At 48.2% G+C, this 228,261-nt stretch overlaps 1 protein-coding gene across 1 annotated transcript; it reads right to left on the bottom strand.

The window, feature by feature from the left end:
• Positions 1 to 10,224: 10,224 nt before the first annotated feature.
• GRIK4 (glutamate ionotropic receptor kainate type subunit 4) lies at positions 10,225 to 220,280 on the bottom strand. Its single transcript, XM_074850982.1, is given in 21 exon segments — positions 10,225 to 11,765; positions 11,768 to 11,996; positions 12,537 to 12,655; positions 15,436 to 15,564; positions 16,988 to 17,213; positions 19,568 to 19,733; positions 19,883 to 20,056; positions 22,067 to 22,176; positions 30,014 to 30,127; positions 38,758 to 38,961; positions 39,983 to 40,090; positions 48,332 to 48,436; positions 49,809 to 49,961; positions 56,956 to 57,117; positions 68,934 to 68,987; positions 72,217 to 72,395; positions 78,420 to 78,585; positions 81,959 to 82,056; positions 89,107 to 89,271; positions 147,491 to 147,622; positions 220,252 to 220,280. Coding segments are annotated over 20 exon segments (3,276 nt in total). The 5' UTR covers positions 147,573 to 147,622; positions 220,252 to 220,280; the 3' UTR covers positions 10,225 to 11,232.
• Between the last annotated feature and the right edge of the window lie 7,981 nt (positions 220,281 to 228,261).

Raw genomic sequence — 228,261 nt, 5'->3', positions numbered from 1 at the left:
ATGATAAATCATGCGGGAGAAAGGCCGTGGGCAGATGAATCTGCCTAGCGACAAGCCTGTCTCGTTCCCTATCTCCGTTCTTGCCGGGATTACATGATAAGAATCAGAAACTGCCTGAAACGTGGCCTCTCCTCCCTGCTGCAGGTAGGGAAGTTTGGAGCAGAGCTGCGTTAGTCATGGCTGAATTGCTGCAGCACATCCACACGCTCTCCCCAGCCTGTAACATCATCAGGACAACTTGATCGTGTTACTTACCCCGATTCATTCACACTCCACTGAGGCATCGGAGTACAATGGCAGCATTGTGGGTGCTACCCAGGTGGAAGGCAAGAAAATGTGTTCAGCATGAGCCCAGGGCGGGGAGAGACTGGTTTAACTCCTGCTCTGCCATGTATTTCCTGCCTCACTTTGGACTGAGGGCGTAGGCACAGAATCACAGTCGAGAGACTAAAGTGGGACACAGACAACTCACACCAGGCCAAGGAGGCAATTCTGGGACCTCCAGAGCTAAACCAGTTTGACTAAGGATCTCTCAGCAGAAAATATCCATCCCAAGAAGAAAAGCGAGCCATCAGCTGAGTGAGAGCCATCAGCACATTACCACATTAGCCCCAACTGCAAAGTTAAAAGCTGCATGAGGCTTAATCAAAGGTGCCTCAACCTATTACTGCTCCTAAAATTCAGCTGCTCTGTCTCCCATTCCCTGCTTCTCCCTGGTGCTGGGACTCAGTTCACACATAGTAGATTTTTAAATAAAGGGTTGGATATGTATCTTCAAGACACTGGTGGAGAAAGACTGACCGACTTCCCAACCTTAGCTGATGCAGGATTATGAAAGATTCACGTTACTGCTCTAGATTCTGGGGCAAATTCTACCATTGCCACTATGTGAAAGGGTTCAGGGTTTTCAGGCGGCACGATCCAAATCCCATGCACTATCTCCTTGTAATTCTGCTGTGTGTCACCCTGTCATCCCTGGACTCTCTACAGCAGAGCACTGGCAGCCCAAACTGTCAGCGCTGAAATATATGCCTGGCTTTCACGGGCCTGATTTCCCCTTAACAGGGAGAAAAACACTGTGATGTTCTTTCTTATTACCCTGTTGACACAACATTGGTTTTATTTTGTTCCTGTGCGGGCCAGCACAGATGAACATTACCTTGCTAACGTCCCATAAAAAAACATCTACCCGCATGCTCTGAATGGCTTATTTGGTTCTTTTAATACATTCCGGCGAGAGCTTTGTCTCCACTTGGTTTTCCTTCCCCCTCTACTCCTCGTATCTGTTTCAGTGAGATAAAGAACTCCATTGCATTCAGAGGCTACACTCTTTCACTAACAAGCCTCATGTTTTTTGCACAGCTTACCTGCGCTATTTAGTTGCTAGAAGGCAGACAGCATGCTTTAACTGGTAACTGGCACCAGCAGGCTACATTTTGATTTGAAATACATTTCAGTTGCTGCTTTCTATAGTTACAGATCAACTGGATATAGCAGATGTCCGTGTTAACCTCTGCTGGGTCAGTGCTGCAAGTGTGAGAAAGTGACCGTGTATCCCCTGGCCTACATTAAAGACCATTTCGATGGAGACGGACAAGTCAGGGAATTGTTAACACCCTATAGTCTTTCACCTCCAGGGGCCAGTTTGAATTCAGCCCAAGCTAGCGCTGATTGAATGTGCTTATCATCTGTTGGCCGTCTCATTGTTCAAGTGAAATAAGTTTGATGGGTCTCAATCTACTCCTCCCTGGCAGACAAGTATCCGCTTGCCAAAGGTTCTGCTACCATTGGCCGTCCAGGGTGACCCCTCCCTGGCAGGCTCCCCTCTTTCCCACCGCCGCTTCCCCCGGGATTAAACAGGCCATGGGAACTGGAGTCACCTCTCGACTTGCTTCCTCCCTGTCTGGTCGCAGAGGGGCTACCAACAGTACCCATCCATGCTGGAGCTAGTTCCCACACACGGAACAAGTGCCACGTAAGAGGCATTCACCCCAGCAACGTGTCCATGACAGAGCAACCCAAATCCAAGTTCATTATTTTCATACTTTTAGAGCCGGACCAGATCAACCTCAGCAAGAAAAACACCCACAATACCTGAAAAAATTCCAGTCACAATCCTTCCCTCATTACTCACGATTCTAATGTGCCACAAATAAATGTCACCTACTGCCAAGGGGGGCACTTACCAGGGTCTGAGCAGGTTCAGGGGTTTGTACATTCTGAGGCCAGAAGGGAACCACTGTTAACGTCCAGAATACAAGTCACAGACTCCCCTAATTTCACTCCCACCTGATCTGGAGCAGTTCTTTCAGGAAAAACAATGCATGTACACTTGTAAAATTACCTGAGGTGGAGAATCAAACACAGAATGTGAAAAATCAATCAGTTAATTACTCACTATGTTAATCAAAAAAAAAAAAAAAAGCGGGCTTCATTCTAGTCGGAGCCACCTAAACCCAAACAGATCTCGCTGCGCCCAGGGAAGCGGCGTCACTGTCACACTTGGGGACACAGACCCACTAAGATCACAGAATTTCTCTGGGTTGCACACAGAGATAATGGCAGCAGCGGAGGAAGGAGCATCTAAGTAGACTGATGCTTATGAGAATAATTTTCCCCATATTTATATCACCAGAGGTTTTAGGGGGAGGGTCGGGGAGAGGATTTGAAACATACGCAATTTTCTACTTCTTTTCTGTAGCTTTTTGATCCTTTTGCTTCTGGGTTTGGCAATCGCAACTTTCTTCATCCATGGAGATTATTCTTCAATTCCTCAAAGAGACTTCAATTTTCTCCACAAATCTCTCTTCCTTTCACTTAATTTAAACATTTTTGGCCATTTTCATGATTTAATAATGAGAAATAAAATTGGAGATTTACTAAGTGTTGAGCGAAGACCTTTCATTTCATCTGGGGATTAAGAAGGGAGTTAAAGGTGTGAATCCTGTTAGCCGTGCTGGCCTAACCTGAGCTCCAGAGTGCTAAAGAGCCCAATCCTGCGAGATGCTGAGTGCTCTCTGCTCCCATTGAAGCCAAGGAAGTCCTGTGGACTCAGAGTACATTGCAGATTTGGGCCCCTTAAGACACAACGCTAGCGTATAAACCCATAGCAGCGTTGTCTCATAGATATTTTGCTAATAACTTTAAAGCCTGACTTCATTTAGTACTACCGCCAGCTGATCAACTCCAAGCAGCTTCTCACTACACCATTAATTTAAGGTAACAATTCACTAAGATCTTTGGTTCCACATAAGCGCTTCCCAAATCACTTCTTCGGCCTCTGTCAATTATCTGAGACTAATGCACCTTGAAGTTACCTTTTAGAGCAAACATTACTCCACGGTCATAATTCTAAAATATTATCAGTAGCCAAAAGATAGGAACAATGCAGCTTTCAACTTCAGAAATTCAGACTGTGCACTCAAACGTAGAAATAAAAAATAAATCAGTACTGGTGCAGTCTGAAGATCTATTGGATTTTCATAATTTGGCAATTGCTAGGCATGTGCACAGGATGAAATGGACCTTGAGCCTTTTATTAATTTGATTTCATTTTCTGGATGGCTACTATTAGATAAAGGCAGCTTTGTCAGGTGCCACTGCAAATGGTACTGGCCATCCAGTTAGGACTGGTGAATCCAGTCTCACAGACTCGGGGCTGGACTCACTCAGCTGGCTGCTGTCTCACCCTCTCCACGATGCGGATTCTCTCCCAAACTTGGGCACACGATGCAGGATGCAGCTGACCAGGCTCGCTTTTCTTCAGCTGACCTGCCACACTCACAGAACTCTCCAAACCCACGTGTGAGCTGCTGTGACAGCCCCTGTCCTCTCCTCTGATCCCCCAGCGTGACATCTCACATGCTGGGAAGTGCTGCAGCATGGCCAGGTGCTCGCTGACTCAGCCTGGGCAGCAAGAAGGGCAAACCTGGGCACGGATTATGCCCAGTGCCCTTCTCCAGTCAACTCTGGATCTGTCCCTGCCACGCAGCACAACACGGCACCCATCTGCCGCCCCGTTCGGGACACATCTCATTTCGGACCGTGATTTCCATTCTGTTCACTCAGACAAAAAGGGCACCAGCAGACAGAAATGAGTCCAGACATGAAAATGGCTAGGTCTTCCTCTGCCAAATGCTCTGGATTCATAACTAGTTGTTACGATGAGACAGAAAAGTGCCTCTGCTGTCTGATTTTGGAATGGGACTTTGGCTGGGAGAACAGGACAAAACAGAGTGAGAAGCTGTCTTTTCCTGTCTTGTGTGTGCAACAACTCCATTACAGGTCTGAATCTCACTTGGAGAGCAATGCTGGCTGAGTATGTAGGCTGCCAGCATTCGTAATAATTAACCATTAATGTTAGCAAACACTTGGCAAATCTCCACCCGCTTTCATCCGGAGCTCGCAGAGTCCTTTGCAAACATGAACAGATTAAACCTTGCCAGACCCCCTCCAGTCCTACACGTTAATCCAAAGAATTTCCTCCACGTCTATTCTCTGACAGGCTATTTAGCAAACACGGTGAGGTTGCGAAATACTCAGGTGATCCCCATTTTACAAGGCAGAGTGGAGGCCCAGAGTGGTGAGTGACATTCCCAAAGCCCCGGCGAGCGCTGGCAGTGCAGCAATAGTGAGCAGTTGTGGTCTCCCACCCTGCAGTCAGCGCCTCGAGCCCTGCAGCATCCTTCCTCTGCCTGGCAGGTCTTCATCCCTATCTCACTGTAAGGAAAGCCCAAACAGGAAAGGGGTGCAGGCTTAGCCCAAAGTCAGACGTGATCAGCAAGCCGGTAGAGCAACAGCTTTGCTGCTGTTCTCGCTGCTGGGACACAACAGCCACCACAGACAGAAGTAACTGTGAGCCAGCCACAGCACAGCATCCTCTAAGAGCATCTCCCATTGTGCCTGCCACAGCTTGGTGGCAGTTTTGCCATCCAGTTCTGCCATCCTTGCTGCTGCTTTCTAACAGCTCCTTGTGGACAGGATTTTGTCCACAAATAAACCAAAAAAAAAAAAAAAGGGGGCTTCATTCCAGAATAATGATGCCCCCTTGAAAAGTCCACCTGGAGCAATCATAAAGAAACAGCTTGGCCAGAGTACCTATTACGTCTGCTAAACCAGCAGACTCCCTCCACAAAGACACTCCCTTACAAAACTTCATTTTTACATTCAAGGTCTAACTTCAAAAAGAAATATCTATCCATTTGACCCAGTCACATGGCCAGCAGCGTGTCAGGGCCATTTGAAACGGCCAGCAAACAACCCTTCCTTGCAGAAGAGAGCAATCTGGCTCACGGGACCTCAGAGCGCGGACACTTGGTAGCCTCCTGCTAACGTCTGGCTCCCTGCCATGTTGTGACCTCCATTTCAGCTGTCTGAGGGCTAAAGATGTTGTGGCTGATCAGTGGCTCGGGAATAAAACCAGAGGCTGTGTGTTCACCTTCTTGTCCCAGTTTAGTTCAGCAAGCAATAATCAGAGCATCCTCTACAGCTGTGCTCACTAACATGCAAGGGTATTTATTGTAGGCTCTGGAAGAACAATCAGTTTTAGGCACGCAGATCAGACATCTTAGTGCTCACCTGGGAATAAGAGGTCTTTTTTCTTTTCCTCCCCTAGTTCTTTCCCCTCATTTGCATTCACTTTTGGCTTCAAAATAAATTGCTTTAAATCTCAGCTCAGCAAGAGCTAAGTCTGAAAAGCCAGAAGACTACATTCATGAACATTTCCTAGGAGTTCAGGCAAAAGCCAATCTGAGACCTTTTTTCTGAGACTGAGCAACACAAGGAGTAGTATTTGGGGGTTGAATAGGAAAGAGAAAGGTGCTTGGAAGGCAGAGATAGAGGAAGAGAAAAGACAGAAGATAACAAGTTTGAAAAAGCACGGGTCTCACCCATACTGCTCTAAATTGCCTTCTCACCAATGTCAGTGAAATTCCCCCTTACCTCAGTTAACATTTTGTCCCAAACAAAGCAGCAAGTCCTCTCTGCTCTCCATGCTGCACACCAATCGGGATTTTTAGCAGCCAGTTTGGACCAGCTCCCCAGCAGGCATAGGCCAGCACAGCTCCCGGTTGACTTAGAGGACCTGAGGATGTGACTCCACAGGAGTCCTGCCGGGCTGTGAGAAGAAACTCTTGTCTGCCAGGAACGGCCCTTCTCACTGCCTTTGCACTCCAACAGACATTTTCTCTCCCTTGCACCCTAAGTTCATACATGAGACACCGAAAACACAATCACCGCAGTAAAAACAACAGAAAGGATTAGTTGGTACAAATTGATCTAAGCACGAAAAATACTATTCCAAAACAGCCTAAGTCAAGAAACAAGAAATGTTAGGTCTTTCCATTGTAATAGACCCTTATTTATCACAATGGAAAGGGTACTTTTTAAAGGCAAATGGCCAGCTAGTCCCTTTGATACATGGAGATGCTTCAAGATAGGTATGATATAGAAAACCTAGGCAGAAGATATGTGCTGGCTAATCTGACAGTTATCTCTTTTACAGCCAACTACTGTCATTTCAGTCTTTGAGAACTGCCAGCTACACTGATAACTGCAGACCTAAACACAGCAGAGGAGAAAGCCTTTGTTAATTAAGCCAGCTTCCTTCATTTTCTTACTGATCTGGCCTCCGCAGAGCTTTCGGAGAGCCGCTGTTGTGTGGCCCTTTGTGCTGGTGATGGACTGCTGCATGTCCCCCCCCAGACAGCCGCATATTGGTGGCGAGGCAGGCAATCCTCATCTGCCGGCTGGATTGCTTTCTGCGATGAAATGTTGCAGTCCTGCCACAAATCAGACTATTAACTCCACTGGAGCACAGCAGATTCCCCCTTGGAGGGAAAAAAAATCTCCCTGAAGGATGCATAAACCTGCCCATTGTCCCATCCAGCTGATACAGGGCTGATTTTCCCAGTGTGGTATCAAGTTCCAGAGGAGCCTATTTATACTGAATTCATCAGTGCTACTTTGTACCCAGAAGAGTTCAGCTCTGTATTTTCAATCAGTTAGTGGCCATCAAACTCTAATGGGGTTTCTGGAACTGTGGGTGCTTTATCCTCTGTTCAGCAGGCGTTTCGGCACGCTGGGCCGTTGCTCCGCCAGCTCTGTTCAAGTTGCAGCTCCTCATTTCAGGCAGACGTGCTGTCCCCTCACGGTTAGACACTCAGCAAGGAGGGACAAAACTCAGCAGACTTGCAAGTGTCAAGTGTGAGCCCAGACTTACTTTTTACCACTTCTGATGGCAGTTTGCAGTTCTTTTTGCAGATCACTGCCCTGATTCTGCCTCCACTTATGCCTCTAGGTCACCGGGGCTATCTCCCTTGCTTTGGAGCAGTGCCTCACTGGCAGGCTCTCCTGATGGGCAGTGCTACTTTTTCCCCTCTAGTCAAAGCCATATAGTCAAAGCCACCACAAGAAATTTCATCACTTTCATTGGATACACAAGTGAAGTAGAAGAGAGAAACAGGTAGTTAATCTCAGAGCTAAATGAAACAAAAGTCAGTGGAGGGGACTTTGATCTCTCATGCCAGCCTTTTCATAGCCAAATCGCGACAGCTTCACTCCAAACCTAACACCAAAGCAGCCCATCTTTGTCTCTTTGCTCTTTCATAAGCTTAGAAACCAGTCACCATCCGGCCTCCACCGAGCAGACCTCGCCAACAGGTCCCTTCCTTTTCCCAAGGGATGTCTTCACCATTCAGTCATCACCCAAGAACCATCAAAACCAGTTACCCACGTTCCTGTGTCTAGCCCAGTTACCCTGTGCGCACAGCTGCAGTTACCAGTGCTGTAGGTATCTCCACCAGCTTACATATGACTGCTGGGACTCTCACCCCTTCCAGACCCTTTCTGTAACTCAGGATCTCTACAAAAAAAGCAAATCAAAACAATAACTCTTTCCTTTGCCTCTTCCTCCACCACCTTTTGGGTCACTTACCTGGTGAGGCACTTAGGGTTCAAGGAGAGAAGGCAGGGCAGAAGCAGGGAAGATTTCTGTGGATCTGAAATGGTTAAAGATTCCTGCCTCAGGACCACTAAGGTCCAAAGGGTTCAGTCTCTATTTTATAATTTATAGCTCTCTGTTTTTCTTCCCAAAGTCCTGTGGGCTCCTGTGGTTCACAGAGCAATCCTTTTCTATTTTACTTACGCCACTCAGTTCAGTAAATGCCCCCAGGCTAGTCCAAGCCTTGTTAATACCTTCACCCATGCAACCTCCGGGGAGAAAATAGCTTTTTATCATTAGGTGAAAATGGAACTGCCTGGAATAACAACACAAACATGGGCTTTAGCACACGAGGAAAGATCCCAGGCCTTTTAGTTAGGAACCTGCCAGACTGCTGTCGACCCAGCTGGGGTTGGAGAATTGGCTGTCACTGCAGGGAGAGATGTGAGCCCTCGGTCCCGCTGCTGGGCTCCCCAAACAAAGGGGGCAGCAGGAGGATCAAACAAAACAGTTAGAGGGGATAAAGCAAAGTATTACATTTTAATTGATCTAATCTTTGGCTCCCAGTGGAATTTGCAGAGATATCTTACTAGAATTACACAAGTTTTATCAGGAGACGGCAATACTGGGAAAGTGCCTTTTGGACGGCAAACCACTCCAGATCTTGAACTGCATTAGCATTGGGACTGGCTGAGCGAAAGAGCCTCCACAATAGTTTCAAAGATGAGAGCAAAAACTGGGGAGAGAGAGAACATACGAGATGTAAACCCATCTGGGCACACCAACGTGTATAAGAACAAACCCAGGCATATGCATAATGCTGTCTGCTGTGGGGTCCCTTCACTGTAAAACCTGTAGGTATTTACTGGTGAGCAGAAAATACAGGACCTACAGAGGCACTAGAAAAGGCATCCAAATGACATCAGCTTTTATCCATCCACTCCTCTTCGGAGGTCCATTTCTGCTCTGAGTGCAAACACTCTGAACATTTAAAAAAAAAAAAAACAAAACCCCAAACAATTAAAAAAGAGAGACGTGAGAAAAATCTCCTTAAAATACAAACCTAGATGTAAAATACCATATGGGTGGAGCAAGCTAACGGGAGAGATAAAAAGCAAAGACAGTGATAAACCAGGTGGTTTATTCACAATTTTTTTCCTGACATTCTCTGTCTGAGCCGATGACTGCAAGATCTTTGGAGCAGCAGAGGAATAATGTCTGGGTCTGTCAAGATCCCTCTTTATTCACTGCGGTGAAGGGGTGAAAAAACATCAGGTCTGATAAATGATTCATGGTGCCTTTTCTTCTGCTAATCTGTAAATAAATTTTAAAAAGCAGCTTCTTTTTGATGAATATATTCTGCTGCTCGTAAAAACATGTCGGCCTTTAAACACAACACAGGCACACTCCGACGTCTCTAGTGTTGCTGTCAGTACTCTGAAAGCCCAAGCCCTGGTCCTTGCAGAGTGCAGGGATGGAGGTTTTGCTGACTTACCTCAGCTGAGGATCTGCCCCTCTGATCCCATGGCACCGGATTCCCGGGCTCCGGCAAAGCCTTACCTCATCTCATGCTTGCACCTTCACTGCTCTGTTCAGTCAGGGAGAGGGCAACATCCCGCAGATTTACAGATACGAAGGCCAGAAAGGACCTTTATGAACATCTCCTGTGACATCCTGCATAACAAGCTCTAAATCCTCTCCTCCTCGTTGCACAAGCACTCTCTGAGTGTGCACATTTTACTATCACTGTGTGGCAGACGCTGCTTTTCACACGCTGCTGGAAACAACAGAACAACCCTAACGTGCCCATCACCATGGCATCCATCCTGTTCCCTGCACATCCTCCTCAGAAACGTCTGCTGGCGACAGAACGTGATAACACGATGGACCTGACCCGCTGTACCTGACCTTCAGCCCCTGCTCAACCGGGCACCAACCAGCAGGTCTGGGAAGGCTGTAAGTGCTGTGGTCCACCTCGCATGGAAACCTGCCCCCCCTGGACAGACTACACTGCTGCTAGTTATGGGCTCTTTCCCCCCTTACCACCACGTATCTTGGGCTTGCTTTTTTTGGCCTTTTCTTTTTTTCTCCCATTTCCATTCAGCTACAGATAATGGCAACACCATGGACACACTCAGGCAGCAGAGACCTGCAACAGGCAAAGCATCTCTTTGCGTTCAGCTGGGGAGCTGCTGGGTTTCTCCCTGAGCAGATGGGCCTTGAACTGACTCACAACTTTTGTGAGTGTGGACAGGGAAGGAAAGAGGAAAAAAAAAAGCATGATTATACAAGGACATCTTTTATTTCAGTACATTCAAGACAAAAAGAAAAGAAAACAATTCAAGAACAGGATGTACCTTCACTCAAGGCTTTATCTCCCCTGCCCCTCTCCATTGTCGTCTCTTTCCTTTTACAATCAGAAATTGCATAGAATTTGTTTTTCAATCAGAAAATTAAACTCATCAGTGTAAAACCCATGTCTGTACCAAGTAGAGGGTGAGCTGCTGCTGTTGCTAGGGAAGTAAATATTTTCCTTACATCAGATCCCGGGCTAATGGTTTTCTCAAATGCTGTGCGGCATCGTCACTGCTAGACATGGGTTGTAAGTCACCCTCGAAGCTGAGGGTGCTCCGAGGGTCACGGACAAGGGGAGCTCACGAGCCTGGGGCAGAGCTCAGAGTCACTTGTTTGGGAGCGTGCAGAGCATGGGCTGCGGACGCTTTGAGGAGCCACAGTGGGCAGCAAATACCACCTCCCTCGGCTGGCAGGAAAGGGCAGCCTTCCCCAGGCCGCCCCGCTCACGCCTGCTCCCACCTCACCTTCCTCAAAAGGCTCCCTCACCCGCATCCCAAAAACAGCAAGGAAAAAAAGCAAAAGATAACCCCAGAAATAAACAAAAGACACAGAACCCCTGAAATTCCAGGCGTTTCAAGGCCTCTTTGAGTTCACTGTGTTTGTTGGTTGGTTTTTGGCATTTTAATATATATATATCTATGTATATATATATATATTTTATATATATGTATTTTAACAGCTCCTCAGATGGACTTTCAGCAAATGCTACGTCTCACGGGGAGCGTGTCCCATCCCATCCTTCCCTTCCTCCCTCAGTCCACCTGCCACACTCTGAAAAGGAAGAAGAGTTCAGCACCTGAAACCTGGTGCCTTGGAGACTAGGTCCTGACGTACCCAAAATAAACCAAAACAAAATAATGACTCCTCCCTTCCCATCCCTTATCCGCGTCAAATAAAAAGACCCTCCCCCCGCCCTCTGAGAACAGCCCCCGGTAAGTCTACACGATGGGGAGACGGTGCCAGCGTCCTTTCTCCTGGCCCGGGGTGGAGAAGTTCCAAGAACCGCTCTTGCCCCTGGGTGGGCGATATCTGCTACAACACCAGTTATCCCCCACGGCCCTCCTTCCTGCCTCGGAGCCGCACGGTGGCACGGATACAGCAGCCGGAGGACCTCGCTCCTGCTGCGTCAGGCTTCGGCGAGACGCGCGTCCTCTCAGACGCTGAAACCAAAGCCGTCCCTCCGGCCAGGCCTGTGCGTCAGCCCAAAGGTCCGCCTTGCTCTGGAGAAGCTGGGTAACTGCTTTTAATTTAAAAACAAGTTGACATTGTACAAGTCCATGTTCTGTAAAATGGAACAGGACCCTCTCGGCCCACCCCAATGCCCCCTGCCCCAGCGTTACTCGGGCTCGCTGCTGTTGGTTGTCTTCTCCCACTCCAAGCTCTCTTCGCTCTGCGCGGGCGAGCCCACAGATGGCCGTGCCCGGAGGCCCTGAAACCTGCGGCACTCGGGGCACACTCGGATGTGCGTGCACCCTCGGGCGACCAGGGCGGCTTCTTGTGCCAGTCTTTGTGCCAGGGGATCTGGCTCGCCCCCACTGCACAGCTTCCCGTTGCTGAGCGTGGTTGTGCTGCGGGCTCGGCGCTCCTCCGGGATAACGGGGCGAGTCCGTATCATTCCCCCTCGCCTCCGACGAGGGTGGAAACTGTCCTTGCAGAGAATGATGTTGCGCAGCTCCGTCACCATTTCTTGGCACACCGACACCTGGAAGGCAGACCCGAGACATACTGCTCACCTAAGCAAGCTGCGAGCCCAGCAGCTCTGCGTCTGCTCTGGATTCTGATGCCAAAGTGTTACGGACTCGGTCGTTAATCTGGCCACTGGCTTTCGACACCAATGCTCGGACATTTACGCTTGATTTAGCCCAACAGATTCTGCCTCTTGTCAGAGACCCTCCTGTGTTCTGGATCCCCAAATCAACACGAGACCCAAACCTATTGCAGGTAGAAATCCTCAGGTGAATCCCGTCTCCAGGAAAGGTACCTGGACGTCGTACACATCCTTGATCCCTTCAAAAGCCCTTGGAGCATCCCTACAGCCTCGATCTTAGTAGGAGTGCATGAGAAGCTCGAGCATTTTAGACCCTGCCCAATGCACCTAGCCTTCTCGTGCGTTTGAGGTCTCATTACTAGGAACGCTCATCTCAGCCTGGGTGCATTACTTGCTCCAGAGCACTGCACTGCTGAGCACCCCGCAGATAGCAATAATTACACACTATCCCCTCAGGACACTTTCAGGTCCTACCTCTGACTGTTCAGAGTGCCGAAGGCTCCACAAAAATTCCAGCATTGCCATAAAAATTGCTACGATTAAGCCACAGATGAGAACCACGAAGATTCCACCAATGTTCTCCATCCCCAGGCCTAAAATAAAGCAGAAGAGAACAATGCTGTGGAGAGGCAGACACAACACCAATTGCAAGCATCGCTGTACAGAAATCCCAGCTCTTTGCTGTTTAGCTGGCATTGCACACCTAGCCAGGGACCAAAAACACATAGCCAGCACTGTCCTATTAATAGCTAACCGCATGACTCAGATGGCAAACTGAATGACTTGCAATAACGGTGCGATCGAAGACACATTCTCAGAAATGATGATTTTGCAGATAAACAGCAAGTACATTGGAGGGAAGTACAAAGCAATTTGTGGACAAACTGAAAACAGGAGGAAAAAATGAGAGATCAATCGGGCACATTAATCCCTGCAAATTATTCACCCAGTTCTAGTTGCTTTGAACTTCGCAAAGGAAGATGAGCAATGTTGTTAAAGAAGCAGAGATGAAGAAGACAAGAAAGGGCTTTAAAGGAAGCTGGCACCAAGAAAAGCTCCTTTGATTGCATTACAAAGTGCTGGTGAAAAATGATTACAGCTGCTTGAATTGCAGTAGCAAGGAGAGGTTCCAAGCAAGACCAGCACCCAACACTGTTTCACACTACCTGGTGACCAAATGGGGTCCCCGCCACCCAGGGGTACCTGGTTACGGGTTGGGAACCCTCTGGCCCATGAGAAGGAAACAGCCCCTTCCATGGGGCGACTCCTCTCACCTCCCTTGGACGACTCGTTTACAACAGGATGACTACCATCTCTACAGATCGTAGGAGCCATTCAGCCACCTCGGGCCAAACGCTGCACGTGCAGACAGCTTCGCTTAGGGGAGGGACTAAATCACACACACGGCAGCTGCCAGCCTGGTCCTACAAAGCTTGCGCTCCAGAAAGCTCACCGGCTGGAAGGAAAATCCACCCCTCAAGAACCTGGCCTGAGCTTTCCATGTGCCGAGGCTGTCACCTCGCTTCCCACCGCGATCACTGTCCCCAAAGCTGCAGCCTGTGCCTCTGGCCTTGCAGAATGGGACCCTGAGAGGAGCCAGGGAGCAGTGCTGGCCTCAGCACAGGCTGTCCGAGAAACAGACTTTCCTGTCTTTCCTCTTCTCCCCTGTGCTTGTTGGTTTTGGGTCTCAAGCAGACTGGGCCCTGATTGGATTGATTACTAAAAAGCATGCAGTGCTTTGCACTGAGGTGACTGTATGAGGCCATTACTCAACAAGAACATCTATAAAAATCTTCCTCTCCCCTCTGTAGCATTAAATCAAAGTGTAAGAATCAATGATTTATTGACTTAATCTCTGCATGGCTTTTAGACATAAAATCTCACCAAAATCCTTGTATATTGCTGACCTGTTTTGTTCTAAAACTTAGGAGGTCACATTTTACCCTCCTCCTCCGTCATTCTTTTGGCATTGCCTCCGGAGCAATCTAGTGGCTCTCTAAATCAGTCCTTCGTAGAGATGTTTCCACTAAGACAGCAATTGCAGGACAGAAAACATAGCCCATAATCACAGCTTAGACCCGACATAAAGGCCATCCTCTCCTCTCAGCACCTCTCAGATTGAATTTAGGGCCAATACCTCTCTCTATATCCTTCTGTCATTCTGCCTGGGTGCCACATCAGACACCCATTCCCAAGCTCACTCGAGAGGCATTTCCTTCCTCCATTTACACAGACCAGCAGGCTTCAGCCTTCCTCATTTTCCAAACTGAGAAAGTGAGCCACAACAGAGGGCACAAAACAGCAGAAAGACTTGTCCAGGGTCACAGAGCGCAGCAGGTAGTGCCAGGAACAGCCCAGGAGCCTGCTTGCCAGCCACCCCCATCCAAAGCCATCTCAAAACAGCCCACACACTAGATTCCACTTCAGAGCTGCTTTTTGCACAGTCCACGGAAGAAAAGACTCCCATGTGCCAGCTCGCCTTCAAAAGTAACTTCTTTAATAGTTTATCACCTTGCCCTGAGGCCTGATGTCTTACACTGGGCCAACACCTTCTGCCTCGAGATGATCAGCCCGGGCTGCCGGCGCAAGGTCCCCGCGGGCTCTCATCCAGCCTAGCTCACGAACTGCACAGACACACACACCTACACCCGCTGCAGTGGCAAGAAAACAAAAACAGCTACCATGGACCCGGCTTGGCTCTCCATCTCTGCACTCAGGAAGGTCAGAAGAGTGTCCTTTCAACTGGGAGACCTGCTGTCCTCCCAGAAAACACTTGCTGAGGAAAGGGTGACTGCCAAAACTAAAAGAAATGCAGAAACTGCGTTAAGCTGGCAACTGCTTTCACTCTGGGACATCAGCCTAATGTGGTAGCTTTTATGGCAATTTGCATAGCATTACCCAAAAGAATTTGCTCCTCAGTTTTCAGATGTACTAATAAAGTCCTCGTGTCCCTTCCCCTGGCTGTTTAAAAGGCACTTTCACTTGGAGCCATTAACCAGCGGGCCTGTGGTGGAGATCCATCTCCCTTGAAGGAACCCAGGATTTTGGTCCGATCCCTTTAGCCATCCATTTTCCCAGACATTCATTAGAAGCTAATTTACCCTCCATATGCCTCCAATATTTGTCATTTGGTTGTTCCCGCTATCTCTGCCCCAGGCAAAAACACACAGCATGAGGCACAGCAGAGCTGTTTGGATTTCTCCTTGAATTGTGAAGGAAGGAATCTCAGGTCAGAAGAAGGGGAAAAAGTAATTCTCAGGCAGAAAACCTGGCAGCGCTCATGTGCAGATGGACGTTCATCCTTGCGCTGTTGGCAAGGATGCTTTGACTGCCTGGTCCCTTCAGCACGCTACTGGAGAGCGGCGTGGCTTACCTTTGGCTCTGTGGTCCTCCTCTTTGGGACACTTGCCTCCTTCCCACCACTTCCGCTTCAGGATTTCCAGGCGGTTGTTCTCTTGCAACTGGAGAATGGCCAGGTCAAACTCGTCACGAAACACAGAGCCTGCAAAACCAAGAGGTACGTGGTAAGGCACCACCTTGGCCAGCTTTCGTCCCCACCACGATGCCCTGCCAGTGTGCCCAGCTACAAAAGCTCATCTCTGAACCGTTTGGAAGGGACTTCAGGCCGTGTAAACCCTTGAAACCTGCAGCCTCCCTGCTGGGACTGTCAACTGGTTAATGTCGTCAGCAGGCGGTAATTTCGCCTGTCCACCAAGACCCATGTAGGCCATTTAAAGACATCCATTACAAGGAGGAGCTTTGGCTTCAGGGGCAGAGTCTGAACAGGCAGTTCAGTATCACATCGCTGCTCCTCCAGACCACTGAGGTCCCTCTCCTGTCATTGTGCCTCCGACTTCAACCCTGCTCTAACGCTCCTTCCCTCAAACTGGTGCACTGCAACAGCAGCAAGTTCAACCTCTACGCCAGCCCAAATGTTCACGGTAGAGGAGGCTCACTTCTGCGCTCGGGACCGAGCTCTACTGGAGTCCTGATGGTGTCTGCTACCAGAGATCCCGAAGAAGGGCCGTGGGAAAGACCACAGCTCTCCTGGTAACTCTGCACTATTGTCCCAGCGAGCAGCTTTCTGCTCTTCTTATCTGCTACAGTTTCACTGTTTAACAAGACAATGTCAGAACAAATTTAGTCCTGAAAGTACGGATTTGTACTCACGATCAGGTTACTGTGACTTTACAAGCTTATGCATGTTAGCTAAACTACAGTGACTGTTTGTGTGATGGTTCTTATGTAATTCACCTTAACTTTGTATTGCTAAGTGCAGGTGCTTAAAGGTCAGGAACAAGGCTTCCCGAGCCTGCAAGATGGGCTGAAAGATCAGATGGCTTGGAATAACAACTACTACATCCTTTTTCTGCGCTGCCCTGGGAGATGCTGTTCTCTTGCTAGCTCTCATATTTGAAAGACAAAGACCCTGCATTTGTTAAACCCGATTATTAGCCGAGATAGTCACCGAATTGCCCAATTCTCTATCCTGGAGTTTTAAGGACCACCAGCTGTTAAGAAACTTGCGCTAAAAACTAAAAGAGTTGCAACAGCATTACTTTTACAGCACTTCTGAGATAAAACAAGGAGCACAAAACGATTCAAAAACACTGGTTCAAAAGGGAAACAGCAAAGAGCGTATATGCAGAAAATAAGCAGCAATTTTGAAACATCTTTCACATGAATTATTTAAAGAGCCGCAGTCGCGTGTCACATGGCTCTGGAGAAGAGCAGGGTCTCGTACATCTGGCTCTGAGCGTGCACCTTGGGCAATTGCAATGTATTTGATTTTCCTCCTGAGATAAAAAATGACCCTGGGCAGAGCTGTGAAACGTGACATTGGCTTCAGAGCCGGTTCAGCCTTTCAAACGCTCCGGTCCTCTGCCGACAGCTGAGAAGGACTAGAATTTTTCTTCACTGCCTACCGACGGGCATGCCAATCCCGTAGCCCTTGGTGTCCAGAAGGCCCCCGACCTGCGTGAGGTTGCAATTGCGCTGACGATAATACTCGTTCATGGTGGACTCCAGCAGGAAGGCGTAATTGGAGTTCAGCACGCGCGCAATCCCTTCCTCCGTGCTCTTCACAAAGACGCTTGGCTGCTTGGAGTACATGTAGTTCCACATCCGCTGGTACGTCTGGTAGCGGGAGTTCTGCAGGAGAAAGGAGGCAAGCCCAGCTAAGGGTAGGAGCAGCTGGATGTAACATAAACCCCAAATGAGACCCCGCTATGAAAAGGCCACAACGGGGAAAGGCGTCACAGCAGATATGGTGCCAGATTCAAAAAGGATTTAGATCCTAACCTCCATTTATTTCAATGAGATTTAGAGACCCAAATCTCTTGGTGGATTTGAGACTTTGTTGGCAAAGCTGGGCATGAAATGCATCCCTAATTCCAATAGGTTCCAGCAAAGCTCTTTGCATAAATTCAATTTTAGAAAAATACGTAGTTTCCATAACAGTATATCAAAAACACACAAAAAAAGCCAGAAGAAATAGCTTGTGCTTGGCTGATTTAAACCACCTGGAGAGCTCCCTGGAGAGCTCACACCCCATTCTCTGTCACTGTAAACTTGTGCTTAACAGTTCACCAGCATCAGAGCCAGACACCATCACCCTGAGAAGGGCTGGGGGCAGCGCTAAAGCTCTTGGGAGCTTGATGCTCCCTGAACCTGGATTTGGTTCACCCCCGTGTGAGGCAAATCAAAGTACCTCCTTAAGAGAACTGGAGTTTTCTCATTGACTGCAGTAACCTAAAGGTCAACCAGCCCCAGATCCTCACTTTGCTGGTGGTTGAATCCACCTTGGTTCAATCGAGAGGAAAAGCTGACTGTGGTTAATCTCTCTCCCAGGCTGAGCAAAGAGTGAAACCTGCTTGCACAAAGACTGAAGATAAACACACTCTGGCCTACAGGAGGAGTTTCTGAATTTGCCCCTTTCCCCTCAGCCTTGCATTTCTGCAGCACACAGAATCCCTTACACCACCTCCCCTCTCGGCCAAGGCAGCAGGTACGTGAGGTGCTGCCAGGCACCCCCTGCCATCACACTTTCAAGGGCTCATTTTCTGTGGCTGGTGAGCGATGCCGGAGAGCCTCAGGGAGTCTGCTGCTGACCTAGTTACTGCCCTTATCTGTCCAGCTCTGTCCTCTGGGTGCAGCCACTTGGGCAAGGGGCAGACAAACAGGGTGCGTGTTTGTTCCCAATTCACTGCACTTTTAAATCTTAATCCTGTGTGTTAGTGTCAGGGGAAACGGCTGCCAGGACAGGTTACAAGGCAAGGTGCTTCAGCGGTGGACACACACCTCACGCAGCCAGTAACGGGGGGGTGGTGAAGAGCCTCAGCCATGCCTGCTTAATCCATCACCGCGGTTGACTCACCATCGTTACACCAGAGGCAAATGGATCCCAACACAGTTTAATGCGTTGCAAATGGTACAAGAACAGCTTTTGCTAATTTCTTCTCTGATACCAGCGACTCCAGCACCCACCAGGCAGCGCAGAGCCACAGTCAGGATTTTAAACTTGAAAGCCTTCCTGAAAAGAACTAAGCGAGTGCTTTGTATACAACCACCTTAGTCACTTGGGCTCTCTTCAGCTCATTTTAGATATAACGCTCTGCTTAAAAGTAGCTTTTTGCTAAACCCCTGAAGGGTGTAAAGTTGGGCTGAAAAGCTCAGGCTCACTCGAGAGATTTCTCAGGCTTCCCAATTCAGTTCAGACTCAGAGTGGGGAAAAAAAAAGTGAGAAAAAGCTTCTGCTCTCAGAATTTCAACGAGTAATAAATAAATAATCCTCAAGCAGTTCTTTGTGCATTCAGAGCACTGCAGAAGAGATTCACTCATTTATTTCCCTGCTGAATAGAGCAGGGAAGATAAAAATTAAATTGGGCTAAATGGCACGCATAAGTTTGCATACACTTGACTTACTTATTTTCAGTGCCACTGACCACATCCAGACTTTGACATATGCTAGCCTACCTGGGCTTTGCAAACGTTTTTTTGCTTACCCAACCTGAGACTCTCATATAAAAGCTAAGATCACATCAAAACCGCATAGAGACCCATGGAAATTTGACTGCAGATGCTCAGCTGCTGAAGACCACGTCATGTCATCACTGTGACACAGGGATGTGAACCACTTTCCCACCCACATGGTGACACTCCAAGCGTTAAGTTGCTTTCTAAGTCCAAGCAGGAAAATCTGCTGCTCCAGGGTCCAGCACAGATGTCCTGACCCTCGTCCTCCAGCATCCCAAGAGCATGCCAGCTGCTGTGTTACAAAATCCTGCCTTCCCTGTGCTCCGCCATGCCTCCCCCACCATTCACCCTGTCGTCACCCACTGTGGATCTACCCCAGTCCTGTGCCACCAAGCAGCCAGGGGGTCTCTCCAGAGGTCCCCTCTGTGCCAGAAACTGGAATGAAAGAGGCATGACAGGCTGGGGTGACACCCTGAGTAAAGGGTGCCCTCTGCACCCCCTGCCCTAGTTAGCAAAAGAATGGGGTTTACTTGGAAGAAGGTCATGCTGGAGCCGCCGTGAATGGTGCCGTACTCGATGGCTGTCTGGTCAGCCAGGTCATCTACAGATTCGATGGGGACGTCCATCCGCTGCACGGTGAGGAAGGCTGCCAGATTGGCTGTGTAGGAGGAGATGATGATCAAGGTGAATGCCCACCTAGGAAAAGGGGAAGCGAAGACTGTGACCTGAGATTTCCCCCACGGACTGAATCTGATCTCCATCCCCACCCTCCGCCTCTCCAGCTGCTGCTGCCCAGAAGAGGCCCACAGAGAAGCCTTCCTTAAGAGGAGGGCTGACCTCCTTACCAGACTCCACTGACACAGCGTGTGGATAACGCCTGCGGGGCAATGGTGGAGCCTTGCTGCATGAATCCCCCGACTGGAAACCACAAGCTGTTGCCAAGAGAATACTGATTCACGAGAAGATTGCACCTGCCTTGCGAGCAGGGGTGGGGGCTGTACCACTCATACGGTGTCAATCTAAAATGACAAGAAACAGGTAGCTCAGGTAATTCACTGGGAAATGAGGCACTCTGGAGAAAAGAAACGAAAAAATAAAATCTGTGAAGCCCTAACTCTCCTGGAGGCAGATTCTTCTGAGGAGGAAATTCTTTACCGTCAATTGATGCCCACGGCTCAGAGCTGTGTGAAATGCTTGCTCTAAGACTCAGAAGCCAGAGGCTTTCTTGTAAAGATTTGTAAAAGTTTTGAGAAGCTCTGCTGAAAATCTGGGCATGGGCTGTGGGGAGGCTGGAGCCCTGTGTGCAAATTCATACCACAGACAACCACAATAATTCCAGATGTGCACAGACTTGATATGAAATTGAAATAAGAAAAATAACTGTATTGGTCAAAATGGTTGCTCTGAGGTCTGATTGCCCTGGCAAAGTCTAGGTCTCGGGTCTAGTTCGAAGCCAAGTGCTGGTGTTTCAAAGCATCACAACCTTTCAGTGCTCACGGGGACAGGGCAGAGGTGGGAATCTGAAATAACTGACAGCCTGTCACCGAAGTGACTGTAGCCTAGCTCTTTTTTGCCGTTTCCAATCCTCAATTCCCTGGTTGCTAAGAAAGTCTTCTAATTCCTATGCTGCAGTTCATTATATTGCTAATGGTTAACAAAGCTGGTGCCTGGGAGGGTTGTTTTGGGGATAGTGCCAATACAGCTGCAGGGCTCTGCCAGCTCACACAGCATTTGACCAAAATGAGGTGTGTATTTTCTTTTCTGCATTTCCTACCTCACTGTGATGCCAGGGAGGCGGAGGTTATTTCTTGAAGACTTTCTATGGTTGGATCAAGCACTGGCAGTATAAAACACTGCTCTGGGAGAGTCTTCTGCAATTCACAGGGTCAAAAGCTTCTTACTGCTGAGCAAGGCAGAGAGCAGCATCCAAACCTTCATCTCCAGTGGGAAGCCACGTAAAGGCACCTTTTTGGAGGATCATGTTTAAAACATGAGGAGGGGGCTAAAGAGGCACCAAATCTCAGTCTGCAGAGAGCGTTGGACTGCATTATTCAATGGTTCCTTCAGAACTATGTTTCTGAGGCTGTAATGGCATTCGAAGAAACCATTAAAGCCCTGTCAGGATGACTTTAGCTATGCCAAGGGACTGAGTGACAGCACAGTTCCAATTTCCGTAATGAGAATTGAGTATTAACTGTGTCCCGAAAGAGCCATCAAGCCCAGAGCATGTTTTTGGTACACATTGCCAGGACACTGTTCAACTCCATCTGAAAAGGCCCATCTATGCCACCAACCATAAGCAGTTTGTTAGGAGGAGCACGGACCCTGGGCCTTGATGGGAGACATGCTGCAGGCAGGCACACGGTGATATATTTTAAGGCTGATTTCAATTAGTCATAGGGAAACGGAACTGAGAGCAGTCAAGTGAGGCTCTGCACATCAACCAAGAGGCTCTTGAAAGATATTAATGAACTTTCTTTTTCTGTACACACTGGGTTTTGCAGGGCCAGGGGAACCAAGCATCGCTGCTGGAATTTGCGTTAACAACTCTGAATGCATTTGCTGGTACCTGCAGCCTCCACCCTTCCTGTCCAAGACAAGTGGTTGGTTGCTCTGTTGCAGATCGAGCACCTAGGGAGCAGCACCATTTCCACAGCACCAGCCCTACCCCCAAACCTCCTCCCATCCTTCCCACGCAGCTCTCGGCCCCGGCACCCACCGCTGCGGCCAAGCACGCTCCCGAAGCGCGGCAGGCTGTCACAGCCATGCCAACGGCCACCCCGGGGCTGCCATATGCATCGGTGACGTGCCTGTGCGCAGACTCGACGGCAAAGCCCCGGTCCCCGGGTGGCGGAAGGCAGGGGGCTGGGACGCTTCTGCCCCCCTTACTGCCCTCTCCACGCTGGTGGCCGGGGGGGTATCCCTGTGTCCCCCTGCCCGGCCCCTCACCAGGCATCCCCCCCATGGGTCTGGGAGCGTGACGCTAGATGGCATCGCGAGGACGGAAAAGGCACCGCCAGTCACATTACCGAGCCACCAAGAAGAGGACGCAGCTGACAGCCAGGTAGGCGAGCAGCATGAAGAGCCAGACGCCAGGGGAAAAGGGATCCAGGAATGAGAAGTAGCCAGGTTTGCGGCCCTGGGAGGGAAACAAAAAGGAGTTTGACCTGCTTTTATTTCTACAAATTAAATAGGCCATTCTGAAAACAACCAAGAGACCCACCTGCCCCGATGCTGACAACGGCTGGGAGCAACAGAAGGGAAATAAAGGGGCCTTTGAGAAGCCTTGCAGGGGAAACAGGTGACAGCAAATGCAACAAATGACTGAATCCTGCAGCATCTCCCTGCAGGGATTCATCTCCTAAGAATATTTTTCTCCCCACCTCAACCCCTTTTGTTCCTCCAGGCAAAGAAAGAGGTGAATTGATAGAGAAAAAAAAAAGACAATCGCAGCGCTCTGTCCTCCCCATGGTAGGATGCGCTGCACACCTTGCTGGCAGGGCCGCCGAGGGGGGGTCCCCATCTGACACCCTCGTCCATCCGAGCAGGCTCCACACCACGCTTGCTGGGCAGGAGAGCACCCCTGAGCTCGGAGGTGGGTGGGATCCTTTGCACGAAGCAGAGTGGGGAGAAAATATTTTTATGCAGAAAAAGAAGAAAAAAAAAAGAGACGTTTGCAATATTTCTAGTTTTCCTTCTTCAGCCTTGAAATGTTTCTGCTCTACAAAACTCAATAAAATTATTACTTTTATCTCAGGGAACATGATATTTTTATCTCCAGGATGCGTCAGAATTTCCTGTTTTTTCTCAGCAAACAACCTTTCCTTGAAAAGTAAGGCCTCACTGCTAGAAACAGCAGGTTGATCTTCTCTCAAAGCACCTTAAATTTTCACAAGGACGCTGCCACCACTGAAAATCTTCTCAGATGTAGCAAAATTTGTGCAAAGGGAGGATAGATTTCTAGGAGAAGTTTCTCAAAAGCTGAACACTTCCCATTTTGGCGAGTGTACTTCTCCTGCCACCACCAGCTCTGCGTACGCAGCTCCTGTGCAACACAGCCTCCTCCCAGGTGGAAAGAACAGCCACTAACCTCACAGAATCATCTAGGTTGGAAAAGACCTTGATCATCTCGTCCTACCGTTAACCTAGCACTGACCTTAACCTTACACTAACTTACCTCCGAGCACACTCAACGCCACCATGGGGGACAAGTGGAGAGGGGAGAATAGAGCACAAACCACAGGACTAAAGCAGTGGTCTTGCTCTCTGTGCAGTCTATAATATCCGTGTTTCAGCACTGAGCACCTCTGACACACCTCTCCCACGCTGAACGTTGCAAGCGTTCGGGCGATGCTCATCTACCTCAGGCATCTTCTTTCCTTACCGTCTCCTCCAAAGGACTCCCCAAAAAACCAATCAACTCCCAACTCAGAGCTAAAGGCTTGCATTAGCCCTTAGCTTCCAGGAGTCTGTATCTTCTGCCCCAAACCACAAAGTCAGTCCTGGCATCACAAAACCTCCAGCTCTACAGTTTCCCCAAACACCTGTAACCGGGAAGCTGCCTGCGAGCCAGAGCTCCTGCGAAGGCTTTTACTGTAAAGTCAGAGTGGAAACAGCCTTTTATCACATCTCGGCCAGGCTGTCAGCGTATTTCTTACTGGCACCTTGCTCTGTTGTGCGCTGAAAACATCTATCACTGTTTGCTCAATGCAGCTCGCTCCAGCAGCCGTTTCCCAGCACTTGCAGCACGGCAGCTGCTCCGCTGTAGGTTGCTCGCTTTACACAAAAGCTGCTGCCGGGGATCATCTTTGACACACAGAGGCCTCATTTTTCCCTAGTCCGCTGCCTTACCCTGCCCGTCTGTGACACCACATAAACTAATAATAGCTGGTAATAAATAACATGTAACCTCAATTGCCATAGCAAACCCAGAGCCAGCAAAGTCCAGAATCCTGATATTTTAGAGCTGTGCTTAATCCAAAGGCAGGGAATAATTTTCTGTTTTCACAAAAGTCCCCAGGAAATATAGCTGCTTTTTTCTTTTTTTTTTTTTTTTCCTTCCACAGACTCAGATCAGCACTTTAAATTCCATTTCCATTAAAAAAACACTGTTTTACTACTGAAGTATGCTTAATCTTATGCAAAACCTGAATTTCACAAGGTCTTGGCAGTTCTTCTGAAGACTAAGTTGTTGCTAGAAAAGGCAATAGTTGTTAGGCAATAGTTGTTGCACAAAAATCCTCCTTTACTAAAAATATCCAGGATGCTGTGATATTCTGAGTTCCAGTCACCAGCTAGGACCGAAACATCTCATAAACCTACGGCAAACTCTGCCCCGCATGAAGTAAAGAACCAAAAGTAAAGTATCCTTAAGGACAAGATGGGATCCACATTAGCATTTTTAGAGAATCTGGCTTATTAAGCCTTTTAACAAATAGATGAGTTAAGCATCAGTGGTTCAGACCATCCTGCGTCCATTTTCAGATTAATTTCAAGTCACATCCTAGGCAAAGGTTCAGGTTCTCCTGGGTATAATTCCAGAGTCTCTCTTTAAGACAAGGTCTCTCTTCCGTACTGGGTTATCTTACTGCGCTTGGTATAAGCAGGCAAGGTACAAACAGTGAAAGATATTACGTTCTTCTTTTGACCTTTCCCTTTTTTTTATCAATTGCTGCTGTGTTCTGCTTTTCCTTATATTCTTCCCATAAGAGAGAGACAAACGACTTTTACAGCCAGCACCTGCACCCAAACCAAGGGCCTTCAGAGCCAAAGACACTACTGGAGACTACGCCCCCAGCATCTCGGAGGGACTCACATTTCCAGTCACATCCTTTGCTCACCTTGCTGGAGCTTCTCGCACTAGTTCAGAGAGGTGACACCATCTCACGAGTCTGCAGGCTCCAAGGTGCACTCCCTCTGCACCTCTCACCGATCCCATCCAGAGGATCATGGGCTGCTCGAGGCCAAAGGTAGGCACCACCAAAGCTCTTCTCTCTAGTGACTACACGGCTTTCCTGGATGCCCCACAGGCCCCTGGTTCCCTTCTTCATCTTGAGCTAAACTGACTCAGCTGCCTCTTTTCTTCCACAGGTGTTTACACACTCAAGAATGAAATGAGGCAATGGGAACCTGCAAGGTGTGAAGGGCACTGCCTGCCCTCGGCTGAGCAAACTGGAGCTTCTCGAGCAGAAGATTGGGGTGGTTTATCCCTCCCCGGCATCCCAGAGCTGGCAAGAAACTCCCAGGCACTGGCTGCGCCTTGGCTGAGGCTCCATCGTGAGATGCTCCTGTAACAAAGTTCCTTTCTGTAATTAAGGCCTTGATGTCTTCTCTATGTTTCTGGGGCAGTTTGTCAATAAATTACGCTCATTAAGGAAATTGCGTTGGAAGCTTTAAGTCTCAGGCTTGGCAAAGACTCTCTCCTGTGACTTTACAGTAGTAGTAGTTCTGGTTCTTTTCCGCTACAGTCATTTTCAGGCTGCTGCTACATATTCTTTTCATTCACAGTTGTGGATAAGAATAAAGATATTCTGTTCCCACGGAGGGCACAAACTCTCTCTTATCTGTCTGTTTTGAAGATGGGAATGACAATATCTGGAGTCTGTCAGATATTTTTAGCCGGTCCCAATACAGCTTTGCTAATTGGAAGAGCTATTTTTCCTGGAATAGAAATGTTCAAAATGTCCAATAATTGATGAAGGCCTCCTGCAAATTCTCAGATGGAGGCAGGAGAGATTCATTTACCCTCCTCAGTCGTTCTTGGAAGTCTTTGTTTTCAGCTGATACTGTGACAGAAGAGCCTGAACATGCAGGATGTCCGGGAAGAGGAGGAAGAGCAGAGCTATATGGCGTGGTCCTGGATTTCTCTGTGTTCAGGTCTGTAAGAGACCGTGTGACTCCCTGCCTGCCCTGCACACACACACACACGGAGTCTGAAGGGACCCCAGCGCTTGCCTGTTCTCTCTTGCAGAAACAGTCAGCCCCTACCTGTGTCATTTCTCGTAGATGTTTGTCCCTAAAAAAGGCAGGCAAGAGAACTCTCTTCTGTCTGTATGGCAGAAGGAAAGCAAGAAAACTCAGCCTGGAAAGGCAGAAACGCTGTTGCATGCTAGATATAACTGCAGCGCATTTGGTCTCACCAAAACAAAACGTGATTATTCTAGGATGACCACATCTAATCCAGATGCAGATCCAGATCCCTCCCTCTCCAGGGTCCTTTCTCTGGAGTCGATAAGCAAAAACCAAGCACAGGCTGCTGCGAATCCTGAGCCTAATGTGGCGTCACCAGATGGTCAACAACTGACAGACTGATGAGTACCATGGTCCTGGGCACGCCTGGGGCCAGCGGTTGCTCCCATTCCTGCTTCAGTGAAGCGGGAGGCTGGCTGGCAGAGCAGCACGGGTTGTCAGGAGGGGTGCTCAGCTCCTCAGCTCCGCTGCCTTGGCTGTCAAACCTCCTCTGGCTGGAATGAAGGAGCTATTCATTCGGTCCTTCTCATTTCGTGTCTTCTGCAGCAATCAAGTAGAAACACTTTAAGCCTCAGATCACTTGGCCTAAACTCAGCTATTCCAGTGTACTCACCAAATCTACATTTTCTCAGCTTAAGGTAGAGCACAGCAAGGACTTTCAGGGCTGATGAGCCAAAATCGTGTGCTAGCTAGTCCCTCATTCCCTGCTGTAGAGGCAGGTATGTGAGCAAAAGCATGTGTATGCTACAAATAAACCTGACTTTCAACATCCCTTTGTGCAGAAATGGCACTGGGCACCTGATTTCAGCCCTCTGCCAAGCAGAGCAACTGCTCAGGACTTGTCATCTATCTCCTGCCTTCCACAGGTCCCACCAGCTGGTCAGAATGGGAACATAATAAACAAAGCAAGCCTTTTCTCTTAGCAGCCTGCGAGTCAGGCAGCCTATTAGAGTCTCCATGTCTGAAATCCATACTTGATTATATCACAACAAGTGAAATTGAGAAAAATGACAACCCCATTTAAAGCTGCCATATTTGGTTATGTGCGATAAGAGACACACGCACCGTGGTGGATGGGTTGGCGGGGTGGGGAGAGATCACTTGCCACTGGAGGTACACGGAAATGAGAATAAAATGTCATCACGCTGGGAGGAGACCAGGGCGTGGAGGCAACTCCTCAGCAAGAGATTTATTTGTGATTATTTATTAGGCTACATCTGATCTGCACTGTGATTAACATACATCAGCTGTGATTTTTGACATTGCAGAGATGTTTGTTGGACTGAGGAAGAGAAGGGAGGGGAGGGGACAGGAGCAGATGGGGCTGTGGGGCTGCCTTCCACTGCTCTGCAAACCACATCCTTGAAGGAAAACCAGAGCAATTAGCTATCTTGCCTTTCCTTGTTGAATAAATATTTACCAGTTTAATAAGTTAATTGCCACACAGCGCTCAGACACCCTCCTCAAGCAAAGCAAGAAAGGTCTGGACAAAGAGGGGCCAAGTGCTGGAGAGGGAAGTGGGGGTCCAGGCTTCCCTGCTGGGGAGACCTCCCTGCTGGTGGGGAGGGCAGGAGCCCCAGCTGCCTCTGCCATCCTCCTCATGGCCTCCATGCAGCAAAGCCGGGCTTGCTGTGGGCGACCTGACCTGGGAGATGCCCTTGCAAGCCTGCCTGGGTCACTGGGCAGCTGCCCTACGCAAGGTCCTAATTGGTCCTTTGTTGGGCAGCGGAAGACCAAGTCCTGATGGACGGACTTTTTAAGACTGTGATTATGAATCCTGTTCAGTTTGGTAAATGCCTGAAGGGCAGGCTGGAACACGGCTGTGTTGCAGTACTCTGGTACCGGCACAAGCAGCAGATGGTCTCTGCCCTGAAGAACTTACACTCAAAGTAGATGTGTCAGACACATTTATAGCGAGCTCGCACAGAGGCAGCAGCAAATGCCTTGCACTTATTGAGCCAATCACATGCAAAGCCTGCACCGATATTCCTGTGTTTCCTCTGGAGGGAGCGACATCAGCCTCACGCTGTTCAGGGAATGATGCCTCGTTAAGGGACTTGCTGAAGGTTATGGCGTAAATCGGAGGCAGAGCACGCATGGCACTCAATCTCCAAACTTTAATGACGCATGCGAGAAAGCAAGAAACTCGATTATAATCCCAGCCAAGAGATGCTGGCAGAAACGCATCCTGGATCCACAGGGCAGCTGATGGTGCGAAAAAGTGTAGTGGGGAAGGGACAAGTACATTTGATTTCTGAGAGCTTGAAGAGTCTGACCCTTTTTGATCAGTTAAGTCATTGATCCCAATCTCTGCACGTACCAGAGGAAACAGAATTTTAACTAGCTTTTAATTACTTGTTTGTTCTTGGCAGGAGCCACTCAGCACAGAGAGATGCATGCGCAGGTTTGTTTATGTTCGTACCAAACGCTGCATCCTTAACAGCCTTCCGAACGGAGAGGGGGGCTGCGAGAGGCAGCTTTCATTCTTTTATGCTTTTGGCTGTTATTCTTGAGCTGATGGGAAACCAAGACTGTAATTCGCATCACACTCGGCACTGTACAGAGCACATTTCCAAAATGCAGATTGGGAATAATGACATCCTGTCGCGAGGGACCTGGCTCACCCCGGGGAACTGGGGGCTTTGCCTGGCCCATATGAGTGTAGCTGGGGAAAATCTGCCCTCTCCTGAGCTTCAGGAAGAAGCTAGAACAACAGAAAATGGGAACGCAAGAGAACCTATGAGAATTTAAGACAACAAGTGTCGTCTGAGCAAAGACATGACACAACACCATGTACACGCTTGCACACGTGAATCCCCTGGGCAGATTCACAGCTGCTCTGCTCCGAGCGGTGCTGAACAGCCACCATGCAATGCCTGCCCTGCCTTTCGGGGCTGCTGCTGCCGCCGGAGTTGCAGAAGATTATTGAATGCAGTGGAGCGAGAACCAGAGCTAGTTGCTAAACAACGGCGTGCCTCCCTTCTTGCTCCTCCCTGGCCGATGCAGAATGAAAGGGGTCTGGGAGCACCCGTGCAAGGCAGGGAGCACCCTAGGAGCAAGGAGCCTTCCTGGCGCTGCAGGGCCCACTGATCTTTAGGGTGAACAACTGAGAGGAGGCAAATGAGAAGGGCTGAGAGCAGAGAAACTAAGCCCACGCAGGGCAAGGAGTTAATTGCCCACGGCAAAGCTCAGCCTGCCACACTGCCTGCTCCGGGGCAGCGCCCTGGGCCACTCGAGGAGTGCCATTTTGCCCTTTTCCTCCCTGTGATTAAGAAAGCAGAAGACTGATCTGCGTGTAGAGCATTTACAGGAGGTCACAGCAAAGAAAGTGATCCCAGATATCTTCCTGGCCTGACCTTATTCTCAGATGTGAGAATGCAGCAAGGCTGCACACCGCAGAGGCTGGGAACACGGCTGAGATTAGGGCATTTGGGCCCCGACACCAACTTGGTGCAGCCGCAGGTGCCCTAGCTCAGCCTCCCAGGCGCTCTCCCCACCGTACGTGCAAAGAAACGGTGACTCCAAGCCAGATCTGCTGCAGTTGCAGAGCCACCCAGCCCTGCTGCTGAGCTGCTGCACCCGTCCAGCCCAGCCTGCCCTTAGCACACCTCACTGCAGTGGGCTCAAAGCCACGCTAAAGCCATCCCATGGCTTTCGCTGGGCCTGAGGCAGAACCAGAGAAGCTGAGATCTGCCCACGCTTCCCCTGGTAGCACCGATCCGGCAGGACTCTGCTCATGGCCCCCCACCATGCCAGGAAGCGTCGTGTGCCCAGGGAGGATGGGGAAGGGGAGTCAACAGGGCTGGGGGTTCGAACAAGAGGAACTGAATCCACCAAGCTGACACAAGGCAGAAAGACAGAGAAAAGAAGGAAATAAAGGTCGAGCATATTTGCGTTTAAATAAGAAACCAAAATATTTTTATGAGTCATTCAATTTTCTTCTATAACTAGGCACGTTTGCATGCAAATATGGAGGGACAAAACCAGTTATAAAATAAGTCTCTTACCATATGAACTCGGTAGAGAATGCTAATTCCCAAAGTCATGAACGGCTTAGAGAAATCAATCACCTTCTCCCGCTCCGCAGTAATTGTCAGCCCCGCCACGGCCAAATCGGCTTTCTGGAGAGAAAAGGACAGCAGAGAAGATCAGGACCCTGAGCCTGGGAAAGGTGCAGGGAAAGCAGCAGAGCCATGGGGCCACACACAGCACCCGCTCCCGGAGGAGGGATGTCCCATCTTTCTGTGACGGGGTGCATTTGCTGCAGGGCAAAGCCCAGGCTCCGTGGAAACCCTGGGAGTTTTGCTGGTGATGTGCAACTAGTTCAGACTGTGCTCCCGTTATCCTGCTCCCCGCTGGGTTTCACATAAGCCCTGCTCAAACACACACCAAAGTTTAACACACTCGTGTGCTCCAGACCATTCTTCCCATTGCAGATCAGTCTCCAAAAAAATTCAGAGGACTGGTATAAAAATTTCTAGATTGACTTGCAAAGCAAATGAGATTAGGGGGAAAAAATAAAAATAATTTCTTCCAATGGTAATACTCTTGTAATATAGATAAGGGATTTGAATTTTAAATATTATTTTTATTACTATAGCTCTTTTAATGCTTGTAATTGCTTTCTGTAAAAATGAAACCTCCTCCATTCCCTTACACATTTGTTCATCTGCGTTGCAAGATGATGATTATGCCAGTAGAAAAAGAGAAGGGGCAGAAAAGAAAAACTATTTGTACTTGTTGTCCCTAAGTTTTATAAGGTCTGTGCAGAAGCCAAGGCACCACCAGGCCCGAAGACCCAGTAAAATATGGAGTTTATCTTCCTGTATCCGTGCACTAGTTGAATGCACCACATTTGTGGGTGCATCACTCTTACCATGCTCTCTGAGCCTGCTACTCTTGCATCATTTGCCTTAAGAGAAAGGGGACTAATCACCTCCTGGCAGAGCTTTGCCGAGGGGTCTTTCCCCCCGCTCTGCCCCCAGCAGACGTGCCCACTTAAAGGCAGGCAGGCAGGAAGGGCCAGTGGAAGGCTGGAGCTGCAAGAGGGAAGGGCAGCACTGCTGGAGCCCGCAGGACAGAGGAAAGGGAATAGCAAGGCAAGGGGATCTGCAAGACAGCCCAGGAAGGGGGGTCACGGAGAAGGTGATATTTCACAGTCCATGCAGGACTGCTTTATTGGACAAGCCCAGTACCAGATTTTTTAAATGTTTCCAAGCAGCTATTACAGATTTCTAGGACGTTCAGGCTGGAATGAATTATAAGCCAGAGAGAATTTCTGCCTAGCCAGACATTTACCCACAGGGTCTTTAAAAGGCACCAATAATCACAACATGGTGTGTGAGCAGTGGAACCCTGTGTAAACACCAGCAGATTACTAAGAGGGGATCAGTTCATCTGTGGAACATGGCATGGGAGGAATTTTTATCCACAAGAAAAGCCAAAAGCTTCCTAAACCTCTCTTGTCTATACTTAAAAGGGTTTGCAGGTACTATTGTCCTTGGGGAGAGCTCTCCCAGCAAAGCCCCTCTAACAACGGATTTCTTCTCCCAGTTCTCCAAACTGAATATAATTCTACCAGCGAAGTTGTAGACTAAATAGATGGTAAATATGCTTCATCAAAGGTGTTTCAGGGAAAAGCTCTAAGGACATTTCCATTCCCACCCAGGGGCCAATACAAAGGCACTGCTGAGAGGGGTGGTGCAGTCCCCAGGTTTACCCAGCCAAGTCACCACCCCTCGCCTGCCCCCACCTTCTCAGGGGTGGGACCTGGGTGCCATCAGGGAACTTTGTGCACTCCGGTTATTCCCCCAACTATCGTCCTTTGGGACCCTTCCAGATCATGTAGGCTGCAACATCTTGAAAACTGCTCTTTCCTATGCAAAGTATAATGCAAATCCATCCCCCTCCCTTTACCTGAGGAGCAGAAACTTGGCACAGCAGAGCTGCCTTCCCCGGACACACAGGTTTTGTGCCCAGGTCCCTCCTCTTGTCTCCGGAGGGTCCAACCATTCCGTCAGAGTTGATTTCCTTCCCCCCATTCCCTCCCTGGTCAACTTTTGGCCTTTCAGGAGTTTTGCCTGCATCCGAGCTGCCGTAGCTCACATCCTGCTCCGGCCTGTGCCCATGCACATCTGCGTTCTCCTGTGTCAGAGCTCCCTGCAGCAGAGACTCGGCTCCTCGTGGCTTTAGCAGGGGCTGTGCTCTGCCAAAGACTCTCCCTCTCTCTCTCTGCAGGCTCCCAAGTCATGCAAGTGAAGAGCTAGTTTCTGACAGCAATAAACTTTGATCTGGGAATGGCATGCAATATATTCTCCGCCTGAATATCATCCATTTCATGCTTCCGACTTTGCTTCCTGATGTTCACAAAACTTCTTGTGATTCACTGAGGTCAGCGTATCTTAGTTACAGAGGAGCTCTGCAAACCTGAGCACTCTCCAGCCCTCCCCCCCCCGAACACGGGTAGGAGTTGGCATTTTATAGGCTAAACAACGCACTGGGGAAGAAATGGATTTTGGTTTGCGCTTCTGCACTCTGTCTGCAGCTGGGCCCTGAGGAAAGGGAAAACAGGAGGCAGAGGATGGGGGAAAGAGGGGGCAAACACTGCTTGATTTTCATCCTTCCAGCACAGTTGCAGCTATAAATGTCAGCGTGAAATAGGCTTAGAAAAAGACCGAGAGCATTTTGGGAGTAGAGACAGACACTTTTTTTAACAAAACACTGCTTAAACAAGGCCAAACTCTTGTTAGGCGAGAGGAAGCCCAGGTGGGCTGGTGTCTGAGATAAAAGCATGAGCTGCCACCACCATACCTGGCATTAACCGTAGGATCTGCCTGCATTAGCAGACAGGCTCATGCTGCCACTGGAAAGGATGTTAAACACGGGGGCTGAGCCGGGCTCCTGAAGAGGAACAACAATTAAGCAGCCTTAAGAAGCAAATTGCAGGGACTGCCAGTCCGGAGGAGGCGGCCGCCTCCTCGCTGCAGATGCTGACAAGGCTCATCTCGGCGCTAATGGTGATGAATGGGGCCTGACGTCAGCCCGGGCGAGAGGATCCCGCCAAAGCCTCCCACGGTGTGGGGTACCGGCCAGGACACCGGCCCTGCTCCGATCCACAACCTCCTGCAAAGCTACTGAAACAAAACACAGCGAGAAAGTCCAAGTGGTGTAAGGCTTTGGGCTGTCTCTGTGTCAAACACAGGGAAGATGAGCCTGAAGGACAGCTCTGGGAGCACGAGGCTGGGATTTCCTCCAGCAGCAGCAGTCCCTGACTCGAAGAACACCTTGGATGCTACATCCCCTGGGTGCACATGAGAGCACTGTCTCACCAGCACTGCCCACAGAGCAGTGACAGCATGGCCAAGGCCAGGGAAAGCTATTTCTCACCCTGCCCCCACGCTTAGAGGGTCTTCTAGAAAGCTGAAATCAGTGTTCAACCTTCAGGACCCACCTGACCGCCAGCCCTTACCCCACTGCAGACCCGTCAGCATTAGCACTGCTGCTGCAGATGCCTGTCCCGCTGGAAACCTGTCCAGGTGTGGTACTGAGCACGCGGCTGGAGGCGACCCCACTTTGCCCAGGGCTTGGACTGGGTGATCTCCAGAGCTATTTGGTGCACCTCTGCAAACCAAGCAGCAGCCACTGCATGGCAGTTTGGGTGCAGCCTGCTCACTCGGGCTGTGGCTCCCACACCACCGCAGCAATGACAGAGCAGTCTCCCTGCATCTCCAGATCTGTCCTACGGCACCACAGGTACATCTCAGCCGCTGGATCAATGTACTGATTGCTTCTGCTCCAGCTGCCCATCTGATCTGACAGGAGCTATTTTGGGTTGTGCAGCTCCTCCTGATGGAGTGAGTGGCAGCCAGGTTGTGCGCTTGGATGCATATTCTTGCATTTAAAAGCAGGGCCAGATGAGGGTCACTCAAAACCAGTTTTGGGGGTTTTTTTAAGGACATGCATGAATTCTGCCATATGAAAAGTGACAGCCTGAAAACCCTGGAGGCTGCAGCCCTCCATTTAAGCCACAGTCAGGGATGGGATGACCAGCAATCAGTGCAGATGTTAGCCCCAAGTCTGCCTTCACCCATCTTCATCTGGACTACCTCTAGGGGTGGGAAGAAGAAGTCTGTGCCAGGTGTTCATCATGCCCATGGCAGAAGCCAGTTCAGGTGAAGCACCAGGAACAGGGACCCTAAGCCTGCAGGGAACAGCAGCAAGACCTAAGCAGCTCACACCACACCCACCATCTTGTGTGTGATTTTGGCAAAATCAGCAGCGTGATGCAAACCCCTCTGCCCATACCTTTGCTGTGTTTGCTCAACAACTCACGCCTCCTCACTTCCCCACTCCCCCCTACTTCCCACCCTCTCGAGCCCCCCCATGTCACATTTGCCAGTGCAATCGCATGCAAACAGACTCCCCCTCTATCCCTTCACCCACGCACAGCTTTTCTCACTGAACACCAACACCCACTGCTGAGTGGAGAGTGGGACTCTGCCAATTTTGAAATATCTTCCCCCTCCTTTCCTCTTCCTGCCATTCCCCATCTTTGGAGCAGTTGAAGGGAGAGGGCCTCTGATTGTAAAGCAGCACCTGGCCATCAGCAAGGAAGCTGTAAAAACCATCACCCCAAAGCTTTAAGGTTCTTTCGGTTCTTAGTGTTGCTGCTCTTGAGGCCAGACCCTTACATGAGACAGAGATCGTCATTGCCCTCACTTTAAAAAGAGCTTTGATCACCACTGATCACAGCCAGATTCAAACGACTGACACAGACGCCAAAGGTCTAGCGTTATTCCACAATATCTCACTCCCCAACCGATCCTGAGGAGAAGGAGAGAGCAGGAGCTTGCTGTCCCCAGTCACCCCCTCCTCACTCCATGCACCCTAAAGCACCTTCTACAGCAGCACCAGCCTCGCCCAAAGACGCCTGCCCTGGAAACACTCACAGATCTGCTGTGTTACCATCACCAAATGGGATATGTTATTTCAACAATGCTGAAGGAAGCCTGGGTAGCTGACACAGGCTGCACAAAACACACAGCCAATCTGCACGAAGTGTGCTCCTGCCAGGGCTGCTTTGTCCTCCCCGTCCCCTGCACCCTGCCGCAGGTGAGCGGGACATGTCCTCTGCGGAGGGGACCCTCCCCTAGCGCTGGTACCCAGCCAGATCCCAGCTGCATCAGAGGGAGGTTTCTGGGAAGTCTTTTAGCAAAACTGCAGCATCGGATTCCTGCCAAAGCAGCTTCCTGGCAAAACCAAACCACACCATCTCCTGTTAGCTCAGCTCTATTCTCCTGGGGCATTCCCGAGATGGGTAAATTCAGAAACTGTTGCTGAGGGATCTCTCAGGCACAAGCCCATCTCCTCAGGGAGGAGCAAGGGAGCTGAGCGCCAATGGCTTGCTGTGAGCCGATGTACAGGCACTGAGCACAGCCGCCACGGCACTACGCTACCAAGGCAGCAAATGCAGGCGTGGAGGAACAGGGAGAAGGCTGTCACGTTGCTGTGAAAATACATTCGTTGGCTTGTATAGACTAGCGAATTCCTTTCAGCTCAAGGATGTGCTGGGGAGAGAGAGAATGGGAAGACCAAACAACCATCAGGGACTCTGAGCCAGAGACTATACTGTAGCGGGAAGGAGCAAGACGTAATTCTTCCAGCCCTATTGTCCCCTAAGGCTCTGATGCCAAAAAATAAGAGATGGGAAGATTTGCTGTTCCCACTTGGTTGCTTGTTACGGATAGCACACGTGTACGGTGTCAGCTGAACTGCTGGAGACTGCAGTTGTTGGTGCCAGAGCCAGCCAGGCTAATAGGGGAAATCTGCCCCGGCTGGAGCGCGGCTTTACTCCCCTGCTCACTCAAGGAACGAGCAGGGTGTTCAGCCTCCCTGCCCCGTACGCACAGAGGGACCAATTAGCTCAGCGTTTTCTGAGTTTGTGACATCTTTGACTAAAGAATGGGCTCGAGTCCTTCCAAGCGATTTCTCCCAAGCCAAATCTCCATCGGCTGATCACAAAGTGTACGGGTTTCCTGCTCTGATGACGAGTCAGAACTGCTGACCTAGACACAAGCATCTCTGCAGCTCTCCCACTAATCTCCCAAGCCATCCTGGTCCCCCTCTTCCTTAGCTCTTGATTAGTTTTGTGAGCAGGTCCATAAATATGTACTGGTGAATTCGGGTCAACAAATTTATGTTTATATAGCATCCTTCTCAATCATATCATAGTGCACAATTAGCTGTAATAGAATTTTCAGCACTTAAGGATAAATCAATAGCTGGTTAATTTAGAAGCAATACAATGAAACACTTTTCCCACATAGCCTATAGTTGCTGAGGAGATGCAGTACCACAGGCGGATTACAGAGGGAAAAAAAAAAAACAAACCTGGAAAGGTATTGCATGGAGCTGGATAATTTTCTGACCTTCTGGTCCTGCACACTAACTGCACATGAGTCCAACCTTGCTTTCTGACAGCTGATCAGGGTCAAGGAGGAATCACTTTCCTACAATAACACAGCACTGCACAAAGAGACAGGTGCAGAGCTTTTATTTCATGTAGGATTGGGGAAGTTTGTGTCCCAACTGATGCCCCTCTCTGTGCTAAAGGCTGCATGGAGAAAAGTGCCCAAGGGATAAATCCACTGAAAGAGGAATGTGTGCGTCCAACATAGGATCTGCTGGCTCTTCTGCTTCAAGAGGTCCTGAAGTGGGATAAGGGATGAACAAGGGGCCGGAACTGAGGACAAAGCCCCTTGGGGACTGTCTGTCAAGGAAGGAGAGGAACCCCTTGGGTGGTGAAATGACCTCCAAAAGCAATGTCCCAAGCAGCCCTGAATAAACACAACAGCAGGCACACGGGCAGCTCTGCCCTGGCTGACCTGATCCAAAGTGCCAGTCCCTGGGACTGATCAAAAACTCGCTGAAACCATTATAAAGACTCTAAAGGGCCTGGGAAGAACAAAGCAGAGAAAGCTTTTTCTCTTCTCCATTTTTTGATTTAGCCTCATACAGGCTTTGCCAGCTCTGCCCTGCTGAAGCAGAAGTAAAAATCCTCCTAAATAAGGCTCAAGCTGCAGAAGAAACAAATGGTTTCTATGTGAAGATGAAGTTAAAACACTTACCACTAAAGAAAAACAACCCTCCAGAAGCTCCCATTTAATGGAGAGGAACTGCCAAGGTTAGTAGGCCAAAAATTTGATGGCTGTTGCCTTCCTTTGTTTGCACAGATCACATGCTGCTCTCTGCACCTTCCTTCTTGCCTCCCAAAAGAAATGTTGCAGAACTGTAATTGTGTGTGTGTGTGTGTGTGTATATATATACACAGAGAGAGACATGTATAAAAACTATGCCAATAGCCCAGAGCATTTGCAAACAACCCTACAGAAGGCTCTTTATAAGAAGCAGACGGAGGTGGGATCTCAGCTGGCATCAAGATCGATCGCTCCGCTGGTGAGGGGTGAGCCAGGAGCCAGGGCGTTGGTTCAGGAGGGATCTCCAGCCCATACCGTGCCCTGTCCCTGACCCTCAGCAAGTCTTTTAGACCTGGAGTTGTCCCTGACTTTAGACACTCAGTTGACACTCCTAAGGTAGGATGAGCATCAACCAGAGCCCCTCCGCCCTCTGGGGATGAAGCAGACAGATGCTGGTGGGCATCTTCTAGAGATGCTCGCTTGTCTCCCGCAGCCAGGAGGAAAGCTGCTGCAGGAGCCCCAGACCGCTGCCCGGAGCCACAGGGGACAGATTCGGGCCCTCGTTCCTCTGCTTTACAGAAGGATGCACCACTGCTGTGAGGATAATGATGGGGTGGCTCAGGGGCTCCACTCACACGGTAGTGTGGATTATCATAAATACACCTCACTGCAGATTTGCCACCAGCTGAGAAACTGTCACTGGGTTCTCGCAGACACTTCAGTAATAACAAGGCAGGGTAGAAATCGGTGAGCGAGGAAGTACTGGTTTAAATAACATCAATCTTAATGTTAGCTTTGGCTAAGCCTATTTTACTAAGGATCTCAGAGCATTTCATGAACTGTGTTTAAGCTTCATGATCCCTGGGGAAGGACTACCTTTAGCTGCGGAGGAAAACAAAGAGCAGGGAGGGAGGTACAGGCTGACTGAGCACACATGTGCGTGGAATTGTTGTCAAACCCAGCAAACGCATTCAGCTTTCAGTCTAGCTGCCGTGCAGCGATACCGCAAAGCAGAGCTGTGAAAAGATCTCAGTCCACACGCTTCAAGCTAACAAAAAATAGTCTTCTCCAAAAACAATACTCTAAGTTGAGGAGTTGAAATGAATCTGCCAAAACTTTTCTGGGTAGAAATGCGATTCGTACGCGCTTCCCTCCCAAACAGTGTGTTTTTGTAAGTTTTCTTCAGCTTCTACCAACCCCTGCATACTTTCCTGTTTCAAGTTTTCATTAATTTTTCCACTGGGAAAAAAGAATAATCCATTCTGTATCGAGCTCTTACAGAGGGACCCTGGAGTCCAGGCCTCCCTTCCAAAGCAAGCACCCCTGAGAGCACCCAGGGGCCCTGACTCCCGCTCCGACTACTTCGCACGCCATCACAAACAAATATATTTGCCACTGGGAGAACACATTAAACGGAGATCCTCTGGTCAAAGTCTCACAAATGGACTAAAAGCCCCATCCATCCTTATCATCCTGGAGCACTTAATAAAGCATCAGGGCTTTTCATTGTCAAGTCCCACTAGAGCACAGTTAAAAAGAGCAGCTAACTCACTTACCCGAGCAATCAGCTCCCCGACCATCCCTGTCCACGTGCCGTTTGCCTCGGGGACTCCATACACACCATCCCCAACGAGGTGGATCTTATAGTTGAACCGCAGGATCTCTGCCAGCTCCTTCAGCATGTCCACGCAGAAACCCTCGTACCGGTCGTTGCCTTCCAGTTCCTGATGGTTCCACTTCAGCATTAAGTAAGGGTTTTCCTGCATTGAAACTGGGCAGCTGTCATTCCCATCTTAGCCGAGGCGTCCCACCAGCACGGCGCACAGAGGGCAGGGGGCTCCCTGGCAGCGCCAGCACGGCAGAAGTTCATGTAAGGGGCTCCCAGGCCAACCTCCCATCCTGATATATCCCTCTCGACCAGGGTATAAGAGATACGGAAAGCTGGTTTGATCGCTTGGGAAGCCAGGTGGTGTAAAGCTAGCAGAGCTGTATCTACACTGCTATTCCCCAGCCCCTGCTGTGCCAGGGATGTGCTGGAGGTGCAGCAGATTCATGCCAGTTTAGGACATGACGCATGTCATCATGTTTAGGGGTCTGTTTCCAACTGGCATATGCCAGAGCAGCCCAGTGACTGCTCTGAGTTATGGCAGGACATACAGATCCCAGCCTCCCTTGGCATATAACCGCTTCTCCAGTTTGTCCCCCTTTTCAGCAAACTTTGTGGGACATGAGGAAACAGTGCCCAGAGTTCTTCAGGATTTTAAGTGTCTTTAAGGAAGGAGTAGAGGCACTGGAAAAAAGATCATGGGACAGGCAACACCCGGAAGGGGAATTTGTTGAATAAGGACAGTGGTGCCTCTAGATGTGAAGTCTTGGTTCATAAAAGTTGTACCCATCTTGGCCAATTTCAGTAATTTTATGGGTAGAAGGGACAACTGTCCCTTCCAACTTACCAGCTGCACACAAAACAGGAACATCATTCAGAGATGAATGTAAAATGGCAACTTATCCCCATCCCAGCCCTCTCCCCAGCTGCTTCTGAACTCATCAAATATCATTTCCATACGAAACATCAACTTGAGTTTAATTACACTGTCATGAATTGTCCTCAGTGCTGTAATTAGAGATTTGATCGTCTGTTCTTTATGAAATCAGTGTGCAATGCTGCATGCTGGGGGCTGAGGGGGGTGGGAAAAGGGAATATTATTGTAGCTGATTGACACCCCTAAGCGTTGGGCTGGTGAAGAGCTAATGGGAACTGTAGGTGACCCCCTCACTTACCAGGATGGTGGTGACAATGAGTGTGGTGTTGAACAGACTGTCTGATATGTTGGAGGAGAAGATCCTGTTGTCCATGCTGAGTCCTTCAGAAACGTGCCAGTGGCCGATCTGCAGAGATAAACAGCACAATAAGGGAATTTACGGGGCAAATTACTGTATGCACCCACCATATGGCTCCAGTGACTGACAACCATCAAGCTGGCCCTGGAAGAGGTGTTTATGAATGCTCCATTACCTTTACAACGCACCCCCACAACAGGCCGGCAGAGAGATTAACCTGCTGGTGCACGGCTCCGGCACAGCCCTGCCTGCACGACAACGTCAAAAACCTGTCCTTGCTCACGGCGGGCGCTGCCTTCCCTCGCATCCTCCCTGCGGCCACAGCAAAGCCCCGCACCAGGAGAAAGCCGTGCGGTGGGCAGCTACCTGGGGCTTGCAGCAGCCAAGCAGCCCTTCTGCCTTGTCCCCAGATGCCACCAAGATGGGTCCATCTTACCCAGCATCCCCAACCAACAAGCTCGTGTGGCTGGGACCGTCTGCCATCCCTCACGCTGAGGCATGGCAGCTAGGTCACGGCCGCAGGATGAAGACTCGGTCATCGCTCTCAACCTGGTGCATTTTGGCTGACCACTTCACCTCCTCAGTTCTCTGGAGGTCAGCTCCTAAAGGGGACAGGGGACAGAGGCGCTTCACGGGAGGCTGCCGGGGTTTGGCTCGGCTGTGCCATCCCCCAGTGAGACCCAACCACCAGCACGCACTGTGGGGTCAGCGCTACGCCTAGGCTTGATGTCGCTGAGCTCTTCACACGGGTGCCGTGTGTTACAGACACTACTTGGAAGAACTTCAGGAAGTGCTGAAGTCTCATGGTTTCACAGTGAAAACCTGGAAATGGGGAGGTGAGGTTCCTGCCTTCAACTCCTATCCTGCCTTATGCTGTCTCTGTAACTATGAGCAAAAGTTTCACCTGCCTGAAAGCAAGCAAAACCTCCTGCTGTCCTCCTGCGAGCGTCACTGTCATTGTATAGGCACTGTGAGCTCCTCGAGGAAAATGCCACCTCACAGGGAGTATGACAGCATCACAACTTCCGTGGCAATCCTGGAGCAGCAGTGCTGACGTGGGGCAGATGCCTTCCAGCCCTGACCAGCAGCTCCACCTTGGTGCCAGGTGGTGAAACGAAGCCACGTTCTCAGCGGTGCCGCACCGTGACTCATCCCCTCTATCTGCTATAACGGATGCCAACTACTATGATTAAGTACCTCCAAACCCCTTTGATTCAGGCTCATCCCACCCAACAGCTCCATGGACAGCCTAATTCACCCATCCAAGCATCAGTGTCGCTGCAGCAAACCTAATTCCCACCACCGGTGGTGGGGAGGACAGTCTCCCAGCGCTTGGGAGGACGTCGTGACTCAGCTGTGACGCAACACAACCAGCCGCTGCCTTCAGCCAGGGGGAGGAATATTCAACAAAACCTAATTTTAACTTGAAGAGCCTAATCTCCCTCCCTCAGAGCTCTGGGCAGGGAGATCAGCACCTCCAGCAGCTCTTTCAGAGCATGCAAATTAGGCTATCTCTCTCTTATGCTCCCTAAAAGAGCTTCTGTTTTTTCTCATGGACAGATGGGGGGCTGAGGGAGGCCAGCTCCCTCTGAGACCCCTTCTCTCTCCTCTTTCTCCTGCAAAGCCTCTCTGCCCTGTCAGGTCCCAGCCCTCTGCATGCTGGATTGCTGGCCACAGCTTAAGTCCTCTGACACCACTGAAGCGAGCTGCTGCAGGTGACCCCAACATGCAGGGGTGTCTTCACGGCTCCTCCGTAGCCATGGTGCCAGTGCAAATCCATTCCCGGTTCCCTCTCGCTGGCACGAGCCGTCTCAGGCGCTGCCGGTCTGAGGCAGGTTATCCTTTTGCTGTGCCACGGTTGTCAGGGTGGTAGGAACAAATTGATTTCTCTTCCGTCAAAGAGTAATCTTATTATGTTCAAAGAGGTGGGTGGAAGGCGACACAGAGCTACGGGCCAGGCGGGTGCACCGCCATGGAAATGAATGGGAGGCACGCTGATTTACACCGCCCCAGGATTGACTCCATGCACTCAGTCACTTTTCTTGGCAGTGCTTTGCCACTGGCATGACTGATGGCTCGAGGACTTCAGAGTCACTTCCCAGCTCGTGCATCCGAGCCAAACGCAACCTGAAACTGCAGCCATGCTGCTACGCAGTCAGCAGACTGAATCGCTCCGAACGCCGAAGAAAGGGCCAAGTCCTTTCTCCTCCTGGCTGTCGGTGCAAATCTGGCCCAAGCGACTGACAAGGCATTACAAAAGTGGCTGTCTGTGAGGAGCTCCACATCCAGTCCCCTCATCTCTAGGCCCAAGGAGCAGGGGGAAGTGCAAACAGGACCGCTGACACTCAACAGCTCTGCAGAAGGAAGGCAGGCAGGGAAAGCAAACGTGCATGTCTGCTCTCCTCCCCGGCTGGAGTCGAGGCACCGGGATGCAGCAGCACAGGCAGAGCCAGCTGAGTCCCTGGGGGGGGCTTGTTTACTCTGCAGATAACACAACAGAGATTATTCCTCCGAGCTGTCAGCCCAGCCCCTTCGCCAACATTAATAACACTGCTAAAAGCACCTGTCATGGCAAGGACCTCTGAATGTGTTGGAAGCATTAACCCTCGGAGGCCCCCACCAACAGGAGAGGCACTGGAGGGTTATTGGCCTCACCTGACGGATGGGGAGATGGAGGCACAGTGACGGAGTCTCCGAGCAGGCTGGAAGCAGATCTTGGGCATCCTGTTCTCTTGACTGCTTGTTCCAGCTTAACTACCATCATGCTCGGAGCATCACGATGACACTCTAGTGCAGGACTCATCTCTGGGAGCAGCCCCAGATTGGGAGATTTACCATGTACTTCATGGACAGGGAGTCCTTGAAGCGCAGCTTTAACCAGCCTGCGCAGGGTCTGCATCGGTGCGGCGGGATGGATTTATCCCGGCTCTATTCCCCATCTCTGCACAAAGGTGCTTGCCTCTTGCTGTGATTGCTAAACAACAGACCCTCTGCAGCAATTGCCTCTCTGAGCGAGTGATCAGTCATAAACATTGCCTAATTTTTTTTCTCCCAGATTTCACAAGCAGAGATTAGTGACAGATTAACTTTAATTTTAACAGCCCTCACTGTTCTCAAATTTGTCCCTCCCCTGCTGGCATACTGAGACTAATTGACTGCCTCCTCCTCTGACAGCGCAGTGGGTTTGACCTTGCTTTTAACACAGCACCAAAGCCAAACACCTCCCATGTGCTGGGATACTTCCACCCCATCCCGGCTGGTTTCAGCTCACCACTGTCCCCCTTGCAGTATGATAAAGCCACTAATTGACTCCTCATGCTGTTCATTCTTTCTGAAGTGTAATGTGTCAGAAGCTGTCTGGGACTGTCAGATCTCTCCCTCTCTTGCAAGATGGATGTCAAGGTGATTTTAATCATCTCTATCTACATATAAAGAGCCTCTGAAAAACAGGAAACATTCATCTGCAAAATGTGGTAGAAAACAATCAAATGCTCTACACAGACATGGATAAGACGAACCTGTTGTTAAGGCTCTGGACTAGGACTTAAGAGTTTCTAGGACTCGGGATTTTTTAGTAACAGATATGATTGGTCTGTATAAATACACCAGGTGGAGGAGGTCTATAGCAAAGAGGTAGAACAGCTTTTGAAGCTAAAATGATAGCGTTGGCACAAAAATAAATAGATATAAACCAGCCAGAAATAAACAGGCTGAAAATTAGAAGAGGGTTTCTAAGATCAGCAGAGCCAAAGTGATGGCATACCTCTCCCAGAAGAGCAGTGAGGACAACACAACCACCTGGTTGCAGACTGGAGCTCGATACCTTTGTGAGAGGGATTATATGACCTGGTGACAGGTAACACCCCGTGGCCTGGATGAAGAAAGCTCCCTCTGTGTCCCCAGGCTGTGTGGTCGCACTGCAGACCCCCGCGGCGTCCTCGCTGCCCTTCCCGGTGCCTCCCCGTGCTCAGCCCTCTGCCTCTGCTCTATGGAGAGCCAACCCCGCTCCGCCCAACGCCTGCAAGCACCTCGGGGCAGGAGGTCTGTGTGTTGTATGTCCGTGTTACATGCAGGGAGCAAACACACCGCTTCAGTGCAAACCAGCCCCAAGAGCCTCGAGCCTGCAATAAGCAAGGGAGTGCTGTTGCTTGTGACACTGCTCCATCCCCACAGGCACGCAAGGTCCCTCAAATTAGCTGCTCTGCAAAAGGCGTTATTTGGATCAGTGACACTTATAGATTTCTCATCTCCGTAGTAAATCCTGATGCAAGTGGGACATTCCCAGCTCGCTCCTCCGGTCCTTCAGCTCCTCTGTTCAGACACGTTAACGATGCCTGGGCTTTCAAGCTCTTTGTGGTGTGAGATGACAAAATACCGCTGAAGCTAATGATTTTAATGAAGTCTTCAACCCAGTGCCCCGCAGGCCTGAATGGCAGCTGGTGGCAGGGAGCGATGACATAGCAAGACCCCTCTATAAGCTTCAGAGGCACCACAGGTACTTACCACCCCCAGTCCCCAACTAAAAATTAAGTTTAAGTCAGCTCTGAATAGAGGTGTCTTAAAACAGGCAGGGGACCGCCACGGCAACGCTGGATACCTTCTGGGCTCTGATTAGCAAGCACTGTCCTACAGCTTGCATTCGTCACCTCCCCTTCCTCTGTGTCCCCCCGAAAAGGAGGGAGTGCAAAATGCTATTATCTCTCATCATGTGCGTGTTTGGAGAGCCTTGCTGGCCCTAATGGGAAAGACGCTGTGCCAGGAGGAGATACAATTAAGTAGGTACTTGATACATGGCGCCTTCATTGGCCCAGAGGGGAGGGAATTTGGGGGTGTCTGGGGTGGGAAAAGGGAATAAAACAAACAAATGAAGGTAATCCCTCAGAGGACGCTGCACAGGTCGGCCACAGGGCTGGCACTCCTGAAGGACACTACTGCAGGACTGATGCCAGCAAGGCAAGTGGGCAAAAGCTTCCTCCACAGAAGTTAGCACGAGACAGAGAGAGCGCCAGCTATTAAAACCTGTACAACCACGAGACACGCACACAACCCACCCCTGAGGCCACGCAGCAACCCCTGCGATCCCCTTCCTCCGCAGACGTCCCTTCAGATGACGTGACTGACACCTGGCACAGCTCAGGCAGGACCTGATGGTGGCACACACCGAGTTCGCCAGGTCCTGGGGGGCAAAAGACATCCAGCTCTTGGCAGGATCTGTCCCTGAACTCTTGCTGAGGGTAACAGCTAAAGAGGAACAAGTCCCGTCGAGACTGATTAGCCACTTCTAAGTTAAAAAGGTTTGATGTGGCAGGGATTGCGGAGGGTCTCAGAGCTATCAGCTGGTAACTCATCTGTAGCTCATCAACGCACCAATTAGACACCCCCATCACTTCCACTGCTCTGTCTCAGGACACCAGCAGAGCCTTTAGCTAAACTGCAACTAATCGGCCACACCTAGGACTGGGCGAGAGCACAGGGTCACCGGCAGAGCTGGGAACAACGTGCCCGTGGCAGGGCTCCAGCCCCGACAGCAGCTTCCCCTGCCTCTCCTCTGCACGCCTGCCTTCCCCGGGGCCGTATAAATCACAGCCCCTCTTCATTCCCTTCTCCTGTTAAGCTGCCAAACTCCAGCTCTTGGTTTACTGCAAATCACTACGCTGAAACCAGAGGGGTGTGCTGCAATGTTTTTTAAAGGGGCAAAGAAAGGGGAAAAATAAAAAGATGACATTTACAAACTCAGTCCTTGTCAGATCTATGGATCACCAACACATTAATGAGTCTGTGCTTTATCGCACATCCTATGAACAGAGAGCAGCTCTCATATGGCTGGGGAAAAATTCCCACAAGTTAAGCTAAATCAGGAAAAGACACGTTTGGTGTGTTACATAAATGTATTAAAAATTGGATGTCAAAAAGCCCTGCCTCTCCTTGCCCAAAAGCAACAGCAAGTTAGAAACTCTAAGTGCCTCTAATTTGTTTGCTGACTGGATCAGCTTCAAAATTCGGTGGATTCTCTATGAAAGCTGATGAGCTGGAAGTCCCAACGGCTTTGATAGATGGAAGGAGAGCGAGGGCGAGAGAGAAAGAGAGAGAAGGAGAGAGAGAAATGGTCAGAGAGGGTGAGCTTGATTAAAACTAAGGAGGGAATAGAAGGGTTTCAAACAAGAGCCTGAGCAAATCAGTTAATATAACCCCTGGGAACAAGATTGTCTCCAGGATGTAGATGTCTGTTCCTTACCCCGTCCCCTCGCAGTGGGTTTAATTAAATGATTTCTAATGATTTATTTAGTAATTTTTACTACAAGAAGCTGGGCTGGCGAGAAGAAAATAACCATCTATTGAATAGCAGAGTGGCCTTTGGCTTCCCTTTGCAGTGACCAGAGGGGAGGGCAGGACCAGGCAGGACCCTGCCCAGGTTTCACAGCTCTGTCCCGGGATGCCCCTCCCAGCCAGGAACATCACTACAAACTCTTGCAGCCTGTGAAGGGCCCTAACACCCCTCCGGGCATTGCTGTAGCTCAGGCAAGACCCCTGAGAGGGGGCTGCAGAAAGGCTGCCTCAGGCATACGGAGCAGTTTTATGAAGACTAATTCCTCCCTGGTGGGTCTCTGACAGGAGAGGGCTCGAAGCCACCACAGGCTCTCACACCGAGGGACTGCCCCGTCCTTCTAGCACCTTGTTACTGAGCCTGGAAGTGACTGGAAGTGATTTCTCACCACTGCGCTCTGATGGGAAACTTGAAAAGCTTAGTCCCAGTGCAGCTTTCTCGGGTACCTCTGAAACACGAAGCTGCTTATTCACCGAGCTGTTGCAACAGGTCAAAAAAAGGTTTTCTCCTGTCAAACTGGGTTCGTGGAGGAGAAGAGCTGAGACTTTTGTTTCAGGGCACATTAGGCTGCAGTCAGAGCTCTCTGTGGAGCTCTGGGAGAAGCACTGCTCCAAGAGGACCTGTGTGTTTAATGTGAACTCCTTGCCACATTTAAACACATCAAAAACATAGCTGTCACAGCGAGGTTTATAGCATTTGCTGCCTTTGCTCCAGCTGAATGCATGCTCTTATTAATGCAGATGGGCTTAGATCTGTCACTTTTGCTCAGAGTATGATGGGTTTGGGAAATGATTAAAAGGGCATTGGTGCTATGAGAGATCTTACTGTGGGGAAAATGCCATCCTGATCCCCCGCTCGCTCAGCTAAAGGTAGCATCAAAGCTGAGCTGTCATATGACAGGTAAGAACTGGCAGGCAACATCCTTGCCAAGGCTAAAATTCACTGCTGCCAGACCAGGGGAGATTTCCTAATGCCAAAATGCTCTGTCGGTGTGGGGCAAGATACAACAGCTTTTGTTCCCTGCCAGTGCCTAGGAGAGGTGGCAATCTCTGAGAAAAGGGCAGGTGTGGAGCTGTCAGCAGGGAAATAAGACAGATGAAAACCCTTTTTCTGGGTCTTCCTTTTTGTTCCTGAATGAGGTCTGGATTCAGCAGTAAAACCCTAATTCCTTGGGCTCGTGTCACGTAATCTTACCAGTTTGACATCTGTGGCCCCACACGGTTATCCTTAACCTTAGCTGAAGCCAGAAAATATCCCTTGGACAGAAAGAGGGTAACAAGCAGAAAAAGGACAAATGCTGGGAGGAATCTACAAGCACTGAGACAAAAAGCAAATGAGAGTCTGAGCTAAACAAACCCATTACAGACGAACGTGCACCATAACCCGAGAGGTAAATTACCTTGTGCTCCCTCCTGCACACCACGCTGGGGTGCTCCTGACACAGGATTGCCCCCTTCGCTTTCCCTCCCAGAAGCAGCTGTTGGGAGAGGTTCATAGTACCCTTTTTTGCCCATTTCGTGGGAAATTCTCCCATTTTTCCCCATCCAAATAATTTTGAGTACATGTGTCTCCACAAGCTTCGGAACAAAAGTGTCTCGAGCGTGAGCTTGTATCTGGCACACACTTTATGCCCTGAATTATCTCCTGCATAGGGGGGTTACTGTGACAGGACAGATATTGGCTCTAACATCACCACCTCAGGGGCCTGACACGTTAAGACAAATCTAAATTATCTCGAGACACGTTCTTGATGAAGTGAAACACGGTGTGTTTGCCAACCCAGGCCCGGCGAGAGCTGCTGTGACATCCGCGCCGTGCTGTTGCTTGTTGAACACCTAATCTTGCAAAGGGGGGTGTCTGCAGCCCCCCTCAGCCCCCGCAGCAGCAGCCTGAGCCAAGCCCTTGCCAGGCTACACACAGACCGTCCCCGGGCACCGTCCCCAGGGCAGCGTGGCTGCTCGTACCTGCCGGAAGCCACTGCGCGTGTGCTGCAGGATCTTCAGGGCGTAGTTGGATCGCTGGCCTTTGCTGTTGAATTCGATGTGGCCGGTGAGACCTTCCAATTCTACCTGTCCAAGAGAGAATGAGTTACAGCGCCCATCGAGGTGGCTGACCCCACCACCCGCAGCAGAGCCGGGGGTGACGGCCGCTCGCCCCACACACCAGCCATCCACCCTCCCGGCAGGTACAGCGATGCAATCCTCGTGTCTCAATCCTAATTACAGAATCACAGAATCGTCTAGGTTGGAAAAGACCTTGAAGATCATCCAGTCCAACCATCAACCCAGCACTGACAGTTCCCAACTACACCATATCCCTCAGCGCTATGTCAACCCGACTCTTAAATACCTCCAGGGATGGGGACTCCACCACCTCCCTGGGAAAATTGCTTTTGGAGTCTGGCTAGGCTAGCAGAGAGATGTGGAGGGGAGCAGGAGAATCAACAACGTGAGGTGCAGGGCTCCCCAAATTTCTTTGCTCCAGCTGACATGAATTTCTTTGTTTCCCAAATTTCTTTGCTCTGTGGCAGGCACGAGCTCTTTGCTGTGTCACACCGAATCACTAGCTGGGGATTCCTCCACAAACCATTACGTGCTGTTTCAACAGCGTTAAGCCGGTGTTTTAACACAAGAGCATGTTGCAATGGAGCCAGGATGAGTGTCTAGCCTCACTGTGCAGATTAACCACTGCTCACTTGCTGCTGGAGCACCTCTTCAGTCATCAGGGCAAGCTACTAGGCCTCCTAGCAGCAGAGCCAAGGGAACCTGAAGGATTTTGTTGTCTCTGACTAAGGGTGAGGTTTAAAGCAGGGTTCACATGCATGGACCAAAGTGGTACAAGGTTCAGGTTCAGCTGAGCCTTCCTTTGGGGGAGAAAAAAGTCTCATGACACTTCAGTTGCACCCCAGGCTCAGAAAACACGCTCCTTCTGCGTGGTCAAGCTCAGCTCTGAGGAATCACATCGACAAACTCCAACCAGTTCACCACGCTGAAATTTCAGGGTCTGTTCTCGTGCCAGAACTAGGCTTGATCGGTTCCAGCAACCACTCTTTGGGGTTCAATGGAGCCTAAGCTCCTTCACAAGGAAACTCACATCTTGCTACTGAGCTCTAAACAACTGTAGTGCGTGAGCTTATATCAACTCAAGTTCACTCAAAACAGAGCTCAAATCACTTAGAAACATTCATACTTTAAAAAAACCCCACCGAATTCCAGTTTTTCTGCAGCAAAGCCTGAAAAACGGAGTTTCATGTCGTTCCAAGGCCAGTGACAAACCAGCCCTCAGATCTCCTCTCTTTTCATTCCCATTGCTACCTTCAAACAGATCCACACTCTGTGCTTGAGAACTGTGCCAGCACCAGCATGTACATACACGTCTCTTGCTTCTGGCTGTGACGAGCACTAGCTCCTACCACTCCAGCAAACTTCAGTCCCTTCTCACCATTCTCAGGTAGTTCATCAGGCTGGTGCCGTGCTGCCAGATCTGGGCAGACCCACAGGACAGGGGCTTCACTCCGATCTCCTGGCTCCGGTTCAGCTCCTGCACGGCAGTCACCACAGCATACACAGCATCGAACAGCAGGGCAGAAGACAGCTGTGGGGATAAGGAAGAAAAACATTGAGAAGGGGAGATGAGAATCGAGCCTTCTGCTGCACCTTCAGGACCTTGCAGCAAGCAGGAGACAGCTCTATCCACAACCTCGGCGGAAGACAGAAAGGCACCTTCAAATCCTCGGCCTCCTCCGTGCAGACAGCAAGCACTGCTTGCCTACCATTCTGCTCCAGCAACACCCTGCACCCATCCGAGGACAGGGAGACAAAGCAATGGTGCCCCTGAACTGCTGTGACTGTGTAGGCATCACTGGGACAAGTGTAATCCCATTGCCAGCCCCAGTCCCACTCCCAGTCTGTTACATTTCTCCTTCTCTTCTTGCTTGCTTCCTTACCCTTTATGTCTCTGCTTGCTTGTTCCTCAGGGTTTCTTCCATCACTATCATCTTTCTATCTCTATTTGTCCCTTCCCATTTTTTTCTATCTCAGTTTCCTAAAGTAACTAACCCTTTCTAATCAAGGTGTGGGGTTTTTGGTGCTTTGGTGACCTCTGATCAATCTGTTGGCCAGGGGGAACACTCCTGAGAGCATCAGGTTTGTGAAGTTCTTAAAACAGGCAGCTGGGGAGAATAAAGATCCTGTTCCAGCGCCCACAGAAAGAAAGATGACTGTGCTGCTTCAGCCTTCATTAGTCACCGGAGAGTCCTCCTTTGACAACTGCTTTGAAAGGCAGATCCACAAGAAATGAGGTTTTGCTAGATCTGCTTCTCAAGCAAATGAGTCCTGGCTTTCAGACCCGTAGAGACCATCTAGTCCCTTGCTACAGCCTCCAGTTTCCTGCTGGCTGTTACCTGCTCTGTAATGGCATTGCTGAAGCAATGTCCAGAATCACAGAGCTCATCACCTCTCTTTTCATCTTTGCTTTGTTTGCCTTTAATCAGATTTCTTTGTCCATCAGGCCTCACAAACCGTGATTTTTGCCCAGGCTCAACCGTTTCAATGTTTTTGATCTAGTTAATAATCAGCCATTTGCTCTCTCATGTTCACTGTTGTGACTAAGATTTCACTTTTAATTATTGTCACCTCCTGACTCTGCTGGAATTAAGCTGTTGCAGCTCATTACTATCAGGGCTACATCCTCATATATACATATATCCTCATGACTATATCCTCATATAAATCCTCATGGCTACTTCCGAGAGCATCCTCTTACCATCCCAGCTGCTGGCAACGGGTTTGGTCTCTAGCCTGGGGCTCCTCTCCCCCCCTTACCCTGTTTGTGACTTACAGCACTTCAGTGGTATCTGCATCCTCTATTTCTCCCAAAGCCTGATTAGTTTTTTTCACTTCTGCCAGTGGCCCTACAGAGAGTCTCGCCCGGTTCAATCATCCCAACGAACCTTTGGCTTCAACTGCATTACTAATTTGAGCAGAGTGAGCCAGATTTAACCCTGCTCGACCTTACTCGGATCAGTGGTAAGACCTCGTTGACCACAATGGCCCAGGATTAGGCAGTTAACAAGCAGCACAGAACCTTAAAATGTACAAGCCCACCTAAATTAAAAGGTATGATTCCAGCCTAATGCTAGCAAAACCCCAAACAGCGGCTCTAATGGCACCAGTAACCACCTCTCCCTTTTCCAGCCCCGGTACAGACTCACATTTGCTCTGTCACATTCCTCCTGCATGTACCAGTTTAATCTGTTTTACACAAACAGCATCCGGGGGCTCTCCAGTGACCACTGAGCGGCTTGACTGGCATCTGTCAGTCTTGTATCTGACCTGTCTCCCATGCAACGGGCAGCACCTTTGGTCACACATGTTGAGAGCTTTCTGCTAATAATAAGGATTGCCTGGCTCCAGAGCTATAAAGTTTTAGTACAGCTATTTTGCAGGAGGTAAACTGTAACACCAGAGGAGCTGAGCAGCCTGAGGACACACAAGGAATTGATGGCAGACTGGGACCAAGAAATCGAACACCCTGTTTCCTATCCTGTCTCAGCTGTGAGATACCACAGGTCCCTGTGCAATGGCAGCAAGCCGCCCTCCTGCACTCCTTCCCTTCTGTTCGGGGGTAAGTCTGCTAAGGTTTTTTGCTCAGTATTCACATCTGACCTTAACAATCCCCTCCTGGGAAGCATTTTCCAGAGCTTCTTAAAGGAGCTGATATATCCTTCTCCCTACCTTTCTTTTTTACCTTCAATACAAGTTCTTCTCCTCGTAGGACCTCTCCAGCCTGCCCTGTCCTCAGCCCCTGTTCCGTGGGGCTCTTTGGCATATACTCAATTTTAACTGTGGACCGAATTCCATTCAGGTCACAGGATACCACACACAATTAGCAATTGCTTTCCTGAATCAGGAGCCATATTAATACCCATTAGCCTAACAAAACTGTTATGAGAGAAAGCGCGGCCCCTGTGACCCCAAAGTTTCACCATCTTGTACCAAAGCAGAATACTGGCCCAGTATTTTTAATTGTCTGCTGTTGGGTTTTCGTTTCCATTCTCCCTGAGCAGTTAATGATCTCTTATTAGCTGGTGAGCAAGAGACTTGTAGATCTTAGTGAAGCATTTGACATTATTGATTGGAATATTTTACTCCTTAGCCTCAAATAATTTGTTAGGATTTCTGGCAGCCCCCTTATGATTTCAAGCAATTTAGGGACTGGGGAGGGGGTTGTGATACACAGGATCAAGTCCTCTCGGTAGGAATGGGAATCCCTCCCATGCCCTCAACACACCTCTTTCCTTTTTTTGAAGAAAAATCACAGCTTTCCTCAGAAGCACCACATTTCCATTCCTGATGCTGCTTATCATTTATGCCAGCCATTCCCTGCCCCACTGGGCTCGAAATCAGGCTCCTTTGCCAGCCTCTCAATTTTGTGGGCCCTGGAGCATGGCACCTGGATGGCATGGGAGTCTGGCAACACAGCAAGGCGCAAGTAAACGGACCCGTGCACCTCCTTTGAACACCCACCTCAATTCCCTCTTCAGTATCTCTTGAACAGCCACCAGGACTCAGACCTAGGGAGGTTCACGGCCTTCACTCTTCCCTTCTCTCTCCTCTGGTATGAAAATCCTCTAAGACACTCCAGGTAAGATATGAAGCCCTGCTCCACCGCCACCCACAACCCTGCCAGCAGCGCTGCCGCTCTCCCGTTTGCCTCACCCAAGGCAACGTTTTCTCTGTTGCCCTGCACCCTCTGCCACTATTCACTTGGTAACTCACAGAAAATACATGATATTCAACACAGCAAGGTAATTTGGGATGCAGGCTGTGTGGAGGAAACCATTTACAATTACACCGCATTAGAGTGCGGCAGCTCTTCTGGGTTCTTTGGTCTCTCTGGCTTTTGTAGGTGGGCAAGAGTCTTCTCTCAAGGTTAACTGGGGTTAAACAAGGTTAACACAAGCTCGCTGCTTCCAGCTATCCCCTGCAGCCCAGAAAATTCAGATGAGGACTGGGTCATTTCAGCACATCCACTCCACTTCCCTGCAGGCTCACCTAAGTTAGCCGTGCGGTAAGTGAAGCTGCTTGACTTTGTGCTGGAAGAGATGCAGAGCAGCCACAGGGTCCCTTGTGCCTTGGGGCCATAACCTTCAGCAGAGGAGTGGAGAGAGAGCTGGAGGCAGCACCCTTTTAACTTCCTCTAGGAAGATGCAGTCCAGGGGATCTGTCACCGCTCTTGTGTACATCACCTCAGCTTTCTTCACGTTGCCTATAAAATCTCTCACTACTTTTATGCTCTCATTTTAAACCACAGTTTTGTCACTCTGTCACAAAAAGCCAATTTGCCTGTTAACAAATTGATTCTCCTCCTTGCGTGCATCGTCTGATTTGTGCAGATCCCTGTTGTTTTTGTACTGCCTCTGTAATGTAAGAGCTCTGTGACAGGCTGCACGTGAAAGACTTGGTAAGCTCAGCGGTGGTCCTCTACTCGCAGGTTCATGGGTCTCGGGGGACTTCCCTCTATCCCTAAAGCTTAATTCTTGACAGTGAAAGTTGCTGATAAAAATTGCCACTTTGATGGATGCCTCGTCAGAACAAGGCTCCAGAAAAGGGAGTAGATGGTGGGCTGGGCAGAGAGGCTTGCTGCTCCATTCCCCTCAGCACGCTGCTCAGCTGCACGACGAGAGGCTGTACCCAGAACTAAGGGGGTGTTGCAGGGTACAGCTGCGACACAAAGCCCTGGGAGCAACTCACCACCTAGAAAAGGTCAAGAAACAGATCTCCAGCCCTTGCACGCATCAGCTGGCAGGACCATTCCCACCAGTGGCTTTAAGACAGCCAACGCTATCGGATGCCCTGCGCCTCGGGAGCAGGGATGGTGCCTGAGCTCTACCCTGGCACGCTGCAGCTCCTTGCTGGGTGCAGCACACCTTCCTCCCAACACCACATCTGCCTCTCTAGAAACTAACAGCAGGTTAGCGGAGTGGAAGATCCCACTTTATTTTTCATTTATGGAAATCTCCCATGTAAAGGCCGTGTTTAAACATAAACTGATATCCAGGGAAATATGAACAGGTTTGGCTACTCTGGGTTATGCCATGTGGGTTTTTTTTCTTTTCTTCCTAAAACATTATCATCTGTATCTTTGCCCCCAAACATAACACAGAGAATTAAAACCATTAAAATCCTGTGAAATAGACTTTACAATCTGGATTTTATTCAATGACATAAACACTTAATTACAAACATCTGTTTTAGCCTAAATTCTAATTACCTAATCTAGCCATCTGTAATTTGAATGATTTTCTCTGATTTCCTTTCTTTGCAATGTGATTAATGAGAATGGCATTAGAGTAAGCAGCTCCCTCCTCCTTCCTCAGATGCTTTCTCAGCTCTAGCAAGAAAGCCCTGGGATTTTGCAGCTCACAGGAAACCTCCCTCCTGTCACTTCCAGCTGTTGAGCTGCTTTTTCTCTTTTTAGTATGAGCTATCCCACAAAATATCTGCTTCCCAGGACTAGAAGGGGAAGTTCTTACACAGAGAGATGCTCTCTGGGACAGAGATTTCCTGCCAGATTTCTTGTGGCAGAGACAATGCACAGCAAAATGGCACTGGATTTCCCTTACAGACACAGGAGAGGAAAAACATGCCCTCCCTGGGAATATTTCACTTCATCTCTGCTCTGTACCTCAACCACCCAGGGCAAGGCACTTTTCTCATCACCTGGGACATGGCGTATCGGTGATGGGAGCCCTGCTACAGAGTGAACCTGAGCATCATCAGAGAGAAATCATCTTTTTTGGTTTAAGACTCTACACTAGGGTTTGGGAGGACCAAACCCCTTTTACAATTGTGCTGTAGATTCCCCCATTCATACATCGAGAATAACAGTCTGTCCTGAGCAGCTGACCACCACCTAGCACAGGGGCAGCTACCAGCACACGGCGGGTGCTTGGGAAGCCACTGCAGCCCCCTGGAAGGTCCCCTAATGCTGGAGCAGTTTAGATCAGGGCGATGCAGCATGGCCAAGCCCCCTTCCTCCAGACGTGTCCTCCCTGGCCCAGGAGGAAGCCTGCTTATATGGCTGATTACGCTTTATGAATTAAGTCAGCATCCAGCTGATTACAGCTGAATATTACACTGATGGGTGATATAGACTCAGGCTTCCAAATCAAACAGCTCCGTTCAGCTCCGAACTCCTTCACTCTTTCCAAAAGAAGTGCTGCAATGGGGCGTAATCCTGCATCCTTCCACCTACAGATTTTGCTGGTTGTTCAAGGCAACACAGGGTAAGAAGGTGCAATGAGATCAGTTATTTCCCCATCACACCTGCTACGCTCCTGTTCCTACTGTTTTCTGTTTGTACTATTAGAAGGAAATTTATTTTTAATGCCTCCAAACAGTCCCTGCAACTGTCATCCAAATGGGAAGCTTCCTGGGAGCAATCCTATAGAGATTTATCAGAGCAGACAGCAAGCTCACTGCAGCCACCCCCACCCCAGAGGGCTGGGAGGAGGGAGAGCAGGATGGTCCCAGGCACATACTAACCATGGCCTGGGCTCCATGGCAAGCCAATAGCACGTGGAGACAAAGGGCAGAAAGATCCTTATTTTGCCTGCTTAAAATCACTTTGTAGTGATAATAAGGAGGTTTTCAGCAGTACACAGCTGCCTCAGCTTGTCAAGGGGACTCTGAGTGCATTAAAAAAGATGCAAAGGGTTCCACTGATGGCATTTGCTCTCTCTCCCCTCCCCCAGCTCCAGCCACGGCCCCCTGCATCCCCAATTTGGCAGATTTGCTTTGCAAACCTTCCCAGTTATGAAAAGTCCCTAGGGAAGGTTTCGGTGCTGATCTGCACACTCATCAGGGAGATGTTAGATCACGCAATTAACACAGCCCCTTGGCATCTGCCTAAGCCCAGCCCTTTCTGTGCTATTTGCATCCAGACTCCCTCTTCCACAAGCCATTTTCCTAGAGGTAAAATACACAGGGACAAATTTCACCAGGGAAACACTGAATCAGGGCTGCATCATCCCCTGCACTCACATAGAAATATAATTCAAATTAAGATTAGGCTTGAATTTAAAGCTGTACAGCCATTCAAGCACAGACAAGCCCTCTAAAGCTCTACACCCACATGCCCCCCACCCAGGGTTCCTTTGGGTCACTGCAGGCTTTCAGGATTGCTTTAGTATTCTCCAGATCAGGAAGCTCCCCTGTAAGTCACAGCTTGACACCCCAAGTCCTATCCTACCTACTTAACTCAACTAAGGTGCTCTGGCTGGTTCATCCTTCCCATTCCTGGACCATCATCTCCCCAAGACCAACAGCCATGAAAGCCAATCCAAGCAACAGCAGTACAACAGCAGCCTGGTGATGTGCTCAGGGGTTACCTGGATTAAATAATCAGTCAACACCACGTACCCATACATTCGAGACCAGAGTTTCTACCTCTGCATGATGTTCACACTGCATTGCCAGTGTCTACTCAGAACCAGCCTGCAGCTCTTTTCACAAGGTTTTCCTGGTGGTCTATAGCACCTTCTGGCTCAGGGAGGCTGTGGGCATTGGGAATGGATTTTACTTACTGCTGGCCCAGTAAAAGGAGCGTGATCGCAGTTCTCCTGCCAGGACTGGTTGAGGCTCTGGACAAACTCTTGGAAGAAAGCATGAGACTGGTTGAAAATGGAAAATCCCAGGATGTTGACTCGGTCGTCCAGCAGGCTGTCCAAGCGCTGCAGGGAAAACTCCTGAAGCAGCACAGAACAGAAAACAGGATTAGGGAAGAAAACACGCACCAAAAGCTTCAAAACCACTCAATACCCTTGAAGGAAAGGTGGGACCACACAGCTACAAGAACCTGCATGTGAAACCTACTACCTCCAAGCTGGGGCTGAAACCCACCCACTGGCTGGTAAGGAAGAGCCTGGGTGCTAACCATGGTTTGACTCAGTGTGCTGCCCATCTCAGGCTTTTAATGAAGTTGTCAGCCAAGTCCAGTACTTTATTGGCCAACTTCCACAAAAAGACCAAAACCCCTCCAAAGCAGGTTCTGGGAACTATTAATTTCTGAGTCATGGTCCCTGCCCATCGTGCCTGAGTGTGGTGTTATTCTTTGCAGCTTATAAACCAACTCTTCTGACATGAGGTTCACTGTAACACAGAGGTTACAGCACAGGCAGGGAGCTGGATGATAGTTTTCAGATGAAGCCAGTAACCTGCTACAACTGGCCAGGGAAGGTCAGGTCTGTTGTGGGAGGTCCAGAGCACAGAGCTCCTTAGCAGATTTATACTCCCCAAGCAACGCTCTCTCCAAGGCACTCCCGGAAAAGATCCCTGCTGTCTTCACCATGAAAACACTGTTGTGCCCGGGCCAAGAGCCCTGACGGTGTGAGCACACGGGCAGTAGTTGTCCATCCAAACCCGGGGCAGGAGGGATGCCCAGGCCAGGACTGTGGAGACCCATGTCTGGAGAGAAACTAACGTCCTTTCTTTACTCTTCTTAATTTCCCCTGAAAGCACACTGAACTGGACCGCAGCCTGGGCCGCAAACATCATCTGCTGAGTGAAGCTGCTCTACCACCACCATATGCAATTCAGTGACACCGAGTTTAAACTGTTAAATTAAATCAGTTCCTCCCCACGGGGCAGTCCTGCACCGGTCCTTTCTGCCATCAGGTACCAGGAGACGCCACTCATGGGCTATCCTAATGCCCTGTGGAGGGTGCGAAGGTGTTTTGACTGTGGGCTTTGGAGTAGGGCCCATCCTCTTGCATTTCTGAAGAGCAAAGTGGTAAGATGTATTAAAAAAAAAAAAAAAAAGAAAAAAAGGGAGAGCTCTATTTTGCTACTCAGGTCAATGGAAGCAGTTACACGACAAAGCCAGTTTCCTGGAGAAGAGTCCAGCCCTCCTTGTCCTATTAGCAGGAAATAATGGTGCCTTCCTCACTAATTTCTCTTTTGCTAATTGCTAAAATGGAGTGAGAAGGTGGGAGTAATAGTTTCAGAAACTGCTGGATACCCATTCTCTTCCATCACCAATATGAATGTCTTTTGGCTCCGTGGGCTATGAGATTTCAGCAAGTCAAGTCATTTTTTATCTTTCCTGCGTATGCGTGCACGTAGGAACAATGTCTGTAAATCTCCGAAACATGGAGTTACAAGACTATTCCAGCACAGCAAACTCCCACGAGAATGTGATCAGACACAGGATTAAATGCATTTTGGACACAACCGCATTAATGTTAGGTAACATGAAATTGCCTGTGAACTATTGATTCATCTGAATGATATTATCCTCCTGCCTTCCTGACAGGTTATCCATTTACCCACGGCATCTTGTCAACCTGTGCAACGAGGGCAGATGGCTAATGAGGACCTGGGCCCGAGGAGATCCTGGATGCAAGCAGAGCAGCAGGAGATATGTTGAGCCCCTGCAAAATACTACCTCCCCCCAGCCAGAGCTGGGAGGAAATTTGTGTGGGGCACAACATGAGCAGCTGCCCGACTGCCCTCTTGGCTTCGTTATACACAGAAGGAAAATGAGATGTGAGATACCAAAACACCCACACAGTCCCAGGCTTCGGTCTCAGGCCAGATCGCCCCAATCTCAAGGCAGCTGAAATTAGTGCCTTTATTTATTATGCCTTTTCTCCCCTGAAAACATTTCTAAGCTTTTGAGGTTGCTCAGGCCCTGGCAGGTTTGTTACTCTACTCCTTACACTCTACTCCTTAAATTAGCAATTACTGGGTGAGGGAATGAGCCCCACTGGTCTCACTTCACATGGGGGAAACTGAGGCAGAGGTGCGATTCGCCCTGGTCACGCAGCAGTCGCAAGGCTGAACCCGCAGGTCCAAGTCTGCTCAGGCTGGCTGAACGACGGGGCCAGTCCCAGCCCCCGGCTCGGCTCCCTACGCAGCTTCCGGGAGGGACCTGAATGTTCAAATGTTAACAGCAGCTTTTTCCCAGCTCCCGTTAGTGGTGGCTGGTCATTGCAAGCTTTGGTCTTTTTCTAGGCAAGCCTCCGGCTGCAGAAAAGCCCATTTCTGTTGTCATGCTCATAAAGCAGCCGCCTCTGTAGCACACGGGGATCGCATGGGCTGTATGTGACCCCTTCCCTCCACCCCAGCTCCAACCCTCTGCCTTTAAATGTTTTTTCCATCAGACATGCACAAGAGCATTCTGTGGACCCAGGTCAGAAACAAGCAAATGAGCCATGAGCTGCCTATGCAATGAGATGGAGATAAACCATCCTCAGGGAACACACTTCATTTGCAATGGGATAAGAGAGATTTGGTAAGGTCAGGCTTACTACGGAGGGCAAAGGGGTGAGAGCATCCGGACACTCCAGTAGCTGCCTCCTCAGCTTCGGTCCCTATTTGTTTTTTTCCTTTCCTACACGGTCATTCACCACGCTTGACATTTCCAAACGCACACTTTGCAAACACAAACTCATTTGCCATTCAAGGCCTGCACCACTCAGCTGATTTCCAGAGCATGACGCCCCATCCTTCAGTGCTGCTCCTACCTCCTGCCCTGCCCTCCCGCTGCAAGAGGCGAGCGCAGGCAGGAGAAGGGGTGGGAGCCCTGCTCTTGGAGATGATCTCAGATGGCTCCTCTCCCCGTGCATTTGCATGCAAGCGTTAACACATTTACCTTTCCAAAGATCGGATTGAGGTAGAGAAATACTGTTCACATCTGAGAAGCAAGGCTCAGACACGTGAATGGCTCTGTAGCGGGTGCACAGGGATTTGGTGTCAGATCCAAGGATTTCTCATTGAGACGCACTGAAGCTGACTTTTGCCTAAGCTAGGGAAAATTTTAACCAGTCCGAGCACAACTATGGTATACATACATACCTGACCTTGCCTCGACTGCTGGACAAAGCTGGTGGGCCTAGTGCTTACACAGAATAGTTTCACAGCTGCCTTTCCTCCCCTCCTGTGGTTACTCTTTGTTATCTGCAGTGCTGGCTCGTGCTTTCGCAGGTTTTCCAATGCAATAAGAGCAAGGAGCCATTAGGAAAATAACTCACACCTGTCAGCAGATTCTGTTTAAAGGGGGACTCCAAGCCCTGGTGCACCTTGTCCTAGCCTCCTCCGCCTGAGCAAATACAGCTTTGTAACCACATGCTTTCAGGCAAGATTATTGTACCTGGTGAACACAAAAGGGTGTGAATCAAAGAGATGGGTGCAAACAGCAGCTCCCTCATTACTCCCTATTCCACTGCCAATGATTTTTTTCCCCTCCTTACACTGGAACAATTGCAGTAGTTGAGCAGCACTTTGCCCTCTGCCTCAGTCCAGCTCCTTTATGCCAACCAGTGCAACCTGAGGCACAGAGAAGACCATCAAAAAAAATTCATGTCAAGGCTAATTTCAGGTACACCAACCCTGGCTGCCTGAATTCTTCCCCCTTTTTCGGTCTGGCTTTTAAAGCACTCACCAGAAGTCAATATTCTGTTTCATGAGGTCTCAGAAAAAAGTGGGCCCTGAGGGTCTGCAGCCAATATTAATGAACTTTTACAGAAGAAAAATCCCCAGGCTTTGCTCAAATCACAGCAAATTCTGCAGCAGCACCAGGCAATTACAGTGTAGATTTTCTGACTTCTACTACAGGGCTGCAACCACTAAATATGTGCTGTTAAATAACAACACTTAGCAATTCTATGGCACTCTATATTTTCAAAGCGCTAGGCACACATTAGCTAATTGAATACAAAGGGGTTCCCTGGGAGACAGCACTGGAGGAGTTATTAGAGGATGAAGTCACTCTTGGGTTTCTGTGCTTCCTGCGGCACTCGACCTGCATTCTCACTTTACAGCAGCAGACAAAACCTAAGGAGTGACCCGAACATTTAGATCATTGGAGAAACCTGGCTAATAAAAGCCACACAGCCAAGCTCTGTAATTCATGATTTTTAAAGCCATGAGCTTGGATTTTCTGGCGTCGCTAGCTCTGAGTTACGATCAGGAGATTTACAGGCTATAGTCTCCATTCCATTAGAAACATAAACCCATAAGGTACAAGCGTATTACTCAGTGCAAGTCTCTCGACTGGCACGTTTGGATTGTGTGTGCCAGATGATCCCAACCGGGACTCAGCACCCACAAGTCATCTCCCACCTCAGCCTGCACCGGTGACGGGGCTCCCACGACATGCCGGTGGGTTTCTGATGGAAATCCCCCTCCTGCCCTGCCCGTTTCACTCTGGCTCTGTAACCCATCACGCTGCTCCTCACATCGTCACAGCACAGTGCCGGGTGAAGGTACAAAACCACTGCTGCCCTACCCCGTGGGGACTCCTGCCAGGACGTTATTGTGCCCACAAGACAGAGAAGGAAACTGAGGCACAGCGCAAACAATTGTAAGTGATTAAAAACCTGATAGTGCGATTCAGCCCAGGAGAGACGTGGCTGAACAACATGCCTTACAATGCAAAACATCAACGCCAGCGTTTGCATTTAAGCATATAATTAATGAAGTATCCTCCCAAATCTGCACTAAGTGATCCACTCCCAGACTAAAGTAGACTCCACAAATGATGACCAGGTCTTCCCTCGCTACTGGCCCCTCTGCCACCGATCACACCCTCCCTCCCCAGTCCGGGAAGAGGCTGGAGACTTCTGCGTGGAAAGGGCCAGACAAGCAGGGGACTATTAGTGTCATAGCAGTCTGCCTGATAAGCAAATGGTTTTTAAAGTGTGGAGCTGCGAACCCTCGAGACTCCCCGGCACTGCCACGCTGTGGTCTCACTTCAGCGAGTGGCTCCTGGTAATTGCTCACTCTGCAGCAGCGAGGCGGCCAGTTTGCTATTCAGTGCCCTGCATCAGCTATTGAGCTCCTTCCAGCTTTATCGATTTAGCTGGTGATATTGTTCTACATCCCATTTGTGTGCGCAGAACCTCGCTTCCTGGCTCGATTCTTATCACATTTTTAATAACCTAGATCACCCGGGAAGCGGGGAGACAGCAACTACTACCTGCACACTGAAGACAAGTATAAAGACGGTCCTGTTTCATTTTCAGTGACTCCAAGAACTTCCCACACACTCTGCTCAACCTCAGCCCATCCCAAGCCCCTGGAAGGAACAGGATTTGCTCTATTCAACCTACACCGACAGTAAGATGTCCCCCCCTCTGTGTCTTGCTCACACACACACGTGGTTATCTTCCTCTTAATTACTGCGGGAACTTTACTGGATTTTTGGATCTGCTGATGAGCAGCCTCCAGAACACCCTCTGACGCTGTCATTGCCCAGTGCTCAGCAGGAGAAACTCCTGGTGCTGTAAGCTCAGCAGGCTGCACTGACCTCATTCCCCTCGGTCCCAGCCAAGGATCCAGCCCTCTGAGGGCAGCGAAGGCTGATTTACACCAGGCACAGGCTGGCTGTGGGTCCAGAACACACTGTACCGCTCCTTCTCTATTTTCACGTGGAATGAGAAGGAGAATACTCAGCCAAGGCTTCCATTTCTCTATTAAGCCCTCACTTTGGCAAAACTTCCATTTTAAGAGTATCTGGTGCTTAGAAAAGCTGTCACCCTCCAAACACAGACTTTCAGTTCCCATACTGAGATTGCCTGGCAGCTTTTAATCAAGAGCCAAACCTTCAGCTAGTGCAAAGTCAGCACAGTTCTAGTGACTTCACTGCTGACATCACTGGTGCATCATTATTCACCATTTTAGGGTTAACTGGAGGAGATAAAGTATCTCAGCTCTTGGTTCTTATGGCAAACAAGACTCTTTTCAGGGAGTCTCTCCCCAGGCCATGGGTGGCAGGACTGCTAAGCTTAGTCCAAAGGGGCAGAAGATACCATCCTGGTCCTATTGACACTGAACAGATCTGGTGCAACTGCTCTGCAGTTACTCCAGGTTTTCACAGTTTGGGCACGAACCACATGCTGAGTCCAGAGCAAGACTTGCTGACAGAGAGGGGAGCAGAAGGACTACTCTTCCTCCAGGGACACCCAAACAAATGGCTAAAACATGGATTCCTCACAAGAAGCTTGAAAAGACTTTAGGCTCCTGTGTCACTGAGGTCCCCTACAGTGCTCTCGTATTGATGGTGGTTGTTAACAGCACCAAGAGTACAAGAAAGAAGAAAAATGTGCAAATCAACAAAGGACACAAAACACAGATTACAGTGAATGACTTTCCCAGGGTGGTACCTCCCATCCTCCTCCATAAGAGAGGCACGCCAGGGACCACCACCCGAGAATCACTACCGGCCTTGTGCATGGCTGCGTGCTGGTCACCCGACTGGGACATTTGGCCCCTGCAATGGTCAGTTCTTCACAGTCTGGCACCAGTGACTGATTTCTCCCCTGAGATCATCAGACCTCCTCTGTTAGATGTGGCAGTGGAGAAAATACTGGCCTTTGCCTCTCTGGATCCTGTTGCCCTCAGGGCTGAGTTGCCTAGTCTGTTAATCATTCCTAAGCTCCTCTAAGAACACATTTATTTATTTACTCAAGTGGACAATATTATGTTAAGTGCTTTATGGTTTTCTTGAAAGGCTCAGTTTATTTATAAACTATTGACAGAGTCAATAAGTTTATAATGGGCCACATGTAAAAATCAATTTCTCTGGAAGAAAAAAAAGTCATCACAGCAACAAATTGTGGCCTTTTGAGTAGGTAAGTGAATGTGGGAGATCTACCCAAGGCGCTGTTATTCAGTCGTTCAAGAGGAACTGTGATCTCAACGAACTCAGGGACAATTTAGGGGATCCATCCATATATACTCTGGTTGCTCTTACAAAGCTGACGCATCACAAAAGCATTGGTGTGTCCTATGCTGGTAAGGATGGGTCTTTTACCTCCTCATGCAAGGGGAGCTATTACATTTTGGAGGCTGTTCTTCAAACAAGAGCACTTTAGGAAAATACATTGCCCACAGCCTTAGTGAGAGGAATTTACTTCAACTTCTCTGCAGGGAGCCTAAGGTTTGAAGAGTGACAAATCCTCAAGGAGCAAACAGGTCAAGTGCTAATGTTGGCACCTGAAAAGCACAGCTCTTGGAAAACAGGGGGTAGAAAGTCTGAAAGACAAATAGGACAAGACAGCGTGAGGGCAGAGGAAAAGAGAGAGGTTTGCTCTCGCATCAGAGGGCCTGGGCTGTATCTTAAGGAATGATTTACTCAACAGCTGGGAATCAAGCACAGGATGGACTCTGTACAACGCATAAAGAAGACCCAGACAGGTAAGTTAGCACAGGCAGCAAAATGCAGGGAGGTACAGTTATTGCTTCGTCTAAATCCTCCTTTTCTCATGCTAACTAGAATGAGGAGAAATTGCTTTGGCATCCTTGCAAAAACCTGATTTGTTTGTCCTGCTACCACATGCCACTGAAAATACAAACCATAAATCCAGGGAATGATCGGGGCTCTACAAAAAGGTTTGCATCAGCTACTGGGAATCTGGAAGGCTGACTGGACTGAAAGGTAAAATTTGTCAAAGCATAACAAGAGAGTCCGCCTTCTTCGCTTGCACAAGGGAGAGCGAGGGTGCCTGTGGCCAGCAGACCTGGTGCAGCGAGGCCAAACACCATGGCCCGTGCTGGAGCTCACGCCGCAGAACCAGCCACAAAAAGAGAAGGTCATTTCACCAAGAGGCAGTAATTTCACAAAGCAGGACTAAAAGCCTAAGCTCCACAGCCCTGGTCAAATATTAAGCTGTAGTTCACTTTCCCTCTGCTCTACTTTCAATCACTACTTCCCTCCTTCCAAAGGATGTTACCATAATGACAAGGCTCTGCTGAAATGTGCGATGTTGTCTGGGTGATTTGGACGGTAATTTCCCCTCCAGTTCCAACAGAGCATCCAGAACAACAATTCACCTTTGAAAACCTCATCCTATATGAAGACCAACCTCTTTAAAAATCACTAAACAAAGAAGAAAAAACAGAAAACAAAAAAAAAAACCAAACCAAAACTGATTTATCTGGTCTCTGGAAATTGAATACGGCAGCTGTTTTATCAGCAACAACACCTCCGCACAATATTGGAGAACAAAACTGCGTCCAACGAATAGACTGTCTGACTCAAGGCACTAGTAAAACTTCTTTACACCTTTCTTCTTACAGTAATAATTTTAATTGTTTCAATTATTTCCGTCTAGTCTCCTTGATAAATGTTTTAAAATTTAAACCCAGCCTGAGGTCCGTATGTTATAGCAAAAAAAAAAAGACAACAAAAACAACAGGGGGAAAAAAAAAAAAAAAAAGGCAAAACCAACAAGAAGCTATATGTAATTAACAAGCTAAAAGAATTAATTGTAGCACAGGATTTTGGAGGTATCCAACACACCTCCTGCTCTGTGCTGCTGATTTCAAGGATTTCCAGCACTAGGATGGACATTTTTTTCAATGCACAACAGCCTGATTGCAATGATATTATTATTATTATTGTTACTACTATTATGGAGCACACCGCCACCCCCTCACACGGTCACAAGCTGTGTGGATACACAGAAGCCCTGTGCTCTGCTGGGGCGTGGGGAAAGGCCGACGAGCAGCTCTGAGCTCATCTCAGCACCGCACAAACCGAGGCGCGGGGAGCAGCTGGCCACTGGGCCAGTGTTTGCCGTTCACCAGCAGGAACTTTCAGCCCTCCCAGAAGAGTAAATCCCAGACCAAGGGAGTTTGTCACTGCCTGGAGACGCCATGAAGAAACTTTGGTCAAATGGAGATTTTCTGCAAGGGGACTGAGGACAGAAGGGTACTCAGTTGCCACGAGTACGCCGTACGCAGATGATGGACGTGGGGAAGAAAAATGCAACAGACCTGCTCTGTTCTGCGAGTTTCATTAGGACTCCTGGAAAATTTGTTGAGCGTCTGTTGCTGACAAAAAGGGTCCCCTGAGCTGGCTGAAGGAGGCTGATAATGAATTTGCACGCAGTAAATTAGCCTGTGGATATTTTTACATCAGACTGCTCGCCTCGGCTCCGATGGAAATGCACTGGGGGCCGAGGACTTCCTCCTCATTTGCTCCCGCCATCTCCTGCCAAAGGCTGGCATCTGCTTTCACGCGCCACTCTGCCTCCCCGTTGAACGGCGGGGAGAGCAGCACTGACGCTATCTGCAGTCATCAGGCTGGCTACGGAGGAGCCGTCACCCCCAAACTGCTCTCCCGTGGACCGGCGCCGGCCGACTTGCAGCAACTTGCCTCCATCTAACGCTCCGCAGAGAGAGGAGCTGCGGCACACAACTAGCTGTCGGCTGGGATGTGCTTATTAAATAAAATTAATGCTAGAAGACAGAAACAGAATTCCCCTCTAGTGCCGCAGGGCAGGTGTTTAATTCAGCATTTTATCCCCTTTCCTCTTCTTTTTTTGCCTGAAATATTTTTCCATCTCCAAGCAGCTTAATGCTATACAGACTGTCTATTCCTCTTCTGATGGGTTCTCCCTCCATTTAAAGCCATCTTTTAGCTTGCTCCCCTTGACAGCAGTTCACTATGATTTTATCTTTTCTATTAGGCAGTGATTGCAAAACCTCAGAGGGTTCATTAGGAGCTTGATAATCCCTCCAGATTTATTAGTCTAAATTGCTCACTCCCATCTCTCATCCCCATTTAAATATTACTAATTTCCTTAAACATCTCTTCCATCTGCCCAGTTTTTGCCCGATGTCACCTTTCTTTAATGGTCCCTGCCAAAAATCCAGTCAGTTCTGCTGAGGGCTGGTCTTTTGGACAAAGTGGTAAAATAACCTGGGTAAACAGATTAATATCCTGTGAGAGTGAATGGCAACAAAATTCATTTCTTTCTCACCTGCCATAACTGCATTGCACTAGATGAATGGGTTTCAAAGGCAAATCTCACCTCTCTGACCTCCAGCAAACGCTTAATCACACCCACACTCAAAACCAGTCTGGTGGTGGTGGTGGCAGTGGGGAGCTTAATTTTTATAGTCATTTCTGTTGTCCAAGCACCATCCAGGAACACGGACTCCACCGTGCTGGTGATGTGCAAACAGAAATCCCTTACTATGCGCATAGTCCCGGTCCATGGGGTGCACGTGACTGCCAGGACTGGGGAGGGCAAGTGGAACAAGAAACAGTTGTTGGGACTGGAGGGCAACAGGAAAACTACTTGCTGGGACTGGGAAATGACTGGAGTGGTTTGGTGCTGCGAGCAGGATCTGATGGGGACGGCCACTGACTCTTACCAGCTCCACCAGCAGCACCAGCACAGCTACGCTCTGACTCGGGGCTGGCACTGGGGGTGAGGAATCACAAAGCAGCAGCCACCACCTTAAAACAAGTGGCCTTCACCTCCTGAGGGGGCAGCTCTTCCCTCAGCTCCATCACTGGGTGATCCCTTTTGGGTACACCCCCTCCCTTCCCTTTCCTGCCCAGCAAGGTTAGGACCCATGGATCAAGTGCTAAGCAGGAATCAGAATCCTATTAATTCAGGTAGGAAGCTTGGGGCTTTTGCTTGTTTTTTGCATTTTTCTCTTTTCTGACATCTCCTTCCCCTATCCCTTTTTCATTCTCCATCCCAATTGCTCTCTTGGCTTTCAACCCCTCCACTTCACTCCTTCCCCCTCCTCCTCTCCGCTCCAGCTCTCCTGCCTACACATTTGGCTCCATCCGTTCCCGTCTGTCTCCCACCCAAACACAAAGCGTGATTCAGCTCTCGGCTTTCCTGGCACACACACACCCTGGCATAAATATTAATAGAAATTAGAGAATATGAGTATCATTTGGGGTTGGAAGGCACCTCCACTTAATCATCCAGCCCATCCTGCTGCACTCAGGTTTCCATCATCCCCGCACCAGCATTAATAGGTAGGTATCTGGTCTCCCTGGCAGCAGCATTTCCCCCACGCCACTTGGCAGCCTGTTGAAGAGCCTTGTAGCTGCTGCAGCAAGAGAAGTTTCTCTGATGTTTATTTTGGGTTTCCCCCTGCTGCTGCCTAAGCCCATTACTCCTTGTTTAGCACAGTACTCTGGGATTTAACCGCACGATCCCCCCATTAATGTTATTAGTAGCTATAAAGCCAAATCACCAGGGGCCGTGCTGAAGATATACCCCGCTCTGCCTCTCAACATTTATGGCATCATCCTTGCTTTGTCTTACACAGCTGCTCTCAGAGGCACAGCAGAAAAGCACAGGGCTGTGGTGCCCTCGGCACGCCCAGCCCAGCACAGCCACCCCTCCTCCCGACGTGGGAACGGGCTCGGGGGCTGACCCCTCCAGTGTAACCCTCCTCAGCCCTCAGGTCAGGAACCACCCAGCTGCTGGTGCTTCCCAAAGACCCGCACATCTCATCGCACCGGCTCTGCCACGATGTCGACAAATCCTGCCTTTGGCAGCTGCACGGGATCGATCGGCGCCGCTGAGCGTCCGTCAGCTTTCACCTCCCGAAGGCTGGGGCAAGACTCTCCCGGACTGATGATCAGATTTGCAGGGGGACACCCCTCCTTGCCTCCCTCCCTCTCCACCGTGAATCCCCAGCTCCTCAAGCACATGGCTCTTCCCAATGCTCCCACGGGCTGGGGAGATCAGCTCCCATTAACATGACTCTACACGCACGCAGGAGAAAAGCCGAGAAAAAGTCTTACCAGATTAGTGAAGATATACGTGTAATAGGCAGACGCCATTCCCAGTTCAGCTGCCTGTGAAGGAGAGGAAAGGAGATTAGACCAGAACCTGACAATCTTCAATCTCCACTCCGGCAAGGCAGAGACTGGGCCACATTTGCTTTTTCATCCTTATCGCTCCGTGCAAGCGCGGCTGTCTTCCTGCAGGCAGGGAACGGCGGGACACAGCAACACAATTTGACCTGTGAAATTAAAGTCTGAGGAAGCAATTTTTCAGCAGGGTTGAGCCTACCTCTGAGGTCTCCTCTCCGCAACAGCACTGACAAAGCACCTGCACAGGGGCTGCCTGGCAGAGAGAAACCACCCAGCACTGCACAAGACGCCGCTCTGGACCCCTGTGACCGTCTCTGCTCCCTCTGTGGCACGGTGCAAGATGGCATTTGGGGATCTCTGCATGTGGCCCCATCCCGTGGGTGCATCCAGCCAAGGACCACCTGGAAGGAAGATGCCCACTGAAACCAAAAGCTGTTGCACCCCCCAACAGCAACGGCCCATACAGACCCTGGCAAGGCGAGGTGGGGTCCTGCAGCCCCAGCCCCTTGGGATGAGGAGTTCCTCGGGTGTACTGTGTGTTTGGAGGTTGGCTGAGGTTTGCTGCTTTGGAAATAGATGCTGCTTTTCTCCTGTTCAACTACCAACATCTTTTTGAACATAATGAGGGAAAGTAGCAGTTGAGAGAGCTCAGGGCTTGTCCCTTTCACCACAAACACCGTGATGCAGACAGCAAGGCAGGAAAAGCTCTTCTGGAGTTACAGACAAAGGACAGACATCCCAGGGGTGGTTTTCCCACATGTATCAGTCAGATTTGGGCTCCAGTCCCACAGATTAATTAGCATGAATGAAATGTGGTAACTCAGCCTGTTCTCCAGAATTTAGACAGGGTCCCAATGGCCACAGAAATAGAAAGAAGAGGGTGAAAGCATATGGAGATGCAGAAAAGAGGACACAGGTTTTTCCAGGGGATGATCTGTTCTAGAGATCACAAACCAGATCATTGAAGTCCTTTTCCAAAATTCAAAATTCTCAGTAAACAAGAAGTTGGTTGTGGGAACAGATGCTCAGAAAAGTGGCGGATTACTCTGCAGATCCTCCTGAAAGCCTATGTTTCACTGCCAAGCACAGCTGGTCTCAAATCGTGCTTCTGGACCTTGGCAAAGAGGTTTTCCCATCACCCCAGACCACCCAGAGGAGCTGGAGGCTGGGAGGGAAGGACGAAGGGCAGCACCTCCTTACTTGGTTTTAGTCCCTTTCCATCTTCCCCAGAAGCTGGAGGATAGTGACAACAGAAAATGAGCGAAGGGAAGATACGAGGAGGCAGCTCAGATTGCACTTCTCCCTCCTCCTGCCTGTTCTTTACCTATTTCTGCACAAAACCGAGTTTGTCACCGTTGCAGTGGAAGCAGACGCGGGCAGCAGGGAAAGCTTTGGGTGCCTACAGAGGACTGATGGTGGCTTAAGTCTGGCTGTGTCCAGCCCTTGGGTTGCACATCATCACCCTGTCCCCTGCACAGGTGGCAAAATGGACACAGCAATGTCATTTGACCGAAAGAGTACCACGGCTCCAGAGGAAGCTCCCGACCTGCCTTTCAGCCAGCTCTCCAGACAGCTGCCTTATTTTTAAGCCCCTACACAATAAAACCTGGCACCCATTTCCCTCCCTTTTCCCTTTCTGGGGACAGTGATAATGTCAGTTCTTCTTCTGACCCACTTTGAAGTCAGTGCATTTGATTTCAAGGGCAGAAAATCAAAGCAAGCAACAAAGTGCTTCCTGTGAGCATTGCTCCCATCCATTTAACGTGCCTGCCGGCAGGTGGGCACCCGGGACAGGCTGGTAATCAAGGAAGCAACCATGTGTCTCCAGACCATATGTGGAGGGTAAAGGATGAGAAATTGCAATTTCTCTCAATGTCCGAGGCCAGGACTGGTCTCCTGGGACAGGTCTGACACAAGGCACTTTCAAACCAAGTGCATTTTTCTTGCTTTTGGTGACTTGTGGGCAGGGGCCAAGGATGTACCTAGTTGCTCACCACAGCCTCACTCCCTACTCTGGTTGCACCTCTATAAAGAAAATACTTTCCAGCTTCCCAAGGTGCAAGAAGTTGCCAGATCAGAAGCCCGTTATTTATTACCTTCCATTCCTCTAGCTGGGAAGACTACATTAGGTTTTACTGAACTGCTGAAAAATCGTGGCAATCTCTGACATCTTTATCAGTCATGGCAGAAGGATGCTCGAGCCAGGAAGGGAGGCTGCGGGTGCCTAAAGAGTGCTGCTGTGTGCCTGTGGGAAGTCACTATAGCAACAGAGGGGGACAGCCCTCAGCAGCCAGGCAGCACACAACAGGGACCAGGAGAAAAAAAGAAAAAAAAAAAAGAAAAAAACCCCAAAAACCCCCACAACCGCCCTGCATAGAAGGGACCCAAAACCCCCACAAACCTCCCTATTTAGAAATGCAAAATTGCAAGCAGTGGAATAAAAATCTTTGGGGAGGGTGGGGAGGGAATAATAAAAACAATTCTAATGGTTTCTGCAGGCTGTCACCAGGGATAAATCTGATACAGTCAAGGCTTTTGAATAACTCACTCCCTGATACCACAGCCAGGACTCCGTGTGTAATGCCTGCACCAGCAGCCAAGGGGGGACCTCATTGCTTGGATCCTGCCTCCATTCAGGAAAGTACTTCTTGTTCCTTCCAGGATGTGGGAAACTCTATACAACTTTAGGCTCCATCTGGAGCCACTGCTCAATTTTGAAGTAGACTATCAAAACAAATGCTAAAAACTGCAGCAAGAGACCATTTAAAAATAAACATGATTAAAATAAAATCTCGGTTAATAAGACAATAAAAAAGGAAGCAAAAAGTTAGAAATGTACTTGGAGAAAAAAAGAAAAAACTATTGCAGTGATTGACTAATTTCAGAGCGCTCAGCAGCCCTCCATGGCTGTCTGATGGCAACAGAAGCCACAAACACACACCACCTCTAGAAAGCAAACACATCAGCTCAGAGCAATTAAGCCACTGCTTCTACAGATACAGTCCTGGAAAGAGAGAACAAATTCTTTTCCCCATAAACTCCATCAGTGGCAATTCCCCCTCTCAGCAGAGACCATTTCCAGTGTTGCTGCAGGAATTTTTACACTCCATTATCATACAACACCTGCACGTGCGTGCTCATGCACTGCATGCGGTACCTCGTTCAGTGGAAGCAGCAGCATTTACAACTGTGACGCTCAACAGACACTTACCTTCTGCAAAATGGTATGAGACATGGAAGCATTGGCATGTACAATGATGGTAGCTGTTTTGTCATCTCGGATCTCTTTTAGGAGAGGGGTAGGATCCCGACTGTCATCTAGCATCCGGACTGAGAGAGTGTCCTTGGAAATGAGGAACTGCCGAAGCAACTTCTCTAGGTTTAAAAGGCCTTCAAAGAAAAGGGAGAAAAAAAACCCAGATGCCTTTAGATTTTATGCTTGGTTCAAAAAGCACTTCTCCCACGGCCCACAATCATCCCCAGTAGGACGCAGTCCCACAGTTCCGTGTCTATACGCTGCAAAGGAAAGGGTCTGGGGCCGCAGCGGAGGCTCGCTGCTTGGGCCAGCAGGGAATGGGAAATGATGGAGCTACGCCAGCTGTTCTCCCAACAAAAAGTGGCCCCAAAGGCCTTTTGGGAAGACATAAGACTGCTGATACAAATTCACCCGGGTCCCCAGAGCCCAGACAAGTTCTCCATTATCCTCCTACGTGCAGCATTGTTCTGGTTATCACTGGTTGCTGGAGATGATTCCTCCTCGTAAGCCTTTGCATTAGAGGCTCCCAAACTAACTGCCCTGCAAGGCACAACTTGATACACTCTGGAGATCTTGGAGCACTCTGATGGGGAGCTGCTGTCTTCCAAGAGCATGCGTCCCTGGGGATGGAAAGCTCTGCTGAGAGCCAGACAAAGCAGAGATCACTGCAAAAATACAACAGGGCATCTACATTAAAAAATTGTGAAAAAAATGGTGAGTATGGTCCTAGCGCAGTGCAGAATTACTTGTGGACTGGGGATACCTAGAGCAACACAGAAGCCAAACAAACAAACCAAACAGCATATTTGGTGCTTTATGGAGAAATTGGAGAGTAGAGTAGGATGGTGTTTGCAGTCCAGCAGCCCCATCACTAGGGAAGGTCTCTGGAGACCCACCTTCCACCTCCATGTCAAAGCTGCCCTCCCTCTTTCTTTCCATCCACCTTTCTGCCTCCCCGCCACTGAGCCCTCGAGTGCCCCAGCACAGCACAGCCCTCCACCTCCTCGGGCAGCGTCTGCACGTGACCGGCCACGGGCAAGAGCCAGGACTCTGGCCACCCTGGCACTCCCCACAGAGTCCGCAGGACCGGGCTCTCCCTTCAGACAGGAGCTGAAGAAAAGAATTAGCGAGCACCCACATGGATGAGTCCCGACTTCCCTGGACTTGTGCCATATTGCCTCCGGCACTTCTGAGTGAAGTTTCTTCCTGCAGCTGGGTCATTGCAAGGGCTCATTGCAAGGGCTCCTTCCAGCGTGGCTTCCTTGATATCGAATAAGACATCAGAGCTCCTGCTGCAGCTTTTCTTAGTCAAGAAAGTATATTTGATAGAGTCTGTCTCTTCTATCCAGCTGCTGAGTTTCATTAGGAAATAACCTCCTGTCAAGTTTGATTGACCGGAGAGACCACCAGATGTAATCATTAGCAAGACACAGACAGCTAGCACGGTCACACATCCCGTCCCTACAGAAAGACAATCTGAAAAGAAGGGGGAAAAGCTGAACTGAAGGAAACTGAAAAGAGCAGAACTAGCAGAAGAATCACATCCCAGTTGGCAGAGGGGCAAAACCCATCCTCAAGTCAGAGCTCTACTCTTAACCTAACCATACTTTTGACTGCATGAAACCACTCATTCAGAAGGTCAGGGGCCGGGGGAGTGATATAATGCGATGTGATTAGCGTTGTGAGAGCGCTGCTTTCAGGGACTCCCAGCGCTTCACAAAGGTAACAAAGCAGTGCATTAAAAGGGATACATCCAAGATGAGGAGCCTCTCATTCACAGCGAGAATTTTTCAGCACGCTAAGTTTGCGCTGAGCTCTTTACAATGCATTTACCTCTTACTTTTTTTCCCCTGAGTACAGGCAGGAACTCAGCAATGGACTACAAAAACAGTCAGAGCCAGGACTTCTCTGGATCACACTAGCTTCTTTTTCTTTCTCGCTAGCCAGTGAATTCACTCTGTGTACAGGACACATGGACTAGACCTCACCTGAACACTTTTTTGTATGCTAGCTCAAGTGAACAGTAAATTTTACCTAAGCCCTCCATTTGATGCTTGCGAGGTTTATTTTCACCTTATTCCAATTTGGAAGGGACCAGACAAGTTGCTGTAAATAACAGCCCTGAGAATACCAAGTTTATTTGCTCATCCCAGCAAAATCTTCTGCTGCAAAACTGAGGAAGATTTTAAGAGCACTTCACTAACTTTATAAAAGCCTTGCAAAAAAAAAAAAAAAAAAAAGACATGGGAACTTACCCTTTTTTTCCCTAATGATTTCCGTTTCACGGCTGAAAGAAGTGGATGCTGAGGAGAAAGGGAGGCAGCACTAGATGCAGCTCCCCAAGCACTCACTACCAAACCCACACCCAATTTAAGTCAGTGACAAGGACTGAGCACACTGGCACTACAGCCCACGGACCGAAGTCCCCAGGACCATCACTGAACATAAACCACTTCTGCCCTTGGAGAGCGTTCCCAGGCAAACATCACGGCAAAGCCAGGGCTGGCAGCAGGGAGTGCTTGCACCGCAGTCGGTACCGAGGGCTGCCAGAGATCGCAGCCCCATGGTGCTCGGCTTTGGATGGACGTGAAGAAAAAGGGAAAGCTGTGCTACTCTGCACGGTGCGAGAAGCCCAGATTTACACCATGACGTGACTTTCAAGGGGACAGAAATTCACGGAAAGGTGTGGGTGTCTGGAGGAAAATCTTCAGCCATTCCCTTTGGAAATGCATATTTTCTATTTAATTTCCTGCAGAAATAAAATTAGATCCTGCTCCTTAATGCCGAAGGTTGCCTATCTCAGCTGTAAGTTAATCTTGCGAACCAGAGAGCATCCCTCTGCCAACTGCTATGAGTTTGTGATTCACGTCGGACCCTCACCTTCCTCTTCATTTTTCTCTTTGCTGACTACATCTGCACCTCTGCCGCCTTCTCCTCCAGCCCACAGCTCCCCAGGGCACGAGCCCAGGTAACAGAGCCACCCTGGCCTCTGCCGTGAGGAAGGCAGAGCCCAGCTGCTGAGTTTCTAAAGCACATCAGCCACAGAGAGGAGGAAGTGGGACCAGGGAAAAAGGAAGCGTTTGATCTCCTCCTCTGGCTCAAGTAAATTATCATTTCCAGCACGTTAGATCCTACCTGCAGCCTCATCAGGCCTCCTGCTTGCGGCTCCTTTTGCCGTGTGGAGGGAAGTCTCTATTATCTGCAGAGATTCCCCTTTGTTTGATGACAAGAGGACGCGAGATGCTGCTGCTGACAGACTGGCACTTCAAAAGGGTGCTCCGCGAGCCGAATGGGAGCAAGGGCTTGTAGACACTTCCTGGCAACTTTTGAAGTACTAAAGCGAGGACCACCGTGCGCAGAGAGGTTGTTTGAACAGTCCTATGGGGACCACAGGCACGCACTGAGGCAGGTCAGTGGTTTGAGCCGGCCAGTGGGAAGTCCTGACTTTGCTTATTTTATTTTTCCTTTTCTTACGCAAACATTTGGAGCTGGCAGGAGTAGTCCACCCTGAAGCTCTCCACAGATCTGGCCTCCCCCACCAGGGGACCTGGCCCACCTTGCAGCCCACTGCCTGGGAACGCCCCTGAGAAGTAGGAAAGGCAGGATCTGGAGACTCCCGTGGAGTCCCACATCCCTGTTTATTGCTCTTGCCCGTGAGAGGCTGCTGGAGAGAAGGAGACAGGCTTCTCCTCTCCAAACTCTGCTGACCAAGGCCCGGGGGACCAGAAGTTCTGTTTCTGGTTGCACTGGGTTTGTGCTGGTGCAATCCTTGGCCCTAACTGTTGGCAAGAGGAATGGTGATTCCCATCATCCAGCCTCGCTCTTACACCCAACAGCATTGCTTCAGACATCTCCCTGTGGCCCTAAGGCATATGCATGCTTTTTGACCTCACCCCCTGGTCTCCCTTCGTAAGCACTCGGTGTTATCTCCTCCTCTCTGACAATCAGAGCTTAAATAGTAGCTCCTATGAAGCTGATGCACCCCTGTATTTGTCTGTGGTTGCCTTTTTGGGTCAAGGTTTCTGTGGAATCACACAAAGCCTTCCACGTCAGGACTTCAGAGCTATTCACAAACTAGCTAATTATTCCACACTGCAGGGAAACTGAGTCACATAATCTTATTCTATCCACCATTGCATTACACTTAGGCTGGCCTAAGTTCATTGACTTTGAGGGTCATTTTCTGCTTCTGCCAGAAGAAACTACAATCAGTCCCCAGAGGAAGGATGTGGCTCCTTACAGTGCTAGTATGAGCGTGACGGGATAGGACCCAGGGGTCCCATCACACAGCCTTGTACTTAAACCAAAACAGCGATGACTTTCCCTCCTGGGATCTAAATAATAACATCCCTCAAAACAACATTTCCTCACTGATGAGCAGACAGCTCGTATGCTCTCCTTATTTGCCCCCAGGGAACCTTCCAAAAGCCCAAAGTGTCTCGAGATAGTTGTTTAAGGACTGTGCTTAGGAGCCCTGCTTGTCCTAAGGGAAAATGAGGGCTTGTGCTACTACATGAAGCTGGATTATGACTTTTCTGCACTCCATTATAGCCAGAGCGTGTTGTGCTTCAAGCCTAGCTCAGATAAGGTCCTTAGTGAGCACAAAGAGCAGGATGCATGAAAGACACCCATCCCCCTGCTTCCCTGGGTCTGGGAAGGACTCGGGTTGCACAGCACATCCCAAATAGTGAGTTACCCAGGAATACCAGAGTGAAATAAACTGGATCAATTCAATTAAAAGGGAGTTATTTTAATGTGAGCTATTTGGTTCCCAAGGTTTTCCCAGTTAAATGAAGAATCATATTAATACCAGGCTGCATTCAAGGGGAGGCACCCCCTGGCACGTAACTGGGGAGAAGGGCAGGGGGGTACGGCGGTGTGCTGGTGTGTATGCATGCTCCGTGCCTGGCAGCAGCGTGAGGACAGGTCTGGGAGCATGCTGCCTGGCAGGTGAGAAAACCCAATTATGTTTTCTTCCTTTTTTTTTTTTTTTGCGTAAGGCTAGACAATGAAAAATTCCAGCACTAGAAGTAATGTAGGAGACCATCTGCATTATTTTAATTGCATAATTTCGGGTCAAGTCCTCTGCTGGGGTAAATCTGAGCGTGCTTATTGAAGGCAATTTACTGACTGACATCAGCTGAGGATGTGGTCTCCTCAGGGTACATAAAGCAAAAAGAAAATGCAAAGACACTCTTATTCCTTCTGTCCTGGTGCAGGTGTCTGCCACAACACTGCTGGTGGTGTGAAGCTTGCCCAGGGCTAGCTGGAAAGGATGCTGCCTTTCCTTTGTACCTGGCCCCACAGAATCTGCTCAGCTCTTGCCAGTATCCCCAAAGCTCTCACTGGATCCATGTGCCTTTTCAAAGCCCCTCTTCTAGGCTTGTTTGTATGGTCAACTCTAATGCTAACGAGTCTGGCTACCGGATAATAAAAGCAAAATCAGTGTGGCTACTACACACCAGCTACCTACCTACATGCTGACCTTAAAAAGCACCGGACACACGTTACTCTAACCACTGTGATGCAGAGCCTGCTCCTGCCATGTCAGAAGACTTATGCAGAGATGAATATGGTCTTGCTGAGGTGAATGTTCCAGCATCCAGATGCACAATTACCAGCAGATGTATGGTTGCAGAGCCCAAGAGGGTGTGCAGTGTATAGACTATTAATCAAGTCCTGCTTTTAGGCCACAAACTGCACGTGGGTTTGGGAAAGACATATTTCAAAAAGCTTTACTTGCCTAAAATAATCTCCAGAAACAAGCCTAAACCTTTTTTTTTTTTCATTTCAAAAACCCATCTGTGCAAGCAAAACACTCTTCAGATTGTCAAACAGAAGGCAGGCAAGTCTCTCCCCATACCCTTTCCTCCTCTCACAAGCACCGCAAACACCTCCACGGGGCAACGAGGGTGGAAAAGCAGCCCCGCAGGTCTCCACTGTTTCGGGCTGCTCTGCCCGAGTGCCCGTCTGCTGCCAACAGAAGAGACCCTGCCACCACAACCAGCCGAGACAAACACCCTGGGACTCAACAGCGAGGCAGCTCTCGCGCGCTGCCTCGGGGACCTTCTCCAACAGGCACCAGACACGCAGAAGGAGATAGAACAGAAGGCACCGGGAGCAGAGGGGCCGCCAAACCCAGCCTGGCAATGACTTACATTCAGCTTTGGCACAGATGAGGCAGGCAGTGGTGCAGTTAAAGAAATTCAGGATTCCTGCCACGGCTACGCTGATATCGGTGTTGCTGGGATGGAGGTTGAGGGTGGTGAACCGCTGGAGCTGCAGCTTCAGGAACTCCTCTGGCGCCACTTTGAAGTGGGGAACCTAAGTGGGGAGGAGGGGAAAGAAAAGATAATTAAAGAGGAAAAAAGAAATAAAAACAAGTAAATCTACCATAAAGGACCTTTGGTGTGAAATGCACAGCAGGCAGAAAGTGAAATATCCCAATAAAACTGCAGAAGCGTCACTGGAGTGAAGAGAGGGTGGGGTTTGTGCAATAGCAGAGGAAAATAATTATCACAGCAACAAGAAGCCACGGGAAGGAGTGGATCAGGAAAAGTCTTGCTGAGCCACTCAGAGAAAGGCAACAGGGGCTGTGATTACAGCACAGGAAACCATTCCGGATGAGTTCAACCTAATTAGCTTGGGCACTAATTGTAACTGGGCCCACACTTCATCTGGGGCTGGCTGCCTGGGTAAAGACGGAGGATGCTTGGCAGGCAGGCAGGGAGTTACACAGCCCATGCTGGAGACCCCCAGACCTTTGCTGTGTGCTAGATGGATGAAGTGCTGCAAATCCACCTCTGCCTGCAGTGCCGATGTGTCGTCAGGTAATTAGGAGAGATGAAGGGAAGAACAAGATGACCCTGCGCTGGCAAGGCTCAGGAGAGAGAGAAACAGATGCAGCAGCCAGAAGCTTTGGGCTTTTTTTGATCAGCGGAGAGGTAACAGGTAGCCATACGGCGGGCTAGCTCCAACGGGACTGTAACCACGAGTCCTAATAATGCTGCGCTTGCCATTAATACAGCGGAGCAGGAGGCGGGGGTGGGATGCAGCTTCCTGGGGAATTCAGGGAAGCAGGAGCAGGGAAGCTACATGGGGGGACAGCCCGAGGGCTCCCTGCGAGGCAGCTCTGCTGCACACCTTGTGGCTTTGTGCAGAGGCAGACAGATCAAGCTCAGACACCGGGGGTTCAGCCAAATATTGTTTTCCTTTTGCTGAGTGAATTATTTGGAAGAAATAGAAGGCAGAGAAAGGGAAACATCTGCTTTGGCTTCATTAGAGGAGTGTCAAGTCCTCTTTTCCTCCATTATTAGTCCTTCTGGAAGCTATCATCCTATGCCTCCCATCTCCCTCCTCTTGGGAAAGGCTATTAGTAGGTTGTGATGGCTGCTTTATTGACAGCATAAGCTGTTTGGTTAGCAATAGGAAAGTTAAAGAGTAATAAGCTTTTATCTGCCTTGATTTCACTCTGCAGCCCTCATCGCAGGCTCTGCTAACAGGGAGAGAAGCAGATTGCAAGCGAAAGGCAAATTCCTTTAACCAGAGCAGACAGGGCAGCTCCAGTACAAGCATGCTGATCACTGTCAGGAGCCAGATGAAGGCTGAGACTTGCAGCAACAACAGCTACCAGAGAGGAGAGAGATGCCGAGGTGAAGGCAGCCACCACCACTGCAGGTCCTGCAAGCACCCAGAGCTGATCACAGCCCTGGTTCAGACCTCACCTTCAGTCCCGGAGCCCTCCTCTCCTTTCCAAGAGCTCTGCCCCAGTGCAACATCCCTTTCTAGGCAGGAGATGTTTGGGCCAAAGGCACTAGAGGGGTAACACAGAGGAGAAAGGTTCATCCCCCAGTTTTACTGCAGGCTCCTGATGAACATCAGGCCAGTCACTCCATCTGGTGCCTGCGTGGGAAAATGGGGACACCTTTTACCTGACGGATGGCTGTAAGTACAATGGCTCTGGCTGGGTTGCTGTATCATGTTTAACACAGCGGCACCAACTGATGTTACTGTGATATAAATCACAGGGAGTTACTGCAGGTTTACATCACTAGGAGGGCAGCTGAGATCAAGCTTCAGAATCAAATACCTTAGAAGTGCGCTAGCACTCACCTCTCATTTTTGGAAAAAAAAAAAAAAATGAAGAGACTTAGATCAGAGACTCAGACTGAATATGAATTTCAGGGGAAAACCACTTGCAATCTGTTACTGCAGAGCTGCCTTTGCCTGGGATGGAGCACATGTCTGGGACATTTAACTGGAGAAAGCACTACAAAATACTCTCAAGAGACCCATCCTGCTGCAGCCCAAAGCACTAGGTCTAAAAAGATCTCTTCCATCTCTTCAACACTTCTGATTCTCAGGGAACAAAGAGCAGCAGTCATTTGTGAATGCAAGCTATTTACAGTGCTCAGTTCCAGGCACTCCCCTCCTTGGAGGCTGGGCTCCAGAGAGAGACCACTAAATGGCTGAGAGATGTTATCTGGCTTTAAAGGGATGAACTATGAGAAGAGAACTCAATTTCTTTTCCCGTGAGCAGAGCCAGATCAGTGTAAGATGGTTCAAGACTTATAAAATATTAAATCAGGCACACAGTCTGAACACAGATAAAAGGGTTTGCATTGATGGAACAGCAGCTTTCCAAGTACGTGCACAAAGTCATGTCACACCCAGGAACTTTGGTCAGGAGGTGCACCTGCCAGGGCAAGCCGAGGTTTCTGCACCCCTCAATCAGTGGGGACATGGTTCACAACGGCGTTACACGTGAAGGGAGCTGAAGTAAAGGGCGATACAGATGAGAACAAGGACAAAGTAGGCAGAAAAGAGAGAGAAAATGGAAAAGGAGTAAGCTGGAGGAACATGTGCTTTAGGAGACGGGGTGACAAACCAAGCTGTCAACTCTGGTCGCTAGAAGCCATGGCAGAGCAGGGGAAGGATGATATAGCAGGTAAGATGACTACAGCACGTCATCTTTGCCAAGGATGGCCTGGAGTACCATGGGCAGGTACCTCACTGCCCCTGTCTTGCTCTGCCTTGCAGCTGGGACATGAGGACAGAACACACTGGGGATGAGGTGGCACGTGGACATCAGCTGGAGAGGGCCTGGGGAGCCGGGTGGAAAGGAGAGGTGTGCACACACAGAAATGATGACTGAAACAGAGCACCAGACTTGCACAGGAACTGCAAGAGGCAGACCCAGGCGAGGGAGAAGGCAGCGCAGGGCAGAGCTGGAAGCTGCAGCGAGCTGTGCGGCTGCAGCGGGGACCTGGCATGGATGTGACAGTCTCAGACTAAACCCTTCAAGGCTGCAGAAAGCCCTTCTGCATGGGACCTGCACAGGAGGCATCGCTGCTCGGTATGGTGGTAAATTAAAAACCTAATCCACACTTACTAAATCACCAGCAAAGTGCTGTGTTCCCAGGGAGCCCGGGCACGGGGTAGCAGCCAGTGGGAAGCACTGCTGTGACCAGAGCCCACCGAGAGACCTTCGGTTTGAAGGACAGCATGCAGAAGGTGGGGGCTGGGGAATGGCTCAGGATCTCTGCCCCACGCCTGCCACAAAACACCAGGAGGAAGGAAGCCGGGGCTCCTGTGTTACCCTCCCAGCCCTGGGCAGCTGCCGGGCACGAGGGCATTGGAGCCAAGTCAGTCAGCACAAGGGCACAGACTTACTCCAACAAGGGACGTTTCCACTTACCTCTTTCTCCCCACAGATATTGCTGATAATGGAGCTCGAGGCTGGGCTTGAGGAAGGTCCCAGGACGCCTACGACTCCTTTTGGGAGAATCTGGCACACTGCGGGCACCAGAGAGAGGAAACATGCGTTAGACTTCATCCTCAATTTCCTGCTGAAGTCACGCTCACAACACCTGCTGCACCTTACTAAGGACACAGTAACATCTTCTTCACACAACACACCCCCTGCCATTTACGTCCCCCCAAAATCCCTCCATTCCCCTCTGAAGCACCGTCACCCTGCCTGCGACACCCTCCTCTCTGTCCTTCCTCAGCCTTTCTAAATCCCACATGAACTCTCCCCAGAGACCCAATATCCTCATCTCCGACTCAGAACTGGGGTGTCTCTCTTGTAACATCCGTTTTTGGCCCCATCTGATAGTCTCCAAGATAAAATATTAACTAAAGTTTATGGAAGACACTAAACACAGCAGTGACCTGGCTTCAAAGCATCATCTAGCAGCAAACAAACTTGTATGAATTTCTTCCCTCATTCTCTGCAGAGCTCACTGGTAATAATAAGGATCATATTACTGTTTTTCATTTGTGGTTTTTTTTTTTTTTTCTGGCAGTAGTTAATCTTCTGGCTCCATGCCACCAAGGTTAGCAGAACAATAAAAAGACCCTGACAAAATGAAGAAGTTAAATCTCTTCCCTCAAGCTTCCCGGGTTAAACTGCAACCTTTTGTCCTTTTAATTCACAGCACAAATTTAGCTGAATGGCACTCCAAGGACTACCCCAGCTGGTGTCACCTCCCTGCTGTCATCCCAATCAACCACGTCGCTCAGAAACGCTCCTCCAGAGCAGCTTGTGCAGGCAAAGCCTCGCGAACAGAAGGCAAGAGCCCATCGCACCTGAATCCCTGGACTCCGAAAGGCTGCTCTGAACATGTGCTGGCCACAGCTCATTCTGAAATACCAGACCTGCCTCAGCACCACCACGCACTCGGCTCCTTTCTCCCTGGACAGACAAAGCCACATTTGCTCAACTGGTGTCAAGTGACTGCTTTCTGAAGAAAGAGGATACCACAGGGGAGAAAAGAGGCACCGCCACTCCTTATCAGTTCTGGCGAGAGCAAGCTCACAACATTTTCATATGTAAAAACTAAACCACCATATCACAAAGCTGAGATTTTAACGATAGTGCCTCTTCAGTATCAAATGGCTGGTCTGTTATAGAGCACCATCCTCACCGCAGGTCCCTGGCTTACAAGTCAGACAAGCTTTTGTGAGGGTTGCAAAAAGTTATCTAGATTCAGTGGCTGGAAAAAGAGCTAGAAAAATTCAAACCGGAATATATTTTTTTTAGTGAAGGCAGTTCATCATCAAAACTGTCGTACTACAGATCAGAGCAGGTTTTCTATCAACTTCAAGTCTTTAAATCAAGACATGAAATGAGAGCCTATACTGTGATTGGGGTTTCTGTGGAGCTATGGGGCTGAGTGTAGCGTTCAGCAAGTGAACTTCTACTGTCTCTTTTCTGCAGAAGATAAGATCAGCTAATCAAGGCGGTCATCTCTGGCCTTAGACTGCATAAGTCTCCATAGCCTCATGCCTGGAATATGAGGCCGAAAGCTGAGGACTTAGTCTGGCACTTTGGGGAACTGGTTTTACTTCTCTCTAAGTGCTACTTGAAGGAAGAACTCCATATACTACTAGGTCCCTATACATATTGATTGCACTGACAGAAAGTGCCGATGATATGCGAACATCTTCTCTTGGGTTTTCTTTCCGTGCTTTCTCACCCTCCACCATTCTCAGTCTGCTACAGAACGAGTGATATTTTTCTGCTGCATCTTCAAAGGAATCCAGTACTTGCTTTCTCTCTGTGCTTAAAAATTTACAGGCACTTACACCTCTTCAGAAGATCCTTTTAAATAAGAACACCAACAACTTGAAAATCCCGAATGCTATCTCTGCGGCACTCATCAGTCCCTCTTAGCTGCAGCAGACCCTTCGGGTGCTCTGCAATTCAGCATCTAGGAGGAAGGAGCTGCTCCAAGTCCTCTTTATCCACAGGTCATTATGGCAGAAGTCCTGGAGGGAATTTCGTTGTGCACGCAGGGGAAAGTTTGGTGAACACTTTTCTTCTCATCTCTGGTATTGAGAACAAAAAGTGGGTTAAGTAGTCATGGCAACAGAGTTGCAACAACTGTCAGAAGAAAAAGACCTGGCTTATCACTCCAAGGGTGAAACATCCAGTAAAATTAAGGAAAATGAATGGAAACAAAGTGGAGGTGCCTGAGGCAAAGGTTTCGACCAGGTTTGGAAAGCTGCTTCTCTTTGTAACCCAAACACATTTCCTATTGCAGAACATTACCCGATGCTGTTAGTCTCTACAGGGTGAAAAGGCTCAACCCTGCTACCCTAGTGGGCACTGCGGATTCAGACAAGCACTCGCAGGGATGTAGAAATGTCGGCTCTGTACCAAAAATTCATCCCTGGTAACCATACGGACTATAACCACAGACGCTGGCATAGCCCCTGCCACTCAAGTCTCTTCATACTCCATCATAGGGGTGCCACGTAAGCTGTACACTGTGCAAGACATATTTTTGATTGGTGCAAACCCAGTTACCTCTGCACAAGGTCATGCCCAATTTTTATGGTTTTTTTTTAAGATTCAGTACCTGAAGAAATACAAGACATTGAAGTGACATCACATTAAAAACCTCTTTATCATGAGATGGGACATGGGTACTACTGATCATCCTTGATCTGAAGGCCTGAGATGTCCCAAACCTCCTATTTCAGCCATTTTTATTGGCTGCCTGCACTCAGCTGTTTTAAGTTAACATTCTGGAAGGACGGCGGGACAGAAAAAACAGAAACAGGTTTAACAAACAGATTTCTTAACAACACTCTTAAAATACATACATCCTTGTAAACAAAACATCCTCAGGTAAACCCTTCTCTGCTGAGACCTGCACTGGGTTAGGCAGGACAGGATCCCTCCTGCCATCCCTCGGGGGCAGCTCCTTGGAGGTGTGAACTGATGATTGCTGCCTTTCTACTTCTGTGTGGACCTCTCTGTCTGCGCTGCTTGCACAGCTCAGGTGTCCCATCACAGTTCCTCCTTCTGCACAGTTATGGGCTTTGCCCAGAAGCAGGAGTGGGGTCAGAGTCTCCTGTCCCCCTCCCAGCACAGGCTACGGTCTGGAGTTGGGAGGTGGCCCTCACGCAAGCTCAGGTGTGTGTTCAACGTGCAATGCAAAATGGTGACCCTCCTTTCACACTAGCCAGCCTGTCCTGCCACGTGAGCGAGGAAGGGCTGTGTTCAATAGCTTCCACCAGCATATGTGGGAATTCAGTACAGGTCTGGACACTCAGGAAGCAGCAAGGTATGTGTTAAAGGAAGATGGAAATAGGTGCTTATTTTTGACAATGAAAAAGCACAACAACAGATGAGCAGCTCTCGCATTATATACTATGTACATCCACTTAGTCACGGTCAGGTAGTGCCTTTCACCTCCTGGAGCTCACGGCACTTGGCAAGCATTTCCATGAACTCTCCCCGCTCAAAGCACGGCTGAAAGCGCTCGGGTGAGAGCATCCACCCACGGTACAGAACACAGCATCTCTTTCACTGCATACAGATACCTGATACAAGGGTTTCAAACTGCATGCAAAGAAGATTCCTGCCTCTAATTGAAAATAAATGAGCAGGGAAGGTATGCAATTACCTCAACATTTCCATGATTGCAAAACATATCAGAAGATCTTGAATGACAGGGACTGGTCAGGACAAGATTCTCATGCAGAAAGCACCAAGCGCATAAACAGGCGGTGTGATGGAGAGTGCATCCTGCACTGTGGCTCCGTGGCTGCTCCCTGCAGCATCCTTTATGCTTCTTAACAGGAACCCGTTTAAATGTGAAATTCAACAGGGTCACAAAAATGGTGGGACAGTTAAGAGCACATTTGAGGCAATGTCACTGAATGGATGAATCAGACACTTCGAAATATTGGTGCGAATAAATAAAAATTAAAAATCCTTCAGTTGCTCGCTCACTCTGACTGCTGACCTGCCCTGAGATGTTTGGCTTAACGACAAAAAGATGCTTAAAAGACTGATGAGGCAATAGGGGACAGGGTGACAAGTAGAAAATCTGTCCTTCCCTGGACATCAAAAGGAATAAGGTGTTTTAGATAAAGGCATGATTAAACAAGTCATTTTGGATCTCCATAAAGGGAGTTGAAACATCAAACACAAAGAGAGAACAGGCTTTACTTATAATGGCAAAAAAAAAAAAAATCTCTATCCAAAACCTTTCACTGCAAGCTCATTTCAAAACACAGGATTTCACAGATGTTGCATCCAGGAAAAGTCAGTGTTTGTCTTCATTCATATATAAAGCTGAAATAGCAAACTATGCATGAATGTGATTAAGACTGACTCATATTTTACCTGCTATAGCAATTGTGAGTTTGTGGCCCCCTAACAGTGAGATGCCTGAGTCAGTCAGGAGGAAAAAAGAAAGAAAAACAGCTCAACACTAAAATAAAAACTAACTCTCAAAAAGTCTTTCTTCTCTTGAAGCACTAATTGTACACAGAATATCACTGATGGGATGTCATCACAGCGGTCCTAGATCAGTCGGCTAAGCGTGCTAGCTGTGATATTTAAGGGTGATTCAAAGGGCATGAAATTTGAGAACAGTATTAAACAGATGTATAACAGCTTTGCAGTCATAGGTTAAAACATCTAAACTGCTTTTATTAATATTACGTGTGATAACAAATATCAGTGGCGTATTAAAGCTGAGAAGTCAGACATCTGAAACGCCATAAAAGCCTTGAAATTTAAGTTAAAGGATCTGATTCTCCTCTGCTACCGGTATAAATCAAGAATAACTTCAGTGACATTAATAGTGGATCCATGCAGAATCCAGATTTTTCCTTTTGTAAGAAATGCTTCAAGACATATTTCACTCTGAAGAAAAGGCAAGTAACATATTGCAAAATTATGTGAATACCCACCTCACCAAAAGCAAATCAGCTTGCTCCAATTTCTACTTTTTACATTCTATAGGTCAAAGCAAAGAAAACAAAGAAAATCACCCTGAGGTGAAAATTCGAAATGGAAGATTGCCTCTTCCTCACTTATCCCATTTCCATGTTCTCCCCAAACACCGTGTTTGCTGAAATCAACAATTTCTCGCGCAATACTTCATTCTCAGCAAATTAGTATTCTTCTGCTTGAAAATCGTTCCAACGGAATAATTTCCGAGCACTGTTACAGAGGTGCAAGTGAGAAAGAAATCTCGCTGGCGATCTTTACCGCAGCTCTGGGGTCACTTGTCAATCGAGCCTGTTTCCTGAGCAAAGTTAAATAACAGAAACACTGCTACATACAGAAGATTATGAGAAACGGAAAAGAATGGAACTAAGAATGCTGCTGGTTCTTTCAAAGACACAGAAGGCTTAGGCAAGCAAGCAATTTTCTCATTTCCCAGGAGGCTTGCTGGGACATTTGGGACACTTTCAGGGGCAAACTGGGAAACTCAGGCAGTTCCCTTCTGCGTGGCCTGGCCAGTGAGACTGGATTTGCCCTACAGCTGTGCCAAGTGAGGGTAAAGCAGGATGCCACAATCCTGAACAGATGGGAGAGACCAAGAAAAAGTTAAAAGACATGAAGGATCCAAAAAGGTGAACTGCTGTTTTAAACAGTCCCTGTGATGCTGCATGTGATGATCTTAATCTAGACTGCCTCATGGGTGACAGGCTCTATAAATAGACATACAGGTACTTGCTGAAATGCACTTTATTAACTGAACGCTTCCATAAATAATGCAAACGCTAATTCAGGAAATGAAGGAGCGATCTGCTGATCTCGCAGGCCTACTGAGCCTGTTCTGCCTGCTACCCAGAGACCTGCTCCTGAGCGGCTCCACGGGGCTCCCAGGCACGGGGCTGCTCCGCGCTGCGCAGAACAAACACCGAAGCTGTCTGAAAAACCAGCCCGCTCTAGACCACAACATACTACCACCACTTTTGGGGATACCCTGCAGATTACACAGGCTTGGAACAGAGAACCATTGGGAAACAAGCCTAAAATCCCTATTATTTAAAGTCATTTCTCCAGCTTTTTCAAGCCAACTTGAAATAAAAAAATTTAGAGTCCTCCCTTGAACTCTAAAGGTTGTCTTAAAAATGATTCTAAAGGGAAGCTATCCTATTCCAAAGGATTTTCCCCTCTTACAGGAAAAAGCTATTATAGATCTTGTTGGTTTCTTTCACTCAGGCTCCTGAGAGGTCCATGGGACACTGACCATCAATCTCTCTTTTATTCATCAGCATAGAGCTGACATGTTGGACATCTAGAAAAACAACTAGAGTAGAGACCTATAGGCATTAAGGGACTTTAAAGCAATGTGGGAAGTATACTGCTCTTTCAAAATTAGCTCTTTTTAATCCACACCATTTCAAACATCACTTGAAAACGTGACTTTGTGTAAACAAATCCACTGCCAATCGAAAGCACTGGAAGAGCTATCATGTTTGCTGACACACAGCGTTGCGTGTAACTCAATTGCACTGAACATGCCCAGAGTCTCTTATTTGCATGCCATTAAGTACTTTACAAAGGAGCATCACCTCCTGTATCATTACATCTGTTTATTGATGCACAGATTAAAAAAAATCATTTGTCCCAAGCCGCTGAGCTGAATGGTGGCAAAGCTTATTGGGCACCCAGATCCTCTCAGTCCACGCCAGGGCTCACCTCACAACACCACGCTAAACCCTCAGATGAAAACTGGTCTCAGCACTCGCTGTCTGAGTCTAACCTCTCCTTACGTGCCGCTGTGCCCCCACGGTGGATGCACCCAGGCCCTTCCAAACGCGTGGTTGGCGCCCGCACCCAGACCATACCAAACGCCTGCACCAAGCCTGACTGTGTCTGGGCAGCTAGGGCAGGCCTGGGGCTTTGCAGAGACCCACTTCCATGCTAGCATGCGCTGATAGAGGAGCGGAGAAGTGCTTTTTACCCTGTGTACCCCCCTTGACTATCACACAATTATCCTTCGCAGCACGCGCAGCATGCCATTCACCTCCTGCGAGCAAGCAGAGAGAACTGGGGAAGGACCAGCTACACGGAGGGGTACTTACTGGTTTCTGCCGTCTCATACTCGCTGTCTCGCAGCAGCTCAAAAATGTCCACTTCCACTTTGGCTTTCCCGACCCGCTCGGGCGCACGGTTGATGCGGTTCTTGGCCAGGGTGATGGAGAGCCTCTCCCCTCTGCTGCACTCCATGGGGTCATCCAGGATGGCAGCTGCGGGAGCAAAGGCGTTGGCAGCGGTTAGGTTTGGCAGGGACCCAGCTCAGCTCCGCGCACCTCCCCGTCCCCCCCCCCGCTCCCAGCACCCCTTCGGGATATCTCCAGTGCCACGCAAGCAGCCACCGCGCTGGCGCTTCTGCTCCTGCCGCCGCTATTGTTAGCGCATCCCTCCTCCCGCGCACGGCCTTTCCCGCCGCGTCGCCCACCTCCCAGGTCTTGCCAGACACGTGGGCAGCCCATTCTCTGCAGCTGCGGCTGTGTTACCTGCCGGCACGTTGTAGCACGACACGGCTGCCTACGCCGCTGGGGTCCTGGCAGCGCCCAGCACCCACCGCAGCACGGGCGCCCGCCCGCTCGCCCTGGGTGCTCCCAGAGAGGGACATCCAGCTGGGCAGCCCCAAGCAGCCCAGACCCGGGCGCTGCGTCACATCCCAACAAAGGAAGAACGTCCCCAGATAGCCTTGGTTCGCTTGTTTGAGAAAGCATTGGTACGGTGCTGGTAGTTGGAATATTTCAGGAAGCACGTGGGCAGCCGTGGGTGGGAAGGGACAAATATTTTTCAAACAGAAAGCACTTGACTCTTGAACTCAGCTCCTGTGCCTGCCCACTCAAATCTGTGTTAGGCAGAGGGAGATAGTGTGGGGTATTATTTTTATTTTCTCGACGGAAGGCAAAAAGAAATTGGAGTCAAGTATTAATCACAGCATTTCATTATGAGCTGACACACCTTCTGCACCCCAGTGTGTTTATCCATGCTAATAAGAGGTCTCCTCCCAGAATGCAGCTATTCAGCTGTACCTGGGGAAGAGCACATTGGTTTTTTGTTGTGTATATTAGTAAGGCACCATTGTTTATCTTCCATTCCCCAAAATCACTCCAAAGGGACCAACGCCATTCAGAACTGATAGGGTGTAGACGGAGTCACAGCTCAGTGCTGAATCAGGCCTCGCACAGGTTATCAAAACAGGGATTAGTGGGGCTCTGCTGCTTTGTGTGTCAGGGAAACAGGGAACTAACTATAGCAGCTAGGTGCCTTGTTGAAGCTTTGAAATGTGTCATTGTTCTGCTGCAGGTTTGGTTTTGTTTTGTTTTTTTTTTTTTAGATAGAGAAAACTAGAGTGAAACACATAAATCAGCTGGCAGCTGAAGTAAAGCACATTGGCTATAAATGCGAGGTATCCTGCCTTCCTAAGAGCAAGGGCTGGGAGCAGAGTCCAAGCATACACATATTTTGAAGACATAGCTAACCGGGACCACTGTCAGAGAAGCACGGTGATGTGCTGTAGGTGGAACTGAGAACATGTTCCTCAGAGGGCTGGTTTGTGCCTTGAAGGTCCTCACCGCTCCCCTGGTGGGCACTGATCACTCTTCATTGCCACCAACACACAGAGCCTCCAACAGCCCAGCCCAATGAAGAAACCTGTCTCAGGTTCAGGCTCCTTTTAATTTGGCTTTTCTGTCCCTGAGACTTGCTTTGAACCAACCCCAAAACTCAAAGCATAGCCCCCTTTCAACAACCAACTTGCAACGCATTTCAGGGCTCTTTCCTCAGCCTTGCTATCCCAGTGGGATCTCTTCTCTCATGACAAAACCGCAGAGCACTTCTGCTTCCCAGTCCTGCCCTAACAACAGCAGTGGAAGGTTACTAGATACTAAATCCACTGGTGAAGCAAAGGTGGCCCTCGCTGGCCTGATTTACTTTGTATCCCAATGATACCCACTCAAGAACTCCTGCTCTTCCTACTTTTTCCCAACTGAACTAAGCGCTGATAAAGAAACACACAGCAATACTTCTTGTACAATATGCACAGATGTCTTGGCGAACATTCCCCGTCCTTCAGGTGACACCATCTCCTCTGCTCTGCTAACAGGCAAGCACCATCATTACCTGCAAAGCTAGGGCAGTTAATCTTAATCTCATTATGCAAGAAAAAAGGTTTTGCTTTCCTCTAAGGCCAGGAGCATGGATCACAGGTTTTTTAAGACCTCGACAGGGCTGGTGACTGCTCTTAATTACAAAGAAGCTGGGAGACTAAAGTGCTCCAACAGCAGCTTGCTCAACTCCCCACTCCTCTAGGAAAGCAGCAGCAGACAGAAAAGAAAGTCCTCATACACAAAACTGTCTGTGTAAACTTTTCACAATGGCCCTGTTTCCAGGAAAGGTAAAGCAATGTACTGAATCTGATGAACATCACAAAATGCTGCTTACATTCCAGGTGCTGACATAGCAAAATTAAAGATCAGTGGTGAGGAGTGTATGTCAGCACTCTTAGATTCATTATTTTCTAATTTAAAGCTTCAAAATCACTAAATTGGACAACATTTTCAAGTATATTCTTCAATTGTCAGTTTTCAAACAAAATTCACTCCCACTCATGTATAGTTAAATACATTTTAAAAATAAAAGAGTTGAAACCAAAGCATTTCAAGTAATTTCCTCAGGCTACCTAGGCGCAAATGTTTGCACAAAGATTATTTGTTTTCTCTCTTCAGGATGGGATTTTCCATTCTTAGTTTTGGAAATCTTGAAAGCTTCCCTACAGCTGAAGAAAAAAACCCAAACAAACAACAAACCCTCTTCTCTACTCAGCTCTGACTGAATCTGAACTTTGCAGCCCACCTTTGGGAGCAAATACCCGAGAAAGAGGAAGGTGCTCACAGCACGTGGAAGGTTTTGGAAAAGAAGGGAACCCAGCTGGACAGCCTGGATCCCAAGTTCCTAGAGCCCAGCCACTAATCAAACTACATTACTGCTTCCTCTCTCCCTGCGGGGCCTTGTGATAGAAAACCAGCAAAATTTGTTCACTTGCATTTTGGGAGACTAGTTACTTTTACCAAATATTAAACCAACCCCCAGAACAGACTCAGTAATGAGGCTGAACTAATCTTTATTTATTAAAGCTAGTGGATCAAAAAGGTCATTTAATGTTTAAAAAAGGTTGGTTTTAAAACTTCATGTCTTGGGACACAGTGCCAAAGCTCATCTAATAGCGGCATCATTAAGTATGAACGAAAATCTTTATAGAAATTCCCTTTCATCTATTCCTGTCCATTAAATACAGGAAGATGCATCAAGTAAATCTTTAATCCTGAAAACTTACAGCAAAGTCTTTGAACTTTGTTGGCCTCAAAAATCACTTCTATCTTCCCCATCATAATAAATGTCTCCAATCTAGACTGCCTTCTCTATGAATTATGAGAAAAATATTTCAGAGGGACTCAGGAGCACCTGGGTCTGTGATGCCGATTCAGGGCTGCTTCAGATTTCACAGGGACTGAGTGAAACACCCTCAAGTGAAATAAGGAACGACTGGCAGAGACTGAGCTTTTCTCAGGAAGAACTGGCTGGAAACATCTTTTCCCATGGGATGTTCCAATCCTGATAGATAAACATCTGTTATACAGTAATAATTCTTTTCTTATTCAATGTGCCCAGGTTTTCCTTACACTTAACATAAAATCCGCAAACCCAAGAGGCTACAAACCAGAAGAGTTTATCACTTTGGATACGCATTGAAAATAGCTGGGTTACAGCTCCTGAAGATTCAAGCAACAAGTGACTTCAATTGCAAATTTCCATCCAACGCAAATTTCAGACGGAACACTCAAAATTAGTGATTTAACAGCAAGAACCAGAAAAAAGGTACTACTGGTAGCCAAAGAAATGCAAGACGACGTGATGGTGCCCTCTGAGAAAAACAGATTTCAATAACTTTCCTACAGATGGTCCTCACCTCAGCGATTTTCCAGCCCTCAGAGGCGGGCAGGCACGGTGTGGGACGGGGAGGCAGGAATGGGTTCTCTGATGGGACGCGAGCACGCACCTGGCCTAAGCCCTGTCCTACCGAGACCCAGCACGTAGATACCTGCGAGTGCCTCGTCCCGCCAGGAGCTGCACAAGGAGCTCCCCGGAGATGCGGCTCCCGAAGCACCATCAGCCTCGGCCACACAGCACACGGCCACGTGGCCGCCCCACGAGAGGGACAGCTGGGGCGATGGCATCTGCCCGCAGCGTGTTCCCTCCACTCAAGCAGAGCAGTATGAAAGGCAGATGCTCACACTCTTCTGCTTTTTCTCCTCCTACCCTGCAGAAACTTCTCCAGGAGGAGGAAGGACATTCATTTCTCACCCCGAACAATTCACTCCTACTCCTTTTTGCCAAAACAGCGAACGGGGGGACAGGCAGTGCTGTCAGCTTGTGTGCTTTCAGTGGTGGAGACAGCTGTCTTCCTGGAGCTGGGCTGAGACGCAGCAATTCATCCTATTATGAGCACCAGCCAGTTTACAGACAACACTGGAATTTAATCCTTTCCACCCTCAGTTGGGTTTCAACCAGTGCTAAAAAAGCAGAAAGCCTCCGTTGTCCCATTCCCCCAAGCCATGTGGCTCCCCAGAGTGCTACCCGCCACCAGCCAGATTCACAACATATGCACTCTGACAAGCCTAATACGATTGCAAGTTTTACTACATATCACTACTTAATTCATGATCCTACCAAGATCTAATGAAATAGCATTTTTATAACCATAACAGGGAACAGATGTTACCGGGAGGTTTATACACTGCTACAACAAACAGTGTTCAGCTGACCTTTCCCTGTTAACTTTATTAAGTATTGCTACATTTTCTCAGGTGCTTTTCTTACCGCCGAGATGTAAAGCCATACTCAGAAACACAATTGCAATCTCAAGTCATCTCTTGAATATGTAGATTTAGCAAGGCACTAGCTTAGTAAACATATTTTACTGTTCATAACCTGTCCCTCCAAGTTAAAAAGATATAAAGCCATCTGCAGTATTTCTCAGCTGTCTCCTCTGACAGGTTAAGATCACACCTACAACCTCTTCTGATTTATACTGTAAACACAGTCCTCAAATCCTTTATGTTCCCGTTATAAATGGACTCTCAAATTAAGAACTGTAACCTCAGTTCAGCCAGGCTTAGACACCTAAAAGATCCCATACCTACCACTGGAGCTGATCGCTCCTTAGCCTCAAATCCAGGAACCCTTCAGAGCACAGACATGCCAGAAAAACACACCATCCTTCAAAGCACCAACATCCTGCTGGGGAACACCAGCCTCAGGAGATGCCCTGGGATGTGGGGGAATCACCCCAGACCCCCACATCTCCCCAACCTTATCATCAGAGACCCACCTGCAGCTGCTCCTGACGGCATTAACCTCAAACTAGCTCCAAACCCACAAACCTGCAGATGCATTTGAGGGTCAGCTGCTTAAAAATGGTTGCAGGATTGCCTTATTTTCCACATTTCCCCTCTGCTGAATATGGTATCAACCCTTCAGGCTGTCAATACAGTAAAATATACAAAATTTGCAGACTTCCTCATTACAGGGCTGTCAAGTATAGCTCCAGTGGAGAAACAGGTGGGATTGTGTTTCCATTATAATCTCTGAAGTGCTGCTTTAAAATAAAAAGTCGTCAAAATGCTATTACTTTGAGAGGAAAGAGGGTCTCGTCAAGGAAAAAGAAAATCTAAAAACATAAACTCTCCTTCACAAAGAGAGTTGATAATGTTTGTCTGATCAGCGTAGCAGAGGGCTATTTATTGCTCTTGGCCAACATTTGAAATCTGCATTTAAATGGAGCTTCCCTCTCATTTCTGCTACCCAGAGAGAGCGAATTCAGGAGAGAGAGAGAAGGGGAGACATGATAAAAATGGCTAAGGGCTTTAGTTTCCACTGCTTGAAACACCACCTCTCTTTCTCTTCTTTAATAATTACTTTGTGTATATAAAATCAGAATAACATTCTCTGCGACCGGGAGTTTTCAGGAAGATAGAGAATGCTGTCACACTTCTCTGCTGACCTCCCCGAGCCTGGCAGTCTCGCTGGACCTGCCACAGTGCTGGGATGCAAAGCCTCGGCGGGGGCACTTTATCTTTGTGCCCCAGCAAACGTTGTCCCTCGGGTCCAGGCAGGTAAAAGCACTGCCTGACTCCTCTTTGCCTCCTCCACACACACCTACATGAAACAGAGATGGCTGTTCGTATCCAAAAAGGGGCGGGAGGGGGGGAAAACACACTTGAGCTGGCATTCTGAAAGCAGGCATCTGCAAGACAGGTCTCATCTCGCCTCTCACTCCTTTGCTTCATGTGCGGGGAGGAAAACACACTAATGAGACAAGGTCCTGCTCTTCCAATAAAGATCACCTGCTTTTCCGAATACAAATCTCGCTATGAGGCAGTCAGCAAACACCCTTAGCACGAAGACAGAAGCAAAAGAGGACAAAGGGATAAGAAAGGGGTCTGAAATGGAAATGCCCTGTCCAGAGCTGGCTAATGTAATCTTAAGCCATCCTCTCGTACAAAAGCAGGGCAGCAAACCAAGGTCCTTTAAAGGCAACAGGGAAACGCCTACGGGTTTCCACAGCCGCAGACTTGAGGCATGCTGCAGCTATGGATAAAGTCCTGATCTGTGAATTCAAATAGTGTGTTTGCAACCAGATAAGTCCTACTTAATCCCCTGAAAAGGGTGCCAAGAGACTTCCCAAAAACGAGGAGACAAAAGCAGGGAGAAGGAGGAATGACTGTTTTACACCTCAGGAAGGTTAAGGTCAAGGCTGAGGCAGGGAATAAATTGTTATGGCTCTGAAAGAAAGGGATGCGTGAGGCCTCCAGCTGGAAGAATGAACAAGAAGCACTTTCCATCTCATGTGGGCAGGGTTTTGCAGACAGAAAGGAAAGGAGGTGAAGGTCTAATGCTAAAAATGGAACAACAGGAAGACATGGTGGGACACCTTTCACTTGAGGCATCCCAAGAGCCACGGATGCTGTCCAGGGACGTTGCTACCAAAAGCGCACGGAAGCAAATGGGCACCAGGAGGGAAGAGCCTCCTGGGGGTGTCAGACATCTTCCAGCAAGAAAACAGGCAAGTCCAGCCACCAAGAGCCTGCTCCTGCACCTCATACGTGGTATGGTGGGAAGCCTTTTTGTTTCCCTGAAGCTTTGCTCACAGCAGGAGATATTCATAACAGCGCTCTTGAGTACACGTTTTCTGCATCTCTGAAAAGCCAATCTGTCAAACTGGACTGCGGTTTGCTACAAAATTCAAGCTACTGGCTAGACACTTACACATATCCACACAAGGTCAGTCTAAGTGCCTAAATCTTACTTTCTTAGGAAACCAGCCTAAAAACACTGACCGAGGTTGGGAACATCATTTTCCTGTCTGTCTTTTGTATCAATAATGTCAAGTTGAGTTTCATAAGGAAGTTTTCCTGCCCGTTTTCATGGTCTCAGGTGACTGACAGCAGCTGTGGCTTTTAGGAGGAGAGCACTGGGAAACCCTTTTGGGGCCAGTAAACTTGGCAAGACCAGGAAACAAGCAAGAGCTTAATTAAGTCAGTGGAGAGTATAAATACAAGAAAAATAACCACACAAACCCCAAGTGCCACTTCCAAGCAAACAAAAAGAATGAGGAAGGAAGAAACAATGTGTAAAATTCTAAGCTAAAAAAAAAGAAAAAAATCCAAAAAACAAATGGGGAAAGTCCGCTAGGATTTATAGTTACAATCATAGATTTGAGAGATGGCAATGAACAACGCAGCAGAGGGACTCTGCATCTGAGAGCAGGCAGCAGCCACTGGTGTGGGAAAGAGCCTGCCACAGGGTGGGGAGGCAGGAGAGGAAACCGCTGCAGAGCCCCAGCCGACACAGGACACTTTCCTGGTCACACACCCACCATAAGCACGTTCTGTACCTACAAGACAGATGACCACAAAAGCCCAGAGCTCCGTCTCCAGAGGGGGCTGTATTTCAGTGGCAGCCAAGGTTATTCGGGCATACACACAAGTCTCTGCAGTACTTTGGGGTTTACTGATTGACAGTGAGGTAAGCAGAGCAACATTTCCAAAACTGACACTTTGCCTCTTGCAGAGGGAACAATTTCTTGAACTTCCAGTATGTTTCAGAATTAAAGGAATTTGGGGCCCCTCTAAAGCTGGTGGATTTCCCTTTATGTAATGTGGGGCCTTTAGTGACCATTTTCCTCTTAATCCTCCCTGGGATCTTAGTATTTACAGTGCATTTGCTCTTCTTCCAGCCTCTCCCTATCTGAAGGATGCTGGGGCTTTGGCACCACTTGCTGATCCTTCCCAGGTTGGCAAACACCAGTGCACTGCAGAGGATGCACAGTTTAGACCAAATGATGGAGTATGTAAGTGCCAGGCCCCAGTTCCAGGCTTCCCCCAGCCAGCTGAATAATTGCATACACAGAGATAGCAAATAGCCTTGGATGCATCCCCAGTGTCAAGGTGAGAAGGGGAAAAAAACTGCTGTAGCGACAGGATCTAGGGTTTTGCTTTCACTAATATGGAGAGCTTACAGATATTTTGCACCAGTTCTATTCTTGTTACAAATCATTAGCCATGGCTACTATTACAAATCTCTAAAAGATGGGTCCAAGGACAAGGACCTATCGTGCTGGATGTAGATACCAGATATGACAATTCCTTTAAAGATACGAGACAGACAAATGATAGGGGGAATGACTTTCATTCTCTTATGATGGATAAAGAAGAGAGGCACAAACAGATAAAGCTTCTCCTCAAGGTTTTGCAAGACCAAAATAAACTGAGATGCCAAGAGACTTCAAAACCCCTTGTTTAGCACCTTGGCCTTTTTACTTACTGCTGCTGAAACCTGACACTTCTGCTTCAATCTACAGGCATCCAAGTGCATCACAAAATCCAAGCGAGCACTCTTAACAGAGCTTTAGGGAGATGGGAACCTCCAGAAGCAACAGCATATTAAAAGAAACATGTATGTAGATAAATGAAGAGCAGGGCCAATGCTGCAAGGCTGAGCACAGCCTGGATGGAAGATTCAAACTGTGTTTGGAGCCTTTATAGTCAGGGTCAGGACCTACAGAGGGCAATTCAGAGCACCTAAACCAGGTAATAATTTGTCCCTAACGAGCTGGCCTTTAGACTCTCTGCTCTCTATGCAGCTGCTCCATAGGAAACCTCACTGCCTACCTACCACCGCCTCCCTGCCCCTGCACTGCCCAGATTTTGGTGCACAGATGTGCAAGGGAAGAGAGTGTGGCCCGAGAGTAGGAGGTGATCACAGAGAAGCTGAGTAGAAGACGGGAAAAGGTGATATCGGAAACCTCACCCTATCGCAGAAGAACCAGATGTATTAAACTGCATGAAAGAGTTTGATCCAATTATAAAACAATGACACGTGAGCCCTTCACTGACGTGCCTCAGGATTGTTTTCATCTCTTTGCTTTACTGTTAGAACAAACAACTTTTCCTGCTGAGTCACACTGAAATGAGATGCTAAAGAGCTGCCACACCAGATGTGGAGGCCCTTCAGATCCAATATCCATCAATCTACACAGCCTCTATTTATTTATTTTTTGCCACTCAGCCTGCAGCAATTTAATAGGTTACTTTAATGTCTTCCTGCCTTTCTTCTTTAGCATGCTCTGCTCACTGCAGTTTTTTCCCCTGATGACTTCTTCCCCTGGCTTCTGGATAGGAAAACAAAACAGGAATTTTCTTTTCCCTGGACTCTGACATGGTTTTCCTTCCCTTTCCATCCCAGCCATTTTAGCAGCAAACTCCTAATTCATCTAATCCCAGTTTGTAGACATGTTTGCTAAGAAAATGATGATGCATTACCTGACAAGGTACTGACAAGAACTGCTTTTTCTTTCTTTGCCTGTGTGCAGAGTGGCTCCTGTTCAACCCCAAATAAGCAGAACTTCAGTGCCCAAGCCAAATGGTCACTTCCGAGACTTAACCAGCTCAGCCACACCGCTGAGATTTCCGGATGTTCATCCGCCTTGAGCACTGAGCCTTCTGGCACCTCCTGCAAAGTTCACCGTCTCTAACACAACCTGGGAGCTTCCGAAATATTCATCCTCATGATACCTCCATGAAGCAAAGAAACATTACCACGTCCATTTTGAAGCGGTCAAGAACATGCAGATACTCAGGAAAGTTGAAATTAATTAAGATACGAAGGTACTGTGTATCAGTTACAGTACATTAAACTCTCATGTGGATGCTCTCAGTTGGAAAATAAAGCACCCCTCCTTTGTTGTTAGATTACTTTGAGAGAAGGGATCTACAGAGACCTAAGTGACTGAAGTGACATCCCTGCTCAAGGTGATTTGTCTTAGCATCCTCTGCAGACCATTCCTATGTGGGGTGACAAACATTGCCTGGAGAGTCCTTGGCACAACAGAAAATAATCACAAAATCCTTAAAAGCTATTCCAACTTTTACCAAAGAATCCCTGAGGTTTCTAGTACAGTGCTCTTCAATGCAGGTAAAGAACAACTTTTAGGCAAACAGCTTTTGCTTTCAGCTTGGGAGCTCATTACACATTCCCATACATCTGTGCAATGTGGAAAAATTTTAAACATGCTACACAGAAACAGGACAGGGCAAGTGAAGAGGAAGAAAAGAAAGCAAAAGGCAAGGATAAAGCTGCCTAAACTAAATTAAATCAGACACAAAAATTCTTAGTGAACAAGGTGAAAGAAACCCAAAGGGAAAGCTATTCCAGACTTGCAGATGCTAGGCGTGATGGAAGAAGCAGTACGCTAACGCAGGAGCAGCTGGTGGGATCGGAATCGGTACCAACACTGGGTCACAACAAGATGTACCAGAACCAGCCACACTTGTAAAGCAGAGGACGAGTGGAGTGAATTACACCCTCTGTAGTTCGTTACGATGCTTCACAGAGAGGATAGTGCATTAGTTACATTACTGCAGCAAGGAACTGGATCAGGTTCACAGCGATAAGCTTAATTAAACAACAGAGTTATCCATAGGCTGTGGTTTATGTTATAAATAAGCAACATTTATGCTGATTAATTAAAAGTCATGGTTCAGATCATTAAATCCTCCTACTTTCAGCCACCTTAATGAGGATACCTGCAAGAGCTGAATCCAGCCACAGACATTTTGACACTCACGAGCCCGAGCACACACCGGAGGGGAGGGTGGGAGGACAGGGGATCTTGCCGAGGCACCCTCCCACTGCGAGAAGGCTGGGACCAGATTGCATTTCAGTGGGTGGTCCAAGGCTTCTCCACTGGGGGTTTGCTCTTGCTGCTGTCACACGAAGAGTTAGGGTTGCTAGCCGCAGGCACCTAGTTCTCAAAGGCTGTAAAAGGCATCTTAACAAAACACTGAAAACATCTTCAAGACAGCAAGCTGTGTCAGCTGCCCTCGTAGATCCAATTCTTTTTCATTATCCCAGCTAGGAGAACTTGCCTGGAGGAACAGGACTGCTTTATCAACCTCCCCAGCTCTCTTCCCACTTGAGAGATGTCCAGGACCACCTCCAGGACAGCAAACTGCTATCAAACACCCTGACCCCCCCTCCCATCAGCCTGACTTCGTGCATCACAGTCCCAGTCTCCATGCTCAAGCTAACGCCATGCATGCAGAGTTAACGGCGAAAAACAAACCCTGGCCCTTATGAAAGGCTTCACTCCATGAGATGAGCTTTAAAGATAAAATTTCCATTCGAGTACTGCTCTGAACTGGGATGAATTGAGATTCATGTCTAACACTTATTCTAATCGGAATTAGTATGAAAACTGGAAAGACCCTTTCTCCCCTCTTTTTCAACTGCTCCTTCCTCCCACAGCCTGAGAGGTTTCACACAGCTCTAGTATTTCAGACTGGCCTAGTTGCTCTGAAGTGAAAAGCCAGCTTGGGAGGCTGTGGTCTGCTCAAGCTCATCTATCACATTTGCTCACAAACCCAGTGGTTATTAAAAATTAGAGCTGGTCAAATTATTGTTATATTTTGACCACATGGAAAATATTATTATCATCCTTCCCTGCTACCTCCAACCTCTCCTCATGAATCATTCATGAATCTGCCCCGATTCCTGCAGAAGAGCTGGGCTCACGCTTTGTGTAAAACAGATTTTCTGCCTGTGGAGCACAGCCACAGCCTGCTCACCTTAGCTAGACCCAAACGGCCTCTTGGCTTGAGCTGACCTGCCGGGACAATTCCTGTAGTGCATGGCCCATTACCCTCTTGCGTGAGCACGCCTGGACAGCCATATGGGTGGAGTGTGCGTGGCTTCTCCTGCCAAAGGCCACTTGCAAATCCTGGGATGGGCATGTGTGTGATTTGGTTATATGATGTGCACTCAACTAACATCAGGAGAGAGACAGTCACTGAGTAACAGCCGTCATTATCCTCTTGGCTTGCACTATTAATTCTGTACTTGCAACAACACTGCGGTCACCGCCGTCCACCAGTGTAAACGATGTTCTCATGAGACCCCATCTGCAGTGCTGTGTCCAGCTTTGGGGGCACCAACATCAGAAGGACACGGCCCTATCAGAGTGAGTCCAGAGGAGGCCACGAAGATGCTCAGGGGGCTGGAGCACCTCCCTTGTGAGGACAGGTTGAGATAGTTGGGGGCATTCAGCTGGAGAAGAGAAGGCTCCGGGGAGACCTTAGAGCGACCTCCCAGGACTTAAAGGGGCTACAGGAAAGGGGGGAAGGACTCTTTATCAGGGGGTGTAGGGATAGGATGAGGGTAATGCTTTTAAACTGACAGAGGGGAGATTTAGATTAGATATTGGGAAGAAATTGTTCTCTGTGAGGGTGGGGAGACACTGGCCCAGGTTGCCCAGAGAAGCTGTGGCTGCCCCCTCCCTGGAAGGGTTCAAGGCCAGGTTGGATGGGGCTTTGGGCAACTTGGGCTAGTGGAAGGTGTCCCTGCCTATGGCAGGGGGGTGGAACTAGATAGTCTTTAAGGTTCCTTCCAACCCAACCATCCTTTAAGGTTCTTTCCAACTCCCAACCCTGGAGGGAGCCAAGACAAGGCCCTAAGTCACTAATGAGCCCATCAAACGATCCCAACAAATTCTTCAAGGATGATTATCAGCTCTTTCATCTCTTCCAGTCTTTTCCCTTTTTCTTAACATAATCTTACCAGATTGGAAACTGACTAATAACAACAGTAATAAAATAAACCTCATTTATGATCAGTTGCAGGATTGGGGCTATTTCCTCCATCTATTCACCATCACAGAAATTGCTTTTTAAATGGATAACAATGATTGTGAGGGTCCAGTTATTATCTTGAAACCTCACATTTTGATACATCCAATGTTGCTCTCTTTTATAAATAACAGTTATTACTGTAAAGTGATTTTCCCCCTTCTGTACTTCCAAAGAGTTCCTGCAGGAGATGGCAAAGAAAATGGGTTCCATTAATACTACACTTAGGCCCTGTTGCTTTCGTACTTTAACTCCCATCGTTAATCTTCTAATGTGTCTTTAAACAAATGTCATTTATTCCACAACTCTCTGGCAGATATTCTTCCCTGTCTTCTCCACTCCTTTTCCCCCAATACCCTCTACCTTGAAGTAGGAGCTCTTCCTTCCCTGACTCATCAGTGGGTGTTGTGCTCCTGCCAGTCAGGGAGAAGCATTTCAGCTCTTGTTCAGGCAGTTTCCTGGTAATTACAAGAAAAATATGAGAGCCCACAATCAGGAAACACACATCAGAAGGCCTGTGATGGGAGGATTTCTGTCCTCCCTGAAACCTTGCAGTAAGGATCACGGGATGACTTTGCTGAAGAGGTTATTCTAAACTAATTCTAGGGTGACAGTCACCTCAACAGAGCTGGGTCCTTGTGCAGGCTCTTAGCACAGGGAAAATGTTGCTTCTGGCACACAGCATCCTCTTCTGAGCACACTACAAATGCAACTGCCAGATGCCACTTTTAACTGATTTGATGACGATAAACAAGGCTGTTCTTTTCCTTACACAATCACGGGGCAACTGAGTCTGCAACTATCAGCTGTTTGCACAGGACTCTTTGAAACAGCCTATACCCCCTGGTGCAATGCTTTGGGCAAGCCCCTCTGCTGCCATTTCTCAGCAGTGAGAGGAGAAGTGCTGTCACCTCCATTTCATAGGGAACAGAGGGAGAAAACAGATACAGCCCAATTCTGCAGTGGCATTTAGACACCAGTCCTGCCCCTGAGGGGGTAAAATCCCACCTATTTCAAGGAGCTAGTCCCTGTGCCGGAGTTTTATCATAGTGGGAGTCATGCACTTAAAAAGCCTCAAGGGTCTAAAGGACCTGCCTGTCACCTGGGAGAGGGAACTGAACATGCACCTTCCAAGCCCCAGAGCCCTGCAGCAGCCTTCCTCCCATGCTGCAGCGCACCGGCCCGCACCGCTCTGCCGGCATCGCTGAGTCCTGCTCACGCTGCCAAGAGCACCAGGCCAGAACATCCGTCCAGCAAGGGCAGGACGTGCTGACCTTCTAGCAAAGGCAAAAAAAAAAAAAAGTTTTCCAGACTAATTAAGATAATTAGGGCTAATTACACAATAGCCATGAGGCTCATGGGCACAGAACTGATGCTGTATTCTGCTTACAAGCTCTGTGCTTGAAGACACAGTGCCCATGAAGCCATCCCCCTTTTCCCATCCCTGCTTGCCAGGAATAATTGGTAACTCAGTCCCTCAGGCGAGCAGTTCCCCCATACAACGTGCAGGTACATTATCTATGACATTCTCAACAGAGGAGGAAAAAAAAAAAAATTCGTAAATGGGTTAACAGCAAGACCAAGCCATGAATGTAAACTTGAGATAAAGAAAACAACCTTCGCAGGCTACCCACCTTAGAAGTACTGATTTTCCCCTGCATCTACCACCTCTGGCACCAGAAGCAGCAAAGATTAATATTTTGAGTTACCTCATGTAACTTCTGGACATCAAGACTTTCCTGTTTTCTCCTCCTCTCCCAAGAGTTACGGCATTCCCTCCAGCCTTTCTCAGTTACAGCTTCTTCTTCATAATCATCTGTCAAGTCCAATTAACATGTGCACTGACACCAGTGAAGATTATTTCTGAAGTCTCCTGTGAGAGCCAGTTGACAGGAGCCTCCACCCTTGAGCAGTAAGCTCCCCAGCAGATTGCCATCGCTCTTCACATGATCCTCCCCAGGGAGCCCCAGCACAAACAACACCCATCTTGCAGCATTTGCTTTCGGTGGCAATGGAGGACATTTTGCATGCTGGAGAACGTCCACCTGTGACTGCTTTTTGACCCTAGAAGCCCAGGATCTCTGAGATATACTGACTAGATACCTACCAGTCGATGCGTTTTTCAGCAATCTTGAGGGTTATTGGGTGTGGAAGGAGCAAGATGTCCCGCAATGCCCCATAGCTCCATGCTGGATTAGCCCCTACGCAGAGAGGTCAATGTGACATCTGTGTGTCACTCTAGCTCTTCAAATAGGGCTTAATGGGAGCAAGTTCTGCAGAGGCCTGATGCAAAGCACTGGGTACCAGAACTATTTTCTGTTTAAGCAGTCGCCCCCGTTCTTGTTCCCGTTGGCTGCTGGCAGTATACCCCTGCTTCACCCCGACACTTCCCAAGGGCAGTGGGGGCTGCGGTGCTCCTCGCAGACCCACAGGGACTGACCCCAGCAGTACCAGCGAGCCTGGGCCTTGCTCACACCAACATCACCAAACCTCACGAGCAAGACGCTCCCCCCATTCTTTGGTTTCTCCCAGCTCCTGCTGTTCCGATGGCCAAAAGGAGGCCATCAGTTTCCCAGGTGAGAAGAACTCTCTGTCCTGCTTTCAGCTGGGATAGAGTTAATTTTCTTCCTAGTAGCTGGTACAGTGCTGTGTTTTGGATTTACTCTGAGAATAACACTGATAACACACTGATGGTTTAGTTGTTGCTAAGTAGCGTTTATCCTAAGTTAAGGATTTTTCAGTTCCCGTGCTCTGCCAGCGAACAGGTGCACAAGAAGCTGGGAGGGATCATGGCCAGGAGCGCTGACCAGAACTAGCCAAAGGGCTCTTCCATACCATGCTCAGTCATGCTCAGTACAGAAACCAGAGGGAGTTGCCTGGGGGGTGGATCGCTGCTCAGACATCAGTCAGCGGGTGGTGAGCAATTGCATTGTGCATTACTTCTTCAAGGTCCCTTCCAACCTAGATGATTACAGAATCACAGAATCAACTAGGTTGGAAAGGACCTTGAAGATCATCTAGTCCAACCATTAACCTAACACTGCCAGTTCCCATCTACACCATATCTCTCAGCGCTATGTCGACCCTACTCTTAAACACCTCCAGGGATGGGGACTCCACCACCTCCCTGGGCAATCCATTCCACTGCCTAATAACCCCTTCTGTAAAGAAATACTTCCTGACATCTAGTCTAAACCTTCCCTGACACAACTTGAGGCCATTACCTCTTGTCCTATCGCTTGTTACTTGGTTAAAGAGGCTCATCCCCAGCTCTCTGCAACCTCCCTTCAGGTAGTTGTAGAGGGTGATGAGGTCTCCCCTCAGCCTCCTCTTCTCCAGACTAAACCCCCCCCAGTTCCCTCAGCCACTCCTCGTATGACATGTGCTCCAGACCCTTCACCAGCTTCTGTGACCCTTCACCAGCTTCTGTGATACTTGTCTTTTCTTGGGGTTTATTTATCTTACTTTTTAAAAAATTATATTCATTTTCATTACTATTATCATTATATTTTTATTATTATATTTTATTTTAGTTATTAAACCATTCTTCTGTTGACCCATGAGTTTTACTTTTTTTCCGACTCTCCTCCCCATCCCACTGGGAGGGGGGAGCAGCAAGTGAGAGGCTATGTGGTGCTTAGCTGCTGCCTGGGGTTAAACCACAACACTTTCCTACCTTTTGCCAAAGTCCCACCCCTGCTTCTGCAGAACCAAGACCTTCTCCCCTTTCCCAATCAGCTGCCTACTGGGATAAAAATATTTCAGGCCAATAATTCGGTTGTTTGCAGGTGCCTCCTCTGAGCTGTTTTACTCCCTCCAAATTCAACGTGCCTTTCACAAAAAACACTTGGCTGTGTTTCCCATGTTCCTGATTAAACAGTTAATGAGGAATCTGGATAGAGCAAAATCAACAGGAAATTAAGGCAACATGAGCCACTTCATCCCTCCTATTTTAAACATGAGAAAGCACAGGAAAAAAAATCCAAAATATTTCCCTCAAGAAGAGTGGCAAAAAGCTACAGGGGAAGAGGTAAAGGACACTGCTTATCCTGGGGACACGTACTGCAGATGTTACACTACTACGTAACCTTAACACAATGAAGCGTGTTAATGATCAGGAATATTACCTGGTGCTAAGTAATAGGCTGAGGTCATCTAGGAAAAGTTTCTAATACAACTGGTTCTGACCATATAACTTCTGCAAGAGGGCACTTTCTGTTATTTCTGTAGGTGGAAAACTTTGCCACAAGGTTGTGGTTTTTCTTTTTTGTTGTTTTTGTTTGCTTACTAGAAAAAGGTCATATAAGGAAAACAAACAAACAACTTTTGTATAAAATCAACTGACAACCTTATGAAGCTCCAGCCCTACCAAGAGCATCAAAGTTCTGTCCTTCTGCTTATGGGACCTTCCTTTTGCAACTACCTCAAGAGCAGAGCACACACCCCCCAGTTTCCTTGCCTTAGACAGACATTAAAATCCACCACGTACCTAGACTGAAAAGGTTGGCAATACCCACGGCTCAACATTGAGAGCTTCAATTAAATCAATTAGTGTCCCCATACATGGCTAATACTGGAGACATAGGAGAGGTTTTATTATCCAAATAGAAAATCAGTTTGTGTGTCCAGATGGTCACTGGAGGCGCTGTAATTACCATACTATCACTGTAACTCTGCGTGTTTGGGCCTGTTTCAATGGCACCAGCCCTGTTTATCTGCTTGGAGGAGAGCCTGGGCCATCTGGGCAAGACGAGGTTCATTGTCTGCCTGGCATCCACGGGATAAACACAGCTCCCCCACTCACTCAACTGTCATTTATTAATATTGACTCTGAAAAGGGATGAGAGTGACGGGAACAGACTTCTCACTGAAAAGCAGTTTAAGAAACCTCTTGGGGCAGAAGGATGCCCCAGGGAGGTGCTGGACCAGGCTGTGCCACACACCGACGAGGGGCTCTGCACCACAGGGCCAGCTCCCCACACTTGCTGCCCTCCTGGCCCCAAAGGGATGCCCTGGGGCTCTCAGGAGATGACAGGGGCAAGGTATGGAGGGAACCCTGGCTCCAAACCCTCTCGTTTTCTGCTCCTCGTCAAGAGCTGGAAAGCACTGAGGAGCCAGGAGGGTTTCATCCGCACACCACCACCATCGCTGATCTGTTCTTCAGGCAAGTTCACTAGTCTCAAAAAACTAGTTATTTTTTAAAGGCATGAGGCAGGAGACAGACTGCTGAGCTCCTGGCTGCCTGTCCTCTTCCTTGGATGACACAGCCCCTGAACGGGAGCCTCTACGGCAGCTCAATTAACTAGCTATGCTCCCTGTATTACAAATGCACTTAAAAACGACGGAGGTCCAGCCCCAGCCATCAGGTGAGCAGAACGCAGCAGGACAGGCTCAGCCATAACTGCTGAATGCACACCAGCTCCCTACGAAGGGTTATAATGACAGGAAGGAAACGCTCACAGCCCGTTAAGTCTCTAACTACTGTTAAAAACCTCCCATTAGTCTCCTCATGTCATCTCCCTGTCTGAAAAAGCAGGGGAATAATCCTTCTGTTCTCACACACTTTATCTAGTCCAACCTGTGAGCAGCAGAGATTTTCCCTCATTACGCATCTAAGAATTAAACGCACATGGTTACACAGAGGCCAGTTACCGCGACACAGCTACTGAAACCAAAACAAGTGACAACACAAAAAGATTTGTCTGTGTATGAATAAAAAATATTATGAAAGGAGCTTATTAATAGAAAGATGACAGGGAAAATCTCGCAAGACATGAAGGCCAATGTAATTCTGCTAAGAGTGAAACAGGTTACAGAAGTGAGCCTGTGAAAATGGATGTATCATTCTCTCCTGACATGACATTGCCTCAGTTAAGTTTTCTTACTGAGGTAACCCAAAGGCAGCACAGCGAGGTAACAGATGGGAAAGACTGCCTGTGAGGGTAAGTGCAGGGTTTCCCTGTCTGGAGTTACATAAAGCAATTTATTGTTCTTTTTTTCTCTTGCATTCAGTGTTTCTGACGAGGTCAAGAGGGAAGGAGCAGAGAAAGCCTGGATTCAGATTCAGATTTCACACATCAGAGGGGAAACAGTCAAATTGAAAAAGCTATGGGAGCAGTAACTGAGAAATTATATATGTGCTTTTTCTCACCTCCAGCCCTATTTCTTTATTTTCTTTAAAACTGTCACATTAACGTAGTTTTCAAGAAAAAACATAAAGCTCTTCTACATTTCCCAGGGCTGTGCTCTGATGGTTTGCACCAATAAAGCAATCTTCCCATCCACTGCCAGGGGTTTACCCACTCTCCACAACATCAGGATGCCCGTGGGCACCCAGAGCTCTCCCGTGGGAGCAAGGGTCCCTGTGGTGGGCTGGGCACAGCCATGTGATGGGGGCACAGTTGGGCAACAAGCCCAGAGAGGAGAGTTTTCAGAAGATAAGCAACGGCAGGGTTGGAAGCATCAACCTTGTGACCCCCAAGACAGCGGGCAGCCAGCACTGCACTTCAGGGTCCTTCCTTGCTCCTCCTTTCTTATGTAGCACCAGCTGCCTGAGGTGCTTTTTCAGTAGCTGGCCAGAAAGCTGCCAGTTTTCCACTCTTATATAGACCTCACAGAGCTTGCTCATCTCCCTGTCGCCTTCAGGCTACTGCAGTGGGCTTTCTTTAGAGACAACCCTGAAATCACTCCAGAACTCCCTCCCATCCCCACTCTTTGTATTTCACATCAAATTAATCAACAGCAATAGAAACTTGAATCCCTGCCTTTAAGTTTCTGAGCTCGTTCACTCTTAGGATTCTCCTTTCCAAAAAAGCTTATTTAACCTGATGTTCTTAATTCCTCCCACCCCAGGAGACAAAGTCTGAGATTTGCACAGCTCTGGCACAGATTTGCCAGGGCCCCAAGTGGTCTGACTGCGGGGGAAGCCAGCAAAACCCACCGCTCTCCCGTGGAGAGGCTGGCGGACTCATAGCCTGTTTGGGATTTCATCTCTTCCCTCTGCACCCTGGCCCTTCTCTGGCAGCTGAAGCACATCGACTCACTATCAGGGGACCAGCAGGGACACCCCTCTATTAACAGCCTGTCAGCTTACATGGGCCAACAGTAGCATCAGCTGCTCTTCTGGAAAGCTTTTGAGGAGGTTTATCCCTTGCTGCAGCTAATCCATCAGCCACATAGAGCCTTTGGCAGGGTGAGGGGGGGCTTCCTCGACAGTCTTCCTGGTGATGAACCTACATGCAGGGCTGGGTGTGTGTCCAGCTGTTCCAGATGTTCGGAAAACCCCAGGGGATGGAGCGCAGCCTGAACACAGCCAATATGCAAGCACCTTCAGAGGCTCTCCTTGGCCTTGTTTAGTCATCCCTTCTTCTCCTCTCTTATTTTTGTGGCTGCTGCTAATTCTGTGTCCCCACCTCAGACCCTCCGGAGATAAGAGCAGGACCCCTTCCTCTATTATCAGGGACGGAAATAGTTTCCCCACCAAGCAGAAGCAATGCTAGCAATTTCATTTCCTGCGTATCTTTAATTTTAGTCTTGAATATATATTGCTTACTTAAAGGGGGAAAAAAAAAAAAAAGAATCACATGCCCTACAAAGCTTCAAGTGCAGCATCAACTCTCCAGCAGGGACAGGTAAAAGTTTGCAAGAGACAGACCTACGCCGGGGACAGAAACACAAGGAAGGTCTCTCACGGCCCAGGGAAGCGGGGAGGCAATTCCCGGGCACAGGGGACAGCACAGGGTGATGGTTCCTGATCCCTCCCAGGTTCATCCACTCCGTGCCTGCCCTGAGAGCAGGTCAATGGGCCATCGCCCCGACAGTGTGGCCTGGCACTGCCCCTGGGGAGCGGACAGGGCAGAGACACAGCCACCCGCTGGTAACGACCCGGTCGGGTGTTTTGATTGTAAAAGGGCAAAAATCTTCACGATGGTGGTGAACAGACTTTGCCCCCATATATGAAAATGCACCAAGCTGGCTGGTGGTTACAGGTGCAAAAACCCATCCACGGCAGAGCACTAGTAGGTGCCGCTGCGGCTCTGCGCTCCTGGCGTTGGACAGCCTCTCAGCCCCCCGCACAGCCCGGCACCAGGAGCTAGCAGAGCAGGGTTTGCAATACTTGAGTCGATAAGGTTAATTTAAAAATATGAAAACACAGAGACAGAAGGGAAAAAAAAAAAAAGAGAACACTACATTTCTTGCTCACCATGTTATCTCACTAAAGAGATCCAGATAACAGAAAACACGACGAGCAGAAATATAGATTTGTTATTACTATTATTTGTTGCAGCGCCAAGGGAAGACTGTAGAAATGCACTGTCTCTCAAGTACAGCCAAACAAAGCTTCATTCTTTATTGACTTCTGGAGCGGGACTACAATTGACAAATGTAATTAGCCCAGCAACGACAAAAGGAAAATACTTTTCCTTATAGGTGCAATTATGGACACCGCTCTGTACTTGACCTGGACCGGATCTCCACCTCTGCAGCCCAACCTGCCAAAGCACAGTGCAGACCCTAGCACTTCACTAGGGAAGCGGTCTCAGGCTTATGCGCACGTTAAGATTTATGTGGGACTAACAACCGAGCTGGAGGTGCTGTCACTAGAGGATTAATGTTACCCTTATCCTCACATCCACTGTTGACACCACTGAAATCTTTTTCTCACTGTCAAAAGCCACCCTGGCTTCCTTTAAAAACAACTCTTGAAAGCAAAGACTGAGGGCAGGCAGGCGGTGAATTTAAACCCATGATTTTGCCAAGGTCAGCTGAGCCATCTAACACAGGACAAGATGCCTGCAAAAAAGGACCCTACAGCAGAGCTGAGGCTTTCTGTGTACAAACAGCACCTAGTCCCCAGCTGCATCCCGCTCTGCCTGAAGAAACCAGGGCATCAGGTGCACCCCTTGGGCTTAAGCAGGACTTGGGTAATGCCACGCATGTGTCCTCTGTGTGGGAACGAACCACCTTTCTGTAAGAGCTCAGGCACTGTCAACTCATGCCTTACTCTCCCCTGTGTCTGAGAAAGGACCTAATGCAGAGAACAGATGCACAAAACTATGGCTGAGGCAAAAAAATTGATATATACATTATATATCATACCATGCCACTGTGGAGCAAAGAACTGTCTGAGGCTACCACACGAGTAACATCACCTAAAATCTCTTTTATTACTCCTTTTTTAAAGCAAAAAATATATGACATCTCTTTCATCTCTGCTACCAGGTAGCCTGTCTACACAGATGCTTGAAATAAATACATTTAATTTCATTTGAGGCTTCCCATTACAAAGTACTGCAAAATCTATAGCCTGGTTTCAGCCTGGGATAGATCCAAAGACGAGCACACAGTGTTATTAACTATAAATAAATGTGGAGGGGAACAGGGGAGAACTCCTGGTTTTCTCCATGAGATATATTTCGTTTGGGGGCTATTCTTTGAAGCATTTCAACCTAAGAAGCTGCATGGCAATTACTTCCTCTTTTACATTCTGGGGTACAAATATTAGGGACTCACATGCTATAGATAAGGAGCCCAGATCTTCTGTCTCTGAGGCCTTTTTAAGGCCACCCCTCTTTTTACAAATGCCCCGCTTTCATCCAAAGTCACCTCTTAGATTGAGCCTGGGCCAGCCGCTCGCACTGCCACTAGTTTCCACTGGAGGCAGGACAAGATGCACAAACTCAGGAGCAAAGGTTGACTCTCATTCAGTGTGAATCAAACCACGTGTTTTTGAGGGAACTTTCTGGATGCCACTTTCAAAAAGAACACTCCAAACAAGGAAATTATTTCCCACTTAAAAGAACTCCATCACAACAGGTCTGCCAATGGTCTATTCTAAAGCGTGGGAGTTCAACGTGCACCTTAAAGTTGGGTTAAATAAAGAAAAAAAAAACAAAATGAAGGCTCTGGGGAAATGCAGTCCCCCTGGGGTGTTACAAGAGCACGGCACCGCTTACCAAGCAGCTCAGAAAGATGCGGATGGGCCGCCTGTGGTCCTGCGTGACAGGAGTTCTGAGCAGCGCACCAGCGACTAAAACGAGCAGCAGGAGGCTGGGTGTTCAGATAGCTCGAGACGTCAGCTCACCTCACCCCCAGCCAGGGCAAAACCCCAGCACAAACCCGAGTGACCCGCTGCATCGCTGCCAGCTGAGCACCAGGGCTAGCCCAGGCGCCGGCGCGAGGTCCCCGCAGTGTCACCTCCCTGCGTCCCGTGCGGAGGCACCGCCGGGGCAGAGCAGCCGGGCTGGCACGGCCCTGAAGGCACTGCTTCGGTACAGGAGATCAGGCGGCATCAGTAGGGGCCTGGCTGCCCCCCACACCAGAGCCATTGCTCCCTGACTGCGTGCCACATTTTTAATTTCCTCTGCTGCTGGATAGCACTCGACTGCTGCTCCATACGCTCTGGGCCCTGGCACAGGAAGAGCCCGTTTGCAGGCAGCTTTCCGACAGCGCTCACTGCTCCCTGGCTGGCTGCAAAGCAGAGCAGGGAGGACGGCTGGGGCTTCCAGCTCTCCATCTCACTGAAAACCTGCTCCTCCCTCTCACCCACCAGGCACGGCACAGTCAGCCCAGCGAGCCTGGGGGCGACGGAGGCTGGGCAGCAGTGACCCTACCTCTTGGCATCACCGACGGAACAAAGCCACTTGGCAGATGCCAACGCTTAGCCCTGCCTCTCGGTCCCCTCCTCCTCCACACCTCACCTGCTGCCTCTCAGTACAGCTCCAGCAGGACCAAGGAGCTGCCAGAAGCCCCTCAGATGAGGAGGGTGAAAAAGGAAGGTTGGCAAGGGCAGGGCAGATGCTCACGGGCTGCTCACAGGAGCCTGTGGAAGACAGGGATTAAGCCCATCAGTTGGCACTCAAGACAGGGCACAAGGGCTGCTGGTCCTACGCAGGCCGGGTGCCCGCCTGCTCTGTGCGCCCTGCAGGAACTAGACAGCGGTCCAAGACTCTGGGTGACAGCAATTTGATTTGGGCACACATCCGTGGGGCCTGGGATGAGCCCGAGGACTTGTCCTGGCCGCTTCGAGGAGGCAGCACTGCCATTTCCCCCGCGCTCTGCCAGCCAGCACGGACGACGCCGTCTACCAGCGGCTCACAGCGTGCAGGGAGGCAGCTCAGCGGGGAAGGGCAAGGGGGGGACCGTGACCTCCCGGCGGGCAGAGACAGGTTATTCCAGCTGCATGGAGAAGGAACCCTGGAAGAAGCATTGCTACAGATCCGACAACCACGGTGTCCCTCCCGCATGACCCCCTTCTCAGCCAGGGCCGATTTAGTCATTTTTTCATAAAACCTGTTTCTGTTTTGTTTCCAGCTCTTTTCACACAAACTTTATGATCCCTTCAGCAAAGCTCTGCACCGGGTTATATTTTGCAATAACCTAGACAAATGGTATTACAATAATTCAGACTCCAGGCATGGCTATCGTTAATGTTCTTGTTTTTACTGCAAGCGTGCAACATTCACACAATGATTTTTAAAAAAACTGCTCTGTCAGCTGATGGAGACTTCCTGACTTTGATCCCCGAGAGGGAAAGGGGAGAAGAACGGAGGTTTTTCTAGCCCAGGTTTTTCCTTGTTCCACTGCCTCAATTACATGTGGATTGATCACAAAACACCCAGAGAGAGTTTCTGGTCTCTTGAATCTAATTTTTTCATCAATTTCCTGTTTACAAATTTTCACTCTGGACTACTTCTTTCTCCTTTGAGTCCTCTGGGCCACAAAAAAAAAAAACCCCTGTTCAATTTTTGTGCTCAGATTTATTGCTCAGTGGCATCACCATCAGCCTTGCAGGAGGAAGAAGAGGGAGGGGGCTGCCCTGGGCACAGCAGCTGTCCCACCACCTTCCTGAGGCCGAGCAGAGCAGAGCCCAACCTCCGCAGCTCCCTGGCAGCATGGGGCACCCGAGTCGCAGCCAGAGCTCACCCCTGATCGGGTGGATATGCTGTGGGGGGCATCGATAGCTGAGCACCAAATAGAACAGGTTGGGTTGATTAAGCGCCTAGAAAGGCAAACGAAAGCACAAGGGAGCCTGGAAATGCCAATGACTCCTTCAGCTCCGTGGGCAGAGGGCTCTGCCTGTACAACTCCACTGTAATGGCCAGAGTCAAAACAAACAGCTCAAGCCATGAGCTAGTGGGAATGCTCTACCCCATCTGACTCTCACGGTGTTGGTTTATTTTGGTGCCTCACAGTTTGACATTAAGAACTTCCATTTCCCTCCCTGCCTGGATTTGTACAGCACCTTACAGTAAATGGGGCTATTCACGTGTTACCACAGTGGCTATAAAGAGCAGCAATTTACCAACGGATTCAAACAAGGGTGAAATGGATTTATAAAAATCAATCGTTAAACCAGTACAACATCTGTTGCCTATGCAGGATTTTGGCTGAAATACACTTCCAAGAGATTCACAGCCTTCTCCCTCTGACTCCACACTGCTGAACTCCCATCATGATGTTCACAATAGCTCCATCCATCTCCCAACCATGCCACCAAAAGCCATCCTGGAAGAAATAATGATAGCAAGTCTTGGTGCATTGAAAGCGAGCATTAGCCATACACTTTGCTCCATATTTTTCATCCCCTTTTAAGCTGTCTCATTCAAGAAAAGACAGTAAGTTTTATACTGTGCAGGAGGAGGTGGTTACGTGTCTCTCTGGGGTGGAGACACGTGTGCCGCACAGGCGACCTCCAGATGTTTCTGCCAGCATCGCAGGGAGCAAGGGAAAAAATGAGTCAGATATTTAACAGCAGCAGCCTGCTTGTACCCTTCATTCCCCCCCCACCACCCCCCAAAATATCCTTCAGAATTTCTTCAAGAAACTGCTGCAGCAATCTCAATTACCTTTAAAGTGCCACTGCCATAAATCATGTTAAGACAAACTACATTCAAGTGTTCTAACCAGAAAAGATGACAGGGGCCTTGTACCATTGCCAATTATCACAGAAGAGTGAATTAATAACATAAATATAAGTGACGAGGGCCATTTTCTAAGCATGCCATCAAATTCTGTAAAACACTCGTCTCTCTTCATCAGTTGTAAAGTGGGGCTCCATGAGCTGCAGTGGTGTGCATGGAAACGTGCAGAAACTGCTAGGGCCAAGAACAGCTCAGGCAGGAAGGACAGTCAGACAACTGCCACACAACCAGGGCCACAGCAGTGCATGGACCTGGGGAGCTCGCTGCCTCCCAGCTTTGCGTTGCCATCACCTAATGCAGCCTAGCTTTCTCCAGTTGCAAGCGACGTGACTGAACCGTCAGCAATTAACGGCAGAGCTTTAACCCAACCAGGCAAACAGGAAGCGTGTCTATCTGATGGAAAAATGGTTGTTGCTATAGTCTGACCATGGACCAGTCCTAAGAGTCACACCTCTTGGGTCTACATACCATGACAAGATGGGACTACTATGCAGTAGGCCAGAAGCAGCAAACTATGAGAGATCCCACCAGCTTGTCACATTGTATGCACAGGAAACCCAACATCCCATGATCCACTAAGAGAGACCTTCCAGAAAGGAACCAACTCTTGATCTGAGGACGTGGAAAGATGGAGACTACACAGGCTCCAATGTTCCAATGGCCAAAGCTGTCCTCAGCAAGGGCCGAGCATGCAGAGGGACTCTATTTCAAACCAACTACTAGCTCCATCAAGCAGAAGATGAAGCGTTGCGTCACTCAGCTAATTACTGAAGCTTTTCTAAAAGTGCTAGATACCTAGGGTAAGATTCATCAATACGGATTATCAACCACATGTAAAAAAGAGCTAGGAAGTATCCTTCATATTCTGTGTAAATACCAAGGTCAATAAAAGATAGATACAGGCTTTGAAGACAGATAATCTATTATGACAGAGTTCTGCAGGTTACTTTTAAGCATGGTTTGATTAGCAATGTGTTTATAGCCACTTACCGTATCGACTACCCAGGTAGGTAACTAGTCCCATTAATTTATTCTCCAGGAGGGTGTAGACATTTCGCCAGGGCTTTAGCATGTGGTGACACCCAGTGGAGCACTATAAGGACTGTGTGTACCAGGACTAATTAGATCTTGAACCAAAAAGCTCAGTATCTTCTTTTCACCATCTGTTAATGCTTGAAAAGGTCTGAACAAATACCACCTTAATATATTGAGTCTGGCCATGCTAAAATCCAATGATTAAAGTATGCGTTTGTCCCAATGGTATTAAAAAAGGAAACTTAATATAATTCTCTTACAAGGGGAGCAAATTTTTAAACAAAGATTTATTTGCCTGATTTTTTTCCTATTAAACGTTTAGATTCCCAGTCTGATTTTCCTTGCTGCTGCATACATTATTAAGAGGGGATTTTAAACCCCAATGGTCAGCTTTTGGATGGCAGAGCAGTGCTCATTTTATTGCTCTTTTCCCTCTGCAGCCATTGGTTGCGTTTTGTTTTCTTTTACATTAATTATTATTATTTTTGCTCTGCGTGCCAACAGCTGGTCAGCTCCAGGGTTCTGCTTCACTGGAGTTTCCCAAGTCAACAAGTGAGATGATCACGTCATTGCCCAGGTGGTTTCACACAATCAGTGCTTCATCATCTTCCTTTGCAGGAGGAGCTGGAACTCTCCCCTCCAACCTCACATTCTTCAACAGAAGCGTTTCTAGACCTGCTTGTTCAAAAAGGCACCTTAAGGATTTTACAGACTGGCAGGCTGACCCAAAGGCTGATGCACCTCTGATCGCCCTATATATTCCAGGTCCTAGTGGTCCTCCCTAAATAATGGGGTACAGCCAAAAGTGCACCCAAAACCACAAACCACCAAAATGCAGCTGCTTCCAGTGTGACACGTCAGCCAGCAACAGTCTCCACTGTTCCCACCCCTTGGGAAAAAGAATCCATTATAAATTACAGTAGAAAAGTTGGTATGACATGTTATAAATGATTGCACTTTGAATTCAGTCAATAACACTTTGCATTACTAAAATATGGGTTTACAATCGCTTCTCATCTGAAAGCTGCTTAATCTAAGTAATAAACAGAATGCTTGTTACTGCTTCTCAGTTTGCACTGGAAATATTTAGTGTTTTTCCTATATGCCCAGCTCCTGGAGTTATGTGATGACTGTCCAGCCCACGCAGCTAATATTATCACAAAAGCCTCAGACATTTCCAGCATTAAGTGGTAAGATTTAAACATGCAAAACCCTGTCCAATTTGTAAACTACCACTATGCGTCAGGAGGTTTTTCAAATAAATAAGGTGGTCTGTGCTGCAAGGACACTTGGTCATAGATGCCCTGTAGAGAGACCTGAACACCTACAGCTCCAGCAACACAGAATTTCCCAGCAGCAGCTGAGACCAGCCCACGGCAGGTCTCGTCCCACCAAAGCATCCTCGCCACCTCCAGCAGCGCTGGGCTGTCCTCCCCACCCTGACACACTGGGAGGATCCAGCCTGGATAGTTTATAGTGACCTGGCAGGATACATGGCTCAAGATATCGGTCTGATTTTTGAAGGTAAGTTTGCAGTCATCTAGGAACTTGTAGAACAAACTCCTGAACAGGCCAGATGCACTGAAGTAGAATGAGAAAACACAATGCACAGACGTAGCCGCTGGGGAAGCTCAGTCCGAGAAAGAGCACTGGTGTCAGGTTAAAGACCTTGCCACTTTGCAGCGGGGGCCTGATCGTGGGTAGGAAGGTTTCTTCTGCAGGGCAGAGCTGGGCAAACAGTCAGGAACATTAAAGACAGGTGGAAATCCAGGGATTTAAATGCAGCACCAGCCTTTGGCCCATGTTCCCGAGCTGGCTGTAACACGAGTTTGCCAGAGTTAACACTGATGCCCTCAAAATGAACAGTTTATAACTCGCTCTTGTTTATCTGTGTCTCTATTGCTGCTATTAATATTTAATGTCTCTGGAGTAAAGGTTCCTCTCCAGCATAACGAGCCCTGCTGCAGTATTAATCAGAGCGTCAGCAGCCCGGAGCTCAGCTCTGCGCTCGCGGGCTCCCATGACACACTGCTAACCTGTGGGCTGCCAAAGGCAGAGGGGGACGGGCATCCTGCCAGCTCCTCTGCACTGGAAATGCTGTCCTTCCCGCTGCGGGAGAAAGGGACAGAGGGTGCAAAGAGAGTGTGCCTTGAATGGAAACCATCGTCCACTTCCCCTCTTGTCCTGCCAGCTTCTGCGTACCCAAGGCACCCCCCTGAGCTCTTGGCATCAGACCCCCAATGGTTTTGACCTTTGCAGGGCTGGCAGAAGACAGCCCCATCCCCAGTCCAGCCGTAACATAAGCCTGAGGCACAGCTGGGACCTGAACCTGAGGGTCCACATCCAGACCTGTGTCTTCAACACTAAACCGCTCTCTTGATCATGACCAGAGGAGTCTGGGAAGAAATAAGGAAGAAAAGAGTGACCCCTGCCCATCTGGAAGCCACAAGCAGCTCCACAGACCTGTGTAAAAGCTCCAGATGGCAGCTTATTAGAACACGGATTGCCTTTGCTCTGCTCCCATTAACGAACCCCTTCTGCACCCATCCACACACGTAATGGGTGAAACCCTTCAAGAACAAGGGTCAGAAGCTGATGTTTGATGGCATCCCATCTGCCCTGGTCTTAAGTATCTTGAGGTCACAAACCCACTAAGATAACCAGAGCTTTGCACTTTGATTTAACTCAGTGGAAAAGGTACTGCTGAAGAAGAGCAGAAAGATCATGAGATGGACAAAGGGAGCAGGAAAATGGGATCATTAGTTTACACAAACATGCTCTTCTAGACAGCCTCAAATCCCAGTTAAGGACTACAATAAAGCCAGCCCATCACAAAGAGATTTCTACCTTGCTCTGGCTACCCAACGCCCGCGAAGGAAATGAACTAATCCCAGCTCGCAGGGAAGCATCCACTGCTCAGAAAAGCTGCCAGTGCTGCCACCACACACACAGCGAGCTCCAGGAAACCCTGCATAAGCAGTCTCACACCAGCACTTACACCAGAGATTGCCCAAGGAGTGAATTAGTTAATGTTTGTAAGAGCACAAAAAGGGGGGCTGAAATTATAATTCTATGGGATTACATCCGCAGGGACGCAGAAGGTCCCCTTTAGCTCTGCAGGGCTCAGTTTGCTGGCCAGGGCTCGTTGCCATGAGCAGCCTAGGTGAGGTGACACTTGTTCTCTTTGTTCTATGGATTAAAGATTTTTTCAGTCCAGCCCTTCTTGTTGGTATTCAATTAAGTGAAATGCAGTTTGACAAATTATTTTCTTTCCTTAAAATACATAAAACAACCCCCACCCTCCCTTCTTCAATCTCAGCTGCCAAATCTTGGCCCTGAACTTCAGCGCCAATTTCTCCTTTATTTACTGAAAGCTCACTCTAAATCTTTTCATACTAGAAATGCCAGTCCTCCAAACAATTACTCTGGCTGCAACACCAGTCATTTGCTACGTTTTCCATCAGCATTACTCATTTGATGGCATACCATCTTTACTATAATGGCATCTGGGCCACCCCTTTTCTCTACTGTCCTCTTTGGTGCTTTTCTATCCATGGCCTCACAGATTTCATCTCCTGGCCAGGGGGCATCAGCCATTGCATTTCTCTCTTCCCAACCACCAGAAAAAAATCAATCGGTGCGTGGCTTCAGCCAGTGCTGGTCTCCTGGAGATACCAGGGGATTAATAGCAGAAACACCAATCTACTTTGTAGTTTCTTGCAGAAGACCAACAGTGCAAAGGAATTTTTAAGGCTGGAAATCTCTTAATTAACATCCCAGGGACAGTGGGAAGTCCCTGTGAATCACTTCATAACCAACAGTGAGATTAGAGCCAGGAGGCAAAGAAACCAGACTGGAGCTGAGCGCCAGCTTTGAGCCCTCTCCCTAGAAGGGACAAGGCACACGTTCTGCATCTCTTATGGAGTGCCGATAACAAGGAGACCATCTGCACTGGAGGAAACCATCTTTACAACTCAGATTCCTTGTTCTAGCATGGTCAAGGACTGGAGTTATACCAAGACATACCCCCTATCTCCCCAAAACCTGAAACCTCAAAGACAGGAACATCAGACCTCAGCATGTGGCTTGTCATGCACATGCCACCAACTCAGGAGCTTCCACCAAAACTAAAACTTACCATTAATAGTATGTGACTTGGGACACCCTGAATGCACGAGCCTGTAGCCAGAAGCCACCTTCACTAGTGGACTCTCCTTCCTCCTTGACCGCCTCACAGACCAGGACAGGACTAGACAGCTTATCTTTCCACAGCTGGAATTTGCAGTCTATACCTGGCGTCACAGGAGCCACCACATGGCAGATGTCTGCACAAAACCGTGGTCTCAGATCAAGTCCGGGTTTTGCACACAAGCCCTGCTATAAACAACATGTTCAGGCATTTTTATCCAAGGGTTTTTTTTCCCCTTCCTCATTAAATTCTTTGATAGAAAACTTAAGACTAAAAATGGAGATTTCCATTTTTTGCAGCACCAGAAAAAAATAAACCAGTGCTCTCTTTCTGCATACATATGTTTGATGTCAAAAAGACAGAGCAGGTCATTCTTAAAAAAGGCACTTCAAATACCAATACTCCCTGTCATCTCAGTTTTCCATCAGAAAATGACAGTCTCCTACTTCAAAACAAGATCTAATGAAACTACATTTATCCCCATCTTGCTGTAATCACATTAGACAGTTCTACCAATTTAACTTTATTGGTTTCTTAACTGTCTGAAAAAACACATACAGACCAACCCTACATGTTTTACTACACAGAAACAGCCACCTGCAGTATCCTTTCGAAAACAGCATCCGATGGTCAATAAAGAGCCTTCTGTTTGGTTTTAGACTTCCTGCTAAGATCTCATTTTCTTTAAGAGATTTGGCCAGCTTTTGAACACATCAGATTTCGCTTAAGCAAAAATTTGCAACATGTGCTTGGCCATTAGAGCCACAACCGATAATATTCTCATCAGTGTATGAATGCTTACCCATAGGAGAGCTTGGGTATGAACACGTATGAGGCCATTGTTGTAAACTGCTGCCTGGGCATCTAAACGATGTGCCCGCTTACCCCCGCAGAGAGGGAGAGGCAGGAACATGCACACATCTAGGGCAGAGGCTATTGCAACACCAGGGATTCATTTTGCAGTAATTTTTCATCCCAAAATGCTGGTTTTCAGTAGCGCATCAGCCAAATGCAATTAACCTTTGCAACATCCCACTACTTACTACAACCATAAGCCAATCTTGTTCCCTAGGTCCCCTTGGAGATTTCCCTGGAGGAGCAATAGGTGTCTCCCAGAGAAAGGAAAAGAAAGTTGGCCCTATTCCAGGTAACGCCAATTTAGAAAAGAGAATAGCAACAGCAGCTAATTTATTTTCTGCCTAGGTGGAAACCTCCACCAGACCCCGTTGAATTTCTGTGCCCTTTCCCCACGGCTGATGTTTGTGCTAGAAGATGTGTGTGCAGACAGGACACGCACTGGTGGCATTTGCAAGTGGACATGAAACAATCTGTTGGTGGGGGAGTAAACTTTCCTCGGTGCTCTGAGGTCCGGTCTTACCCCTCTAGCATCGAACCACAGTGACCATTTTCCATCCTGGAGGGAAACCAGCAGCTTGTCACCTCCTAAGAAAAACTGGTCCACCTTTCTCCACAAGCAAGCCTCTAATAAAGTCTATTTTCAAAATCAATTCAGTGTTGGTGGAAAGGCACCAAGGTGTCAGCCCCAGGCATGGAAGCGTTACTTAGACGCCCAGACCTGCAAGCTGTACGCGGTGCACAGCCGGCTCTTGTCCAGATGCTGGATCCAGATGCACACAAACTGTTCAGTCAATTCTATCTCTGTGCCGTACCCAACACACCCCACAGCTGTGAATGAAAACGCTGGGAGGGCTAGAGGCAACGGCTGCCCAGTTACAGCCACCCTTCCAGGGTGGTCCCCTCAAGCGCACGGCCTTATCTCCTGGTGATGGGATGCCACCATCCCCTCTCTGTCTACTGATTAGAAGTGGCAGGGACCCAGAGCTGCTGTGCGTTTGCTGCCCAAGCACGAGCGCCGGCGTCCTGCCATGCTCCCATCCTCACTCTGCCACCGCAGTCCCCTACCACCCACAGTGAGCCACTTCCAACCCCAGCTCCCCCTGGAGAACATTATCCTTCCTCCCCCCAAAACCTCTCCAATGTTGCCTGCAAACACAGGTCACCAAAATAAATAAAACCACAAGCCAAAAAGAGAAAAGCAGGCCGCGATGTTACCCCTGCACACTGCTGTTTGTGGGCTGCTGAAGTCTGGGGAAGCAGCAAGACACTTGCTGCCTTTACAGCTGGAGATGGTACATCCTATTTTCTGTTGGGTTGACAATTAATAATAACAAGTCCTACCTCCACAAACGTATTAGCCGAAACGCACACATATAGACACCTCCTGCTCTTGATGGGGTGTTTGAACACACGCAACACTGCACAGCAGGCAAAAGCTAGCAGGGGAAGTGTATCTAATTATCCAGAACATGGATCGGAAAGCTCCAAGTGCCTCTGTTTTCATACCACCAAATTAGACTCATCAGGTTACCCGCTATGGGCAGGATGATTTTTTAAGTGTTCCTTTGAGGCAGATAAAAGGTAACAGAAATTATTTCAGCAAAGTACTTCAGGCTACGTGGCTAAAGGAAGCTTTTGTCTCCTTTGTACCCGAGTCAGGATGGAAAGCAGCCTTCAAATCCCCTCTGGGGATTCTGGGTTGTGGTGGGGCTCAGCAGACCCCCACGCTGTAGGGCTGGTCCCTGTCCCCGAGCGGCTGCAGCGCGTCTCAGCGCCCAGCACACTGCCTGTCTCTTGTGAACAGGAACTCCAGCTCAGGCCAGGTCGCTTCCAGATCAGCAAGTGCATAAACTAGAGACCATCAGTGGGAGTCTCATGACCCAGACAGGCTAAAAGATGGTTAGAGACAGGTTTAAAGAAGCTAATTGGTTTTGTCTATGCTGCTGAGGTCAGCACTAGATCTTCTTTCCATCTGCTTCCTGAACACAGCAAGAGAGAAATGTCCTTGGGGACCATCAGGAAATGAGGACAGCAAGTCTTTCCTTCTTCTCAGCTTTGTTTTTCATGGAAAACTACAGTGAGAACTGTACTATTAGCAGTATACCAGTCTCATTTCTTCCACTGGAACAGGCCAAACCATGGGTGTGCTACGGTACTGCAGACCCTACAGTCCCAGTTCCCTTCTCTACTCTGCAAAAAGCCAAGCAGAAGATGAACAATATCAACACTGCTGCTCCTCCAAGTCCATGAGCTGAGCCCTACTGCCAAACTTGTCTCCTGCTTGGACTGAACTCACTAGAGTACAGAACGGCCACAGTTCAGAGCAGCAAAAAAGTAGAAATCCAAAATAATAAAATCAGTGGGAGGAAGAGGAACAAAAGAAAGACCAGCATCACAACAGCAACACACAAAGCCAGCCTCATGCAATAAAGATTCGGAAAGCAGTACACACCGATGTATGCCACATGGCCCACATTATGCAGACACTGCTGGGTCCCAATTCCTAGTGAAATCCACCCAATCCCATTTTTTGTCTGCACACTCCTAGCAGAAAAATAGACTATGAAAATAGCTTTCTTTGAAACATTAAATGTCTCCATTTTCTTTTAATAAGAAGGCACTGGCATCAACTAGAGGACAAAACCATTAGACACAATTTGTTTATTGAAAGTAGTGACAAGTCTGTGTCAAAACACGGGCTCCCCACGGCCCTGATCTCACAAGAAGTTTTGAGGCAGAATGATTGATTGAGCCGCCCACAGTCCCCTGTTAACTTCAAGAGGCTTTGGACTGCGTTGCTCAAGAAACGATCTCCGCTTTCCAAAGCCCGTCTCCTGTCGGAGCAGACCTGTCCCCCCACGGGTCCCCAGCTGTGTGACTCTCCTCCAGCTGCTCCACGGCTGAGCCTTGGGGCTGATGCACTGCTTGTCACCGTGTACCTGGTTTAACTGAGCACCAGCCTTAACCACAGCCCGCCGCATCCTTCTACCGCCAGCATGCGACGGTAACACATGGCAACACACCAGAATAAGGCTTCTCCGCGGATCTGTCCCACCTGATACAGCTTTTAGTTCTGCAGAGCTAAGCAGATATTAAAAAAAAAAAAAAAAAAAAAAAAGCTGCCTGAGATGTTTCATCTCACTAGGGCCCCTCTGATCACCATTGGGTTTCAGCAAGATCTGTGCTGGGTGTGCCCACACTAGTCAGCCACTAATCCAGTCTCCAGTCTGCTACAAAAGCAAGTGAATGCTTAACTTAATGCATGCCTGAAATATCCCGAGCTATTTCAAAAGGATTTTGGTAAGACCTCCACCGCTCCTTTTCCTTACCCATTTATGAAAGGCTCAAGCACACATCACTGCACAGCGATACAGTGTCACGCTCCTGGTGCCCAGGGTTAATTGGCCCTTCACATCTCTGGGGCTGCTTCCTCCTTTAATAGCCAATTAGACCTTATTAGCTACGTTGTCATTTACATCCAAGGCTCCCAGCAGCAGTCTGGAAGCTACAAATTTGCCTTAGTAGCTCTTCTCACAAGGCCGCGTGGCCTTTTCCATCACAAGCTGACCTTTCTGCTTCGCTTGAGGCCTCTTTGCTCCAGTGCACCCCTTGGGCAGCCACTCCCCAGTGTGCTGGTGTGCGGACTCACCTGCAGGCAGCCCAGCTGGGACCCAAGGAAGGTGTCACCCATCAGGAGGAGACCAGTCTGTTCAGTGTGTCTTCTAACAGGCCTCAGCAGAACAGCACGTGGACATATTAAGCAGACCACTGTCCTCATAGCCACCTGCCAGAACGTGTTGAGATACTGTACCACGGATCAATAGAAAGAGAGCTAGATAATGGCGATTGATTTTATACATGTAATGAAGTTGTGGAGTCTCTGATTCAGCCATTAGTAAGTGTTCATTTTATTGACCTGAAGGACAAGGGGACTGAGATGTTTTGTTCTTTCCTTTTACAAAGCAAGCATCATTTGCTAATGAGAGATAGCCTGGTTCCCTCCTCATTATCTCTCTGCTTCACCCTTCCCTACTCTGCTTTGTCCAGCCACAGCTGAAACCCACAGACAGCAGCCTGACCCGTTTCACACTGCCCTCACAACGCCGGTCACGCACACTCTCAGATCCACACACTTCTCTTGCCGCAGAAGATTTCCTAACCACTCGCAGGAGGTCTCCCTCCCTTGACCAGATGGACTTGCCTCCTTGCAGAAACCTGCTGCAAAATCCTTCTTTAAAAAAGTGAACTTACACAAGCATTAGGTGCTTCCCCCGTCCCCTTTTGGTTACTTTAAACACATAGCAGTCACTCAGATCCACCTCGTTTCAACAAGGCCAGAGACAGATGCTACCCAGGATTTTTGCAGGAGTATTGGTTTTGCGTGGCAAACGTCCACATCCCACCCCAGCTGACCTCACACAGCACGTCACGTTGGACAAGACCACAGCCTGAGGCCATGCAGCTTTAGGCATCGCCATCAGAAGACTCCTGGTTTGAAAAACAAGGCCGAAGAAAAGATGTATGAGAGACTGAATTAGAAAAGGACTTGCAGTATGGAAAGATTCAAAGGCATATCACAGATAAGATTAGGCGAGGTTATAAGTCCTCCTAATGGAGTCTCGACGATGTTGTGCTCACAGCTCTGTGTATATACAGAGAGATAAAGCACAGCACCCAAACCTATAAAACCAAAGATGTTTAAATTAGAAGGGATCCAGGGGATGCTAATAAAATGCTGGAAAGAATTATGTATCAACATCTACATAGAGTTTTCCTAGAAAAGTGGCAACTAAAACTGATGCATGGAGCGGGTAGGAGAGATTGGGAGAGCAAGATAGCTCCACCATAAAGTGCAAGAGAGAATCACTTAGAGATGAAGAAGATATTTAAGGATGGCATTAAAAAGAAGCAATGACCATGCAGCTACAGAAATGGGAGAAGGGTGTTTTGTTTCATGTAAGAAAAAACAAACTTCGGTTTAAACTAATTCTGCTTCCACAAAACCAGGGAATGATTTTAAGCAGCAGCTTCCAGTGCTAGGCTTGTGCAAGTATCTCCTCCAAAAGGCTTTTGGATCAGTTTGCAGCAGCCGATGTGGCCCAGAGAAGTCGCTGTGGCTCTGTGGCCGCTGACGGAGGTGCAGCGTGTTCTGGCTGAGCCTTGGTGGCATATGGCCTCTCCGGTTCATCCCAACCATGAGATCCCAAGGGGTCTTGGGCCCTGCTTGCACCAAGCCATACCCCAGCAGCGCAGTCCCCTGGCAATTCCGCGCTGCTGGTTCTTGTTGGCACACCCCAGTGGCTGGCTCCTGCGAGCAAGCAGCCACCAGTCCCGCTCCTCCTCCACGTCTCCGCGGTGCCTGCCTGCTCCGACACAGTTTATTTCACACATGGACAGCCAGCGCCGTCTCACTGCTACCCTGCACACACGGCTGCGTAACCTGGTCTTCGTCACGCTGATGCACTCTCAGGGCTCTACTCCATTCACACACACTTGCCCTCTGGCATCCCCCCCTGGCTTGGAAGGCAATTTCATGCTCACATAGTGTGTGTGCATGCATATTGGAGGCTCTCACGCAATTACCATCAGATGCTCGGAGGGGCAATGGCTCAGCACAGATACCATCAACATTATCTGCACACAGCAAACTGCCCACCCCTTTCCACTTACTGCCCCAAAACCTACCCCCGTCCCCTGATACCTGCTGCTTGGCCCTTTGCACCTGCCTTCAGTGCCACCACAAGTTTCCCCTGTGTGTTGCTAACAGCCCAGCCGCATTTCCACACCTTTCAGTCTTGATGACACACTAGACCGGGACTTGGGAGATGTAGGTGCTAATTTGAGAGCTTGCTACAGGCAATTCCTTTCATTCTCTCTGTGCCTCTGCTTCATATCTAGATCGTAAGAACAAATGTTACTGTCAAACCAAATGTCCATCCAGTAATTCCTACTAATGGCCTCCCAGCCTTCAGCTACTCTCAGGTTAGGAAACTTCTAAAACTGATGTTGTTTATATATTTAATAACTCTTAAGTGCTTTTCTCTTCCTTCTGCTTGCCCAGTTTCCCCTTAAATCTGTGAAAACTTCCTGTACTCACAACATCCTTTGAGCCCAACATATCAATCACCCGTTGCACAAACCCGACATCCCGCTGTTTGTTCTGAACTTGCCTCTTACTGGCCTCATTCAGCATCCTCTAGTTCTCCTACCAGGAGAGACACCGAGCAACTGATCCTCTCCACCGTCTCCATTCTGCTCATGATCTGCCTTCCTGTAAACTCTCCGGTACAGACGTTGCCTCTTGCTATAAGTAACAGTGTACAGCAAGGGGCACTGAGGTTCTCTATCCCAGCTGGAAATCCTGGGCATCACCAAAAGCCAAACCAGGTTACCTGTGTGCACTTGTACAGCTGTCCCGTGCAGGCACACGCTGCTCTGTACACCCAGGGCTTGCAGGGGACCGCTCCGGGCACAGGGTCCCTTCTGCACCGCAGCTGAATCCAGCCCTGCTTCAAATCTGCAGGCCCCATTAGGAGCTGATGAATTGTTTTCTGCTCTCATGCTTGACTCCATATTGGGTTATCTATGCGGAAACGTAATTTGTTTGCTGATACCAAAATGCTGCCGCTCACCTGAGGGATTAACGCCGTGACAAAATCATTAGAAACCTGATGGAGTCCTGGAGGCCTTCTGAGTTTACAGAAAATTCATTCTTCAGCCTAATGAATGTCTTTTTCCAAACAACTGCAACAGCAACACCCCCGTTTCTCAGTTCCCGCTAGACCAGCCAGAAACACACGCACACGCTTAAGGGCTCAGCTTACTCTTAGACCAGCTAAAGGGACAAACAACGCCTGAAGCTCCTGAGAAGCGCAGAGGCCCAGCAGCAATGCCGCAGCACAGGGCTCACCTGCAGACACCGACGTGGCGTGGGGAACCAACCCCACCACCGTGTCTTAATCCCACCTCCGAGGGGAAGGAGTCCCACCATTGCATCGCAACTCCTGGGCCCCGGGAAGCCCCCGGGTAAGCAGCGCTGGGTGCTGAGCCTTCCCCTGCCGCCCTGCTTCCATGTCTTCCCCTCGCTCATCCTGTTTCCCCCAGGCGCTCTTCACAAGAGACAAAACACTCCTCTTGTAACTCCCCACTGCTCCCTGCGAGTTGCTACTCCTGCATGACGTTATGGACTGGCAATGAGTCACTGTCGCTCCTGGGGAAGGGGGAGAAAAGCGACCTTCGTTTTGCTGATTCACTGCCAAAACCCCCACGTAATGCAAGCTGTCTGCTCCACGTTAAAGCCTCCTTCCACAGCATGCTGGAGAGGATTTTGCTATTGCCCTGCCACCAAGGTGACACAATCAAATATTTTTTCCAAACAGTGCTCTAAGCGACACTGAAATCTGCATTTCAATTTGAATTCATTCTTATGGTTCAAATGAACTTCTAAAATACCTCTTCGCGTGTGGTTAAGAAGCACGCTCTCTCGCTCTACTGATATACATACGTATGTATTTTTAGCCTTGATCCTACATTAGAGAAAAGTCACCCTTTTAAAAGAGCGGTTTTATTGCCAAGTGAGATTAGCACAATGAAGAAAATCGCTCCTAATTTTTATAAATTATCTCATCATCTGCAACTAATTAGCAGCTGCCGAAAGCTGGGAAATTGCTCTTCACCCTAGAGAGACTAGCTCCAAGCTATGCTGAACTCAAACCTCTCCGATGGTCAAGGAATTCACGAGAAGCCTCCAGCTGGCTCCGGCACAGGTCCCACTGGCTGTCCCATCAGGTGAGAAGTTGTGCAACCCCAGCACCCCCAGCATCTCCACTGTGAGGAATAGTTGTGATGCAGCTTAGCTGGAAACTTTATTAAAATCCAATCTAATCAAGCTGTTGCGACTCTCCATTCTCCTTACCCTTGCTCCTAGGCGCTTGTGCCTCTGTCTGTGCCGCTGTAAATGTGTCTATAAAAGTAAAATGAGCAAGCAGCCAACGGCTAAATGGCACTTAATCAGAAGAAAATGTATACCCTGGTGGATAGCAAACTGCTATTAAGTGTGTGTGTGGGGGGGGGCAGACAGAAGAAAATAATAAGCTATAAATGGACACCAAATAAATCTCCTGCCGTACCAAGTGAGAGCACATCTGGTTAGATGCCACCTCCAATGAGTTGTGAGCAAAATATTTATTTGCCGCCAAGTACCTGGCAGCAGGAATGGGAAGGGATTACAGCTTGGAGAGCAGCACCGCTTTCCCTGCCTCCCTGCCTGCCCCGGGAGGCAGCAGCACATCAGGTGCCTGCCCTCTTCAGCTGCAGCAAAATCCGATCTGAGAACATCCGACCTCTGTAGCTGGCAACCTGGTGGGCCCCAGGCATCGCTGACCAGGCTGGGACACTGCCCATGGCTGGTGGGGCAGCTCCAGCTCGCTCTCTCTGCTGAAGGACACGGGCTCAAGCTCGAAAAGCCATCTCCTCTCTAAGTCTGCATCCCTACCACGAGCCCTGAGAGGGTCAATAAGGTAACAGATGATACACCAGAAACTCCAAAGCTATAAATACTGGAGGACTTGCACACCTCTGATCCTTGAGAGCGCCTTAATTTAATACAGAGCACTTCGGAATTAGGAGAAAATGTGATTTGGGACTTGGAAGTCCCTGAGGGAAGAGCTCCTCCGAGAGAGGCACTATTGCAAAGGGGATTATCACCATAATCACGAGATTAGTTGAATAATCCCAGCCTAAAAGAGAGTTTTTGTTGTCTGCAAGATGCTCAGCACCCTCCTGCATTCATGGAAAAAAGCAAAGCAGGGTCAGATTGACTTTGAGGAACAATGTGGGGTAAAAGGAACCCGATTCAGCAAACGCTGCCTTACAGTCCCATCCAAACCCGTCAGTGAGTTGCTGCTTTGCTGAGTGAAGGCTGGTTTGCTCACCTGCCTCAGTCAGGGCTGGCCAGCTCCCGTCTCCCTGCACGGGTGATACAGCACATACACATCGACTAACGTGTTCCTTCACCAAACCTCTCTGCTTCAAACCAAGGGATTTTGCTGTTTTACAGATTTAATGCAGTAACAGGGTTCAGGCCTCCTACAAATTGCAAAAACAAGAAGTCCAGTCCTATCAAATTAAAAGACAACGTGACAGGGAAAACAAAATAAAATAAACCTCCTCTACTAATCACCTAGCCTGTCTCTTCTAAGGAAGCACTTGCTCAGTTGAATTGCACAAAGTAAACAAATAATTACTGGCTATTTTCTTCTATAGGTCAGACAGCAGATTAGGTAGCTGAGACTGAAATCTAAAGCATGTGTGTGTCGTGCCCAGGTTTACAAAAAGAAGAAAAAAAATAATCCAGCCAGGAGCAGAACCCTGTACCACAACCACAGCTATCGGACCCTGCTGCTCTCCAAGAGACAGACTCTTCTGTGCAACAACAAATCCACTTGGTCTCACCACTCAGGCATTGACATCCTGGCTAGAAAAATATGTAACGCCAATGTTAATGTTTTTACATTTCCAGATTTTCAGCCTTTAACTGAATACATTCAGATTTACTACCCGGGGAGACATTTTCTGAGAATGGAAAGCTAGAGTTTGGTATTTCTCCTGGAGATGGCTATATCTTACAGACAACCCAGATGTCTCAAAACCCACTTGGTTGAAGTTGCCAGAATCAGAAGGGAAAGAGAGAAGAGGTGCAAGAAAAAGTAATGCCTGCATTTAGTTTCACTGTGTTTTCCATTTCCGCAACTGAAAGAAGAGTTCGCCCCCTCAAGCCCACTGCAAAACTGGGAAGGATGTTGCTGGTGGTTAGAAACTTCTGGTCAGGAAGCTAGTGACACTTTTCCCTACAGCACTGGGGAATCTGCTTAATTCAGCTCTAGTAGAGAGGTCTATAAAACCAGCAGAGAAGCAGTGATTTTGGTTTGGGTGCCTCAATGTAAGAAGGACATCAGACTATTGGAGTGTGTCCAGGGGAGGGTGACCAAGATGGTGAAAGGCTTTGAGGGCCAGGATTACGAGGAGCTTGCTGAGGTCACTTGGTTTGGTCAGCCTGGAGAAGAGAAGGCTGAAGGGTGACCTCATGGCAGTCTGCAACTTCCTCAAGGGGGGCAGCAGAGGCAGGGTGCTGATCTCTCTCTGGTGACCAGCGATAGGACACGAGGAAACTGAATGAAGCTGCATCAGGGAGAGTCCAGATGGGACATAAGAAAAAAGGTTCTTCACTGAGAGAGTGGTCGGTCACTGAAACAGGTTCCCCAGGGCAATGGTCACAGCACCAAGCCTGTCAGAGTTCAAGGAGCATCTGGATGATGCTCTTAGTCATATGGTTTAGTTTTAGGTAGTCCTGCAAGGAGCAGGGAGTTGGACTCGATGATCCTTATTGGGTCCCTTCCAACTTGAGATATTCTGTGATTCTATGATATTCCAAGTACCAAGAGTGAACTACCATGAACTATCACGTTTCAGAGCGGAGCCTGCACTCTGGCAGCTCCCAGAAGAGCAGCGAGCTTTAGCCCTGGAAGGTTGCACTGACCTGTGCGAGCGGAGCAGGTGAGGATGCACATCCCCACAGCACACACGCCTCTACACAGATTGCTCTGCTCTCCTGTCAGAAGGCAGCAAAAAAAGCAAGCAGACAGTAACCTGTTGCACAGTTCCCTGCAGGTGCTGGCTGTAGCTCGGGCGGCTCAGCACAGAGAGCCAGTTCTGCCTTTTCAAGCACGAATAATGCTGGATTGTTTCCAGATGGAAGGGTGGGGAAGAGTAAAGAATAGAGCCAGGACATTTAAAACAAAAGTGTACAGCTACATTCAGCAAATGACTGGTTTTCAGAAGGGCCTTGGGTGTTAATCGCACAGATGCTCTTTCTTGCATTTCTTCCAGAGCTTTGCTGTGGGGTTTTTTAAATTTTATTTTTGTTCTCACTTCACCTTTCGGTGTTAGAAAGCATCCATGCTTCATGCTACAGGTGGCTTGTTTTAGTAGCAAGAGAGGAAACTCTCAAAGCCAGTGTTCTTCTAAACCAAGCCACCAAATCTTTTGGAGGTTAATTGATTCCCTAAGCATCAGGACACATCTTTCAAAAGCATGCTTAGTGGCACGAACTTCTGCTCAAAGACTCTCTGTGCTGCTAGCCAATGCCTGAAACCGCTTCCCATTTCCTTGCAATAAAATCCCAGGACAACAAACAGCCACCAACCCGTTGCAGTTTGCCATCCAAAAGGGCAGGAGCCAGGCAACGAGAAGGAGGAGAAGCAACAGCAGCAGAGGGGCCATAACCATCTCTAGCAACGCACAGCTGCCCCCAGCGCCATGGTAAATGTCTTCCTCCTCAAAGGCTCCTGTCACAGTGCAGAGCTTGGGGGACTGAAAGCATCTGCCAAGAGACCTCTGTGTGAGGGGCTTACCGAGCCCTCCTTGCAGCTGCACTTGTCAGAGGCGCTTAACTGATGCCAAAAAGCTCCTGTGGACCATGTCAGCTGGCTGACATGACCAAGAGGCTCTTATTTGATAAACAGTGACTGCTCCCCCAGAGCAATTACAGGCTATTAAGTAAATGAGACATGTTATGGGGGGAAAAAAAAAAAAAAAAAAAAAGAGCCTGTATTTACACAGGAGTCTGTAATGACTCCATCGTTGTGTCAGCTTCACAAGCTTGACAAGACAGACAGCAGCGAACTTTTCAGTCTCCTGCCTTCATTTCCTTTTCATAAAGCCAAGTACAGTGGCCACAGATTAATTTTTCTCTCTCCTTTTTCTTCCTGGGCTTACCTTGAGATGCCCTGATATCACTCAAGCAGAGGGCGAGGCTGGGGTTGCCTCCACGTCAATCTAGAAATATCCCACACAGCACTGTGCAGCAGCAGAGCCTCAACTATTGGGGTTAGCTACGCAGCCGAGGTGTGCACCACCCTCACGCTCACACCCCATGTCTTGCTTTATTTTTCCGAGCTGTTTTCTTCCTTCTCCATCTAACCATCCAGCATCTGGCTGGATGCTGTTTTAAATTTATTTTGGTTTTCGCTGGCCTTTGTGCTTACAGTTTATAGCTCATTTTCTATCACCTGTGGAGAACTTGCAAAGTCCAGAGATGAAAGACAACCAGCCGTGCAGCTTACCAGAGATGCCAGCACAGACAGGCAGAGAGGACGGCTCCAAGAGGTCGTGCTGCTCTCCCTGTGGCCATTCCTGCCCCAAATATGCAGCAGTGAAGCATTCAGAGACAGAACTTCCCATAGATGTTCCCGCATCAATCTGTGACTTCTGTACACCATTTCCCATGGAAACGGCTGTGCCTGGGTCCTGCTCAGGGCCGCTCACGATGCGCTGCAGGCACCTTGTATCCCCTTCTCCAAGCACAGCTGCATGTTCCCGACCTATGCACACCCAGTCTCTTCCATTCATTTTGTTCCCAGTATCAACAATTTTACCAGCAGTATTTGCAGGGCTGTAGGGACTGAAAACACGCAGAAATAGAAAATAGTAACCTAGAGACGGGGAAGGGAGGGAGTTCAAAGCGCTTTCCTGCTAAATGGCAACTCAAGCTGCCTGCAAATAAAACTCTGGAGCTCATCAAGTAACTCTGACCACTGAGGGTGCTTAATAAAGATTACTTTTCTATAGCTCCACTTGCCTGAGGCATCATTTGTTCCTAACGAGAAGCTCCATGGGATTTAAACGCATGAGAGAAGAACAGGCTTTTCAGCTACAGCCATTACAATGAAAACAAGCTTTCTGCTCCAAAACCCAAGTGCTTAGACCCCTGTCCTACCCTGGTAATGCTTCTCAGCCATGCCAAGCTGGACAACCACAGTGCTTGCTTTCTGCCAGACCCAGTAGGCAGCTATCCCATAGCACTGCCTCTCAAAGACTGGTCATGCTGGGGACTTTGAGGTAAGCTCTGCTGAGACCTGCCATGCTCAGGGCACTGCTTGCTGCCTGGACAAAGCCACTGCAGCCTCACCTGGGCCCAAAAGCCCAACACCAGCTTCCGCAGTGAAGCAGCACAACTGGGACTAGTGAGGCATCTGGAGTGGCTATCATATGGGACACCTAAGACTTTGCAGAAGTACTGCAAGATATTTCATTGCAAACTCAACTGGTTTTTTGCTTTGTCTTGTGTGATCGTGGTATTTCTGAGCATGCCTGGAATAATAAAGTACTTCTTCTCACCATACTAGGGCCCCCAATGAAACAAGCATCCCAAAACATTCCACATGCCACTGAAATGGATAGAAACACAACAGATAATAAATGCTAAAGGTCTGCAACTGCCAAGCTATCTCTCGTGCAAGGGATGTGGAACAAAACGTTCTGAAGTGCCAAAGCCAAACAGCAGAATGCACTTCTGCTGCTGGTCAAATGGGAAAACGTGTGGGGCAGCTGAACATGACCAGAACACCACTCTGCAGGGTGAACGAAGGAGTATGATTAGGGGTATCCTGCCATGGTAAAATTAGATGTCTGTGAATCAGATCTGATACAAGGTGGTGTTCAACAGCACATTCGATAGCCTCCATGGTGTGCACACACATGTATCTCTAAGCACAAATTCTGTAAGATGCTGACAACTACAAAACCCTCTAGCAGTGAGATGGGACAGCTGATCCGATCAGATACAGGTTAGTGGATTCTTCTTGCCAAGCAGAACCACCACAGATCAGGGTTGGGAAGGGGGTGGAATCTGTAATGAACGTGGAGATCCTCAGACAAACCCAAGCTGACACCACATTATGACTTTTCAGACTTCATTATCTATTGGACTTGGCAAGAAGATCACAGAAGTCTTAAGCTCACATGGGATGAGCCTCAGGCTAGATCTCAGGCATTCATCCTGACCTGCACCTCTATGATATGAAGCCAAGAATAATCCCAGAGGACACAGCACATTCAGACTAGCTCCAGTGAGTCTGCTCTGTGCTACAACATGGGGTGGTGAACAGCAATCTCCCCAGCAAGAGAAAAATATATGGGCAAATAAGAGCCCCTTCCTTGCCTTCTTCCTGCTATCTCAGCTCTAACTTCATCCCTGAACACAATTTTAGCAGCATGAGATACAAGAACTTTCAGAATTTATAGAGACCAGGTTTCCAGGACAATCCCAGGAAGAGGCAAAAATACAGGATGGGAAGGCTCTGGCAGGCAGTGGCTCAGCTCTGCCTGTTAACCAGTTTCATTAGCTTTCCTGACAACAAGGGCTACCAAAAGTGTAATATTTACAGAAGACAGTCTGCTTTAAACGGATAGAAGCATAACTCAGACAGGATATCCAGGGACTCCTACAAGGGCTGGAGTTTGATCCCAGATGAGCTTCCCATTTGAGACTCTTAACCCCCCAATGACTTTGGAGCTGATTTCTCTGTCAAAACTGCCTGAAAAGAGCTTGAAAATTCTTGAATTTTCCAAGTACAGAACATGAGATATTCTGAAACCTCAGAGTTACATGACTGAGAAGCCCCATCCCTCCTTATGCATTTGCCTTTTGTACCTCACATTCAGACCCTTCCCTCCAAGCCAGGTGCACCTCCTGCATGTCATAAGCTCCCGGGCTCAGGTACCAGCTCCAGCAGCCAAGAGCAGAGTCCTACAGTGCTGAAAAATGTCTGCTCAGCACTAAGATCAGGTCCTTCCCTCCGTGGACAATTTTAAAAGCACCTGGAGCTGTTATGCTTTCATGACTATCACTAAAGAGAGACGGGTCAGAAACACATGTCAGATGACAGGTGACATCTGCTTTAAGTCAGGTGGGCAGCTAAAGTTAGCTAAGAATACCTGGTTGCTCTTCTGCAACAGATCTGCTCTTGCAGAAGCAGATAATCAGTGCCCATTAATAATTACTAACTCTCTCTTTGCAATGAAATTGCAGCCTTCAAGATTTCCAGCACACTGTCTTTCCCTCCTCAATACAGTTAGAGTTCATTCCCTTGCAGCACTCCTTTCCAGTACTCAAGGAGAGGGCTGACTACATTTACCCCAGGAAGCATGAAGTGCTGCATGCGCCAGCGCTAGAAATGCTCCCCAGGACACGTGGTACCTAGAGCAGATATCACCTAACCAGAAGAAGCAGCCTCCTATTCTGCCAGTGAAAGAGAAGAACGACCCAAGAAGCTTGAACAAATATCAAACCACTCACTGAGCAGCAAACGAGATCCTTATGAAAGTACAAAGCACTCATGGGCAAACCGTTACCTCCCCTTTACTCTTGTGGCTCCATTCTGGAGGATGATGGCGCAGCCAGTCCTTCCCCTTCATTGCATACATGTACCCCTGTAGGCTAAGCTTCTCCTTCAGGAATCCCTGCAGCAGATTAAAACTCAGTTTATTAAATAAGGCAGTACTCTAACAAGGGTAATCCACAGATAATTTCACTCATTTAAACCCTATTTCATCTCAACCAAGTAGACTTATTTCCATTTAACAATCTTAATTCTTTCAGCACTTTCTGGCTCTCAAATTGGCTTCAACAGCAGAATTGACATTCAGCCATCATTTTCACATAAAGTTCCATTTAGTCTCTCCAAACCCCTACAGTGTCTGGAGGTACAAGAGGAATTCATTAGCGGTGTCTTTGGGAAAATGAGCCATCCCTCCCTGCAGCCCTCTTCCATTCACAGTCGTTATTTGGCAGGGGTCGAGGCAGAGCTGGCAACCACCGGGCTAAGCTGCTCCTCCACTGCAGATCCCCCCTACTGCTCCCCTCTAACTCCATGCTCAAGTCCACCTCTGTGCCGACACATGAGCATCTGCGTTCTTTGCTTCTCTGCCCACTGAGCTTAGCATTTTTAATTTATCTATGGGCCACAGAGCTCCCCTCACTCCCCCAGCCCTCTGAGCACCAGGTCTGCACGTCCCTCCCCGCAGGGAAGTCCCTGCCAGCCCCGAGAGCCCTGTGGTCCATGCCCTGCCACTGCGCCAGGTCACCACTCTTGGGCATAACCGGTTATGAGCACCCATCTCTGTGCATCTCCCAGATCTTCCTCATTTCAGGAGCTCTCCTCCAGCCAGGATCTTCACCTGCTTCTCAGGCCTCCCACACTCATCTCCTCTCCAGAGATAACACCCCAAAGAAGGGCTCTGGGGAGTGATGCTACCCTAAACTTAACATCATCCACTTGGATGACAACAGACAAAAAGCAGGCTGAGGGCACCCATTTGTTCTGACTGCTCACGGCTATTTTATGTGTGGATTGTGCCCTGGGGGTTGCCCCTGTCTCTCCCACACCCACGTTGCTTCCCCTGCCCATCTGCACAGCCTACAGCTCTGTGCTTTTCATAGCCAACATCCTACAGAAAAGCAAAATTCATTCTTTCAAGTTCTTCCATGCTTCCCTTTTTCCTCAGCATTTTTTTCAGCAGTCTCAGCCAGTAGCTTCGGTCTCATCACAGCGAGGCCTTCGTGAGGGAGAACAAAAGATGGGAGCAAGGCTTTGAGGGGAAGGGCAGGATCCACCCCTCGCGGAGGCCGGAGCCCTGTGTAGGGCCCAGCAACACGCAGGGAGCCAGGATCTGTCTCGCCTGCTTTGTCAACAGGTTGTTGTCTACTTCTGGGATTGGGACTTTTTCAAATGCTATAGGTTCAAAACACCTGAATATCAAGAGCTAGAGCTTCTGAATCCAAGCCAAGACAATTTAGGCTTTTAGCTTTACAGTGGTGTGTTTATCTTAAACTGAGCCACGAGCAATAGCTGCAGAGGGGCACTTGAGCTAAGTGCCCTTTCAGGTCAAAAGCACCTTTTCTGGGAAGGTTGCCCAACAGCCCTGTAGTGCCTAATGCTAGCAAGAGGGTGTTAACACCTCACCGAGCGCTGCACACCTTGCATCCAGGAGAGCTTGCAGTCCACCCATCTACAGAGCAAGGACAAGTGAATTTGCCAAGAGTTACACAGCAGGAGAATGAGGAATAAACCTCTGAGCACAAGGCGTATTGCTTCAAACAGAAAGACACTCACAGTGTGAGGATCTCAGCTCTGCTCCAACAGACTGTTACAAGCTGGAGTTGCCTTGCTGTCTTCCTCCTCCCATCTGCCATCCTCCAGCTTGCCTTCTCAGAAAGGTTAGAATAGCTCACAGGTAACGACTTTGGCTTTCTCTCAACTCACCTTTAGAGACTTGGGCCACTGCCTTAATCTGCAAGGCTATCCTCCACCTCACGTCCTGAAAATGACCTTCAGATCACTAGTTATAGTCACTACAGATACGCATCTCCCTAAAAGTAAGCAACTATGTTCTTCAGCCACGTCTCCAGTGCCCCATCCTCAGTAGCCAGCCTTCTAACTGCTCCCTGCCCTCCCTCACCAGCAGCTGCTGCCTGGACAGAGGGCTTCTCCTTCGTGCTTATTCAAATTTTGTAACCCACCCCAGCTCCTGTCCACATTCAAAAAATCTCCTGCTCAGTTCAGGTGGTTCTTTAAATGCAAGTTAATTGGTCCATGGGGAGGAAGAAATTTGAAGCTCAAAGTATTGCTGACGCTGGCACTAAGTTTTCAGGTGCTCTGAGCTGCCAAGACAGCTGCTCTCTATCAAGTGAGCACTGCTTTGCAGTGTGGTAGCACTCCAGCAAGGGTCCGCTAAGGATATTTAATTCAGCCTTATTCTGCAGTGAAGTCAAGCTCATCACAGAGTGTGTGAAATCCATCCTTCCTCAGCTGCCCACACGGATAGCCAAGGGCGAGGGGCTGGGCAGCAGTAATCTGTAATGCAGACTAATGCACAAGCCTATCTCATGCCGCACTGGAGCTTTCTGCAGAAATTCCAGCTTTGCCGAGTTTGGCTCAGAGCTGGAATTAATTTTGGCAGCTGTTTAGGCACGGAACCAAGCATCTTTCATTCATGTAATTGACTTTTTTATTCATATATATATGAAAAAATAATGAAAGAAATGACAGAGTAGCTCTCGCTATGACTAGCTTTCACTCTACAAAACAAAAAGATCTGTATTAAACATGGCTCAGCAGCTAAATACACAAAGTGTTGCCCAGGGGCAGTAACAGTATTTAGATATAAAACAGGTTATATGGCTCTCAGATCCTGATCCTTGGCTCAGGGAGAATATTCGATGCTCAGAAACAAAAGTAAAAAAATCAGACCTCTGAAGCAAAACCCATGTCTGCTCTCTGTCGCTCCCCCTGCGACTGCACAGGGCTGTGCCTGTAAGAGAGATAGATGTGACCTTTTTGGTGACCAGCCCCTCTCTCCCTGGCTCCTCTCCTTAAAGCAAATTTTCCTCTTCCTGCTGAATTAGCACCTAGTTCGAACCCAGTCACCTTCCAGATCTACAGAGCAGTAAGCACGGGGCAGCAGCTGGCTGCTGTGCCCAGGTGCACCACAGCTTTGCCTGTGCTGGTGAGCAAATAACTTCCATTAAACAGATAAACGAAAAAAAATAGAGGTCTATGCTGATTTGCTACTTGAGCAACATGGCTCTTTTCCATAACTACCAGCTGACTTTCCCATACAGATGCTCTGCACACAGAGATCTATACCTATATAATATGTATGTGGATATATAATGAATCAAAACAAAGCTTGAGGCCTCTTGGGATGTATAATGTAGCCTGCCTCTCAGACATTAATGAACAGGAACAGATCAGTAAAAATAACTCTGCCACAGAGGTGCAAAACACGTAAAGAGATGGTCTGTCTCGCTGAATCCACACCCCTCCTCACTCCATGCCCTGTAGCATTGATTTGAGATATAAATCTCCTTATTATTTATTATTCATATTATCGCAGTGCTGGATTCCTTAGCTGTAGACCAGGAGCTCATTATGTTTTATGTGGCAAAACCACAGCCTGGAGAGACACCTCCCCTCCCACATGGATCTCACGGGCGAGGCAAGGGGCGCTGCTGGCCCTGGGGAGCGGGGCAGCCTCGCCAGCACTGGGCACATGCCACGGACACCCTTCCCCTCCAGAACCACCAACAGCAGAGCAGGTCACCCCGCTTTGCACCAAGCCCCTCTTTCTTCCCTGAAGGCTCCCCGGAGCGTGCGGCTCAGTCGATTTTAAGCCAAATGCATTCAACCCTGATCCCATGCAATTCATGTAGACACCTCTACGGTGGGGGAAAACATCAATCCCTCCCTCTTTAGTATCCAGTCCTCAGTCATAAGCCAAATAGGTCCCTCACTGTTTAAAACAAAGGCAGAACGAAGCAGGGATGGAGGACTTCTACAGCCCTCAAGTACTGCTCAAGCACTCGCCTGCAGCTCAAGCCGGTTCCCACTCGCTTTCTCCCAGAGCTCCTCACTTTCCTCCCGCAGTTTTCGCTCACACTTCGATGGTGCTAATGAGCCTCCTGCCTCTGCAGGCAGCGAAGCTGCTCAGCACATCCCCAGGAAAACTCACGTTGGCAGAGTCAGTGGGAAGAGTGTGCAATCCCCTGCCCGTGCACGGTGACCACCCAGAGGCCACGTTCTCCTCAGATACCAACCTCAGCACGCGCGCAGGGAGCCCGAATGCTCTGGCCCAGCATCCAACATCAAAAGCATTCCAGAAAACAACTTTTCACCTGATCATTTCAGAGAACAGGTTAGATAAGAGACCGTAACAGTCACCAGCAGCATGCAGCCCCCTTTGAATAGCTTCGGTTGCCTTTTGCTGAAAAAAAAAAAAAAAAAAAAAAAAGGCTCCTTTTATCCTGGAAGTAGCCTCTGTGGATCAGTTGCCTTTACAAGACCACTCACGGCAGGGAAGGTATGGCTAGGAGGTGGGCCACCATTAGCCACTCTTCCTAGCACTGTAACACAGCAGTGCCTGGGGAGAACTGCCAAGAGTCCAAGGGCAAGTCTTAGACAAGGCATTGCTGAAAGGGCCTGGCATTTATATGGGTGACGACTTTAAAAATAAAGATTTATGCACATAACTCAGAAAACATAAATAAAACATCACTCCTAGAAGAATAATGAAAACAAAATTAAAAGGACAAATAGTTAACAAATGAATATTGTATTTTTCTCTACCTCTCACCACTCTTCAGCAGCTCCAAGGGCCGGGTGTGCTGGTGGGCCACATCCCAGGGCAGGTCTCCAGGAGATAGACAACTACCGTGTGGGTTTGAGGGGAGCCATGGGGCACCCCTGGGCAAGCCTCTAGCTTGAGGTCCTAGGGACTAGGACCCCAACATACACATGGGAAGCATCTACCCGCATTTATTGTCAACCTAGCTGCAGCCCACACCTGCTCCTGTCACCGCAGCATGGGGGCAGCCCTCTGTTCACACCTTGTTTTTCCAGACAGAACTTGGCAAACATTTTGCAAACAGTTAACTCCTCCACCGTCCCTTGTGCCCAGAAGGTACCCCTCAACCTGACCCCCAGAGCAGCTACACCCTCCTCCTACCCCACTCCTCAAGCCAGGCTGGTGTTATCAGTCCAAACACCACAGGACTTGAAAGCGTATGTCCAACAAGTGCTGCTCCCCCGAGGCGTGTGGGCACAGCCTCGGGCACTGGCGCCCTGCAGCTCACAATGGTTTCTTTTTAAGGATTTTTAAGGATTATTTTTAATCCTTTAAAAACAGTTAGGTCTACTCATAAAGAAGCCAGCTAATCACACATGTCTCAGCAATCCACTTTGTTTCCAGCCCAGTTCCTCCCCTCCAGTCTGCTGCCTTCTGGCGAGGAGCCGTTAGCTGTACCCCCAGTGCCTAACGCCTCTGCTCCCACTGCTGCTGGGACAGCTGGCCAGAGAGTCACCTAACCCCTACCAGAAGCTTTGTTTTCTTAAACGCTCCTCGTAATTACAAGTGGAAAGGTTTTCCAGCAACAGCACCACCATGTGAGACTTGGAGATTGTTTCTCTGCTTTAAACGGATCGCAGCAGCCTGGCTGGGTTCAAAGCCAGGGTAAGGGAATAGCGAATTGGTGGACAGCAATTTATTGCAGTGGCATTGGTATCATCTGCAAAGGCTGTGGATATGCCAGAAAGCAGCACGGCGTAAGGAAAGGAGTTTGTGCCTTGTCTGTGTTAAACGCACTCCTCTGCCTCTGCACAGGTGAGAGAAGTGGAGTTTCAAGCCATGTCAGGTAGCTGCAATCAGGACAGGGGGGTACTGGGGCTGGCACAGGCCAACCCACACAAAGCCACAGCTCTCCCCGCCAGCCGTAAAGGGCACAGTCATGTTTCTCCCCATCTCAGACCGTGCCCCTGGGAGGAAGCATTTGTACCTGCCCACAGCAGCTGACATCGCCGTTTTTCTTTTAGAGCATCCAGGGAACTGACTGCACCTTCATCACCAGTGGCACCATCACCCTTTAAAATGTTAATGCTACATAACATGCTGCCTTTTGGGATCTTCTCTGTGGTGCCTTTAGGAGAATTATGTATATCCTCTGGGAGTTGGGGAAGCTGAATTAAATGGTCCACAGTTCTGTTCATTGCCATTATCGTTCATTTTTGCCTTACACATTTTTAATGCTCAGTGCTTCTTCCGTGCTTCAGCCCTCCGGCTCAGACACACCAGTGTACAAACTGCATCGGACAGGGCAGAAGCACACTGTGCAGCTACAGGGACTTCAGCTCACTACACAAGCAGCTCAGTACCATAAACACCTCAGGAGGGTAAAAACACAGGGATGCAAGGCCACATAAATGATGCTCCACTACACGGGTCTGTGACAGGGTGATAGGTAGGAAATAGAGGGGCATTATACCATTGCAGTGATGCGGAAAAAGATGGATGCACGTCTCCAATCTGCCTCTCCCCACATACTTCAGCATGCACAGCTAAATGCCAGTGCTTTCCCACGACTCCACATGCTCTGGGGCATCCCAAGAACATTTTCTTGACGTTATAGTTCCACAATCACAGCAGATGTAGGAGATTCACAGCCCTTTAGGTATTCCGGATTTTTGGAAACAAGCCTAGAAACAAGGACAAATGTCCCAGGCTGGCACTTCTAGTGACACTCCACCATCAGTTTGGATTTGTGGACTTTGACCACACATTGCTTCTCTGGTGGATGAAACCCTACCACAAGCACTGGGACAGCAGTGCAGATTGCTTCAGTTATCAACAGAGCAAGTGGTGGATGTCTTTTCACTGGGTATGGGGTAGAAGAACACTAGTTTCACCGAACAAAATGTCCTAAATGTCAGAGCTGCATCTTGCTTTTTGTATAAAGTTTTGCAAATGGTAGAGGGAGGGAAGGTACTTGGACAGACCAAGGCAGTTACAGGAAAGAGGACTTTAAAGAGCTTCAGGGCTGAAGTAGGCCTTGCAAGGATTTTGTCAGTAGATTGTATGTCAGTGCTACTGAGCCTACTGCTAGTTAGGGCAATGCCATGTATAAACTACAACTTTGGCTTGTATATGAATTTTAAATGAGCTGTTAGTACACCCAATGAATCTAGCAAGAGAATACCAATTTAGGGCTCTGACGGTCTGCTCTATAAGACCCAAGTAAATAATTCATTAAATAACTCAAGTAAATTTCCTGACACTTTATTGAGCATGAGTGAACAAACAAAAAAATTGCTTCTACCGCCAGCATATGCCGCAGGAAACCAGAGCTAGGGGAGATGCTGGCCCACAGCACACTGCACCAGCCATTCTCCTTGCCTGCCACTGCAAGACAGCTGATGCCTTTCGTGCTTTTGGTGCGGATGGATGCAGCGAGCACGTGTTGGGCAAGCACCAACTATTGGGTTTTTCTCTCCTGGGACAATTTGTTAGGACATACATCGGCTCTTTCAAGGGCTACAAGATGTCTCGAAGCAATTCCTTGCATATCTCCTGGAGCTCTGGAAAACTTCTGAGAACATGCCCATTCCTGCCTGCTTCTTCATCCCCTGATCACAACCAACTGTTGAGCATCACCAAGACAGACCAGGTGAGCTGACTGATAAACAGTCTTCGGAAAAGACTGATAAGATGCTCTTCGGAAAAAAACCCTATTTGGATAAAGCATGCGGGTCAGTGTTCTTCCCCACAAAGGTCTCCAGAACAATGTGAGCTAGGAGACTTTCTCCAGGATGGGATCAGAAGGGAATACACACAGTTTAAGGCTGAAAAAAAGGTTTGCACTAATGTTTTTTCCTGCATATCAAGGAGAGAAATAGAGCATACGATAGTCTACAGATTGTTCCTACGTATGCCAAAAGCACAGGGAAGGTCACCCTGTAGCCTATATTCTGCTCACTTTTTTGCATAGATGATGCCTCCAAAGCTCTCTGCAATGCAACACTCACTGCTGGTCCTGTCCAGGCTAGCAAAACTTCCTGCCACCGTGTACAAAAAGATTAAGCAATCTGCTGCCTAGAAACTCCACTGAGAAATATCAGGGCCAAAATCCAACCGAAACCCCAAGAAAGCAGCAGCGGGGAAGCTCAGTGCTTAGTTTAAGAGCCAAGCCAAGTGCCCCTGACTCAGCACCACTGTGCCTCCTTCTACCCTGGAAGCCAAGCACAGCAGGCAATAATCTCTTCTAGCAACTTGGTGAAGAACCCAGACACGACATTGCCTATGTTCACCTCACATTACTAATCATAAAACTGTGCACTTGAGTGGTCCATTACCAGATGGCTTTCAGAATTATTTTAAATGTTAGCTTGCATTTTCGTTGAATATTTAAATGTTCATGCTGGTCTGTTTTCTTTTTCTATGCAGTGCATTGATTTATGTTGCTAGATAACATATCTTCCTGCCTTGCCAAAAGCATGCATTTGGGAATGATTTCAGAGCTGCTAGTAATATTTTTTCTCTCCTTTTATTTTGCACTTTATTTTTATTAACTTTTTTGCTGCAGATATTGTTAAAATAAAACTGTGTCTTGAAGAAACAAAACCAAAACGCCAAACCCCTCCTCAGCTCTTTGCCCATCTGCTTCAGACACCATTTCAGAGAAGTCAGCTCTGAGACCATGAGCAAAGCAAAAGCAGTGGGTATGTACTAAACTGACCCTCCCCTCCCTCAGTAAATTCTTGCTTGGCTCATGTCTGGGAATCAGCTGAGTCCAAGGTCACGACTGCTGGTGTCCCATTCTCAGGAGGCAGGAGGTGGCTGGAGACACGTGTGACTTGACTGCAGGGTCTCCGGCCACTCGTAGATTTAACACTATCTGGCACAGAAGCCTGACCTCCAGTGCCTTTTAGAAGGATTGGCAAAGTTCCTTCCCATTCCCTCACCAACATTAGTCCTTCTTTAAAATCTTGACTTCTGCACTGCCTTTGCAACATCCTAATACAAGTTCTTCAGTCCTAGGAGGATTCAACAAACAGATTTCCACTGCCTTGCCCTGTGCAGGCTAAGGAAATCCAGCATTTCCATCCTGGACTGGGCAGCCGTGGGGTAAGTTTTATGAGCAATTGTGTCTGGAGCAGCTCAATCATTTTTGCAACAGGAAGTCAAAAGGAAAGAATTCCTAAATGCATAAAGATTTTAAACTGGAGAGACGGGTCCAAGAGAGCATGACCTCAGTGTGAGAGAGTTGAAAACCACTGGTCTCTGGGATGGAGACCAAAGCCCTAGCAGAGTGTTGCTGGGTAACCCTGCACAGCAGCCTAACCACCAGCCCTGCAGCCCTCGACAGGCACACGGTGCCAAGGAGGAGAGCTGCACGTTCAACCAGCACGTGCTCAGCTATCCACCACCGTGTGTCCCTGCACAAGGCAGTGGGACTGGGACATGCGAACCATGCCTGTGATCAAGTGTGTGAGGAATTTCTATTATGGAGGTGTCCTCAGGCCCCAGTAGCATGTCAAGATCTCCTTCACCCAGCCGTGGAAGACAAAACTAGTACTGGACAGATGGAGGGAGACAGATTTTCCACCACCACCACAGTTGCTCATGTGTCCCCTGAACACACAGACACCCCGGCTTCTTCTTGCCTGCCCTCAGGGGTCAGTACTGATGTGGCCTCACAGCAGTCACCATCAACTCCACTTCGGGAGCCCCTGAGCATGCACTGAGCTGAGACCTGGGAGGCAACAGCTAGTCCAACCTGGTAGTTTCCCCCAGCACGGTGCAGCACAGATTTTCATTTCCAGTCCTCAGCCAGGAGCACAAAAGCACAGCCCCATCCGCCTCAAACACCTTCCCATCTCACTGTGGGTTGCACTGTGGAGGTAGTGGACAACCCACCTGGTTTGCAGCCCAGTGCTGCTACATGCACTGCTGGGGGAACTCCCCTTCCCTGCACGCTCCCAAGCACCCACAGGACTTTCCCCAAAGGAGGAGATGGCTGGGGCAAAAAGCATAATGAAGGATCTTTCACCTTCAGCAACCTCATAATACACCATCCTTCCCCATCCCCATCTGCTGGCTGAAGTGGAGGATCTGCCGATCAACATGAAATGCAGTCTGCGGAGCTGAGACTATGCAGCATGAGTGCTCCACATGAATCACAGATGCTGGGGATATAAAACACCCAGCTACCCTTCCCAGACTCCTGCCAGCACAGACCCTCCCTTGCTATATTTCTGAGCTGCTCCATTCTCCACTAGAAGAGGGTAGAAGTAATTTTACTTCAAAGTGTCACCTGTGAAAGTTGCAAAGGGGGACAGGAATAGATTAGCTTGTTATCTGCAACAAATAGTTAATAAAACCAGCTAGTAGCTCCAGAGAGAACAGTCTGGTAAAGCAGTTTCCTTTCTAAACAACAGAGCAAAGTGTCAATACTATGGAGCAAGTTCCATTACAAGGTTTCTGGATGCATTTCTTTTCCCTAATCCGCACAGGCAGCGAACGAAGATGACAGTGCCTTGTCCTGAACACTTTAATAAAGCCCAAAGGAGACCAGATGCATAGGACTCTCTTACAAATGGAGCATTCTGGAGTTATTAATGTTCTCGTAGCACTGCTTAACTAAGGTCAGTTTGGGCTCAAACATTCCTTGCTCAACAGTGTAGGGACAAATAAATTTGTGACAAAAAAACATTTCCTTTTGGGTGAAGCTCAGGAGAGCATCAAGGGGGGTAGGGCGTAAGGGGGGGGAGCGAGTTTTATTCCTCAGTGCCTCTTTGAGGAGTGGCTTTCACTTCAAATTTATACAGAAAGAGATTGCCATCAGATAACATTACCACCATAAAAATCAATGCAAACACGTACACTCAATATAAACTGCATTTCATTTACAAGACGAAGCCCAGCCACCCCAGGCAAGGCTTGGCTTCCCTTGTTCGAGTGCATCCACGCAGAGTGGCCCAAACCATGAGTGGAAGGATGGTTAAATGCAGGGCAGAGCAAGCTTTGTACTCACCGATCCTCAGGGAATGGGGGCTGGCAGCGATCTTCATTAGCCACAGCAGAAGGAGCACCAGAGGCGCCAAGACACGGGGCATCTTCTATAAATCCTCATGGAGCCCTTTGGTGGTCTGGGCATGACATAACTCTGCAGAGAGAGAACACACGGCACCGTGAGCACCTCGGCTCTCGAACCAGCGACTCAGCAGGATGACACTGCTTCGAGCTTGCCAAGCCCTTGGGACAAAGAGTCTATTTACCAAAGGAGGAGGAGGAGGAAGCTATTTACAGACTATGAATTATTCAGGAATTGGAGTCAAACTGGGCAAAGAGCTTCTAACAAAAAATGGAAAAGAAACACAAGGAAAAGTCCAAATATTTCATCTTGGCATTTTTAGCATTTCCACAAAAACAAGTGGAAATCAATACTGAGTCACATCTCTAATTTCCCCGCCCCCCCCCCCTTTTTTTTTTTTTTTACTTAAAGCAGCTTGCAACTTAAAATATAATACTGACTTCTGGTTTTAGGAAAGGACAAAACAATTTCATACCACAACATAATTTGAGGGATGGGATTCAGAGACAGACTGTCGCTTTGGCCACCAAATAGAGAACAGTTCTTTGTACTGCTCCAGCCCCAATGACAGTCACCAGCTCCTTCCCTCCCTGTCATGCACGAGAGCATTCAGGACAAGACCAAGAGCAGGACCATTTTTTTTTCCCTCTTAGAACTTTCCACTTCCAACACACAGGTCTAACTTTCAAAGCCCAAATACTGTCAAAATAAAGAGCAGTGAGTGGAGAATCCACAAACCTGTCATTAGTACAGGTACTGACACCAGTTGCCCCACAGCAGACTCCCACAGCACACTTAAACCAAATTTTTAACAAATACCATTTTAAACAGCTACGTAGAGGGTAAATTCTACTTTATAGGAGAAATGGTTGTCCCTCAAGATGATAAAATTATCTCCACAGGCAGCAATGTCCTTAAATGCTGACTTTGAGTATTTAATCTGTTACCTTATCTCTCCCTTCTCCAATTTTCTGGCAAACATTCTCCCACTATTCCATTTGTCTAATTCTTGGGCCAAATATTGAAGTCCTGACACAGGCAAATTCTTTAATCTGCCTTTGAAGTTACCAGGAGTTTTGTTCGAGAAAGACGTAGCTTTTAACTTGCAATTTTTCAGTTCAGCTATTTTTAGATTACATTTAGACTTCTGCCATCTCATCTCAGCACTCCCCAGAGGGGTTATCCCCTTTTTACAGACAGCGAAAAGAAATATTGAGATGTGGCCATAGAAACGAAGGCAACGCAGGGGCTGAGCAGGGAGCCCCTGCATATCTCCAGCTCCTGTGGCTTGTTGTTTCTGGATCACAACTCCCTCAGGAAGCTCCCACCAGCAGCCCTGTCTTCCGAGTCCAAATTCTCTCTGTTCAAGAAAATTGAGGGACCCCATGTTCACGTGTCCATTGGCCATCTGAAGAGCATCCCGATTTCAGAAGTTGTGTGCTCAAACACATTTTTAAAAAGCATAAGCTGCCAAAAACCACCTGGAAATCATTAGCCACCTCTGAGAAGGGCAGTGGCAATTTTCTCTTTTTTTTTTAGTGGGAGTTACAGAGTAACGCCTAGGGAGGAAAAGCCCTAAAATGTTAAAGCGCATGGTAAATTGGTTACTTAGAAGCGTTGGCAGCAGCAGAGACAGATTGTGGAGCAACGTATCATTTGAGCACTTTGAAGCAGTTATTTCAAAACTTTCCAAGTTATTCACAAAACAGCAGGATCACGCCAAATTCACTCACACGGGTATTACAGCCCAGGCTGTGGAACCGGCTCTTGCAGCGCTGAGGTCACACACACACACACACACATCCCCTCTCAACCCTTCCCTGCAGAGCCAGAGGAGGAGCCGGGGGAACCTCAAATCGAGCTCGAGGTCTGCACCCCAAGGAGCTGCGTGGTGCTCAGGATCGGGTCCAAAGCCTCTTCCAAAGCCTCACAGTCTTGGTTTCCTCTTTTAGGTCCCACTTCTTGCACTTCGGCGTAAAAAACGTCCTGAGCAGCCCTTGCCAGCCAGCGGCAATTAACAACTACATCTCGACTAGCAAAGCATCTGATCTAGAACCTCAGATGTGTTTTGCCTACTTTCTCCTTCACTGCCCTCTCCTGCCTGGCCAAGGCAGTCTAGAAGAGGCTGCTAGAGCCATCAGAGGGAGAGGGGCAGAGAAAGGCTCCAAACACAACTTGAGACTCGATGGAGAAGACCAGCCATTGCTCGTCCCTGCTCTTTCCCCACCACAGCCCCGCTGCAGTCTGCCAGCCACTGACATGGCCCCTCTTTGCTTGAAAGAGCAACTCATCAGAAGGTGTTTGTACCAGAAAATAGCTGAAACCTTTGGTGCTCTGCACAGCATCGTCATCCTTAGCAGGGTGCCCGCTCCCCATCTTTGTCCCTTCCCTGGGCAGACCCTTCCCTGCCAAGGTGGGCGTAGGGAATGGCACCACATGGGGTACAGCTTGGTCCCAGGGAAAGGTGGGGCAAACACTCAGATTTCTCACACAACATGAGAAGGAATAAGAGAAGCAACCACACACAGAGGTCAGAGATGCAAGAAGACGCCTGAGAAGATGTCAGTGCTAAAGTAGGTTTCCTTGCCACAGTGCTGAGCTCGTTCCTCTGGGAGGGACAGAGAGATGACGGCCTTTGGCTACACTCCCCACCAGCCTCCTCCTCCACCAGTGTGCACTCCTCCTCCATAACATCGGTCACATCCATCTAATATCATCTGGCAAGGAGTTTTAAGATCATGTCTTTGTTCAGATAAATACAGTGATCCCACCTGCAGCAAACACTTTGTATCTGCATCTAAAAGGCAGCCACTGCGAGGGAAAAGCAGGGCAGAGCCTAACTGTGCCTCTGGACTCGGGCAAGGAAATTCAGATTATAAAAAAAACCCCAGTTTCCAGCCAAAGCAGTGGAGGGAAATGTCTGCCTGCCATTTGAGGAGGACGCTGAAGTTAACATCCCCGTTGGTCTCTGCCAAAGTGCTACGGGATCACCATGCTGAAATGGGTGATTCTCATGTTAGACTCTGCAAAGAAACTGCACAAGGGCAACCACGCCAGGCAAACTACGAACAGCCAAGGTCTGGGAAAGGGTCCCGTGACTTCCAGCTCCGAGGGACAGACCTCAAGGCCACCTCTCCTGTCTGCAGCCTGGTTTCGTGAAGAGGCGAATTACGAGATTCCCAGAGAAGCAGCTGCCTTTGCATCACCAGCTTAGAGTTAATAGCAAAGCTAAATAATAAATACAGGGTACCCGCTGTGCTCTACTACGTGAGCGGCAGGGTTGTAATTACCTAGAACATGGAGCACAGAGGGATGCTGCGTTCACCTAACGCATTACCCACTGCTAAGAACGGCTTCCCAGTACTTTGATTTTTGAGCACGAACCCAGGGAACAGCTGTCAGCAATAGAACTACACCTTGGGGTTCACCAACAGCAGAACTACGACCCATACCCATAGACCATCTGGTTGATGGAGGTACTTGCAAAATACCCAGGGAGCACAACACAAGGCCACTTTCCCACCATCCCACCTGCACCACCGAGCAGTGGGAACAGACAGTGGAATTCAAGATGCAGGATGAGAGGATTTTTCTTCCTAGCCTGACATCAAGGTTTCTACTCTCAAAGGAACAAAGAGGTATTTCAGTCCTCAAGGCTGTCTTCACCTCCCCAGTCCCCAAGTTCCTCCTGCCTCCTACTCTCTAAATTCAGGCACAAAAGGGTAGTAAACACAGTTCAAACCTCGTCACTGTAAAGTAATTTTTGCCTTGCTGAGCTAGCTATCCTCCCAACAGCTTTTGCCTCCTTACAGCTGCAAGGTGCACCTGTCCGTCTCTCATCTCCCCATGAGAAGTTGCAAAACATGCCTTCTGCCCAGGTGTGGCAATGAATCATAGGTACGACTGGGGCATCGGCTTCAGTGCAGCTTGAAATTCCACCCAGAAAGGGAAGGAGGTAACATTCTTCTTTCACACAACACAAAGCAGAAAGCCTTAGAAGCCAAGAAAACACTTAAGAGAACAAGGATATTTAGCGACTTGCCGCACTAATTCTTGTGCATGTGAAGATGACTTATCCCAGACTCATCCTCACCACAGTTTGCTGGAAATAAATCAAACCGACTTCCTTTACTAAAGGTTCCATCAAGAACATGTCAGCCTGTGCATTTACAGCTCTTGCCTTAATGGTTCCTCTTTATTGTGCTGACAGTGTGCTATGATAGCAAGTGAGGCTGTTTGACAGACAGCTGTTTATAAAGCAGTCTGAATCTGCTACCCCCAAAAGGAGCAGGCTGGCTAGAAAAAGAGTTTCTTAGGTCCTTCAGGGTGGTATGTGAATTGCTGAATAGCTGGTGGATCGTGAGCTGGCCCCTGGCTTCTCTCTGCACAGCACAAGCATGTAATTCTTTTTCTGTTAAGCCCTTTTTCATCTTTAGCTCTGAAAATTCAAGAGAAAAAAAAAATAAATCAAAACTATACTGAATAGTTTTGAGTTCTCTCTGGAGATAAAAGTCTCTAAATACCAAGCAGAATTATAGACGATTTGCTTCTCAGAGGAAGCAACTTGCTTCTGAAACAACTTATACATTTTTAATGACCGTGTGAGATGGTACTCTTCTTTGTTGCTATTGCCACATCTTCCTGATATTTTGAGATTTTTGCAGAAAAATTCTTAGACGACACAGCAAAAGCCAAAAGACAGAATAAATGTTAAATCACAGAATAAAACTCTCCTGAAGTTGCCACACCAATAAGGAAGATATCCCTGAACACCAGCCACGTCTCTCCCTCCCCTCTTGTTCCCTCTGCCCAACCTGCCAAGGGCACTCAAGAAATCCAGGTGCATTGCTACTTCTGTTCACAATTCCAAAGATACTTCCACCCTGCAAAATCTGTTTCCACCTGCCCTGCAACATCTGGCCCCAGCAAGTTGGGGAGCCCTGGAGATGGGCTGCATCCCAGCAAGACAGGGCACAGCATCTCCAGCTGCACTGGCACTTCGCTCCACACTCTGCGAAGGCAGTGCCAGGACCAGGCTTTCAAAAACCCCAACGTGTGCTTTATCCTGGTGCAACCTCCATTTACTTTTACTGCAAAACCCCTACGCCATCGTCTGCAAGCTCACTGAGAAACCACAAACACCCTTTAAAAATTGGCAGCAACTTCAATCTTATCCAGGCAATGGGGAGGCAGACTTTTACCCAAATGCTAGTTTGGAGGTGGCTTTGGTGTTGATGGATCTTTCTGTGCATCACCAGAAGCTTGATGAATGGTGAGAAAATGCAGCTCAAGCAAAGCTAGAGTAATCCTCACAGCTGAAACAACAAATTTAACAGCTGCAGAACAGCGAGGAATTCTGAAAAACTGTCAGAAAATATCAACAAACAACTTAACAGAGCCTTTTTCATTCTTTCGACAAGCAAAGAGAGCTATTTCCTTTTGCAAAGCTTCATCTGCAGAGAGGCTCAAATTTAAATGGAACTGACACGAGGGAAGGAACCTGAAAAACATTTCAACAAGTGACTGTTGCTGGGCTTGAGAAAATGCCTGTGTGTCTCAGGGGGAGGGGAGGAACTAAATTGCAAGCCTGCCCCAGGGATACAAAGATGTAAGTTCAATTAAACTGAAAAATCACTCCATTTAAAGCTACGAACAATATGTTTTCCTCTGCAAAATGCATAATTAGCATGGGTAAATCATTACCACTAGGTATTGTTGCAGTCAAAACCTCAGTAAGATTGAGAGAAGGATCAGACATTTATAAAGAGAATGAATACCGAGAATTACAATACTAAAGTTGGTTTTTTTTAAAAAAAGAAAGATAAAATAAGATTTTGGATGGCATGTAAACCCTTCATGCTGCAAGGCACTGGCTAACTCCCTGGGTCTGAGGGTCAGAAGAATCACCCCTTGGGGCAAGCCTCCTCACACTGCTTCTGGAGGCAGCTAGTACTAAAAAAGGATAGTTAACAATATGAAGCACAGCTCTGTTCCAGTCTAGCAATTTCTATGTTCCTATAAAAACTATGTCTCCTTTTAGATTTCATCAGCATTAAAGAGCCTGCTTTAGTTTCAGCCACCATGTCTTTCCTCTTCTCGCACTGTCCTCACAATATTCACGCTGTAGCTTGCCAGGGATGAACTCATCTGAGGTGAGAGACGGACCACTGGTATCTCTCTTCCCCACGAATCAGGGGGATAAAAGGACCTCCGACCCTCCATCACACCACAGTGACAGCACAGCTCCGTGACGGTCATTCAGTTAGCACCAGAGTAGGTGATATGCAAGGAAAGGTGATATTAGTGATAAACACCTGCTCAGCTGATACATAAAATGGATTTTTTTTATTCTCCTAGCAGTGTTCTTTTATCTCTTTCTTCTTTTTTTCCTCCCCCCTTCGTGACTTCCAGAAAAAGAAGCAAGAAACTTCAAGGAGAAAAGAATTCTGGAGGCAGTGAAGCAGAAGGGCAAATGTATTCCTGACATTTCTCATTCCTGTGGATTATTTTCTTTAACTTTCTCTCTCCACAATCCTGAGTTCTCTCTTGTCTCACCCTTCTCAATCCTCCCTGGCATTAGCAAAGCCTGATCAACTTTTTCTATCATTGCTTAGAGATAAAAGCAATACGTACCCATCCTAATTCCTCATACAAGCTGCATATAGACTCAGCTATCTCAAAGTTAGATTTTCCCCAGCACTATCAACCACACACCTGTGAACACAGGGAGACTTCAGCAGTTACTCTTCCAAGCTGAGTCACAGGACATCTCCATTCAATTATCTGCTCCTCTGCAGGCTTGTCACACCACCCATCAGGCCCCCCAGGGTCGGTCAATACTTGAAAGCTTTATTGGCACAGCCAAGTGAATTACGAGTGTGAAAACCCCACCTGCCCCCTCAGAGCCATGCTTACAAAAGTCCCATTACAGACATCAACTCGATAGCATTAAAACTCATTTGTTGGGGCAGCTTATTTTATTCTAGGAATGAGTTTAAGCTGATTCTCTACTAGGAAATTTTGGCCAGTACAATCACACTGGAAAACCCCTTCAGGCACCCAAAAGGATGCAGTCTGTGTGCTGATGTCCCCTGTCTTTCTGTCCTGCTTCACAGGACGCTGGAAGGCACAGAAAAGCCTCTGTCCCCTCCAGTTCACACCCTGGCATCGAAGCTTATAAGCAACGATTTATGCCATGCACAGAGTGGCCGAGCCAAGGAGATGGGGGACACACAGACGAGGGGATTACAGGACCAGTACCCTTCCAAACCATCCCAGCACGACCCCCCTGAACTCATCTGCCAAAAGCCTCGCTGGCTGTGACAATTCACTTCTCACTGGGAAAACAACGACAAAAAGAGAAAACTAAGCTCATGTGGGATTTGCTCCCTCCCTGGTGCCCACAATTTATTTTTATTAACAAACAATAGCAGTTAAAAGCGCTGTGGTCTCACACAGCGATGTCTGCTCTACCCACTTCAGACACTCTTAATTGGCTTGAAGCTGTTATCTTAAAGGAAAAATCACGACAAGCCTGGGGAAAGGGGAGTGTCTGTAGGTGGAAGGAGAAAGGCAGATTTTCTTCCAGCTGAGAAGGACAGCAAGCTGCCATTAAACAGGGGCCAGAGTTGTCCACACCATCACTGCTCCCCTGATCTAAGAGCTGTGTATCGTGACATCACCTCAATCTTCCAACCACTTTAAGCATACTGATAATGATAGTTACAAGGCTGAGAGCTGTTTTCCTTGGATAAAGTTTCTGGACAGGTTTGACTCCAAATCATTTAAAAAGAAGCAAGAAAAGGTTTGTTTACCTGCCCACTCATAAAAGCCTCAGTGTACAGCCATACGCCAGCCATTTCTCCTGTACAAAGCGGCCAGGGCTCTCGTATCAAACATTATGCCACATTTATTCAGCAGAAGACTCCTACCCACTCTGTGGGCCATCGCTTCCATTAAACCACCTCTGGCGCGGGAGAGAGCGGCTAGTTTGCACCGCATGCAGTACGCAGCCATGTAAAAGAGAGTGTTTTTGGAAGGGGAAATACAAACTGATCTCTCCAGCTGAGGTGGCCCAGGGAAACTCCTAGGTGAGCAGAATCTCAATTGCTCAACCACTCTCTTCTTGCGAGGAGGTCTGTGGGACCCTGAATGAATAAAAACAGTCAGAGCGCTGGCTTCATAAAAAGCTTAACCAGGAAAAAGAAAAAGCCTTTAAACCAACAACTGTTTTACATTACGAAATAGATAAAAATAGAGTTCTGAATTTTCAGTTTTGTTCTGATAGAGAACAAACCCAACACAAACATGTGAACCAGGAACAAGCCACTGTATTAAACTGTGGACATCAGCTCTTTTGCAGAAAATATCCCTCGGCAACACTCCCGTCACACAGCAAACATGGCAATGCAAAGCAAAGAAGCTCCTTTCACTAGAGGGTACACGCAGCCCCAGGTCAAACCGTTCCTCGAAAGCAGGTGGCAGGATGCAAGCTCAGCCCAAATACAGCTTTCTCTTGGGTCTTGTGTATGGGGGTGAGAAGAGCCAAGAGTAAAATAAGACTGAAGAGCCAGAGCAAGTGCAAAAGCAACCCTGGTGCCATTTCCTACTGTGCCACTGGCTCTCTTCCTGGTTTGAGGCGAGGCAGCCTCTGTCCAAGCTCTACCAAGGTCAAACATTGACCTTACAGGGCAGGCCAGAGACATAGAATTCATCTGGCAAACGGCTGGAGATCGCTAGGCAGCCAGATCGGAGAAAGGGCAAGCCAGGCATCTACATTTTCCCAGTGCTATGCCAGGAGAGGACACGTACACACCACACAATGTATCAATACTCTCTTTCCCCGGGCAGCGCAAGACCCAAGAACCTGGATGGCATTAAACCTTCAGGTCTTCAAACTTGCTTGCCTGTTTCTCACTAAGCCGTGATGCGAGTGCACACGCTGGAAGAAAAAACCAATCACCAGGCCCCCAGCTTTATAATGTGCCAAGGACTGTGTTCGGAATGAACAGCTTTAAGAAACCCTTTCCATGAGACCTCCTCACACTCAGTGTATAGCCTTTCACTGCAGAAAACAGAGCTGCTCAGAAATCCATTTTCCCCTCCTCAAAACCAATGATTTTTCCAGTTCTGCCACACTTTTTCACAGTTCTGTTTTGATAAGTATATATACTTTTGGAAATCTGCTTTCAGCAGTTTGGCTCACAGCAATTGAACCTTCCTGAAGACACATGGTCTTGCAAAATACCAACTTTTTCTTTTGAAGGTCTTCAGATTTTGGGTGTTCCCCCCTCTCCCCCAAAGACTGATATTTTTCCACAAAATTTCCTTTTATCAAAAATGCTTTGATGGAAAATTTTCAGCTCTCTCAGAAGAAAAGAAATCCAACAAGCACTAACTCCTATTTTCTGTTAGTGAAGAATTACTGCTACCATTGAGTCTCTTTACACATGAAGGAAGTTCTAAAATACGAATCGGATCTGTGAACATATCAGAAGTCTAGGGGGAGAAAAAGCTCTTAAATGCATCAGCCTGATCTCTGGGCTACAGAAAGAAGATTAATCTATTTATTTCACTTAAAGTCTCTGGCAGATTCAAGACGAAAAAGAAAGGAAAACAAAGAAGCCTCTACCAAATCAACCCGCAAGAAGTGGTTTATGGTCAAAAAGCTAGTTTTGCTTCTTTTTATAGCTGCCAAAATTGTAAGTGAAATAGATAGATTAATCTCCCATCTATCACCCAAAGAACATTTTGATACATACAAGCTCAAAAAGCCTGTACTTTGAGGCTAGAAGAAGGTAATCCGTGAGTGGCTGAAAACGATATTTGTAAGACTTGGTTCGTATATTTTAATGGAGCAAGAATTTTGGGGTGTCATTTGGAAGACAATAAGAATATGCATTTGAAAGGAGGTGGGAAAGGAGACAGATGCCAAGCTAAGAATATGCACAAGAAAGCATAAGGGTGATAGGCTTGAGAGCAGACAGAGGAGGGGCAGAGGAGAAAAGTCTGCCCAGGAAAGCAGGGAAACCTGCGAAACTAAAGGTACGCAAGAAAAACACAGGAGTTAGGAGATGCACATATGTGCAACAGTAGAGCTGCACACAACCACAAGATGCAAAAGAGAGGTGCTGGAGTAACGGAGTGACTTGTAGCAATAAATAGTCTTTCACAGGAAAGCACAACCAAAGTCCAAACTGGTAAGCGATGTTGCATTTAAAAGGCACTAATTTGCATGAGAGAAGCTTTTAATCTTGCTTGTAGCATAAGTGACACAAAAAAGATTTCCAACCAGAAACCTACGCGGTTGATTAACAGTTTAACACCAAAGAGCATCCAATTAGAGGTGCAGTGTTATTGTGTTACCAAGATGAAACATCCACGTTCCAAAGGGATGGAGGAGAATGGGCAGCTCTGGCATTTTTCCCCTGCTTGTTGCAAAAACACACCAAACCCCAGACCAAGCAGCAGCAGAGAAGCGAGGGGAGTCCTGGCCACATGAGAAATACCGCCCAGCTGAGTGCAAGTAGACAATGCTGGGGGCGGGGAGGGGCGCAGAATTGACTGACCTCCCTCACTGGGTCACTGCAGAGAATGTGAGCCTGAGGGCATTGGCTTTTCATTTAATCCAATAGAGATTTTTAAAAAGAGCTCACCGGGAAATGAGCCCTCACCTTTCTGGCTCAGCAGGAGGAGCACCCTTGTAGCGGGGATGGTGAAAGGACAGAAGAGAGGTGATGTTTGCCGACTAAAGATTTCTTATTAGGCCTGTCGATACCTTACTGGGCAAAAGAACGGAGAAATCTTCACACACACATCCTTGTGCTGCTCAGCTTTTCCCCTCATGACAACACAGAAAATTCAGTATGAGACATGACTTCTCTCCACAGTCTTGGATCTGGCATCTCGCAATTTCTCACCATCCTCTTCTCTCTGTCTCATGGCCTTTAATGTATTTATTCTAAGGCTTGGAGAGTCTTTTGCATAATGGGGAATATGGGCACAGAGCAGCTTGCCTGATGATACAAGAAGTGCTTTTGAACAAAGCACCACTCAGGTTTCATAAGCCTCAAGATAACCGCTCTGTGTCCACCTTATCCTTTGTTTCTCAAATATCTGGCCACCTTCCTTCAGATACGGCCATAACACATAGAATTCCTGGACAGCTCCAGACTTCACATATGGTTTTGCCTGAGTTATTTACCTTTAGCAAGCCAAATGCCATCAGCCCTCTCACTTGCAGGGACCCTGCCCAGACAGAGTCACTCCTGCAAGAGATCTAAGCTCTCCTACACTAAAGGCCAGGAGAGATCTCTGACAGTGCTGATGGGACTTGCACTCCTGAACTGCCAGGAAAACTAGCCTTAGGAAAGCCCTGAGTAAAAGCCCATACCCAGCAAAGAATTTCACCATTGATACAAAGGGAGGCTGCATTTTAGCATCACTGTGAAGAGTTAAGCATGGGATAAATCTCACAGACACTTAACAGGCCTTTACTCCATTCTTACCCAAGTGCAAAAATTCCCTTTCTGTGTGATATAAGCAGAAGAATGACGCCACAGTTGCAGACTTTATCCGGGGGGTTCAACGTACAGCAAGCAAAGATCACTTGGCTTCATTAACAAAGCATAACACACAAGCCTGCAAAGGCACAGGGCACTGCTTCAGTGTGAAAAACAAATTTGTTCACAGAACAAATTCATTCTGACCACCTTGCCTTGCTGTTGCTCCAAGTTAGCTATAATCAGGCTGTCTCTGCTCCTGACTTAGCAGCATTCTCAAAACTGCTCCCAGAGCACTCATCCTCATCAGCGATATCCAATTTCCAAACTGAGCAAGGAACAACCCTTTCCAGAGTTGGCTTTTCAGTTGTTCTCATCACTGGCTTAACATCAATTCCAGTTAAATGAGGAAAGTACAAAGGGACTAAGTTATGCCCACGCTGAGCACTCTGAAAACCCTGATAACATCATTCTCTTCCGGCTATAAGCATAAATTGTCCTCATTAACCAGCCTTAGCCCAACTTTAATGCTTGCATCTTGACCTATAATCCATCCAAAATCCAGCACCATATTCTAATGCAGCTGTTACCCTTAAGCCCAAATTCAGAGCCTGTCTGGCCAGATGAGCCAAGAGGACTCAGACATCTGGCATCCTGAATTTTCTTTTTCTGATCCAGACACTTCTGGTTTGGTCACAATACCAGAGAAAGTGAGGCTTACACAGCTGCGCTTTCAATACCCATTGATGTGCCCATGCCTAATCAACCTGGAATACGATGGCCAGTTTCCAACCAAATTTCATGGGGATGCAGACTCCCAAAACTATCAGTTTCTAAGAGTTTCATGAAATAATAGTCTAGTAGAGGAGAGAAAGATTTCTCCACAGAGGGAAGGACTGCAAGTTTAGCTCAACTCCCATTAGGCACCAAGGAATCCACAAGGGAAAGATGTTATGCATGCCCCAAATATTGGGAAAATCATCAGTTAGAACTCAGCCACGAGGCATAAACTGTACGCCAGGCTGCCTTAACTCCCCAGCTCACAGGAACCTCTTGGGTTTTCTCCCCCACCCTCTGGGATTCACTTCAGCTCAGATACACTCCAAGCAGAGGAAGTTTTGAGCGGTTGTGATTCAGCGCAACTCATTTTGAACCAGTTTTGAACCCAGCAGGCTTCCAGCTATTCCAGCTGCCCAGTAGCCATCAGCCCAGCTGATTGCTAACTGCTGTCAAATGGCAGCCTGGCAGCCTCTGCATCTTCTCCTGCCCCCAAAAGAAAAGCTATTAATGCTTAACTCCACATTACTCCTTTCCAAAAGTAGCTTAGATACGGCTGGTGGGAGAGGGACAGATAACCAGAGGGACAGATATCACTGAGCATTTTGAAGGTGAACGAAGGAGGCATCACTCGTCAGACCTCCAGCCCGAGCTCTTCCCCCAGCCCCACGTGGGGCAGCTCTTCCTCCCCTCCATCGCTCAGCCTCCTTTGCCAGGAGTTAAATCACTAACATTAGGGGGCCGTTTTCTGTCTGCCACCCCCAACAAATGCTGTTGCTTAAACAAAAAATCCTCAAAGAGTGCAGTGAGATGGTGACCCCAGTGTGCAGATGCCGTTATTAACAGAACAAGGACAGCCTGGTGTGTGCAAATAGACCCTTAAATTAAAAACAAAACCAACTGCCATCCCCTCGGTTGCTTCCTGTGATACAAATAGCCCCTGCCCTGCAGACACGTTGTTTCGGAAGCTGTCTGCATCCACCATTCTGCTGTTCTACCAGCTATTCTACCAAAGCAGCTCTTCTGCTGAGCCGACACGCATCTCAGGAAGGCTATTTCACACCTGGATTTCAGCCACTGATCTGAACGTCGTCTGCAGGGGCCCACGGGGTTCATGAGGGACTCTAATTTCACCCAGTGACGCAAGCGTGCGTCAGCACGAGCGCCTGCAGAGCACAGGAGATGCGATGTGGGAGGAAGGTGGTTAGATACTGACACAACAGAAATGGTTAACCGCACAGCCCAAACTTCTGCAGTGACACCATGCAGGAGCCTGGCCAAGTGCACAAGACAAACTCCTTTTCCTTCAAGAGCAGCTTTAGGGAGGAAATGCAGCAAAGAACGATCAGTGCATAAAGCCTTTGACATACCAAGGAAAAAACCCAACATTCGCAGCAATAAACAGGGCATAATTTCCTATTACTGAAGTGCTGGATTAACTCTGGCCCCTGGACAGCCTCAGAGGTACCAGCCCACAGGACCTCTCCTGACAGCACTTCCAGGGAGCTGCTCATTAGGGCTGAACACACGCGATGCCCCTTCAGATCAAGCTTCTCTCTGAAGTTGCAGCGCCTTCTCCCTCTCCTCGCAAGCAGGCTGTATGACTCTGCAGTCACTGGAGCCTCCTAAAACCAGAGTTCATTTCTCTAGATAGTTGGCGTGGATGTTTATCCCAACGGCTCCCTCTTTGGGACCATTTCACCCATGAGCCGTGCAAGCTCAATGGCTCCCCAGGCCTGGCAGCAATCACTCAGGACAACAGGCTGCTGAAAATGAAGGCAGCTCATCTGCCTGGTCTGCCTGGTGCAGCCGGTTAGATGTGTGCCTGTCCTTTTTGCCCTGGCTCCTATCTGCAACTGAGCATCCCCCTTCTCCCACCCCCATGGCTACCAACGCTGCCTTTTTGCCAGTTATCTGCCAAAATAACACGCAGGAGAAATGAGCACCTGCCCTCTACTGCTAGATAATGCAGTCCCTGGGAATGGATCCCACTGTTCTCCCCATCTCACCTATTTATCCAAGTTGGTTATGTTTTTCCAACGCCTTTGCTATGAACTTCCTCGGCCGCTTTTATCCCCAGATCATCCCTGCAGAGGAGGGCAGTGCTATTATCTGACATACAGGCTGCGTGCCAGAGGGGACACGGCGAGGCTCTGGTGGGGCACACACAGCCCCCACAAAGCCCCACGCAGTCAAATCAACATCAGGACCACTTGCACCCTCAGAGGGGATGGTGAGAACAGATCTGGCAAGGAAAGGCATCCTGAGGTTTAATGGGAAATACTCGGTGCTACGCAACCCTTGTGCTGTAGCAAATCAGGCAAGACTCCCAGTTCCACTGAACCGCTGCCGTTTCTGACTGCCATCCTCCACCACAGCCCAGGAGCACAGCACATGTCTGCAGGAGTGAGAGCAGCTCTGGACAGCAACTCCAAATCTCTGTCTTTCAGGGCATTTTAACTCAGGCCACTCTGTTCAGCCAAAACCATTCCTTGATGTACCCTTGACCACCCTCCTCCAGTCTCTGCCCAGCAGAAGCTCAGCGAGCAGCAGCCATACACACAGGCAGGGCCCACTGGCTCAGTGGTGAGGACCATGGCTGGGGGCACGGTCCTGCCCCCACGCTGCCTGTAACACCATCAGGCCACCCTCCCAGAGAGGTGCACATGGAGACAGAGAGGGCTATCTCAAAACGGCACGTCTGGGGAAGAGAAAGAGTTGAAAACACTGAGAAATCAGAGCCTGAAGAGGCCACATTTCTGCCTGAAAGCGAGCAGGCTGGAGACAGTAGAAAAGCATCCAAGTCCCAGGGAAAGAATGGACAGTCTCCAGATACTTGAATTTATGTCAACCTGGACACTAGACAAAGACCCATTAATTCCTGGGCTGTCCAAGCAAGAATTGGATGAGTGACAACTTTAGCATTATGACTTCAATGGACCATCTCCCCAGGGTGCCAGGGGGAAGATGCTCTTTCTGGATCTACTGTCCAAAACGCCAAGAGAGATCCAAATCAACCACAGCCCGCCATCCTCACGTTAACGGCCAGGAGCCCTCTTCATCCTATGTGCCTTGGGAAGGCTGATAAAGAGAGCTGCTTGGCAGCACTGAAGTCTTTGCTCTTCCTTCACCCGCCTCCTCGCAGCTCCCTGGCCTTCTCTTATGAGACTGACTGCCACTCAGGCAGGAATTGGTCTCTGGGGAGGATGGGGGGCACAGGATTTTCAAATCCCTCTTCTTGAGCTGACAGCAGTCTTTCAGCCCAACAACAGCTCAAAACGCTTGCGAAGAGAGATATTTTTATGAGAGCTCACCCCCCTCGAAATCTTTACAAGCTCCTTTTCTTAGGCACTTTGAAATAATTAAAGTCTTCCATCAAATTATACTGAAGATCTCTATGAAAAGCCTTTAATTTCCATTCGCTTAATGTAACTCCATCCACCAGATGAACTCTGTGGGGGGCTTTTTTGTTTTGGGTTTTTCTTTTTCCGCCTCTTTTCTATTTTTTTTTCCCCCTCCTAAAATATCATGCTGGGAAACTTTAATTTGATTTTAGCCTGACTAGAATTTTGGGCTGTGCCACATCCTGTCAGCCGATCACAGCTGCAGTGGTAATCTCAAGCTCTCTTTAACTTTGATGCGTCGCATTTAATCAGCTCGTGGTCGGCAGCAGCAATCTCTGCACGTACGGTAGGCATGTGAGTAAAGCCTCCAAGTTAGCAAGAAACCTGAAGAGCACCAGTCTCCCTGATCCATTATTCCCTCCTACAGGCACACTGAAATACTAAAAAGTGGTCTAGCAAGCGTAGGCTTACAGCAGAGAAGGGAAGGTTTCATATTTTATCTAAATAGGGGAGATTGCCAAGTTGACCTTTAGCTCACAAAATAAACGGCAGGGATTTTCCGCAGGCCAGAAATAGCTCTTTCCGCCCCAGTGACTTTTTCAACTGATAAACTCCTTAATGAACAAGAAGTTGCCCAATAGAGAGCCAATATCCCCTTCCAAGTGACTATCAGCAGACGTCGGACAAACCACGACACGGTGCCACAGTTCAGAGCAAAGCCGCAGGAGCCGCTGCAGTCAGAGGCAGCTCAGGATGCCACCGGGGAAGTGCAAACGTGCCGAGGATTTCCTCGCGTGTGCCAAAGCCTCTAGCTGCAACCGAAGGAACCGAGCCTAAGAACAAACCCCCCCAAAAAATCTGAATTCCCCTGTCACTATTGCTGTAGCAGTTTAGTCACTTCAAAGCCTATTTGCCTTTACACAAATGAAGAGAGTCTGCTCCCCAAACTGTTCAGGCCATCTGTGCGCCGCACGTTAACATCTCGGGAGGGTGAGCTCACCGCCGCTAAACGCGGGGAGCCCCAGAGTGCAAAGGAGGGATGCAGAGCCCGCTGCTCGCTCCCCCGCGCCTCCGGCTCTGCGCTCCGGCAGCGGCAAGAGGCGGCCACCTACACACCCGGGCTCTCCGCAGCGGTGGCAGACGGCCTGCGCAGCCGAGAGACGCAACTCCTCCCCGGGGTGAGGAAGAAGCTGAGGGAGCAGAGCCAACACCTTTGAATTGCACCAGGCACTCGAGGGGACGCCAAGGAAAAGAGCAGATCAGGAGGGGCTGCTCCCGGAGGGGACTCTGCTGGCAGGGCAGCACCAGCTCCGGTCCAATGCACACGGACTTTTCCAATTTTTTTTGGTCTTCTGCAGGGTTCTGCTCCCACTGGTGCTGATCCATCTCTCCTTGTTGGGTACTCAGCTGCCTCATGGCCAAAAACATTCACCCTGGCACTAGAGTAGAAGCAGTGGTGTTATATAAAGCAGAGAAACCATGGCTCGAATCAAACCGAGCGAGATGCCCACAGCCAGCCTGCACAGTGCACGGCAGAGGGCTGAGAGAACCAAACCCAGCCTGGGGGATGAGAAAAATGCCCACAGTTGCACACACGTCTTTGAGTGAGGGTGGCACAGCGTTAGCCGCAGCCAAAGAGTGGGGAGAGAGCCAGGTATACCCTTAGCAGATATCTGGGTTGGTGCAAAATAGCTTAGTGGGATCCATGCAAAGGAGAAAAAAAAAAAAAAAAAGAAAAAATAGAAAAAGAAAACAACACACAAGCTGCAAGAAACAGGCTTCAACTTCTAATAGCTGAGAACCACAGGGCAGGGAACAGAAAAAAGGCAGAGGGACACAAAGCTGCTCTGCACCCTGCAAGAGAAACCAGAGAGGGAGAAAGGAATACAGATGCATTTTGGGAGCAGCCAGGGTGTTGGACTCTCTCACAGGTATAATCCAGCCCTTAAACTTGGTTTGACCATACTAATTTGAGGATTATACCCCAGATTACCCAAGAACCAGAAATAAGACAAGGGATGCCTGTGTGCCTGCAGTCACTTCCTAGCAAAGAATGGGACCAGGCAGCACTGCCCACAGAGGTGGGACCCTACAGGCAGCACGGGGCCAGGTCCCAAAACAGCCACAAGGCTCACGCTTTTCCAGGGCTTTTTACAGTGCTGCAGAAGCTCTCACATCCCCCCCAAAAAGGCCCTAAAAAATCTGCAACACCTCTGCCCCGGCTTTGTGAGCAATTTATGAGAGTTAAAGCACCGGCACATGGTATTCACAGCAGCTGCTCAGCAGAAGGAAGAAGACGATGATAAACTTGTGTTTGATTTTGTCATTGTAAGCACACAGCAGATTCTGGGAGACAGGGTTCAAAGTGCCTTATGGGGTCTCATGGAAGCTAAGAGACAAGCAAACAAGTATGCACGAACAAGAGGTATAAACTTGCAGACCTTCCAAAACAGCAGGGCTTGACTCAGTAATCAAAGCACCAGCAAAGTCCAAGAGCCAGAAAAGCCAACGGCTCCTATGAGCCCTGTTTCAGGACACCAAGATTTCATGCCCAGTTCTGCTGCTTGGCTAAGCTACTTTCTCTCTTAACACATTAATTTTACCACCTGTATCTAGTGAGAATAATGTTGCGGACCTCCTCAGTGAAGGGCTTTGAGGTCTCAGGATGAAGAGTGTTCTGTAAGACTCATATATCATCATTAGCTCTGGCCAGGAATAACCTGGAGGCTGGAAACTTGGAGCAGCATTTTTCCAGCTGCATTTGGAATGTACTTCCCTTCCTCCGACCCCAGTAAACCCACATCCTGATCCTCTGCCCAGCTGGACTTTGTTGTTGATTTGAACTACAGCAGCATTCCAAATTAAATCCTTGAGGGTCCAGATAAAATCCTTGTCCCCAGGATTATGGTCCTGTCATCCAAACCAGGACAAGCCCTGCTCTGCACAGCAAACCAAAGTCATGAGGGGAACCCGAAATACAGCCAGCACTCACAGAAAAGACTAATATTTAGCAAAATGAGAAGATAACTTCTTTTAACAACATCCTCATCGCCACTGAAGTTCATAGGGCTTTTTGTCCTGTGGTGCAGTCACAGCTCAGCCATTCCTATTCCCCTCCACAGTGGGACAGGACATATGAAAGTCACTCCCATAGCTCATTGTAAACACAAACTACATGGGTTATGCAAGACAACTTTCTGCTATGGAGATGCTCTCTCACACCAAACAAAAGCAGTCGCCAGTGATTTACCAGTTCAAGCGATTCTAATAATTCTCCCACTGACAGCTCAGGACAAGCGACACAGTGCTGGTACTGTCAGGTCACTGTTCTGCCTCAGAGCATCGTCCAGAACAGTGCTGGGATGAAGGTAATTAACGATGTGGTAACTAATCTGTTTAGTCATCCGCTGTGTCTACAATTCATTTCTGTCATGTGTAAATAGAGTATCAAAGCTCGGTGGTAACAGCTGTCAAGTAGCGTGCTATCCCACAGCAGATTTCCTGGGGTTTGGAGAGGAGTCTAAGTAGCCCTCTCTAAACAGCCACGTCCAAATAAACCCGACAGTTGCCGCCAGCAAGAGTCAGAAGGTGACAGATATAAGGACACCTTCTCAGCCCAGCTTCACACACCGCTTCTCCTCACAACCCTCAGTACAGTTATTCATCCTCACTTTGCAGAAGGGAAAACCGAGACGGAACCTGTCCAGAATCACCAAGGGAGCCCAGACATTGAGCTGAGATCACTGGGTAACACTGCAAGCCCTGAAGCATCCCATCCTCCACTACAGCAAACAAATAAAAACCACTACAGACAAGATTTTATGAAATACAGCTAGCAAACTTCTTTCTGGTTTGGACCTCCTAGTATCTAGACTCTGTAGGAGTCCAGAAGGTCCAAGAAAGGAAAGGAAAAAAAAAAAAAAAAAAATCAAAGCATTGCCAGTGCATTCAGACATAATTTGGGTTTGGCAGTACCGGATGCGCCTGCCAACAATGCAGGTTTGGGCAAGTACAGATTGGATCTAGTCTCATCTGCGTGCTCCAGATGCCCCAGCAAAATGTGACCCAGGTTTTTGCACGCCTATGGGGAAGAGGCACGAGTTTCATGGTTTCGTTCCCATTTGGGGCTCTGTATGGGACCGGAAGGGATAAATCACAGCTCAACTGTCTGCGGGGGAATCCACTTCCCAGGAAATCCACCACTAGAAATAACAGATGCTTCTCCAAGGGTTCCCAGCTCAGTTGGGTAGACCCAAGGGGCGGACGTTCTTAGACTAACAGCCAGGGAAATTTTGGCAATGCCTCTAAAATTGCCTCATGGAGTTTTCAGGGTTCACCCATCAGCAATGTCTGACACAGCAACTGAGATTAAGACTGTGTGGGTGGGTACATGTTTGTGCCTGCTAGTGAGCCTGTAAAACATAACACACACAGCGTGATAGTTTGGTCTATTGAATTGGGACTCCAGAAATCCATTTTTAGCTCCACAATTGCCCTGTTCCCTATCCTTAAATAACTGTCTCTTCTTCCCACTGTTTCCCCCTCTGTAAAACTGGAAGTATTCCCCACTAGGTCTTCTTGCCTTGGTACTGCATGGATCAACCCAATGAGCTTCAAAAATGTCATTTCAGTTATGTCATACGCTTGCCTGGAAGTCCCAACATGGATTCAAAGGTTGGTTGGAATGCCTCCTCACCAGCAGCATGAAGAGAAGATGCCTTCAACTCTTTCTCAGAGGGCACAGCAACACATGCACACGCTGTCAAGGTCATACCTCCCTTTGTAAGGAGATTGGGGAGCCAGAGCCAAGGAGCACCACAGAAAAATGAAATATCACTATTAAAAAAAAGTAAGCTTCTCATATATACATGCACACCAAGCTCAGCTTCAAGGTGGAAAACCTATTTCTTTTGCAGAACATAAGCTTCTAGAAGCTTGATTTGACAAGAGGCAAGGCACACTGGACCTGCTCCAGCAAAACATTTGGGCATGCGCTCGCCCTCAGAAAGCTCACTTCTGTGCCTGCCTTTTAAGCCCAGACAACTCTTATTTCGAAAGGTGGGGAGCACCCAATGATTTGCCTGGGTGGGAATCACAGGGCTTGACACCAAAATATGCCAAAACCCCAACACTGGATTGACGTCAGCCTGCACAGGCCTTTGCAACACACAGGCAGAAAACTTGAGAACAGCCAAAAATGCCCTGGGAAGTTACTCATCTCCTGCGACTAAATTCAGATGCTCTCTTCTTCCCTGTCCACCTCCATTTCTATCACCACTTTATTGTGAACATTTGTGGTTTAATTTCTGCCTCTCCCCCACCTTTTTTTCTTTTCCATCCCCACTAAAACCTGGCAGGTTTTAAAATCCCTGTGTATCTTGATGAGAGGAGGGCCGGAACAACTCCTTTGGGAAAAATGGATTAGATTCTACTGCAGTGTGCCTACAAAGTCAAAACCAAATTCTTCCTTTTTATAGGAATTCATTCAAAGCTTATTGATCTGAGCCTTCGTCTTGGTCTTAACTGTCTCTGAGCCTGAATTTTTTTGATCGAGGTTTCTAAAATGACATTCTGGTCTCTGCCCTTATCTGCTCAGTCTGCCAGCCCAGCCCCCTTTGCCTCCTCCTTGCCCCAGTGCTGTTTCCCACACACTGTCCCCGACTCCATGACAAAACCCACATACTTCTCCATCTCCTCAAATGCTGCCCCCCCCCCCCGCCCCACCCCCAATTTGTACCTTTGATCCCCACCAACACCACTGCATTCAACTTTTCAAGAAGGAACACGACTGCTCGTGATACAGGTGTGGTTCCTCACAGACACTACTTTAGAAGGTGGGTATGGCTAAGAGGGTTATGGAGGCTGAAATCACTCCCTGGGAGTCATTACAAGCTATTACTAAGCTGAACCTAGGGACTCCTTATTACCTGAGTTACTGTTCTGGAAGCAGCTCTTGCAGTCTGCTAAAGAGCTTGTACACGAGGACTCATGCTTATGGATTATGACAGTTTGGATTTACTCTGCGCTACCGCATCAAGGTATGAAAGAGAAACTTCTGTACATGAATAGTTATAAGAGCAGTCACTTACGGCTCCCGCCTGATGTTGTGGTTTAACCCCAGCTGGCAATTAAGCACCACACAGCCACTCGCTCACTCCCCCACCCCCAGTGGGATGGGGGAGAGAATCAGGGGGAAATAAAACTTGTGGGCTGAGATAAAGACAGTTTAATAGGACAGAAAAGGAAGTAATAATAACAATAATAGAATATACAAAACAAGTGATGCCCAATACAATTGCTCACCACCCGCTGACTGATGCCCAGCCAATCCCCAAGCTGTGTTGTCCACCCGCCAACTCCCCCCAGTTTATATACTGGGCATGACGTCATATGGTATGGAATAGCCCTTTGGCCCCTTTGGGTCATCTGTTTGCTGTGCCCCCTCCCAGCTTCTTGTACACTCCCAGCCTCCGCTGGCAGGGCAGTATGAGAAGCTGAAAAATCCTTGACTTAGGATAAATGCTGCTTAGCAACAACTAAACCATCAGTGTCTTATCAACACTATTCTCATCCTAAAGCCAAAACACAGCACTATACCAGGTACTAAGAAGAAAATTAACTTTATTCCAGCCGAAACCAGGACACCTGACCATTCCAGCACAGTTGAACTGCTGATGTAGTCATCAGATCATCCCATCTGATCCCAAGATCACTGAGCAATGCCATCAGCAATCCTTACAGGCTTTTGAGAGCCAGCAACCAGGCCAGGCACTTCCAGAGCAGAGAAGGATGGCCACCAATTGTGCCAAACGAAGAGTGTTGGGAAATCTTTGACCGTGAGCAGCTGAGCAATTCGGGACCTTACATCTCCTTTAAAATGGTTTTCCTTCTAGGAAATAATCATTAACTTCAAGGAGATAGATGGTACCCAAGCCTTGGCAGCTCCCGCACTATCTCCTGGAGCTTCCTGCACCATCTCCTTTTTCCAGTCCAATGTAACCCAGCCCCAGCCAGTTACCCCTTGTCCATGTTCCCAGATCCAGAAGTTTTGCTCAGGCCACAGCAGGTTACACACCAGATATGCTGCCCAAACTGTGGAAGTATAACCCTCCCTCTCATTTGTCTCTCCATCACCCTGCAAGCTGCAGATAAGCAAGGACACAGCCCCATGACCCCCAAAAAATTGGGATCTGAGCACAAGAGGAGAGGCAGGCAGACAGACAGATATGCAACAGCGAGCACAAGGCAGCAGTGAGATCACCAGCATGACTGGGAGAAGCAATAGCCCCAGATTTATGTCCAGGTTCGAACGTCTGCTAGAGCAGAAGGTCAGGGGAACAACCCTGCCTGCCAGAGAAGAGCAGCAGTAAATCCTGCCTCCTACCACAACTGGCCTGAAAATTACAGAAGAAGGATAAAATTGTTCTATTACACAATCCTGAAAGATGACATGTTTTTTCTCTAAATTTCAGATTTTCTATATGGGACTACTGAAATAGCTGCATCTCTTGGGCTGTGTTACTAATGGAAGATTAATTAGACCCAGACAAGAAAGCCATTTAAGATACAGTCAAGCCACAGTAGGTTAAGACCATATACACAGTCACAGGATACTGCTCCTAAGTCAGGGAGACAGAGCCAAGCAAATCAGGTAGAACGTGCCATTAAGAAGCTCAAGGGCCTTAATTTGAGCCTACTATCATTTCAGACAAAACAGAGAGAGGGAGCTGCAAACACATGGCTTCATGGCAGATAAAAAGGGTTAGAGGGCAGCAAGAACAGGAAAAATATGTCAAGTTCTGAAGAAAAAAGGCATTTTATGTGTTTTAATAAATAAAGTACATTTCCATTCATCACCATTCAGAAAGCTGATAAATACTGAACTTGCAAAGTAGTAATTACTATGGGTTGATTCCTCCCTCCCCCCTTTTGAAAAACACATCAGAATTGGGATCCTTTATCCCCAAACCAGTGGGAATAGCAGTGCCAGGTGCTATTAATAAGAGGCTGCCTACAGCCTGGAGGAACTCAGCCATTCTCACTGGGACTTTCTACTCATTCTTAGACTTTAATTTTCATTCATCAAAAAATAATTTAAAAAGGTTTCAAACACACAGAGTGGATTGATACACACACGTTTCCCGCCTCCCCCCTCCCCGCCTTCCCCTTTAATGACTTTGCCAAAGGAGAAAAATAATTCAGTTGTGGCCAAGAACGGCATTTAAAAGTGTTTGTTGTTTTATAGCCATTCATTGTACTTAATTATAGACGTGTTACAGCTCGCGTGATCTCCTTCCCTTCCTGGAGTGAGTTACATAATCAGCCACCACCACATGCTTCCACCTACAACAACAATATTACAGCATAAGGGCCAGATTGTGCTAAATAGTCATTTCCCAGAGCTTATTATTGTGAGCAGCCTAAAGGATGCAAATATGCAGATGCTCGTCACCTTCCGTGGTCCTCTGGAAGTTCATGAGACCATGGGAAGAGGTAAACCCCTGCTCAGAGACAGTGGCTGGAGTGATCTGCACGAGTTGTGAGGCTCCGCTTCCTGGGCTAGTCAGAAGGGCTGAGAGATGTCAGACACAGCTTCAGCTGCCAACTGGTGCTAAGGTTTTTATCCATCATCTGGTTGCGGACCCACTGACTTCTCTTGCAATGTCTGATACTCAAGTCATGCAACACCAGCGTCCTGCCTTCCCACCTGAAGGGCTTAAGAGGCTTTCTCAGGTTACAACTTCACTGGCCCTACAGATTTATGAGAAGTTCAACAGATGCCACATTTCCCTGTGGGCACATTTAGGCACTGACCTAGACATATACTTTATTTCAAAGAAATCACATGTCTTTCCATCATAAACGACCCCAGCCAAAACCACAAGTAGAGTAAACATTTCCAATGTCGCTACATAAAATCACACTAGAAGTAACAATCCTCCAAACCCATATTATATGGAGTAACATATGAATACCAATATATCTGGCATTCTTCATTTCCTTCTGGTTTCTGACCATGCTCGTGGTGTCACAAACAAGAGACTTACTATGGTTTAGAAAAGGAAAGCAGAAGTTGCATGGAAGATGCAGGACACCAGGAACTGCAACTTGCAAAATTACAAGCCCGTTCAAACCTCTGCAACAAAATCAGGAAACCTGGTGACTTTTGAACTCTTCTAGAGCGCCCAGGATATCGCTGCTTGCCCACAGCTCAGCTAAACCTCCACCAGGGCTGCAAGCAGGTTCTCAGTCAGGTGCTCAGAGCAGCTACGCCGGCGCTGGTCACTACTGTGCCAAAAACGGGACACTCAGAGAGCAAGGCTGGGGCCACAACAGACCCAGCTTAACTCTGGCAGGAGCCCTGCCTTTGGAGGGAGACGGGCATGCACAAGGAAGCATGTGCAGGGCTGCTCCACAAGTCATGGCTCACAGCAGCCCAGTTAAGACAGCAGTTTCCATTCCGGTACCAGCCGGGGACAGAGGAGACTGATCTCGGCTTGTCACATGGATGCACTCAGTGCATCCAACTGCCTTACAGATTAATCAAAAACTTCAGCCTCCAGTCATGCCAGAGCCTTCACAAGAGCAATTCATCACAATAATTAAAAAAAGCACTACAAGGATACTGGAGGTAGACATCGGTCAAGGAGCAGAGGAGGGAAAAAAGCTTTCCCTGGACTCTAACAGGTTACCCTTTGCTAGTCTTCTCCCCAGTAAGAGATCATTTCCACCAATATTAAGAGGAGACAGCTTCAGGAACCTGCCACATCACTGGCCTTTCACATCATCCTCTTAGCTTTTCCTTCCTCTTCCTGCCTTCCTCACATCTCCATTCACTTTGTGCATTTTGTTTCAGCTATCCGATCAAAAGGGGAAGGAAAAAAGGATTAAGACATAAAAGTTTATTGATTGATTTAAAATTATGCTTTGAAACAAAACCCTCTGAATTGGAAAGCTTGTATTTCAATGTGAAAAGGGATGGTGGAACACAGGAAACACACCACGAAATAAACAACCTCGTCTCAGAGCATATATTTTGTCTTCATTATGCCCCTGAGAAGGTGTTAATATACAACGTACAATGTATTAATCACCCCTCTAACTTCCAAATGCGAAATGCATCATTAACATTCATGTTGTTTTCAATTAGTTTGCTGTATGGGAAGGAGGGGAACAAAGACAGGTTCTCTCACTAAATTTTGTTTCATTTGCAAAGCATGGGGATCATAAAAAGCAGCCTGGGTGAAACTCCTGCGCTCCCTACCATACACAAGAGCCTGCTGACAGCAAGATGCAGAAAGGCTTTTAATTGATGTGGCTATTAGAAAAAGGCAATACTATGGGTAGTGTTTTCAGGCAACCAGGTAATTTAGGAGTGTAAGTTCCATTTTCAGGAGTGATTTGAGTACTTTGGGACAGATTTTCAAAGGATATCAGCCACCAAAAGAGGTAGATAAGCACCTAGTGGGATTTTTAAGAGCCCCTAAACTAATAAGGCCCCTGATTCCTATTGATACTTCCATTTAAAAAGAAGGGCTTTGAAGCTTTTTTGATCCAAAGTCTTAGAAGTTCCCCAGTACAGATACAAGCTCTCCTATGGAGAAAATCTCTTTGTTTATCATTTGTGAAACTCTCATCTTTCCCAAACTCCTTTGCCAATGGACCGAAGGTTCAAAGTCACTCATCTAGGGCACCATGCCTTGGTGATGACCTGTCCCCAAAGGCAACTAAGTGCCTGCCCATCAGGAGACGTTACCACTTAAACCTGAAAGGGTTTAGTTTCTGGGTGCTGACCGTTTCTGAAAGATGTGCGCTCTTGAGAACTGGAAGGGCACCACCACCAATAGGTCAGCTGTAAAATTCTCCACCCAGCCAAACTCTTCCAAGTCTCGTGGCCATTCTTTCAGGAAGTTGGCTTCAGTGGCAAAGCTGGAGCAGTTCAAAAGAGCTTGTTGAAAAAAAAAATCTGTGAAAACTGGACTCTTTTGCTAAACCAGCTCCCACTTACAGATCAGCAAGGACCCCTGTGGTTGTCCAGGCCCCCTTCCAAAACAACCAGCCATGGGCCTTCTTGAGCTCGTTCCAATTTCAACTAAAGCACGTCTTTCAGGAAAAGCATCCAATCACAACGTAAAGTTGCCATTCATGGATAATTGACCACAAGCCTTAGGGGAGATATTACAGTTTCTAATTACTCTCTCTGTTCAAAAACGTCTGTCTTACTTCTAGGCAGAGCTTCTTGAGCTCCAGTTACTTGCAAATGGCTCTTGATGTACTTTCTTAGACAAAAAAACTGGAGTCACCTTGCCTGTAGGAAGACAAAATAGGATTTTGTAAAGAGAAAGTCAGGCACCCTGAGCCGAGAAAGATGACTCACATCAGATATCACCTTCAGAGGAAACACAGTCCAATTCCTCTACGTTGACTTAAGAAGCAGATGAGACACCTCAGTGAAGGTAAGTGAGATGGATCCAGGGAGAGGTATGCGTATGAGAATTGAGCTCTCCCTGCAAAAATCTAACCCCTAGCCAACACAGACATGTCACCACTCAGCCTCCACAGAGCCCACCTGTTAAAGTAGTCCCATAGAAACTCCTTGGCTTAACATGGGAATTTAAAAGGATGCACCCAAGGTCCAACAACTGAAACAGGATGGAGCCCATGTTCCGATTACGAAGGTGCAGCACTGGCTCTGCTGCATCCCCAGCTGTCATCCCTCCCTGCAGAAGCACTGTGTACTGGTGACTCGATACAGAAGGCAACAGGATTCAGCTGTTGTTCCCCAATGTGAGAAGCAATAATCAAAAAACTCCCATGCAGATCAAGGCAAAGACAAATACTGAGCCCTTCCTAATTAACAGGAGTTATGTGCATCTTCCTTTAACTGTGGCAGCAAATTCCACTTAATCCCCCTCATTATATCATGTGAGCTGTTAAACAAAATAGCCTTTTGTTTAAAAGTGACACTGCTGGTGACAGACAGAGCTGCCTGCTTCAGTCACAAAACCATCTCTCACCCATTCCTTACTAACCATGATCCTGTAGATGGTTACTGCACAGCAGCCCATGGGGGATACACCAAGCCAAAAAGTTCCCACGTGCTGCAGACCTGAAACCACCCAGAGGAATAGGTTGCTATGGTTGCCAAGATTTAATCCAAATTGATACAGGTAAAAAAAGAAAAACGTAGCGATTAAAAATAAATAAATAGACAAATCTGGGCCTTGTGCCATGAAAAATGTGAAGTTGTCCTTGACTCCAGTAGCAAATGAGGCATGAAATGTATCAAAAAGTGATATTGAATATAAGGATGTATTTAATATTTTACAACACTGGAAATCTTGTTACAAAAGAGTTAGATCATAAATCAAGCTGAGAGAGGCCAGTTCTTCCCTTCTCTCCCCTCTCTTTATCTCTAATTGTTAGAAAAGTTTGAGCAGCTGAATCATTTACCAGAGAAAAGAAAGCTGAACGTCACTCACAAGAAAACTGGAGGTGCTTCATTTGTCCATCAAGAGCAATAAATTCTCATTAATCATCTATTCTGCTTGAAAGTCACTGCTGATTTCTGAAGATGTCTATCCACCACAGCTATTCCCTGCAAGCCTCAGAAAGACTTGAGGCAAACCTCTCCATAAAGGAGATCTTTGCCATCAGTTAATTTAAGCAGTTGTGTTAATTGCCTATCTGGCCTACCAGTTATCAGCTTATCACTTGTTACCTGTAGAGAAAGATTTGTCACTCAGCTCTCCCATACTGATTTTCCCCCTGATTTTCACCTATTTGTTGGATGCTGAACATCAAAGCTGGAGAACGCCAGCACCATCCCATTGGCTTTAGAGCCAGGGGAATTCATCTGGGAAACCACAGGTTCCGCAGATGGGAACTCGTCTGTACGGCTCCTGGGCGAGAGATGAAATATTTCACTCCTCTTCCTTCTTATTGCCCAGACACTCATACACTTTTCATTACTGCTTTTGTTTAAGCACACCCCTGCAAATGACTAACACCGAAAAGGTAAAGTGATTTTAGGAAGATTCCGTCTACAGTGGAGATATGGATCATTTTTTAATATACTGCATGCCATTTAACTAACCCTCTGGTAATTGTAGATATGGCACTCACCGAACACAAGAACCGACGGATTTAAATCCCATCCACCGGTGATGGTAAACTAGCAGTTTTAATTTAAGTGCCACGCTTACCCACCCTGCATGCCAAGTCCTGTTTGTCACCATGTTAATGGACATGTTCATTCACGCACTTCCAAAGGACACCAACTCCCGAGGGGAAAAAAAATGCTCCTCCCTCCTCGCAGAGCCCAGAAACGCTGTCACTGACTCCACCAGGGTCACATCAAATGCACGTCTTCCAAATTGTTCTTTACCCACCTATATTTCTAACCTGCTTTCCTATGGAAACAAGCTCCCCTGAGCAGCTGTCTGTCAGCCTCCTGCAACCATAAATGAACCCACTAGCCACCTGCAGCCACAATTGACAGAGCCAGCTCCCTCAAATACTTCAAGTTTCACAAAAATAGCTGACGGACAATAGCCAGTCTCTCAGCATCCTCACGGACAGGCAGGATGCAATGCAAGCTCACTTCTTATTAGAGAATTTACACACAATACAGCTTTTCTGAAGCTTTTTCTGTGGCCGGAGCATTCAGTCAAAGCTCGCACTTATTTAGTTATCAAAGAATCCAACCATGAGAAAGAAATCCATAGGAAACCAGGCTTCATTACTTCCACTGCTGATGATACTACCTTGAAGACCGGGAGAAAAAAGAAAAACATTGGTACTTCAAGTGATGGAGCTTCCAACACTTACCTTGAAATTTATTGCCCAGAGTAATTGAATTGCTGGATTGCAAACTAACACCTGCTCAAGGCTTTAAAAAGTTCAGCAAAGACAGAGAGAGCAGCTTTGCTCAAATCACCACCACTGCACGCCAACAAACCCCTGTGTGCCTTTTCCACCGGAGAGCAGCACGAGGAGTCTTCCCCGGGGAGCCCCTCCAGCCTCACAGACTGCTCACCAGCTATTGGGGAAAATACAGAATTGTTTGTTTCAGGCTGAATAAAATGCTTTGTTCCAATTTCAATATTTATAACCTTAATAAAAAGATGAAACACATTTCAAAACAAAATCGTTTCTTAATGGAAAACAATCAAAGTATGCTTTTTATAAGATGCCAAACTAGCATGTTTACTCTTTTCTAGAATTTTATCTTTAACTAAGCATTTTTCTAAGCATTTGTTTTGTGATGAATTCACTGAAAACTTCTGACACGAAGTTGCTCGATTCATCACATCTCAAACAGCGCCTGTGGAGCCCCTCTGCATTGCAATCCCTAAGCCAGAACCCCAGAGTGGTTTACATAGTTCACTCCTGCCATAAGCAACGACAGTTAGGTATGGAGGTGTCTGGGCTTCTTTCCATTTGTTTCCTTCCTCGGAAACAAACCCTGAGCTTCCCGGGAGGAGGCCGAGATCCGAGGCGAAGCAGCCGCACGCTGCCACGCAGGTGCTGGTGCCTTCGCCGTGACTCACCTTCCTCCCCACCCACTGTTTTGCAGAACTGCTGCACCTTCACTTGGCTGCCACCCACCACAGCCTGCAACAGGCTCCCTTCAGCAACCGTTCTAAAGCTCCTTGCGATTTCCTGATTTCAGTAACACCTCTGTAAACCTAAACCCAACTTCAGGCACGGGAAGGTTCCACGTTTGCTTGCTCTTCCTTAAACCTCTGTCCTGCAATCCTTCTGCCAGCAACAGGCTCCTCTGCCCGGCATCACTCATTCCACCCTGGCTGGACACAGCTGCTGCAGCAACCACCGCCCTTTTTTACTTAAATCAGGCAGAGAAGCCACTGTGCAAGAAAGCTGTAATCTGCAGGGGAGAGGGAACCGTTTGCTGTCTGGCTTCACAGCAGACCCATTCGGCTGCCCGCAGTCTCAATGTGATCATCCGCAAGTCCCAGTTCGTCACAGATTTGTCCTCTCTAAGGAACAGCATCCTCTCCCCAGAGACCCAGAAGATGCCACATATCAGCTCTACCATTGCTTCTGATCCGGTGCTCATGCAGCTCTTGCTGGAATAAAAACAACCCTCCTTTCCTGAAATTCAAAGCGCCATCTGACATCTTCATTTCTGTTTTTTTATTTCCTTCCCATCTCCAGAAGACATTTCCACCCAACATTCTCTGCCTCAGCAACTCTAAGTAAAACATATGAAACAGTGTCTTTATTCACTTCTCCAAGAAGTAATTAGAAGCAAGCACAGAGTCAAGAATGTAGACGTTATCCTTCCTAAAGGAAAGCAGATTTCTAATTAGTGAAGGAAGCAGCTTCTGTGGGATTCTTTCTCCAAACAGCTGTTGCTGAGGGATCATCTGTCTTTCTTCTTTTCCCCTTTTGCAGTAAAAAGTTCATTTATTTTAACATATATAACTGTTGCAGTACCCAATTAAGGCAGACATAGCAAGACTAGAATCAAGGGACACCGTAGCAGAATAAAGACGACAATGAACCATTGCAGGAAGAAGGCAGGCAGCGCCCTGATCTCTGCAGGCAGCCACGTAAAGCCAAAGGGCAGTCTCTGCCTCTCCCCTCCGCACGAAGTGGCTGCTGCTAGTCCTGCTCAGCCCTCCACCAGCTGATTTCTATAGCTGGCCCTCGACCTCACACACACACACCACTTAAACCATCCTATTTTTCCTGTCCTCCACTAAATGAATACAAGAGATGGGAAAACAGTGCAAGGACTGGCTCAGCTCAGAAGAAACTAAGGGACGAAAGTACTCACAGTGTTGTGGCAAGGGATTTTTTTCATCCATTACTGAGCAAATGCTGATACTGGCATTAATCATACACAGTTAAAATAACTATATAAAAATACACATACAACCACGACATCAAAAAAACCCAAACCACCAGACTGACGCTGTCTCCACGCTGAATGCAGCACAGCCAGGACAGGTGCTCACTCTGGCCACCCTTTGCCATGCCCTAGGGGCCGGACCACACTGCTGCTTGCTGAAGATGTTTTATGAAAGCATTCAAATGAAAACGACTCTCAAATATCAGATATAGGAAGATGACATTTTTCCAGCCATCTTTTTTTAGGCCTCAGTTTAAAAGCTGCAGCCAGGTGCATGAAGTGCATGACTGACTGTCCCTCCTCTGAGCCTCTGAGAGAGGTCAGACAACTTCCATCCAAAGCAGCAGACATGATTCTTTCTCTTTACTGGTATTTCCTTTCCTCACTTCGAGGACATGAAAAAGCTGGTTGCTTTTAAACCATGCAAAAATCAAAGCTGTGATACTACTTCACACACACACAAGCTTGTCACATCAAAAAAGACATTTTCCATTAAAGAACGTTTTTCACAAGATACCTCTTCTTATCAATTGTATTTGTTTTTCTTCATTATCATTTTAACCTGGGAAAGTTTGACAAGTTGTTCTGAAGTGGGACTCTGTGGAAATGTAAATCATCCCCTGCAAAGCTGCAGTGGCAAGGGCACCTTTTTTACTTCGTGCTGAAAGGGACTGTCAAGAAAAACCTAACCCAAGTAAGCTTGCACACGCATGCTTCTGCAATGAGCACGTTACTGCACAATTACAGACGAAGATTAGTTCAGTGGACAACTCCTCTATATTCCTATTTATGTCCAAGGATAATGACACAAAATCTAATGGGGCTAAGCAAGTTCTGAATTAATTAAGCCTGGCATTCTGAAGGTGTTCCCATCCATTAGAGCAGCAAGGATCTAGAATAGACTTCCCATAAACTAACAAAGGGAAAAAAATATTAGTAGCTTTGACATGGTGCTTGCTAAGTTTTACCAAGGCAGGTACCTGTGATTGCAGGGACTATATGTCTCATAAGGTCCCCGTCCGGGCGTACATCCAATATTCCTTCAACACATCACACAGAGAGAACAGAGCAACGCGTACATATGTGCCACACACACAGTGTTTTCAGCCAAGCCCTCCACTTCTTCAAGATGAAGGTGGCTGTGGCATACACAGACATATTGTGCACCTAAGATACCATATAAACAAACACACCTACAAAGGCATTTCATGCTGAACTGGTTTCTCTCCAATCTGTATGCCACAGCTTCCTAAAGAAGCCTTAAAGAACCAGAACAAACAACCCAGCATGAAGTGTTGAAATTTAAATGATCATGTAATAATTCAGTCAAATTCAAGCTGCTTCACTTCCATCTGGACAAACCATTCCCTCGCTCTTGGTAAGGCTCGGGTCCCTTCCCAGACTGCATTTCCTTGCCTGGGAAGGCACGTAAGGGAGCTTGCAAGTGTGAAACAGGAGAAACAGAGTCCCCCGAAGGACACTTGCCATTGCCAATGCAATGCAGGCCTGCCAAAATAAGCCCCTTTCGCCAGCCCAAAGCTAGGGATTGAGTCAGACGCACACCTGAGAGAGCTCTCATATCTGGCTGCTGGAAAAGGTTACACAAACCATATTCAGTGGCTGACCTCAGAAAGTCCATACATGCCTAAAGGCATCCAAGCTCCATCACACACACGTTCCTGTTGGCAGAGAAATGCTCATGTGCCCACTTGGAGCAGGGGAGGAAAGAAAAAAAAAAAAAAAGAAAGAAAAAAGAAATCTGTAAGAGTAAATGCAGTCAAGAGATAATTCCCAAACAGTTACAAATGAGCTAGTACAAACACACAAATAAAAAGAAGAGATCTGTATCAATGCTGTGGTGTCACAGGTACCACCTAGAAACTGATAAAGCCAAACAAGGAGGAGGGCAGAGAAAGCCACAAAACAAGACGACTTACGTGCCAAAGGCAGAGCAGCCTAAGCTGCTGCATCAGAGATGTCCCTCCTCTGCACAGACATACACGCACCAGAGATGTCTCCTGCCTTAGCCTCAGAGAAACACTCACACTCTGCAATCATGCAGTACCATTGGCAGAAAGGGTCAAGAGACAGATGCAGCTACAAATTTTCCAATAGCTGAAATGGTGTTTGATCAAAGAAATGTCTTAGAAATCGCTGGTGCATTGCTGGGAGGGAGCATAGGAGCAGACATTTCAAAAGGAATCCTTCGCTCACATCACACATCTCCTGCAAGAAGCCAGCACCCGGCCTCCCTCCCTCCCCTCCTTGTGTTCACGGGCTGCCTCGACTCCAGTCCTTGTTATTCAGAATATTTACATCAGGTTTCCTTTGCAGTTCACATTATACCATCTCAATCCAGCGTTATAAGCCAGTCCATCATAAACATCAGCTTGATTACAGGGACTGCTGCATGTAATAAATGTGTATAATGTATACGTAGGAAGCAAAAGACACCTCTATATTTTTGCTTTTGTAAAGACAAATAGCCTCAATTGTTTAATCAATAAAAATGCCTCTCCAACTCCTACTGTTATTACAAAGCTATTTCAGACAGAGTGAAAAAGAACCATTGCATCTATATTCCTGTCAAAGAAGACAGTGGCTGGTTGGCCAGCGAATGAACTACCTGGACACATCCTTTGTGCTACTCTCAAACCCAAATCCTAGCGCTAAGCAAGCTGAACCTCCACTGCATCCCAGCCTCTCCCTAGGACCATGGCTTCATCCAGTCTAAAGCATCCTCTTAACCTGAATGGGGATTCTTCCAGGAAAGGACATGGCACCTAAGCCAAAAATACAGAATCCGTGTATCATTCAGCAAATGGCAGTTACGGCAAAGGGGGACATGTTGGCTTGGAAGGGTTGTATATGTCGACATCAACAGAAGGGCAGCCAGTGGTCCCAGCGAGCTGGGAGATGGGGAGCTAAGGAGGTGGGAAGCGATTCTGCACAGGCTGTGCAGCCTCCGCAGCAGGTCCTGGGAAGAGGGAGGCTGGAACAGGAGCCGCTCCAGCAGGGAGCACTGGTCCTGCAGCAGAAACCACAGAGACCCAGCTGCCAGGAAGCCTTTTGAGAGGCAGGCAGTGCTGGAGCAGTTGTTCCTAATTGCCAGCAATGCTTCCTGGTAGGAACAGCAGGGACCAGCGGGATGCGAGGTGTGTCACCATATGCCTCACAACTTGCTCACTCCAACAGCTCCAGCTCAGAGTTGCAGGGAACTCGAAGGACAAAGAAAGAGCATTTCTTACACCTTGCTCTTCCCTTCCCCTTTGGCACATCTTGTCTTTAGGCTTCTTGCTTCTGGGGACAGATGCCACCTTCAGGAAGAACGCAAGGTTTTCCATCACTGGATAGACAAGATCTATTTTATCCATCAAAACCTCAACTTGATGCACAGGTTAAGTCAACCTTAGCTCTGAGGTAAGCAAGCACAACTCCCAGTGGTTCCTCGAGGAACAGACCCTGGAGTGTTATTTGGGCAAAGGCTCAGCAAATCCAGAAACTCTGTGTTACAGGAAGGCAGAAGGAGAAAATGGCAGCAGGCAAAGCCCGAAGCCAGACCAGAGGGCAAAGTGCTGTCCCTCACAGGGGAAGCAGTAGACACACAAACAGGAAACCACACTTCCCCACACGTACACGTGGACACGCTTTGATCTCAGTGGGCAGGTGCCCATTGCGGGGGGATGACCCCCTACAAATGCAATCTGTAGCAAAAACAGATACCCCAAGTCCCAGCTTTGCACTGTAACTGCGAATAGCCTCCTGTTCAGGGTCCAGCTTCAGCACTTGTATTTCTTCCATCATCTTTGCCTAACCTAGAACCTCCCTGTGGTGGCAGGGGAGAGCTCCCAGACAAGAGTTTCCCTCAGATCCTCAGGAAGATGCAATTTGCATTGAGTAGGACACCTAAAACTACTGCAGGAGAAAACCTACGAGTCAGGAAGATGCCACATATTTCCACATCACCATCAACTCTCTTCCATATCACTTGCTTCTTTGCAACAAAGACATTTTTTTTCCCTTTTCTTTTCCCTTTCCTCTCCTGGAGACTGTAAATTAACTGTCAGTTCCCTGGTATTTCGTACACTGTTCTTTCTGGCTCTTTTCCAGATCTCCAGGGTGCCATTCTTTTTTTCTCCTCCTTGCTGCTCTCTTTTCTTCACCTCTTTCTCCCCTGAGGTTTCTTTATCTCCACAGCTCCTGGCTGATGGACTCACGACCACCAATGCCCAGCAAGGCTGATCTCACCCATGCCCCTGTCAGGTCAGTGTCTCCTTCCCCTTGCTCTTTGCACCCTGGGAATGGAGCTCAGTTGCCCTTTCTTCTGCAGGTGGCAAACTCCCAGAGGAAGGGAGGGGGAAAGAGGGAAATATATCAACACAGCCCACAATATCCCAAAGATCCCCTGTCAATCACAGCCTGAGCAAAACTGCCCTTCAGCCCTGTCCAAGTTGAGCTGTTGCTGGCTGGGGAAAAGAAGAACTCATTTTACTTATCAGTGTGGGAAGAGAGATTAGAGATGCTCTGGAGTCTGAAGAGAGAAATCAGTGAATGGAGAAAGAAAAGGTACTTGCAGAGAGAGGAGACATTTGCTTGTCAGGTACAAGTAGAAGCTAAGGGGAGAAAATGGGCTGAGAAGTGAAGAAGGGACAGGAGAAGGGGGAAGCCAGACTACAAAGAGAAGATACTGCAAACTATTCTGCCTTGTACTTCAAACTGATTTTGAGTAAAGAGAAGAAAACGATGCCACAAGCTTCTTCCTTCTGATGCAAGCAAACAGAGCTTGAAGCACTCTGACATCAAAAGCAGAGGATTTTCTCTATCATTTGCACCCCCCACTGCTGTGTCCTCACACCAACCATCCACCGCAGCCCACCTCCCTCTCCCCGTATACACACACAGAGGCACAGACTTTCTCCCTGGCTCCTGGACCACAGTTCAGGCTCAGGAGACTTTGCAGCTTGCCAAGATGTTGAGGAAGTGACAGACCTGACAGGAACAAGCCTGCCCAAACCCACCCACCCTGCTTTTGAACAACCTCCTCTCCATGCCATCCTTCCCAAAGGCTCCCCAGAGTCCCGCTAGCACTCAGCCCTTCCCTCTCCTCTCCCAAGAAACCTGCAGGGACACACGGAGATTTCTACCCCATTCCTGCCCTTAATATTACCCCCTCCTCCTCTGCCCACAGACTCACCTCCTCCTAGCTCCCACACCCCAAAAGCAGCCAGCCTCCTCCCCTTTCACAAGGGATGCTCGCTGCCCTGGGTCACGGGTACCAGCTGCTTTACTCTGGGCACACCAGCCTTTCACGAGCTCCCCTCCATTTAAGATGGCCCTGGAAATTCCCACGGAGGAGCTACCAGGGAGGAAGGGAGCCTACCTCAAAGTACTTGCAGTCAATGCAGAAAACTCATATAAAGGGAGAGAGGAAAACAGAGAGATTGGTAGCAAGCCCTGAAAGGGGAGAAAGTAAGCAACGTGGTAGATTCAAGCCACAGTATTTCTGCAGGGGGGAGGGGGAGAAAAAAAAAAAATCTAACCTCATGCCTCTAAAAAGGAAGGAGTGGAGAACACTCAGCTTATGAAGACTTTTCCCTCTGAAAAATTAATCCTGACAATACAAAGACATACACAAGAAAGGAACAACTCTCTGCAGAGCACCCATGAAAGAGGAAGCCAAGTTTGGTCAGGAAAGATGATTACTTTAACATAATAATGCCCCCCATGTATTTTGAGAAAACCTGGTTTTTTCGTTTTCTTCTACTGCAAGGCTGTAATATCCCCACAAATACTCAGTCAGCTACAATAAAAGCCACATCACAATAAACCAGCTGAAAGACCATTATATGAAACACATTTTCAATAAAATAAAAGGAGAGAGAAAAAACAATAAAGCCAACATTTTCTGAGCAAAACCTCAATGCCTTTTGCCCATCACTTTCATGGACACACTTGCAAATTGCCTCAGTTTTTAAAGCCTTCTCTGTTTTTCACTTCAGGAATAGTTTTTTGCAGGTCATTAGCATCCCTAAGGGAAATGCGCTTTCCCACAAGCCTGCATTCCCAGGCAGCATGTCTGGACGATGGCAGGAAAGGGCAAGACCTTATTTTCTTGACCAATATACCGACATGGATGCAAACCAGCCTTAACCGGCAGAGCAACGAGAATGGACCATGCGATTTTCCTGATTCTTCCTCAGTTGTACAAAACCATCACAGCGGGATGCCTTGAAAGGCAGCACCTTCCAGGGTGGAGAGCCAGCAGATGATTAAGCTGAGCATAGCGCTTCCCAACACAGACCCAGCCTCCCTGGGGACAGGCTAGTGGTCTCTGTGGGCTGGCTGTCAGGGCCTGACAGCAGCCAGCACCGAGTACTTGAGAAGAAAGTGCAAAGGCAGAGGAGACACAGCTTGTCCTGAGGTTAAGTTTCTGCTCAGCTCACATTAAGCAGAAGTTAGGTCATATCCTGAAGCATAAGAATTTATAACTTTCTATTCATTTATGCTTTTACACTTACAACTCCGTAAAAAGTCTGATAAGCCACATAAATATCTACTCTCAGCTTCAATTACACTGTGTGACAATGAATACCACAGGCTATTTTTCCACGATACTTAGGAATTAACCCACGTCAGCAACTCAAGTTTGACTTTAAATTACCTTGTCTTCCCTGATGGTTTTGCCTGAATGATCCATCCACACATTTTTGTCTGCTCATCATAGAGGAAACCTTGCACATCAAATGCAGCAGAAGGAATTTTTTTTTGTGAACTTGTCTTATCATGTAGGGTTTGGTCTCCAGATCCCATTAGCAAACCTCCTCAGATGCTAACACAGTCACCCCGCACAAGAAGGGCAAGCACTGTGCCGCTGCACGCTGTTTCAGCATGTGCCTCCTGCGCACCTGGCTAGCTGCAGATGGGCTAGCGAGCCCAGGGGAGTTTGGTCCACAGCAGACAGGACCTTCTGCAGTCTCGTACCCCCTGGCACCACACAGAGCAAAGTCACGCAGCAACCGGGTCGCCTCCTGCACCAGCACCATCCACCGCAGCATCACTCTCCTGCGCTAGGTTTCCTTGCCCAGCGCCTGACCTTCCCCAGGTCCAACACAGCCGTGGAGGAGAGGGAACGCGGGATGAAGTGAAGATGAGCGCTGCACGCTGGCAAGCAAGGGATGCACGCTGCGCTCCTCCCTCGGTGCTGCAGGACTCCTCTCTCCCGTGTCATCCCAACGGCGAGCTCTGCTCCGGCACCTGATGCTGAGCCCACTGTGGCTATTGCTATTCCAGGCACACCTGATCGTATGGCTGCGGAGTGGCAGAGCTGCTCCGTCTCTCCCACAACACTACTCCGGTGCTGTCCCCAGCAAGGCTAGAAACTTCACTGTAAACACCTCATCTTCCCAAACAGGGAAGGGCAGTGGAGGAGGAACGAGGGGATGGGGGAACCACAGTTCCCTCCGTGTGTCAGGAAAAGAGCCCATTATGGCCTTTTATTATACCTTCACTTTAAAAGTTATTGTCACAAGTTCTTAAGACGTCAACAATGAAGAATCCCATTGTTCTCCTAATTAATTCGGCAATCTCAGTGAAATAATACAAGCTGCAATTGTAATTCCAAGCTCACCCCTCGACCACTGGAATCAACTAATTAAATAACAATCAGCACTACCGTTTGCATTTAGAAGATGGACTATTCCTTTTTATTGCTGCAATTAGGGAACGCACTCAATAATCGGAATGAAATACAAATTTACCCAGGAGCCCACTAAATTATGACCATTCATACTTTGTTTTCTTTTCATCCTAGCAAAAAGATGGCAATTTTCCCCCTTCCCTGCTTCCTCAGAAAGGGCACTCTGGAGATGGAAGGCGGGTTACCAGCTGCAGACAGCCCTGCTGTGCAGGCGCCATCTTTTCTTCCTCCCAGTTAGGATAACCTCTGTCTTTTTGATCAAGGTCCCTCATAATCATCTCGGACTGAATCCTTTATTGAATAAATCAGCATGAGGCCGCAGACACATTCAGACAGAGGTTCGGCTGCGTAGGGAACTCTCCTGGTGTTAGCGGCAGCATGCAGCACACGTGCTGCCCTGCTGCAATCGCCCGAGCTCAGATCTCGGTAGAGGCAAGGCAAGGCAATGACAGAGATCACTGGTACAGTGACAACGGGCTGGAGAGACAGCAGCCCTGGATGCTCACCCAGGGTGCCTCTCCATCCCCGGAGGCGTCACCCTCTACGCCACTGTGTCTGCAGCAGCAAATTACAAATCCTTGTGGTCCTCTCCAGAATCTTACCTCTAAGTGATGGCCAGATCACATTATTCCATGCAAGTGCTAAATATTATGCACAGAGCAAAAGCAGTACTTAGAAAAATACCTGGGGGATACAATTATCCATTTTAAAAGGGGATGCTTTGAGTCTTTTTCCTTCTTCTATACTACAGCTGTACCTCGAGGTCAATAGTTATGAGGTCCTGCACATTTGCTCAGAGCAGTGTCAACACTTCCCTCCCATTTCTTCTAGCCTTGTTCCAGCTAAGTTGGAAAAATCCTCTGTGGAGACAAGGCAGAGTCCTACAGAAGTTACTGCATCCTCTCTAGCGTGGCACTGGACACTAAACTGAAAGGGAATAGGTCCTTCATCTGGTGAGGAGCACCCTGTTTGTTATTAACCTCCGGCTGAGGATTTCTGAGCACCTCACAAAGGGGCTGCTCCTCACTAGGTGCGGTGGTGCACAACCTGCTGCCCCTCTGGGCCTTGCTATTCACACTCTGCCTTCACAGCCCTGTTTAAAAGGTAACAGCAGTCTGAAAAATGGCATGGCCGAGCAAGCGTCCCTGTTGGCACATTAGTTACTCTGATCAATCTGAGCCCAGATTTCTCTGTTAAGAGCACATCATTCTCTCTCTCTCCTCTTCTTAACTGCCAGTCCTGCGAACTCAGGATGGGAGCTGAAGATTCATGCTGGGTCCTTCCCTTTTTGGCCATTATGAGTCATAAAGATCACGCAAGTCAAACGCAGCCTGCGAGGCCACTGGGCCCAGGAGAATCTGGCTCTGTTTTGGGGGATACAGAGTGCAAGTGCCTGGCCCTTCAGCTGAGACTTCATTAGCACTTCTGGTGATGCTCGAGCCAGAGCAGATGATGACTTGTCCTCCAGCTGCTGTGCTGTCTCTGCAGGGCTAGCAGGAGCAAGGAGGAGAATGAACACAGAGAGGTCTGACGAAGAGCAGACAGGTGCCTTAAGGATGAAACCATACTCCAGTGACTATGAGATGGTCGTGCCATCGTGGTTGAAATGGAAATGGCTGTGCCCCACTAAGAAAACCCATGCTAACCACTCTCCCCACATTCACAATTAAAGCTTCAAAGGGAGCTGTTAAAGATGTCTTAGCAATAAAGTTTCTTCTCCTTCCCAAACAGGGTAACTGGTACCCAGACTGATGCCTTTGCAGCAGCAGCTGCACCCAACAGTGACCACTAGCCAAGTCTGCAGAGGTGGAGGAGGAACGTGCCATTCTCTCCACTGTTCTGGTATGGCAATAACACACAGATGACCAAACTAACCAAGGGACTTGTTTATATTGAAATCAACATGACTTCAGAACAAATTTGAAGTTAACCTTATGCTTTAGCACTGACTTGATGGGGATCTGAGGTGTTTTACCCCAGGACAGAGGGAAGCTGCAGCAGAGTCAGCTCTGGGACCAGATCTGCTGGGCTCATGGAAGCCAGTTCGGGATGGGATGGGAATCTTCAAGGCAATCACTCCAATAAAGGAGACATCCACTGCATAACCACAGAGATAACTGGCAAGAACAGCAGCAGCAGGAGGAGGTGTGAAAATTAAATTGGATAAAAGGCAGGTGTTCAGGGAGGAGTGGAGGCTGAGGGGAGGGGGAAGGCAGGAGAGGTAGAGTAAGCAACTAAATAGAACGGTACCGGTATTGTACTGCTGTCACTGGCACTTCAAAACATTTGCAAAATGCTCGTGTCTGCTTCAAGGAGAAGAAATAGAAGGAGCTTTAAACTGCATAATCAACCCATCACCAAGAGTCAGAGAAAAACTGCGTCTTCACTCTGCTCTGGCCCTACTGCAGAGGTCAGGCGAGCTGCACTGTCAGACAGGCAGAGGTGCCTTCTGTTGGGTTCGGGGGACCCGAGGACAGGCAGGAGCACAGCAGAAGCCGGAGGCCTTTCTGGGACAGAAGGAGGTGACAGCAGGAAAAGGGGCAGAGAGGAGGGAGGCAGGAACACTCCTGCTTCAAAGCAACAGGGCAGAACCACATGCCTTAAACTTTTTTCCTTTGATCAGCTTCTAAACCTTCCAAGAGCTTCATACGAGAAGGAAAGAAGATGGCAGCAAGGTGGGGAAAGAGTAGCCATGCTCTGCAATAGAGCCAGGTCCAACCAGAACTCCTTGTTGATCAAAGCACAAGCTCAATGCCACGCTGCTCTGGCCAGCCCGGGCTCTGCTACGCCACGATGCAGCTATGACCAAGGGGGTTTGACAGCATCCCCGTGTCCCTGAAATCTTGCAAAGCCTGATCTCCACCAGGCAAAGCATGCCACATTTTATTGAGCCATCAGATTGTTCTCAGAGCCAAGATGCCCAGGACAGAGGGGAGCCATCGCATCTTGCCAGCAGGGTCAGAAGGGGAGAGCAGGTCTCTGCTGCTGCTTGACTGAGGCATAATTGTTCCTTGTGTGAGGAATATTTCAGATGAGGCAGCATCCGTGCTTCAGAAATAATGAACTGTGATTACACAGGATGGTGGCCAAAACACATTATAGCTAGAGCCGGGGAGAAGTTCTCAAATAGCTTTTGTCAAAAGAATGGCCTTCTTCCAGAAATTGATAGCTTTTGCAATTCAGCCCCCTCACCAAGAAGTTTCCAATTTTTCCTCACAAGCCCCTCAAGTAACACGCTCCGTTTCTGTCTCCTTTATTAGGGGTTACTGGAGAAAAAAGCTCTTACCAAAGGGAAAAAAGGGAAAAAAAAAAAAGAGAGAGCAGAAGGGAAAAAAGGCCATGAGAAAGAGGAATGTGACTTTTGTTTTTCATCTCCAAAACTGCAACTATTTTCCCATGTATGTATTTTTGCCATTTTGGAGCCTCCTCCCACTCTCACGGGTTTACTCGAGCCTACACAGAGCAGGAGGCAGATGGGATAATTCGGGTTCCTCTGTGTCACGTTTTCTCTCCGGCTGGGTCAGCCCCGGGCTGAGGCAGAAGCAGTTCCTCTGCCCACAGGGACGAGACCACAGGGTGATGGGGATATACATTTCCAGCACGGCAAGACAGGAGAGCCCCTTCTGAGGAAAGTGTTGAACATACTCACGGTCAGCAGCTATCCCTGCCCTATATTTGCACACGAATTGACAGAGCAGACGGAGAGGGAGGAGGCTGACAAGCAGCGGGGACATGACCCGCATTTGCCTCCTCTCCCCAGTGCAATTGTTCCCATGACCTAGAAGGTAAGTGCCTCAATTCAGAGACACAGCAGTACTTCTGGCCTGCTAATATGAGCTAATACTCCAGTCGATTATATTATTCATATATTTTTTACATATAAAATTTTACTGCTTTCCCTTCCACTTTAATGGCTTGAAGAAGTTTACTGTCATAACTGCTCAGAACCTCTCTCCTCTGCCTGGATGCTGATGCCCAGCCTGGCCCTTCTTTGCGACTGGACTATACTCCTCCACATTTTCACCCAGAAGAGGTGTCAAGGGACAGACTCAGGTTTATTCCAGATGCTGTCAGTGACTTGCTATGTCTTCCTTAGGATACTTCCATTCCTCTGTTATCTATTTACTACTGGCAAAAGGTGCAGCAAACAGCAGAACTGCAAGAAAAAGCCCAGTGCTGTGCAAGAAGCAGCCCATCAAGGGTGCTGTGTATGTATATATGGATGGATGGATGGATGGATAGATGGATGGATGGATGGATTCTCCTCAGACTGCTGCTTCCCTCCTCCAACCCAAGGCTCACACACCAGTCACCCTCCTGCTGCTCCAGGCGCTGGGAGCCCAGGCAGATGTACCCTTCCTCCAGCTTCAGCACCAGTTTCAACTCACGCAGTCATCGCCAGGACCGAGGTAGTGCCACAAGCACAGGCTGCCTCCAGCTCCGCCACACTGGCCTCTGCACAAGCATGGACAGTTTCTTCCTTTGGTTTGTGTGCCCTGTTATGCAGAAAGACTCACAACCTACCCCTGCTCCCTGCCTGACAGCTCTGAGCTTCAGTAGATTTGAAAGAGCATCTATTAATTACCCAACCATAATGAACTAAAGCAGTTCATAGCAAAAATGTTATGTTCAAGCCAGGAGACTTTTATCTTACGAATCAGTGACCTGAACGTTTTGGCATAGAGCACAAAAAATCCAAGGGACGCAAGGCTGGTATTGTGCTCCCAGCGATCCCTCTGCCTATGAAAGAGCCTTCAGATAAATGGGACTTCACCTGTTCACATCATCTTGCTTTTAACAGTAAAGCCACCCAGAAACGGCTGGGGGCTTTTCCCATAAAAGGAGAACAAGCAGTTAGTCTAATTGGAGGCAATTCATCCACAACACACAGTTTGTTGTAAAGCTGGTTTATAGCTACCAAAGCTGGAAAGGATTTTAAGATTGTTTCCTTTGCCTGCTGCTTATATGAAGTCTAGCGGTCCATGAGTTTCCTGGATCTTAGTTTCTAGAAGCCAAGAGATCACCATCAAAATGTTTAAATTGCTCCACAAGATTAGTGCTGCCATGACCAAACCAGATTTGGAAGAAGCTGCAAGGAAAAACAGATTAACCTGTCCTGAAGGAGCATTATGCCTAGCCTGTGCCATGTCCAGCATCAGAAAGATTTCTCTCCTTTAAAAAAAAAAAAAAAAAAATCCTGACTGCACATACTTGCTGTTCTGAGTTTTGATTCTCCTGTTATCCCTGCGAGTGCCCAATCTGAATGACTTTGAACTCAAGGATATCTTGTAGCAACCAGGTCTGCAGGCACACACTGCATTACATGGAAAAAGAGGAATTCATTGCTCCTGTGGAGACTCAGCAACAGAGCAGAGGCCCTGGGGCCAGGAGACCCCAACCAAAATCCTCCGCCAGGACAAGAGGGGGATGCCAGCGCTGCTCACCCTGCCCTGCTCCTGCAGAGGATATGTAACCCCTGGCACGTCAGCCCTACACGTTTCCTCACTGCAAACAGCAGTTTCAACTAATTAAAGTGGAAATTAAGAGAAACTCTCAATTCATCTCCAAAATTAGCAAAGACAATACAATTTAGATCAGAATAAGGTTCTTCAGGCCTACAGCAGGACAGGGAAAAAACAAAAGCAAACCTTCAACAATCATTCAAACTGTTTCATCCAAACTGAGGGAAAAAAGAAGCATCATGATTTCCTCTTTTTGTGTTTTTTTCCAGAGGAGAAAGACGGGACTTTTTTTTTTTTTTTTTTCCCCCCTATTAAAAGGATTGAAAACCAAGGGAATGTCTTAAAAAAAATAAATTCATTCTCAGAGGAAGGAAAGCAGGGTGCCCCTACAAGGAGAAGAAAAAGGAAACTAGAAGCACAAACCCTAGGAAAGATACTTCTGTCATCAATGTATTGAAAGCTCTAATCACAACCCCACAAAACCGTTAACTTGATTAGCCAAGCATGATTTAGGCAGGGTTCCCCCACTGCTGTTCCTTGTTTCCCTGACAGGGTTTGATCTGTCAAATGCTTGACATTCCCTTTGCCAGGAGAGGGTATTTCAGCCAGGCTGGGGTCGTTACAAATTCTGGAGATGCTCCACACCACTCGTTCTCATGTTTCACTCACCCGCTCTCCCTAATGAAGTTTGCCATGCTATTACAACACCAGTTTTTAGCAGTTTCTTTCCCCATATGCCCCCACTTCTGCAGTTGGTACGACTTGTTCCCATTCCTGCCTGTTAATTAGAGTCTGTAAATGATGAGGGAGATGTTCTCTTTGGGTGCAGCATCAAAATCTTTGCAGCAACTGTGGCATTACTGTAACCCCCATGCCATAAACCACACTATTCCAGCCCTAAGAAAGGCATATATTTATGCTGCTAAAAACAAGCAAGCAAAACCCAAAAAAACAAAGGTCACCCCAGGCACTGGGACAACCCGTTTCCAGCCAAGCCCAACACCAGGGACGGCGCTACAACCGCCGGCAGGTGGGAAGCGGGCTGGAGCTGCCAACAAGCCCCAAATCCTGTTTGCTGGGTGTATTCACAGGGACACGTTTGCAACAAGTTTCTTTCCGTGTCTACAACATTTCACCTGGAGGATGGACGTTCTGATGATACACACTGAGCTGTCAGGAAATACCGGCTTCTCGCCTAACTTTTAACACATCTCCTGGGATGCTGACGCTGGAGGACAACATCCTCCAAGTCTTGCTGGAGGGACCGACACCAGCACAGGGCCATAACTTGTGCAAATCCACACCAGTACTTCGCTCTTAAGTCAGACTAACTGCACAATGCAGGACGGGCCAGAGGTGCCCAAGCAAGCTCCGCGTTGAGCTGCTTTGCCTACAGCCATGCCCTCCACTTTGTATTTTATATGCCTTTGGTATCATGTTCTTGGGCCATCAACTGGGAGGCTACTGCTGTAGGAAGTGACCAGCATTTCTTCAACACAAAGCGAAGAACAGCCCACACAGAATGAAACCTGCAGAGCTCGCTGCCACAAGAAACCAGCAAATGGCAAGAATCAAAAAGACCGACACGTTGCACAGGAAAGACCCAGATATTTGAAAGGACTGGTTAGCAAGTGTGGGAGAAGCACACGTCTTCGCTCTTTAACCAAACTCTACCAGGCAGGAGCAAAATAAGCATTTTGATCACCTATTAGAGACAACTTGAAATAGATCTGACAGCCCCAGAGTATAGGTAACAATCTAAAAAATGCATCAGTTTCATTCAGTACTGCAACAACCATATTTTTTTTCAGTCCTCTCACACATTTGGTGAGAAACTACCCCTTTACATGCACAAAGGGGATGTTCTGCAGAGACAAAATGGAATATACACACAAGAAAGGAGGTATATTGAAATCCTGGCCTTTTTGCTCTCCCGTCCATCTTTTGGCTATCCTCACAGCCATCACTGGACACCTGCATCATATGCAGCTATCAAGATTATTAATTTTTTTGAAGTCTCATTTATTTTAGCTGCTTCCCTGAAAGCCAGACCCAACTTGGAGCCCTTCTGCTGACACAAGGCCTTTAAAAAAAAAAAAGTGCCTTATTGTTGCTGTCGACGTTTACAAATTCTGCTGTATCCATCTGTCCAGTTAATTACTTTGTTCGGTAGCCTGTTAGCTTCTTTAAAAAAATTAAAAAGGACCCAATTATCATTCTGGGCAGCTCCCTCGATCCCAGAGAAGCAGCACATCCCCAGTGCCACAAATGCCTTTGTTACCGTTGTAAGCTGACAAACAGGCAGAGAGAAAAAGTCTTTGCAAGACTTTCTTTATTCTGGCAGGATGAGGGCAGAATTTCCATCTCCTGCTTACGTCGAGCCCCCTGTCTCGGTGACAGTTCCCAGTGATGGCAGCAGGTCTCCCTGCTCCTATCAGCCCAGCAGCTCCCCCCTCTATCCATCCCCAGTGTCTCCTGCACTCTCGCCTGCCCAAGCCTTCCACGTCCCCTGGGCCTCGGCCACCTCTAATTACCAGGGACACGGCACGGGGCGAGCGACTTGGTGGCCCTGATTAGGATGCGGCTGTGCCCACCGCTCCCTCTCTGCGGGGCACCTCCTCCCGCGCTCCCCACCACACACGCACTAACTAATAAGTGCACGAATGGATGTTGGTGTCATTCAGCAAAATAAAGGCAGGAGGGTTTTGCTCCGACTCAGCTTCAATGAGAGCATTTTTCCTGGAACAAGGGGCTGAATTCAGCTGCTTGGTGCTGTCTGATCGCAGTTTGTTGCCAGAGTAACGGAGGCACTGGAGCTGCCAGGGCCACGCTTCAGGGGAAGGAAAGGGCTGCTGCCTGGCACCCCGCTTGCCACCACCCTGCGGAGGGCTGGGGACATGGGTAAGGGGTCCCCCAGTCCCTCTGTGGGGTGAGCTCAGCCCCCAAAGCTCCTGCCAAGCGAGAAAAGGGAGAGGCCCCTGGAGATGCTGAGTCAGCTCCTGGCATCTGCTGGAGATGTCCTCAGGGGACTCTGGACCAGCCACTCTATTCCCCTGTGAAATGGGGATACCATGCCACCGCTCTGCCACCCCACCCCAAGGCCACCCTTAGGACCCAGCCAGAGCTTCACGTCTCAGACCAGAGTCTCTGACCTGACCAAATCACTTACCTACCCCTCGCTGCAGTCCCAGAGATTATAATCCAGGTTTTCCAGAGGTTTTTTTCCAATTGAGGGCCTGGACATACAATGAACACGATCGCAGTAAGGATGCTTGACAGGTTAATGCGTCAGCTATCTCTCCGAGAATGTACTTCAATCTGAAATAAAACACAACCATGTCTTCTGCTTTATATAGCAAAACCTGGCCTTAGGGATCCAGCAGACCAGCAAAGGCTGAACAGAAGTGGTTTTCTTAGACAGGGAGGACATAATTTGTGCTTTGTACATTGAGAGTGCTAACACAGCCCTCTAAGACAGAGAATGCAGTCTCTCCAGATCAAATAAAACACCCTGTGATTTTCCTTTTAAAGGGAGGACAAGTCAGAAGTTACCCCATCATACATCTGATCCTTAAGCTCTACAGTATACTCCAGCGCTTCGCAGATCACCAGGCGACCCATGCATTTCTCTCCTTTCCCTCTCCCCATGCTTATATATTTGTAAATTGGGTTTTCATCTGTAACCTACTATTCAACTCGCTCCACAATTTATCTTTGTAGATTAAAACAGACAGTGAAAGGACATAAATATATGCCCCCCAGTCTTCTCAGAACTCTCATATCACAGCACTACAAAGACAAGGGAAAACACTCATAAGTAAGTCAAATAACTATAGACACAAGCAGGCTCAGCATTCCACGGTCGGAGCTTGCTGTTATCCCTCACATGCAAACGAAGACCACAGCCGTGCCATACCGGGGCTCTTAGACTTCTCTGAATATGAACGAGCTCTGTCTCTCTGCTGATTCCCCCACACGGTCTCTCTGAAGTCAGGAGACCCAGCCAACCCTGCCACGCACACTGACTTGCTCCCTTGCTGCCTGTTTTGCAATTTTAATTTCTCACCTTCCTAAACAGCAAAAGATTTATCATTCTCTAGTCAGAAATATTTAATTTTCCAAATGTATTTTCTTCCCTTCCGGGGCCCTGAAAGTCTTGAGGTATAACGTTTTCGTATAACGCCCATCCCAATTTCCATAAAGCCTGCTTGAAAAGAAAGCACTGCACATCACAGGGAGCAGAATGACTCCCAGCATGTAAAAGAAGGGGTGCAGAGGTGTTGATACAGTGCAAAACCAGTTTATTACCGTAAAGTTCGGTCCTGCTTTTGTTCTCAGGAATCATGGGATACAAGTCAAGATCTTTTCCACTTTATCACCACTATCTCAATCATCCACGGACTGTAAAAGGACATAACTCATCTCGAGTCCCTAACACAGATGCCTCTGCTTGTTGCTTAAAGTTTGGCCCGTGTTCAAGAGGTTAATATGACTCGCCCAAGGTTCCATGGGAGGTCTCCGACAGAGCTATGAATTAAACCTAAGTTTGAAGTAGCCCAGGGCTGCCGCTCATGTATTATTGTCAATACCCAGCACGAACTCCTCAGTGGTCAGAGGGCTAAAAATAAGGTACTAAGAAAGAGCAAGGTAAATTCCAAATTCCCTGCCTCCAGGGCCTGCATGCCCCGGAATCGGAGCGTGCCAAGCAGAGGTTAAGTTAAGCGCTTTCTGTTCAGCCTCACCAGGAGAAGCACAGCCGCTGCCCTGCCCGCTGCTGGGGCAGTTCAGGCTGCCACGACACTGCTGAAAGACCCGTGGGAAACGGGGAGTAAATGAAGAGCTCTGTTAGTCCCCCTGTCTATCCAACAAGCTCAATCCTTCCAAGCCATTTGTCTAATCTGTTCTTTAAAATCTCCAGTGACAGATACTCTGCAAACTCCCTTAGCAATCTATTTTAGTGCTTCACTATTTTTACTGTTCAACAATGTTTCCTGATGTCCAGCCTCAATTTTTCTTGCTGCAATTTATGCTGTTGAGAAGAGTTCATTCCCTTTCTTTGAGATTGTTTCTCTTTGATTCCTGTGGGCATGTGTTCAGTGCCGAGATGGCTGCAGGTTTCCATGCTTTAATAAATCAAACATTACAGAACAGAATTGATGGGCCGTCTTACTTGAACTGCCCTCTGCAAGCCCAGCTCAGAAATTTGCTGTCATTGTATCACCATCCAAGCCTATGCATATGGCACAGCTAAAGCAACAGCACAAACAGGAGCTCTGTGTATTAGAGTCTCAAACTGGCAACCAAAATTGAAACAGTTAGAAACAGCCACTCTCTAAAGGCACTGGCCTGATTTTCCCTTACACACCGGCCACAGAGAAGGCAGACCTCAGTACTCAGATTTGGGCACCCAAAGAATCAGTTTCTGTTTCAGACAAGCTAATTATCTTCAGAGATGCAACAGTTGAAGGGTTATTTTTGTGCCTAAACTGCGGATGCTGGAGTTCAGCCTTAAGCTCCCAACTTTGAAACATTGGCTTGTGGCCTTGGGAAACCAGAAGGAGAGGAAAGCAGTGCTGTGCCAGATAGCTGGGACCTAGCAACCGCCAATCAGGGCCAAGGCAACACAAGCTAGTTTTTAAACAAAGTAATAGATAGAAAAAAATCAGAGCATGCTGGGAAGCAAACGAAAGAGAAGCAAAGCTCTCAGAGTAACCACAATGCAACCGAGATGGGCACAATCTCACACCTGTTGCTGAAGCAGAATTGTGGAGCAGTCTCTCTGCTCCCAACTCCTCCTCACACACGGAGACTTTCCTTGTTGATCCTGCTCCATGCTCCCTTCCTTCTACGCGTTCAGCTCTGAAAGGGATGCGACTCTGTACCCCAGCCCCACAGCCAGAGCCGACTTTGACAGTTTTGAGCGTCATCCTGCACTGAACCCACTCCTTTCTGCCATCCTTTCTATTTTACCGCAGACCACGAAACAAGCATTGTGCTACAAAGGGAGGTGTCTGCATCTCATCCGTGAAGAAAAGCTACTGCTTTGCTGACCCCGTCGTACCCAGCCACCCAAAGGCAGCCTGTGGTCCTTCCCCTTGCCCATCAGCCCCTGCTGAAGATGGTTGAGGTCACCGTGTGCTCCAACGCAGGGCAGAGCTGTGGTCCCCACCCTTGGCTGGCCCGTAACACCAAGCGACTGTGTGTCCTGCGATTTCTTTGTTGGTCTCCAGGCCCCAGCAGAGCATCCCACAGCAGGTCAGTGCAACTCCAGGGCTGCACAGACAGCCCAGCCCGCACCCAGCTGCACCACACAACTCGTGCCACCCTGTATTTGCTGTTCATGCAGCCCTCACCAGCACTCTTCTGCTTAATGACATCTTTGCACAAGCCTTTAGGACAGCTCTAGCAATTCAGCTTGTCCTGCTCATTTGTAGCATCCTCCCAGCAAGCACTCCTGAGCCATGCTCTAAGGACAGGGAGGACACCCCCCAGCTCCCTGCAGCAGTCACCAGGCACTGTACTTTGGGAAAGTATCTCCATACTGCCCCTAAACCAGTCAGCCCTGCCTTCTGCTGCCTGGCTCTCCTATGCCCAACACTGCAAGGATGACAGGACTCAAAAGCTTATAATCTTCACAGACAGACGGGAAAACAAAACAAGGCAGCAAACTGTCCTCCCCGTTTTATGCGCCAGAGGCTTGCTTTCACACACATACACTAAACATCTCGCCAATAACTGCTTGACTGCAGATAGCTAGAATCCAGATAGATGCCTCCATTAGCATACTTTCCTCCTCTTTTTCATTCTTCCAGACTACACTATAATGCTGTTCCACCCTTTGTGTTGCTTCGTTATCTCTCTTTAGTTCATACAAGCTTCTTTTTCCTTCTTGCAGGCACTTTGCCCAAGAAGGATGGGACAGCAGGCCCTAACTAATCACCTGAGACATTAAAAACTGCATATGCAATTATTTGCAAGCCCTGTTTCCCTGATGAATTCCATCCTGTGCCTCTGCAGGCTGTATCCATTTTTTCCCTGCCTTTTGCTCCCAGATCCCATAAAGAACTTTTCCCTGTCATCATTAGGGCTGATGCCTTTTTGTATTCACTGACTAACTGCTCCCGGCGGCTCCATGTTACTCTGTGCCTTTTAAAAAAATTCCATGTTACTTCATTTCAGTTGCAAAACAACAATACTCCAAATACAAACCAATTCTGAGCTCTCTTGGACAGGAGTGGATACGCGACATGAAAACCTACATACACACAAGTACACCTCATTCTGCTAGACTAGACTGGTAATGCAGACACACCAATCAAGCCACACTTACATGCTCCCTGTTGTTTAAATTAAGTAGACACATCACACCTAGGAAAAAAAAAAAAAACAACACATACATAGCAGCTGGCTTGATAAAGCTCATCCACTGAAAGCCATTTCTCCAATAATTAGAGGTTTTAGATGCTCTAACAAGGCTAACAGTAGTTCCACCCACAGGGCAAAGTTCAGTTAGAGAATCTAGAAAAAAGTGAACAAAAAATGTGCAGTGAATTAAAACTCAAAAGCTAGTCATCTCAGTGGGAACATCCAAGTACACAAGTCAACAGCTTCCTTCAATTAAAAAAACCTCATCTCAATCTGTTTTCTACTGCTTTTTTCTTTTTCTTTTAAGGATATTTGAAATTTTTAACAGAAATTAAGTGAGAGTTGCTTGTCCAAAGCTACGCATTTCCACATCCCAAATTATTCAGTTAAGAAGGGTGACATAGGGTCATATGGATCCAAATTCTCACACAGAAAACATCCATTATGAATATATACATCCATTGCTCTTTGAAGATGGAGTGAAAGACCACTCAAACTGTATCCACTTGCATCACTTGCTGTTCCTAACACTGTCAAGATTCTAAACTGCCATGAGCCCAAAGCATACCACAAGTGTTAGTGAACCCAGCTTGTCTATCATTATAAAACTTAACTTCATAGATGCTTCTTAAAACTGAATTCATTTTTTTCCCAACCATTTAAGCTTTGGTTGCATGGGATCCCAATAGGAGAGCCCCTCGCTGGTGCTCAGAGCTCTCTGGATGTAGGTGCTCTACAGGTACAGGACAGCTGCTGCCCAGAAAAGCTCATGGATTCATGTCCCAGTTCAAAGGAGCTTCCCTGTTCAGAAGAGATATTGAAACCATAGCACTTGAACTCACCTGCTTATGCACTTTTCTGAATCGGGACTTCAGGGACTGCTTGCACAAACAGGTGAGCAAGAAGCAGGGCTGGGTTTCTTTGCCAAGGACCAGATTAGGACCTTACAGACGTTCAGCAGGGTTCAGAGGCCCCCACGGCCCAGCCACGCACGCTTGGCCTCCACCTCTAACCAAGCTGATGTTATGGCAGAATTGAAGTGGGGTAGGGGATCCTCCCAGTCTCCACCAAAGGCTTTATGGAGAGAGACTCTGGCTTTGCTCACCCCTGTACTGTTGTAGCCCATCTCACCCAGGGTTAGGCCATTCAATCTGGCTGCTAGAGCTGGTGTACATGAGGCAGCTAGTGAGACAGACAACAAGCAGCCAGAAGGCATTTACAGTTGGCTGAGAAGGTCACTCCTGTCCAGCAAGCTCCTTTTGGGATGTCACTTCTCTACCTAGATCCAGGATTTCACAATGATACCCAGGAATTAGCCTTTGTACACAACCAAGCCCTGCCTGCAGATACTCCTTCTTTTTCCCACCTCCAAGCCTCTTCACTCTGGACATTTGGCTCCGTATTTATCAGCATGCCTTGGCCTTGAAAAGCAGCAGAGCTCCTGCTCTCTGCGATGCTTGTGACAACCCTCCTAATTACAAGAAAGTTTAAAAAGCCAGAATACAGAATGGATGCACACGGGGCCACCCGGGGTGACCATGCTACACAGGCACAGCAGTAATCACAGCCCTCCTAGGCACAGTTTATCACCTGATCTCGTGGGGGCCTCCTACACTCACCTGCGCTACAGGAGGCTCTTGGAGATTAGATATGAGCCTGGTATCTTCTTTGTCCCTTTGCAAGCTCCTCTGCTTTGTCTCGCCATTCCTCCTCTGCACTTTTAAGTTTGCATCACTGAGTGGCCTTTAAAAGTCTATTACGCAGTTCTTGTTAGACAGGCTATAAGTGACAGAGAGAGAAGTAAGTACAGGGGGAAAAAAAAAAAAAAAGTGAAATAAAATTAGCCAAAAGCTGGCAGGAGAAACATACACAAAAATTTAATTTCAGAGCAGTGATTTCATGTTTACAGCAGGGGGTTGGGAGTTAGCATTGCAGGTTTGTGGGATGAGCAGGGCTAATTTTGTCAGGTCAGGAGATGCGTGTTCAACTCTCAGTTCTGCCCCAGGGTATTTCATTTTGTCCCAGGCAGATCACTTCATCCTATTGCCACACCTTTGTGAAGAAAAGGGGTAAGGACAATCTTCTCATCTAAAGGCAGTACACTTCTCGCAGCTCTGCACAGTGGCCTGTGCTGTGGCACCAGTCCCATTCCAAACCTCTGCATCTTCTGCTTGATCACCTTCCCCAGCCCATGGGCATCAACACTAAGCAAACAACAGTCCATCTTTTTCTGCTTCTCCAATGTCTCCATTGTAAACTCAATGTCTTCCAGCTGGGACAAAACGCCCATATTTTAGTCCAGGGCCTACTGCTCAAGGTACCAGTAGTACAAAATGTTCTACTCTGTCATCTGAAGGCACACTACCTTCAGTAAAAAAACAGCTGCTGCTGCTTTCTTTCTGCTCAACCAGCTCAATAGATTGTGGTTCCGGGTCACTGCGAAGCACCTTTGCTCCCATCAGACCAAGAGGGGCTTCCTGCAGAAACAATATCCCCATGACAGGCAAGGCAGAGCTGGCCAGGCAAAGGAGCTGTGTTTTAGGAGCAGGGGAGAATTACTCATATCTAAAGTACTGTTAACTTCCCTCCTCATTTCTGTTGCTCACATCCTATCTCCCTCCCCGGGAGCATTCCCTGGGTTGACTGACTTCTGAAATACCTGGTGCCAAGAAAGCATCAGTTCAACCAGCAAGAGTTGGGGGCACAGGGACATGACCCAAATAGATGGCATAACAGACTCCAGGTCACCTGCTGAGCTTCTCAGTGTGGACAACAAAGCCTTGCATAAGAGAGGCAGAGAAAGATAAAAATTATGGCACCAACTCAGCAATGAAGCAGAAATAACCCGGCTGTCTCCTGCACAGGTGTAGGTTCCTGCATTTGACCTTTCCAAAATGTTCGGGGCCAGTGCTCATGACTGTGGCCATCGCTAAACAAAAAATAGCAACAGTGTTTGCATTAAATGATCCCAAATAGGTGATCAGCGATGCTGGGAACAGGGAGAACATGCAGTGACACCAAAGGCATCTCAGCGGCAATAGCTTGGGAGATAATAACCCTCATGCTGCAAAGCCAGTCAGTTGCTGACAGGTTCAATGGTTCAGATTTTCACTTGGAAAAAAGTTCATCCCTTCACCAAGGAAGAGACTGATTTCTTTACCAGATTGGAGCTCTTCATTAAAACACAAACACCCCAGTAATGGAAATAAAATTAACGAGAAACCTTATTGCCACTGCTCCAGGAAAACGTAGCACAATTTCTTAAACCCCTGCCATCCATCACAAGTCCTAACAGTCCTATAAAACACAGCTCTCACTCGGTCAGGATGCACTAGTCTGACTAGAAAGACCAGCCCACAGCACGCCACATCCAAACTGGAGACACCACACCAGCACTCCTGGGCTGGGTGTGGGGGGGGAAAAAGGGGTCACAACTACTCAGCTTGCAGCTTCCCACTGAAACTACCAACTCTTCAGTACCAAATTCTGGTGGTGGGAAAGAAAAAAAGAAAAAAAAGAAAAAAGCCCCCCCTTAATCCAGCTTGAGTCTCCACTCTGTAAAAGGGCTGCAGCAAAACTCTTCATTAGTCATGGCTGGCGAACTCGAAAGGAATAAAAGGAACCAATGAGTAATGCAACACTATAAAAACATAACAACCTCAATAATGGGAAAATCAAAACCCAGCACAAAACCTCCACGTAAACAAAGCTACAGGAACAGGAGCGCTTGAGCCAAGGTATATAGCTGAAAAATTCCATCTGTATAACTGCATTTTGAGCGTTTCCTCTGAAGCGCTGCTACACACACCAGCTTGGAAATGGTGGGTTTCTAGTCCTGACATATGCACAAATGCATAGATACAACCATCATCTCCATCGGCTTGGGAATCCCTTCTAAACAGTGCCATTCCAAGAAGAAGCAGGTGAGGGGTAGTCGCTCTATCTAGCATATGCGACAGCTTTAAAAGCTGCATTTATGCAAGCAAATGGAGCATATCAGCTGCACTGTATTAACACCAATGTCTGCAAACGGGACTCGGATATTTTTGTTGCTGTGACTGGAAATTTGCTCAACATACAGTCAAGGAGAAAACTGCTTTGAGTTGTACTTTCAGAACAGCATTTCCACCTCCTGTAGCATCAACCCATTTTAATCTGCCCCATTCCAGGAGCCAAGCCTTGTCCATGCTTTGCATGCAGAGAGAAGCGAGGAGAGGCTTTCCAGTGCAGTGCCCCCCACCAAACAACCAGCAAGTCTACCAGCACAGAGAGCAGAACAACTCAAACTGCTGTAATTCACAGCAGGATGAACCCTGCAGATCACTGCTAGCAATGCACACATTCCATCAATTACCTCAGCTGAGGGCTGGAAAGAGTTTTAAGCCAAAGCTGATTTGATCATTCAACTCATGATTTCTGATATATTGTTAAAAGCCCTGGATCCCCGGCTCAAGAGTTTGAAAGAGAATCTCCACCCTCATTTTAAGAGGCTGATGGAAAGCAAATTTCTGGTTCTTGTGGCCCTGAAGAAAAGTTTAAAGCTGCACACCACCGAAAACTGAGCAGGCAAAATGACCAATAAAAAATAAAACAATAAAAAAAGACAGCACTGTTTTGTCTTTGAAGCTTTAACCTCTCTGCCACAGGTTTCATCCCAGTCTTGCCACGCTCACCGTGCACGCACAGTGCCACATCTGCCTGCCCCACTGCACCTTCCGGAGCGAGGCTGGTGTGGGGACACAACCCCGGCGCCGAATACATCCTGGGTGTGAAAGATAAACACGGCCGAATTCATTGCTTGTTTCTAAGCTGATTTGCTTTTTCAGGGCCTTTTTAGGAAGTGGCAGCACTCACATTCTGCAGTCCAGGTAATCTCATACAAGTTGCTGTTCTCAGAGGACACCAATCAATATTTGGACTGACCGAGCTCATCATCATGCAACAGTGAAAGACAGTGATGCGAATGCCCCACCTGAACAGTCACTTTGCATCATTGTCCGGCATCTCTCCCTGCCCTGACAGCCTCTGGAGGAAGAGCACAAAGAGGGAGCCAAAAAGTTCAGTTCAATGGAAAGAGAAGCTGAAGAAACATCACTGTGATGAGGGACTGAGGAGCCTACGGTCCTGTGAGGAGTCCCCTTGTCTTGCTGGTGTCTTCAGAACGGCTGAAAGAAGATGTCAGCAAGATGCACAGAGCCCCTCGGAGCACTGCGCTCAGACATGTGGGCGAAGCTCTGCAAGCCCTGACACGCTGCAAGGGGGAAAGTCACCGGCACCCCAGCTTTGGAGCTGGGAAGGGAGGGAGAGCAATCAGTGAGGACACAGGGACTCTCAGGGCCACCTATCAGCAAACCAACCTTTGCTCAGAGCCTATGACAAAGTCCCCAGCAGCCCAGGGTGGCCAGAGCCATCACTGCTATCAGGGAGATGACATTAATAGTGCAATAATAAATCAGCAGAGAGGCTGACCAGGTAATCCCCAGTCCCTCTAAGGTTTCGTCTGCATAACTATACTCATGAAATTAAAGCAGGCTAAACCAAAAGAAGTATTTGAGGACAAATTTGCTTCCCCACGACAGCTTCTCCATAGAACTTAATGGGCTCTAACTTGTGCTATCCTCCCAACTTCGTAACAGCTGGAATAAACCCTGCAGGGTTTTCCTCTTGACACGATGATATTTCCAGAGACCCAAGAGCTATAGAGTGAATTCTTATACAATATGATAACTGACTCAGTCTCCAAAGGCTAAACATGTCAAGATACAAAAATCATTTTTTTCTTACCAATGCAATAAAGATGTGATTGAAAATGTCGTGCTCTGGGTTTATGAGCAAGATTCTCATAACTCATCATCTAAAATAAATTGTTCTATCATTTGTACTAGTTAGAAGATATTCAAAGTCAGACAAGCTGAAAGCAGAAGTTTAAACATACTCAGCATGGCAGAAAGAATATTAATTTCCCTCCCCCTATATAAATGTTAAATCCTAGTCTCTCACCTAGGGTTAATTAATCTTTCAAAAGTGCTCGAGTCCACCAAACACACAGAAGAAAGATCTTAAAGACCAGCCCATGGCTTCAGGAAAGCCCACTACAAATCTTAAAGAATTCCTGCAAAATCTGGCAGAGAAGAAATAATTGAATATGCAAAACCACACCATGTTATGCCACAAGTCTCATTATCCGAGAAAAAAAAACGCAATTACTTCGGACACGTTGGATCACACAGTGGATACAGAAGAGGAGCATCATTTAGTGCAGGGGATTACCGGAATGTGCTGCCAGCTCCTCCTCGCCTTGTGTTATAAAAGTACTTGGAGGACTCAAGGACTTGTGGATCTGGGTGGGATCTCAAACCCTCCCGCTCTCGTGGCTGCTGCACCCACCCAGCCCTGCTGCCCACGCGCTGTGCAAGGGCCCAGCCAACCTGCTGCACCAGCCCTTGCCTCTGCTCCCCAGCCTGCATGTCCTGCACAGGCACCTTTCCACACCCGCACCCTCACAACCTCCCCAGGGAGCCCGAAGAGCTTCACTGAAGCACTGGAAAAGGCTTTGGCAAGTCTGCAGTGAAAAGCGTTACATGAGCACACACATAGACCCATTGCTACAGAATCACAGAATCGTCTAGGTTGGAAAAGACCTTGAAGATCATCCAGTCCAACCATTGACCTAACACTGACAGTTCCCAACTACACCATGTCCCTCAGTGCTAAGTCAACCCTACTCTTAAACACCTCCAGGGATGGGGACTCCACCACCTCCCTGGGCAGCCCATTCCAACACCCAACAACCCCTTCTGGAAAGAAATGCTTCCTAATATCCAGTCTAAACCTTCCCTGGCACAACTTGAGGCCATTCCCTCTTGTTCTATCGCTTATTGTTTAAAGAGACTCATCCCCCCTCTCTGCACCCTCCTTTCAGGGAGTTGTAGAGGGCAATGAGGTCTCCCCTCAGCCTCCTCTTCTCCAGACTAAACCCCCCCAGTTCCCTCAGCCACTCCCCATCAGACCTGTGCTCCAGACCCTGCACCAGCTCCGTTGCCCTTCTCTGGACACGCTCAAGTGATTCAATGTCCTTTTTGTAGTGAGGGGCCCAAAACTGAACAACAACTACATACCAGTTACCCTGAGCAGCTTGGCCACGATTACCTGGCTGTGGAGACATTTCTGTGAAAGACGCTGTAAAAGAGCTACGTTTTGGTTTTTCTTTCCCCTCCCCGTTCCATAAAACACTATTCACCTCCATAATTGAACCTTCAGCAACAAAGAACCACTCACAAACGAAGCAATTTCTGGGGAAACTCGGACCCTAAATCCACGCAGACAACAGCTCTTGGACTGAGTTCAAACACATCCCCTGCTTAAATTCTTGTCTCAGGCCACTTAAAAACCCTGCAGTATTAGGTGCGTTCGAGGTACTTGGGAGAGAACAAGGATGGCATGCAGGCTGAGATCACTCCAAAGAGGAGGGAATGATGCTAATTATACCGCTGGTGAAATGGAATCACTGAGGGGAAGAAAACGAACAATCAAGACAGTTAACTGGTGCAAGAGCAGCTCCACTATTTAATCAGTGGTGGGCCATCTGCCTGAAAGGAGAATAACAGATTACGTCAAGGTAGTGACAGACAATCAATGAACACTCAATTAACAGTTACAATATTACTAACTTAAGCAAAACGTGGTTTTGCAAATGGTAATCTCTCCCTCGTACTGATACAACCCTAATTCAATTTTCTTCAGTGCACCAACATCAAACATTGAAAGAAGAAAGATTCAGATGCCACCATCTGAAAGGAAATATCCTTCAATTCTGCAAAGAGCCGAGTCAAAGGGGTGGAAGGAGACAAGACAAGGCTGCAGGATGTCCACCCAGCAACACCTTCCACTTAGAAGGGGGAGGCAGCACAGGCTCAACAGCAGACTCGACTGCCCCCCCGCCCCAATCACTTGTGAAACACGTTTTGTTTCAAGGCGCAACTTGTCACTGCATTTTCTTGCCATTGCTCCTTTCCCGCTTCTGCCTTGCTTTGCAGCTTTAAGGTTGGCGAGGAGCTAGGTATTAGGTGAAAGTAACCTTCCTGAGTACACCATGTGCCCTAATTAACAGGCCAGCCACCAACTGAATGGTAATGATGCCTCTTAATCTCTCTCCCTGAGTTTGCTGAACAAATCTCAGGTGGTGGCATAAGGGATTTGTGGTTGCAGCATCCTTTGTTTCTGTGCAGGCACATGCTGGAGGCTTTGAAGGTTGGTGTGTCTCATGGAAGATGAGAGGAAAGCGGGTCTGATGAAGGCAGAGCCTTCAGCTACCCTGAGCGTGTCCAAACACCAGCTTTCTCCAACAGAAGAAAATGAGGGGAAGGGCAGGGGAAGAGGGAGGAAGCTTGCTGGAGAAGTCAGTCGGGGAAGGAAGACAGGCGATCCGGGGGTGAAAGAACTGTATTGAAATTCAGTGCACAGGAAACTCTGGGACTCTGCTCTACATCACTGTCCAAAGGAACAGAGCCTCCCCGGCTCATTCCGTCAGTACATGACTCCATTCATCCCGAGTGCCCCGCGGTGGTAACTGCAGATTTCTAGCCACCTTCTGCCCTCCATAGGGAGCAATTCCGGCCAAGACATTTCAAGCCCCAGCTGTAAAGTCACGCTAGAAGCTGGTCAGTTTTTGGACAAAGCTTATTGCTGCCTGTCCCTAACAGCAGTGGGAAGAGGGGATTCTTTAATTGTTGTTCAAACGAAGGATTCGTCCTCACAAGCCAAAACTCAGCAAGGGTGACAGTTCAGCACACACAGCACTGTGCCATTATGGCCTGAGCCTCTGGTCAAGACCTAGGAATGGGCTCAGCTGACACCAGCCCAATCCTTTCTAAACTACAGCCCAAAGCCCTGCTGGATTTTGTGTGTGCTCCCCCTCTTCAAAAAAAAATAAAAAAAAAAGAAAAAAAAAGAAGAAAAAAAAAAGAAAAAAAAAGAAAAAAAAGAAAAAAAAGAAAAAAGAAAAAAGAAAAAAAAGAAAAAAGAAAAAAGAAAAAAGAAAAAAAAGAAAAAAGAAAAAAGAAAAAAGAAAAAAGAAAAAAGAAAAAAGAAAAAAGAAAAAAGAAAAAAGAAAAAAGAAAAAAGAAAAAAGAAAAAAGAAAAAAGAAAAAAGAAAAAAGAAAAAAGAAAAAAGAAAAAAGAAAAAAGAAAAAAGAAAAAAGAAAAAAGAAAAGAAAAAAGAAAAAAGAAAAAAGAAAAAAGAAAAAAGAAAAAAGAAAAAAGAAAAAAGAAAAAAGAAAAAAGAAAAAAGAAAAAAGAAAAAAGAAAAAAGAAAAAAGAAAAAAGAAAAAAGAAAAAAGAAAAAAGAAAAAAGAAAAAAGAAAAAAGAAAGAAAAAAGAAAAAAGAAAAAAGAAAAAAAAGAAAGAAAAAAGAAAAAAAAAAGAAAAAAAAAAGAAAAAAAAAGAAAAAAAAAAGAAAAAAAAAGAAAAAAAAGATTCATGACATAACTGAAAAGTTTGAAGGACAATAATGACCATTTTAAAAATCTTGGTTTACTTGTTATTGACTCATGCTGAGTTTTCCCACACCAAGCCTCCACAGTTAGTTGACCTAAAAGACTCCTCAAGATATACCATTTCAATTTAAAAACAGCAAATGTACCAAGTCCTGGGTAATTTGCTCCTGTGCTTAAATGTAAATCTGTACAAGAATAAAACAAGCCTTTTTATCATCTGAATTTATCTAGCTTGAGCATCCAGCCACAGAACCATGTCCCGCCTTCATACCTTTGGCTAGCAGAATTCTCTTCCCCTGGTTAAGTGCTTAGAGACAATAATGAAATCACCCTGTAACCTTCTCTTTGTTAGAAGAAACAGATCGAGCTCCAGTCTCCCTCTCCAGCATGCTTTACGGACCTCACATCATCCTTGTAGCTCTTCTCTTATCTCTCACCAGTTTGCCAACATCATTTTTAAGGAATAGATACCATGACTGCACACAATGCTCTTTCTGCTTGTATTCATTATTTCTTTGCTTAGACAGCCAAAGATAGCATTAACACTCCTGAGAATTCACAACCCAGCACAAGACCAGCTAGTTATTGATAAGATAATGAAATTAAGCTCCAGTTTCTCACCTTGACTCCCAGGGGTTGCTGTCTCAAAATGTGGGTTTTACTCCCTGCTCTCGTTAATGTGGATTAGTAAGTTATCACATGCCAGCCACGCTACGGGAGCTGTCCGTACATTTACCCTTTTTCCACTATAAATACAAGATAACTTGACTGAACTTCACTCCCGTTCTCAGACCCTCACATTTGTCACCGTACGGGAACACAGGTTACCTTGGCTCAGATGACACGGGTAGCTGGTTATGCTGCAGACACCCCAAAACCAGAGCCTGGTCCACCATCCACGAGCGAAGCTGCCTGCTGTCAGGATCCCAGGCAGAAACAGGACGTTCATTGCCCAGCCCCAGCCGCAGGTCCCAAGCCGCGCTCTGTGCTACTGCGGTAAAGCCAGCTCCCAGGAGCCAAACAAGCTCGATCAGTCAAAGCCAAGCAGTGCCTGCGCTCCAGGCTCCTGCCATAATAAATCTACCAACAAGGGCTACAGCATTTCACACCCTTTCCAACAGAGCTGCCCCTGCAACACGGCGCTCGTTCAGGTGTCGCTCAAGACGTACCTCAGATCCTCCTTCCAGAGACATGCTCCTGCTTCTCCAACACCCACAGAACAAGGAGCCGGGGCCTTTCGAGAGCCAGCAAAGCCCCTCTCCCCACACCCCCCAGCCACCAGGTGCGTTTGGGCAACGCTGCCAGCACGTTGCAGACTCGCGCCACGGCGCTGGCATCGGATGCCAGATGGAAACTGCAAACTCATCCGGCGTTTGAAGGGATCTGGACCCAGGGGTTTGCTTTAAGGAGCTTTCTCTCTCCCTATCCCCAGCCCTACCAGTTGGAAGCTAATACGTCTGGATTTTTCACCAACAGTCAGAAAAAAAATTTGTCACAGAAAATGTGCAAGCACTGACATCTTAAGACAAAAAAGATGCAGATTTCTCAACTGTTCACAGCACATTATGAAAATACATTCTTAGGGACTATTAAATATGGGGATTATCGACTAGATGAGCAACAGCTCAATGGACTAGCTTGCAAATATGTCTTTAGACAATTCTTAAAATGCAGATTAATTATCTAACAGACCAGAACATTTTTTTTTCCTACAGATTTTCTAATGATCTCTTACATAAACAAACATCCAGACAGTTTGTTTGCATTTCTGTTGGCTGTGATGTTCTTCAACTAAATAGTGGCTGAGGAGACTTAAATCTTATTTAACACTCAGCAGGAACAGAACAAAAGCCATGTCAGTCCAAATCACTGAAAGACATGTATCCTTAAAGACCCTTGGGAAGTCCAACTACCGTAATACCAAGAGGTCCCGTTTCCCAAACAGAAAGCTTCAGATATACCACGTGGCATTAAATTCTTGTCATGTTTATGCCATTAGCTTTCATTAAAGAAACTACATTTAATGACTAGTATTCCCACCAACCCCCTTTTAAATGAGCAAGGCATAGTACACTACAGAGGTATTGTTCAGGGCTCTCTGCAGACTCAGGAAAATATCTCTGTTGCCCAGCCACGCTGGAGTCGTGTTTGGAAGATCTGAACGGCACGAGAAGGTTGAAGTTGGGGGAACCATTGCACTGAGCTCCGCTGCTGCCCTCGCCTACTAATTCCCGCACGATGATTTGAACTCTTAAGTTACAATTTAAAAATCCCAGCTTGATTTTAAATCTGCCATTAATACAGGATCAAGCACAGTGGTCATTTTCTCAGTAAGGGTAATTAAGATGTTATTTGTAGACTGTGCTTTCAGCTTCCAACGACTCCATTTCTTTGTGCCTTTTCTGATAGGTTAAAATGCTGTTGGATATCAAAACCAATGCAAAGCAAGTGTGAAACATTATTATTCCAGCTTCACACCCACTTTACCTTGGTGTGAACAATAATGCAAACTGCAAGACAGTGATGAATTGGACCTGGAGAGGACCAGATGCTCTGTGAACATTAGCACAGTCTCTGCCCCAAACATTTTTCAGTCTAAAAAGAGATGTGATAGCCCGCTTTCAGAGCTATGTTTCAAAGCTATGATTGTATGTGTATGCACACATGCAATCTTTTAACACCAGATGTTACCAGATCACACACAAGGCGGAGCAAAACTGGAAAATAAGCAGAGACCAAACAAGAAAACAATGAGGGCAAACAATGAGTGCGGGTAGAGTAAAACATATTTTCATCAACCTGTTTGGGGTGAAAAAAGCAGTTTTGGCACATGTAAGAGTTTGCAGATCAGCACTGGTTTCATTGAACTGCGTACTAGCGGTACTATACTGCACTAGTGTGTTTGCAGCCAGGCTCTGCCCGGGGCTCGGTCACTTCCCAGCCGTAACACTTCACCCGAGCCACGTTAAGAGCAACTCTATCAGACACAGCAATTTGCTGCTTCATCACAGTCCACAAAGAGAAAGCACAGGGCTGATGCCCAACATGAATCCCACTACAGACAGCAGTGACAGCTAGCCTTGCAATCCCTCTGTCTCTGAGCCATTAAAAAAACCCTCAGCATCAAAATGCAACACATTCTTCAGAAAAATGTCAACTTCTGTCATTGAACCAAAAACTCTCTGGTTTTCAGCAAAAAGTTAAAAAAAAAATATTAAGGCTGAACAAAATGTTGCAGGGATTTTTAACAATCCATCCCCTCCTGATCAGGCCCAGACTGTCTTTGATATCAGATTCAGATGTCCGTGTAGGAAGGGGAGAGAGGGTGCAGAGCCACTACCATGTAGAAAGAGCGGGTTTTCTGCTGAAACAGCTGAGGTGCGATCACACAGTTCATCAGCCTGCAATGTTAATGACGTAAACCGCTTCAGCTAGAGCCACGGGAGGGACCCACAGTGACTCTCCCAAGGGAGGCGATGCAGGGGAACTGGCGTTACGCTGCACAGAAAGAGTGCCACCAGCCTTCCTCCTCCCCCCCCCCCAACACACACACACACATTATGACAGTCCCGGAAAGGGAAAACCTGCTTTTTAAAAATAGTGAAGTCTGTAAGGAGCTGAGCACATGCCTGAGTGGGTGGGAAATTAGTATTATTATTACTTTGTGCTCACAGGGTCTAAGACCTCAGATGACTTGTTTGTGCCCAGAATGAATTTTTGCAGACTCATTATAAACCCTTGCAAAGCAGGGTTTATAAGGTCAGAGAAGAATTTCCATTAACTGTAGCCTAGCTAGGGATTGCCAGTATGATCTATTTCTCTCATTTATGCATATGCAATAAGGCCAAGACGAAGCTCCTTTGCTTTATTTCCACATCATTGTGCTGATGCTGAGCTAACCAAGTAAACAAACTGAAAAGCAAATGGGGAAGGGGGTTGGAACAGAGAGACTGAGGAAAAAAATGTATGCCTGGCTCTCTCCCTCATGAAGGATGCAAATAAATTCTGCAGACTTTGAAGCCAGGAGATCTCAGCAGAGATGAAAATCCCCTTGTGCTGGATGGCTCACCGGGTGCTCAGTTGAGACATCGCTTGGGTATTGCGTTATGCAGCCGCTTCCATGCAAAGGATGGTCAGAATAAATGTTGTTACCCTGCCACCTGACTGAGACCTGGCTCAGGGATTTGCAATCAAGCAGAAGCACGAACCCTCTGGGCTCTCTAATCTTCCTCCCACCACTGTGAGGCCACAGCCTCTTCAAAAACTGCACTTCACACACTTAACAGTAACACTCCCCTTCAAACACTGTAAACACTTCCCAAGTCCCTGGGTAAGAGGCACTGCGGATCTGGGTAGGAAACCACCCGTGTACATGGACAGCTTACATCTTGGCTCCTTCTTCCCTGATAAATCGGCACCATGGTATCCGTCCCCTTGGAAAAGCCAGGGGAAGGTCCCACCAGACGGTCAAGGAGGAGCTCACCAGGACTCCGCAAAGTTCCCCTTGATTCATTTTAAAGCCAGCCGGTCCCGCTGGACGCTGGCACAGCCTGGATGCTCACAGCCCCTGTTCCAGCAGCAGCGAGTCCCTGATCTGACATGAGAGGCTCTGGGAAGATCTGTCACTGCTCTGTCACTGCAGAGCCCCCGGACCACACAGTGCCCGAGATGGAGAGCGCTGTGCCACACCAGAGCATCTCCTGGGGCTCCCCTTCACCTGCAGCGTGCCCACAACCATGGGGCCTCGCCAGCTGCGCACACAAACACCACGTACCACTTCACATCCTCCTGGTAGGATCCCACAGAGCACCCTGGCTACATCATCAGGGAAAGATCTGCTCAGGTTCTTCCCTTTTTCACGTGCTTGTAACACTCAGACCTGAGTTACACCCTGACTGCTGCTACTGCGGCCGAACCACCGGCACGCTCAAATCCAGCAGCCTTGTCTCTTAATTCTTCCAAATGTTTAGCAGCAAAAGCAAACCCCTTCTGTTGGCACGCTCGCTCTCTCTAACCCAGCTCTGATCCATTTCCACCTCCAAATCATTAAAGATAATAAATAAGCCTAGCCTCAGTGTGAGGAACCTTCACATAATCACCTATCTGTGCTCCGATCAGCACTCCTCCATTACATTTCTATTTTCTACAGCTTAACTAGGAAAGCCGGCACCGAACTCTGCCCCTTACCCTACAGCTATTTATTGCCCACACTCCTCTATTTATTTCCTAAAATAGTCTCTTTTGGATGGATCTAATGAAAAATCCAAATAAATTAGGTCCATTGGTACATTTTCAGTTCCTATTTTATTAGCCTTCCAAACTGCAAGCAGCGTTAGGAAGGTAGCCTTCCCCACTGCGCACCCATCCTCTTCACACAAGCCTCGGTGATTTGACCCTCAAGGTTAGACAGTGCTTTGACCCTCCATCCAAATATTTGAGCAATAATTAGGCCCTCCCAGCTGGCACAGAACAGAAGCAGAATTCACCGGCCCGATATCCTATAGCTCTTCCTCAGGTTTGATTTCTGTAAAGGCATCGCGTGGCAAAACTACTCCTGCTGGATCTGGCAGTTCCCTTTGACTGCTTGGGTTCCTGCCTTGGTAACTTCCCAGCCAGGAGGAAAAGTCATCCCCTTCATGTTAACACCTGCTGCTATTTCACACTTTATTTACTTCAGGGCCCTCGGATGAACCATCCCCAGTCCTACTGATTTACAACACCCAGGTTTCTTCCTTTGGTCCATTACTTCCTCTTTAAACAATTCAATCACTGCTAATTTACTGCAAATGGGGATTTCCTCAACATCCTGGTGCAGGGAAATGACTCCACTTTTCCCCCAGCCAACTTTTCCCTCTGCCACAGCACCTCATACCTCCCGGGGCTCATGGAGCCTCCATCCACCCCTGCTGCCCTTGGAGGCATTTCAGCATCCTGCAGTTGCTTAACAGCCTTGGATGCTGCTTGTGCCACGCTGCACCCAGGAACACAAGGAGCCTTTTCCCAGCCCCAGCAGGGTCTCCCACAGAGGCAGAGCAATGAGTGAACAAAGCAGAGGACAACATTACAGCTGACAGGTCCCGTGTCCAGCTCGCCTCATTTGGCACAGTCACAGGGAAGCTGGTGTCGAGAGCGATGCGTAAATCACAGCTAAGCCTCCTTCCGCATCTCTCCGGTAAGGCACCTGCAGACGCGTGGCTGAAAAGTACCCCAGGAGTCCCTTGCTCCCTTCTTTATTTACATTAGCTCCTACTGACACTAGTTGACCATTTTAAGGTGCAGGAAACATTTATGGTTTTACTGCCTTGATAGCTTTTGAATGGCTTGAAGCTTGCCAGCAATGTTCTGCCCATCAGTCACTCACTCCTGACCCTGTTCAAGCTGGTCCTCACTACGTTTTCCTCCACCTTCATTAAAAGTAACTGCCACAGCCACCCCCATCTACTGTAGCACACTGTCTTCCACAGGCACCGGAGCAAACAACACAAAAAGCACTGTCACATTAACACCACAAATTGTCCTTCCAAGCCAAGTCCCACAGATCAGATCAAAAGTTATTATGGGGATCCTTAAACCTGCTCCATTACCTCCTCACAGGTTTTACAACTTCTTTTATCCCTCCAAGTCCCCCATTTTTCTTGTCAGAGAACCCACGACAGTGTTAATAGTTCCCGTGAGAGGGTACAGCCTGACAAACTGGAGTTTGTAGTCTCCTGCGCACAGGCACGACTCTGCAGTAGCACCACAGCCTCCTTCCTCTACAAAGCTGAAAGCAAAGTCTTCCATTCCTGTACAAAGCTTTCATCATGGAGTCACTAATATCCCACTGATTTATCCAGATCATTCGCTCAAGTCTGAGATACCCTTCAAGCTGTTCTCATCTTGTTAGACCACAATTTCAGCGTGTTCTGCCTATTCACACACAGCAAGCGGTTCCTTGTATTAACAGATACCTCAGCCTTGTATATGCTGCCTCGGAAGCCTCTTGCCTAGAGCAGAAAACATTTCTGAGAAGACTTGCAAAACTTATGTCTCACCTTCTGCCTGGCTGCCTGGAAGCATGAAAAATAAATAAAGTCTGACCCTAACAAGTGCTGCGTATGAAGTTTCTCCAGCATACTTGTGGTAGGAAGGCTCTACAGAGGGATCTGGACAGGCTGGATCGATGGGCTGAGGCCAATTGAATGAGGTTCAGCAAAGCTCAGTGCTGGGTCCCTGCACTTGGGTCACAACAACGCCCTGCAACACTACAGGCGTGGGGCAGAGTGGCTGGAACACTGCCTGGCAGAAAAGGACCTGAATATAGCCGGCAGTGTGCCCAGGTGGCCAAGAAGGCCAATAGCATCCTGGCTTGTAGCAGAAATAGTGTGGCCAGCAGGGACAGGGAAGTGATTGTCCCCCTGTACTCGGCACTGGGGAGATCTCACCTCAAACACTGGGTTCAGTTTTGGCCCACTACAAGACAGACACTGAGGTGCTGGAGCATGTCCAGAGAAGGACAATGAAGCTGGTGAAGGTTCCAGAGCACAAGCCCTGTGAGGAGTGGCTGAGGGAACTGGGGGTGTTTAATCTGGAGAAAAGGAGGCTGAACAACTACTGAAAGGAGGTTGTAGCAAGGCAGGCGTTGGACTCTTCTCCCAAGTGACAAGCAATAGAACGAGAGGAAATGGCCTCAGGTTGTACCAGGGGAGGTTTAGATTGGATATTAGGAAAAATTTCTTCACCGAAAGGGTTGTCAAGCTCTGGAACAGGCTGCCCAGGGAAGTGGTTGAGTCACCATCTCTGGAGGTATTTAAAAGACACGTAGATGTGGCACTTAGGGACATGGTTTAGTGGTGGACTTGGCAGTGCTAGGTTAACAGTTGGACTCTCTTAAAGGTCTTTTCCAACCTAAACAATTCTGTGATTCTAAGATCTCCCCCCAAAGTCAGAGAGAAGCAATATCTGCATCCCAGGCACATCAGCGAGCCTTTAAAAAGGGCAAGACACTGACCATCTGCACATGCTTAGTCCTGAACGAATACAGAGTAAAGCTTAAACCATCTTCAAAGAGAATGAAGTTTCTTGGACAAGGGAGTTCTCCTCCGTCCATATGGCCCAGCAGTGTCCGATTCTAAGCGTGCATCTGCTCCTTCCCAGCCCTTCATCACTTGTGTCACCCCGCGCTCCTCCTCTCTCCTGCTCTTCCCTCCTTCCTCCACTGGCACAAAAGCCCACCCTTCCCCCTACCCATGCAGGCACTCGCTCCCCACACAGGCTCAAGCATCACCCACTCTGCACGTGCACCCAGTAAAAACACCAAGCTTCTCTTCCAGCCAAAGGGGCCCAAGACCTTTCCTGGGTCTCCTCTGGCCCCATCACACGTGCAAAACCAGCTGCTTCTCCCAGAGAAAGAGGAATCTAAACCAACATGCTCAAAGCAGCTGCTGTGGCAGAAAGCAGAGATCCCACACTGCAGTCAGACGCTTTCCCACCAGAACTCGTACAATCAGCCAACACCTAGCTGAGGATCTTCCCCAAGTCCTGGGTGAGTTTTAAGTTCACTCGCTGCTTTTCCATCAAGCAAAGAAATCAGCGTGAGCACACGCACGCGGTGGAGATGGGCTTTCCTGGCACACTGGCTTTCAGAAGAGGTAGTTTGGAGGCAGCACTGCACATACCTGCCTTGCTGTTCCTTTGATGAGCTCACTGAAGACCAGCTCCCTCAATTCATTTGCCATTCACCCACAGATTGCTGCATGCTCCTTGGCATCTGGGTATTTAGGCCTTTGCCAGCCCACATGACTCCTTGGCTTATTTTCCTTGCACAGCTTGCAAAAGAAATCTCCAGCAAGAAACTTGCAGGCAGGAGCACTGTCTCTGTCTCCCTCAGAGCTGCAGGCAGCTGCTCTAAACCCCCCCATTTAGAGCCAACCTTTCCCAGGTGATTCTTCTCAGGGAGATGTTGATGCCTTTACCTTCCTCTCTCCCCTTCCCACTCCCACAGGCAGGACGCTGGGAGCCACACCGGCCTGCCCCCACCCGCAGCCCTTCATTTTGGGGTTCACCTTCCTCAGGCACCCTGTTCCTGCCACCAAGAGCAGAGGCACCATGCCCACAGGGCCCAGCTCACAGAGGGTTAAGAGAAATGGACGTTTAAAGGAAAAAAAAAAAAAAAAGAGCATTTTGGTTTGCTGTGCCCTCTTTCTGCTCAGCACAGGCTGTCAGCTCCCTCTTCCCCACATCCCAGGTACAGGTCTCTCGTCTGTGGGCATTAATTCGTGCCAGACACGGGGACAGAAGCACCTGCAAACCAGAAGGAGCCACACGGCAACTTTCCCAACTTCTGGCTCTGCTAATCAGGCCCAACCCTGAAATGGAAACCAACGGGGAAAGGTTCAGCCGCTTACCATCTATTTCTCTACCCAGATGGTTCCCTTCAAATACACAGCCTAATATGCATAAATACTAAAGCAGACTTCCATCAAGACACTTCAGAAATGCCTTGGCACGGTGGGAGCCTCACTGCAGCTTGCTTTCCGAGAGCTCGCTCCTACCCCGACGCGAAAGGAAGACTGAAGCATGGCAGAAAAGCACCGAGCACAGTTAACATCCACCTCCTACCTGTGAGCACACACATCCTACCACCCGGGAACTGGTCGCAGGAGCAGGCGCTGGCTGCAGCCGGCAGCTCCACGGGAGCGCTGGTGACTCCAGGGGGATGCTCCTCGCTCCCCGATGCCGTAGACCCTCGACTCCCTGCCCAGGGAAGGCTCTGCCCTCGGCTACCTCGGTCACATCCAGCCGGGATGTGGCTGCTGAACGTCTTCTCGGAGAAAAGGCTGTCTCGCCTCGGAGAGACAAAGGAACTGGCTCCTGCTGGGGACAAGCACGGGAATCTCCCGCTGCCACGGCGTGGGGCAGCCGGTGCTGGCCACCGTTCCGGCAGGACCACTGCCCAGGACGCGGTGGCCGAGCGAGCCGGCCCTCGGCATCTCCCACGAGCCGGAGGCCCCGGAGGGAGGCAGGGCACAGCCCTGGGTCCCCCCGCAAGCAGCACCTCGCCGCAAAGGGGGCACGAGCAGGAGACGAAGCCAACCCGACGCGTGTTAGGTTAACTTCCCCGAGGGTCACAACCTTGAGGTCTCAAGCCGAGCGGGCTGGGGAAGACAGAAACGGGGTGGATGATGAGAGCTGAATAGCACCTGCAGCATCTCTCACCTATGCAGAGCTCCCAGTCAGAGCTGCAGGCTATGCCAGAGTTTATGTGTAAATAACACTGAATAAAGTTGGGCCTAGGAAGAGGTTTCTGCATGGAGTTTTCCCCCCACTGCCCAGAATCAACACGGCTTGTTCGTTAAAGGAGCGTCCGTGTCAGCATCCAACCTGCACGTCTGCGCACACAACGAGTACCTCGTGTATTCTAAGACAAATTATTCACGAGCACAACTCCACTGAAACGCGTTCCAGAACAATGAACCTTTTCTTTCCAATCCAAAGCCTGAGAAAAATATCCGTTCAACAGCGTTTTCCTCCCCGCCTCTGACCGTAGCAGGCAGGCTGGGAATTCAGCAGCACCCCGGTACCCGGGGAGCGCCCATCGCAGCCAGCCCCGCTCCCCCCCCGCGCGGATGCCCACCACACTCTTCCTCACGCCCCACACACCGCGGGGACGGTCCCCAGGTTATCCACAGGAGTTGCAGCCGCACAGACCCCCCCCCCGCTCCCCGCACTCTTTGAACTTCAGCTCTCCCGAAAGCCGGAGTGTGACATTTTGTAACTCTCGCCACGTTACAAACACTGCGGCCGCCACCGCCCCCCCCGCGCCCCCCCGGCACAGGAAAGTCCTTTCGCAAGTGCTGCCGTTAAACCGGGCGGCCGGGGCTGGCTGCTGCCGGCAGCCCCCACCGAGAGGGAGCCCGGCGGCTTTCGGCTCCGGGTCGCGTCTCGCTCCCGGCGGCCGAGGCTGTGGGGGGGCTCCCGGTCCCCCCCCCCGGCCCCGGCGGCTCCGCAGAGGCTCTCCCGGGGGGCGCATCCCGCGGGGGGACCCCGGCCGGCGCTCCCGCCCCCGGGAAGGGGAGAGGGGGGGGGGAAGGATGCTGCCTGCGAGCGGCGGGGCTCCGAACCCCTCCGCTCCCTCCGCCAGGACGCGGGGAGACCCGACCCCCCTCCCCGCTCCCCGCGGCGACCCCCGGGCGGCTCCTACCTGGGCTGGGCGGCGCGGCTCTGCCCGCGGCGGCTCCGGCCCCGCTCCGGCAGCGGCGGCGGCGGCGGCGGGTCCCCGGCGGCGGGCGGGGGAACTGCAGGGGGCGGGGGGCGGCTGCCGGGGCCCCCCCGCGGGTGTGCGGGGCAGCGCCGGGGCGGGAGGCGGCGGCGGAGGGGGGCAGGGGCAGGAGGATGCAGGGAGGGCAGAGGGGGGGAAGGAGCGGGGTGGAGCTGGGGAATGGAGAGGGGAAGGAGGGCAGGGGGAAGATGGCAGGAGGGCGGGAGACTGGGGATGGACGGGGCAGAGGCTGGAGGGAGGGAGCACAGGGAGCTGGGATGGAGGGAGGGATGCAGGGAGGGATGCAGGGCAGGGAACAGGGGGGCACTGGAACTATTGCTCCCGAAAGTGACCGGTTTTCCTAAACCCAGACTGGACACTCCTGGGAGGGACATTTGATTTTGGAAAGGCCGTGCCTTCTCCCCACACATCCCAAAACCTGAACCGCTTTGGGCCTCCCCGCTGTTAGCCAAGGCCCTGACTCTTCCCCCTGTGTCCTCTCCTACACTGCCTGAGAAGGACACAGGGTGAGATACTTCTGCCCACAGCTCCTAAAATCTTCATATTAAACGTTAACCTCCCCCTTGTGCCCTGAACATTCATGTATGCTGGGCAAGAGACACCATCTAGCACCGGGAAACTGGCAGGAGTGGGACAAACTGGACCTGTCCTATAGCGCAAGGCTGAGAACTGCAGCACCAGACGGTCAGTTTTCTAAGCCGTGTCCCTGTAGGCTGTAATGCTCCAGTCTTCTCTGCTACACTGCAGTTTTGTTTTCCTGGTGATTTGTTTGTTTGTTTTCAGTAGCGAGAAAAGTAAAGCTTTTAAACCATGAATTAATTGGACTCTTGCATTAGGAGCAATGAACTATTATTTGACAGAAATTCATCTTGCCCTCCTGCTGAGAAGAAATAAGCTGGAGGAAAAGAATCAGCTTCACAGGAAAAAAAAAAAAAAAACAAAAAAAAAACAGGCCTCTGCTTCACAGACAAATTACTCATAAGATACACAGGTAACAGACACGGGGTGCCTTGAGCTCATCCCTTTTACACATCATTTCCCTTAGGACAACAGCTACAAGTCAATTGCTTTGTGAATGATCCCCGTGCCTTTGCACCAGTGACCCTGCCCAACAGGCCATTCCAAGCATTTATTATTCTCAGAATAGAAGAGCATTTCCCTACCTCTGGGCTGCATTTGCTTTTAGCTTATGATTGTGGCCCTCAAGGTCCAGATTCACAACTGCCTGGGCTGCAGGGCAGTCCTGCACGGAGCAAAGCTTTCTGCTCCCGTCTGAGCCCGGGCAGAGCTGGTGGCAGTGGGGTCTGGTGGCCAGGAACACACAGGTTGGGCTGACAGAGCTGGGATTGCCAGGCAGAGCTTCCTCTGGACGCCCCTTGCAGGCACGATCCCGCCTGATGCTGCATCCTCCTGACTCCTGCCCTGCGAGGGGTTCGCTTGTGCGACCCCACCGCTTGCTCATAGACATTTTTTGCATAGTTCAGGTACAACTCTGCCTGGCCCTAAGTCTTTCTTGGAATTATTAGAGCCTCAGCCTTGCTGTTGTACTCTTAGAAGGTAAGTTAAGACCTGGAAAACTAACACAAGGCCTTCACCTCAAAAGCTCCATGAGCCATCTTCTGGCACAGTATAAATCAGTGCAGAATCACAACGGTTAGAGCATCCTTGTCAGCCCACAGCAGGTGAGAGCTGGCTCAAAGAGAGCAATCTGGAGGAAACAGCTACCCAGGTAGTGTCTGCGGTCACCAGGGGCCTGGTAAGCAGAAGGCAGATGTGCTGCCTGGCCCTGCTGCCCAGGTGGGCAGCGCAAAGCTTTCCTGTCACCTCGCCCGCGATGGTCCCAGCACCGGTCCCGTCCCGTGGGTCTCGCAAGAGAGAGGAGGACAGCGTGGCTGAGCTCAGTCCTGCTCCCCTTCCCCCCCTGCTCTTGAAAAGCTCAGGCTCTCCTGCCACAAATCTCACCACAAATTTGGAACAAAGATAACTGGATTCCAATTACGTCCAACTTCATTTGCTCTCTCCAGTTTCTGAGTCAGTTGTGGTTTATTTAAGACCTTTTGGGATCTTTGTGCTTAAGATAATTCAGCAAGGGAACAAACGGGGTATAAAAAAAATAAAAGAGATTCTAACCCTAAGAGAGAGGTCTCAAAACTGCCTTCTGACACAAAGTGTTACGTGGGGAGAGGAGGGGGAGGGAAGCCATCCAACTGGTTTATTAAATAGAGTTTGGTCATTTTATGAATGAGGTTATCTGACACAGTTGCCTGCAAAATCAAGGGAGTTTGGTGACCTAGAAAATTCTGTTTGTGGAAGGAACTAGTGTTGTACAACTATAAATCCAAAGATTACAGAGGGTTTGGGATCCTGCTTATGCTCAGGGGCACAGAAAGACAGGGAAGAGACACTGATACTGCAGAAAGCCAGAGAGGCAGCGTCTGTCCTAAGGGCTGAGACCCCTCCAGGGTGTTCAGGGCAGAGCACTGGTCCCCACTGCACCAGGCAGCCCTGAAAGCTCCTTCTCGGGGAGTCACTGCTAAGATGCTCCCTAAGGTCAGCAAGACACAGGTGGGAAATCAAATGGTGTTAGGAAATGAGTTAATCATCCAAAAGAGGAGAAACAATAGTTGTACTATTGCAGGTTCAGCTCAATCCAGACCAAAACAGGCTTTCCCCAGCAGTAGCTTTACCAGCTGTGCCCACGCAGGGTGTAAGAAAGCCTGCAGTGATGCATATGGATCAGCCTGCCCCTATTTTCCCAAACAACAGGCTGTTTGTTCCATGGAATAATCTAACGTCTACAGATCCAAACATCTGGGGGAAATAGCCACCATCAGTAATCACACAGCTTACCTCATGGCATATTATATATCTAAGCAATTAAATTATCTTTTCCCTCTCAGTTGCACTAAGAGGGGCTCTGATCTCAAATTGACGTGAAGTTGAGTCGTGAATCATTTAAACAACTGCTACATTTATCTTCATAGGTGGCTATATTTCAGCAGAAGAGTAAATAACAGTACCACTGTAAAAGAGTCAGTCAAATGCATGAAGTACTGAGAGATTTCTGGGGATAAAAGACATTGACGAAAGGCAAGATTTCTCATTTGACTGAAATACAAAAAATAAATCTATTATATATGTGCCAGATTTTTTCTTCAAGGTTCATAACAACTTTCTGTTGGTAATAGAACATGTCCAAATTAGATAATTTTATAGATAAGAACAGCTTTGAGGGAACCGGTTAGCGGAGTAAGTATCTTGTGGTAGTTACATAAAAAAGCCCATCTAATTATATATATATATTTAGACGGCTCAAAGAAGTTAGTAGGATGAGTTAGATAAATAAGGAACATTTTGTGGAACAGTTTGTTTGCTTTCTTTTTTATGCAAAAGAAAATGTGTGTGAATTTAAAAGAGCTAAAGTCAGAAATGGCATCTGCGATCCTGATGCAAAATTTGGGGGGATAACTAGTAATCCCACTTGAGGAGGCTGCTCCACACCCTCTGTTGTATAACGCTCCCCAACACGCACCCCCGAGGCACTGGAAGGTCCGAAGCGTTTCTGTGGGTGAGGCTGTACCCCTGCCAGACCCCCCACGGCACTAAAACGCAGCAGGTGTGGACGTGGCTGCAGGATCCAGGCTGGATGACACAAGGAACGTGGAGGCCACCACCAGCATTTCGTTGGTTCATTGTTCTGCAGCCAGGAACGCAGATTCCCCCGGCACTCCGGGCGGGAGATGACTTGCCTTACAGGCCTGTTTCCCAGGGATGTGGGAGCCCTGCTCCCACGCTGGCATTTCTAACCTTTAAACAGCCACTGCCACAATCACAGGGATCATTTTTGCTTGAAATGCAGTGATATGCCCCCGTTCACTCCAACTCCTGCCAAGCACCCTTAGGCTCCAAGCAACAGCTGGGCACTCAGCCTCAGGTCCTTTCTAGGCCACATCTCACCTATTAACAGCCTCCATCCTTACACTTCTGCTTATTCCCAATTTTGAAAGCAATCCATTCCTTTAACTACCATTTAATCTCATAAATATATACCTATATATATGTATGTGGTCAGTCCCTAAGGATTCCAAAAGAGATTATTACATACCTTATTGGTACTGGACACAGAGAGACAATCCTGGAAGATGAGAGCGTTTAAATAAGGTTTAAAAAAGCATGTGTGGTGCCTTATCATTTAGGGATGGGAAACGGGGGGCTGGAGCAACAACACGATTTCAGTAAGGTCACACAAGCTCACGTAGCGAATCTCAGAACTACACCCAGACCTCATACACTTAGTCACAGCCCTCTGCTTTCTCAAGATCTATCGCTTCAGACAATAATAAATATTGGACTGATCATTTGCAAAGTGTTTATCGTCACTTGCATCTTAGTTTTCTTTGCTTTTTGGTGTTCTCTTCCTTATAATTACTGCCATCAAAGGATGTTTTCTCCTGCATGTATTCTATTCACGCACCAAAGAAAAATAAAAGCAGTCAGTTAAAAAGCAAAGAAAAAAACCCCCAGCACAACCAAAAAAGAAAACCCACATAAACCACCTCTCTTTGAAATATGGTGAAAGCAAAAGATTAAGAGACTTTCAGGTGAGAAATAATTAAGAAAAGGGAGTAATGAAGAATGAAACTGACTTCAGAGATCTCATCAGCAGGTTGGTCTGAACCGAGGACGCAGCCCTGAGAGGAGATGCTGGTTTAGCTGCTCTGGGCTCTGACACGGACTGAGCCACCCGGGAGGAGCATCGCACCTTCCCCAGCTCTGCAATGGGCTCAGGGGACTCCAGCCCTGGAGCCTCTGCTCTGGCTGGGACTCACGCTGGGGCAAATCAGTCTGCCCTTGAATCTCCACCAATTTGTAAAGCCTCCGGTCTTCAGGGAACGAGCGTGCAGAGATGCAGAGTCACCTTTCATTTCTCCAGTTTCCAAAGGGACTGTAGATGCTCCTGACCCGCTTGTCTCTCAGGGTTGGCCAGTCCACACACCAAGCTGTCTCGAGCCAGCAAATGCTTTTCTGAGTTGAGCTCTGAGCACCCTGCTCTGGTTTCTCTCATCGGCACAGCGCATGGCATTTCCCAGCACTAATACTTCTATGGAGAGTTAAGTAAAGCAGAGAAAACGAAGGCTCAGGCCTAGGATGGCGTGCATCAGCATCATCACCTGAACGGATTTAGATCTGCTGAGAATCCAGCCCCTGAGTCTCTTAAGCATATTCCAAGGAGAAAGAGAGCAGAGTCCCAGTGGAGCAGCTGGAGCGAGGCAGCCCCCCCAGCACACACCTCCAGTGCAGACGTTGGGCAGGAACGCGTCCCCTCGGAGGATCGTGTTTACTGAGAAGAAAGAGAAGCCAAGAGCGGAGCCTTTCCCCACTCCTTTGCTAATACTGGCAAAACTACTGTGAGCTCTCCTCCGTCTGTGACTGACACGGACATCCACGGCCGCTGCCATTGGGGGGGGGGGGCTGCAGCTGCCACCTGCAACAGCATTAGCACCACGGAAGAAATACTTTTTTGGGGTTTTTTTTGTTTCTAAGGTGGACTGATACTGTCGGACCTCAGACAAGCATTTTCTTTTTGCCAACTCCAGACCAGATGAGGAGCCCATCTTATAGAGAGAGACAGATGAGCAATAGCTCAGCAGTGACAGGGGTAGTTTTATTATAGCAGAATAAAGAAATTGCAGAGGAAAAAAGATGAGTTCAATATAAGATACAATTGAGGCTATTTGACTTCTGCTGCATGCATCCACTAAAACGATGATGACGAATGGGTCAGAGGGGCTTTCAAAACATTGTGAACCTCTTTCTTCCAGGACAGAAGTTACAAAAAAAAAAAAAAAGCTAAAAAAATATCACTATTTGGAGGTGAAATGCTAGGTAAAGGGCATGCACAGCAGAACACAGAACAGGCAGTTCTATAATCAAGTTGTTGTATTGAATAGTAAACAAAAACCAGAACTGCTGGAGAAAAGGGAGGGCATCTCTTCTGCTCAGCGCTCTCTAATTACACTTCAGAGTTTTAAAAGGAGATGGGAGAAGGAGAAGGAGCAGAAACCTCCAGCGGGATTTAAAAATGAAGACCCACTGAGAAGGGTTTAATCTCCTTCTCCTCACAAAGGTCAGATGGAAACCGATGGAGTTCTATGAAATACATCTTTATAAAACTAAAGAGAAAGCATTCTTTCAAACTGGAGCGGACAAGAGGCGAACACAAAGCTTTCTCCTTCCCGTGCTAACTCAGAACTGAGATGTTGTTTTAGCACCAGAAGTGGGATATGAATTGAAGCTTCAAGAGACAGGAGGAAGGAAGATGTGCTCATTAATATCCTAGTATAACAATAACCTCAGATAAGATGAATTATTGCAAAACCTCCAGAGAGCTGATAGAAATGTAGATTTACTCTCCCATCCATGGAGCTCCACTTAACACAGTTTATTCAGCGGCACTGAGTAAATATCAACAAGAAGGTTAAAATATTGATCAGGGAAAATACTTCACATTGAATAAGCTGCAGACATCTGGAAACAAACAAACTGGTGCAAGAAAGCAGCAGAGATTATTTTGGGTGGTTTATTCTGCCAAAAGCCCAACTGATGATTTGCAGCTGTAATCTCCCATCTGGGGAGAAATAGATGCTTCCTGGCTGAAGAAGGAAGCCCTGCCATTTTTTTTGGTTTGTGGTATGGAGAAAGGCAGGAGGGATCTTCACAGCCATCTCAAGCAAGGAACGTGCTTCTCCCAGATCTATTTTCCAAGGAGTCAAATCAGTTAATGGGGCTGGAAACCAATCTGCAACACCTGCAGCTCTGCAGTCTCTTGCCCAGCAGCAGCCGTATTTTCCTACTTTCTTGCATCTCTCGCTGTCTGGGCAGCACTGCTCCGAGCTTTCCAGTGAAGAGCTGAAAGTCGTATCAAAACTTTTGGCTGCCTAAGCCTCTCCTTCGGAAGCTACCCTGACCCTGCTTTTTAAATAACAGGTGTCTAAAAAGTTCTGAAGATTTGTTAAGCCAACATCTTAACACAGACATATGCTAGGTATCCATCCCATGCTGTAGCATTACACTCACGTGCTTATTATCTAAATGTTGGATCCCACTTCAAGCAAACACATCCAAGCTTTCATTTTGTGTGAGCTGTGTCCTGCCTGAGTCCTTTTCTCTAGTGATACATTTACCCTCACGATAATCAGACCAACTGGCGAAGAATACATGCCAGGGACTGGACAACTTCCATTTTACACCAACCCTCATAAATATTTTGTGAGAAGAAAACCAACAACAACAATCTAAAATCTATTGACTAGTTGATAAAATGAAGGGTAATTTATAGACATTCTTCAGCAAATCCCAAGGCGACCCTTGCCAAAAGTTGCTTCCTGGAACAAAATGGAATAAATAGTTGTCTTTTGCCATTTGGAGGGGTGGTGGTGGGTGGATAGAACCACCATCCTAATCACTCAGAAAGACCCTGGAACCACTGGGTGTGTGAGTAACAGTGGCAAATACCTCTAGGTGAATAGCCCTAGACCTAGGTGAAGACTAGGAGAGCATCTTCACAAAAAGGCCTGGGAGGTGAATGGCCCAGCTGATGCATTTCAAAGTTAGCACTGCCTGCATCTCAGGATCCCAAAACATGCTGCAACTTCACTTCCACCCCAAGCTCTCTGGCCCAGAAATTGGTCTTGTGAAGCTCGTGGCACAGTGAAGTCCTCAGCCCCAGCTAGAACTGTCAGGCTCTACCACACAAGATACACTCGCGGGTATTACCAAACACGCCAACGTTTCTGGGAGCTACGCTGCATGACCACAACACTTGAAATAACATAACCCAGAAATGACACAAACCCACCTGAAATAAGACACTTTGAATCCTCTCCTGTGTCTTTCTTCCCTAGCTATGGCTGGCAGCAAGGAGAGATTAAT

The sequence above is a fragment of the Strix uralensis genome, chromosome 26, assembly GCF_047716275.1.
Source record: "Strix uralensis isolate ZFMK-TIS-50842 chromosome 26, bStrUra1, whole genome shotgun sequence".
NCBI classification, from domain to species: Eukaryota; Metazoa; Chordata; class Aves; order Strigiformes; family Strigidae; genus Strix; species Strix uralensis.
The sequence above is the reverse complement of the archived record's forward strand: the minus strand, read 5'-3'. Positions and strand labels throughout refer to the sequence as shown.